Here is a 285,099-nt window from a genome sequence, read left to right on the forward strand (position 1 = left end):
AAAATCTAAGCCATTCACAGACGGAAGTGACTTTTTGTAAAACCAGTTTAAGCACTGATTTCAGCAGAACTTGATCGAAGATTCCAATGAAATTAATTTAAAAATGTTATAAATTGATCGTTCTTAAAAAGTATTTCGTTTGACCTTAAAATATTAAGTTGTTTTTTTAAATTGAATTTTAATCACTGTGACATTTTCTTAAATCACACTTTTAATGATGTTTTTGTACTTTTGAAGCAATTAGATCTGCATAAAATGTATTTAAATTATTTTCATTAAAGTAAAACAAAAAAAAATTTATATACTTTGCATATCCTTCCATTTTTCTTTTAACTTAACTTTTAATGACAATCTTTAAGTTTGTGTAGATGGCATAAACTAAATTGCAACTCCATTTATGTTGTTTTGCCTTCATTGTCCTCTTTCATCTGCACTAAAAATATATATAAAAACAAAAAAAAATTTTTTGTTGCACGGGACAAACTTTAAGAAAATTTAAAAGTCTATGCACTGTAAGCAATGCACTAATCCAAATTTTTTTATTGGTTTGTTGTCAAAATATATGTTTGGACCCCAAATTGTAAGCTCATTGGTCTAAAACCTCTGATGCATTAACCACATATGCTATTTGTCACTGTTGCTCGAATAAGTAGATAAGAAATTCTTCGTGACTATTCTTTAAATATTAACCAAGATATAAATGCGCCAATATTACTGCATAACAACTCTCTTTAAGAAAATAAGTAAATAAAATACCTGCAATCGAAATCTTCAAAACAAAACTTGTTCGACTTTGCAATGACATATTTCGATATGTGTTATGCGTAATAAAAAATTTGCTTATATTAGTTAAATTTAATCGATTCCCTATAAATATATGTGAAAAGAACATACATATATGGACTTTGAATTTTTTGGCTGCGGTTGACGTTTCTGGAAATTACCTATATATTTCCCCTACAATGACCTGCGATCTTTAAAAAATATCAAATATTGACAAAATGGCATAGGTTTGAAAAAAAATGTTTTTAAATTATGTCAAATGGACAAGTTTTAACCAATCCAAAAGTTTGTAGGTCTTTTTAGGTAGGACCCATTTAGGATGATTGGGTGTTAATTTGACCGATCGGTCGACTTGTAGTCAAGATATGAAGTCAGCAGTTTGTAACAAATCACGAATAATTCAGAGCTCAGGCGAGATGGTGATATATGGAACTGAGCGCACGTGAGCGTTGGTCCGGCTGCTGCTTGTCGGCAATGAGGAGGTGGTGGTCTTGCTGCAGATTCCATAGATGCCTTTTATGATCCTAATACTTATATTCGCGTGAAAGACAAGCTTACTAAAACCGGAAGTAGAGAACTCATACAAAAATAGTGGAGAGGGACATTGGTTTCTTCTAGCCCAAATAAAGTCTCAGTTCACCTCCGATGACTGAGGAGGTCTTCTGCCAGCCCTACCTATGGCCTAGATATAGGTGTTTAAAACATTATAAACATATTTATTAAAACTAAGACGAAATAACACTCTTAAAAATACACATTTAAATTGTGGGTGAATTAATAAATAAATATTGGAATCGACATGCATTAACGTATACAACGGTAAATATAAATAATGATAAAACATTCAAATATGGGTAATATTGGGATTTATGTTGAATTAATAATGCTCTCTTGAGCACATCACTCACCAATTTCCTTTAAGCATCCATCGATGAAAGCGCTTTCGGCGACGGTAGTCTGCTGTTTGGGAGGAACTTAAAACTTTATTTACTTAAACATTTCCCGATACCGCTAAAGGAACGCTCGTACTTTTTTTCTTTTTTGGCTATTTTTTTGTTAATACAAGCCTAATTCATTTTTTTTAACTACCAATAAAAAAACTCAAAAATCGCCACACATTCCTTGTTTTCACTCACTCGCTAGATCACTCACTCCATTTCTATACCGAAAATTAATAGAATTAAAAACAAGAAAAGAAGCAAACTTCGGCAAGCCGAAGTTCATATACCCTTGCAGCTATTTCAAAAACTAAATACTCTTGAAAACGTTAAAATTTTGCGTGTATGCTTAAAAACATTGAAGCTATTATGATTTGCAGCTTAATTTTGATAGTTCCTATGGCAGCTTACCGATTGTTCCTATGGGAGCTATATGCTATAGTCGTCCGAATTTGTTGAAATTTAAACCGTAATTCTGAAATTTTTAACCATAACTATATCTCGAAGAACTAAAAAAAATTAAAAACCACCAAAGTAATAATTTTTTTTTATTTATTTTTCCGATTGTTCCTATGGGAGCTATATGCTATAGTCGTCCGATCCGGCTCGTTCCGACTTATGTACTACCTGCAATAGGAAGACAACTTTTGGGAAAGTTTCATTTAGGTAGCTTTAAAACTAAGAGACTAGTTTGCGTAGAATACGGACAGACGGACGGACAGACGGACATGGCTAGATCGACTCTCCTAGTGATGCTGATCAAGAATATATATACTTTATAGGGTCGGCGATGTCTCCTTCACTGCGTTGCAAGCTTCTTACTGAAATTATAATACGCTCTGCAAGGGTATAAAAACTTAGACTAATTTAATTTCACTTATTTCTCCACATTGCTGCAGCTTTTTGCTGCTTAATTTTTTAGTCGGGGCTGAGGATCAAACTATGGGCAAATATTACGCTACGAAACCTTCAACGCCACCGTCGACTTCTGCGAAACGCTTGCTCTCCCACCGGACACTGATTTGATCGCCGGTTTCTTTTATGCTTCTGCCGGCCGTCCGTCCGTGGTCTTCTCCTTCTCCTTTTGGAGTGGCGATCTTTGGTAGCTTTTGCGCTGTGGTGTCTTCACAGCACTGCAAAAAAATCTGGTGCCTGCCTTCGCCGATTTCACGGGTTGCGCTTGCCTTCGCCGACTAATAGAGTTGCTTCTTGGGACTTGAGGCGGCACCTTTTGGCCAACACCTATGCAATAAAATAAGCCCCCTTAGAAAATCTAAAAGACCTCATTCGCTTCTCACTCACCCCTGGACTTGGCCGGAATCCCACTGGGATCTTCCTTTTGGGCTCCTTTGCCGTAATACCTGTTGCTGCTATTGGTGGTTGCCTCCGCTGATTGAGCACTTTTACTTTTGATTTTATCTTAAACACAACTTCTTGACTCAACTAATCACTTTGGATGCCAAACTAGGAATGGCGGCTAGTGACGCCGCAATAAAGGCGGCAACCTATCTGTCCACCTAGCTGGAGAAATTCTCCCACTCAGGGAAAGTCTGACAATTCGCCCTGTCACCCCGATTGATCTAACCCTGCCAGGCCACCGGTTCTCCCCACCGAGATCTAGATGGCGCCACCGATTCTTACGCTGCATCTAGATGACGTCGAACCATCTGCAAAAAAAAAAAGTCCTTCCTTTCGATATAAACACGTTCGAAGCCTTTAGAACGCTGCTATTCAAAAACTATTTTCGGCACGAGCTTGCCGCTTTCACAGGATGTTTTTGAATTTGTAAACCATCGATTAGGCAAAAAAAAATTGATTTAAACGAAAAAGTTACACTGGTAAGACCCCTTAAATCAACAAGAATATAAATACTGTCAAAACGCTTACTTCTATTTGTTACATATCCTTCAACGAATTTAATATTCACTTTTAATTGAATGGGTATATAGCTCTTAAAAAATACATAATACGTTTATTAATTTTTATGACAACATACTTATAACAAATTCCACATTAGGTTTCTAACGGTATTAAGTCAAATTTCTCTTTTAAAATTACATATTTGGCTCGGTTTGTGTGGTTTGAATTTTATATACGGACACATTGATTTTATGATTTTTATGTATTACACAAGCCTTTTCGTGGGGTGAAACATCCTTGATTTGAAGGCATTCTGAAAAAAGGGAAATTTTAAAATTTGTAACTATTTTGGTCCGCATTTCGCAATTTACACACCTATATCAACACATCTTTTTATAAACCATTTTATGCATCCTTCAAGCGGAAGATTCAGCAGTTTCCTTCGGAAAAACTCAAAAATGCTAAGTGTTGCAAAGGTAAGCGCCTTAAGCTTTAAAGATTGTGGTGTTAAAATCAAACTTAATATTCTTGTAATGTCCATACTTACAGCAGCAAACACAATATAATAGACAAGGGTAGTAGGAAACAGGAACAAAATGGCCGAGAAAAATATGGTTGCCAGATATAACTGCCGATTCATATAATTATGAGACTCTATGCGACCTAAAAATAAGCAAGATTTAAAAACAGAACGAAGTTCTAGTTTCACCATAATAAGTAAACTTACCTTTTAACATGTTGAAACGGTTGCCTCGAACCACTTGCCATAGTACCGACAGACCTTTTCTTTCTACATTGTAGAGCCTGTTAAAATTAATTTTGATTTTAAAAGAAAAAGGCATGTTTATTTAATGAATTTGATGTATTAATTAGTTGATTTCCCACTTACACTTTGGTATAAATATAGAAGCAATGTGAATGTAATCCAATAACGGATATTAGGTCCACTAGAAGCGCTATCTGGAATGTAAGACCCAAGGACCCAAACGCTCCGATTGCCAAAAATACTTGTCGCACTAGAGGTTCGATAAAATCTATGAAAAACAAATAATTATTAGGTGTTAAAATACATTTCATATACGAAGATATTAAGCTGAAAAATTCGCGCGGATTCTACAAAAATTGTCTTTAATCTAGGACTTGCTGTTACTCAATGACTCCATGACCTCATGATCTATGCTTCTAATATTATAGACAAACAGATCAAGCTCAAGCTTTTAAACTCAGGTCGATACGCTTTTTATATACCCTATAAAGTACATATATTCTTGATCAGCATCACTAGGAAAGTCGATCTAGCCATGTCCGTCTGTCCGTCCGTCTGTCAGTCGGTCGGTCCGTTGCTACGCAAACTAGTCCCAAAAAATGTTTATTTTAAATGTAGCTTTTGTATTTTGTAATTTAATTTAAAAATTCTTTTTGACTTATTAATAATTTAACAGTTCAGAATTACGCCATTATTTTTTTTAAATCGGAAAACGATATCATATATCTGCCATAGGAACGATCGAGTAATTGAGCTGCAAATCATAAAAGCTTCAATGTTTTTTACATATACGCCAATAAATCTTAATTTCAATGTTGTAAGGAATATTTAATTTTTGCAATAGCTGCAAGGGTATATAAACTTCGGCTTGTGATAAGTGATTAATTTTGTTCAATACTTACCCAAAAACGTCGACCACAATTCAATGTGATATTTAAAGCAGTCCAGGAAGAAATTATTTAAATGTATATTTAGCTTGAGGCCAATAGGACTGCCCTCTAAAACCTTCAATAGGCTGTATAATTCGTCAATCACGTACTAACAAATTGATAACATGACGTCACATTATTTTAAACATTGGGTGAAAGACTTACGTGGGATATTGGTATTAGAAAATCTCCCGGCTGTGTCGCTAGTGAAAAAAGGATAAGCATCAAGGTCATTCCCATTATTCTATCAAGAGCAATATTAGCCGAGCGAGTACTGCCAAAACAAATAAACATAAATCGTAAGTTTTCGAAAATAAATGGTGGCATCGATTAAGTTGATCCGTTTAATTAACGTTCATTACCGTTTATCACAGGTTGCTTGCCATTCCTTGAAGTGCTTGTAGATAGTCGTATGAATCATTATGCTATTGACAAATACATTTTCAACAACATATTTAAATATGGTAATCGGAGAGTCGGCAATGAGAGTTAGCACATACAGGATACGTTTTATTGTGTGATTAGTTGGCTTTTGAGTATCAACTTTGGCCTGTGCCAATCTGGATAGCTCGAGAAAGTCGCAATCATTGCATGCTGCATCTTGGTTATTTACAGACTCCCCACCAATAAACATATTTCGCATAATTTGCTTTTCATATAGAATTAGTTTAATGTGTTTCAGATATTCCGGGGTAATCCCAATGTACACCAGCGTTATGTTTGGTTGACTGCTGTTGTACGTAAAGCACAGCCGCATATTAAATTTGAGATACTGACTTTGATCTGCATTAAAGTCCCCGTTCAGGATAGAACCCAAGAAACGCGTATTGCTCGATACATGATTTATAGCTTTGTCCCCAAATTCCAAATCTAAAGCTTCCAGGACGTAATACACTACGACATTATCTTCATTTATCTGCACTTGGCCGTACAAATTGGTGGGCTTCTTCCGGCAATAGTAGTTGAACGGTAAATATATCTTGATGCTCATAGTCGTTTCAATAACAAAACACCGGCCTCTTTCGAGCAAAACAAAACAATTTGTGCATGCCTGAAAGGGTGCCGAATTTGCTCTGACGTCACAGTCTCTTTTATTGGGGTGTAAGAAACTGGACGTTGTATTTGTAATTTTTAGTGTCAAGTTTTAGGTGACGCTTATAACAAGAGACTTTAGAAAATTATAAAGGAGCGGGTGAAATATTATTTTTCAATAAATTTACTTTAGCTACCTTACAAAAGAAATCATGCCGATAATCACTGAACGATATTTTTGAAAATGCAACTGTTTGTTAATCGAGAGTACTGTCTTCGTTCCATTCCATTGTTCTCCAGTTTTCACGTGTTCTGTTTTATATCGTTTCGCAGATATCTGCATTAATACACGCAATAAAGGGATACATTTTTCATCGGCATTTTATATAGTAAAAATTGTTTTCGTTTAAAAAGATATTAATTATATTTACATATAATAATGGGATACGATGGTGAGTTAAATGATGACAACGAATAATTGGCTCGCATTAGGATGCCCGAGTGTGCATAAATGGATGTATGTGTATACATACATACAAGCGTATTATATTAAGTTAAGAAATTGAAAATGTGCAACCAAATTTGTTTGACAATGCTGACGCGCCCACTCAGTTCTTTTTTGTTATTATTCTCAATGGTTTTGTGCACCGGAAAGTTCCCGGTCAACCGCTTTTAGTTTTTGACCGGTTGTTTTTTTTTTATTTTTTTTAGCCTCTGCGGTTTACATACATGCACATCCATATGTACATATGTATGTAGGTTGCCATAAGTTTCATTAAAACTTGTGCATATGATAAAATGATTGATTTCCATCAATAAACACTTGGTTTTTTTGCGAAAAGGTGAAGTAATTGATGTGTAAAGATGCTAGTAAGCATTCATTAAAACTATTTGTATATGTGCATCAGCGTGTGTGCTGTACGCCTAATCCTGTTATGCCTTCGATGGTCTGACTGAATTTTTGTTATTTATGTATAACATATTCTTGCAGATCGTGAACGTGACCGGGAAAGACGTCGCCATCGTTCGCGCTCCCGTGATCGCCATCGCGACCGCTCCAGGGACCGACGCCATCATCGCAACTCCCGGCGTAAGCCGTCGCTCTACTGGGATGTGCCGCCGCCGGGATTCGAGCACATCACCCCAATGCAGTACAAAGCCATGCAGGCGTCCGGGCAAATCCCGGCCAGCGTTGTGCCGGACACTCCCCAGACGGCGGTGCCCGTGGTCGGATCGACAATCACCCGCCAGGCGCGTCGCCTGTACGTCGGCAACATTCCGTTTGGCGTCACCGAGGAGGAGATGATGGAGTTCTTCAACCAACAGATGCATTTAGTTGGCTTGGCACAGGCGGCCGGAAGCCCGGTCCTTGCCTGCCAGATAAACTTGGACAAAAACTTTGCTTTCCTTGAGTTCAGGTCTATAGATGAAACCACCCAGGCAATGGCATTCGATGGCATAAATTTAAAGGGGCAGAGTTTGAAGATCAGGCGTCCGCATGATTACCAGCCTATGCCGGGTATTACGGATACACCAGCAATTAAGCCAGCTGTTGGTAAGTCACTGCTCCAGTTCACTGGTCAAAGTCAGCAGTTTAACGCCAACTCGCCCATTTCACAGTTTCAAGCGGAGTTATTTCGACGGTGGTTCCGGACTCCCCTCATAAAATCTTCATTGGAGGTCTGCCAAATTATTTAAATGACGATCAGGTTTGTAGAAAAACAGACGGTGCTTATTTTGTTATTAATTAAATCCAACGGAAACATTTTCTTAAAGGTTAAGGAACTGCTTTTGTCGTTCGGCAAGCTACGAGCATTTAACCTTGTTAAAGACGCTGCTACTGGATTGAGCAAAGGGTACGCATTCTGCGAATATGTGGATCTAAGCATCACCGATCAGGTAGGAAACGTATTCATATGCATTGCAAACGACTTGAGACTGTGCTCACCTGATTCAGTCTTATGGCAAACTTTGTTCTAATAGTATTTTCTGTCTTTTACTATTTAAAGTCAATTGCTGGTTTGAATGGAATGCAGCTGGGTGACAAGAAACTGATTGTTCAACGTGCTAGTGTGGGTGCAAAGAACGCGCAGAACGCTGCCAACACCACTCAATCCGTTATGCTGCAAGTACCGGGTCTTTCAAATGTGGTCACATCCGGGCCACCGACAGAGGTACTCTGCTTGCTCAACATGGTCACCCCTGATGAACTGCGGGACGAGGAGGAGTATGAGGATATATTGGAGGATATCAAGGAAGAGTGCACGAAGTACGGAGTCGTGCGAAGCGTGGAGATACCGCGGCCCATTGAGGGCGTGGAAGTCCCGGGATGCGGCAAGGTCTTTGTCGAATTTAACTCGGTTCTCGACTGTCAGAAGGCTCAGCAGGCACTTACTGGAAGAAAATTCAGCGATCGCGTTGTCGTTACATCATATTTCGACCCTGACAAATACCATAGACGCGAATTTTAATTACAAGTAAATCATATTTCTCACATTCACCGATTGTCCAATAAATATCACACAATAAAAGTAACAATTTATGATCTGACTACGAAAACATCATCAAATAGAAAGGGATAGTCATATCTGGGAAAAAGAATGAACTCGTATCAAAGTAGTTCTCGTAATGGGGGGAAACTGTACACAAAAATAAAGGAATATTCCGTATAAATTGGGGCGACATTTAAAAATTAATAATAGAGGTTCTTTTTCTCAATAATTATTAAAGTGACTTTGCTGACTGTTATTTTACAAGAGTTTAAATTTAAAATATTAATATTTAGAGTTCTAAAGATGTCTAAACATTTGTTGTTTGGTTTGGTTACTTCGTACTCTTATTATATTCCGCTTTTAAATACTTTTTGAACAAATTCTGCGTGCTAAGTTCATTTTAGCCTTCTTTTTCATCTCTAGTAGCCTAGTGGTTCTGTAACCCGCTAACAGTTCTGTAAGTCTCTCTTTCTCTCTCTCTCTCATCTGCTGGCAGCGGTAGAATAGCGATCAGTGGGTAAGCAGCGGCGGTGGTCTCAGATTTGTGGGCGTTAGAGTGGGCGTGGCTCCGTTTTAAAATAAACTTGCACCGCTTAGGAACTTCTAGAATCCGCATGCCAAGTCCCAAATCTTTAGCTTTTATAGTTGCCGAGATTTCGACGTTTATATAGAGGGGCACATAGACGGACATGGCTTGATCGACTCGGCTATTGATCCTGATCAAGAATATATACTTTATATGGTCGGAAACGCTTCCTTCTACCTGTTACACACTTTTAAAAATACCCACGTCCCCTTTATACTTTCTCAGGATAGGGAACAGAAAACAACGAAAATAAAGACATTGGTGAAAACGTTATAGTAAAAACTTTCTCGAGAACAACCAAATTTAGGACATTTTACCCGATCGTGCTTATCGGAGCTATAGGAAAAAGTCGTTCGATTGGCAAGATTATTCAACATGATCAGTGTAATAGAATGGCTTAGAATTATTTAAAATGCTTACCTACAAGTTCAATCGTACAGGGATTTGGCTTTTATACTGTAATCACTTCTTGATTTACAGATGAATGAAAAAATACCAACGCATAAAATAAAACTAGATATATAATTCATAGACAGCTAACGCCGATAAACATTTATTTGGCATTAAATAATGTATGTGTGTTATACATGTTGTGTGTACACTGTAAATACAAAATTACAAAATAATTAAATATATGGTTTAAACATAGATACATTCAATAAAAACGGAAAGGACAACTTGAATACATTTTGGGTACATGAAATGATTGACTAATACTCAAGACAAAAAATTACCGAATTAGATCTAGGCGAGACATTTATTTTTTATATGCGCTATTGTATAATTAAAGGCAAATGCATGACAATTGTATGTTTAGAGAAGTATCCAATAGCGCACATGTGGAAATAAAATTCGATAATCTAAGCGCACTCGAATGGAATGCTTAGTTTTCAAATTGTTTACCTTTCGACACTCATAAGCAAGAGCATTTATTTACTACTCCTCAAATCGACTAGTGCATTTTATCGAACTTACATAATAATACTTAAGCTTAAGTATTTTGATATGTTTAGAAATTGCAAGTCTCTCGGATTATAGTCAAGCGAGAATGTGTTAGTTTCTTGAATTAATTTAATTTAATTATTATAACTTTTACTCAAAGAGTAAGAGGGTATATTGTATTGTATTCCTTCAAAAGCATGTATTTAGTGGGTATTTTAATTCTGTTCCTATGTTTGTTGTATTTCCAGAAATATGTAGATTGTGGCCGTGAATCTATGGGACAAAATCGGACAAACAATAGTAAAAGATAATGGATAATGGATAATGATTGCTTTCAATAAATGCATTTCAAATCATTTGACCTATATGTATGAATAAATGTAAATGCCAAGTTGATTGAACGAATTAAAAAAAATATATATAATATATATAAGCTAACATTTTGTATTAGCAGAAAATAAGCCACAATCTTCTTAAGAATAATTTTTGGGTTATTAAAGTGCAACTCTTTCCTTTCCTTTCATGTTCGTAATTTTTTACTGAAGCTTTTGCGGTATCTTTTTTCTTTAAAACAGCTGATTGTCGTTTTAAAATAATGAACAATTTGTGTTATTGAACGCTTAAACTTTTTGTTTTGATTTTTTGCACTAATAGCGGTTAAATATCTGATCAGCCCTAAGGCAGCAAAGCTCAAAGCACTCGCATTTTACAAACGCGGCTCAAAAATAAGGAAATATTAATATATATATATATTTATGTTAAAGGGTAAACGTGAACCAGCGCTACATTTTGGTTTTTGTGACGTTCTCCAGAACAGTTTATTGGAAATGACACTAATTACTAGTTTTTAAGTTAAAGTTAATTCAAATTATGCAGTTTAAGGCACTCGTTCAAAAGATTTTGTTTTAACAATTGCTATACACTCACCACTTAAAAAATGTTTGCTTAACTTGAGAACTCTAGTTTTTTAGACAAATTTAAATTAAATGTTTCGAAATAACCCAAAAAAATAAGAAATATAATATATATTGGGATACATTTGCAGTAATATTAAATAATTAAATTAAATATTTTTGTAATAGAAGAAGAAAAATAAACCAAAATTTAAATTTGTTGCGAAAATAATTCGAAAGTATCGAATTTTCGTATTAATTTTTCCTTGTTCCTTTAAAAATGTGTATAACTTTTTTTTAAATATTTTCTTTTCCAAATGCCCCTTTACACAAACACCTGTCAGACTTTAAAGTTTTACATAAAGGTTTCAAGTTTCATTTTATAGATATTATGCACAAAAAGTAATTCAGTATCTACTAGCCCATTTTAATTAACTTCTAGCTTTCGAAAAAATAAAATACCTTCGGCAAATTAAACATTTTTGGGTTGAAAATAATATATAACTTTTTTAATGACGAAGTAAAAAAAAACAAAAACTAACAATAATGTCAAACAAATATTTTGAATATTTAAGATTATCCAAGCAAAATGGTTAAAATTGGGTAAGTAAGAGTTAAATGTCGAAACTTAAACAGGATTAGGGCTACATGTTGAAAAGTAGTGCTTCGAAACCAAATTCAGGGCAAATAACCTTCATGGATAAGTTTAACTTATTCATACTATTTTGTTCTCTTGACTTAAAGTCTTAACTAAAAGTGTAATTGATAGACTACGACATTTGGTCAGATGAACGGATAAGTCTAGTAAAATTACAAAACGGTCATAGCCAACCTTCTTTGGCCAAATACAAATTGGGGCTAAAGGATATCAGATTGGCATGACTCTTTTTAAATTTCAGAAAATGTATAACTAAACAAAAATAATAAACGCTAAACGTGTTCTGTACTAGAAAATTATTTTTTTTTAATTTCCTTATTTATCAAAATGACCGGTTTTAGTTCAATTTCGGTGGTGCATTTAACATATATTAGCAACATTTGATATTCGGGAAAAACTTGACGGTAATGGAACATAAATTGGTGAACAAGACTTTGATTCAGGAGAAAAAAGAAGAAAAAGTAAAACTTATCCGTAGGGGCTTCAACAATTTAGTTTAAATTTCAGTATGTGCAATCTTGGTAACACAGGTACACAGCCAAAAAATTCCACGAACCATTTGTATTTTTCCATAATATATGTCTGCTCACTGTAAAGTCCTATACAAACTTTCGCTTTATAGCTAAGAGTAAGAAAATACATCGGATTTGGCGCCATTTTGAATAATGTGGCCCATATAACTAGAATTAATATATTTTTTTTTGCTGAAACACTCCTAACACATGACGGATTTTCACTGTTAAATATATAATTTTTAACAATTTTACCAATATAAGAGCGCCTCTAACAAAAATATCTTCAATGGAAACAATTTTAATTTTAATTCTCTTGGAATATACAGCCTTGTGTTTTTTTTTTTTTGTTCTGATTTTTAAGATAAATTCATAAATTATTCTATAAATTGCTATGCATTTATTTAATTTGGAGAAAAAATAGTGGTAGATAATAGCAAAACAAAGTATGCTTTTACTAATAAAATGATCTTATGAAAACTTTAAGAAAACGTTGAGAGAAGAGTAGTTTACAAAGAAAATTAAAATTATTTCCATAATTTCTAAATCACTTCATAATAAGAGTATTTTAAAAAAATTTAAGATTTTAAATTTGGGTATTTTTTTAATGCAAAAGCAATTGGGTAATTTAAAACTGTTTGGGCGTAATTTAAACTGTCGAAATTAATATGTGATGGAACATATGTTTGTATGGGACAACATGGTTCGTGGAAATTTCAAAAAATTTGAATTTTGTGTTCCTGTGTTATTATTGATTGTATAATTCTGATGGGTACAAAAATGAATCCTAATGAAATCAAATGATGTTTCTCCCTCCTAAAGCTAATATGAGTCGTAGAATCAGGTCATAGCTTGATGCAATGGTGTATATACAGCGTCTGACAAATTGCTTCGCATCTTTGCTCTCTTTCAGTTTCTACAATTGTTTCTTAAACAATCGAACCATCCATTCAGCTGAATATGCATACACCTTTCAATGATCCAGTATACTTAACTATGGGGAAGTGGAATTCGCAATCTTGATGTGGACCAGCAAGGAGGATAGTTCCAGCTCCTCGCTGAACTTGTTGCACATGATGACGCTGCGATAGCCTTGGCGTATGCAGGTCAGTGGATAGCAGGCCTGGGCAATGAAGTGCGTCTCGGCGAACATGTCCTCGTCCTGAACCTCGAAGCGAAGGATCGCGAACTGCGGATTGCGCACGGCGAACTCGCACGTTTCGTTCCACACGGGATTGAACCCGTTTTCGTTGACCTTGGTGCGATACTTGACGCCTGTGTCGTAGCTGGCGCCCACTATTTCGACCACGATCTGCGGATTGTTGGACTTGCCCCCCCGGAACAGATGGCGGGCCGCGATGAGGCGAATGCTCACATTCACCTCGCTGGAGCTGTCGGACAAGGGACTGTTGGGGTTGAAGCCATCGGACTTCATGAACGCCGGCTTCAAGATGTAGCCGCACTGGCCGTTGTTCCTGAACTTGGCCTGGTTCAGCTGCATGGCCTTGTCACCCGTCTGGTAGTTCAGGGCGATCATCTGCGATCCGATGTTCCAGAACGGCATGGGATTAAAGTTGGACGAGTCCAACCGCTGGCCCTTGGGGTACACTCGACTGATCTGGTTGCGGTGGTAGCAGAGGAACAGCTGGGTGTTCTGCTGGAAGAACTGCTTTTCCGCCTTCGTTTCGGGGAAACTGGACATCTCCTGGAATATCCACGAGTGCTCGCGGAAGGGCACGCTGCGGAAGTAGATGATCAGGTCGGACATCTCCTTGGCCACTCGGGCGGTGCGTTCCTTCTTTCGTCGCTCCGATGCCAGCTGGCTGGCGATGAGGGCCGCCTCCTGGATGGCTTTGATCCACTCGTAGGCCGTTTCCTGGTTGTCGAAGCCAATCACGAACGGATTCTGCATCGTTGGCGTTTGTATCTGCAGCTTGAAGATAATGCCCGGATCGCTGGACTCAAAGAGCGAGGCCACGGCCCCGAATATCTCAATGGAGTCGGTTCGGCTGTCGGTACCCTCATCATTCAACGAGCTGTAGTCTTCCGTGGCGGAATCAATTACCTGAAAGCGAAAAGATATCACACAATTTAAGTTTGCACTGTGAGGTCAGAGTTTCATGCATTACGAATTATCAATATGCGACATTAAGTTAGTTTTCTCGTTTAGCATCAGTTACTTTCTTAATTCAGTCTTGCGATCTCTTTACGAGAGGCAATCTTCTAGTCAGGGTTAAAATGCTTTGCCGTGTTTGTATTTTCGTATTGTTCATAGTTTTAGTGAGTTGATTCTTCCTGGGAGCTCAGGTGTAAGAGTTCTGGTTCCTAAGATTTTACATCTTATACTTGCTAATGCCGGACAGTCTGCGATGATGTGTTTAGAGGTTTCGTCCTCTATGTCGCAGAATCTTCAAGTTCTACTGCCGGTTATTCCCATCTTACCTAGGTGACTTTTCAGTCTACAGTGCCCGGTTAGTAATCCGGTAACGATCCTAAGTGAATTTTTCCCTAGTGGAATAAGTTCCTTGAACCTCTTCTTGTTGTAGTTATTTATTTGAGTTTTGACTTGCCTTAGGCCTGGGGTATTTCTCCAGTGTTCTTGCCTCTTTATACCCTTACTGAGAGTATTATAATTGAAGTCAAAAGTTTACACCGCAGTAAAGGAGATATTTACGACCCTATAAAGTACAGCATCACTAGCCATATCTGCCTTTTCGTTGGTCCGAACGCTGGTTACTTTCGTAATTGTTAAAATTTTTCAGAACCGATTAAATTGCCTTCTATTTGTTTGTTGCGAACCCAAAAAGTTCCATGAAAATCAGACCTTCGGAACTGAAGTGGCCCACTTGGGAGGTTTTTACCCTAATAATTTAGTCGATCCGAACCAAAATGACCCAAATTGATATAAGCATTGAAAGGCAGTCGACTACTGGTTGTGCGCTAACTTAGAACTTTAAACGCGTTTTTTCGAAATGGCATTTTTGACCGTCGTTCTTTTAAAAATGTTGTTGAAAATCTCTTGTTTTGAACACTTTATCATTTTATGACATTTTTCGATTGAAGGCTTGTTTATGGTGTTATTTAATTAAATCTATTGAAATTTTTTCCAGATGATCCAGTTCTCTGGAAATTTGGTCACCGTAAACACAATATTTTGTAATAGAAATATTACCAAAATAAATTCAATGTATGTACTTTGGTTCATAATATGTATAATAATATTGACCGTTTAAAACCTTTTTGCCCTGCACTGCAGGTCTCACCTTAACGTAGTTTGCCGGCAGATGTTTTTTGATCATACCGCCGTAGTCCCCAATCCACCACATCGAGTTGTCCCTCTGCACGTTGGTGATGATGGCGTGTTTGGGAAAGGAGAGCTCGTCCGGCTTGTTCGCCTTGTAGCTGTAGAGGGCCTTGCACGTGACGTACTCCTCGAGGTTGGAGCCCATGTAGTTGGAGGCCCCGTTGTCGTCGAGGCCGCCACCATGCTCGCCGTGGGCGATCTCCGCCAGCGCCTGACGCAGCAGCTCCTGGGAGACCGGGTGGCTGAGTTTGACATTGCGGTAGAGCGGGTTCCGGGTGTAGTAGTTGATGAGCGAGACCAGGGACTCGAAGTTCATCGTGTCGATGCCGTACAGACGACCCTCCTGCATGATGCGGCAGTGCTTTATCTTCCGATTGATGGTGAACGAGATGACGAAGGCGTTAATGCTCTGCACCGACGGCCTCACTAGGAACGAACCGATGTCCAGTCTGAAGAGACCCTGCTCGGCCTGCTCCTTGGTGGTGTTGGGGTGGAACCATTCCTGATCCTCGTGTTTTTTCGGCTGCGGGACAGGCTCTTTCAGTATGATCGAGAACTCCGAGCTGCGCAACATGTTCTTGCGGTAGTAAACGATCAGGGAGTAAAGTGAGTCGAAAACGAAGTTCTCCACCAAATAGTACTTGATGGAGCCGTTCTCATGCTTCAACTTAATGCGGCAGTGATTGGGTCGGTTTCTACGCCAAAACGATAGACTGTAGTCCCCTACAAATGTGGCCGATTCGCGTACTAGAAACGTTCCGTCTCCAAAATGTTTATACTTCTTCAGTAGGTCGTCTGCTTCCATTCTGCCACCTGAAACATATATAATCAAATGAGATCTAAAGATTAATACAATGAACTTAAACTAAAATTTGTGCGCCTATGGAAAATTGTTTGTGCGGTCTATACAAATTTACATAGAGGCACAAAATTCAGACAAGTGTCAAAGTTTTTAGTTGAGTAACTCAAAAAGTTTTTGACCAATGCGAATGAAGGATACCACATTTTGTTAAAAATTATAATATTTTAAATTAAATTGATCAGGTAACTCTTAAAAAATAAAAAATTAACAATTTCAAAAACTAAAAGAGCTGAAGGGAACTTCAGTATGAATTGTTTTTTTTTTTTTTTTGTCTTTTCCTAACTTTGAAGGATTTTATCACATCAATACTTATTTAAACAATATTAATTATCAGTAGCAGTAATTTTAAAGGCATTTTAAAGAAAACTCCAACACTAACTACGTTTCTTGGATTTCAAAAGCTCTGAAACTGATTTTAGCATTAGTAGGGTTTTTAGGTACCTTATTTTCGAATTTTTTGACGATTTGAATTTGTGCAGAAAAATTATAAATTAAAACGGCACATGATTATGATAAACTATGGACATTTATCATGTTTCTCATAGCTGCTTTTGGGTAAATAATTTGAAGTGTAAAGTGTACTGTAGTATTTGCTTTGAATTGAATTGGGAAGTTTCCATAATTCCGGGCCCATGTGTTTTTTTGTATGGAGCAAAGCCAACTGATGCCCCAAAAACGTATTATAATACGTTATATAGTAGCATGTTGGGGAACAGTTTGTGAATAGTCACTGGTATCATTTAAAAACAAACTTTTTAAAATCCAAAACAGGTTATCAGTCCATAGTTGCATATGATAGCGTTGTCCGATTTTAGTTAAATTAAAAACCCTATTCTGAAATAGAAAATCATCACGATATCCAAAAGTTTTAATTTTTTCAGTTATTTTTCCGATTGCAATTTTGAAGGTGTCCTATAAGTTTAGTCGTCCGATCCGGCCCGTTCCGACTTATATACTTTAATATAATTCCCTTTGGGTAAACAAATTAAAAACGATTGCAAAGACTAAAAGATAGGTACAAATTTCAGTCCCTTGAAGATTGCACTTAGTGATTAAGAAAGTTACACCAAAAACGTTTTATATAACGTTTTATTTTTAACGTACTTTATTTACGTTTTGTATCTATTTTTGGCTTTTTATTTTAAGTCCAGCCTGGTTAAACGACTTCAGACTCCTTTCACTAAAACTGATAAGTTCGAAATAATTAAAAAATTTGGAAAAATTCAAGAGAACTCGTTACGTTAAATTTCCTAAATCAGGAAAAAGGTAAATCATATAATTCATATTAATGTCCTAATATTTCTGACTGACCCAGAATAACCAATCACACAGCTCAAAACAGGAACTCTAAATTATGCGAAATGAAAAGTAAATCGGATCGTAAAAATTGATGTCTGTCCGAGAATGTCAATCGGGAATATTAAGTGTTGAGGATTTGCCCTTATAAACGCACCTTCCAGCTTTCCATGGAACCAATTCTCGCCGAAGTGCAGCTCATCGTTGGCTGACGTGTCCTTTTGCTTCTGCTGCATGTTGCTGTTCAGCGAACAGGACGAGGATAGCCCGAAGTCGTCGTCCTCCGAGTTCCCGTTGCGCGACTCATTGATCTCAGAGGAGTAGATTAGCTCCTGATGCGTAAGCACGAACTGGTAAAGGTTCCAGGTCTTGTCGACCGGATCCTTGAAGTACAGCAGTCCCTCCTTGAACACCTTGCGCACATTCTCGCCATCGTTCTCCCCGTGGACTCCACCGCCTCCGCCTCCGCCTCCGCTGGCCAGCGAGGATCTGGGGCCCAACGACCCAGGGCCCGGAATCCCGTTGCTGATGTCATCAAACTGCGGCAGCTTCTTGTGCTTGAGGATTATCTTGCGACGCAGCTGGTAGGGCGAGGGCAGGTGCTTCTCGTTCCGGTCACAAGGTTGGGTCAGCAGCATTTCCCCGAACACCTGGAAACAGCAGCAACAGGTACAGCAAATATTAATGAAGCACTTGCACAAACTTTAATACTAATCTATCACTAAATGATAGTCCCAGTGGACCAAAGCCAACGATATCGAAAACGTTACTTATCCGGACATTAAACCGACAAAAGATCTGGGGCTGAATCCTTAAATGATACAAAACCGAACCATCTATCGTTCAGCGTCTACACTTTAGATAAAAAAAGATTCTTTTGGTTGTAAGCAGGGAATAAAAAGTAAATGTACAAAACGACAGCAGCAACATAGATGGAAACTGGATGTCTTTCAATAATAATAAGATTCTTATGGGTCACGGAAAGCTATCTGTGGGAAAAACTAAAGAAAATATACGGACACAGTTTGGACATGGCTATCATTAACCACGCGATTCTTACTCTAAGAAAAAAAACTAACTAGCTTATTTATTCTAATTTGTCTCTGTACATAGTGTTGTTTGGAATTTGTATTCTTCGCGAAACATTACATGAATCCAAATTGGATGCGATCGAAGTCGAATTAAAAGAGCTCCAGAGGTCGTGCAAGCGGTGAAAATATATATGGAATACAAAAAGAGCTCCACCATCAGGAAAATTTTAGTTTTATAGATATAGATGAAAGTATTATAGTCAATCTGAGGACTGTAGAAAATGAAAATCTGCACCTAACTATATTATTATTAACTGTAACCAATTGGAAAGAGATTCTGGAAAGCTGTACGACGTTTTAAACCGCATTCGACTGAGTGAAAGTCTAATGATCTTAGAAGATTGCCAGCTTTGCTAAGCTAAAAGAAGCCCAACATCAGGAATTTGACACACATTGAGTGACAAGCTCCTTCGAAGAAGTCCGCAACGCCAAGGACAAAGGGACAGACGCAAATGGCCGACACTTGATAGAGCTGTTTAGCTTCATGGACTTCAAAGTGAGCAGCCAAACATAACCTGATCAAGCCTCTTTAGAGGCCACAACACACATTTTAGCCACAGAGCCGCTTGGGCTTCTACCAAGATTGGTATGGAAAATTATAAGTCGTAGTTAGACCGAAACAACAGGGTAATTGACGAAATCGAAGGTTTCCTTACAGAGTGAATTACCAAAACTGCCAATACTAGATACAAAAGAAGTCTGGCCAGACTCCTCAAACAAGCTCGAACAAACTTACTGAGGGCAAACTAAACCGACAAACTCGACAAGTGCAGTGGTAACTGCCAACTGAAGCTATTTCCGCGGAAAATGGAACTGGAAAATGGAAAACATACTTGCGGCCTTTAAAGAAAGAAATCACAGGATACCATCGGAATTTATGAAGTACGCTATCCCTCAGCTTAAAGCCTGCCTTGTCACTGCATTCAACAAATACTAGTTATTGGAAACAGTCCCAAAAAGCTTTTAAAACGATATCATTGTCCCATTTCCAAAATAGGCAAACCAGATCTAACATTCAACTACAAAGGCATATCCCTTCAGAAAGCGTTACGATCGTCTGAAATTGCGACATCCTAACTGAACTCAAACCCGGTTTTAGAAAAGGATATTCGACAGTAAACCACATTTGTAGTCTGACTAGTATAGCATGGTGATGCATCGACAGCGGGAAAAAGTTATATGCATTCTTTGTGGATTTGGGAGCCGTTTTTCACTCCATCGACAGAAGAACCCTAACGTACAAGGCAATGTGGGTTGGAGACCAGTTATCCTAGTGGTTTACTACTGAACTTGGAGTTAAGCAAGGATGTCTATTGTTCGTCTACCCAGATTTATCCCGTCCTGTCGCCGCTGCATGTTTTTACTGCTGAAATTCACTTCAGGTTTGTCCAAAAAGTTGTAAGCATGCCATGTATCTTAGCCATGCACTTTATAGGATGCTGCCCAATGCTACGAGAGATCAGCTTGCTGCATTTCGGAAAGACACAATCTCAGGAAATATCAATATTTTGATGGGAGATGCATGCACGTAACTGAAGTATAGCTAAAAGTTTGTTTTTGTCAAAGTCATGGTAATAATATTGGGGTACTTTGACTATATTTCAAACAAGAACTTCTGATATCAAACAAAAACACCTCTTTGACACACAAAATATCAGAAAAACAGCGACTGCTGACTGTTGCTGCTTTCCGATTTGTGTCGCTGTTTTGATTTTTGCATTTTTTAACTTTTGCTACTTGGACTGCAGTTTTTTAAACACTGATTGCAACATTTAAAAATACAAAACTGCCGTCGGAACCAGCGAACATATTAAATATTATATGATGGATTCAAAGAACTTATTTTGAATGTAACAGCTGCTTTCCATTTGGTAAGCCAATCAAGTTGGCCAAGTTCGAATGGCATAGAGGAGTAGTACAGTGAGCTCACCTCGATCAAAGCCTGGGCCATGTTGCGCTGCTGCTCCAGGGAGCAGTTCTGCTCGATGGACAGGATCACCGGGTACTCGGAGGTGACAAAGGCGTGGTCCTTGATGGTCTTGATGACGTCCATGAATTTGATCTTGGAGGTCATGGTGTGGCCGTGGAAGATGTAGGGCAGGTTGTCGGGCCCGTTCCAGCAGTCCAGCTCGATGCAGCGGCATCCCATGCGCAGGGCGCGGGCGTAGGCCTCGCAGGAGGACTCGCTGGAGAACTGGTCGCCGGTCAGGTAGGTGTTGTGCGACGAGGCAATCCAGTAGGAGGACAGCGGCAGGTTCATGTCCATGAACACCGAGTCGAACTTGCTGTTCCACAGGTCGTTCTGCTTGGAGAACAGGAAGTCCGCGAACTCGGAGAAGGTCAGGTACGGCTCCTGCACATCCCGCTCCACGTCCTGGACAAAGTCCCGAATGAAGGCGGCAATGGAGGCGCTGCTAATCTCGCTGCTGCTGCTGCTGCTGCTACTGCTGCTGCTGCCGTCACTCTGTTCCGCCTCCAGGAACTGTTTCAGCTCCGCCGGCCGCACCACCAGCTGATCCTCGGAGTAGGGAAAGCCAGTTGCAGCCGAACTCGCACCGGATCCCGATCCCGATCCGGATCCGGACAGGATGCCGGCAAAGCCGTTGGGCAAGAGGAGCTTCTGGTAGAGCCGCGAGAAGTCATCGAACTTGAGGTCGTGTTTGCGCCGCACATCCTCGGTGAAGTGCTCCATGAACTTGCCGGTGGTCATCTTACAGCTGACGCCGGCCAGGAAGAGCTTGAAGTCCTTGATGGTCACCTGCGCCGGCGACTGATCCGTGGCCTTCGCGGAGTGCGAGTTGACGTTCTCGATCTGGTAGTACTCCCGGCGCAGCCAGCGGTCGATCTGGAGGGGGTAGGGAGCGGCGAGGGTGTCCCGCACCATGTAGCGCAGCCCCCTCACCCAGTTGTCCGCCTCGATCTCCGACAGGGCCACCACCGAGAAGCTCTTCAGCTTGAAGTGGCTGCCGTGCAGGATGACAAAGCACTTGCTGCTCTCGAACCGCTGGCACTCGTCGGCGGACAGGCGGAACTCCTTCGAGTGCTTGCCCACCCGGATCTCGCGGATCTCGCGCAGCTGGATGGCTCCCTCGTAGTCGGTGCGCGGCGTCTGCGTGGCCACCGTGGCCCAGAGCAGCTGGCGCGTTTCCCGGATGAGCATCAGGTGGCGACGGTCCGGCCGCCGCTGCTTCCCGTACAGCTTGGTCACGATGGTGCCCCGCTCCAGCATCCCAATGGTCTGCTCCATCTCGCCTAGCAGTGGGGCACTCATCGCACTGAAGCAGCTCATCCTATCCGGCTGTCCTATCCTGTCCTACGGAATGCTACAAGTGGTGCCTTGCCAACCGATCGCACAACGAAATACAATGCATGCAAAACTGTGGGACTCCAGCGCGTGGAACTCTGTTCGCAGATCAACTGCGCCCTCTTCCGCCAGGTGAACGATCAAGGAGCGTGCTGTAAAACCGAGTTTAACAATGCAATATTTGGAATGCACCCAAAAATACCACACAAATAGATAAGATAAGCCAGCTGCTGGAAATCTGCCAGTGTTGCCAGGTGGCATGGCTCAAGAAAATTAAATGGGGTACTCCGCCGTCTGTTGCATTGCTCAATCTTTTTGGGTATTTCCGAAACGATTGAATCGCTGAATTTCGGTCAGCTGTTTGCCAGCTGTTCCATGCGAAATTTTAGCAATGCATCAATCCATAGGCTGCTGACAATTATTGTTAAATCGCTGAGAACAAGGGTATTCACTCTCTTCTAATAAATGCTTGTTAAGAATAGCAGTGGGGCAATGAAACGGCTTTTCTGCTTTTCCTCGGCATTTTCCTTAATTTAAGTAAATGACAGGACAAACAAATCTGGGCAATTGCCGTACAGCAACTGGAACAGCTGTTTGACGATACAGGAAAAGCTTGGGAACTAACGGTCAGGGGTTGCCAGCTTTTGCCGAGTTGCAAGCCAAGGCAATTGGATATTCTATAAGCGACTGAATCTCTAAATTCCTGAAATTCGGACAGCTGTTCGTCAGCTGCTCAATACAAATTCAACTGGCTGAAATTTCAGCAATTCAGCAACCCAGAAGCTGATGAAATTTTTGTTAAATTGCTGAAAAGCCACCCTGGCTTTTCGCAGTTTCCTACTAAAATAAAGACATGATCCCCAACATGAAAGTAATCACCATATATATATGCAAATAAAGAAGAAGCTTGAAAACATCCACCATTCATTTTATTTGAAGAATTTCTCAGTTAGTCCTAGATGGTGGAATTTATGTTCCTAACAGCACGCATCTAGCCGCTATTTAGCCGATGTTTTTCGATGCAACACTTAACTCTTGGCGCGAATGAATTTGAATTAACATAGCGGCCATCTTGGTTTCTGAGAACCTAAAGCAAAGTCGAAAGAGAAGTGGGGGATGGGAGGCTAACGCTCCCCCAGGCAGCAATTTGTACACAGAATAGATGAAAGCCATTATTTAAAAGTTCAGAATCTTTTGATCCATAGCATTAAAAAAAATAAAAGCAGGCAAAAGTTTGTTCAAACCCGTTTTATGGAGTTAAGAAACCCATTTACAAAATTCTGCTTTCTGTCACTATGACTTTTAACGGCTATAATTGGATGGTGGATGTTGATTCTGAGGAACACCAGTCCACTATCTATCAAAAATCGCTAGCGAAACGGTTGGGATTTTTGATAAATGGAGGATTGGAGGATCACTCTATCAAACTCTTTTAGAAGTACCTTTTTCGGCTCTTTATTTATTTTATTTTTAATTTAATGGATTATTTGTTAAATGGTTATCTGAAATTTTAAATAATGGCTTATATTACAATGTATTCAAATTGCTACCTGGGGGAGCGTTAACCTCTTTCGACTACGCCCCTGGTTCACAGAAACACAGATGTTCGCCATGTCAATTCAAATTATTTTGCGCCAAGACTTTAAAGTTAGTTAACATCGGCTAAATATCGGCTAGAAACGTGCGGTGAGGAACGTAAATTCCACGGTCAAGAATTACCGGGAAATTTTGGCCCTCAAAACCTTACGAACCGTCTTGAAAGAGATGATAGATGTTGATGTGGGACTAGGCCATTAGTTTTCTCAGCAAACCCTTCTAATGCCCTCTTTCCACCCGGTTTTTTAAAGATGGACTGGGTTGGAACAGGGCTGCACCGCAAAAACATCGGCTAACTTTCGCATAAATTAGTCCGTCAAAGTCCATCAAATTTTAACGGCGGAGTGACTGGGAAGTTTTTGGAACGCAAAACCTTATGGACCATCCCTTCAACGGATGGTGGAAGGTGGATGGATCTCTGTGGAAATACGCTATAACACCATAAGCGCTTCTACCTTGCCACCCAAGCTGGCAAATGTCACGATAACATAATGGATATCCTACCGGGCATTAAGGAGTTCCATAACCTCACTTATAATTATAATTTTTTATTCAATTTGTTTGGACTTGCGACAATTCGCCGAGATTTCTGTAAACCGAAGACGTATTCGGGAAAACTTTTGGGTTCGAGGTTCACGCTCCCCCAGGTAGCAAATTGTATTAAGAGTAGTTATTTAAAAGTTCTAATAAGCTTTCAACCATTTTTCATAGCATTTAACACATACATTAACGGCTGTTTCAAATTTGTTAAAAATCCCAACCATTCCACTGGAATGTTCTCTGTGTGATTTAAATAAAACCGTGAATGCCTTTGGCGACGCCCAAGCCTTTTTTAACTTTCGACGGTTTTTTTTAACTGTGATTAACATTTTTTTTTATTTCAACGTTGGATTGTATATGTTCTGTATTGATATTTGCGAGACACTATCGACTGTTCTGCTAAAAACTCTTAACCCAAAATGATTCCACACTGCGAGGTTACCTGAATTACCTTTAAATACTAAACTAAATGTATTTAACTTACCTTTTACTGATCAAAATTGCCAAGTTTAGTGATACACAAAACACACGGAGCACAATAGAACGGTTGGGATTTTGGACAGATGTGAAAGCGTAACCGAACTTTTAAATAATTGCTAACCTCTGGTTAACAAAAACTAAGATGGCCGACATGTAAATTCAACTTGTTTCGCGTCAAGATTTTTGGGCTCGGGGTTTTAATTTAAATTGGAGTTTGTTAAATAGCAGGATCTAGATTTAGTCTAAGCGAGAGGCAAGTTTGTTCGAACATTCAAATTGATAGATATTTAACTTTTTTTTTTTAGATCGGTGACTCCCCTGAAACCTCTCTACGTACTACGTACGCAAATCAACTCATAACAAATTTTCTCAGATTTGCCTTTACAAGCGTACATCTAGCTAAATTAAATTTATTTCAAACTATTTTTACAGTATTGTGTAAATTCTTAGGAAAAAAAAAACAAATTCTTAGTCGCTACTATAGTATCGCTAAATTAATTCACACATTTTAAGTTTAGGAACTCGGTCAGGGTGTCTTCCGAGTGGTGTCTATCAAATATAAAAGCTAAAGCTGTTTATAGGGTTATAACATAAAAGTTCGTAATCTAATATGAACCAAGTATTACTCAAAAAGAATAATAAAGACAAATGGATTTAAAGATCACATCATTATTCCATGTAAAAGAATCTCATTTCTAAAAGTTTATTTTATATTAGATTAGTTCTTATAACAAGCGCACGGGGAAAACTGGAATTTTTTTAGTAATTTATAATGAGGGGTTACCGTCAATTTGTAGAAAATTATGAATTAAGGGTTTAGCCTAGACACTTCTATGAATATAATCTCGGTGGCGAGTTATTCTCTATTAAAATCATGCTACAAATATATAAATACATACATATGTCGTACTCATAACATGGGGAGAGCGAAGTTAGGGGTACAGCTAGATTTGTCTTGGTTAACTGACCTTCGACGCATCCATAGTAATAGTTTCAGCTCCTCTCTTATCACGTTATAACCTACCACTACTTAGCTTATACACGCTGTATAAAGAAGAACATGCTTCCCACCAATGTAGCTGGACTAACCATTTACCATGGGCAGGAGCATGTCCCTCTTTATATTCGCATAAGCACATTTGGTGCCTGGAACCTTGGCTTTGAGGCCGACGTAAAATCTATTTTTCACTTCGCCCTTTAAATTTTCTACGGAGTTTACATTACTTTGCAGTCCTGATGAAATCTACTGTTTTATAAGGGTTTTTTAAGCGTGCTCTCGATTCTCGTTAATTTCTACGTAAGTCTCATCTAAATAATACTTCAGATAGTATGTACATGGCCAAGTCAACAATTGTTGCAATGTCCGATAGCGTTTTGGTTGTTTCATTCCTCAACACGTTGAACAAACTAAGTTTAACTTTCAGAATCTTATGATCGTGGCTCTTATAATTGATGTATATATTTACACATGAACACAAACCCAAATCTCTCCAAGGATCTTAACTCAAAAATCGTAAACTGGACACGGAAATTAAAAAAATTAAATATATCAAATGAATTTAAAATTTCAATATTTTTTTTTAAAATTACACGGTTTTACAAAATTATTATTAATTTACAGATACGTGTGACGTTATAACACGCATGTAGAGAGGCAAAAATATATATATCGAGATATCACCCGCCACTGAGTTAAGTATTTGACATTATCACGTTTCATTGAGTTTGTTTTCTGTTAGGGACATATAAACTCGAATGAGTAAACGCATTAATTGTAGTTTCATTATGGTGAATCTAAGTTTAATAAATGGGAAATATGTACCAATATTTATAAATGTAGTGGTAACCTTCATAGTTGCTGAGAACGAATGACATGATGATGAATTTCTTCAATTTATAAAATAATTCTCTTATTACTTTAGGAGAAACTTAGCACTGAAGCACAAATAAGGTTTGCAAACAGATTAATGTCATTTTAATCTAACCATACTTAATCGTATTCATCTTAACATAGAACTTATAAAAGGTTTCTTTGTGATTTATCTTCATAATTCATGGAAATTTGATTACTTATGTTAAAAAAAAAAATTATATATTATTTATATATATGCATTTACATATATATAATAGGAGTTTTTTAGAGGTTCCACTTCCCGATAACAATCAAATTCCCACAAAAAAAAAACAATTTGTGCTTTGGTTTTCCGATCACAGCAATCTGTAAAATTTCTTCAGCTGGTTTGCAAATCGCTTGAAAAATCCATTAGTGTCACATAATCTCTTAAGATTTCGTGTTGTTTCGGAAACAAGTTTTTCAGAGTTCAGGAACAATGTTTTCGTAGCCTACTTTTCTTCGGTTAATTTTAAATCTTCTGAAAGTTCAAGAGATTTATGTGGTACTTGGATTTATAGCTGGGCTTTGGTTAAAAAATATTTCTGTAAGAGACTAACACCACATATTCGAGGTGAAAAAGCACTCGAGATTCACAAGAGCTCCAATACACAAAAACGCAAGGTTCTGGCTTTTGATGGACCTGCTTTAAAAATGAGAAAGTTTCCACCATGACTGTTAGAGTTTTTAATCAAAACACGATTCATAATAACTTTGTCAGATCGGAACTAATTGTGAGTTTTCTGTTGCCGGAAAACTGAACCTCTAAAATGAACACCCTTATATATATAAATATATATTCAACACACATTGGTCAACCTGATAATAGATCAACCAACGTTATCATTTCTCATTTCTCGCATTTCGTGACAACGACTGTGTGTATAAATAGTGAAGAGTATTTACTGCTAAACCTATTGGTTCTCGTCATCATCTCCATCGCCGTCGTCGTCGTCGTGTTGCTCTTCCAGCTGCTGGTGTTGCTGCTGGGCAGCGGCGGCAAGTAACGCGGCTTTCTGTGCCTGCGCCTGCATCGACGCCTGCATCGACGGTGCGGACAAGGCTATTTTCCCGCTCGTCTTGTACTCGGTCATCTCCTGCAATGGAAATCAGATGTCAGTTAGCTATCCAAAGCAAACGCCTCGACTCAAACCTACCCGTTCATATCGAGCTTTGTCTCTTTCTGCCATCGACTCGTACTTCTGCTTGACCTCGGGATCCACATCCGACCACTTACGTCCCAGCTCTTTAGCAATGTCGCCAACTCCGAACTCGGGATTAAGGGCCTTTACCTTATTTCTCTCGTCATTGCAGAACCAGAAGAACGCAGACCTGTTTTTTGTTTAACAATTGACGGTAAAAGGGAGAAAAGCATTATTGATCTATTGCTTAGTCGACTTGCAGTCACATTTGTGCGTTTGATGATAGGATAATTGATTTTGCTACGAACTCACAATGAACGTTTTGGAGCGTTGGGGTCCTTGATTTGTTTCCTCTTCTTGCCGCGTCCCACAACCGTCCCCTTGGGCGGCACATAGTTCTGCATTTCCGCCTCGTATCGCTGCTTGTCCTTCTCGGCCATTTCGTGGAAACGCTTTTTCTCCTTGTCCACCATTGTCTGAGGGAAAGAGTACCGTCATTAAAAAAGGATCCCTGTCCAGGCTTGTTTGCTTGCTGTGTTACTCACCTTCCACCTCTCGGCACACTTTCGTGAGAACTCCGCAAATATCACGGTCTCGTCGGGATGCTTCTTTTTGTGCTCCTCTCTGCAAGTTTGTACAAAGTATGCGTAGGCGGTCATTCTGCCCCGGGGCTTAGCATCTGCCTTGCCTCTGATCATTGGGCTCTGTGGGATGAAAATTAAAATCATGTATAACGGAGGATATAACCAATTTTGGTAAGAACAGAACACGGCGATTCTAGCTTACCCCGGCAGAATTGATGACGTTTTGTTGCTGTTGCTGCTGTTGCATCTGTTGTTGCTGCTGGTGCTGTTGCTGCTGCTGCTGCTGCTGTTGTTGCTGTTGCTGCTGCTGCTGTTGGTGCTGCAGTTGCGCGGCAGTATTGGCATCGACCTGGCCTTGATTGGCGGCCGAGTACCACCACTGGGAGCCGGGAACGGCGGCTGCTGCGGCGGCCTGGGCCATATTTAGACGGTAGTCGTATCCCGTGGTGCCAGCGGCGTTCGATGTGGCCACCACCTGGGCCATCGTCGTGGCCGGATTCGGAAAACTGCTGGCCATTTTGTATGTGAACAGCTGTTGGGTGCCAACGCCGGCTGTGGTGTTGGAGCTGTTCTGATGCGCCTGCTGCTGATTCTGCTGCACCACCACCTGGTGCTGTTGCAACTGTTGCTGTTGTACTTGTTGTTGTTGCTGAGCAGCCAGTTGCTGCTGATAGTGTTGAATTGTTTGCTGATCAATAGTTGGTTGGTGATGTTTATTATCATTATTAGTGCGATGCCAGTCATTGCGTCTAAACTACAAATTTTCGAGTCTTAGCATTCTCCCCTTGTCTAGCATCGCACTAATTATTAAGATAGTCCTTAACATTAATAATAGTGAGCATTGATGTAAGTATAGGGGTGTGAATGGGTTAGTAAATGCAATTAAGTAAAACATAACAACGGTACGGTGCATCAAAAGATGACAAGTTAAATACGAAGGGGAACGAGGATATTTCTGGGCGACAGAAGAATGTGAACCTAACTGATTTCCAGTTTTTTTTCTCCCAGAAGGGGAGAGTCCTTCACGAAAAACCAAGTTCCCAATAAACCCAAGTTCCCAATAAGATCAGAGCGGTGGGTCAAGAGTTGCCTGACATTTTAAAAGCCAAGTGGCCATTTAAAAACGGAAAGTTACTATTTATGCTTAATTTTAAAAATCATTCCGATCCGCGGCATTTTAAAATTCCAAAAAGTCGAGATATGTACAAAAGCTTAAAACCATCCGTTTTGGTAACCCCGCAGTTAAAAAAAAAAAATTTAACTGACGGATAGAATTGTAAGTCAGCAGTTTATTTAACCGTAACTCGTAGAGTAAAAGGGGATATTGTATAGTTAAAAGAAAGCGATTTCGACCCTGTAAAGTGCATATATTCTTGATCAGGATCAATAGACCAGTCGATATAGCCATATCCGTCTATCCCTAGTAATTTGGAATTTGACATGCAGATTCTAGTTATTCTTACGAAGCGCAACATATGTATGTATCGTTCCCTCTTTATTTTTCTTCTTCTTTGAAAACAACCAAACTTTATGGCAAATGGCAACTGTAGTCATCCGACCGATACGGTTTTTTGACATGATCAGCGTTGATTTCTAATTTGATCTGAGCACAAATAACACTAATCCCGCATACGGTATAGTTGGAGATGGCTATACCGACTTTCCCAGTGATGCTATGATAGATACAAAGTTCTGGCCAAACCTAAGATATTTTTAATTTCGAGCATATTGGATTAAAATCTGTTCTTTTCAAATCCCAAAACTTGGCCAAATCCTGTTCCGTTCCCAAAGCGGATAGATTGGATTATAGATTAAGGGCGTGCTTTTTACTTTGTATTTTTCAGTGACGTTGTCAGACATGTAAATAAACATGTAGATAATTGGATACATTCAATTCGTACAAATTTTCAATAATTGCATCCGCGTAATTCGTATAAAAAGGCATTGTACATTTTCAGATACATAGCTTAAAGTTACCGCAGATTAGTTGTCCTCTTTTTTCTCATTATTATTGTCCTTGACCTTAGTGTTCTTACTTGATTTGTTTACAAGTATCTCACCAGCTGTTTACGCAGAGATAAAAGCTTTTACATGAATCGGGCATGGTAATGGAACTACTAATGGGAAGAAGAAGAAATCGCACTGGTTCCGTCTTCTGAATCGAATCGGATAACGTTCATTTTTGCTTCCGTACCAGGGGCTAGGTTTAGAACCAGGGCGTCACAGCAAGCCCATGAATGGTCGGTGGTTAATGATCCGCACTCAATTATTTATAAGCTGAAAATAGCGTGTTTTTTTTTTTTATTTGCAATACACGGCAACTCGAAAGCAAAACAAAAATAATTTTTCTAAGGGCATACCCCAAAAAAAAGTATTTGTACATATGTACATATGTGTATATTAGAAAAGAAGACAACTGAGTATCTACAAATGTACGTATGTACATATATACATTCATATGTAAGTAAAGAATAAATGGGTATGCGCATAAATATTTGCATGGCAAGTATTCGCACGTATGTACATACATATTTAAGTCAAATGTATTTATGCACACATTGGGGGAAAATAGCCAATTTCAGATTACGCAAGCTGTGATTTGTTTTTCATATTTAGGTTTTCACATACAGACATATGTACATACTTTTGCATATATATATATGAATGTACATATACAAGCAAACGTGCGCACATCGCATTACGGCAACACTTGGCAGCATATTTAAACAAATTTAATAATATTACAGCCAAGTGTTTGCAACTATTCACGACTCTGGTATAAATATATTGGTGTATATTTATACAAACTAATAAGAAAAATGGCGGACTTAGATGCGCACGCAAAATAAAATTTTGATTGTACAGCGTCGTTTTTGTTTGTATGCATACTTACACACAGGCGTACTTTTAGTGCATTAGTTACTTATTACCTAAAACAAAGCGACCCAATGAAAATATGTAAAGCATATGTATATACGCACATATGTACGTATGAATTCATCATGTACACAGCCATCCGAGACTTTCAAAAATTTCCACTGCAGCAAAGAGCCCTGTCAGGTGCCGAAATATCCGGGCAATGGTTAAAGCTTCTTTTGTGCGAATGCATGCATTGTATTTATTAAATATACCACCGATGGCGGGAAAAGTAAAGTAAGTTTAGCGAAAACGCGGCAACCCATACAACAACGCCGTTGTGACTGTGTTAGTACGTGTGAGTGTTGGTGCCTTAAATAAAATGCCGTATACCTGCACACAAGCTTACCTGTATTTGATGAAAGTGTTCCATAACTATGTGAGGTATCGGATCGGGTCCGAACGGTTTAATCGCCGATTGGCTTTAGTTTGTTCTCTTTTTAATGCTTTTTCACTGCCAGTCTTAAAAAGTAACTCAATTGACCACTTTTCGTCCCTTCTTGTACAAATAAACGTATAAACGCGCACCGCACACCAACGTAAGTAGGAGTCGAGTCTTAAGCCAGTTTTAATACTGTTCTACGCAGTTTGTTGTACTTCGTATTGTATTGATTATTGCACGTATGTATGTATACGTACGAATGTGTGTGCACGATAGTGGGAAGGAAAAGGAACACGGCACACGCTAATTTGAAATCTGAATTTTGAAATTCCCAACGCAACGCACGGCAACGAAACGAAACGCGTGTTTTTGCAGCGCCAAGCAAACGCGAACGCGGGCGGCTAGCTGATTTGTTTTGTCGTTTGTTTTTAGCTTGTAAAAAATAAACAAACAGCGCTGCATAGGCTGCTTTATTGAGTCGTATCGCTGTGTTTTGTTGGTATCGTATCAATGCGGAAAATATGAGGTTCGTACGCGCGCCGCTCGCCTGATTGAAAACACACACAGAGAGTACCAACAACGAATGCAAAGGCTATTGAATTGAATAGCCGTCTCTGCCTTACTGTGCTTCAAAATCCAAACGAAACTTCTGTATGCGTTGAATTGTATGCGCAACGGTGTGTTTGTGTGCGGGAGAGAGCAGGAGAGCGGGAGAGCGAGAGCCCTGTTCAATCTCAATTGCTGGTGGACTGGGACTGGACTGGACGCGTTTCGTGAGAGAGCTCGCTTGGGTTTACTGTACACTCTCTCTGGGCGGTGGATACATACATATGTACATACACGTGGTGGAGGGAAAAGGCCTTATAACATTTTTGGCTTGTTACTTTCGTGCACACCTACAACCAAACACGAGTATGTACATAAACGCTTCGCACCCTCTCCCCTCCTAACATACATACCAACTAAGCAGTGTGGGAAAAAAACAAAACTGTATGTATGCATATGTACATACACGCAAATGCTATACAAACATACATACATATGTACATAAGAAGGTTGGCGTTTTGCTTTTACACAATCTGCAAGCGAACCTTTGAGCATAGCAATGCGAAATTTATTTTAAACATATTTTATTTTTATCTAAACACTCTTGTACATATGTTTGCATCCCAAATTTATAATAATGTACATATTCATGTACGCTTGACATACGAATTCTACAAAAACGATATGCATCAATGCAAACACATTGATACATACGAAAGAATATACGTGTAATACATACATAGCCGCGGCTGCTACATACACATTTTCATTTTGTGTTCCCGTCTGACTGTACTTCCCAGCTCTCTCTCTCTCTCCCTCTCTTTTTTCTCTCGCTCTCTCCCGTTTTAAAAAGAGAGGCATGTTAAAATAATGATAATGCAGCTATGTGTAAAAGTATTAGTGGGGGCACAAAACCCAAAAAACAAAATTTGTAGGTTTTTTTTTTGAAAAGCCTGTTTTATTTTGAAGAAAAACTACTTTTAATTAATGTAATATAATTTGTATTACTGATTTTGAAAAATACCAGACGTGTTCTCGTTTCCGAAAAAAAAATTATACCAGTTTAGCATTCAAAGGGCTACACCCTGATAGGAATTTTTAAAATTTTTTAACTGAACTAATTTTAATATTTAGCGCGGCCCCGTGCTACTAATAATGGTCTTCGGAGCAGCTGCTCAGCATTTGGTAACATTATTGTTTGTTTCCCTGAAGTTTGGGATATTATAGCCGGATTCCATTGGCGTATTAAAACGCATTTAGCCCAATGCGCATTTATTTACACAGGGAATCCCATAAGGCCAAATGCCGCAATTAAAATAAATGTGATAAATAAAAGCAATTAAAAATCATTCGCCCCAAAATACCGGAAAATACTGATTTATAACGATATTTCGTTAGTGCCACCACTATAGAAGCTGAGTTTTTATGAAAGGATCGCGCAATATTTAATTTCTTTTGAATATAAAATTCTATTTTGCGTTAAAATTACTGAAAACATCGAAAATTTTTTTTTTTCCATATTCAACAATACTTTATCTACGGAAGTACGTAGTGGTTTTTTTATATTGCAAATTACAATTGTTATAAACAATTTTCGAGCCTTTTTTATCGTTATTTTTACTTTACCTGCATACCTGACATTATACTAAATTGAAAACCCAAACCTTTTAATTCCAGGAGAAACCTTACCGGCCATGGAGGGCTATCAGAAAAAGACGTCTTTGGAAATCTACAGCCAAACCGCGATTTGGTTTTAAAAAGCTTTGTAAAAATTTTGTAACATTATTTAAGAGTTGTATAATAAAGATCTTTCTACCAAACTTCAATATCTTATAGTTTTTTGTAAAAAATTCCCAAAATGTACTCTTTTTTTATCTCTATCGTGGTGTAACCCCTTAAATTGCAAATACAAAAAATTATCCATCCTTATTATCAGAAAATGGCTCTACCAGTGTGGCACTTAAAAATTGTTTTTTTTTGGCTTATTTGACAGTTTTAAAATCATCATCATCTGAAAGCGGCAAGGTTGAATCCTGATAGGTTTTTATATGGCGTTGTTCTTAAGAGCGACCACCTCAGAAATAAGCTTATCCACCTTTAACTGTAAACTCGTTTTTCTCGAAAAATTGCGTATATCATAACGTACTTGGTAGCCTTATAAAAAAATGGTTTGGCAAACCAAAATTTAAATATTCTTTAAAACATCTAAACTTCGCATTATATAAGAACATATATGATTAAAAACCTAGAAGCTATGATGATAGTTTTAAAACTGAGAGACTAGTTTGCGTAGAAACGGACGGACGAACGGAAATAGGTTTTCAACAAAAAGAAATGAATATCAACGCAAAATTAAATGCAATTTTTTCCTCAGCTTATGATGTATCCTTAGGTTAGCCTTTGATAGATTGTGAACACCACTCCCTGATATGTTAATTCCTGCTGGATTTCTTATAAATATGAGCGCGGAAACTTCGTGTAGAAAAGCAACCTGTGTGAATAGACTTTTAAAACGGGTGCTGCAATACTAGTATATTACAAAGTTATCATGGCTTTTTAGTAAAAATTAAAACAACTGTCGTTTTCAACGAATACAAAATCTAGAGGTTCTTGACTGGCTAAAAGTGGCAGTGTGTAACCACAATTATTATCAAAAACATCTGCGTCTTCGCATCCTTGGTGTGAACGCACGGTTTTGTGTTTGTGTCACGGGAAGAAAAACATGGTTCGTGCTCATCTCTAATTCAATAATAGAATTCGATTTTGTTTGTAGTTTGCCATCTTTTAACGAGAAACAACAGCAACATGTCGAACAAAATTCAGGTCTCCCTTCCCGAGGAGGAATTGGATTGGATACAATTGCGCCAGGACCTCGGACCGGTTGTCGAGGTGGAAACGACAAAGGAAAAGCTTCAGCGCAAGATAAAGGAGAACCCGCTGGTTCCACTGGGTGAGTTGTGCCGCTCAGCATAGCGGGGGTTATGTAAACAAAACAAATATTTATTTTTGCGATTGTGCGTTATTTTGGATGCAGGATGCCTGGCGACCACAGCGGCTCTCACAGCCGGCCTATACAACTTTCGCACTGGCAATCGCAAGATGTCGCAGCTGATGATGCGCACTCGAATCGCGGCTCAGGGCTTCACCGTTTTCGCTCTGATAGTCGGCGTCGTCATGACTTACACCGACAAAAAATAACACTCTTATTATCTTATGATCCAAAATATATAGGCTGAACTTGAATTCAGTTTTGTTATTTTAGTACGCTGTTAAAAAGGTTACCACCTACGGGTTCTAACTCATATAAATGTTAAAATACATGTTAACTTTTCTATATAGTTTAAAACATATCTTACTTTTGTAATGTGTCAACCTTTTATATGTGGGCAGTTTATTAACTTAATCTTACTTAATTGGCTATTTTAATGTAATAGTTCGAGCTGTGATCAACCAATACGTTTTAAGAATTAGATAACACGAGCATATTAATAAATTGCATAAATAACCATTTTTTTGGACATTCATAATTTTTAAAAATGGTTTTCAAGACCTTGCCGAATTTTGTACACATTTTTTAATGAAGGTTGTTCAAGTAGTCTTAGCCTTTTTTTAGCCCAATAGATACAACTTACCATGGTCAAAAATTTGTCATGCTTTTTCAGCATTTATAAACTGCATATTGCATACTGCTTTGCGTATGTCATGTTTCTGTCCCATGGAAACGTTTTCTCATTCTTTGGAGTAATTCGGCAGTCAACGCCGTTTAAACTTTTTCTGATTGTGCTCAAACGTGTCCAAACAGTGCTGCCAAGTTGTTATGTTATTCCATTTTGCAGCCATCTCGCCGATAGTTTTACAAGTCAAAAGTTTTCGTATTAAATATTTTTTAAACGCTTACTTGGTATATGTATGTAGAATGGAGACGACAGCTCAAAAGGAGACGAGGAGGCGACTGAGCGGCTTTTGATTGGGTTGAGGGTTGAGGCGTGCCACAGCCGATTACAAAAAAATTATCCTGAGAACTAAAAAGGACCACTGGAAAGACTTCGTAAGAGAAAACGCACAGAATCCCTGGAGAAGCGTCCACAAACAGTGGCCCATCTGCTGCTTCTAATCGAGAAAACCTTCGTGAACACAGCAAGAAATACAAGAATCGCAAATAATGTCCATCCATAAAGCGTGGGGAGCGAAAATTGGCGTTCACCAGAACTTTCTTGCTGTTGGAAATGCTGCTCAATGGTGACTTTAATTGGAAACACACAGGAAAAATCTTAAGAGCTTTAAGACTTTTTAACTCTTTGCCACTAGATATTCGATGGGGTTGGGAATCCAAGAAGGATGTGCTCAGGCAATTGCTTAGGGAATATTTTTTAATTAATATTTAGATTTTAAGTTAAGTTAGCTGATAAGCCAGATAAGGATTAATCAATTAATAATAAATAAATAACACAGCTGAGGGTTCCTTGGCCTTCGAGTCGACTTGGGTTTCAGTCCTCGAGCCAGACGGAGCATACATACATGTATATAGAATGCCGGATTCATTGTGCCTCAGTATGGTACACCATGGCAAGGCTTCAACGCGGCTAATTACCTACCAAAGGCCAATTCTGTTATCCTCCCCGTTTGATTTGGCTGCTATGAAAATACCTTGTGGGTCTAAGCTAAAAGCGAAGAATGGTGCGGATAGATGAATGCATTCTGCGGGACTGGCAGGACAGATGGCACGATGATGGGGGACTAGGACGGGTGACTAGGACGGGTGACTAACAATTTAGTACCGGATGCAGGGGGCATACCCATGTGGCGATCTAAATAAGGACTGGAAGCACATCTTATGAGCTTGTCCTTAATATGCAGACTTGGTGTGCAGTGTGTTTGCGTAGGCTGGACATTGGACATCAAGGACAGGACATGGCGGCTTACGGAGCTTGCGGAGGAGAAGGGGCTTTGAGCACGTCTTCCGTACTGTGTGGTTAGCGGCGAGGAATACTGCCACAGCTTGTCAGCGCTAGTCGTAGAAAGCGACTTATATATCAAGGGTTCCCTAACCGATCGCTTGAAGCTAAGGGAAAGCTTAAGCAACTCCACTTAAACTTTCTTACAAGTCCCAAAAAGAAACGAAAAACAAAATCGTGAATTCTTAAGCTTGGTATAAAAAAATGGTTTGACCAAATGTATGAACCACGAAATGGCCAGGTATACAAAAAGAAGGACTAAATTTTGAGCTATTGTTTGAACCGAAAATATATGAACCAAAAATGTTATTTAATCGGACATATCCTATTGATGCCTTTCGAACACATCTTTATTTTAGCTGGGTATATACAGTTTGATTTGTCGAAGCTAGCTTCATAATATTCGATTTCGCTTAGTTTTGTCACTTCTGGCTAATTAGTAGCGTTCATAATATGGACTTCATATTTTGCCTGTTTTCAATAAGGTTCAAGGCTGCCTCTTTTTTTTTTCTAATATTTTCTTATAACTAGATCTGTTCCCTTCCGAATACAATAAAATTAATTATGGTATTCATATCACAGAGGTTTCCATACAAATTATAAAACAAATTAATTTAAATTAATAGTTACAACATTAAGAAATTACACATAGCAGCCCTTATTGTGGACTTCTATTCCCAGAACGATCCTCAATGTCGTTGTGATTGACTCCGATTTTGCAAAGACGATTTACTGGTCGTCAATTTGTATCCTTTGCTGTATTCAGATCGTGCTCATGGACAACTCCATCTTCGTACGGGTAATTCGCCGCGCGGGATATTATCCTTTATATGGGCAGTGTCTCCCAACTTTTATGTTGTTAACATCCATTTTGAACGATGTATTAGAGTCGGAAGATATTCGTTGATGAGGAGCTTCCAAAATGAACTGACTAGAAACTGGGGTACTCTCCATGCACGTTTTTTCATCCTCCGCTTACTAATTCTACCGGGCTATAAAGGGCCTAACCTTGGGGTATACAAATATCGTTGGGGCATAATCCAATATCATCTGACTCCAGTTTATACGGTTGACTATTTACCAAGTATGCTGCTTTGCAGAGTGCCTGACTGATGAAATCAGTCGGATTTGCGTTTGCTGAAAGGACAGCTACAATTGTCCTTTGAAAACATCCGACAAGCCTGTCCGAACATCCACAAAAATCTGGTGCTTTATCTTGTTCCTTGTCAAATATGTTTTGATGTAACCTTCTTAATAGTTTTTGTTTAAGACATTTGAGCCGCTGGGTATTCATAACTCGTAATTGTTACCAATTTGATTTAACTGATGACTCCGTTGTCTGAAAGTGTCTTTTTTGATTTAACAACACATGTTCCTGTTTTTTTTTTGGATACGTCTCGGAGAGATTGCGATTTCCACTAATCAATGTTGTTTATCTGCTGCTGCTTCCATTTTGAAATTTTTGATTCGTAGTGTTGCTGTGGACTGTATTTCATATTGGTTCTGCTATCGAAGGACAGCTTTGGTATATAATAGTCAAGGTTTCTTAGTTCTTGGCTTCGCTTTTACTTAAATTACCTAGATCTTCTCCTCTACAAATACAATAAAATGAATTCTGGTATTAATTTTTCAGATGTAGTCATGTATATTAAAAATAAAGATAATGAAAAAAAAAGTTTAAGTTTCTGTCCGTCTGTCCGACCTTTTTTACACAAACTTGTCTCTCAGTTTTAAAGCTATCTCCATGAAAATTTCCCAAAAGTTGTCTTTGTATTGCAGGTAGTACATGAGTCGGAACGAGCCGGATCGGACGACTATAGCATATAGCTCCCATAGGAACAATTGGGAAAAAATAAAAAATAAATTAATACTTTTTTGTTTTTAATTTTATTTTTAATATACTTCAACAAATAGTTTTGGTTAAAAATTTCAGAATCACGGTTTTAATTTGATTAAAATCGGCTGTCTATAACATAAAGCTCCTATTAGAACTATCAAAATAAAAAAATAAAAATATTAAGAAAAATGTAACTTTTCATTTTTGTATTTTTATACCCTTGCAGAGGGTATTATAATTTCAGTCAGAAGTTTGCAACGCAGTGAAGGAGACGTTTCCGACCCTATAAAGTACATATATTCTTGATCAGCATCACTAGTAGAGTCGATCTAGCCATGTCCGTCTGTCCGTCCGTCTGTCCGTCCGTTTATATGCAAACTAGTCTCTCAGTTTTAAAGCTATCTGCATGAAACTTTCCCAAAAGTTGTCTATTGTCTTTGTATTGCAGGTAGTATATAAGTCGGAACGAGCCGGATCGGACGACTATAGCATATAGCTCCCATAGGAACAATCGGAAAAATAAATGAAAAAAAATTATAACTTTGCTGTTTTTTAATTTTTTGTTTAGTTCTTCGACATATAGTAATGGTAAAATATTTCCGATTTACGGTTTAAATTTCATCAAAATCGGACGACTATAGCATATAGCTCCCATAGGAACAATCGGAAAAATAAATGAAAAAAATTATAACTTTGCTTTTTTTTAATTTTTGTTTAGTTCTTCGAGATATAGTAATGGTTAAATATTTCAGAATTACGGTTTTAATTTCATCAAAATCGGACGACTATAGCATATAGCTCCCATAGGAACAATCGGAAAAATAAATGAAAAAAAATTATAACTTTTCTGTTTTTTAATTTTTGTTTAGTTCTTCGACATATAGCAATGTTTAATTATTTCAGAATTATGGTATAAATTTTATCAAAATCGGACGTCTATAGCATATAGCTCCCATAGAAATAATAAAAATATATAAAATAACTATCTAATAATTGAGCTGCAAATCATCATAGTTTCAATGTTTTTTTTTAGCACATACTCAAGTAAATCATAATTTAAATGTTTTCAAAAGTATTTAATTAATGCAATAGCTGCAAGGGTATATGAACTTCGGCTTGCCGAAGTTTGCTTTCCTTCTTGTTTTTAATTCGTTTGGAAATATTAATGGTTTAATAATTCAGAACTACGCTTTTATTTTCATTGAGCTGAAAATCATAAATCAATATTTAGATGTAAAGAATATTTAATTTTATATATATAAAATATATATATATATATTTATTATATAAACTTCGGGTTGCCGAAGTTTGCTTCTTTTCTTGTTTTTAAATTTCTTTGGACTTAGGAATAATTTGATAGTTCAGATTTACTCTTTTAGTTTTATTCAAATCGGACAAAAATATTATATAGCTGCCGTAGGAACTGTAGAATAATTGAGCTGAAAATCATGATATCTTCAATATTTTTAAACATGTACGAACATAGATCTATGTACTATCAAATAGACTGAATCTCTGAAATGCAGAATTTTGGTCAGCTGTTCCATACAAATTAAACTGTCTGAAATTTCAGCAGTTTAGCAACGCAGTGGCTACTAATTTTTGTTAAATTAAATGCGTTCTCATATGTGATCAATACTTGATCTCCAGTGAGACATGGTCCAAAAGGTTCTTTTGAGATAACTTATGAGGCTCTCATACATTGAGTTTTCTGTCAACTATCTGGACTTCAAATGCCTATGGACGGTTTAATTGCTTAGTTTAAGGCCACAGACGACCTCGATCCACTAAGATTTGCATCTGAAAAACTAGTTTGTGCATAAATGTTAATGGCTATGTAACTTTTTGTGGTTGATAATGACTCCTTAATTAAGTTGTAAACTTCGGGCTAAAATAATAACACCCTCTATTGGGGAATAAAAATGATAAGAGCTGTTTGCACTTAAACATAAAAAAAACGTGCTGATAAACTCAAACTGTAAAAAAAAACGGTTTTAAGAAAATTGAATCCTTTCGAAAAACAGCTTTAGTTTTTCAGGCTTCAGTGTAAATATGTATATATAAATATAATATAAGAGTGTTTGTTTTGGTATCTCCTAAATTAAATTCTTCATACACTTCTAAGATGAATAGAAATCGCATCAATTTTACTGGATGGTAGTAGTCTCATAGTAGTTTACAAATTAAATTCTCAATAAAGTCTTAAGGGATATACCTATGAATGAGTGTGCCTGGGTGTGTCCAATGGCACAGCGCTAGCCGGCTTCAAAGTTTGAACAAACATTTTGGTTTTCTATGTCGGGCCAAGATGCGCGCGCATTTCTGATGGAGAGTCGTGTTTTTGGGATAGTTACTGCCACACAGTTCTGACTGGGATTTCCTTGACGCAAGTCAAGGCAGTGTGCTAAAAGGTTTGAAACTGTTTTATTTTTTGTTAATTGGCTATTATTAATAACTGGTAGAGTGATTTACAAAATTCCTTCCTGCTCCGCTTCATTTAGACCACTGCGGAGAATCGGGGAGTCTAAAGTATTTTTTTTTCAGGATGTAATGGAATTTTCAATGCTTTGTTGTGTTTGTATACAGAGGTATTCAAAGGATTTGGCTAGCCAAAGACAGGAACTTTTAATTGTTAGACTTTAGGCAGTGCCACGAAGCACTAAACAGTGAAATGGGCCACAAAAGTTAATAGTTACAGGGCGGCCAGTGGTAGATTCAGTTAGTAGTTACCAGTGCAAAACCTACCCCCAAAAGAGTGCTGTGAGTCCAAACACAACCCAGATACACATGAATCCCCGAATAGAGTGGGTACATAGGTGTTCGCCATTGGCTCGTAGAAGGGCAGGTGCAACTCATCTGGTCCGCTCTGGATACTTTCAGCTTCGAAATGAACATACTCCTCGGAAATTGTGTGGGCAGCTGCGACCAGTTGGCGGGTCCGCCGCCGGACTTCATCCTCTCGATGCCGCCGCCACCGCTGCCGTCCTTCCTCATCTCAAAGCCGGCGACCGTGGACATCCTGGTGCCCTCCAATGAGTCGCAGCCGTGCTTCGCCGCCTTCATGTGTGGCCACGGGATGCAGCACAACGAGAGCGGCAATGCGCTGATGGAGCTGGTGAGAAGCGACTCCAAGAGCCTGGAGAACATGTGGCTCTTCGTCTCGTCCTGCATCGGGATCTTCGTGTTCGGCTGCTTCCTGGCCCTCATCGTGATCAGATGCAGAGAGTAAGTATTCAGGGGGTTCTAGTTTTGTGCTCTGTGCTAATAGGGATTCCCATTTCCTGCCCGCTGCAGCTCCTTCTTTTCGTACCACGACACCAACATCAAGCAGACGGCCATCAACGCCCTCGGCGAGGCCACCAAGTCGAACGCCTTCACATCCGGCGGAATCCTCTATCCCTGCGCCACGGCCAACAGCCGGGATCTCCTCCAGAGCCAGCTGGTCAACGACAGCCGTCTGTTGTGGGCCACCCTAACGCCCCACGGCACCCGGCACTTCATCATCGAGAACTCGCAGGACGGGCACTATGAGTCGGTGGACTATCGCGGCAAGTCCCATGGCCAAGTCTTCCGCGGCTATGAGAAGCACTCGCAGTCGTTTGTCAAGGTAAGGATCAGGATACTGCTGGAACTAGATAGGAAGCTAGGATGTTACATAACTAAAATACTCTACAAAACAATGAAGCGATGTAGATTTTCCGATGCATTTTTTGATCGCTCCAATGTCAGCTATATGATGTCGCTGTCCGATTTTTACAAAATTAAAAACGTAATTCTAAAATAGTTATATACTACCATTACTATATATTGGAGTGTATTCGTATAAATTGTTTCCATTAGAAAAAATGACATAGTCATCCGATTCGACCCGTTCCGACTTACATCCTACCTTCAATAGAAAGGAGATTTTTAGGAAGATTTTGGATTAAAACTGAGTCTGATACTAGTTTGCGAAGAATTGGACGGACAGACGGACATGGCTAGTTAGACTCTCTAGTGAACCTCATCAACAATATGTACATACGTTTTATAGGTTCGGAAATGTCTTCTTTACTGTGTTGCAAATTGTTGGTTTAAAATTAAAATCCCTTTGCAAGAAAAACAAAAAAAAAGGAAAAAAAAGTCAAAGGCCCGAATACTTCGCTACTCACGGACCTGTTAAAAAAAATGCTGTACGAAGCCAAGGCTTGTTACTACGCTTGGAAACTTTGTCAGATTTTCACTAAAAACTTGTTTAGCAAGGCCAATCTGCGATGTGTTATCGATCCCATTTATTAAGCTCTATATGTAAGTACCCGAGGCTTCCAAGTTCATACGGAACAATATATATACTCGGATGTTGATATTGATCCAGTAATTTAAAACTTTGTTGTCTCGGAAACGTTTCCTTCCACCTGATTCTTAATTTTCCGCCAATATATGTGCATTTTCGGTACCTTTTTGGATTTCTATGATTCATCAGCTGATCCATACAAATTCATCTTGCTGAAATTTCAGCAGCAACCCAAAAGGCTGCCGAAAATGTTGTTGAATTGCTGGAAATCCAAGGGGTAGTCGCTCTTTTCTGCTTAAATTGAGAAGGCAACTCTGGACCAACATGAACGTAATCACCAAATATACATATATAGACAGTCCATAGCTTGTTAACAAATCCAATAGTTCGTCTTTTTGCTTTTCCTGCCCATTTTCCTCGAATTCAAACCAAATCTTACCTAAAGAAAGGGAAATTTAAAAGCAATAGCATTGATGTGATTATTGTAAAAAAAATTCCTCTAAAAGGAAAACATTTGCAGGATCTCACATATGGATTTTGTTATGACTTTTTACTTTTTTTTTAAGAATACTTTAGCAGAACCGGTACAAATGTTTTGGTTAGGCAAAAAGCCAATTATTTCTGTTCCGGTTTCGGTTTTTCTTAGTTAATGCCGATTAACGATAACTGTTACGAAACCGGCTAAATACCTTGCTGTAAAGGGTTGTATAAAATAAAAAAATTCGATTTTTCTTCAAAAAGCACAAGCTGAAAAACTTCCTGATGTAGCGGAAAAACAGGTTGATTAAAGCTACAGACTCATGTTATACGTAGCAGGAAAGATATTTATATTATAAGATAAAAAATAACTGTATGGCTAGAAACTAAAATATTTTTTTCCTGCAACGGACCCATTGAGTAAATTTCAGAAAATCTATTTGTTTAGTCTTATTTGCAATCTTTTTTTTTGGGAGTTTCGATCTTCAGGACTTTCCTACTTGGGAGATACTTTTGTTTTACAAATAAATACGTGGCAATACATTAATTTCATAAATGGAATTTAAATTTGTTTTCACGTCCTCCTGCCTTCAGTCTTTTGACAACAATGGCTTCGTTGACTACGACTACGAGGACCCCACGCCGTTGATGGACTCTTACCATGATGATATGGACTCCGGCTACCAGGAGCCACATGAGGTCACCGGATCCCTGAAGCGGTCTGCGATGCGGACCATGGACTCATCGACAAACGACACCCCGACCAGTGCCGGATCGAACCACTCCAACCAAAACGGCAACTCCAAGTCCATCAACCGCAAGACGACGCTCTCCCGTCGCATCAGCGATGCATCCTCCCAAAACGGAACATCCATGTAAAGGCAATGTCAATTGGGGAACACTTTGCGAGTGGCGTCTTGTAAATTACAATTGGAGGCACTTGGGAGGACCCTCGGCGGTCATGTCGTCCACAACACACTACAGATGGTAATGATCACACGCTGATATTTTAGACTATTTTAAGAGGTGAAGCACATGCGTGGGTTGTTGCGGGATCGCAAGAGTCGCTGGTCCGTGGTCTCATGAGGACACTTCTTGGTTTTGACCGGAACTTTAATCCCGGGCCAGAGTCGTTACATTTGAAGACATTTAAGGACAAACTCAACCTACATATATGAATTTTAAACTGTCTAAGCCATACAGACCCACGCACATGCAATTACTTTTTAAGCCTACTATGGATTACATCCGCTAGTGTACTATATGCACACACAATACTCGCGTCGCTATTAATTGCTTGTACTTGTACACACACTTATTTTATAAATACCTTAACTATACGCCATACGCCATACGCCAGATAATCTAACTAACCGCGCATTTCGATTTCGCCGATCGGAAAGGCACACTATTGTATCTGCATACGGACTAACCTTGGAATTTGGAATCCTTATTCTCAAGCTGGGAACAAAGTGAACAAACATACATACATTTTGAAAATACTCTGAACACGTATCGCCTTCAGCGCTCGTTTAATTGTAGCCATAAGAACAATAAATAAAATTCTCAGTAGTTAATAATCCAGCAGCCGCATTACATTATCTGGCCAAATCGAAGAAGATGAAATAGGTTAGTCAAACTATCAGACCAGTTTTGAGTACGAGGGGTTTCTCTGAATCTCTGGTTTACAATAAAGTAGTTGCTGTTGTTCCTCTAATTTTCCTGAAAAATATTTTAACTTATAGAAGAAAATGAAGGGGTAAGGTAAAAAAAAGTTCAGTATAAAGGTTTGAAACCATGTCAACCAAGCGAATGCCTAGCAGCTCAGTATGCTCTTTATCCAGTCGTGCAGGTGCACCTCTATTACGTTCACCTGGCTGTAGTTCTTAAGGTGAAACTGGTTGAAGGCCGTGGTCAGGTGAATGACGGCCGACACGAAGTCGCTCAGCCTCAAGGTGCCGTCCTTGCGGATGTACCGCTGAATCAGGCAGTTCATGATGTCCGTGCTCAGCTGGAATCCGATGTCGCAGAGGGCGTCGCGCAGGCGCTCGGCACGCAGGATACCGGCCTTCTCCTTGGTGTACATCTTGAAGACGCCTTGCCAGGCCTTCAGGTTGACCATGAAGGTCTTGAACTGCTGGAAGGTGATGCGCCCGCTGCCGCTTCTGTCCTGCAGCGCGATCACCTGGCGGCAGATGTCGATGTTGGCGCAGCCCTTGATGTAGTCGTTGGGCAGGCAGGCCTCCAGGAGCTCATGCAGCTCGAAGCAGTTGATGGTCTTGTTCTCGTCGGCCAGCTGCATGTACACGGGCTCGTACTGGCACACGCTCTTTGCCTTCTGCCCGCCGCTGCACCGCTCCGCACCACCGGCTTCCGAGCTCTTGAGCGCCGGAAAGGGGTCGAGCAGGATCATGGTCTGCGTCTCCAGGCAGGAGAGGCGGAAGGCCCCGGTGCCCAGGATGCGGACTGTGAAGTGGGCCTCCTCCGCCGGCTCGTAGGTAGTGGGGATGAGCACGTAGTGGCCCGGCTCCAGGTGCGTGTGGTAGCTGACGTGGCGCGTGTTGCCGTAGTTCGAGTTGAGGAAGCTCACGTGGGTCTTGAAGAAGTCCTTCTGCAGGCACTCGCTGAGCCCGTAGTCGCCGTCCCATGTGTACATCGTGAAGCCGATGACCTTGGGCTCCACGGCCGTGTGCTGGTTGAGGGCCACCACCAGATCCTGCCGCTCCTGCACCGATATCAGCAGCTGGGGGTTGATGTGGAAGGACTCGTGGTTGCGACAACCGCCGGCCGTGACGCCCCGCTTCCACTGGCCCTGGTGCATCTTCATCTTCCAGTGGAGAGGCCGACTCTTGAGCATCTCCTCGTCGTTGGCCGTCTCCGTGTCCAGGTACACCACCTCCATCGTGGTGAAGATCTCCTCAAAGTCGGCAAACGACATCCAGAACTCGCCGGGCGCCAGCAGGCGCACCAGACGCGCCCTCTCCACCTGTGATACCCGCTCCCACGTCTTGGACGACGGCGACCAGTCGCCGAGGAAGTGCGTCTTGTCTCCGAAGGGCTTGCTCGAGAACGTGTCCTTCAGGCAGATCAGCTGCACCAAGTCCCCCATCAGATTTTTCACTTTATCCAGGCTGGAGAGTCTGCAAGTGTTAGGTAAGTTCAAGTATATTGTATTCAAATGTTGTGGATTTATGTTCATTTATGTTCAGGACAATATCTATTCACGGAGCGAAGGAAACAGTTTTTTTTAATTAATTATAAAACATGAAAGGAAGCAAAGGAAGCTGAAGTTTATATAGCCTGCAGCTATTGCAGAAATTAAATATTTTAAAAATTTTAGTCTCGAATTATATGCGTATATGTTTAAAAACATTGGAATCATAGATTTTCAACTCAATTATTCTGAATTATTAAACCATTGTGATGTCCAGAAGAATTTAAAAATCAAATTAAAGACAAGAATGAAGCAAACTTCGGCAAGCCGAAGTTCATATACCCTTTTGCAGCCATTGCAAAAACTAAATGTTCTTGAAAACTTTAAAATTATGTTTTACTTGCGTATATGTTTAAAAATATTTAAGAACAGATGTTTTGCAGCTCAATTATCCAATGGTTCCTATGGCAGCTATATGATAACGTTTTTCGATTTTAATAACATTAAAATGGTAATTCGGAACTGTCAAATTAATATATGTAAAAACATTTCTTTAAAAAACACTGAAATGAAGCAATTCGACCCAAAAACTAAAGCGAGAGTTTTAAGTCCCTAGTTGATCAAGAATATATACAAACATCTGACAAAATTGTGATACCTTCTTGAATAGTAATTTTAAAATGCAGTTCAAAATTAATTATACCCGTTCCTCGAAGAGTAAAAGGGAAAATTGTATTCGTTCCTGATCAGGATCAAGATCAGCCATGTCTGTCTGTCTGTACGTCCGTTTGAAAGTCGAGATCTCGGAAACTATAAAAGCTAGAGATTTGGAATTTGACATACTGATTCTGGTTAATCTTACGCAGTTTATTTCACACTCTAACGCCACACAAAGTCTGTCATGTCACTCTGAGACATGGTAGAGATTAGTTATTGGACTGCATATGTGTGTTTCGGCTATTCTTTTAGACATTATTGAGTTAGGAAGCCTCCTGCCGCCGCTTTGCCGCTGCTCTGCCTGCAAAGCACTCTTCTATGCTCATTATCGCTAATGGAGAGATGCAAAGTGAGAGAACTGTTATCAGGGGGTGGGGGTGCTGCACGCTCTCTGCTACTAGTGTTGGCCATGCAGTTCGACAGATGGCGCCACCTAAGCCCCGATTGTTTTGTAATGGAATATTTAGTTTGAAATTTGTTAGCTGAGTAAGGGATATCTAATAGTCGGGGAACTCGACTACAGCGTTCTTTCTTGTTTTTTTTTTCCTAAAAGTTTCGCCAAATGTTTAAATACTAATTTGCTTTATTTTCCTATGATTTACTGATTAGTTTTGAGATAAAAAAATAGAGGAAGTTCGGTCACAGCATTTATAAACTTGTTAATGGAAAATATTCTGCAAATATCAAAAGTAAAACAATTACAATTATTTTAAGTTGTTCTACCAAATGTTAATCTATATATATTATCATTTTGTTGATTAAGGAAATAGTATTTTAACAGTTACGAATATAAAAACTAACTAATAATTCGGCAACTATATTAACCTATAGTTAATGTTCACCAGTATCCCATTGGCCAAAAAGAACAGGAAAATATAAGATATTAAAGCTTCAGATGAGCCCGTGACTTGTTATGAAATTCTACGGATGGGTGGGTGCTATTACTTTCGGGAATCGAAATAAAGCTCTATCCCGGAGTTAATAAACTTTCTGATTGAAAATGTTATTAAAATGTGAACGAACAGTTTTTGGCCCATGTAAGCTTTTGAGAGAGTAAGTTGCAGATCTAAAAATCGCAACAAGAAGGAACTCTATAGTCGAGTGCCCCGACCATTATATACCCGATACTTGGCTTATCTTTAATATTTCAAAATAAATATGCCTCAAAAAATTTAGGTGGCGCAATCTGCCGAGCAAGCTCACCACGAATTTTTAAGCATCCAAAAATGTACATTTATATTAACAACTTCTGAAACAATGGTTCTATTTGGAACATTTTTCAATAGATATTGATATTGAATAAACATTTACAAATGCCCTCTTCTATTTCTCATAGTTACATGACAGGTTTTTGCGATTTGTGGGCGAATCTTGCGCTTCGTAAGCAAAACTAGTGTTCGCGTGCTTAGTCCCAAATCTCTGGTTTTTATAGTTGTCGGGATATCAACGTTTTAAAAATTTAAATTTAAGGTAACAACTTCTGAAATAATGTTACGATTTGAAACATTTTTGTGTGAGTCAAAAAATATTGCTATTGACTATTTACAGCTTAAAAACTGGCATACGCTATATATCATATTTACATGACATACTTTTGCTGCTTAGGTAGTTGTAGTTATAGTTATAGTCTCAACGTTCATACGGATGGACAGACAGACAGACAGACACGGCTAGATCGCCTCGGCTTTTGATCCTGATCAAGAATACATACATATATGCTTCGTAGGGTCGAAAGCGTTACACACTTTTAAACGAGTACGGGTATAGCGAGAACAGGTTCCCTTTTTACCTATAGTTAACGTTCACCAGTATCCCATTGGGCATTCGCTCGGCGACGTTCTTCTTGGCGACGGAGGCACCCGTGTCCGCCAGACAGGTCACGATGCATGTGGTCGTCAGCAGCTCCTTGAGCGTCTGCGGCCGGACAGTGTCGGCCAGGATCGGCATCTGGCGGACGACGCCGCCGAGGAGGTCGGTGAGGCCGTCGGAGCGAGTGCCGTACTTGAGGGCCTCGTAGGAGCCGTGCAGCTTGGCGATGGCCTTCTCGAGCAGGGCAGCCCAGAAGCAGTTCGACGACTGCGGCTGCATGAAGGCCAGCCGTCCATTAATGGTGGGCAGGCGGTCGTCGACCAGGACCTCCACCCACTCGCCGCACCACCACAGGCGGAAGCGGAAGACGCCGTGGGCACTGGCCAGTGTCTGGTCGGCTGGTACCACCCGGTAGAAGAGGTTCCTCAAGGAGCTCAGCAGGCCGAGGCAGGAGACCAGCCAGCGGTCGCCCATCTTTCCGGGCACCACATCAAACTCAGCCATCTCGTTGAGGAAGACTGGTCCAGATACAGATGCAGATGCTGATGCAGATACAGATCCCGATGCTGATGTAGATCCCGATGCAGACCCATTGTCCGCTAGATCCATTATCCGTTTCCATTGAAAGGTAAACGGTGGCGTCTGGTAGTAAAAGACGGACGATTGAACCGCGGGGAAATCGGGATCTTCCCACAGCACGTTCTTCGCCCTGCAGTCACTCAATATGCGCTCGTATTTGGAAGGCATTGTCATTGTCTTTATTGTTCACATCACTCCCGGATTCCGATCCCGATTCCGATCCCGATTAGATCCTGCTACTGCTGTTATAATCCGTTGCCTTTGCCTTTGCCTTTGTCTCCGCCCCTTGTAACCAAAGTGAAAGTTAACGAGCTGCATGAAATATACAATGCCAACTAGCTGGGCTAAGTCTAGCTTCGAGTCCGAACCAGTTCGGTTCGGGAACCGCTTAATTGGACCCACTGGTTCCAGACTTGCTCTTCTTCATCTTCGGTCGTTGCGCCTGCGCACTGGAACTCATCGACATCGGGTATCGAACATCTTTGGGGTAAGCACGAACACGAACTATGGACTAATAGCCTAGTCCCACAGATCACCATTTACCATCTCTTTCAAAGAAGGTCCCTAAGGTTTTTCCGGGCCAAAAATTTCCCGATAATTCCTTGACGGTGGAATTTACATTCCAAGCCGCACGTCTCTAGTCGATATTTATGCCCTCTTTCCACACAGTCCATCCGTTGGAAACGGTTGGAATTTTCAATAAATGTTTAACACAGAGCACATCCACCATCCGATTTCAGCTGATCTGAACAGCTGTGGCTCGTCAAAACGTAAACAAAGTCAACAGCATAACGGTACAGCAACCAGAATATACTGCGTTTTCTCGTGTTTTTTTTTTTTCCAAAGCAATCAAAAACTGCAAGAACTATAAAAATCAGGTTTTGTAGTGGTAGCACTGATTAAATATCGTTAAGTATCGGTATTTTTTAAATCTTTTAATCGCATTTATTATCACTCTTTTTTTAAATGCCACTTTTAGCCTTATGTGAGTCCCTGTGCATTACTAATACGGGTATGACATTACATTGTTCGCCTCATTCATTGACGAATTCATTGAAGCTCAGAGACAAAGACAAATATATGGATACTGCTTGCGATTTTTTTGGTTATAAAATCACGGTCACACTGCCTTTATAATGTTAAATTCAACCTTTATTGTTTTGTTTATTATATTGTGTTTATCCCGCTAAATTTAACGTTTAAAGGTTTTCTGTTGTTACCCTTAAATGATAAAAATATTTCGTATACATTTCGCTTTTTCATTCCGTTTAGTCGTCAACTTTAATCAATAAGCAAAATTGTACTTTTTAGATAAAATTTTGGTCATTGATGTATTGGCCCCGGTAGTATTTCATCAAATGGTATTTTTATACCAAAACCTAGTGCACATTTTTTTAATATCGGGTATCGGTTCCGACAATTTTCCTCATTCATTACTCATTGAAATCGTCATAGTAAAAATCGTATAGAGTAAAAAATAAATGAGCAATGAATGAGGTGAACAATGTAGTGTCATAAGCCAATTAAAAAATGGCATTCATCAATTCAGTATACAATTTGCTGCCTTGCCCACTTCTCTTTCGATTACTCTTCTGGTTCACAGAAATTAAGATGGCCGACATAAAAACTCAAATTAGGCGTATTCAGCAGATTTACATGATCACTGATGGACCAGTAATCAGTGCTCATGTATGTTCTGCTGAACGCTTATGATACATTACGCGTTATTTAATTTTTGTTTTATTTACATTCTAAATTTTCTGTTTATTCCTATCGATATTCATACCACCGATGTTGGCTAGCAGATATGTATCATGTATCAAGAAAAGGTAGCGTACTATTTGTACACTCCTTTTTTGCTGATCATGATGGACGAATTTTTAAATCATTAACTTGTGATCATACGTGTTCAGCAGAAATATCGAAAGAAATCCATCAGTGATCATGTTGTTTTGCTGAATACGCCCATTGTTACACGAAAAGAGTTTAGAGTCGAACCGAAATCCCATCGGCTAAATATTGCATAGAGACGTTCGTTTGTGAACATTAATCAAATAGGATTAAACGGAAATTTTTTATTTTTGCAATACATTTTTTTGGAGTAGGTGGTTGTAAATATAGTTGGAAATGTATTTTTTTAATAGAAGTGTACTTCAGCAAATTTCTGCCTCTACTTATTTAATGGCATTGTGTAAAAGTCGAAAATTCTTTCGCGACTATATATAAAAAGGAAAAAAAAGTAAGAATAGAGCTTACAAAAAATGCTTAATCATATTTCTTTAGCCTATCACAAAAACAAATTTGATATCCATATTGATCATTAAAGATTTCCATTAATATATATATTCTGATTTTATATATTCATGTTTTTTTATTAATTTCGGTTGGGTTTTCGACATAACCCACGTGCAAAAATGTAATTTTAACTTTTCAAGGTTTTCAGTTGTTGCCTTTTAATGGTCAAATATATTTCGTATACATTTAAGCCTCGCCTTTTTATTTCGTTTTGTCGTCAACTCCAATAAATGAGCAAATTTAAACTTTTTAAAATTTAATTTTGCTCATTGAGTTATTGGCCCTGGTAGTATTTCATCGAATGTTATTTTTATACCAAAACCCGGTGCATATTTTTTACTGTTGGGTATCGGTTCTGACAATTTTCCTCATTCATTGCTTATTGGAATCGTCATAGGTTGTCTTGCTCGCACTTACGTAAAGTCGTATAGTTAAAACAAAAATTGAGCAATGAATGAGGCCAACAATAAAGTGTCATAAGCCCATAAATAACTGTCATTTTAAATTAATAATTACAGTATTATTCGGGAGAACAATGAGAAGACGGTGAAGAAGTGAAACTTCAATTCACACTGCCAACGTTTGCGCTAAACGTCTTCTTCTTCCGAGTGCTCAAAACAAAGTGAAATTCAACCAAAACTTAGCAAAAGAAATGGCAAATTTACTGCATGTGGATTTTATTTTGACCAAAAGTCCCACTTTTTCACCGTCTTCTCATCGTTCCACCAAAAAAATACTGTAATGTAAATTGGCTATAACCCTAGTACTCAGATCGACGAACAGTTTCGTCAGAGTAAAAAGTTTATTTCTTCTAGTTTTGTGTAATTATCGAAACTGTGTGTGTGTTACGGAGTTACTCTCAGTCAGCTGGCTTGTTTTGTCGCTATTAATGTATTCGATTTTGCTGTTATTTTTCCGGTTATTTGCCTCTCGCTCTCTCTCATGACTGACGAACGGATTTCGTCGATCCAAGTACTAAACTTTATAGATTTTTACTATACTAAAAATATGTTGGTATAGTATTAGGATGGCAGTTAGAGTAGTAAAAAAGTATGAGCATGATGCCGATAATATACAAGGCAATTATGACAATCGAAAGATATAGGGGAATATACAGGGCGCAGGCGAATGTGTTTTGCAATAAGCAAAACGTAAGGTAAAATGCATATTTATACTTGGTTGGTGAATCCTTAACGGGGGTAAAAATAAATAGGTACACTACGCCAAAGCAAAGGCAGTACAGGTAGTTCATAAGCCGAGATTCGGCGATCATTGGAGAGTCTACCAGAAACAAAACAGAACCACACAAGCAAGCGTGCGTTGCACAGATGATCAGTGTTTCCACGGGAAAAAGACTGGCCATGTATGCGATGCAAAGCGTTCTCGAAACTACAAAATAAAATATAAATACTAGAGACTTGGCATGCTGGGAACCTCTACTAACTACTAACCGGTAAGACAAAGCAGGAACATAAATTGCAAAAATCTACCCTTTGCCGCAATATCATGTTTGTCCAGCTGTACCAAGCGGTTGGAGTGATTGTGCGCCTGGATACACCACGCTATGTTTCCAAAGTAGACGACGAAGGCAATAAGGCGATAGTCTGAAAATATAATTTAAAAATTTTGTTTTACTTTCGTCGAATAACATTACAAAGGACACTATTATTTAATTAATTGAAATGGATTTTTTTAGATAAATTATTTACGTTCGTTAAATTTATTCTGAACACTGCATTTGGTATTGCAACGTTTTCCCTAAATTTGTAATACAGCTTATTATAGGTACAATCAAAAGTTTTCTAGTACAAGTTAAATTGTTTAGTTAAAGTTTCGACGAATCTAAAAGTGTTCTAGACAAAACTGTTGGTTTTACTTCGGAGGTGGTAATCGGGGAAATCAAAGATAAAACGCGCAGACTTCGATTCAGATCAGTTTGAAATATAAGAAGAAAGTAGGGCTAATTCGTATTTTTTTTACCCCTTTTTTCACCTATTGGTAAAACTTTGAGAACTTGTTATTGTAAAATGAAAAATAAAACAAAACTCAACGATTTTACCTTGCAAATTGTGTACAGTAATAGTGTTCAAACGATCGGTTTTGAAATTATAGGGGGCACCGACATTGAAAACATGAGTTGTGGGAAAATTTAGACAATACACTCATGAACAACAAAGTAACTCATTAAGTATTATGTGCATGTTACAAGTAAAGTCCTTTATCGATCGCAGCACTATGACGAGTTGTAATACTTTCTGCGGTGCGGATTCCAGGAATGAATCAAAAAGCCGTACGAAGCCAACATTGCACTCTTCCGTCAAAAGTTTTTGATAGTATCTAAAAATAAAATTATAACACACAAATTAATTTTTTTTTTATTCTAAACGGTTATGGAACAACTTTACAAACTTCTAGCGAAAGGCAATCATAAAGAGCGTAACAACTGAAGGCGATGTACATATGGATGTACAAGGCTGACGAGATCAGGTGTCATTGCCTTCACTCACCTTATCTCCTCCTCTTGGTCATCCCGCTTTTTAGCCTCGCTATATTTCAGTGCATAGTTGAGGGCGTATCCATCGCGGAAAAGATACGAGATCACGGCGTTTGAGTACACGCCTCTGTCCAGGATGCGTTCTTGGCCCAAATGGGCGGCCCTTAAACTGAAATTAACGTTATCTCCGCTTGGGCCGATTTAGCAAGCTCCTGCCGATTTCTTACATGTGAATGTATATAACCGATGTGACTACCATGGGCACAAGGATCGAGCCCACTGTCCATGCACAGTATCCGTAAGATTCTTCCATCCAATACTCCAAGGCCAGGCTCCAGTTGATAAAGATGGAAACAAATCTCCATAGAATGGAAACCCCTGTTATCATCATGCTTAATTTGGAGATCGGCTCCATGGTGAGCGCGTCCACTTCCGTCCTTTGTTCGGCCATATCATCATGTTAACTGCCCCAGACTATAAAATCGCACTTTGCCGCATAATTTCGACTTGGTCAACTTGAACCAAGTTCACAACATTACATTAGAGAGGAAAATTAAAGAAGCGAAATCCGCGTGAACTTGTTCGATTGAACCACCAATGGATCTCAATTCAATGTTATCGGAAGCAACTCCCAATCTCAATCGATAGCCTAATCCTTGCTGTTGATATATATTTATCTACAAATATTTAGGATGTTCCATAAACGACTAAATTGCTGAATTGTCGAAAATTCAAACAGCTGGTCTGCTTTACTGTAGTATTTCTCAACATTTTTCAAGCAAGTGAAATTTCACTCATTTAATTGATTTTATAGTTGGAAAAGACATAAAGCACGCAAAAGTCTGGGCAAAATATAGGGAATCAGGCATTTAATCGTCTAGTGAATATTGCGGAAATGTTTACACTTACATAGTTAAAATATTAAGTCCTGATATTTTTAGTATGAGTACACCACGATGTAGTCATTGAAAATTGTATATTAATGGGAAACCCCTATATCTTCCGCAACGCAACAAAGAAATGAGAAGTTGACATCGATAATCGCCCCAAAACAGTCTGTGGGTTTGCTATCGATAGTGTTATCGCTGTTTATACACCTCTAGCCGACGGGTGGGATGGATTATAATATGCAATCATAATTAAATTAATTTTTCCAATTGCTTATATGCATATTCTGTGATTTCGATTTCCCAAACCAAATGATTATGTTATGGTTGCTTAATCGAGAGAAAGCGTTATAGTGCAAAACTCAGATGACCTTATAAACGGAGACAAAGGAGAAAAAGGAACAGTAAAAACTCAAAATGAACAGGACATTTTTGGCCAATGCAATCTGCGTAATATCGCTAGTTCTCCTCAATAATATTGGCATACGCGGCCAGCTGGACATTGAGCAGATCCAGACACAACTTCCAGAACAGCTTAGCAAGTCGAACTTCAGCATTAACGATGCCAAGGAACTGATCCGCAACAAATGCATCGAGGTGGCCGGCGAGGAGGCGGGTGGCCAGGCGTACGATGAGATTGAATCCGGATTTGTGGTCCTCGGTGAGTGTCTAAATGGCATTGTCAACTTCACGGCGATACAGCAGGAAATCCAAGAGGCCAGCCCCAAGGGCGAGCTCGATGTGGTGTTCAATAAATACTGCATCCGGCGATCCAATGCCGTAGAGTGCATCGATGAGTTCACGGCCAAGGTCACGCCCTGCCTGGTCGAAGAGGAGCGGGAGGGTCAGGATGTGTTCAAGCGGATCATTCAAAGCCTGCTCAACTTCGTTTGTCACAAGGACGGCGACCAGATAGCCCTCTTCATCGCCGAGCAGGGTCCTGAGTGCATCGAGTCGCAGAAGGACAACATCCAGCAGTGCGTGAACAGCACGTTTTCAGAGTATCTAAACTTCTCGGACCTGCAAGACAATCGTATCAAGTCGATCCCCAAGCTGACCGTGGGTCAAAAGCAGTGCGACGAAATGATGACCCTGCAATCCTGCGTGGTCAACAAGCTGGAGAAGTGCGAGGACATAACTCCGGCCAATCTCGTAGAGTCGATGTTCAACTTTATCAGAAACCAAACACTGTGCCGTGACAACCAAAAATCTCCTCTGATCGCTGAAGCCAGCGGAAGCCGAGGGACCCAAAAAATACCCCTTAATGTTTTTTGTTATCTCGGTTTCTATTGGTTTATTTTGCGATTTGCTTTTCAAAAATCTCCCTAGTTTTAAGCTGCATAGTTGTTCCGATAGGCAAGCCCAATATCTAAACTTTGTATAATGCTGTAGCTCACTAACACAAAGCGATTAATCAAAAACACGGTAATCACTATGGTAAAGTAACGCGGTTGCTAATTATGTGTCTGTGGAACCGGTGTCCATAGTTCAACATCTTTCCAGAAATGCCCTTGTGAAAACACTTCGATTTTTTTTTTTATTTGTGATCAACTGTCAAGAATAGTATGAAATACTCTTAAAATTCTCCGAAAGTATTTGGTTTTTTTAAGCTTCCCTTCTTTTGGTCTTTGTTATGCGTTTATCTCAATAGATTTAAAATAAAGTTGTTCCCTAGATTATTATTCTCATTAAGGGCAACTGAGGGTAATATCACTATTTCATAGTGGGCAGGGTAACGGTTCTGGATAAAAGGAATACTATACATTATGCATTAATAGTTTTACAAATGAATATACGTATCATTGTTGTAAAAATAAAGTTATCGAATTGAAAATAAATATTTTGTTACTAATTAATTTAAAAAAATACTTTTTTCATTTTTTTTATTTAAAAACTATACTTCTATATTACTATACCCTTGCAAAAGGTATTATAATTTTTGTCAGAAGTTTGCAACGCAGTTAGCCTATCAGTTTTAAAGCTATTGCATATAACATTTCCAAAAGTTGTCTTTTTATTGCAGGTAGTATATAAGTCGGAAGGAGCCGAATCGGACGACTACAATCAAAAAAATAAATAAAAACAAAATTATAACTTTTCCTCAAAGAATCAATAAAAAAAATATATGAAAAATATTACAACTTCGCTGTTTTTAATTTAATGTACTTCTATACAAGTAATGATTTATTGTTTTAGAATAACGGTTTTAATTGGGCGTTAAAATCATCTTAGCTTCACTGTTGTTAAAGGGTATTTAAACTTCGGCTTGCCCAAGGCTTCTTTCCTTCTTGCTTTAAGCCTAGTACTCAAATCGACGAAAACCGTTCGCCGCCTATGACAGAGCGGCGAAGACTTTTCGACAGTGCCTTTTTGCACGTTTTAAATATGATCGACGGCAAAATACTAGATATGTGCAGAGCGTTGCCAGACGTCTGGGCTGAACTCTCGATGATACGGGTATGACATTACATTGTTCGCTTCATTCATTGACAAATTCATTGAAGCTCAGAGACAGAGACAGCCATATGGAGATTGCTTGAGATTTTTTTGGTTACAAAATCACGGTCACACTGCCTTTTTAACGTTAAATTCAAACTTTATGGTTTTTTTTATAGCCTTTTTACTTTTCATTTCGTTTTGCCGTCAACTCCAATATTTAAGCAAAATTGTACTTTTTAAATATAATTTTGCTCATTGATGTATCGGCTCCGATGGTATTTTATTGAATGTTAGTTTTGTTGCCCAATTCCGTCTAGTAATTTACTATCGGGTATTGAGTTCTGTCAATATCCTCTATTCATTGCTCATTGGAATCGTCATACGTTTGTCCTGCTCTCACTTACGTAAAATCGTATAGTTAAAAAAATAAATGAGCAATGAATGAGGCCAACAATGTGGTGTCATAAGCCCATGAACGTTTGTCAGGGCCTGTCGAAAAGAATAAAAAATTTAATCTTTGGTGTTGTTGGAGGGAAACACGAAAAAGCCGCGTAACTGCCACCATTCCAATACCAATTTTAACTCTGGCGTGTATTTAATTCAACATCTTCGATTTTGCTTTTTTAAATTACTTGTTTGCCAGCAAGCCCAGCTGATTGACAGTATGACCGAAGAACTCAGATCGACGAAATACGTTCGTCAGCAATGAGAGAGAGTGAGAGACAAATAACCGGCGGACACTTTTCGTCGCCCTCGTTCAGAAACCAACGAAAAAATACAAGAAAATTCCAAAGCGTTTACAGATTTCTGAAATGAACTCTGGGTAAACGTATGTTAGGCCCTGACGAAAAGAATAAAATATAAAACCTTTTGAGGTTGGTGTTGGCAATGCATTGTATACATATTTCGGATAAAAAATGGACGGAAAAACCAAAAATAAATCACAAAAATCGACTACAATAATAAAATGTTGACGACAAAATATTCCCGATCTATCTTGGTGCCACTTTTCTGATATCAATTTTCGTGACGAGAACTAATGAAGCATTCGAAGCTTAGCCGTAGTACTCAGATAGACGAATAGTTTCGCCAGCGAAAAAACTTAGCTCTTTCCTTCTAAAATTGAGAAGGCACAACTGGTCTCAACACGTAATCACTAAATAAATGAAAATAAAGAAGCGGCTATACGGCTATTTAATGACAAAGCTGTTTGACAAATTCAGTAGAAAACATTTTGGGTCGTTTCCTTTCTGATAAATTTTCAGTAATTCAGAGATTCAGCCGTTTAGAGAATACAAAAATTCTATTATTTAATTGCATGAGCTCAAAACAAGACCAAACTTTTATGTACCATATTTTAACTATGCTGCGAAAAAATTTAGATGTCTTTTACCTCCCATATCTCAACTTAACCTTTGTTCTTCCCAGCAAGAATAGACCTGGTGATTTTCTTAACAAGTCATATTTGCAGGATTGCATATTATGCTAGCGTTATAGCCCCGTAGACTGGGGCAGTGTGAATTGCAGTTTCAGTTTTTTACCATCTCAAAAAATACTGTACATTTTAATTTAACATAACAGTTATTTAGTGATGGGATCAAAATATACTAAATATACTGGGTGAGACAACACAAGATAGGAACAGCAGAGGTTGACGGGGGAATATCTTGGGAAAGTTCGGGACGGCAAATTTATAGGCACCGTAATTAACGGAGACGGTAAAAGGTAGTAAATGTAAATTGGCTATAAAGGCTAATGCTACACATGTGAATGGCACGAACATCTGATCTCGGTTTTTTGTAGCCTGATTCCATAGCCTGATTCCATTGGACTTTTTAAATGTGCCTGATTCCATTGGCGCATTAGTATTTAGCTAATGCTACTCCGACACGAGCAGCTGATCTGGGTTTGTTTACTTTTGCATTTTGGCAAATCCAAAAGAAATTCCCAGAACGACCAAACAAAAAGTTTAATCTGACTTTTTATTATAGTTATCTAACAGTTTTAATTGTAGCAGGCAGTGAAAAATAAAATGACATATGTATGTAGTCAAGCCCTAAATATGTAAAAATGTGTCAAGGGGGAAATAGGGTTACTTCGTATTAAAAAACTCACAATTTTGCGAACTATTATCGACAAAAAATGTTAAATTGTTATATAATACTTATGGCACATTCACGTACTTATGGTATTTTAAAGAATACTGTGTTCAAAGATTCAAAGAGCGATATTGATACATCGACGTAATCGATTTCTCTGTAGCAGTAATGGATTATCCGAACTTAACAATTTAAAATTATATCGTAAGATAATCGATTGACCCTTATAACTTAATTTTAACGGAAAAATTCTAATAGGAGCTTTTGTAAGTAAAATTCATATATAAGCAAGGGTATTATAAACAAAAATAATTTTTTTGTGATCAGGGGTCAGAACGGATTTGGAAATTTCTGGACAGGCTATTCATGCTATACAAAAATAGATTCTGGGGCTCCTGTACAAATTAAAACTAAAAAAAAAATGTAAAATGTAAATGTAAAATGTAATGTAAAAAACAAATATAATAATTTGTAATTTTTTTTTAAAAGGTGAAAACAATTTACTTCCTACAGCAATACATACCAATTTTTGTAGGGAAAATTATCAAAAAAAAAGTAAGTTTACAGGGAAAAATTGTTAAAATAGTTAACAAATTCAAATTGTAAAAATGTATTTCAAAAGTAGTTTTAAAATTTAATACTGCAACTATTGTCATCAATGAAGTGCTTTATGTATTAATACACTGCATAAATGATTAATACTCAACGCTGATTACATATTTTGTTTAAATATCAATAATGAGATAGAATGCCAGCTGGCATGGCGATTCGATGAAAATAAACAAAATTACAAACCAAAGTCAATGAATAAAAAAAAGCTGGAATTCATTGCCGCATTAAAACACATTTAGCATAATGCGACATTTATTTACACAGGGACTTCCATAAGGCAAAAGTCATTTGCCCCTAACATATTTAGTAATAATAACGGAAAATAGATTCAGAGATTCTGTCGTTTAGGCCCATATTATAATTTTGATAATCGTTTTCCTTTTATCAACAAAATCCATTAAATATTAAGTAGTTTTTCTGATCAGTGATGACGGTGAACGTGGCCACTTTTTCGCTGTGAAGGAAATGGACCGAAAAGTGCGTTCGTAGCTGCCCTAAAGTGATGTAACAGCTCGCGATGGGTGGAATCGAACACCCCGCCTATCGTGTATGTAGTATCATACACGCGGTCATACACGATGGTCTCTTTCGGTGCAACTCTGATTCGTCACTTTCGGTATAAGTCGGCAGCGGCATTTCACATTGCTGAGTCCGCCATTTTAACTAAAAAATCTATAACCCTAGCTTCGTCGGCGTGCAGTGCGAATAGGGGTCAGTTGCAATTTGGAATTCAGATTGTTCGCGATTATTCGAAAGCATCGAAGATGAGTACTTTGCCTAAGGTATTTTTCGATATGACCGCCGATGGCGAGCCCCTCGGTAGGATAATAATGGAGGTAAGTTAAATAATTTTAAATGCAAGATAGGACGGTTTTTTTTATTTGTGAAAATTATTACTAGAGAAAGTCAAAAACACGTGATTGTTAAATTGTACATTTTTTGTTCATCCTTTATTTCTGCTATGTATATGCCGCAAGTGCTGTGTACACACATTTTTTTGACTTACATACATATAATATGCAAAAACGCATTGCTTTTGCATATGTATGTATATATTAGCCTAGAATTGCCTTATTTTCCATATTTGTACACACATGCCTGAGTAATTGCATGACAATGTACCCTACTGTATACTTAGTACTTTAATCGCTTTTACAGCCGTTGAAAATCGTAATCTTTGTAGAAGTGGAATTTTTTTAATTTAATTGACGTGTCGGCAAACGTTTGCGAGTGTGGTGCAATTTTTACCGGTATTCATATGTATATGGGTGTCAGTACATATGTACATTTTTCTGTTGTGTGCGAGTAGCTGCCCCATACTCACGCAGATCAATACAGATACCATAACCTCCAAGCGGTCACTCACGTATGTACAGTGTACACAGAGATATTCGGGTGTGAATGCGCGAGTTCTGTAAACCCGTTTGAAAAATGAACTCAGTTTTAATTCCGTTGATGATGTAATTTTCATTTGTCTATTAAGTTAGAGTTTATATTGCATCGGGCTGTATTTTTAGCAGCCGGGCCAAGTCATTGTCCGGATAGACAGTCAACCCACATGTCTGGGGACTTCTAAAAATGATACACTTTAATACAGTGGGCAAACATTAATAAAAATGCCTAAACGTATTTACTATTTCATTTTGTTAGTATTTTTTTAAGTTCAATAATCCCTAACATGCCTCCAAAATTTCAAATCGAAAATTTTACGATTTTTTCTAGGTATTTAACATTTAAAATTTAGAAAAAAAAAATTATAGTATGTGTTTATAATTCATGACAATTTATAGGATAAATTATTAACAAGTTGTGCCTTTCGGGGAGGCTAAGTGATTTGAAAGGCGCGAAATTTAAATGCACTGGAAATGTATTGGGACGACCTAAAATTGCATTCAAAGATTATAACTCTTGAACCTTCTTTTGCGATTTTAATGCAAAGGTACAAAATATTAAAACCAAAAGTCTAAGGGCTGTTATCTGATGTTTATGGCAGTTAAAATAGTAGGTTTAAATTTGTAAATACATAACGGGGTCAATTTGGATGTTTTAAATTAAAAATGGCCTTTAGTTTGGCAGCATAATTTGTACAAGTCAACGCACCGACCACAGATTTTATTATTTTTTATTTTGTACTAATCAAAATTTCTATTTATTTGATTGCCTCTTTTAGCTGCGCTCCGACGTCGTGCCTAAGACCGCCGAGAACTTCCGCGCCTTGTGCACCGGCGAAAAGGGATTCGGCTACAAGGGCTCTATTTTCCACCGCGTCATCCCCAACTTTATGTGCCAGGGCGGCGACTTCACCAACCACAATGGCACTGGTGGCAAGTCCATCTACGGCAACAAGTTCCCCGACGAGAACTTCCAGCTGAAGCACACTGGCTCCGGAATCCTGTCGATGGCCAACGCTGGCGCCAACACGAACGGATCCCAGTTCTTTGTTTGCACCGTGAAGACCGCCTGGTTGGACAACAAGCACGTCGTCTTCGGCGAGGTCGTTGAGGGCCTGGATGTGGTCAAGAAGATCGAATCTTACGGCTCGCAGTCCGGCAAGACCTCTAAGAAGATCATGGTTGCTAATTGTGGTTCTCTTTAAGAATGCAGACAAAGCAAGATTACAAGAAGAAAAATCTGTTAAGACGAAAACCATTTGCATTTTCTCCCTACATTTTTTTTACCAACTACTGTAATATTACGAAATACAATACAACATATTTTCAATAGACATGTTTAAATATTCCCATTGGGTTTTTGGCCAGTAAATTGTATATGGGGGCCAAAATTCAATATAAATAGAGCCTCGTTATGTGAGTTAGTAAGTTTTGAGATTACATACATGAAAACACTGTCTAAATTCTATGTTACTTTCGATCGGATAGTAAAGATCGCAAAGCAGGCTATGTCTATGGCTTAAACATATAACTTTCACATTTCCATTGAAAAAAAAAAACGAGACACGTGCGCATAAACGAGGGGCTTAGCAAAATGTTTGATGTTAATATCGGCATGCAAAACTAACGCTATATATACCAACGTTCTACGATATGTACCGGAATCGGAATTGTATTTTCGTCTTAATAAAGGTCAATAAACGGCACCCAACTACTGATCAGTGTGTTGTCAACAGTTTTATTGGAAGAATATTTCGGAGCTACTCAGGGTGGCGTACAGTAGATTGTATTCATGTTCATATGCATTCAAATGTCGTTCTGTTATGGCCACGGTCTGCAAGAGCTTCTCGTCCAGCTGCTCGGATGCAGTCTGCTGGCGTTTCAGGATGTCGCGCACCTTGTAGCGCTCCTCGTTTAGGTGCTGGGTGGTGGTTTGGCTCCAGCCCAGCTCATGGAACTCCAACTGCTGGTTCAGCAGGTTGAGAATGTAGACCAGGCCGATGGCAAAGCCATCCTCGAACAGCGAGATCTTGGTCAGGTCCTTCTTGTGGATCTTAAGCTTCTGCTTAACCCTGTAGTCGATGTAGTTCATAATGAGCGCAGGCGTGATAAGGTAGAAGGTTTTTAGGTGATGGTTATGTGGATTGCATAGGAAGGGCTGAAAACCTTGTAGGAGGAGCTGAAATACAAATTGCTAAGAAGTCGCATTTTTGACCAAATCATACCCTAACTCACCTTAAAGTAATTTGTGCTGTCCGAATAGCATTCCTTCATGTGGCCTAGGCTCTTTTCGTACTCCTTGATGGAGCCCTCTGTGGCCTCGTGCACTTTAGTGCCTCCGGATTTGAAGTTAGTGTCAAGCCTGGTCTTATATGAACGGCTCCTAAAGTTCGCGTTCTTGCTTCCTGCCTGCAGGAGGCGCACATAGCCCACAGCATTGCCTAAATTGAAACCGAATAGTTACCAAAATCATTCAAACTTTTAATTAGTTAAAATAAAGGGTTGGAGCTTCAGGAAGACCAATCATAACATATAGAGGTTTTTAATGGATCACATATACGAAGTTCTTATGACGCTTATGCCGACGAAAAATAGGAGACATATAAAGACATATGTAGATAAATGTGTAGCTTAAAAGTTTATCTCCGTGAGGGGTTCGATTTTTTGCATGCGGAAAGATTATATGTATATATAATGGCGTCGGAAACGGTTCCTTCATCCTTATAAAATCGTTTGCTTAATAAAACACATTTTACTTTTTTAACAAAAAGTATCAAATGGTAAACAAATAGTTTTCCTATCGCATCTATGGTCCAGGTTTTTTTTTTTGCGTATTCGGGGAGGTGAAATTTAAAAATATTGTTTTTTTTTTTGCTCAACAGCTTCAATGACAGAAGTTTAGAAACCTTTAAAGCCTCGAGTTACAAACTTTTTACTATGCTTCCGGCCTTTTACAAATAGTAGTAAGACTAGTGTACTTTATATAATCACAGAAAACTAGAATTTTTCAGAAAAAGTGAACCAGCTGACCACTAAATAAATTTGGAATGGAGTATCGGATTGGGCGTATTGAAATATATATGTATTTTACCTACCGACTTGGGTGATAACCTTTCTAAATAGGTCCATATAGGTCTCGCCGTTGCTAGAACATCCCAGTTTTCTGATCTTCTTGAGAAAGCTATCAGCGCGCTCGTATGGATACGATTGGTAGGGCTGGCTGTGCTTGTGCTCCGAGTGAAACCGTAGCTCTTTGAGCAGCCGCGATTTGATCTGCTCGTCGTGCAGAAAAGTGGAGAAGGTGTAGAACTTCTGGCGCAGAAACTGGTAGATGAAGTTAACAGTGGTGTTGATGATCCCGGTGCCGTGCGTCTGTACCGAGTTGGCCACGTGCCGTGTGCCGATGATGTCCAGGTGCTTGCTCTTGCTGTGCGTTTCCACAAACAACTGCAGGTTCATATTGTAGGCATAGGAGGAGGCAAACGTGTGGATGCTGCGCATGATCTGGAGCACGTCTATACCCTGCCGGTGTAACAACGAAGCGGATTAATGAGTTAGTGGTGCAGACTGGAGAGCTGGGTTGGTTACTTGGTCAATGATCTGCTTGGGCAGGTGGTCATCCATGGGACGGAGCTGCAGGACCTTGTTGGCCAAATGACGCATCTTTTCATATGACTTCCAGTCGTGCGGGGCGATTGTCGTTAGGTTGTAGAACGTTGCAGTAAAATAGTTTTCTAGGTGATCTAAAAGAACCGTCAGAAGTCGGTGTCATTACCCGAAAACCCACGAAACAAGTATAGATGTTCAAAACAGTGTTGTGCAATTTCACAGACTTCTGAAAAGTTTGTTTTTTAATGTCTAATCTAATCTACTAGACAATTATTTTGAAATTTATTTCCTGTAATCCATTTTTATTGGTGCTTTTATAAGCGAAATTAATTATTTTCACTTTCAAAAATTTTGAAATGCAATCGACAGTGCTTCCTGAATAACTTTTCTCTTTATCAAAATAATTTGATTTTTTCATTTGGTTTGATTTTGCGGTAAGTTTTGTTTGCACACCGCAAATTAGGTTTTTTTAAGACGCCACCAGAGATTTTCTGTTGCATTTTTACATGGAAATTCTATTACAACTGACACTGTGTTGCCAAAAAAAATATACATATATCTTAAATAGTTGCTCATTTTTGACCGACAAACCTTACATCCCCTGATCAATTTTGTAAAAAAAATATACGAACTACATAAATTTAAAACTTTAAATTTATTTAGTTTATATATTAATAAGAAAAAATACAATTTTGGGCTAACGCAAAATCTAGGTAAGCACTTACCTCTTATAATATTGAAGTCTCCGACGTTTTCAGTAGATCCTGCATTGATGCAAAGGCGATAGTCTAGCGCACTTTGCTGGAATGGTTGGTCTTGATTCTGGAACAGGTGCGAAAGGGCCTCCACCCGCAGAAAGAACTCAAAGTGGTTACTTAAAAACGCAATAATACAGTCGTTGGCCGATTGTTTGGGAAACCGCGAACCCCTAAATAGAGCCATGCTCTTGTCCAGGTGATGGCTCACTGACACAAAGTTCTGCAGACGAAAGGTCAAAAAAGATGTCGCATTGCCTTTTGTAAAGTTTATCATTACCTGTAGGGAGTACGGATTACGCTGCATCTCTGTGTAATCCTTCAGCACCGAATTGTTCATAAAACAGTAACTATATATCAGGCTCGGCGAGTCCGACGAGTCCAGTTGCCCCCTGATATCGCGCATAAGGCTGCTGATGTTATTAGCTCGAAGTAGAATCGACCTGATCAGCTTCTGATTATCGGCAGGCAGGATACGATTATCGAGGAACTCGCCAAGTGCCAGATTTATAAAAGTCAGTCGGTTTTTGCTTGGAAAGCCCATAATGGACTTCTCAACCAGCTTTATCGTTGACAAAAAGTTCATCTTGCGCTGCAGCAACTTAAGATCAGCGATTTTCTTTTTTGTGGTGTGTAGCAAGTGCAGGACCTTTTGTTTCTGCCATTGAATCAGCGAGCTGATAAATCGCACGAAGTTTATTTGGTTTGTCTCGAAGGTATTCTGAAGAACCTTTAGGTACTGAAGCAATCGAGAAACCACGAACCAGTCGAACTTGGACAAGGGCGTCATGAGAGCCGCGTGGCGGTTGATCAGGGAGACGGACAGGACGGTGACCTGCTCTGCATAGGACTGGCCTGTGAGAATCAGCTGCGAGAAGGTCTTTAGGTGACCAAAGACTCCGGCATCGAACACTCTCTGCATTTGAATCGACCACAGCGAGATCTGGGTGCCCAACTGGCGGCAGCTCTTCTGGTCGCTAAGCTTAAATTTATCCAGGACTGTGCTATGAATTTTTGGACCGTGGGGATCTTGCGTTCGAGTTGGTGACTTCATCAGTGTTTTGACGTGTTGCGAAAGGAATGCGGAGGGCGACCAGAAAACACTTTGGTTGAGGGGCACCTGCTGATGCCTGCCCACCAAGTCGACAACGCTCCGGACTAATTTTCCCTCCATTTGGATGCCAAACTCATGTACCACCACAACGAAGGCAGTCAGGCGAATTATGTGCTTGGGATCCTCGTAGTTTCTATATTCGTTGTTCTGACTCACATCGATGTCAAGAAGCTGTTTGCGAATGTAGGCATTGGAATGCTGCGTGATGCAGTTCACAACGTTCAGGCTGAATTCCTTTTTCAACTCCATAAGGCCATCTAGAAGAATCTGTTTAACAAATTAATTGTGTAATTTTCCTGTTTTGGAGTAATCCATACCCGAAAGAAATCCTTAGTGATCAGATTCTCGATATCAACCAGGGACCCACTAAGGCCGTTGAGCTCCATGCTCGTGTATTGTTGAGAGGATAGTCTACTATTGTTGGACAACGTAACTAGCCTTTTCTTGTAAAGTGACCACATGGCGGAGATCTTTGATTGGTTCGCCAGTTCGTTAAAAACGACAACGTGCTCCAATAATTCAGCCATAGCATCGAAGACAGCCTGTTGATTAAAGTGGAACAGATTCTAATTTCTTTACTTTATTTCAAACCGTTTTACTTACGAATATGTGGACTTCAGTGATGTCCACTGGCACACTCACGGCTGCGGCTATTTGCTTCCACAGATTTTGAAGTATCAGAATCATACGTTTGAGCAAAAAGTAAACCTGACACAGGAAATCAATGGAGCTACTCATGCCAACCAAGGCTCCTTCCAAGACGGCGCTTTCGGAAGATTGGAAATGTGACGAATCGTTCAGCCGAAAGTCGCGGAACAGAAATGCGAGCTGAAACCTTCTTGCTTTCCGGGACAAGTTTCGGCACTGGTTGCAGAGATTCGCCAAAGTCGTTAGGGGTTTATTTGCCATAAGCTCCGATTCCTCAAAGTTCTTATCCGAAACGATGGAGTCGTTGTTAACGAATTTCACCTCTATTACGGGTGCCATATATATAGATGATGCAGGCTCGAAAACATCCGAATTTGGGAGCTCATTCCTTAACATTTTTAATTTCCCATCGTGCTCTGACACAAAAGCGCCGTAGTCCCTCAGGATATCTTCGGCAAACAACGCTTAAACATAATAATGTGGGGAAAACGTTAACGCAAATAGGTGTCATTTGAATTTTCATACGTACACATAGAGCTTTGCTCGTCCTTCATGTTTACCATTTCAAATTATGTTTTTGTTTTGATTTTCGCATTAGTAATAATAGCGATGGCACGTTTTAAGTGGGTCGCTATTTTCTTCGATGTCGATATTTTTCGATAAATGTAATAGCCCGATTCCATTGCCACAGTTTTTATACCCTTGCATAGGTTATTCAATTTTTAAGTATATACATTCTTGATCAGCATCACCAGATGAGTCCATCTAGCCATGTCCGTCTGTCCGTTTTTACGCAAGCTTGTACTTCAGTTTTAAGGCAATCTGCATACAACTTTCCCAAAAAATTGTGCTTCTTTTACAGGAAATCCGGTTTGGACGACTATGTATGTCATATAGCTCTTATAGGAACGTTAAAAAAAATTTTATATTTTTGTTTATTTTATTTTTTGAGTTACAGTAATGATTTAATATTTCAGAACTACGTTTTAATTTAAACCTCATAAAGCTGACCATCGAATAATACAGCGACAAATCATCATATCTTCACTGTTGTTAAAAATTTATGTATAAAAGAATAAATATAGCTGTTAAGAATATATTTATTTTCTGCAATACCGGCATAATCCTTGTAGAACTTCGTCTTGCCGAAGTATGCTTCTTTTCTTTCCTTTCCTTTCTCAAATATTTGAATTTTCATACGTACACATAGAGCTTTGCTCGTCCTTCATGTTTACCATTTCAAATTATGTTTTTGTTTTGATTTTCGCATTAGTAATATAGCGATGGCACGTTTTTAATGGGTGGCTATTTTCTTCGATTTCGATATTTTTCGATAAGTGTTATAGCCCGATTCCATTGTCACAGTTTGTATACCCTTGCATAGGTTATTCAATTTTTAAGTATATATTCTTGACTAGAATCACCAGGTGAGTCCATCTAGCCATCTTTTACGCAAGCTTGTATTTCAGTTTTAAGGCAATCTGCATACAGCTTTCCAAAAAATTGTGCTTCTTTTACAGGAAATCTCTTATAGGAACGTTCAAAATATTATATATTTGTTTCTTTTTATTTTTTCGAGTTACAGTATAGATTTAATATATCAGAACTACGTTTTTAATGTTAATCTCATGTAGCTGACCGATCGAATAATACATCGGGAAATCATCATATCTTCACTGTTTTTAAACATTTATGCATAAAAGAATAAATATAGCTGTTTAGAAAATATTTAATTTCTGCAATACCTGCATAATCCTTGTAGAACTTTGTCTTGCCGAAGTTTGCTTCTTTTTTTCCTTTCCTTTCTCAAATACCATTGAACTACTATATTATATACTATATTTATACCATTAACTATAAGGGTGCTTTTATCATTTTCATTTTTAATATATACCATTAAAAATGTCATGTAGGCCTAAATTTACACATCCAGTGACACTTTGAGAAGTTCTTCTTCCCTACCAAAATATGAACCTTTTAAAACTTACAGGGGTGTAACAAGATTGAAACTTAAAGTAAAATGGATAAACACCAAGTACAAGCCTTCCAAAGGAGAATAGCAGCGAGTAAGGAATGACTTACCCAATAGGCATAGACGCTGTCCAATGTGAAAGGGGGATAACGTGATAATAGCCCTTTTACACTGTCCCGAGTTTGCTATAGATGTCAAAGATAACACACAAAAAGCATTTACCTTAGTGAATAAAAAAATGGGGTGACTCTAAAAAGCTATTTTACACCATTCCTGCCACATAAAATTTTAAAGTGGCTAAGATTCGATTTCAAATCATTTTACCGTCACCAAGGTCCTATCAACTTAAGTGACAATTTTAACCATTTTAAATTTAAATTTTAATCCGAATTTTCAAATTCAAAACAGCTGTCGACACTTTCGTACAACAGTATATTGCCCTTATTGCGTGAGGGGCTTGCATAGCCGAAGAGCAAAGTGCCGATCGCTGGTTTGATAGTCTACTCAAATGATATGTAACAGTATTTTTATTACGTTTGAAAAAATAAACAAAAATTGTATAGAATTTTACACCTTTTTTCCGCTCAATATCGTCAATTGATCTTATCGAGTATGCCAACGGCAATCGCATCCTTGTGTGCGTGGATTTTCTTTTCTAGCATCAAACAATATATATGAGTGTTGTTTTAATTTTTGATCTACTATAAGAGGTCTTCCAGCATCCCTGATTTGATGTGCTTATAACAGGCGAAGAGAAAAGGCAATTTTAAAACTGCTATATTACAGAATGACAAAACAAAATGGAAAACAACTGTTCATATAAGGCGAGTTGCCTATTTCGATACCATATGAATTAAGCGTTAGGAAAAGCGGCAAAACTAATAAACACAGCTGTAATGCTACAAAATGCAACTTTATATTATTTAGCGAGTCCATTACCTCATATTAAAAAATGCGTGTTATCGATTTTCGATGACTACGTGTGTAACGGCCCCAAACAGCGTGCGGGCAGGTTTGTATGTGTACACATAGACTTTAGTGTTCCACATTCAATTCGTTCCGTCGGCCTGTCAAATGCCGAGGAATCGCGTCGTATTTTATAAGTCATTGCAGGAATTATTTGTTACAAATACTTTGATGTATTTGCTTTAATTCCGCCAGCCATTGCACAACTGGTTTCACAAATTTAGGTTTTAACGCGTTTAGTTTTTTGTTGTAAGAACCACGGCATGGAAACGTCTGAAAAAGGTTGATTACAAAATTGATTATCAATCGGAATCGTCGGTATACCGTTTTAACAATTTATTTTGCAGAAAAAACATGTAGCGACGAAGCCGAGAGCTTGCTCGGAGCGCCGGAGAAGACATTGGATTCGGTCACGGAGGCAGTGGAGGGCGTAAAAGAAAGTCAAGATTTTGATCCTGACGCAACTGATTCAGTATTGGCAGCCAAGGGCAATAACAAGTCTCCAACGCCCACACCAAAGCAGGATGATGCTGTCGCGGGTCAACCAAGAAGTCGCAGTGGCTCCAGGAGGAGTTCCCGCTCGCGAAGTGGATCGCGCAGGTCTCGCAGCGGATCGGCCCACTCAGCAGCCAGTTCCAGGCGATCCAGGCGCAGTCGGTCCAAGCAATCTTTGAATGGTTCCCGACGCTCCCGCAGCGGCTCTGCCCGCTCTCGCAGCGGATCCCGTCATTCTAGCGCACCTCAGGGCTCGCCCACTGGCTCGAGGCGTTCCCGTAGTGGCTCCAGGCGTTCCCGTAGTGGCTCCAGGCGTTCCCGTAGTGGCTCTGCACGTTCCCGTAGTGGCTCCGCACGTTCCCGCAGTGGCTCCAGACGTTCCCGCAGTGGATCTAGGCGTTCCCGCAGTGGATCAAGACGATCCCGCAGCGGATCCCAGAGGTCCCGCAGTAGATCCGGCTCTAGACGCTCCAGTAGGTCCCGAAGCGGCTCCAGACGTTCGCGCAGTGGCTCAGGATCTAGAAGATCTCGAAGTGGTTCTGGATCAAGGCGTTCTCGAAGCGGCTCTAGGCGCTCCCGGAGTGGCTCGCGACGCTCTCGTAGTGGTTCGAGACGTTCTCGAAGTGGATCGGCACGCTCGCATAGCGGCTCTCGACGTTCGCGTAGTGGTTCGAGGCGATCGCGCAGTGGATCTGGCTCCAGGCGATCTAGAAGCGGATCAAGACGGTCCAGAAGTGGGTCCCGACGATCCCGCAGCGGATCCAGACGCTCTAGAAGCGGATCCAGGCGCTCTAGAAGCGGATCCAGGCGCTCTAGGAGCGGTTCTAGGCGCTCTAGGAGCGGTTCTAGGCGCTCTAGGAGTGGATCTAGGAACGAATCCAGACGGTCTCGCTCCCGCAGTCGCTCCGGCAGCGCAGGGTCTCGAAAGGGAACTCGATCTCGGTCGGGCAGTGCTACATCAAAGGATGGTGCCAGACGTAAAAGATTGGCCATAAGTGATTCCGAAGGTTAGTATTCCCCAAAAGCCTTTAAAGGCAGTATTTATTTGGAATTCTCCATGTAGACGAAGCTCCAAAGGTGATCAAGAAGCGCGTCAAAATCACAGACACGGACAACGAAGAGGAAGAAGACCAGAATAATGACCTGGGCAAAGAAAAAGCACAAGATAAAATAACAGAAAGTTCTGACGATGAAAACACGCCAATTTCAAATGAACCAGAGTAAGATATTTCCTTGTGGATTAATATATAACTTGAACTTGAACTTGAACTTACTATTGCAGAAACAGTAACTTTATTTCGGACTTTGATGCAATGCTTTTGAGAAAGAAGGAAGAAAAGCGAGTGCGGCGTCGCAAGCCAGATATCGATCTGATCAACGACAACGATGATCTGATTGATCAGCTTATCATAAGTATGAAGAACGCCTCAGATGACGACCGACAGCTGAACATGATGGGACAGCCGGCCACCAAGAAAATTTCAATGCTGAAGCAAGTGATGTCCCAGCTCATCAAAAGGCACTTGCAGCTCGCCTTCTTGGAGCACAATATACTTAATGTACTTACAGATTGGTTAGCGCCTCTGCCCAACAAAAGCCTGCCATGCCTTCAGATACGCGAAAGTATTCTTAAACTTTGTCAGATGTAAGTATTTACTTATTTTTGACTTTTATTATCAACACGAAAGTCTTACAATATCAATATATCATGAATTTCTTTTTAGTTTTAAACTTTTATTATTCGGGCTTTGAAGTTTATTAAATTATTCTTAATATTATTATGAAGCTAGTTTTATTAATGACGTCTATAAACGAAAACCAAAGTATTCCCTTAAAACAGACTTATTATTTTAAGTCAATTACCCAACGACATGAATAACTTCTGTGTTCCCGAAGAATTTAATTTTATTCAACCTATATAAGCAAACTATTATAAACTTCATTATTTTATTTTTAGTTTCCAACCATCGAAAAAGGACTTTTAAAGCAGTCGGGCATTGGAAAGGCTGTAATGTACTTGTACAAACATCCTCAGGAGACAAAGACAAATCGCGACCGAGCTGGTCGCCTAATTTCCGAGTGGGCTCGACCGATATTTAACCTGAGCTGCAACTTTTCGGCGATGAGCAAAGAGGAGCGCCAGGAACGCGATTTGGCGCAGATGTCGCGCAATCGCCACAAGAGTCCCGACCCACAGCCAGCCTCCACAAGCAAATCCCGCTTATTGAACCAGACCTTCTCTAGCGAAGACAAGCTGCTTCGTCCTGGAGATCCCGGCTGGGTAGCCCGCGCCCGTGTACCCATGCCCTCCAACAAGGACTACGTCATCCGCCCTAAATCAACCGTCGAGGGCGAAATCTCTACGGTGAGTGCCCCAGCAGCAATAACTGACATGCTCATAAACTTTAAATTAAATTTGTTATTCTAGTCAACAAAGCGTAAGCCAAACCGCTACGAAAAGCATATGAAACGTTTTCTGGACTCTAAGCGACTGAAGGAGAGTCGCAGGGCAGTCGAAATATCTATAGAGGGTCGCAAGATGGCACTGTAAGCAGCATTCTAGCTAACTTTAAATAAAATAAAATCCAAACCATAGAACAAAATTAAAAATATATTTTTGAATATAGTTACGCTAAGGTCTTTTAAATTCACTTGTTTTACCTGGGACCTGTTGTCAAAAAGAAAGAGATGGAACCACTGAGGGAGAAAAGACTATATATATTTCTGGGTATGCTCTATTCGAATTCCAAACCACTATCAAAACGATTACTTTCACTTGTGGCTTCGGAACAAAAGTGAACAATTAAAATAATGCTATTGAGATTCTCAGGCATCTGGTTTTATAAAATCTTGTTAAATTCTTTTTTTTTTTTTTGTTATTTTAAAGGAATATTTGTTTTTAATTATTTAACCGTTTTATCAAAAAGCAGCAGTTTAATTTATTTAATAATTGCATGGAAACTCAAATTTGTTGGATTGACTTTATTAAGACAAATTTTAAACAAGCATTTTACAAGTTAATGAAAAAACCATCACGATTGCCGAATTATTTTTATATCCTTGCAGAAGGTATTAAAATTTCAATCAGAAGTTTGCAACGCAGTAAAGAGTATATTTCCAACCCAATCTTTTTTTTCAAATCGGAAAACGATATTATATAGCGATCGAATAATTGGGGTAAAAATTATCTTAGCTTCAATGGGTTTGAATGTGTACTCATATAATTCGAAATTCGATTTAAAATGTTTTTGCTCTTAATAAAATAATTTTAAAATTTTGTATATTATTAAATTTTTGTATATTTACTTTTTTAAAATAACAATCGGACATGGCTAGATCGACTCTCCTAATGATGCTGTTAGGGTGGGGAAAGTGTCCTTCTGACTTAAATTAATATACCATTTGTTAGGATATAAAAATTAACGAGAAAGTTATCTGGCCATTAGAACATTAAAATTTTGAATAACTTCGTTTTTTTTAAGATTTTGCTTACATCTTGCTCATTTTTTTGCCAAGTATCTGAATTCTAATAAGATGCTTTATTTAAGATTAGTTTTAAATTTAAATTTAAAACAATAATTAATATTTTACATTTATTAAATGAAATTATTTCTTCCTTTAACCTGAAACCTGAAAAAAAAAATTTTTATAGCACTTTCCCCACCAAATTGGTCGTGGATACTTTTAGAAGGAAATTCTTCCCTAAGTAGCGTTAACTTCTCCAAACTGAGAAAAGTAGCCGTTTTCGTTGGTTAATAACATTAATGCAGATTATATTGTTTATCTCACGTAAAGAAATAAACAAAAATAGAGTCTAAAAATTATTAATAATTTGGAAAAAAGTAAATTAAATATTACTTGTCTGTACTTTTATTAGTTTAAAAGTTAAGGCCGTGAAAAGTTTGGCTATTTTTAGCGATTTCCCGCTTCATAAGCTAGTTTCTCAAAAATTCGTAGGAACTTTTTTTTGTAACTGCCGAACACAAAAAAAAATATTCCACAATTCTAAAACATTCTAAAAACTGAAAAACGACGTGGAAAACTTTTGTATTTTTTAAATCTACCAAAAAAAAATTGTTTTTTGAATAACTTTTGAACGGAGCATCAGGATCCAAAAATTTGTGTCACTCGACGCGCATTTTGAATAAAATTTAAACTGTGTTTAAAAAGTGAAATATTTTACCAACCCAAGCTCAAGAACTCCACTTAAAAAATGTTTAGAATGTCAATTTCACCGCTCTTTCTCCAAAACCAATTAATTTTCCTAAATCTTGGTATGCAATCCCCATAACTTTTAGCGATAACTTTCGATTGGCGTATTACTTGTTACGATCGGGCCATCACATCAGATTTTCAGTTCTATGGCTATATATAGAACGCTCTTGGTGCGCATTGTCACTACATGTACTGTACGTCCATGCTGATATACTAACATTTCAAAGTTATAAATTACGATATGAAATAGAACATAAATACGTGGAGTGATTTCAAGTTTTTTATTTGAATTTGACAATATGTGTTTTTTGATTTTCATACTTAATATTTATACTTTAATTAATTATTAAATTTTAACTTTTGTTTAATATATACTAAACATTTTTGTATTTTATTTTGGTTATTGTTACATATATAATTTTTAAAATGTAGCTACATTTTTTTTTATTTCTTATTTGTAAAATATAATAATAAATTGAAATACATTTTTTATAAGGTTAATATTTATGTTTCGCAACTAACGACTTTGATGGCGTATGTGTTGGGGTCAACATCCTCATTGTATGTAAAGCTTACAATATTAATATTTAAACTCATACTGGTCTTGTTTAACTCCGCTCTCAAAACAATATATGTATGTACATATATTTTGAGAATAAGCTGAATTTAAGTTTTGATTATTTTTGTCTTTAGAAATTAACGGCTAACCTACTAGTATGTGGCCAGCTTAGTGTAACTCGTTCACAAAAGAAAATAAATAAAGTGTATCACAGTACACAGTAAATATTTTCACTGCGTCTAACATTCTAAAGCGGTCAACCAAATAATTGATTAGGAATTTAAAGTAAGCTTGGCAAAATAAAAATGTGATTTAGCACTTTCAGTTTAAACTTGAAAGTCAGATCTTTGGTCAAAACGACATCAAATGACTGTTGGGAAATAGTTTTAAAATTTTTGAAATACATTGGGTTGCATACATATGTACATATGTTGCTTATTTGCGTATACAAATTGTAGGGAAGCCTCCAAATCTTGGTTAACAATTCAAACGGTTATTTTTGCGCTGGTAGCAAATACATAAGTCCACAACAACCACAAAGATAATCGTACAGTAGCATTATTAATAAAAGTCAAATTAAGGGCATCTTGACACAGTTTGGTCGACTGCCACCCTGCCACCCAGTAGGAAATTTGTTGCCTGGCAAGAACTTTTCGCGACGGATGTGGATTATCTCGTCAAATGGACAACCACTTTATGGGAAAGGTTCTTGTTTTTTGGACTTGGTTGCAGATCTATGTAAGTAGAAGCTTATAATAAATTCCAACACATTTTATTTTAGGGAGCTCGAAAACTTAAGTTTATCGGCCACAGATATAGTCAGCTAAATATCGGTTAGATCTGCAAGATTTTTATAAAGTACAAATGATTTTTTATACTCTTTCAAAGTATAAACATAATTTTGATTTTGCTATGTATATACAACATTAAATAAATCAAAATACTTTGATTCGTTTACTTTCATTTTTTTAAATAAATAAGTAGCAAAGTCTCCTCCGCTCTCTACCGAACCTACATACATACATACATACATACATACATATGCAGAGTACAAATTTGTACTTTTCAGCCCCCAAATGCGTGTACACATATGTACATACATATATGTACATTCGGTCTGACATCGTCCAATTGTCTAGAGGGATGGCTTTATTATCGCACGGCCCATTATCTCCGCGGAAATCTCCACCAACACCCAACACCCAACACCCATCACACATCACACAAACACTTGGATAGGGTACACTTGATTCACCTCTGCCGTTATCGCCCAATATTAAACCGGTTGCGCTGTCGTCTGGTTGTTCAAACGCAGGTACGCCGTGCCAAGTGGCAGTCGATAGCTCCAGTTCCAGTTCCAGCTCCAGCTCCACTCCACAGAAACTCCAATCTCCACCACTCAGAGAAGTAAACAAACAAAAATGTCGCAGGCGAAGAACGAGAAAGTGGGCATCGTGGGCAGGTAGGAAGGAGCAGGGAAATCGATTTCGGATCTCATCACCATCAACCATCAACCATTCCCCTTCCAGCGGACTCATCGGCCGCTCCTGGTCCATGCTGTTCGCCTCGGTGGGCTACCAGGTGGTGCTCTTCGACATCCTGCCCGAGCAGGTGTCCACCGCCCTGACCGCCACCCAGAAGGAGCTGCAGGAGCTCGAGGCCAAGGGCCTTCTGCGTGGCAAGCTGACCGCCGCCCAGCAGTTCGCCTGCATCTCGGGCACCAACGACCTCAAGGAGCTGGTCAAAGATGCCATCTTCGTCCAGGAGTGCATCCCCGAGCGACTCGACCTCAAGGTGGCCCTGTACAAGCAGCTCGACGCGGTCGTCGGCCCCAACACCATCCTGTCCAGCTCCACCAGCACGTTTCTGCCCTCCCTCTTCAGCGCGGACCTGAAGAACAAGGCCAACGTGAGTACAAGCCCTTAGATTACCCTAACCTGTGTATAAAAAAGGTTATATGATTCCATTTTGGGAAAGTTCGTTGGGATATCATCCCTTTTAATGCCCTTCCTTAATTTGAAAAGTAAGGAAAAGTTAGGACCTGAGAGGATCTGGGTCAACAAGATGAATTTATTGTTAAAACAGCAGTATTTATAACAAAATAGTAATATAAAATAGTCGGCACTCTGTAAGAGATTCAAAAATGATTGCAATTTATATGGTGGCTATACATGCTACAGTTTTAGCTGAATATGCAGATAAATTCCTTTTATTGCAATGCCAACATTGCTTATTGATTATTTACCAAGTTCACCAAGCTGAAATTTATTATTGCTATCATGACTTGAAGCTCAACCGTCCTCGTCCCCATTTCCATTTCCAATTCCAATTCCAAATCCAATTCCCTTGTGCTGGTATCTGAGATTCAAGTTCAGTGTGTTTGTTTGATGAGAACCGAGTGAGGCCAAGTGCGTTTTTTCGTGAGCAGGTTTTGGTGTCGCATCCCGTCAACCCGCCATACTACGTGCCGCTGGTCGAGATCGTGCCGGCCCCCTGGACCAAACCGGAATGGGTGCAGAAGACGCGCGCCATCATGGACGAGATTGGCCAGAAACCGGTTACGCTGTCGCGTGAGATCGAGGGCTTCGCCCTCAACCGCATCCAGTACGCCATCCTCAACGAGACGTGGCGCCTGGTGGAGGCGGGCATTCTGAACGTCAAGGACATCGACAGCGTGATGAGCAACGGGCTGGGGCCGCGCTACGCGTTCCTCGGTCCGCTGGAGACGGCCCACCTGAACGCCGAGGGCATGGCCAACTACTTCGAGCGCTACTCGAAGACCATCTACGCGGTCAGCGAGACGATGGGACCCACCCCCAAGATGGAGGGTCCCGTTGCCGTCGAGGTGGCCAAGCAGCTGGGCGAGATGGTGCCGCTGGACCAGCTGGCCGCCCGCCGCAACTACCGCGACAACTGCCTCACCCAGTTGAGCATTCTCAAGAGCAAGCTCAACAAGTAGCCCTTTTTCGTTTATTGTTTGTTATTTCCTACTTATGCACTTTAAATATATGGAAATTTTTTATCTGGTAATCTGTCTCAGTGAATTATTATTTAGTGTGCTTCTAAAGCCATTAGGTTGTGAAAAATTTGATCAAAAAGATTTAAGAGAGGATTTGCTAGGCAAGTGCCTTATTCTCAGTGGCTGATTCGAGGTTTAAGCTAATCAGATCATCATTTCCACACACTTTGAATGGAATCAGAAATGTGGCTTAACTCAATAAAGTCTACTTCAGTGAGATGTATTTTACAATAGAGTGGTTTTTTGTTGTTAGCCATTTCTAAGGGGTAGCTATCGTGACCAATTTATCAGTTTAATTGAATTTCAAAGTATGAATACACTGATTATCCGATTCACGAAACTGGTTTGTCGGTTTAACCCTACATTTATTATTATGTTATTATTTGACGCAACAGACGATCAAACAATTAAATTGAATTAAGCCAACTATCTAGGCGAATTGGGACAGACTCCATATCAGTTCACTTTATCTAATAACGTTAAGCATAAACAAATAGAACAAAAATACATCGAGATAGCCAAGCCGAATTCACTTTGTTGGTTTATCTTGACCGCACACGTCGCTTGTCATCACATTTAGATTCACTTTCAGGCGACATTGCGCCACCACCACGGGACTAGCAAGTGCCTCCTATCTATGCTAAGCGCTCTATCCGGAACCGGTCTTCTTGGAAAAGCTCGCGGCCCTGAAGTTTGGCGCCGAGTAGGAGGCATTGCCCAGGGATGATGAAGATGTTCCTGATCCTGATCCTGATCCCACTGGCTTAATGGATCTGCGCTGCTGGGTGCGCATTTGCGGCAGTGGTGTGCTCGTGTACGATATCTTTTGGGCGGACTTGGTCTTCGAGGAAAGGGGCGTCTCTGGGACACGTGGATAGACGCGATTGATGTTGGTGCACTCCTTCGTCGCTGCCACTTCTATGAGCGGAAGCACTGGCTTAGTAGGTTTGGCCGCCTTCACGGTTCCGTTGGCTTTCCCCACGGACTCTGTTATGGATGGTGTCTTCAGGCGGCTGCTCAACAGGGTGCGCCTGCTCTCGTTGGCCTTTGTGCACGGGTTACTGGGCATGGAGAAGGAATTGCTCTTCTTTCGAAACGGAGCTGCTTCCGTTATCGGACCCACTGTGGCAGTTCTTTTGACTTCCGTGGGCGGCGGCAGATTTTCCACCTGGCGATCGAGCTGCTTGCACTTGTCCTGAATGGACAGTGAGGACGATCGTCGGCGCATTGAACCAGCATCGTTGAAATCCCGCAGTGGATTCGGCTTCGCATTGCAGGCGGACGGTTGTGCTTGCTGATTGCCATAGTTGTTGGGATTCACCAACAATATAACAGTCCTGGGATCGATGCCCTGTTGCTCGTGATCACCGTTCGCCGACTTAAAGAGTTTGTGACGTTCCAGCAGCTCGTTGATCTGCAGAGCGAGACGCTCGTCCATTAACTCGGTCATGTACGGCTCGTTTCTGGTCACTGGTGCGGAATCAATCGACGGTGGGGATGAATGCAAGTCCCTTTCAAACGGATCCGAGCAAGGCTCGGCGTCGAAGGTGGCTGCAGAGCACACCATGGCGTCTGGAAAGTTTGGATCACTGCTGGCAGGTGCCATTGATGCGCAGCCGACCTCCTCCTCCGGTGAATGCATAGTATCGGAAGAGCGCAGTGTTCTTGTGCCCTTTAAATAGAAAATTGTTAGATTGCGTAAATCGTGGGTGTTGAAGAAAACTCCTTAAATCGAAATTCCAACCGAAGGGGTATTGACTTTAATACAAATAATAACGTACTTGGAGTTCGCGATCGAATGTTTCCTGTCGCGTGTATGAGTAAGGCGACTGTTTAGCTGGATCAGCTTTCCGGGCCTCCAGACAAGTGCCACTTGGACCAAAGATGACTGCAGCAATTGATTTAATTGCCATGTCAAACAGATGCCATTTGCTCCTCTCAACGTGTTCGTGGACTAACATCTGCAGTTGCTTAAGAAGTTGGCCCAAATCCTGTGCGATTGGTTGATCAATTTCAGGCTCCGGCTGCGGAACTTTCTGGGTTTTGGCCTCAATTTCATTAACTTCTCTGTTGTCCTCGGCACTCGACTTGTGTTCCGCATTACTTAGGGCGTCTAGGATCGGTATTCGTAGCATTTTCAGGTCTTCCTCGAAACAGTCGCTAGAGGAAAGGACGTCGTCGTCTTCAATGAGCTTCAGCGGCGACTCAGCCGCCAGCATCTGCAGGCTTTTGTTGAAAACCGTGTTCTCAAAGTCCGCATTGGATCGATTGTGGGGCGGTGTGCTGGCCACCGATCGTGTGGCATTCATCTTTAGCAGCTGCTTTTGGATCGACCCGTTCGAGCGCCGCTTCTGGGAGTTTTCTCCGGACGCCGCATAGATCTGCATGCACACCGGAGGGCTCTCGTCGTTCAGATCTGGCGCTTTTTCGGCGCTCGATACCTTCTCCTTGATCTGCGTCTTCAAAGTCATCCCCTGGAACAGGAATCAATGAATACACCTTATAGGTTAGAGTTCTGCGAACAGGTGAGTGAGAAGAAAGGCGCACACCTTTTACTTTTACCTCTGACCTAATCAAGTGCTTAAGTGTAAAGGACACTGACTGTTTGCGAGAGCGTTTGGCCTCTATATTGCCCAAAGCCAAAGTAAAAAGCAATTTAACCTATGTAACTCTATCTAACCTTACCTTGATGCAAGCCTCTTTCTCCATCAAATCGAAGGGATCGAAGGGACCCTCGAAGTTCGAGGCCACAACCACTTCCTCTGGCTCCTCCAGCATCGTGCCTTTCGTCTCCTCGTTAGGCTCATCCTCATCCCATTCGGTCAAGTCAATCAGGTTTCGAACCTCACTCATCTTTGTTCGAGCCAAGTCCTTAACAAATTGGAGAACAATTAACAAAATAATCTTCGAAACAACGCCGTGTTTGGCGCTTCTATTGATGACACAGCTAGGAGTGTGGGAAATATATCAAAATATCAATGTATCGATATGTTTTGTATAAAATAAATATTTATATCGTGACATTTTATTCACCTGATATATAGAATATCGTTGTTTTTTTTTTGTAATATATATTTTTGATATTTATAATATCTGAACGATCGAAAAATAAGCAGAGATGAGCGCAGCATAACTCTATTATTGGATCTCGCAAACGGAGACTTTGCCAGGGCTGTCCAAACTAACAATGGGCTACCTTATAGCGTATTTCCACCTCCACCATCCGTTGAAAAAGCGTTAGGATTTTTGAAAAAATTGAAAGTCCTGTTTCCACAGAGCACATCCACTTTCTACTTCCCGATTTCAGCTGATCTTAAAAGCTGTAGCTCATCAAACATAAACAAAGATGGTTGACCTGTTGACATTGTTTACGTTTTGACGAGCAACAGCTGTTCATATCAGCTGATATCGGGATATCGGAAGGATGTTGTGCTCTGTGGAAATCGGAGTTTCACATTTGTTGAAAGTTCAAACCGTTTCCAACGGATGCCATAGTTTCTGAGGAGCAACCTTCTATCCATGAAGTCCATCCCTGAATAACCGTTGGGATTTTTGGAAAGTGTGAAACTCCGATTTCCACAGAGCACACCTTCTGATTTTAGCTGATCTGAACAGCTGGTTAAATATCGGCCAGAAACGTGCGGTTAGGTTACCTTAATTCCACCGTCAAGTAATAACCAGGAAATTTACGGCACGGCAAAACCTTTGAAATATATAGTGGATGCTGCTCTGTGGGATTAGGCCATTAACTCTGAATTGCTGAAATTCGGTCAGCTGGTCGTCAGCTGTTCCAGCTGCCTTGCCTTTTCCGAATTTTTTTTTTAGAAAAGAACGATTTAAATTTCAGGAAGATGAATTTGTATGGAACAGCTGGAAATTCAGAGATTCAATTGTTTAGGAAAGGTGACAAGATACCCAAGATACTTTTTTTTAATGATTTATTTTAATTTACAATTGTTTCCATATATCCACAAATATATTTTTAACAAAATTGTATAGTTTCGTGTTCTATATAAACGCACAGATTAATTTTTCGCTATTATGGTGCTAACACATATGCAATAAATATTTTTAGTAATAATATGTACATATTGATACAACAGAGTAGTCTTAAATTAATTGGGAAAAGCTCTTAGGAATTTGCAGAAGACGTCGCATCGCCCTTCTCCTGGGATTCTGAAGGAACGGTTGCGTACTCTTGGACATTTGTTGTGACGGTCGTGTAGCAGGATCCACACAACCTAACTGGATTAAAAAGCTTTTCGTTTGGCAACGGCGCCCAAAATTCCGAACAGTCAGCACAGAAAATTTCTCCACATGATCTGCAAATGTATTAAATAAATAGCGTATTATAGATTTATTAGATTCTTAAAGTGATACAAAATAAATTAAATTTTGATCCTACAGCCTATTGACAGTTTCATATTGATTTATTGATTGGATGGAACTATTTGTTTAAAGAAGCACAGATGCTAAAGGAGGGAACTGCTTCTACGAAAATATAAATGAAATTATCTTTTGCTTTAAAACATTCGCAAAACACCAGCGTTTATTTAATAATTTGTCCAGGGCATGAACGATTGTTTTTGGAATTTGATATTCACACAAAAAATAATTCTACGTATTAACATTCATTATCAATTCATTTAACTTAAATAGTGAGCCTGAATACCGTTAACCCCGTTTTTACTTTTTTCCAATACTCGTATACTCGACTTTTAAAGTGATTTATTTTTGGTACAACAACAACTGCAAAGTTACAAAGTAGTACTCGTTGTAATGCTTATCAATAAGAAAAGCGAAAATCTAACAAGGTCGATTTCAAAGGCACTTTCTTGGAACTTAAAATTTTAGAGGTTGTACACCAACAAACTAATCTATTAACATTGATAAGCCATGTGTCGTACTGGGCTGTTGTCACAATTTTTCCCTGGGCAACATAATTTCCACACGAAAGCATTACGTCATTTTATATACATTTTCTAAAAAAAACAACTAAAAATCGATTGGCACTGGATTAATTTAAACCACACCTGCCCTACCGTCATATGTATTGATTTATGAAAGCAGGCGACGAGTTGCAGGGGTAATTAGCGGGTAGGTATGATTTAAATTAAACAAATTTAAATAATTGTTTTTTGCTTTATATATATTCTTGATTAGCTTTGTTTACTTTGTTAGTATAGTCATCTGTCCAAGTAAACATTTCAAAAAAGTAAATAATACGATATTGACTTTAGTTAAACACCAATCAGTCAGGTGTTAAAGTAATTAAAAATGTAAGATAGTTTATATTCAACTCAAGCTAAAAATTATACGAATGTTTAAAATCTTTAGAGTAAAACAGTTAAGTTTCTAAAGTTGGATGCGCACCGACAATGATGTTTTCTTCGTCCAAGCCAGAACTCAGTTTGACAACTAGAGCAACGTGAAACTGCATGATCTGGTACCCAAAGGACACTGGATGCTCTTTTCTCTTGGATCGAGGAAGGGGGAAACGATGGGGGACCGCTACGATCTTCGACGGCTTCCCAGGAACATGTTGAAGCATTTTCAACGATATCCGATCCATTTTCCTAAAGAAGAGTTAAAAAATTAGACGACTGAAAGGATATGGACAATATGTATATTTAAACAAAATTACACCTTGTTCCTTGTACTATCATGCTCCTAAAACAGTCTTTAATTATAGACGAATTTGTTATTTTACGAATATACATTACTGAAAGCACTGTTTTGTTAAGAGTGTGCTTATATTGAAAAATTTAACGGCTAAGCCTGCAAACGCCCTTGTAACAGCCTTGTTTTTAATCAAGCTATCATACGCCTTTTACAAGAAGCTATGTATATCTATCTAACATCATCCAGGCTACTCAAGAATATATACAAGCAAGTTATATCCAAATATTAAAATCATTATTTACATGTTCCATATTTGTCGAAACGATGCTATTGCAGCTGGGGCAGCCTTTTTCCAACAAAGCCAGCCGCATGCCGTGTATTTCCCGCAATAGCATTTCCTCTCGTAGCTAAAACAGTTTAAGAAATTTAATTAGCTCCAAGAGAAATGGTAAAATGCATAAATTGCTACCTTGTGTTCTTGTACGATCTGGTGGAGTCTTATGTTTTGTTCGCTGAGTCCATGAGCTAGGCCATCTGGACAAGATATCGTAAACTGCGCCCTCTCCTGAAATGGTGTAGGGGGCAACGAAATGATCCCCGACAAAGGGAACTGCTGTGCGCTGTAAGTATAGATTGTTGGTTGTTAATTACCTTAAAACTTAAAGAATCTTGAGTTTGATAATACAAAAAATTACCAAGGATTAAATAAAACAATATTAGCAACTTCTGATGGGGTGCGAAAGAATTTGAATCCTGTCATTGCAATCAGACTTTTGTTTTTCTCTAGTGCATCAGAGTTTCACAAGGACAATATAACAAAAGAACAAAAAAACATGTCTTAAGGGGCGAACTGTCCTAATTTTTGTATGGGTTTCGGTATAAATGGAAATGCCTAGAGAGAAACATTTTTTCCACTAATCAAAAAATTATATGATTTTTTTCAAGACTTTTTTAAATTTATTTTATTGAAAACTCAATACTTGTGGTATTCTGGTCTAGAAATTAAAAAAAAAATCTCTTTTTTTTTTTTTTTGAATATTTTGAATGATTAGACTTTTATAAATATTATCCTTAAAAGATTTTTCAAAATTTTTAGGAAATACAGCAGATTTTGTGCCGTGACGTCCGAGACATTATAAATGTTTTCAAAACTTTTAAGCGCTTTTTTTCTCGAAACTATTTTTTTGATAAGATATTTCGAGTTCTTGTATATATCGAGTATCTTGTTTATACTACTCTCTATCGCGTCTGCCTCGGTCTTGAACAAATTTTGATTGTAAGTATTTTTAAAAAACATTTTTTGTTTTCAAGTCGACGCCACTTTGTTATTAAAAATTTTGTTTTTTGAAAGTAGTCAACCCGATAACGACATCTTTACTACATTTGCTGAAATCATGTCAACCAGGACGCAGCGATTTTTTTGAATACCCCACTTCAGAGGCAAATATTGGGTTTAAAAAAAAAAATTTTTTTTTTTAGTCAATAAAATTGTAAACTAAAAATTTTGTTCATTTCATTTGTATCTTACTTGAAAAAATGCTTAAAATTCAGGCTTCTACTAGACCAAAATACCTCGATATCTATAGATTTAAAAAATATTTTTGTAGATTAGTCACCTAACGTTTTCTGCTGGAAATTTTAGGTCGCGACTGAAGCTTGACCCAAAGGTATTTCGACGTATTCGACCACCGGCAGAAGGGGCATCAAATGGCGACTGGCCCACAAATCTCTGGAGTTCGGGAGACGTAAAAAGACTTTCTTCGGCGTGGTAGCCATCGCCCACCAAGAGGGATCCGTTTGCACTCGCATCTTTGGACAACTTATCCGGGTTGCAACGCTCCGTGTTTCCCGTAGATTCCCTTGGCACTTGTAGGTCCAGGTGATGCGGAAAAGTGTCCCCTCGCCTCGGAAACATCACGGCATTCGGTTTCACATGAACCTTGGGCAAATTATTGTAGCTATGACTGACTATACTGCTCTTAACAGCAGTAGTCGACTCTGGCTTCGTATCACCACTGACCAGGTCGAGGGGAGGTGTATGGTTTCTACTACTGTTGTCGGTGCTCGATTTTTGTTCGGGCTCCGCGGGAATCAGAGTATCCGTGCTGGTATCGACTGCACCATGCCACAAAGCGCGACAAATATCACTTGTGTCTTCAGATTTTGAAGGTACTGGATTTTGATCTGAAAGCAATAATTTAAATACATAATTATACAGTAATGATAGCAAGCATTCCGCTTTCTCAGCATCATATTAAAAGAAATTTTTGTCCAAGCTAGCAACAATACCTTTTTGAACAAGAAGTAATTACAGCTGCGGTCAAAATAATAGTATTGCCACCGCTCCTCATCTTTAAATTTCTGTTTTGCTATTTCTCTTGACCAGTTCATGTAACGGTTGACTATTTCATTTGATTATGCTTTACATAGTTGAAAACAAAGGAAATTCTGACCATTTTGCAATTTATTTGATTGAAATCAGCCATTTTCTGAAATGAGGACTAATTCCGGCTGATCAAAATAATAGTAGTGATATTACCAATTTTAAAAATAATGAAAAAATTTGAAGATTTTTGAAAATGTATTATCTAACGTCTGTGTGAGCTGACTTTTTTCGATTTTAGTCGATTATTGCAAGGTCTGACTTTGAACCGTTGTTCTATCATATCGTTGTTGTCAATAAAGTCAATTAAAGTAAAATATTAAACGTTTTGGGCAATAAATGTATAAATTTTGGCCGTATCAGAATTTATTGGAAGTTGATCAACAAATTACTGTAGGTTTCTTACCAGACTCAAGTCCATCGAATGATTAAAAGTATTCTTTCATGACTTTTAAAAACTTAAATTCATTGATATTTGAATTATAATTTCTCTATAATTTGAAAAAATTGACTTAAACAGCTGGAAATTTAAAGGTGAGCCAATACCACAAAAAGGGGTTTACTATGACATGGAAATGGCTTCAACTTGGAAATGGCTTGAAAATATCCTAACTATCCTATGTTTTTAATTATTAAAGAAAATTATGCAAAATAAGCCTAGGCAATGAGCTTTATCATAGTTCTGCTTCTATCAGTATTCTGGCTTTGTAAAAAAAAAATTTCCATTACTTATCGCAATTAATTTCAATGCTGGCGAAAAAGAATCCTCCAGTCATTATTTGTTTGTCGGGAAGTTTGCGTGATATTTTTTCACGTTTACAGAATAAATAGGAAGTAAAAACTGGAAACATTTTAATATTAAAAATCAATAAATAAATATTTTTAATATGTTTAAAATTGATCAATGTTAATTTTTTTATAAATGAGAAATCTTTAGCTAGACCAAAAAGAAAATTTTAAAAAAACAAAACAAAAAGTTTAAATTAAGTTTTTGAATTACAAGGTTATATATTTAAGCAGCAATTGCTTAAGAAATCATCAAGATAGCTCCTACCAATAAGAAGTTATTAAATAAAGAGTAAGTGCTATTTTTATAAAAAAAAGTGACCAAAGTTAACTTTTTGAAACAGAGAAACTTTCGTCAAATTCCAAAATATTCAAAACCGGCCCAAATGTGTTTTTTTTGGGTTGAACACAAAAATCCAAAAAGTTCCATTAAAATCTGACTTTTTTGTTTAAGGTGGCCCACTAGGCAGGTTTCCTCTCAATTACTTTTTAAAAATTATTTTCAAAACTATTCTTAATTTAAGCAACTATATAAGCAATCAGATACATTGCAAAAAGTAAGCAAGATGCGTGCAAATATCTTACGAAAATTATATTGTTCTCTTGGGAGCCACACAACTTTAATGTTAATCTATATCCTTGCAAATGGTATTATAATTTTAGTCAGAAGGAGACATTCCCGACCCTATAAAGTGTATACATTTTTGATCAGCATCACTAGAAGAGTCGATCTAGCCAAGCCCGTCTGTTTGTCTATCCGTTTCTACGTCAAACTTTTCAAAAGTTGTCTTTCTATTGCATATAAGTAAAAACAAGCCGGATCGGACGACTATATTATATAGCTCCCATGGAGCTGTTTTTCAATTGATATAAATATACTCGATACAAAGAAATGATTTATTGTTTCTGAGTTACGCTTCTAACTTTATTAAAACCGGACGATATCATATAGCTACTTGTTATACATATTGTTGTTTTAAAAAAATATTTAATTTTTGAAATAGCTGTAAGGGTTTTGTTAGTTAAGCTTTAATGTCTTTCCAAACGTAGTTTTTTTAAATAAAATACGTACTAAAGTATAGCTATCATGGTAATAAGATTGGGGTACTTTGACTTTATTTTAAACAAAAACTTCTGAAATCATACAAAAACACCTCCTAACGAGGTACAAAAAAAAATTGCATCTCTAATATAAAAAAAAAACTGATATCAAATTTTGTGACGAAAATGAAAAAGCATTCGACTTCACGACTTTTTACCTCGTTAGGAGGTGTTTTGTTAAATAGTGAACAAAGCCTTTCTAAGAATCATTTTAAACACTCGAGTAGAACTTCCTATGATCTAGGCACTCGATTAGAGCGGTTTTTCTTGTCTTGTTTAATTATGTATAGTGATTTGAATAGCTTACCGTTTTCAGAATAAACCAAGACCTGGACAGATCGTCCGGGTGCAGGGATCATTTGCTGTGAGGACACCATGGAACTTCGCAATTGCAATTGTGAATCTACTTCCAATATGTTACGGTTAGAAGCTGTACTTTGGTCGTTATGGAACTCTAGAATGGGATTTTTTGCAAGGCCACATGGACCTTCATCAGTTGCATCCGTTACGTCCAGCTCAAGTTCTTTGGAGTCTTTAACAATTTCTCTAACATTTTCGCTAACACTATTGTCGGTTTCAGATCGGATGTCAAACATGGAGTTGCTATTCGCGTTGAAGCAATCTGTAACACTGAATCACAATAGAAAATCAGTCATTTTTCTACACTTTTTATAATTTTAATTGAACATACATGGATTCAACTGTCAGGTTCGGATCACTTGATCTTCTCGAAATAGTGCTTTGTCCCAGCTCGTTCGTTGTTAAGTCTTCAGAAGATCTTGTCTTCGCCATTAGGCCTGTATTGTGGAAGAAAAACCCAAGTATATTTGCGAACCCATTTCAAGGATATTTGAGAACCCACCGTTGTGTCCACCCTGTCTTTCATTACTCAGTAATGGCAGATCAGTTCCATTCTTGTTGCCTAAGCTACCAAGGTATAAGTCAGACCAAAAATATAAAAACCGCACACTGTGCGCCGGCCAAAGAACCTAATAAAACGAAGGCAATATTTTAATCTGTCAATACTCACAAAGGACCCGAAAGATTTTTACCTTTTCAGTCTCATGCTTATAGAGAGGATTTCTATACATAGTTTCTGCTAAAAATGGCCACACTGAAAACGTTCGGTCGAAAACTGAATTTTCGATGCGTTCTCGGAGCGAATTACATAGAAACGTGCCAAATAGACAGGACAGTGAATGTTGCGCCAGTTTGATCTAAGGGGTGAGTGTTAGTAGACAAGCCATGCGGCAATCCAATGCATCTCTTACCAAATAGCTTATACTGAACTCAAAACTGCAAGGATACTGTCTGTGTATTTGATGCACCAGGTCAAGCCACTGCAGAAAAACTGGGCATCGCTCGTTAACTTCGTCGGAGTTGGGGCCGTTTCCGGAGCGATCGGCAAACTTGTGCCCGAAATTCAGCCATTCACGCTCGACAAGGACTCGGAATCCCTGCAACAAAAAAAAGGAAATATATGATCATCAAATCAAAAGACCAATCGATCGTTAGCAAAGCTTATTTTACATTACATTTAATAAGCCAATCGAATACACAGATTTTTGTAATATAATGGTAACATTAAAATGTTGAGTCTATCTTTCCAGTCCAAATTATCCTATCCAGTACTTTTTTACTAAATGCTAAGAGTATTTTAATAAGTTGTTTATAATTTTGTATCGATCAGTACCACAAGACAACCGTAATTCGTTTCTTAAATTCTCTTCTTCATAACACAGGCAGTGTAAGATTAAAAAGCCAGCTGATCACACGACTTTATCTTATAACTATCATAAGAAAAATAGGGATAAATTTGTTACATTTTCGACGTTAAATCAAATTAGATGACCATCAATTGGATGACTACCTGTGATACTGGACACTCGGTTCTCAGTTTATTCGCGCATAATAAAACCTTTCAACACATCATTATCACCGTGTTTTTTAATACGAACGTAGATCAAGCTTTAAATTATCTATAGCTCTTATAAGAACGATTTGTACGAAAACGCCAGAACTTTATGAAGTCTCGATTCGTCTACTAAATGGTTGGTCAGAAACAACAAGAAACCAAACAACTCGATATATTCTACTGGACCAACCTGTGAGGAATAACGAATCAGAACAAATATATTAAAATCTTACAGGGAGGGTAAACGCTGCCCCCTTTGTCACGAATTTCTGGCATTGTGACGTGACTCAATGAGCTACAAATCTGAATTTATATAGACGTACTTCAACAGTCCTGTAGTATGGATCCAAACAGAGTTGTGCCGTCGCCACGATCTGAGGAGTGCGATCCCAGCCGTCTGAGCAGTGCACAAGTACGGGGCGTCCATTCTTTTCGATTGTGTGCACGACTGTCATGGTGGCTCCTAACAGACCCGAAAGGTGCTGCATCCACATGGTCTTTTCCAGTTGTCCGTACCAACTATGGGTTATTTGTAAAAGATTGGATTCCATTACACAAATGCCAAGTTAACTTACTTTGGGTCATCGGGAGACGACGCACACAGCTGCCGGACAGCATGAAAACTTTTTCGAATAGCATGGATATTTCCCAAGTTCATAAACTCAATTTCTGCACAAGGGTAGTACTCAATGCACTCACAGCCGCCACCTCGGGCGCGATTTGTAACCGCGGATGTATAGCTCCGAGCATCCACAATAAGAATTTTCTAAAAACAGATATGTTGTTATTCAGGATTGTTTCAGACAGAGTACCAATAGGCTGAAAGTTTACTTTATAACTTATTAAAAGAAAGTATTACTTTTTAAAGAAAAGAAAAAATTACTTTTTAACAGAAATGCCAATTAAGAAGAATATAAGAAAATGTCAACGAAAAAGAAACCTAAATTTATTGATTCCCCAAAATATGATATTATAAAAAATTTCATCGAAGTTCCTAAAATTTATGCTATTTTTAATGGGAATTACAAAATTGTAATTATTTTGTTGATAATAAAAACTATCACATATGTATTTACCCTTAAAAACTGTTTAATCTAAATAGATCTCAAGAAGTAGCGTCTTCATATCTTTGTCTAAGAATTGGTAGCTTGCTGGGGATTTTAAAGCTATTTCGACTGATTTCTTTATAAATCTGCTGGGGATTTTAAAACTATTTCGACTGATTTCTTTATAAATCTGCACTAAATTAACTTTCACTGAATTATTTAATACTTAGCATTATTTTTATTTTATGAAATCTTTCCAATAATATCCTTTGATTTCTTGGGTAAATCTTAAGTTTTAAACAACCGATTTAAGGCCTAGCAGGGTTTTTGTTTTGCTCTTCGATAAATTTGCTCTAAATAATTTTATTTAAATTTTATTTAAAACATGAAGATTTTAAAAAATGCATGAGAGACGATAAACAAATAAGATGTTTCAAAAAATGTTCTGGTTTTTGATATCTTATTTTCACACTGATAAAAAACTTATAGACAGTATTAACCCATTTTACAAATGCAAGCATTTGCTTCTTTTGCGGTGATTCTCATATCAAACTTACCCTAATTTCATCGAGCGTGAGTTCCTCGTGCGAGGAATCATCCAGTGATGGTGAACTATTGCCGGATAAGCCGGTCTGGCCGTTAATCTCCTTAAAGCCTTTTGTTGGTTGCGCCTTTGTACTGGCGAAGGCGGAATGCCTGGCATGCTCGCCCCTGTCAAAGGCACAGGCATCGGCCAGTGCCTTCAGGAGCTGCTCGTCCTTTGTGTTCCGCCAGCCGAGCCAACCGACCTCCGGCTGGCTGCAGCGAGCCAAAATAGCACCAGACTTCTGATGCCGCCAAACAACAGCCGGCAGCCGGCGCGACCCCCGAAAATTTGCCACATTGTGCAGCATCTCGTCGGTGATACAGCAGGGCACAAGCAATTTTGGCGGATACGAGGGGCAGAGCTTGAAGTCGGCGTTGGCCGTGGATATGCGCCAAGAACCTTTCAGGTCGAAGCCTAGGCGGGTCACCTCGTTCTTGAAGTCGCTCTCATATCGCACGGATCGCTGCAGGCGGTTGCTCACCGAGGACACGTTCTCGCTGGCAGGATCAACCAAAGGATTGGTTGCTGTGCCTGTCATCATGCTGCGCTTTGCCGATCCATTAGCCAGCGCTAAGGAGCGGTCCTTGGTCACCAGTCCGTTTCCGTTAGAATTCGGATTCGCATTCGCGTTCGGATTCGCATTCGCACCCGCACTCGCACTTCCGTTTCCGCTTCCGATCACATCGCAAGTCCAGGAGTAGAAGGGAAAGGCAAAGAGCGTCTCCAGAGCCTCAGGCACCCCGATAAGCAAGTGGATGCGGCGCTGCCAGTCGGCACACTGCTCCGCCGACTGAAAGGAGCACCGCACCGTGCTGGCGTCCTTGCAGTTCACAATCAGCTGGAATAGGTCTCGCACCTGCACAGATTCGATTAGGCCCAGCGGCACGTATGTCTCGTAGGCTGTTGATTTCTTGGAGAGAAATATGCGATAGTTGGACAGGGCGAGGACGCCGTCGTCCGTGCGTCCCAGGTACTTGATCGATTCACCGGCCACTGTGATAATAATATAGAGTTATTTATGTGATAGATGTATATGTGTATTAACTACTACTGCTTACGCTCTTGGAAGGGCACGAACAGCTGTGAGTCTTCCTTCTCCATTTGTGATTTTGGATACGATTCGGCGGCACGGATAAAGCAAATCGACGGAGGCGGTGATCCATCGGACATTGTGTGAATCGGCTAGAAGAATACTATGTATGTAACGTTACCAAAATTACTTATTGGCGTATATTAAGGCAGGGTAAATTGTGTCATTGGAAATCCGGTTGTCGCTCATGTCCACCATTCGAATACATAATTACATGCAGATGCGTACGTATGTAGGTATATGGATGGTATTTGGACTTCGTTGGTAAGTGTACATAGGACATGTGCATTGGAAAGTGCACAAACAAAGCCAAATAAAATCATATGCATGATAATTTGAGCACAACCAACACTTTTAGAACAAATCGAAGTTAATATTTGAGTGTCGTGGTGGCAATATAGATAATGCGAATGCATATGTATATGCACGTATTTATGTGAGCACACAATTGCAATCCTACAAGGTGCGCAATACATAGTATGTATGTCGTATGTACATACATACAACCAGACTAGATTATCACAATTCCATAACCAATAAGTGGAAAACGACCGATTTTGCTACACGACGAGTCTATGTTGTCATAAACAGAGTAATTAAACATTTGTGCATGTGTATGTTTGCATAAATACATCACACATGTATATCATCTGCATGTATCTGTATGTACATATTCCGATGTTCGAAGAGCATCAATAACACATTACAATCGTTACATATGTATGCACACACATTTGGGTTTCGGGGTCCACAAAACGTTTGGGCAGCAGCTTTTGAGGTGTTTAGCTTAGAGACGAAATGCCGAATTGAAAACGCGCTTTGCTAGTAGCTTTTCTCGCTCTATTTACCACCATAAAATCCATAAGCGTCAGCTATTATAAACAAAGATTTGCAAATGTTGTTGCACATACATATGTGTGCATATGTATTCATTAGACACTTTTTGTTTCGTTTCCATTGTAATCGTTATCGATGTCGCTAGCGATGATCATGTGACTATGTGACATTCGATAGCACAGCACTGCACCGTACCGATAGTCTAGTATTAAAAATACTGAGCTGGGCGAGACAACACAACACTGGCCAGCCGATAATCAACCAAATTGTTAAAACTATATTGTGCGTACGTTTGCAGTGCGCCAAGACAAGCAGGCATCCGTTCCATTCCAGCTGATGTGCAACTGAGTCGAAGCCGATCGCTTGGACTTTCCGCCGGTGCACGCAAATCCACCTCCACTCCACCCAATTCCTCACAATGATTGGAGCCAGAATCGGAATCGGAAAGCTCGGGCCCTGCATGGCCCTAGTTGCGGTGAGTCGACGTGTTCTGCTCTGTCTGGTCTGGTTCTCTTCTCCCGCCCGCTGAATCATTTAACGCAGTCGAAGGCAGGCCGGCTTTGGCCCATCGGAGATCGAAGATCGGAACTGGCACTAGCACTAGCACTAAGTCGCGCTGTTTCTTCCACTTCCAGGTTCTGCAGCTCCTCCAGCAGCCCCAGCCGGCTGATTGCGGAGCCGTGCCCATGACCAGTGATAATATCGATATGACCCTAGGTGAGACACCCACCAGCTACGCAGCCAGCGAGGCTGGAAATCAATTAACTGACTTCCATTGACGTGTCACTAAACAAAATCAGCGGCTCGTTCAATTCGGCACTGCCAACGTGGTAACTTGCGTTTCAGACGATTTGCGAAAGGAGAAGATGCGAACGCTGATTAAAATTGTTTTGAGTTTATTTCGATTGCATCAAAGAAAGCATTAGCCATCGCAGTGGCTGGATTTGGAATTACAGCTCCATTTGGGTTGAACGTCTATCTTATCCACAGAAAAAAAAAAAACGCTCCAGTGCTAGTCTATTATATTTAAATATATTTACTATATTTATTATCCGTTGACTTCTGCCTCGTTTCAATCTAAACCCGCCAAAAGACAATTTTTCGAAATTGTGCGTTTTACAATATTTTGTACTGTTTGTATCACATTGTTTCCCACCAGTGATCAATTTAATCAGCTTAATATGTAATTTGCACCAAGAAATAATTAATTTATTGAAGGGGTTTCATTGTGTACTATGGCGGGCAGCCCGAATTTGCACTTGCATTATATGATAAGCTAGATCTTAAGAAGATATTTGTCTTAAAACCTTCTTTTTTATATTTAATTTAAACTATTATTTTAAATTGTACTCCCTTTTAATAACAGTTGACGTTTAAAAGTGTTAGAAAAGCATAACTATGCATAATTGTCAAATAATTGAATTTGCGTTTATTAAGTTTTTAAACTAAACGTTACAAATGTATTTTAAACCCAATCACTTTTCGTTTGTCACACCTAATATACACATTAAGTCTCATACAGAACTTTAATCTCTTAACATTAAACTCGCTTTGTTTCTTCCAGCGTCTAATGAATTGGTTTTCCTTAATTTTTATGCGGAGTGGTGTCGTTTTAGTAATATTTTAGCACCTATATTCGGTGAAGCGGCTGATAAGGTGAGTCAAATGGATTGGCAGTAAAGTTGAAACAAAATTGAATACAATTAATAATTATAGCATGACCATAAATTAAGACTTGGTAAATCCATGACCACTAATTGAGTCTTCGTCTACAGATTAAAGAGGAATTCCCAGAGGCTGGCAAGGTGGTTCTTGGAAAAGTGGATTGCGACAAGGAAACGGCAATTGCTTCCCGGTTTCACATAAACAAGTATCCGACCTTGAAAATTGTCCGCAATGGGCAGCTCAGCAAGCGCGAGTACCGAGGCCAGCGTTCCGCAGACGCCTTTCTCGAGTTCGTCAAGAAGCAGCTGGAGGACCCCATCCAGGAGTTCAAATCCCTCAAGGATTTGGAGAATCTGGACTCAAAGAAGCGCCTCATCTTGGGCTATTTTGATCGTAGAGACCAGCCCGAGTACGACATCTTTCGCAAAGTGGCTACAAATCTAAAGGAGGACTGCCAGTTCCACGTCGGCTTCGGGGACGCTGCCCAAGCCATGCATCCGCCTGGTAAGCCACAACAAAGCACCAAACAATGCATTCGATACTGATATCAGCTTTTTGTTTATTTCAGGCACACCCATTATAGTATTTAGACCCGATGTGGCTTTGTCTCATGAAAATGATGAAACATACACTGGAACCCTGCAGAATTTCGACGAACTAAAAATATGGATCCAGGAAAAATGTGTACCGCTAGTGCGAGAGATTACCTTTGAGAACGCTGAAGAACTAACGGAGGAAGGACTGCCATTCCTCATTCTCTTCCATCGCCCAGACGATCTTAACTCCATTAAGGATTACAAGTCAATAATTGAGCGTCAGTTGTTGGATGAAAAGCGTAAGTTGCAAGGCACTGTCTGGATATGTGCATTTACCTAAATCCAATCCTTTAATCCTTACTGCAGAGAACGTGAACTTTTGACTGCTGACGGCAAGCGATTCGCACATCCTCTGCACCACCTGGGGAAATCTGAGGATGACTTGCCCTTGATTGCCATCGACTCGTTTAAGCACATGTATCTGTTCCCCCACTTTAGCGACATGTACTCGCCGGGAAAGCTAAAGCAGTTCCTACAGGATCTCTACAGCGGCAAGCTGCACAGGTAATTGAGTGAAACTAACACTGTGTATTCCGGAAAGCTTAACGGTCTCCGCTTTACAGGGAGTTTCATTATGGGCCGGATCCCACAAATGATATAGAACCTGACCCACACACCGGCAAGGGTACTTCACCTCCAGAGTCAAAATTCAAGGAACTTGGCCCATCCAAGCATCGCTACACCCTGCTAGAAAAAGATGAACTGTAATATAATTATGTATATTAAAAAAAAAAATAAAGTAAAATAAAAAAAAAATGGTATTAAAATATCCACTCTCGACTTTACTCACTCGATAAGAGTGAAAAATCGACTCGTAAACAAACATTTTAATTTAGTGGAAATGTCGCAGTTAACAAAAATGGATGAATCACTCTTTTCAGTGGAGTCAAACAATTCAAATGTTAAAAACCCCACTGTTTTTATAGGAAACTGATTCAAGAGCAAAAGCATAACGAGTGACGCTGCAGAATCCTGTCAAAATATAAATGCCACTAAAAAAATCGAATTAAGAGCCACCGTGAAAATCGAATAATCACCCGAAAATGCCTCGTTTGACTTTTTATTTGGGGTGCGTTAAGAATAAGTGCCTAGGGTTCGCAATTAAAGTCGTCATTGAGCCCATTGAGGACCATACTCCAGATCGAATGACCTACTTCCGATCCGGGCCAGCCATATGAACGAAGTTGTTTGGGCTATTCAATAAAACCCCCTTTTTAATAGCTATTTGAAAACACAAATTTTGTAGTAGGATTCTCAAATTTAATTACGTTTAATTTTGTCATATTTGACAACAAATAAAATAGCAAATTTTTTAAAGCGGACATAAAATACACCGGAATAAATAAAACAAAAATAAAAAAAAAAACAAGAAAGGAAGTAAACTTCGGCAAGCCGAAGTTCGTATTATTTCTTTACGATTGTTCCTATGGAAGCTTTATGCTTTAGTCTTCCAACTTATATACTTCATGCAATAAAAAGACATGCAGATAGCTTTAAAACTGAGAGACCAGTTTGCGTAGAAACGGACGGACAGACGGACATGGCTAGATGGACTCTCCTAGTGATGCTGATCAAGAATATATATTATAGGGTCGGAAATGTCTCCTTCTGACTTAAATTATAATACCCTCTGTAAGGGTATATTTATAGAAGAAATTCCATTATGAGATCGAAACAGAATACGACTAAAAGTTAAAAATCCGCGATTCGTTGAAAATTTAAAGCGAAAACAGTTTGTCTGCAAACTGTAAAATAATACGACCCATTCTTCAGTCTTAATCCCATTTCTTCAAATTGAATCTGAATTTCGCCTATAAATAATCTAAAAACACAAAATAACGTTTTTGTTGTTTAAATTATATACATATATATATATAAATTATATATTTTTTTCGATATATAAGTTATACATATAAATGTATATATATATGTATTTTATTTGTATGTACCATGTTACAATTGTTAAATTAGATTACAATATATTTAAGTTCAGTCAAAACGAGCGATAACCGTGTCCGTGTTGGCTAGAAATCGGTTGAAATGAAGATGTGCTGGTAATTTATATTTAGTTTTGACTGGTAAATTTAAAAGTACAATTAAAAGAGTACTCGCTACAATTAATACGTAAATGTGAAAAAATAGGTGCCATCGATTGCATGTTTTTAGTATGGTCTAGAACGCATGCCACCGTCATTCCGCATTGGACCGCCTCCTTCGCGCCGGTTTCCGCCCCCTCCTCCGCCTCCTCGGCCACCACGTCCTCCGCCGCCGCCACCGCCGTTGTCATTGAAGCGCGAGTATCCTCCGCCACCGCCGCCTCCTTGGGAGTTGCCCCCGCGGTCCCTGTTCTGATATCCGCCACCGCCGGATCCGCGATCGTTCCGCTCGTAGCCTCCGCCGCCGCCACCTCCGTAGCCACCACCACCGCTGGAGCCTTCGTCGTCGCCTTTGGGAGTCTTGCATCTGTAAATAAAAGACGGGTTATAGTCGGAATCCATCTCTGGGTTTGTAATGCAACTTATTCAGTAGTTTCGTTAGTTAGTTAGTTAGTTACTTGCAATACACTAAATATAAATATAAGATTATTGCAAGTGTAATTTAATCACGATACCTAATTGAATATCAAAATTTTTCCTCATTTTACTATACTAAAATATACATATTTTTTTTTTGGTTTGAGAGAGACAATTTAAGGAATTATATATTAGGCATTTTTTTTATTATCGAACACTACTGAACTGTTTTACACGATCAATATGTTATCTAAAAGTAAGCAAACATTACGTTTTTTTGTTATAAAAGGTCAAAATTATTAAACCCTACATTTTTATATATAAAATAATCTGGGGAATTTTCAGAAAGATCAGTTCAGTTGTTTTTAAGTTATTTTTGTCACCGTCTTAAAAACACAGTCGTCTATGAAACGTTTTCGTTTCTTTAAATGCTCATACCTATGTTAATTTTATTTTGATCGACTGTAATTATTATCGACGACTATTTTATAACTAGAAAGCTATAACTCCAAAATACACATTTAAAAAAGAAAAATTTAAGTGGTAACCCCTTTATATCTAAGTTTTGCTTACCGATTGCACTCGTTTCGCCAGGCAAAGTTGGTGTTGTTGCAGCTGTTGCATTTCCAGTCGCCATCACGGGGCTGCACGTTGCCACCGCCGCCGCCAGCACTTCCTCCGCCGCCCCGTCCGCCGCCGCCTTCACGGTCAAAGCGGCCGCCTCCGCCTCCATTGCCGCCGCCACCACCTCCGCGATCAAATCGGCCACCACCACCGCCGCCGCCGCCACCACCACCACCTCCGCCGCCGCCCCGGCGGCCACCGAATCCTCCGCGACCTCCGCCGCCCTTGTTCCAGTTGTTCTGCCGCTGGGCCAACGAGACCTTGATCGCATTCCCGTTAAAGTCGCGACCGTCGAACCACTCGATGGCGGACTGCGCCGCATTGGTGTCGTCGTAGGTGACAGTGGCCTCTCCCTTGGAGGCGCCGGTCTCCTTGTTCTTGTACAGCCAAATCTTTGGCTTCATAGTGCGCTTGTCCTTCTGTTAGGTCAAAATACAAGGTAGGAAAAACGAATGGTTAAAACGGCTTGCCGCCTGTTGAGAGAGTCCCATGATGACTTGCCTTGATTATACCGATGGCTCCGAAGTGAGTTTCAATGTCCTGCTCTGTGGTGGATGGATCCATGCCTGAGACAAAGATCGTGTCCTCCTGGGTGATCATGTCGCCGCCACTGGAACCCCCGCCGCCTCCTCCACCGCCGCCCGAATATCCACCGGGTCCTACAAAAGCGAACAGGATATTAGAACCCGCTGACAATGCAGAGAACAGCTTAGCATGGGACTGTTTTTTTCTCTTTTAGAATTTTTCCCCTCATTTCAACCACCGAAAACGCAACGAAGGTGACGGCCGAAGTTCTTTACAGTACACGCCCCCGCATTGTATCGAATCCTATCCCTTAGCTGTTCCGTGATATTAACATATTAGAACCAGGATAGCGTCTCTGCGCCTTTACTTGTATTTGAAACCATAATTTCGAGGTGTATTTTAAACCTTTAGTGGGCTCGGGGAGAGACATGGGGACACTTTAAGTGGGATGCGAGCTTTCAAAGCTAGACTGGTACTGGTACAGGTACTGGTACTGGTACTGGTACTGGTGGTACAACAAACACAAACAGGTGACCCGGCCAATAGCAATGAACTCGAATTGCCAGGAGTAAGCCCGACCGATGCACCTTGAGCCTATAATTCGTGACAACGCTTGACGTACACTTAACATTTCACAGAAATTTAATATTAAGTAACCCTCGCAGACCAAGTCGGTCGTTAACCATAGTTGATCAAACAAGATCAACGAGTTTGAAGTACACTAATTACACTGTAAAGGCCACGCCACGTGGGCTTTTCGACAGATTTATAATAAGTAACCCCCACAAAGAATGCCGCCAGGAAAGAAACATTTTTCTTTGCTACGATTTTCTTTTGTTTTTTTTTTTTTGCGTTGGAACTGATCGGTTCGGTTTTTTCATTTTGTTTTTAGGTTCAAGTTCAATATGTAGAAAAATATTGGTATACATTACTCGATATGATTGCAATTATTTGCATTATTTTTACCTTTGTTGTAGCTGTCCTTGCTGGCGCCTCCATTTCTAAAAGAGGATATTGAATAACTTATTTAATGCTTTGATTTTGGTTTTAATGCAGTATGGTGAGGTATACGCCTAGGATCCCTTTAATACATATTGATTTTTGGACATTAAGGTATCTAATACCATCTTAATAGCACCCGACGCAGTTCGTTCAGTGACGACAGTAAAACAGCGGATATTCGTTTTGATAATTTCCATCATAATATCCAGAATCAAGTGGGACAATCACTGATCAAACTGCTAAGGAGGACAACGTAGTTTATGTATATACATATATATACTCTTAAACATCTACTCTAAGCCTTTGCAGTCTTATATTGTCAACATCTTTCCATATTGGAATCCAAATGCACGAAAATGAAAGGGATGCAAGAGAAGCAATCTCTCCTAGGACCCTTTTGTTAAGTCCAGTTAATGTCTTATACTCAAATAATATTAATACTAACACAATATTATATTGTACAATACATTAAAAAACATAAGGTACAAATCATTAGTATTATCTTATAGCTAGGCCTTGCAATAAAATCGATTTCGAAGTCAGTAGTGGTAAATACTAAAGTTTAGTTGCAAAAAAATTGATACCTCCTATAAATATAAATATGTGAGTAAAGAATATGAAATCGTATCTTAGATTAAATTTGCTAGAGATTATGCTGTACCTTAAATTTAAAATACTTATCGTCTCTATTTATCTACAATATTTTATCTAGAATCTGTGATAATTGAAGTAAAATTATGTGACTATACGTAAATAATTTATAATTTAAAAAATCGGAAGTACACCAGCCCCTCCAAACCATTTCATACTGTTTTTTTTTTCTTTTTTTTTTATAGATATTTCTTGTTTTTTTTCGAGCTTTAGTATGAATAACAGTTCTTTTGGGATCATTATATGGTTGATTAATTTTGTTGGGGATTTCGTGGTTTATATGATTGATTCATAATAATATTAAATCCATATCTTATATAAATAAATGTTCATGTCTGTTACACTTTTTTTGTTGTTTTTTATTTTGTTGGTCGATACTTTTTCATTTTTGTGTATTTCGAAATGTTTGTGCTTGTAATATGTCATGTTGAAAATGTTCACGTAGGGATGGATAATATGTTAAAAGCGAAACAATTATAATTAAATGTGCGCGAGATTCTCTATGGAAGAACCAAGCAATTCATTATAGATTTCAGCAATCGAACATTGCATACCGATTTCAACGGCTGTTGAGCCACTACTTTTTTAGATTGTTCGGTGCAGCCATTATCTGTATCCCCACCAGGGCGATTTACCATTCAATACATTTGCATCATCAAAACCTTTTACAATACCAGTTTCTAATGTTATGGTCGGCGTTTCGAAAAAAGAACATACATACACAAAATATACAGACATGCCGTGTTAATAATAAATAACCAAATAAGTGAATACTTTTTTGAGAGCAGCTGAAGAGATAAAACGCTCAAATGTTTTCTACGCGCTTTTCACCAGTCCAAATTATTTCGCTCGAATTGCATTTCACACTTCGACGCACGTTCGCATCGGTTGCATTCTTTCTGGCGCTTACTCCGCCACAGCGGATTATCTTTGATCACATTACACATTATGTTTTTGAGACTGGCTCGATTGTCGTCGATTGGGCTGATTTGAATCAAAAATGTTTAAGTTCGTACACTGCTTATAGCTCTTATAACCACCGTAAAAACGGAACTCTACCCATGATTTGTATCTGTACCCGTATAGATATACTAGCTATAGTTAATAACATACCCGTAGGAATTGCCTCCTCTGTCGTTCCATGAACCGCCGCCACCACCGCCGCCGCCGCCAGAACCACGATGACCGGAATCATAACCTAAAACATAAATGTGTCGATATAGAGCAGCGTTCAATGCTGGGAATTAGTGTACGCCTTACCACCGCCTTGTTTGCTGTAGTTCGGAGGTGGCTCGTTGTAGTTACCAGTTTTACTTGGCATTTGCTGGTAGTTTGGTGGGGGGACAGCGAAATTATTATACCCCTGTCCGGCACCACCACCATAACCGCCACCTAAAGTGCACATATTTCAGTGTTTTCACGAACAAACCAACGCGGGTATAGGCTCTACTTACGCTCCATGACTAATTAACGTTGCAAACGGTCTCTTTTCAATCAATACGGTTGCAGGAGTTTCAATACTCTCTGCTTTCAAACTGCCTGAATGGATATAGCGTCAGTTCCCTACAAATTTTATTGTAAAATGGCGTGTGAAAATAAATTAGAGATGTGACGACTAGGGCTGGTAGAGGACTATCGAAGAGTCTATCGAAATGTGTATACATATAAATATATCGCGAAACACATGAGAATGAAACACTATTAATACTCGATATACGCTGTTTTGTAATTTTTACGCAGACTAAAGATTTATATCGGACTTTAGAATTGCTCCAAAGCAAAATAAATCCGTTTCACTTCACACAAAAGTATTAATTTTATGTTATTGGTTCTCCGGTCGTTTTGCAACACTGCCCCATAGCAGCCCTGCAATCATTGTTTACATTCGTTTGCACGAAACTTTGAATGAAAGTGGAAATCAGCTGTTCGTACTTTAAAATTGAATTGGTGTTTACGTGGATTTTTTTTTCGCTGTCAAATTAAAGCAGACCCCAACACAAAATGATTGAAATAACAGATCTGCAGAGTAAGTCGCCGGTGATGATCCGCACCACAAACCAGACCCACGCTCATTGAAACCCTTCCACAGAAATTGGCATCGGCTTGGCTGGTTTTGGCATCTCGTTTCTGTTCCTTGGTATGCTGCTGCTGTTCGACAAAGGCTTGCTCGCCATAGGCAATGTACGTGCCCAGCTTCATCTGTATCTGCATCTGCATCTGCATCTGCTGGTTAATAATAGCAATTGCCTCTTTCCGCAGATTCTATTCATATCGGGACTGGGTTGTGTCATTGGTGTGGAACGCACCCTGCGCTTTTTCTTCCAAAGGCACAAAGTCAAAGGCACCACTGCCTTCTTCGGGGGAATCGTCATCGTCCTACTGGGCTTCCCCATCATTGGCATGATTATTGAATCCTATGGATTTTTCGCCCTGTTCAGGTTAGCAGCACTTAGGTTAAGTTTCATTCGGATGAGTGTTAAGCCGTTTTAACCGATCACGCAGTCCGTGGTCTTTCCACTTCGTGTGTTCTTGGGGACTTTAAGAGTTAAGTTAAATCTCAATTGCCTTGGACAAAAAAGGATAAGTTTATAGGTATATCTCTTCAAGCCAAACCTACAAAGACATTTGTAAAGCTTAAAGTACATGTAGGGAAGGGTCCAAGGCATCTGGCTAGGACCTTTGTTTGTTAACCTCTGAATATAATTGCCAGATTTTGATAGAGGAAAACTAACGCATAGTATATCGTTAGGAACAACAAATTTATTTATTTATTAATTTTGCCAAAAATTGAATCCTTAACTGGCTAATAAGTCATAAACATAACTCTAAAACTATTGCGTATATAATATTCTCTGAGCGAATTGGTTAAAAAAAATTAATCAGCTGCAATGCAAATTTTGAGAATTTTTTCTGAAGCCGTTAGATTTTATTTATATAAATAGTGCCTGAAGGATTTCAAAAAGAAATGATATTCCTATAGATATTCCTATTAGAATGCTTAATTGGTAACTATTAAAAATCTTACGGGTATACCCTATCCTATGGTTTTCCATTAGGATAATTACATACTTGGGTATGTTTACTCAAATCCAGAAGGTACGCTGTAGTCGAGTTTCCCGCCTAGTAGATACCCTTTGCTTAGCAAACGAATTTCAGAATAAATATCCCCCAGAAAACAATCTGGCCTAAAAGGGCGCCGAACTGTGTATCGTAACACTGCCCGCTTACAGCGACTATATACAGTTGCATCATGAGCGGCCCTATCTAATGCAGAGCAGCGGCAGAGTACCATAAAACCATAATAAAATATTATATAATTGACGCTAACTTTTAAAATAATGGCTCGATTTCGAAAAAATTTCGTTTGTTTTGTTGTGTTGATCGATATTGGAGCGTATACACAAATCTTGCCCAAAAATAGTAACGGGTTTAATTAGCTTCAAACAATATTCATAGGTTTGATAGCGAATTTGAAATTAAAGCTCATAGAACTGGCCCCAAAAAACGAACAAAACCAAATGCTTTTTGGGTGCACCAATGAACTTAAAGTTGGTTAATCTGTGCAAATCCGAAATGATTTTCATTTTAAAAGTTTTTTTGTTAGGTTTCAGGTTTCAACTAAAGGTTTAGGACTTGAATGTTGCTTTGCAATACCAAATAAACAACTGTTCAGCCAAATAAACAATTCGTCTAAGAGAGAAACGCTTAAAAGCCAAACTGATTTATTATGCTCTATATAAGTTTTTTGGTGGTTACTTTAAATTATTTGACCTAAAGAATTCGTGGAGCAAATTGAATACTTTTAATTTCCTAAGGTAATATATGTTTTTTTTTGGTCATAAAAGAAGCACTTATTTACTTGTTTCAATATATCGAATATTATAGTTTAAGTAAACATATTTTTATTTTATGTAAATCATAAAAAAAAGGACTATTAAGTCAGTTTTTATACATTTTCAGAGGGTATTATAATTTCCGTCAGAAAATTGCAACGCAGTGAAGGACCCTATAAAGTATATATAAGAGTCGATTTTTTTAAAAATTTTTTCCGATTGTTCCAATGGGAGCTATATGACTTAGTCGTATAATCCGGCTTGTTCCGACTTATACACTACCTGCAATAGGAAAACAACTTTTGGGAAAGTTTCATGCAGATAGCTTTAAAACGGACTATCCTACTGATGCTGATCAAGAATGTAGGGTCAGAAATGTCTTGCAAACTTCTGACTGAAATTTTAATACCCTTTGCAAGGGTATAAAAAGGAAAACAAATATTCATATACCCCAATTTACTACAAGATGGACCATGCTAGTCCGCAAAAGGACAATACTGGCGGATTTATGGTGTCCGGAAAACAACAATCTTCAGGAAAAAGCAATTAAATGAACACAAATGGGACTATTGTCTCGCTTCGACAAATTTCGAACCGTAGAAGATATTTCTTCAAAACAGATCTAGGCCTTTTAACAATTAACTTTCCCCTCGTTTAAATCTTTTTCTTCTTCCCTTGCAGCGGCTTCTTCCCCGTGGCCATTAATTTCCTGGGACGAGTGCCGGTGTTGGGATCGCTGTTAAATTTACCATTTTTGCAAAAGGTAAGGTAGCACGAAGCTTCTTATAGGGAATAAGTTGCTCATCGTCAGTAATACATCATTCATTTTCGACCTCATCTTTGATTAACAAGTCCCATTGAATAAACTAAAGGGTCCAGTCGCAATCGACCACACAGAAACTAGATTTGATAGCCACATTGGTGTTTATCTAAGCTATGTATTTCAACATTTACAAGTCCAAAGAAGTGGGTGCCGATAATTTAGTGGATCTTGTCCCAGTCCTCACGCTCCTCGCGCTCTTTCACGACCTCATTCAGATAGGGCTCCAGGTACTTGACGTCCTCCTCGTACTTGGTCCACTGCTCCTTCGGCAGGATTGCCTTAGTCATTGACAGATGGAGGGCCCGCATAATGCGGTAGTTGCGCTCGTCGTACAACTTGCGGGGCAGGCGGCGCACGGCCTCTTTCACGTCCTCGTTCTCGTACAGACAATCGTCACGGTGCAGACCTGTAAAACGCCGTAGTCGTATGTTGAGGCTCTAACAATGATTGGTCTAGTTACTCCTCCTACCGTATTGGTTGAATCCGGAAAGGTTGTAGGCCCATCTACCCAGATTAGCTGCAGGGAAAAAATCAGCATTACATATTTACGTAATCACATTCTGGCCTTGCGGACTTTAGCGCATCCGACGCGTGTCGCTCATTTTTTTCGAGCCAATACTTACAGAGAACTGCTGGGCCCCTCCTGGCAATATAGCTCGACATGATTAACGTAAAATTGGAAGTTAGGAAAGTGATTCCTCTCTGCTTTTTTACTTTAGGTATGAAAGCTGGTTATTGTTAGGGATGGGCTCGGGCGACTTATCGCACCAAGCTATCGATTCACGTTCTCATACGCTATGAGAAATCGATTTTCAAATTATATCGATATATCGCAATAAAGTATAAAACGTCCTCACAAAACTGCGATAGAGCGTTTTTGTTATTGTTGATGGGTAACTAATAATTCGTTAATTTTGTAGAAATGTCTTTAATAAGCATGCGTACTAACAGACTTACCAAGATTTACTGTAACGTTATGCTCTTTTCATTTTTTTAGATTGTTCAAAAACTTGGAGGAGACGGAAACCGAACTACAGTATAATTATTATCTGTATATTTTACCATAATTATGCGAAACTTTTGTATAAAGTAAATAAATCAATTGAAGTTCTTGTAAATCCCATTTAAATCCATGTAAAAATCTGCCTTTATAAACAAAATATTTGTAGTTTACCAAACCGAAAATTCTCGATTTTCTTTTTTGGGTTGTTGTGTTATATGCCCAATCTTAGTGTTCTTTAATGAAATAAGACAATAATAATTTTAAAAAAAACCGTAAACATACCCCATATACTGGAACGCTCAAGGCGGCTTCGCTTGCCTAATATTTAACAAAACGTGTAACAACATTATTTTGGGTGTTCCACAGAAATCACATTGGTTTTAAAAATATTGAAAAAAGTGTGCAACCATATATTTAAAAAATACTACTGTGGGCAAAAAGTAAGGTGAATTTGCAATTTAAACTTCGCGTGCCTAACATTTCCGACTAATTATGTTTTTCTTGAGTTGACAGGCTAGTTAATGACAGCTGGTCCAAATTTCATGTCAATGTACTCTTGGTCGTTCGGTAAAAACAGGCTAAAAAATATTACTTTGGGTGGCTGAACTTCCGAAAAGACCCAACGCCCGATCAATTTCAAATTTTTAGGATCCAAGTATTCCTGATACTAATTTATTTACTTATTTATTTATTCATTCATTCCACCAATGGATTAAATCTTTATCTGACTGCAAGTTATAAACTTAACTTAAAACTAAATCTTGCGTATAAAATAAAATTTAAATGGTAAATAAACAGAAACTTACTATCAAAAAGGACCCTCAGATCCACAGTCTCACTCAGCGTGCACAGAAGAAAATTGATAAGATCTGATACTAATTCCAATGCAATTCCGTATCATTTTATGGGTGATACATGACGTATCAGTTTAATATCAACGAAATGTAAAAATATACATTTTGACAATATCAATTTTACACAAAAATAGTATTAATATACTATTTTAATATCAAAACTTTATTATTGCATTTATGATATGAAAAAATAGAATTGATATTATTGTGTATTTAATATTTTATTAAAAATAAATTTAGAAGCAGAAGCGAGACTGTTTGTTTTAACAATTTTGTTAACACATGCTAAAAGTATGTACATTTGTTTAAGAAATAACTTAAAATATATACATATGATTCCATACATTTACTTATAAATACAATTTTTTCTTATCAAAATTAATTTTCCAAAATGTTGTGATGATCAACTAAAAGTCGATTTTAAACTTGAAACCTTAAACATTTATAGTGTGTGAGTGTCTATGCCCGCCGGCAAAAAAAATGCATAAGTGACCTTATAAGTGGGCTTATAATTCAACAAGAAAGGAAGCAAACTTCGGCAAGCCGAAGTTTATATACCCTTGCAGCTATTGCAAGAATTAAATATTTTTGAAAACATTAAAATTATGATTTACTTGCGTATATGTCTAAAAACATTGAAGCAATTATATAATATAATAATAATATATAATTTCTATTGGAGCTATATGATATAGTCGTCCTATTTTGATGAAATTTTAACCGTAATTCTGAAATATTTATCCATTACTATATGTTGAAGAACTTATAGAAAAATTTAAAAACACCAAAGTTATATTTTTTTTTTATTTACTTTTATGATTGTTCCTATGAGAGCTATATGCTATAGTCGTCCGATTTTGATGAAATTTAAACCGTAATTCTGAATGATTTATCCATTACTATATCTCGAAGAACTAAAAAAAAAAAATAAAAAACAGAAAAGCTTTAATTTTTTTTCATTTATTTTTATGATTGTTCCTATGGGAGCTATATGCTATAGTCGTCCGATTTTGATGAAATTTAAACCGTAATTCTGAAATATTTATCCATTTCTATATCTCGAAGAACTAAAAAAAAAATTAACAAACAGAAAAGTTATAATTTTTTTTCATTTATTTTTCCGATTGTTCCTATGGGAGCTATATGCTATAGTCGTCCGATTTTGATAAAATTTAAATCATAATTCTGAAATAATAAACCATTACTAAATGTCGAAGAACTAAAAAAAAAATTAAAAAACAGCAAAGTTATAATTTTTTTTCATTTATTTTTCCGATTGTTCCTATGGGAGCTATATGCTATAGTCGTCCGATCCGGCTCGCTCCGACTTATATACTACCTGCACTAGAAAGACAACTTTTGGGAAATTTTCATGCAGATAGCTTAAAAACTGAGAGACTAGTTTGCATATAAACGGACGGACAGACGGACATGGCTAGATCGACTCTACTAGTGATGCTGATCAAGAATATATATACTTTATAGGGTCGGAAACGTCTCCTTCACTGCGTTGCAAACTTCTGACTGAAATTATAATACGCTCTGCAAGGGTATAAAAACGTGTCTGTCTGGGATAGACACACTCACACATACAGTCACATAGACCAGCATAGACACTCACACACACAACACTAAAGAATTATGAAATTTTAAATGCTAAAACACTTATTTATAAAGTTTGAAAATCACTACTCACCTTTTCTTGCGCTCCACTTGTAAAACGCACTACCGATGTCTTCTCACAAAACAAGTAATGTACCGGTAGAATTCTAGCAAATTTCCTTCTAGATAAGAACTTACCCTGAGATAGCGAAGAATAAAAGAGAATCTAAAGACGTTGAAGAAGACTAGTAATGCAATTTTTAAGAAAAAATAAATAGGTCAAAGTTTGCGACAAGACCGATTTCTTGAAAAATAACGGTAAAACCCGTTATTTCTTTTTTTGGGCCATTTTTTGCAAAATATGACTTTTGTTAAAAAACACATCCAACAAAAGTTCTAGGTCTATTTGAAATACAAATTTTTTGTTTATTGACTTTTTTCGGTAAAGTTAATATTCAGCAAGATGTCGGCCAAGGTAGGTTGCTTTATAACAGTCATTTAAAAATGACGGGCCGATATGGCAACCTCACCTAGACAGGGCTGAGAAAACTATCTTAACGTTATCGATACATTATCGCGTTCGTGAATATTATCGAAATATTATCTAAATGAATAATTAAGTGCATGCAAAATTATAGCCTGATTGCATTGGCGCATTTATTTACACAGGGAATCCCATATGGCTAAATGCTGCATTTTAAATAAATGCGATTATGAAATGCGATTAAAAACCATTCGCCCCGAACATTTTTAGAAAAAATACCGGAAAATACCGATGTTGAACGATATTTTGTTCGTGCCACCACTACAACAGTGGTTTTCTATATGCAATATTGGCGCAATTTTTGATGTCTTTTGAATATAAAATCTATTTTGTATAAAAATGACTGAAACCTAGAGCGCACACTGCAAATTCTGCTCGCAGTACCACAATGCATTTCTGCTGGATCTCTGGCAGGAAATAACTCCCAAATATACGGGGATCCTTGCCCTTTTTAGAAACTGTGGTGGTCTCCAAACCCAGATCAGCTGTTCGTGCCACTCACATGTCGGAGTAGCATTAGCTAATTGCTAATGCGCCAATGGAATCAGGCACATTTAAAAAGTCCACTAATGCGGCAATGGAATCAGGCTGTTAAATGTATTTTCCGGTATTTTTCTAAAAACGTTCGGAGCGAATGGTTTTTAATCGCATTTATTTTAAATGCGGCTTTTAGCATTATGGGATTCCCTGTGTAAATAAATGCGCATTAGGCTAAATGCGTTTTAATGCGCCAATGGAATCAGGCTATAAATAAATGCGCATTAGGATAAATGCGTTTTAATGCGCCAATGGAATCAGGCTATAAATAAATGCGCATTAGGCTAAATGCGTTTTAATGCGCCAATGGAATCAGGCTATAAGACAATCCCCAACAATGATGAGCCCCGCCATTCAACTTTTTTCCGAGACGCTCCAGAGTAATTGCTGCCATTGCCGTACCGTTCAATCTCTCTTTGTAAATTTAATATGACAAATAATAATAATTTAAACTGCTTCCTGAAAAAGAGTTCTCAAAAATGTGGCTTTTTTACACGAAATAACCATACTCCCACCTTAAACGCGTTCGGCAAAGAGAACGTTACTTATTCAAGTATCATTAAAGGCGCTAATTTCTTTACATTTTTTTTAGTCTCCCAAATGACTTTGACCGCCAAATATGTCCCAAAGGTTTCGTCACCCACTTTCCCATTCATAAGGGAAAATTCGTCTTCTCCCACTCTTCGAAAAATTTGTATCACGTCACCCATGCCTGATGCTTATTTGGACGACAAAATGCTCCAAAAAGCACAGGGAGCAAGGATGATAAAGTATATATGCAGCCCAGTTTTTTTTATTTAATGAATTAATTGAAAAAAAAACGTTACAAATAGCCAAAGTTTATTGTTTTTATTCAAAATAAAAGCAAATTTCTTCGATTAACAGAGGGCGTCAACATAGGCAAATCCTTACTTCCCATTTACTGATTATTTTACCTAATTTTTTACGATAAATTCCCGCTATCACAAAAGCCTTGAATAAAATGATTGATAAATGCTTATATTTTAAAGTACATACCTTCGTTTTATTTATGGCTACAAAATATCAATTTATACAAATTAAAGAACATATACAAATTCTTTATATATACAGTGCTCTCCCTTAAGAGTGAACACTTAATTATGTAAACATTTGGTAAAAGTGAAATTTTTAAAAAATTTTCGTTTAAACTAAAAAAAAAGTACTTTGTTGCTGAAAACGTTTTTTTTGTTAAAAATATGTTTATTTTTTTGTGATTCGTTATAGTGAACAAATTCGTTTCAGTGCACACCCTTGTTTTTTCTTAGTTCACTGTTTCGAGTGAGCACTGTACATACACTAAGGCTGGCACGAACACGACACTAATTTAAGTTTGCTCTAGTTTTTGTTTCTGATTTCTGAACACACGTTTTATATACATATGTATAACATTGAGACCCGTTCCAGCCTTAGTTTACACATATATCACTGGGCACATAATTTAGTTACTCCCAATGCGGTGAGTGGCCGGGAGAAAGAAATCACTTATTGTTCTTTGCTGCAGTCAATGACAAAAACTCCACCTTTCGGGCCAAGTATTCATTGTAACGAAGAAATGCATAGCTAGACGGGGCGAAAGAGAGTGAAAAGACGAGCATTAGTATTTACTGGGAATGGTTTACATATATCCAGAAGCATTATAGTTCATTAAATATACTCCAAGATAGTTTTCTATTCTAGAATTACGGTATAAGTTTTAATAAAAATCAACGGTATCATATAGCTGCTATTGGAACGATCAAAAAATTCATCGGCAAAATGACATTGTTTTTAAACATATACGCCTAGAAAACAAAAAATAAATTTAGTCGTTTTAAAGAATATTTTATTTTTCTAATAGCTGAGAGGATATATAAACTTTAACTGGCCGAAACTTGATTTTTTTCTTGTTTATGAGTACTTTTGGAATCCGATTTCCGAATCTCTAAAATGTATATGAAGGTTATTTATTCTTTCTCAGCATAAACACAGCCGAGTCAATATAGCTCTGGATGCCTGTCCTATGACTAGTTAGATGCCCATAAATATTTGGGAATTCTTTAACAATATATATACCAGACTTGCTTATTCCACTTAATGTCATGCTGATCTCGGTAAAACTCTTTCTATAAAATGTGTACATGACGATAACATTTCGGTTTCGAATTCTATTTTTAGTTTGAATGATGAAAGGACCTTTGGATCCACTTAAAATCTAGTTTCTATCTAGTGTAACTACATACCCAACATAGTCAAAATCGATAGTGGAATGCTCAGCTTGCAACAGGGACCACACCGTCCAGAAGATATGCGATGCCAGTGCAAACTGGTTGACCTGGACGTAGAGCAGCTCGACTTCCTGGCTTTGGATGTGGCTGCGCTGGAGGTACTCCTCCAAGTAGACCCTCAACCACTTCAGCTGGAAATCGCGCTTCGGGTAGCGAGAGTAGTCGACTTCGTCCACGCCGCACATCTCCGCGAAGTGGTTGCCAATGTCGAACGCCTGAAAGTTGTAGTCGGCATACTCGTAGTCGATAAAGTTCACGGTATTTAGGCTCTGCGTGTAAATGACATTGCCGAGCAGAAGGTCGTTGTGGGAGAAGACAATCGGACTGTCCAGAGCCTCAAGGTATTCATACAGCTTGTTGAACTCCTCGCGCAGGCGGCCGATAGGTAGAAACGTTTCTTTCACTCTGCAATTCGAGGGATTGGATTGGATTAAAAGAAAGAACAACGACAAAACGCTAGGGGAAGCCCGAATCAGGCATACCTTTTGTGTTTTTCAGCATCACTAAAACGTTCAGGTACTAAATCCAGAAAGCTCTGCGTCTTCTTCCAAATCATAGGCAATGGTTTCGTCGCCGAGCTTTCCCCGTGCTTCCTCACTTTGCGATGCATCTCGGCCATGCGACGGGCAACCAAGGGCCAAATCTCTGGGCAGAGCACACTGTCCGTGTTCAGGGTGGTTCCAGGTACGTATTCGTAGACGAGGCCGTTCTTGAACGTGGCATACAGCGATGGCGCTAGGCCGTACGTATGCAGTAGAAGAAAGTTTTGCGTCTCCGCCTTGCGGTCTATCAGTAGGTCCGTTTTGTTTCCGTATATCCTGACCAGCACTACGTTATCGGAGTACTGTACAAGTGCCCCGTCCGCTGCCAGATCGTCTGTGAACTCCTCATCGTCCTTCTCGATGATGACAGGATCCTCGGACTGCACTGGCGACAGACCCTGGGTCTTGATAGGTAGATACGATCCGCCGTTCTCATCTCTCAGTTTGGAAATTTCATTATGGAAACATCCGACCAGTTTGTTCGTGATTCCATCGGTAAAACTCTAAAAGGATCAAGAACCAAAATGTTACGGTTTAGTTCGTGCTCATCGCAAGTAAGGGAGGTGAAATGAGTTAGGACCAATTCTAGTCACTGGCCTCTACGTTATTTAAGTGCATAATTATGAACGTTAAATTATTGCATCACCTATTACCATTTGCTACGGAAAGATTTATTAGTAGTGTGTATTGAAACTAGTTCAAGAATTCATTTTTAAGGCCGAAGCTCAAAAGCTACATTAAAAGGCTTACGGCACCTCTCTTATCGACTCCACATGCTTCTTATGTACATATATTCAAGTTGGGAAGCACAGCACATGGTGTTAAGGCACATACAAAAGTACGTGTGTAATTGCGGTGATAAACTTTTTGACATTAGTTATTTGCGTGCTAAGCGTCTCGGAAAGACCCCCTATTATTGATACATACATATGCATACCGTGCGTTTCATAATGAAAACACAGACACAGATAAGATAAAGGAATATTAAACAAATCAAATTAAAATATTCAAAGAAAAGCTGAAAGAAACAAAGAATGAGGAGGTACGTTTGTACACTGTATGGACGAGGTGTTCAAATATATATGTATACATATATGTATAAAAATAGGAGTAATACTTTAGGTAATAAATTTACTTGAAACAGTTGAACAACATTGGGTTTACGTATACGATGTTAACCGCACCTGGAAGTTTCTTGTGAAACTCTAATAAATAACCAATAATAAATATTTCTAAGTTATCGCCCTTAAGACCATTTGAGATAACAGTACATTGAGCAATCGAAACATTGAACTAGTAAACTAGTTTTTTGACGAAGAACATCTTAAACAATAAAACGCAATTAACGAATTGTAAGATATACTTTTGTACTTTTTGGCCCACTGTTTTCTTTTATTATTTACTTTTTCACTTACTATTAATTGCAGCGTACGATATTAAGAACAAATATGCTCTACTGCTATTAGTTTAGAGCGAGCACCAGCATATTTGATATCTGATGAATGGTCTGACAAAATAACATAACAAAATAACATTTCCATAATTGTTGGGTTCTCCCAAGTAAAACCAGCAGGCTCTCTACGGTATAGCTGGATTTACGACATTTTAATGATTGGCTTGGATTGATGGTTTTGGCTAAAACTTTACTACTCGGCTTGAGCTACATATTGTGCAAAAAACAAAAAAAAAAATAGTTAAGCTATTGCTCAAAACCCAAAAGTGAAGTGAAATCAGAAGCACGCTTGTTTGGCAAATCGTTTATATGCTTGTTACATAATATACGTTGTTCAATTTAAAGAAAATTTGCAATTGTATTTTGGTTTAAAGATTTGGATAACAGCGCCGCTGACACTTCGCTGAATCATCCCCTTTTTCAATGAGTATTTTTAATTTCTTTTAGTCAGGGACGTCAAGTGTCCCCAAAGCGGTCATTCTTAGTATTGTTTACGATAAACAACCCACAACAACTTTAGCAACACTCTATACCATGTGTGGATTAGGTCTGGCTCTTTCCATAATGAATCTTTTGCAAGTTAATGGTTAGAGCAAATTGAGGCATACTTGTACATATAACACCTATCAGATTGAACAACATTTTTTTGCCCATCAACGATTTGCCAACGTTTAGCACTCAACAATTCTGACTGGAGCTGTTAGCTGATAAGTAATTCTCGTACAAGCTGTGTACACCAATTAGACGTCATGCATACATTGGTGTATACAGATAGTGAGGTCAAGACGTGCGGGTAGGTTTCCGATAAGGCAAGAACGCCCCACTTCAACAGAAAAATGATTAAAGCAGCTTCAGGCGTTTGTACTTTCCTCTTAACTCAACAGGCGTCCCATTATCAAATCGGGACACACTAAAATCAAGCCCCTAAAAAACAGCCGTATCAGTTTTGGGTTCATCTGTGAAATACGGACGGACGGTTAAAAACACTCGAGTCAATGCACCTGTTTGCGCCACCTTGTATGTATGTATATAAGACCGTGTGATTTCATTAGAGCCTCCAACTAATTGGCGCGAAGGCCTTTTTCTTGGCTCCTACCTTTCCTCCGTGCTCCCAGCTCCCCGCTTCATGGTAAGGAACAATTATTTCCCCCAGAGCCGAGGGCTAGATTAGCAAACTGGTTTCTACTGCGTCTCGGTCTCGGCACTCAGAATTCGAAACTCTCGCAGTCCTAACACTAACACCAGCGTAAAAATGTTAATTTCGAATAACAATCCCATGGGTCTCCGTCTCCATTGATATAACAAAGTCTATTTACAATTATCAAGGCAGCGGCGAGTACGTTGTATATATTATATAATTACTATTGGAAGGTGGGTTGTGGAATAACCCTGTTCGAACTGTGTTAGCAACTACGAGTATACAACTATCCCCCCGTTCCGCACACCAGTTAGTGATCGTAATAAATGATAAAAAAAAAAAACATACTTCATCATCATCATCTTTTGGGCCGGATAACGATCTGCGATCTGCGAACTACCCTGATCTGATGGAGTAGAGAATATGACATTGATGGTTTTGATTTTCCTTAATTTTTTTTTGAGGTATGATATGGGGGTGGAGAGAGGGTGAGTGTTTTTTGGTGGATGAGCTTTACTTTACCTTAAACTCGACGTGGCTGAGGTCCCAGGTCGGTCGAATAACCTTCAACAGTTCCTTGGCCCCTTGAATCACGTCGGCTTCTTCAACAAATATGGGGACAAAGGGAACAATCGCCTCTTTTCTTGATTTATCCTCCTGTTTTGCTTGAATATCACGCGAATTGTTGTCGTGTTCGTTATCGCTTTCGTTTGGATACGAATTGGAATTAGAATTCAATTGGTTCTGGACCTGGTTCGATTGCGAGTGCTGATTGACCGTCTGACGAACTAAGGATAAAGAATCTTTCATCACTTTGGGGTTGCCGCCACTTGTTGAAATCTGTCCTGTGTAACTGTTGCTCTTGGTTTCTGTGCCCATTCTATTGTATTATATATGTGAAATACGAAAGTGTCAGGTCGGGTCATACACATAAAACAACAATATCAACAGCAAGTATAAAGAGTAAGTAGCGTTAAAAACTAATCCGAATACAAAACGAACCGAGAACCCAACTACCAAGGTTCCCCCACCCACAGCCCACCAGTAGCAGTATCCAGTAAGTATACTACGCCCATGTCCTCTCACTCATGCGCACCGATACCAAAGGTACGTATAACAACCGTAAACCAGCCAGCAGAGTAATAAAAAAAATATTTTATTAAACTAAAAAACTTTGCTATAAAAGAAACAAATTTGAAGATCACACTTTCAAGCTCTACAGTTCCTGAAACACAATTTTGAGACAAATTACGTGACGAATTAATCGTATAAGAATAATTTTTAATTGTTAATAGATTTTTTTGTAATAGTTGTCCACAAGTTATGATTACCACAAATCGATAGATCTCGACGTAGTCTTAAATATAATATTTAATTTTTTTCTGTTTTAATTGTTGAGGAATTTGGCAAACGTCGCCGAAATTTTAACCACTTATGAACATTTCATTTACTTTGAGTGAGGCAAGTTGTTTTGCTTGGTTCTGAACATATGTTTTACTTGATATTTATAACATGGAAGTTATGGAAAAAACTTTTAAATTATTTCATAGTGTGTTTTTAGTTTTAATTTTTTTTTAACTTGTAAAATCCTAAAATTGTTAAATATATAAACTATTATATAAATTTAAAAAAATTAACTCTAAATTTTAAAAGCTCAAAAATGGGAAAACATTTTTGGTATATAATGGACGAATAAATCTCTGAATTGCTGAAAATTCAGCATACATTTTTAGCAATTGTGGGATGACCTAAAATGTTTCCAGCTGAATTTTTCTAAAAGCTGTTCCATCAAGCTAAAGCCCTAGCTTTGTTTTTCTCGGCTTTTAATGGATTTCGAGGAAATTACCTAGGAAAAGCAACAAGTTGAACATTTGGATTTATTAACAATAGACTTACTAAACTTCTTTATTTGTATATATTGCACTAATTTGTGAATATTTTCATGTTGGGCACAGTGATGCGTTCTCAATTTATGTAGAAAAGAGCGACTTCCCTGGCTTTTCAGCAATACAAAAAAAATGTTAGCAGACTCTGGGTTGCGTAAATGTTTTAATTTCAGAAAGTTGAAGTTGTATGGAACAGCTGACGAACAACTAACTGAATATTGTGTTACAGCTCGCTAAATCTACCCGATATTGTATATTCGCACAGCCGGACAAAAAGTAGACGTAATCGCAATACAGGAAAGTGCGTAGGGTGATTTATATAAATTCGAGTAGGCAACCTGAGAATATGGCAAATAGGTCAAACCAGTCAATAAGATCGTCGAGTGTTAATACAATTTGGGATCGGAGATTCTTAAATTAATTGAAACTGAAAGGGTTTTTGGGTATTCCCGAAACCTCTGAATCTCTGAATTGCTAAAAATTCAGCAGATATATAATGAAATTCGGTCAGCGGTTTGTCAGCTGTTCCATACAAATTCAACTTGCTGAAATTTCATCAGTTCTGTACATTTCTGCTGAATTTTCAGCAACACAGAGATTCTGACGTTTCGGTGATACCCGATTTTTGTTGATATTACTTGTAAAATAGTGTGTGGAACCATTTCCCAAACCCCTTGGATCCAGATCCGCTCCTGGAGCGGGGGAATGCAGGCACACACTTGCAGACGTAAATAGGGCGTTTAACCATAATGTTTGTGAGTACGCAGGCCATGTACTCCACGGAAATCATGTGTTGACCAACTCAGATAAAATCTCTGGGCCCAGAGACAGGTGATTCGGTCATAAGCACGCGACATTCGGTTTTGCGACGATACTAAAATGTTTTTTTTTTTCGCAGCCAGGCCAAAAATTTGTTTAAAGTTTATGCATACAGGCCATATGTGCGTGCCAGCAAAAACTGCATGTATGTGCATACGCAGTGGTTGGGGCCCCTGTGCACGAGTCAAGTTCCCACCTCGTTTTTTGGCAGGTCCTGTATGCTTTGGTACCCAGTCCTGGGTTTGAACCTGACACTTTCGGTAAAAGGTCGGAATATAAAAAACCACGTATATTTAGGTAGTTCCTCTTTTGCGCTTCCCCAGGCGATAAAATCAAAAACCCACATGAGAACTCGGCTCGTGTAAGGCGGCCTTTATCGCGTTCTGGGTTAAGAACCCCCGCTATCGCGACCCCTGTCCTACCCTCAATGACCGACCACAACCCAGCAAACGAACAATCCTTTTTCAGCCCGTGGGATGCTGGGGGAATTGCAATTCCAAACTTTTAATTTCGATTCGGTTCTGATTCGATTCGTGTTCGCATGCAATTTTCAAAACGACAAACAAGGTAAAATAAAATAAAATGTGTACCAATATGTCAAGCGTCAACGAATGCAAACGCACACTGAGGTGAATTGTTAGTTGTCTACACACGTTACCTTCGGGTATTGATTGTTTTTTAAAAGAAAACACAAAAAAAAAGCCGCGAAAATCACACAACCAGATTATTGATTTTGGCCCCCGCTGGATTTGGCGCACACAAAAATTCGACTGGGAACAGCGGGCGATGTAGGCTGTGGTTGACTTGGCGAATAAAGTGGGACCGCGATAGAGGTGGAGAAACATCGATGCCGACATCGATGAAACCGATGATTTCAAAACATCGGTTTCATCGATGTTTGGCGGGGCCCCATCGATATTTATCCATCTCTACTCTGCTTCCGATCTGCTGCAGCGGTGTCCAATATTCATCGTCTACTAACATAAATGTTAGGAAAACGACGACTAAAGCTCTGAAAATTCACCTTTTGTACACATTTCATTTACTCGAAATATTAGTCCTAGTTTTAAACCAACATTTTTAGAACACGACGTTTTTCTAATAACTCCACAAAAAGCTTCTTTGCATTGCTGCGAGTTTCCCATCGATGACGATACAAAATCTATTACACCAAAAAACACTTTTACATTTGACACATATTTTCATATTTGCACAATGTTTATTTTTTAAGTTTAGTACTAGAAAAAGCCTTTGAGAGAGAGCGAGAGGCAAATAACCGGCGAACACTTTTCCACAGAGCCTTTTTGCACGTCGGTACTCAGATCGACGGAAAAAATACTAGAAATGTGCAGAGCGTTGCCAGACGTCTGCAATTGACTTACAAAATCTGGGAAAGCAACATAGCCTATCCAAGCGAAACGGGTGGGATTTTTGAACTCGTTTTTCCACAGAGCCACCATCACCAGTCCGTCAAAAGTCACAGTGGCGTAATCATAATTTTTTTGAAACTGTTTAAGATGTACTTTTTCCTTCTTTAATTTTATTTTAATACTATGGATTAGTGGCTTAATTCTGTTTTCTCCCACACAGTCCCTCCGTGGGAAAAGTTGGGATTCCACAGAGCACATCCACCATCCGATAACAGCTAGTCTGAACATCTGTGGCTCGTCAAAGCATAAGCAAAGTCAACAGGTCACCATCTTTGATTATAGTCTAGTACTCAGATCGACGAAACCCGTTTGCCGCCTATGAGAGAGAGCGAGAGGCAAATAACCGGTGGTCAATTTTCGACTGTGACCTTTTGCATACTAGAAATGTGCAGAGCGTTGCCAGACGTCTGGGATGAACTATCGATGAATGTTTGTCAGGCCCTGGCGAAAAGAATACAAAATTTAATCTTTAAGCCGCGTATCTGCCACCATTCCAATACCAAACTTAACTCTAGCGTCGTTTATATTCAACATCTTTGATTTTGTTTTCTCAAATTAATTTGTTTATCAGCAAGCCCAGCTGTTTGACAGTATGATTTGGGTGAATCTGATAGTATATTCAAAAACTTCGGTCTCGCTAGAAAGTATAAAGTTATACTTTGGAGAGTGGGTGGTGGATGTGCTCTGTGGAAATTGGAATTTCACATTTGCCAAAAAGAGGGCATTAGAAGAGGTTAAAACAGTTCGATACATCGTTATAGCGTCTGCACACAGCCGCTTAAAATATTTGTAGCGAAAAAGTTGAAGCGACCCATTCACACAGGCATACCAAGCTGATACAGCTGATCGACGTACTAAAAGAAAACAAACCGTAAAAGAACAAGTAGTGAACACAAAATTCCATTTTCCCGACAAAAAATGGATTTTAACGCAAAATTAAATACAATTTTGGAAAGTTTTTCCTTTGCTAACGGTTTATCTATTTATTTGATGGATGATATTTTCCTTGAATCCGCAGACTTGGCCAAAATGCATATTCATGTTCAAAAAATCCAAAAATAGCCAAGTTAAAAGTCATCCAAATACTTAAAAAATACTGAATCACAACCGAAAGCTGTCCGTTTGAATAGGCTATTAGGACCATCGTTAGTTTTTCAGCTGTATCAAGCATTTTCAACCCTGTTTTTGAATACTTTGCCCTAACTTAATTTGAAAATATATTGGAATCATAATCCTTGATGTTTGAGGAACATGTAATCAAATAAAACAATCAATTGGTCCTAGAAATAAGTATTTTACCTTTTGTAAGAATGCAATTAAAGAATCCAACAGATATTCCGTTTAATGAACGATGACACATGTATTTTATACATATCATATAGTTTTATACCGTTATACAAAGTTCCAAAGAATAGAAAATTATTAGTTAAAAAAAAGTGCCTTCGGGCTGCCGAAGCTAGGGGTTGAAGCGTTTTCCAAGTCAAAACCATCTGCTCTAATAAGCAGGAATAGTGGGAACTTTACAACGGTGCCACCATGTAGATTTGGAAAACAGTTCAAAGAAGGCCTTCCCTCGAAGAGTGCCAGCTGAGTGTTACTTTTTCTGTTTCTTCTTTTCGAGCTCCTCCTCCTTCTCCTTCTCAATGATCTTAACGTACTCGGCGATGACTTTGCTATCCAGCATTTTCAGTGGTTTGCCGTTTTCCATGATGGCTACCTCCAGATTGTTCTGGCCAGACTGGGCCACCTCGAGGAGGGCGCGGATAGCCAGCTTGACGGCTCCCTGCTCGGTGCTCACCTCCTCCTCGCGGTAGGTCTTCTCGAAGAACTCGCGCACCACTTTCGCCGATCGCCCGGTGGCGTTAGCCTTGTACTCGTAGAAAATTCCGGACGGTTCGGTCTGGAACAGATGTGCAGAGCCGTCGGCATCGAAGCCACCAATAAGGCAGGATATTCCGAAGGGACGGCGGCCATTGCTCTGTGTATACTTCTGCTTCAGCTGAGCAATGTATCTGTAAAACAAAGCGAAGCAAATCAGCCATCAGAACCACTGTGGATGAACAGCTTCCACTCTGATGCCTACCTGGTGATGTACTCGAGGGTCACCGGATCCTCCACGTTGAGGCGATGGCTCTGGCACTCGACCTGGGCGCGGTTAATAAGGATACGCGCATCCGCCGTGAGACCGGCAAAAGCCATCACAACGTGGTGGTCGAGCATGCAGATCTTGCGCACCGTGCGATCCTCCTGCAACTTGGCCACCGACTTTTTCTCCACACCTAGCACCACGCAGTTGGCCCCTCGAACGCCGACCTGTGCGACAAGTCCAAGATTAAGTCGGCTTGCACGGGAATGTTTTGCGAAAAGTCAGTCGGTACTTACCGCTGTCGAGCCCTTGCGGACCGCCTCCTGGGCGTACTCGACCTGCAGGAGGTGGCCGTCCGGCGAGAATATGGTTACAGCCCGATCGTAGCGCGAGGACATCTTTTGGTTTTATTTAGCAGCAGAGGTTTTTCCACAATATGAAGTCTTTAGAATTTCCCTTGTAGTCTCCGGCAGGCCAGGGCAATGATGATGCTTTTTTGAGGAAATGCCGCAGTGTGACCGCAGCACGAAAACCGCGATAAAACATATCGTAATATCGGTTGGCAGACCACTTAAAACTATCGCCTTTAAAAAGCTCGATATTTTTTACATTTTATTTTGCGTTGTTTTTAGTTTGCTTCTTGTTCTTCGGTAAAATAATAATAATAGAAAATTAAACCCAAATTGTATTAATAAAATACATTTTCTCTCTAGTCAGAATGTGCGAAGCAAGCGGTTGAAATATTAAGCCTAGAACTCAGATCGACGAAATCTGTTCGTCAGCTATGAGAGAGAGCGAGAGGCAAAAACTGGCGCACACTTATTGACAAGGTCTTTTTGCAACCCGGTACTCAGATCGACGAATTTATTTTCTCGTATTTGTTTGTTGATCTGAGTACCGGGGTGTAAAAAGACCCTGACGATAAGTGTCCGCCCGTTTTTTGCCTGTCGCGCTCTCTTTCATACGAGCGGATATCGTCGATCTGAGTACTATGTTTTAAAAGCAAGCAAATAATTATTTCAAATTTTTAATTCAGCCCTGAACTATTCTTCTGAATCTGAGGCCCTGGCAGCGTTGCCTATCGGTAGTTGCTGCAGCCCTTATCGTCACTGCAACTACAATGAGGATTTGTTTTTGTCCCCCAGATATTACGAGTTTACAAATAAATTATATGTTTTTGTAAAATGCGACCGCGGTAATATGGGCTTATAAAGGTGTTTTACCGTATGTGATTTTGTTTAAGTGCGTTTCGTGTTCGTTTTGGTTTTGCGTATAAAGACCAGGCAGCTGGTCACAAACCAGCTCACACCTGCTACAAAAAGATAATAATTATTTGAAAGGCCGGAATTTAAAAGGATTTTAGCAGCTGCCATCTTATATATATAACGCCAATTTGATTGATTATGGCGCTGCCAAGAAAACTGATATCGAGGATCTGTAAGTAAAGCAATGTTCGCAAGTACCGTTGTATATTCCCAACTCAATACAGTACAATAAGCCTCCGCTTTTGTTGTGTGCGTCATGTGTGTGTGTGTATGGTATAGTGTCATAGTAGATTCTGCATATTTTAAAAAACTTCCACGGGTCCTTGTAAGCTATGGCAACACGGCCAGCAGGCAATAGAATAAATAAACTGTGGTAAATAAAGAATTGTAACAGTGCTCTTTGCAAAACATTCAATTGTTTACAAAATTGTATTACAGACCTCAACTATTCTATTGAATCTCGAGGCCCTGGCAGCGGTGTTCATCGATAGTTACTGCAGCCCTCCTCGTCGCTGTAATTACAATGTGCATTTGTTTTTGTTCAACAGCATTGTCCGAATCTACAGTTTGTTTTTATGTTTTTGTAAAATGCGATCGCGGTGATATCGGCTTAAAAAGGTGTTGTTCCCAATGTGATTTTGTTTAAGTGCGTTTCGTGTTCGTTTGGAGTCGGTTTTGCAAAAAAGTCCAGACAGCTGATCACAGACCAGCTCACACCTGCTACAAAAAGATAATAATTATTTTAAAGGCTGGCATTTGAAGGGAATCAAGCAGCTGCCGTCATATTTGTATAAAAACAATTTGATTGATTATGGCGCTGCATAGAAAACTGATATCGAAGATCTGTAAGTAAAACGAATGTTTGAAAGTACCGTTGTATGTTCCCACACACACACGAACAATAAGCCTCCGCTTTAGTTGTGTGCGGCGTACGTGAGCCTGAGTGTGTCCAGTGTGTGTGTGTACTGTAAAGTAGCATAGTAGATTATAAAGTTGCAAGCATCTTCTTCACATTTCGAAACATTACCACGCGTTCTTGTAAACAATAGGCAGCAGCCAATAAGAATACGGCTTATATACTAACAGCAGCAGGCCAAAATTTAGCGCTAAAGTAACTCAATATATAGTTTTGCCTAGCAATATCATTGACAAGTTTAGTAAGAAGAGATTGATAATTTGACCCGCATCGGTTTTCATTTATTTATTTATTTATTTTTTTTTTGAAATATGTGTGTACGTCTGATATAATATTCCGACGCCAGAAAAGGTAAACAAATAAATTAAAGAAACAGAGACTAGCTTTAACTGAGTGTTTTTGTAGACGTTACTTATTTCAGATATTTTATAGCTTATCACGTTTGAAAAATTACCTATATCCATTTCTTCTACAGTGTAACAATTCCAGCCAATCAGTTCAAAGCCCATCTGTCAAGACTAAAACCTTCGAATTTAGTATCATGCCAAATTAGTAGTATAATAAACTAAAAATGTATAACGTTTTTGGGACTTAAGGTTGATTCAAAAAAGGTTTTTTTTCTCAAGAATATTTGTTTAATATTACTTTCTTTTATTTTATTTGCAGACGATATAAAGGCACACGATAGCAGAGTCACGAGCCTTGATCTGGGCGAAACAGGCCGGGTGCTGGTCACCGGAGGAGAGGATCGCAATGTTAACCTTTGGGCAATTGGCCAGGATGAGTGCTTTATGGTTCGTTCAAATCCAGTCCCAATACCAATCCACTTAAAGAATGCTAATTTAGACCCGCTTTTCTTCCAGTCTCTGACGGGCCACAATCGCTCTATCGATTGCGTCCGTTTTGCGTATAAGGACAACTTTGTGTACTCCGCCGACGACATCGGAATAATCCGCAGATGGGACCTTAATTCCCAGAAAATTTATTCCACCTTAAATGGCCACATGAAGAGTGTTCGCACTCTGGACTTTAATCCATCCGGAGAATATGTGGTGTCCGGGAGCAACGATACAACCGTGAGGTAAGCCAAAAGCCTATATAAGCAATCAAAACCACCAATGAGTCAAGAAGCAATCGCACGTTTGCTTATCAAATATCGCTATAAAATGAGTTTTCGCGGTTTGAACAGAGAAGGCGATATTTTCCTGTTTCCCTCATTCTCCGCTTGTTGAATTTAGGATAGAAAAGCTTACTACCATCATCTTTATCATCTTATTGTGGGAGCCAGAGATTCCTATTTAAACATTGTTTATGATATACCCGTTTACTATTTGAGTAACCGACTTTTAAACAATGTGTCTTAATGTGTTTCTAAAATCGTATAAAACTTCGTATCAAACTGGAACGGTCATATCTGTGACAGTTAAAATTCCGATAACAATAACGAATTCGGATAAAATGCAAATTATGCAATACGATTACTGAAAAATTAATAATAACAAGAAAGAAAGCAAACTTCGGCCAGCCGAAGTTCATATACCCTTGTAGCTATTGCAAAATTAAATAAAAAATTAAGAAACAGCTAACTTATAATTTTTTAAAATTTATTTTTTCGATTGTTCCTATGGGTGCTATATGCTATAGTCGTCCGATCCGGCTCGTTCCGACTTATATACTACCTGCAATAGAAAGACAACTTTTGGGAAAGTTTTATGCAGATAGCTTTAAAACTGACATGGTCGACTGATCGACTCTCCTAGTGATGCTGATCAAGAATATATATACTTTATAGGGTCGGAAATGTCTCCTTCACTGCGTCGCAAGCTTCTGACTGAAATTATATGTAGGTAATACCCTCTGCAAGGGTATAAAAAAAGATAGGTTAAAACTATTTAGCGGCAAGAGTATTGTGGTCATTTTTTACATAATTGCAACGGCAACATCAAATCTGATAAAAAACATGAATATTACTCAAGAATAAATAGTTTTTAGGCACACATTCGTAGATTTACCGACAAAGCTTAACTTTTTTAAATAAATCAAAACATATGGATAAAGATATACCATTTAAATTAGTAAATTATTTATTACTTGTCTTAAGCATGTAACTAGAAGGTTAAAAGCTTACATTTTTAATAACTTCCTTAAAGAGGGTGGTGACAATTCTTAAATTAAACTAGCAATGCATGTGGCTTTTACAGTTCCCAAAGTTTCGAAGTTTATCAGGATAGACAGGTCATGGCTGTTTCGTACTTGTTGTATACAGTAGTGCAAGTATCACTCAGTTTATAGACGGATATGCTGATATCGACTCACCTGGTGATACCGATAAAGAATATATACCTATATGTGTATAGGTCGGAGTTCTCTTATCTTGAAAGTCATATTTTGAAATTTCAGGTCAAATTTTTATTTGGAATATTAAAACGTGTTACAAAAAATACTTCTACCACCACGGGTGTTTAAACAGTCACATATGTATATGCACATTTTTGTATATGTACAAAGTTAACGGACGCGATTTAAAATCTAAAGTCAAAGACAATTCATCGCGACAAGGGCAGAGTCGTCAGAGTGGTCAGCTTACAGCTTGGCTACTGTGCTCTTGAGGTCAACGTAGGCTCCGGAGATCACCTCCTTTCCGGTCTCCACGACCACCGTGCGGAAGTTGATGCGAGTGCCCTGCTTCCACATGTCCACGCGCAAGCTCTGGCCCGGAATCACGGGTCCAGAGAAACGGACTTTGACGGCCTTGAATAGCGCTGCGTTATTGTCCGCGTACTGCGCCAGCACGGCTCTCACGGAGAAGCCCAGTGTGCAGAGTCCATGCAGAATGGGCGTCTTAAATCCAGCGAGCAGGGCCATCTGGGGATCGATGTGCAGGGGGTTGCTGTCGCCGGAGAGGCGGTAAAGCGCCGCCTGGTCATGGCTCGTGGCATACTGGATAGAGGCGTCCGGCTGACGCTGGGGTGCTGGCTGCAAGGGAACGACTCCGGCGATGGGCTCCTTCTTGCCGCCGAATTTGCCGGCGCCGACCACAAACGTGCTGCTCTGGTTACGCACCAAAAGACGGCCGCTCTCGTCATATGACTCGCAATCGGTAACGACCACGGCGCCGGAACCCTTGTCCATTACATCAAACACCTTGCCGCTGGTCAACAGAGTGCCGCTGGAGGGCAGGTCGTCCACGATCTCGAGGTACTGCTCTCCGTGCAGAATGTTAGAGAAGTCGACCTGGGTGTGGGGCAGGGCCTTACTAATCAGCTTGTCGGTGGACATGGCTAACAGAAGGCCGGGCAAAACGAAGAATGATGGAATTGCGGCGAAGTCGGCATCGTTCTCGTACAGGAAGCGCATGTCCTTGGCGTTTTTAATAGACGCCCCGATGCCCAGGGCGTAAGTGATGAGCGACTTGCTGTTGAACTCGAATGTGTCCTCCACGGCGTCGCCACCGCCCGCCTTCAGCTTTTCAAGCACTTCCAGCAGGGTGCCGGAGGCCTCTGCGATTGCCCCCAAGTGCTTTGCCTTGGACATGTCCGTCACCTTTGACCACACATCCTTGACGTACTCAATGGTCACGGGGTCGTCCAACGTGGGGCGCAGCACGGCGCCCTGGCCGCGCACAGTGTGCACCTTGGTGGCCCAGCCAGCGGCGCTCTCAATATAGCTGCCTGTGAACGAGAGAGAAGAACGCGGTTACTTTGTGTGTCTTTAAGGAAACAAGACTAGCGAAATGGAAAGAACAAATTAATTATCGCAAGGAGGGCTATGTACGGGACTAAAAAATACTATAAGCTCTAATAGTTGCCTGGTTTACATAATTTTTCATCATTTAATTTACTTGCAACGCAGTGAAGGTTTTAGTTTCGATTGTGCTATAAAGATTTGAATTCGTGATAAGGATCAGCAGGCTAGCCGATATACACATAAATTAAACGCTATCAATATGAAACTTGTCATGGGAACATTGAGCCCAAGTCTAAGAACCAGAGCAAAAAAAAAAAAGGTCCGTTTTGCCATCTATATTATATACATATATATAAAATCAAATGTTAGCCACCAAACTCGGAAACAATCGCATAGAATTCAGCAGTTTAGGGGCTCGTCTGAGAGAATGGGACTAAAAGTTAGGGACTCACCATTATCCTCGCAGGACTCGTGGCACAGATAGGCCACCACGGGGGCGATCAGTTTGGGCTTCAGCTCGTTGAAGAGGATGTCGGGCAGGATGCCCTCGGTCATTCGGCTGGCGGCCGTGGGCACGATGACGTTGCACAGTATGTTGTTGCGGGCGCCCTCGATGGCCACCGTGTTGGCCAGGCCGACGAGGCCCATCTTGGCCGCCGAGTAGTTGGCCTGGCCGAAATTACCGTAGATGCCAGAGTTAGACGAGGTCATGATGATGCGGCCGAAGTTCTGCTTCTTCATGTACGGGAATGCGGCCTGGGTGCACTTGAAGCTGCCCTTCAGATGGACGTCGTTGACCAGGTTCCAATCCTGTTCGCTGGTCTTCACCAGGCTGCGGTCGCGCAGGATGCCGGCGTTGTTCACCAGGATGTCCACGCGTCCGAAGGCCTTCACCGCCGTCTCGATGACCTTTGCCCCCTCAATCACAGAGTTGTAGTCGGCCACCGCCTCGCCGCCCATCTTCCGGATCTCCTCCACCACAATGTCGGCGGCCCGCTGCGAGGCTCCCTCGCCGGAGTGGGTGCCGCCCAGGTCGTTGACCACCACCTTGGCGCCCCGCTCCGCCAGCAAGAGGGCGTACTCCCTGCCCAATCCGGCGCCAGCTCCCGTCACAACCGCCACACGGCCATCGTAGCGAAGTTTTCCATCGGGGGAGGACATTGTAGTCGGGCTTGTAGCGAAATCTTAAATCAGGTTTCGATGCACAAATACGGACGCTGTTGTTGCACCGCCCTCAGCTGCGAAATACGAATGGAATGAAAAGAAACGGGTTTGCTGGGACTTAATCTACGGCAGAGGCAGAGACGTTTCCAATCGCCGTAATCTTAAGCGAAAGGCGATAATGCGATAATGCTATCGCTTTGAGTATGTGTATAAACGGGTTCTTGGGTTGAAGAACTCATACCCATTGATTAACCGATTTCCTAGTGGCATGGCATGGTCCAAGTCCAGGGGTTCATGGTTCAAAGCCTTGCGTTGAGCCGATGGAACAACAAATTTAGATACAAGATACATTGCCGCATAGGCGCAAATGCAAATGCTGTGTAATGCCCCTACATGTTCGAGCAAACACCGCAGGTTACAATAATACCGATCCACTACTTACAGATCTCGACGGTTATTCGTTGGTATGCGCTCGAATGCAAGATTAACCCAATAACAAAGGTACAAAGTGCACTCACTGTTTGTTGTCCAGATAAGTTTGCAATCTTTCGCTCAACTCAGTTCACGATAATTTACTAAAAAATACCAATACACGTTCTGGAAAACATGACAAATATGGCAGCGGAATACCAAAATCTTGCTTTCATCGCAGACGCAAACCTTGGCTCGGTATTCCGCTAAAACTAGCAGTGGCTCAAACCTTTAAACGTTAGCTATTTATACGGGTGTGACATTACATTGGGCGTATTCAGCAGAACAGCATGATCACTGATCACTGATGGATCAGTAATAGAAACCTTATACTTAAGTCTTAAAAAAACAAAGTATTTTTCAATTGTTTAAACTGTATGAGTGATTTGTTTTATATTTTGTGGTATATTAATTAGTTTTTAAGCCTGCAGAGCACTAACGAGGCAACTAAAATTTTAAATTGAAACAAAATTGCTGATTACTGGACCTCCATTCTATTTTTTTTTTTGTAGTTTTCCCCAAAATTCTTTCTTTTATTTGGTTTTAAGGATACAGAATTCTTTTTTAAGGACCCCTTTAAAGGTCTAAATCAAATTTTGGAATTCTTTTTTTCTTGGGAAATCTTTTTAAAGAGGGCTTATTCCTACTTTAAATCTCTGTCTTAATCATGATTTGGCGGCAATAAACTCTTAAGTATGTTAAATAATTCTGGACCCTACATTTGTACTTAGATTCAGAGTATGAGACCGATATCCAAAGCTAAAAAAAACTTTCTAGCATGATTTTGCCTCTAACATTTTAAAAGGAGTTTTTAAGTGCTTCCCATGGAAGGAAGTTGTCTTTGGGCGCTTTGTCAACGTTTTAACACCATATTTAAACCAATAATTTTCAGTTTTGTTAGAACGCAACAGATTCTTCCTATTTTGGCGAGCTTGGCATTAGACAGTAGCTTTTCCGTATTTATATAAGATATATATTTATCTCTCAATACCGAGTGTTTCTTCAAACCTACTTCAAACAGCCTTTATTTTTATTTAACAAAACGTGATAAAACATTATAGATTTCGGTTGCATTCTGCCTTCACTCTTCCCTCCACTGTTTACAATAGTGGACAAAGAAATCCGGACAGGCAACCAAATTTTTTTTCGTACATTTTTTAAATGGTGTTAATTGTTTCAAGAATATTTTTATTTAACGAATTAAATAAATGTTTAAATTTGCTAGCCAAAAACACACTTTTTTCGAATACGATAATGTTTTTTTTTTTTTTTAAATCTTTTAACAAAATTATTCATACTCAAACTAGATGGTATTTTAATACAAAATACTTAATAGATAACTCGAAAAAAGATCCAAACCGATTAAACCTTTTTAAATATTTTTTTATATCCAGGTTTCTTTCTATACTGTACATACATATTATAAAATCATTCAGGAATTTTTTTAAGAGAAAAGAAACACTTTTACTGCAACCGGATTCTACATTTATATCCTCTGGCCTAAGAAGTGTCTCAATAGTGTGCACTGTAACGTCCCTAATTGTGGTCTAAAACAAAAAAAAAAACATTTTTTTAACTTTATGATAGTAGTTTAAGTTACAGTTACAGTTTAAAAAAGTCAAAATTACATTGTTATCATCGCTGGCAAATTAAATTTTTTTGTTCGTCCGTGTAGCAACGCCCACTTTAACGGCTACAAATCGCTAAAGTCTATCAAATCCCTCTGAGACATGTCAGACTCTATTTATTGGGCTGCATGTGTGGATTTCGGTCATATCGAACTTTATTTTATTTTACTGAGCTTTTATTTTAGAAGTTACTGAGTTATTAGGTGCTCATTCGCCGCTCTGCCGCTGCTAGCACTATCCTATGTTCATTCAAAATACCCGTGTTGAGCGGTAGTGGTGCTGCACGCTCTTAACTTCTATTGTTGGCAATGCAGGTCGCCAGATATTTAGTTCAAAGTTTGTTATCTAAGTAACGGGTATCTAATTGTCGGGCAACTCGACTAAAGCGTTCTTTCTTGTTTAAACTGGAATATTTTCACTATAACTTTTCTATAATTTGATAAAAAATAACTCGAATAATGGGTACACAACTAGTGTCATACACAGAAATATTAAAAACCAACGCCTGTTTTAATGCAGTACCATTTTATGTGAAGATACAACTGACTTTGATATTGAAAAAACCAAAGAACACAGTTGTGACCCCTGTTTCCCTTTTACCTCAGAAAGGCACAAAATGTTAATTATTAAAACCTGGATCGATGATTTGATGCATGTCCACAGAAAAACAACAATTATTTCTCAATTTAAATAATACCAAAAAATTTTATTTTTTATTAGAAAATATTGCCGTTTAATCTAATGCTAAACTAGCGGGTTTTTTAAAGATACTTAAGTATGTTAAAAGGATTTCAGGGCCCTTGATTTTATCTAGAATGGTGTACACTAAATAAATTTTTCGTACAGTATTTTAATGTTTATTAAGTATGAAATAAACAAAAAAAGAAAGCAAGTTTCGGCAAGCCGAAAGCCGGCTTGTTCCGACTTTAATAGAAAGACAACGTTCATGCACATATGTACATACCTATGTAGCTTTCAAACTAAGAGACTAGTTTGTCAGAAAAGGACAGAGGGACATGGCTAGACCGATGCTAGTGATACTTATAAAAAAATATCTATATGTGTATAAACTCAACCAACTAATTTTCAAATGTTTTTAATTCAGGCTTTGGGACGTGCAGAACGAAAACAACTGCATCAAGGTGTGTCGCGGTCACATGTCCCACGTGAATTCTGTCAAGTTTTCCCCGGACGGACTTTGGATTGCCTCTGCTGGCTTGGAAGGCTCAATCCTCATTTGGGACATCCGGAAGAGCAAACAGATAATGGAGTTCATAGCGGTACCGCCGGTTACGGCTATCACATGCGTTCAGTTTCATCCATTCGAGTTCCTGCTGGCCGCCGGACGCATTGACGGCACCGTGTCCATTTACGATCTGGAGCACCAGCAGCTTGTATCGCAGACCACTCACTTCTTTGGCCAAGCCATCAGATGTATAACCTTTAGGTGAGCTCAAGAAAATCCCTTAAATGAATATGTAACTACTGGATTTAATATACAGGTAGCATTCTATTCAAGTTATTATTTTGCTCCTTTTTATGCTTTTAAACACAACCCTTTTAATAAAAAATAAGTGCTTAAATACTAAGCCTCTTAGAAAATAGTTAGCTACGTCAGAACAGTGAGCAAGTTCTAATGACATATTTTCTTTAACTAATTATATTTTAGCGAAAACGGCGAGTGCCTTTTTATCGGCAGCGCTTCCGGTATTTCAGTCATTGGCTGGGAGCCGGACCGTGAGCTAGACCACATAAAAAGCACCTGGTCCTCGTTGGCCGACATGAAAGTGGTCAAGAATAAGCTGGTAAGTAATCGCGTCTTATTCTGGAACTCACAATAAAATTCACCACAAATTTTGTTTGCAGATCTGTGGTTGCCATGAGATCGACACCGTTTCGATCAACACCATTAGTCTGGACCGCGTAATACCGTTTTACCAGCCTCCGGACGCCCTACCAAACTTCAAGCACAACTCAACGAACCGAAAGAGTTTCTCCCGCGGCAACCAGAAGTTCCGACTGTCGCTGGGCGGCTCGAAGCCGGCCCAGGTTCAAGAAGAGCATGATGACAACAAGAGTGATCTGTCGTCGCCCAACTTTAGCCTGGAGGTGGTGGACGAAACGGTGCTGGAGTCGGCGGAAACGTCTCCGATGTCCTCCCTGCCACCCGTCCACTTGGCCTCGACGACGGGTTCGTCGGCCGAGCTAGCGTCGCACCATATCGTGTACGGCGGGGGCACCATTGAGCCGGGCTTGCGGCAGGGTAAGTTTTCCAGGGTGCCCGACAACATGGCCAGCTATGCCAGTAGCTACGCCATCGACAGCCGCCTGATGTCGATGAACGAAGCCAGTTTGCTGCACAAGCCGGATATCTACAACATATACTCGCTGGGCAAGGACGAGGAGGTGGCGGACGTGCAGCAGTTGGAGTTCGGCCTGAACGACAGTAACCCGCCAATACTCAACAACTATGACAACTACGAGATGGCTGAGGACTTTCCGGTCAATCAGAACCTGAACTACATTACCAGTAACTATAAGCCAGTACCCGCCACCTCCACTATCAACGCCTCGTCCAAGTCGATCAAGAAGACGACTACCACTACCCTGCACAAGCGGAACACTGGCGCCATGGGCAGCTCCAAACAGACGTCCACGGGCATCTTTGGTGGCAGCAAGCTCAGCCAGGTCTCCTCGGTTAGCTCCATGGAACTGCACAAGCTTGACGACAACATGGTCATTAAAAAGTCATCCTCCTCGAATGTCGTCAATAAGAACAAACGTCCGATGGGCTCGGCGCAAAGCCAGTTCAGTAAGGAGAACAGTCAACAGAAGAACATAAACGTGGAAATCATTACGAAGCCTCCGATGCGATCTCGCACCACCCTGGACATGCGTCCGTCGCTCCAGGCTAAAACTCAGGAAAAGCATATTCACGTGGGTATTAAAGAATATTCATACTGGACCAAGCACTCACATTCCCTTCTTAATTTATCACTGCAGCAGCCACTGAACAATCGCATCATGATGGATGACCACGACTTTGATGTACTGTCAAGATCGCACGAGGCTGTGCTGCAGGAACTAAGCAATCGCCAGTCCAGCCTGGACTTGTTGCGCCACGCCACCCGGTGAGTATGGGTTATGGGTCGCTTATAAAATAGTTCCATTTTGTTTTTAGTATCTTAAAAATAAAAAAATTAATTTTAATACAATTTAAGCTTGCTTTTCACATATATGTACCTAAATTGTCAATAATCAGCTTATGTATAAACAGAAAGCAAGCAAATAACTCATATATGATATGATTTTTGATGCAGCTTTGTCTTAAAATGTCAAAGATTTGTTATCTTTCATTTAAAATCAAATACTAGAATGGTTTTTGTAATTGTATAATTTTTTTAAAGGAATTTAGACTCAGCCATTAAATAATAGTTATATTTGGAATTCCTAAGGTCGCACGATGTGCTTGGCGCCCTAAGGCAAGCGAAGAATTGCGGAAAATCCATTTTCATAGATTTGCTCGGAGCAATACTGGAGAAACCGTAAGTAACAATTTGTATATAAAAAGCTAAAATTATATGTAAAAACCCTCTTTAAGGTCCTCGTGGAACTTGGATTTCTGCATGTTTGTGCTGCCGGAGATTTACGAACTCTTGCAAAGCCAACACAAGTTGTGAGTAGAGTTACAAAAAAACCGAATGGACCATTGAAATAATGCGACTTTTTATTTAGCCATTTCACGATAGCTTGCGATACTCTTCGTATTATTCTGTCAAACTTCTTGCCAACCATTCAGGAAAACCTCGACTCATGGGCCGCAAATGGCCTGGGCGTTGACGTGACCCGCGAGGATCGTCAGAGGAAGTGCGCAGAGTGCCAGCGGTGGCTGCTTCAAATCAAGAACCTGCCAGAAAGCATCCACTTCGGATCCACGCTGTCACAACTTCAGAACATAATTATTTTCTAAGGGCTACGCATATCCGTCTGTAAGGTCTCCTCGGCGTTCAGATCAGCTCTTGAACGGTACAAAAATCGTCAACAAAAAAAACCACCAGCTTCCCAAAACCTGATCCAAGCACAGCGTTGGGGGAAGTGGCCTCATTTGTCGCTCTAAGCTGCCAAACTAAGGAGTTAAAACAATCGTTACAGGAACAGCTGCTCGGGAGCGAGCTCTTCCGAACACTGTTTATCCAGCATTAACAACATTAGGGCCGTTTTTTCATTTCCATGTTGCGATGAAACGAGCTTTTAAACTGCGATGTTCTGTTCGATTTCCTAGTTTATGACTGCTTTCAGCGAACCATGAAGATGTGAAAACAGGCCTTAGTCATTTAATGATTTACACTATTAATTTGTTATGGAAACTAATTTATACAATTATTATTTACATAATCCTAAGTCTTATAAATTTGAAAATATATAAAAAAAAATTTCAAAAATTGTCTAGTAAAGTTTTAATTTTGAAAATTAATATTATAGGTAAGTATTGCTACCTTACCTATCAAATAGCCCAGTACGAGTTGCGTTTGGAATCGGCTCCGAGCTTGATCTATATTTTGGTCCAGTACTTTGAAATCATGGGTCATGGAATAATGGAATCGTCGAGCAACAGCTTCTGTCATAAGCTATGATTCCAATCACTCGTTTGAAATTTCTCAGTTTGACTATCTCACAACACGAAATCAAACAATTTATTCAAGCTAACACTACTCAAACATAAACAGCTCATGTCAAATACACCTGGCTAGGCAATAATAACTAATAAATATGTTTGACAAATTTTTTGGATTTAGACTATTAATTTTTCAACATCCGTGCGAATTCTTCAGATTATATATAAATACCAATATAAGTATTCTTATCGGCCGGCATGATGGTTCATCAGTGCTGGCACTTTAGCAATTAAGTTTCATTAACTTTAAAATAAATTTGAAATTTTTTTAATGCTAGTATTATAAAACGCTGTTAGTATTCTTAATTAAAATGTTTATATAAAAGTTAAAGATATAAAGTTATGTTCCTTTTTAGTTTTAGAAATTCCAATTATTATATTCATAAAATACATTAATTTAATATCATTTTTTTAGGAATTCATGCTAATTTTCAATTCAGGTAGAGCTGCGGTCATAATAATAGTAGTGGGACAAAGGCAACTTCTCAAAAACATACCTTTAGGGCATAGGAACTATGTTTTAATTTATCCAAATCAATAACGAAAATAAGTTTACACAAGAAAAGAAGCCAGCTTCGGCAAGCCGAAATTTATATACCCTTGCAGATATTATAAAAATTAAATATTCTTTACAACTTATAAATATTGATTTATAAGGGTAAATGATTAAAATTATTATAATTACGATGATTTGTTAATAAAATTAAAAGCGTATTTCTGAATTTATTATTTTATTATTAACCATTATTATGTAAAAACGAAATTTAAAAAAAAATTAAAAAATTTTAAAGTTACATTTTGTTTGAATATTTTTATACCCTTGCAGAGGGTATTATAATTTCAGTCAGAAGTTTGCAACGCAGTGAAGGAGACATTTCCGACCCTATAAAGTATATATATTCTTGATCAGTATCACTAGGCGAGTCGATCTAGCCATGTCCGTCTGTCCGTCTGTCCGTCCGTCTGTCAGTCTGTCCGTCTGTCCGTCCGTTTCTACGCAAACTAGTCTCTCAGTTTTAAAGCTATCTGAATGAAACTTTTCCAAAACTTGTCTTTCTATTGCAGGTAGTATATAAGTCGGAACGAGCCGGATCGGACGACTATAGCATATAGCTCCCATAGGAACAATCGAAAAAATAAATAAAAAAAATTATAACTTTGCTGTTTTTTAATTTTTTTTTTTAGTTCTTCGACATATAGTAATGGTTAAATAGTTCAGAATTACGTTTTAAATTTCATCAAAATCGGACGGTTATATCATATAGGTCCCATAAAAACAATAAAAATATTTAACATTTTTTTTTTTTAATTTAACCTTTTTATTTTGTAATTTTTTTTAGAAATTCTTGTTGATTAATTATTTGACAGTTTAAAATTAGGCTTTTAATTTTATTAAAATCGGAAAACGATATCATGTAGCTGTCATAGGAAATATCAAATAATTGAGCTGCAAATCATCACAGCTTCAAGTAAATCATAATTTTAATATATTGCAATAGCTGCAAGGGTATATGAACTGCGGCTTGCCGAATTTTGCTTCCTTTCTTGTTTTTTCTTTTTTTTTAATAACAAATTAACAGCGTTTTTTTTAATCTTAAATCGCGTTGTTCACTTCAAAGTGCTCAAAAAAATAGAAAAAAATATTCGTGATTACCTCAAAAAAATTCATAAAATGCATATACATTTTTTTTTCTGATAATCCGGTCATGATGTTCACGAAACTTTTTTTAAGGCGCCTCCGAAGATTCACGATGACCGGCTTATTTTTTTTTTTTTGTTTAATTTTTTTCTTTCATTCCCTAAAAATTGTATAATAATATGTAATTTAATTTAAAAAATAATATTATAGATGTCGCCGCAAAAAATTCATAAAAATATGCGTTTTTTTCGCCTCTTAAACCTATAAAAAAACAATTTCAATACCCCCATCTACATATATCAACTTGCGAAGGTTTTCCACTCTGCATCTTCCACACAAGTTAAGGCCACATTCATTAATTTTGTCCTAATCGTTTCTTTGCAATTTTCAGAGGAGCTAAAATGGGGCGTGACAAAACTATAACATACAATTGATCCTTTGGATTTGTTTCAAAAGGACCTACAACAGACCATAGAGGAAGAAATGAAGAAAGAAAAAATAACTAAACCCTTAATATTCGTGTATCATATGAAAGCCATTTAATCATAGATCGTGAACAAATAATGTATCGGCGATAAGTACGAAAGCCGTAAACTAAACTATTGTTAAATTCTATTTTGAGCGAAAAAAAAAAAAAATTTTGAATTTTATTTTTGTTTTTTCAAAATCATAGCGGAAATGCAGAGTTTGTACAACGCTAAAGATTTTTGTATAGTTCATTTTTTATAAATAAAATAGTCGTTACTTACGGTCCCTGCCTAAAAGTGAAATATTTGAGAATTGGACCACGATTTCCTGAAGCCGTAAACTGGGACGTTATGGAAAGTTTTCGGTTTCGGATAAGTAACAATGGCTTACAAATTTAAATCGATGAAATCCACCACAGATCAAACCTTGATTTTCCGGTGCAGATGGACTTCCTGATTAAAAACATGCCACTTAAAATTTTTGTATGGTACCATTTTTTTAAAGTGTAAATTACGTTTTTCACCTGTTTTCATGCCGATTCCATTTTTTATCTCCAGTTCGGATTTCGGTAATCGATAGCAAATTTCATTAGAAACAGATCATTCTTCAACTTTCCAATACATGTTATAAGGATGGGTTCCCGAATATAGATATTCGACAAGGTATGGATAAACTACTAAAACTGACAACATGACTTAGTTCTTAAAAAACAGCCGCCTGAAAACCGAAAATATAATGTGCTAAGCTACGTAACATGTTTCACTTCTCAAAAACTTCTGTTAATCTAGTCTCCTCAAACCTAAAATATCGTCGTCAGTCTGTTGTATTGTTACACGTATCGTCTCCATTTGAAAATGTTAGCTGTGGTGTCCCCCAAGGATCGGTCCTCGGTCTGTAATTACTCATGTGTTATCTGACTGTTATATTCACTTGTATGCTGACGAAGTACAGATGTATGTTAGCCGTCCCTTAAAGAGCCTTACCAGTGTACATTTTTGGTAAAAATCAAATTTTTTTGCCAAATCGATAGTTTATAATTTTAAAAATATCCTGAGAAAGCGGCAAGGTTCGATCTAAAAATGGCAACGTTCTAAATAGCGACCGCTTGCAGGCATACACTGCTGCACCTGAAACATTAACCGCGTTTATCTCGAAACTAAATTTTTGAAAAACTGCTGACATAACTCACCTACAAAATAACCGATCGGCTTGAAATTAAGACTCAATCATCTTGAATGGGTTCTACCTACAATGCCCTACGAACTTTTGGATTGTTTGAATTTTTTTCATTTGGCAGAATTTAATTTATTTTTACACCCCAAAATTCGACATTTATTTTTAAACCGAAGCCATTTTGTTGATATTTAATATTTTTAAAGATTGTAGGTCATTATCATCTTTTGAATTTTTTTCTCTTCAGCCACTCATTCGACCGGAATCAAGTCAGCAGTTGAAATACTTTTTTTTGGACCCTCGGTAGTCAGCCCATAGTCTCGTTATATTTCATATTTTTATAAAACAAATATATTAAAATAAAGTTGAAAGCTTACCCTGTTATGTGCAAAAAATTTCAAGACATTCTACTAAATACTTTCCTTAAAAATTAGGTTCAGAAATTGAGAATTTGAATACTCAAATTTGGGATATACTCATATTGAGTACACATTTTGGTTTTAGACTCATATTGAGAGTTATTTTTACTCATTTTAAGTAATAAAACTCAAATTGAATATAAGATTCCCAAAATGAGGAAATATGTACATGGATTTTTAAATCGAGAACAGTTGTTCTCAGAATGAGTTAAAAACAAGAAAGGAAGTAACTTCGGCAAACCGAAGTTCATATACCCTTGCAGTTATTGCAAAATTAAATATTTTTGATAACATAAAAATTATACTTTACTTGCGTATATGTGTAAAAACTCAATTATTCGATAGTTTTATGGAAGCTATATGATATCGTTTTCCGTTTTTAATAAAATTAAAAGCGTAACTCTAAACTGTCAAATTATTAAAAAGTCGAAAAGAATTATTTAAAAAATTACAAAATAAAAAAGTTAAAAGTTAAAAAGAATTGAATTCACTGAAGGCGAGTCATCTTCATTTGATGAAAATGTATTTCTTAAATTAATGGTTATTCCTTTCATCAAACAAGAAATGAGACTCTTACAACAAGAAATATTATTTCTTCAAAATAAAGGTATTATTAAAAAAAAAAAAATTTTTTTTCTTAAAATAATAATATTTTTTAAAATAAGAAATAATATTTTGTAAAATAAGAAATAATATTTCTCAAAAAAAATCAAACTCCATTGAACAAATTAGCTTTCATAATTTTTTTATTTATTTACAAAATATTAATATTAGTATACACATACATATTTTAAATATTTACATAATTTAATTAAAAGGTACCAACAGGGCTTGTAGCAAAAAGCAGGGCGTCCTTCACGTCTATGAAAAAAACTGAACATTTTATTATTATATAAAAATATTAAAATAAAAAACAATGAACTTTGTTAATTATAATTTTTTAAATATTTATGGCTAAAGTTGGTTATTTAAAATTTGTTTACCCTTAAAGAGGGCATTGTTATTTCAATCAAAAGATTGCTACGTAGTGAAGTTGGAAGAAAAGGAAAATTAAAAAACAAACAAAATTTAAGTTATAACTTTGCTGTTTTTCTATTAATAACCTTCGAGATTTAGCCATTGTTTACTTTCTTATAATAACGATTTTAACTTTAATAATATCGGACAACAATTTCATATAGCAAAATCGACATATCTTCATTAATTTTGAAAATATACGCATGAAAGCTAAAGTGTTGTTCATATACTTTTCGGCTTGCCCAAATTTTCTTTCTTTCTTGATAAATATATACATTTGGACTTACCACTTGGCTCCTCATTCGATTTTTGTAAAAGAGCACAACAATTTTTGCTTGATATGTTATAATTAAATATTCGGAATATTTTAGTTTTAAAATAACCACGAGTATTTTATCCTTGCCTGGGAATGAGCGAACGAAGTCTGATTCCACCTGTAAAATTACCAATATTTTAATTTTTATCAGACGAATATTACTGTAACTCTTACCAAAACGTGTCCAAACGACTGGCGAAGAATTGGGTATTCCAGGAAAATGTCGTCTAGGGTCGCCGAAGATTGAAAAAATGATCGCCTTATTTCGTAAAGGCTGCTCCACTTGGCAAGGACTTCGCTCATGGGCTCAACATTGTAGCGAAGCCAGAGTTTTTGCTAGTTCACATTTATCTGAAAAACATAACAAATATTATAAGCAATTGAAATTAAAAGGGAGATAAATGTGAAATTACCTTCGTTTTCTAAAAATTCTTTGGTTTCAATCGACCAATCTTTAACCTCAGCTGAAGCCACACTTTTAAAATTGTTTTTAAGTTCTAATACTTTGCGTATAACAAGCCTCCTTGTTTTTTTTTCCTGTTTTTTATAAAATATGTATCCTAAAAATGAGTAATGGTGTAATGGAGTATTAAATATATTAAACAAACAAGGGTGCTCAATACTGCATTTAACAGAAGATAAAAACTTTTTGGCGATCCAAAAAGAAACCAACGAAATTGTTGTTGTCTTGCTTGAGCACCTCTGGATTAAAAAGTTGCGCGCAGCTTCGCCATCTACTGCAAACAAATTCCTAAAAACGCATATTCCATTTTACTTGCAACTGCTTCGACTTTTGAATTTTACAGAAGAATTAGGCAAAATATATGTAACTTTTCAGTACCACTTCAACCTCCGAAGAGACAAGTCGTATTAGAACAGCATCGATCCCGCGTCTGCAAAAAACCCATTGAGCTTATCAGCAAAACTTGAAAAACAAATATTAAGCACAAAACAAAACAAAAAAAGACAAAAACAAAAAACACACCATTTCTTACCACTCGGGCGTAAGCCCTTTACAAGCAACCATGCACGAGCCACCAGACATAGCAAAATACACTACGAGATCGTATCAACTAGGAGAACCCAAATTTATCGTTATTAAAAGTAAAAATGAATCCTCATTTAAAACCGTTTCACCTTTCATCATTGAGAAATCTGTGGACTTTGCCTGCGGAGGAAGAGTTGATTCTGTGAAAAAAACCAGAGACGGCGGACTTTTGATAAAAACAAAAAACAACACACAAGCCACAAAACTACTAAAACTTACCAAAATCGGAGATATGGAAATAACAGCAACCGAACACAAAACACTTAATTTTTCAAAAGGCGTTATCTACTGTAATGACCTTAGATACATAGACGAAGAAACAATCCTCCGCGAACTAAAACCACAGAAAGTAATTGAAGTCAAAAAAATAATGAAGAGACAAAACACCAACAATAACACCAACACCAACAACTACAGCAACACCAACAACAACAACAACAAGAACATGCACATAAAGACAACATACATTGCACCAAACAGAACCGTCACAAACCAAATGCTTGAAGACACTTTGTACAACAACCAAACACCATCACTAATTCTAGGAGACTTTAACGGATGGCACCCTGCCTGGGGTTCCCCGAAAACTAATTCTCGAGGAAAAACAATACAACAATTTATTGACAACACACAGCTAATCTTACTAAATGACAAATCCCCCACACACTTCTCAACACACAACACATACACGCATATCGACCTTTCTCTTTGCTCAGCAACACTTGCCCCACACGCCAAGTGGGAAATACTTCATGATCTCCACGGCAGCGACCATTTTCCGATAGTTATCTCTATATTCCCTCCAAACACGATTAACAAATTTTCAAAACCATTTTTATATTAAAAAAAGCCAACTGGGAGCAATACGAGACTCTCACACACAATAATAACGAATTATTCCCCACTTCACTAAACGTCAACAAAGAAGCCGCACAACTTAACAAAATTATATTACATAGCGCAAACATTTCCATCCCACAAACCTCAGTAAACACAAAGCCCTACAAGGTTCCCTGGTGGAACAAAAGACTAGCACAGTTTAAAAAAGAAAACAATTAGCTTGGAAAGCACTTAATCGCAACATTAACCTTACAAATGTTATAAACTACAGACGCTTAAACGCCAAGTACAGGTTTGAAATTAAAAAAAGAAAAAGCGAAGCTTCCATCTCCTTTACATCCACCATTCAACCAGAAACTCCTTCATCCAAATATGGAGCAACATAAGGCGCTTCTGCGGTCTTAACCCAAGCAAACAAATTCACGCCATACTTAATCCCAAAAACGACATAACAACAACAGATACTCTCGAAATAGCCAACTCCTTCTCGCAACACTTCTCAGAGCTCTCAAGCGACCTAAACTTCTCAGACGAATTCCGTAATAACAAATACAGACCCATTTCCCTCAACTGCTGTCTAGCAAAAACACTAGACAAAATCATAGCGAAAAGACTATGGTGGTTTGTGACCCACAACCAACTTTTAAATACAAACCAATTCGGCTTTAAAAAAGGCAAATCGACTTCGGATAGTCTCCTATACGTAGACCATCTTATAACGAAGTCGAAGAGGCACACCTCCCTCGTCACTCTGGACTTTTCAAGAGCCTTTGATCGAGTAGGTGTGCACACTATAATTGATCAACTCCAGGAATGGAAAACAGGCCCAAAAATAATCAATTATGAAAAAAATTTCATGCTCAAACGAAAAATAATTGTCAGAGTCGGTCCGCACATGTCTAATTCACTCCCATTATCCAATGGTATCCCACAAGGATCACCTATATCGGTAATCCTATTTCTCATCGCATACAATAAGCTCTCAAACGTAATATCTTTACACAGAGAAATTAAATTTAGCGCATACGCCGATGATTTTTTCCTGATAATAAATTTCAAAAACAACAAAAACCTTAATTTCAACCTAGACAATTTATTACATGACATAAGCGGCTGGTGCTCATACTCAGGAGCATCTCTATCCTTAGCTAAATGCCAACACCTCCATATTTGCAAAAAACACAACTGCACTAGCACCATAAGCTGTAGCAACACACCAATACAACAAGTACCTGCACTCAAAATCTTAGGGATAACCATAAACAGTAAATACAAATGGGACACACACATAAAATCACTTCTTCCATCACTACACCAAAAATTGATATTATAAAATGCCTCTCCAACCTCAAATTCAATTGTAACACACAAACACTACTCCACGTCGCGAAAGCAACAGTCATAGCAAAAATGGAATATGGCCTGTTCTTATACGGACAGGCTCCGAAAAGCGTGCTAAACAAATTAAAAACACCCTTTAACACTGCAATTCGTCTAGCCCTTGGCGCCTACCGAACCACGCCCATAAATAACTTACTATACGAAGCCAACATCCTCCCATTAGAGCGAAAACGAGACCTTCAAACAGCCAAACTTACAAAAAACCTTATTTTCTCGAAAGATACACCAATACACAAACTTGTCAAACAAAGAAAATCAAAAAAGAACCCATCAACCATAGACCGCACAATAAACCTTTGTCAAGCACTAAACCTACCGTACGAACCAGTTAAACTACACAAATACCAGCCACCTTGGGATCTCCCAAACCTCATAGACACAACATTTAGAGCGCACAAGAAACAAACCACACCACCAGATACATACAGGAAACTATACGAACACACCAAAGACAGCCATAAAACACACAAATTCATATTTACGGACGGATCAAAAATGAACTCCACTATATCATATGCAATCACAACAGATACTTATATTATTAAATATGGTATCCTACCCCCATACTCATCAGTACTCTCCGCAGAAATAATAGCCATATTAGTAGCAATCGACCAAATCAAAAACACAAGGGGAAAGTTCATGATCTGCTCTGACTCTCTCTCAGCAATTGACGCCATAAGAAACCCAAACAACAACAATTTTACTCCAACAAAATCAGATCAATTCTTACAAAACTAGCCCCAAAAATTAAAATATTGTGGATCCCTGGTCATGTAGGCATAGCAGGCAACGAGCTAGCCGACCAAACAGCCAAATCGACAAGCAACATGCCCCTTATTTACACCCCAAACATTAATTTAACAGACATAAACAGACACCTAAAACTAGAATTCCTAACAAGAAACAAACTAAACATAGAACACTGCAATCAATGGTACAAAAACATTAACAAAGACAAGTCAAACATCGACAATTATTGCAGAGCCTTCCATCCCAAATCGAGCAGACTCGATCAAATTAAAATAACACGCCTTAGACTAGGCCACACAAAACTAACACACGAGCACTACTTTAATCAAAACCAAACCTCACCCTGCCCCTTCTGCCAAGGCGACAATACCATACCCCACCTATTAAACTCATGCTCATCACTCCTCCCTACTAAACTATCTATCTTCAAAAATGCAAACCCACTAAATCTCCTTAGCGAACTCAACCCTGATAACTTAGAAAAAATCCTAATTTTCTTAAAACTTCAAACCTATACCACAAAATTTAAAAATACACAAAATGTACATAAATAAAATTTACCAACTAAATAGCCTAAATGCAACGAACAACATGTAATTAAATAGACCTAATATCGCTAACCTTAAAAGCCGAAGGCCTTGCTGCCAGCGCTTTACCAACTAAGTTAGTCTAGTTTTGTAAACTTCTCTATCTTTAATAATAATAATAATAATAATAATAATATGTAACTTTTGCTAACAGTGGAAGGGAGAGTGAAGAGGAATAGAGTAGGATTGAACGAATGACAGAGAAAGAAATATGAAGAGAGGGTTAAGTTACTGACAGACAAACTCAGACACAATTGTCTGCGAATGCAGATGATAAACAATTTAAAAACACATTTTATAAACAAAATCACGTTTTGTATATGTGTATGTGTGCGAGAATATGTGTTCCCTAATTGTTTCTAATTTCCATTTATATTTATTGCATTTAACTTACAGTGGCTCACAGCTTATTTGATGCAGAGCCTATTTAAAATTTTAATGGCTAATAATAGATGTATATATTCAGTGTAATAAAGGAACATAGTTTATTTCATACGAAGAAGTCAATGGGTTAATATAACAAAAAAAAAAAAATTTCCAATTTTATTAGGTCACAGCTTAAATGATGCTCTTCATATTAGTCTTAAATAATTAACATAAAAGTCTTAAAAATATTTTCAGTTCAAACATAGAGTAAGAAATGTATAGAGGCACCATTTGCTCTGCCCGGACCTCTGCCCAAGCTCTGCTGAGAGCCATGTTCGAAGCTAACCTTGATTTCCCCCCCCCCACTTTTAAGTTTTTGATTCGAACTTGCAATTCGGTCCCGTTATGAATTTGCAACTGCACTGCTCGCACCAGCCCTTAGCAATGGGAGCGAGCAGTTCAGATGCAGAAACTCACCGCGGGACCGAATTAAAGGTTCGAATCGAACCGTGAGAGACTGAAAATTTCCCCTGTTTTAGTCTAGGTGGCATCACTGGAAAAGTCACTCGAGAGAGCGGCAGAGCAAATGGTGCCTCTATCATAGCATAGAGTAAGAAATGTATAGAGGCACCATTTGCTCTGCCCGGACCTCTGCCCAAGCTCTGCTGAGAGCCATGTTCGAAGCTAACCTTGATTTCCCACCCCACTTTTCAGTTTTTGGATCGAACTTGCAATTCGGTCCCATGGTGAATTTGCAACTGCACTGCTCGCACCAGCCCTTAGCAATGGGAGCGAGCAGTTCAGATGCAGAAACTCACCGCGGGACCGAATTACAAGTTCGAATCGAACCGTGAGAGACTGAAAATTTCCCCTGTTTTAGTCTAGGTGGCATCACTGGAAAAGTCACTCGAGAGAGCGGCAGAGCAAATGGTGCCTCTATACATTTCTTACTCTATGATCATAGAGTAAGAAATGTATAGAGGCATAGAGTAAGAAATGTATAGAGGCACCATTTGCTCTGCCGCTCTCTCGAGTGACTTTTCCAGTGATGCCACCTAGACTAAAACAGGGGAAATTTTCAGTCTCTCACGGTTCGATTCGAACCTTTAATTCGGTCCCGCGGTGAGTTTCTGCATCTGAACTGCTCGCTTCCATTGCTAAGGGCTAGTGCGAGCAGTGCAGTTGCAAATTCACCATGGGACCGAATTGCAAGTTCGATCCAAAAACTGAAAAGTGGGGTGGGAAATCAAGGTTAGCTTCGAACATGGCTCTCAGCAGAGCTTGGGCAGAGGTCCGGGCAGAGCAAATGGTGCCTCTATATAATTCTTACTCTATGACATAGAGTAAGAAATGTATAGAGGCACCATTTGCTCTGCCCGGACCTCTGCCCAAGCTCTGCTGAGAGCCATGTTCGAAGCTAACCTTGATTTCCCACCCCACTTTTCAGTTTTTGGATCGAACTTGCAATTCGGTCCCATGGTGAATTTGCAACTGCACTGCTCGCACCAGCCCTTAGCAATGGGAGCGAGCAGTTCAGATGCAGAAACTCACCGCGGGACCGAATTACAAGTTCGAATCGAACCGTGAGAGACTGAAAATTTCCCCTGTTTTAGTCTAGGTGGCATCACTGGAAAAGTCACTCGAGAGAGCGGCAGAGCAAATGGTGCCTCTATACATTTCTTACTCTATGTCTATGATAGAGGCACCATTTGCTCTGCCGCTCTCTCGAGTGACTTTTCCAGTGATGCCACCTAGACTAAAACAGGGGAAATTTTCAGTCTCTCACGGTTCGATTCGAACTTGTAATTCGGTCCCGCGGTGAGTTTCTGCATCTGAACTGCTCGCTCCCATTGCTAAGGGCTGGTGCGAGCAGTGCAGTTGCAAATTCACCATGGGACCGAATTGCAAGTTCGATCCAAAAACTGAAAAGTGGGGTGGGAAATCAAGGTTAGCTTCGAACATGGCTCTCAGCAGAGCTTGGGCAGAGGTCCGGGCAGAGCAAATGGTGCCTCTATACATTTCTTACTCTATGCCTCTATACATTTCTTACTCTATGCCATTTGCTCTGCCGCTCTCTCGAGTGACTTTTCCAGTGATTCCACCTAGAATATATTCAGTCTCTCACGGTTCGATTCGAACCTTTAATTCGGTCCCGCGGTGAGTTTCTGCATCTGAACTGCTCGCTCCCATTGCTAAGGGCTGGTGCGAGCATAGAGTAAGAATTATATAGAGGCACCATTTGCATAGAGTAAGAAATGTATAGAGGCACCATTTGCTCTGCCCGGACCTCTGCCCAAGCTCTGCTGAGAGCCATGTTCGAAGCTAACCTTGATTTCCCACCCCACTTTTCAGTTTTTGGATCGAACTTGCAATTCGGTCCCATGGTGAATTTGCAACTGCACTGCTCGCACCAGCCCTTAGCAATGGGAGCGAGCAGTTCAGATGCAGAAACTCACCGCGGGACCGAATTACAAGTTCGAATCGAACCGTGAGAGACTGAAAATTTCCCCTGTTTTAGTCTAGGTGGCATCATAGAGTAAGAAATGTATAGAGGCACCATTTGCTCTGCCCGGACCTCTGCCCAAGCTCTGCTGAGAGCCATGTTCGAAGCTAACCTTGATTTCCCACCCCACTTTTCAGTTTTTGGATCGAACTTGCAATTCGGTCCCATGGTGAATTTGCAACTGCACTGCTCGCACCAGCCCTTAGCAATGGGAGCGAGCAGTTCAGATGCAGAAACTCACCGCGGGACCGAATTACAAGTTCGAATCGAACCGTGAGAGACTGAAAATTTCCCCTGTTTTAGTCTAGGTGGCATCACTGGAAAAGTCACTCGAGAGAGCGGCAGAGCAAATGGTGCCTCTATACATTTCTTACTCTATGGTGCGAGCAGTGCAGTTGCAAATTCACCATGGGACCGAATTGCAAGTTCGAATCAAAAACTGAAAAGTGGGGGGGAAATCAAGGTTAGCTTCGAACATGGCTCTCAGCAGAGCTTGGGCAGAGGTCCGGGCAGAGCAAATGGTGCCTCTATATAATTCTTACTCTATGCTGGTGGTGTTGTTCAACAAATTAGATTGAATTTTATATTATTTTAAAAGAAATCTTACCTGTGGTTCCGTGGTGGTGCTGTCCTCAAAGTTGACTTTATCCCGCAGAATCCTCCAAAGCCGCCCAGACAACTTACCTTCCTAACATTTTCCCCCATTCAAAACGCGAACAATTTCTGTTTTTTAAATGTGGTTTTATTAACACATTTATATAGTTAACTTCTGCATTGGCTCGCTGATTACTTGCTCGCCCTTCAATGCCTCTTTAACTGCGTCCACTATCGCAGTCTCCAATGTGCTCCTCTCCTTGGCTTCCTTCGCCTTACGTATGGCCGCACGTGAGCGGCGGCGCCTCCGGCTTTGATTTCCTTGTCGGAGTCCTCCCCCTGGAGATGCAGGCTGCAGATGCTGCGGCGGTGGCGGTGGAAGGGGTGCAGGGAAGTGGGGTTGGGGATAGGGTTGAGGTGGCTGGTAGTATGCCACCGAAACCGCATATGGGGGAGGTTGTTGGGGGTATGGGAGGTATTGGGGGTATTGGGAGTATGTGGGGTAGTGAGGCTGTCCAAAATTATACGGATTCATCTGTAAATAATTAAAAAACTGTAATTTATAATAAAATTTCAAACTTTTACTTACCTTAAAGTTGTTTACGGCACGCGCTCGGAAACCAAAGTGACCAGATAAAATAACAGGAAAGGAAATACCCTCTGCTAGGGTATAAAAAGTTTATGGTAGTACTAGCTTCTACTTGATAATGTCAAATATTTAAAAAATGTAAAATAAAAAAACAAATATAATAAAATACAAAAATAACAATATATCTTTGCAACAAACTTAATTCCACCATAATAAATAATATAACGGATTTTTTTTATTTGGTTTTATTAGAGACATTGAAAGTGCAAATACAAAAGAATAATTATATTATATATTCATCTAGTCTATTAATAGTTATAATTAACATAATTCTTATTATCAAAACACAATACGTTTTGCTAAGAAAATATTTAAAATTAACTTATCCTTATATTCAAAATTAATTAAATTCAGTACAATTTGAATTTAACTCAGACATGATTGGGTTCTATGTGGATTTTGATATCGGTCCCAGTCGCTTTCTATGGGAAAACAAGAACCACGTTTTTGTCAACAAAACAAAAATCATTTGGTCATTTCACTCGCTCTGCCGCATTTCCCATAAGCTAAAAACAGAACAATAAGAGCGAGCAGTTCAGATGCAGAAACTCACCGCGGGACCGAATTAAAGGTTCGAATCGAACCGTGAGAGACTGAATATATTCTAGGTGGAATCACTGGAAAAGTCACTCGAGAGAGCGGCAGAGCCAATGGTGCCTCTATATAGTTCTTACTCTATGATACCGTCCCGATTCAAAGAAAAACCTTGTCATTTATATGTATTACTTTAAACCGTTCGTTTTTAGATTTATTAACATCACTTTAGTTGACTTCTTACTTAATTGTAAATAAAAACATTTCGAATTGCCTCATTAACAGGCTGATTACAGCTGGGACATTTCGGTTTCTAATTTCCACTTTCATCATCTTCAATGTCATTATTTTTCAAGGAAATATTTTCAACAATTTTATCCCAACATAAGTCGCAGATTTTTACATGATTATATGGTCGAAGCCAAACAGATTCAGGCTTCAATAGGCACACATTAAATGGGTTCATTTGGACAATAGCAGCATCCGACAACTGACTTAAATTGGAACCGTCTGAGGAATTAGATGATTTTGAAGAATTAAGCTCAGGCGAATTAGTTTCCGTGTCATCCACACTGTTAAAAAGGATCGTTTAGCGAAATCGTGCGAGTTAAAAATCCCTGAATATCTATTTCTCCGTTCTCAAACAACTCCATTGCGTCCATGATTTTTAAGCACGATTCCGAAAAACATAATTGTTCTTAGGTATAATTATCTCTTCATAAAATATTATATACTTACACGTAACTGTTTCGATATTAGTTGTTTTCCAACACCGCCGTAAACAGGAGTGCGAATTCGCGGCTTTTCTCAAATTCTGCAACAATTAAACATTGTACAAATTTAAAAAAATGCCCTTTTGCTCGAATCTTATTGCCTAAATTCAAATTATACTCTTCAACAGATCCGGTGGTTCGAGTTGAACGCTTAAAAACCGAAATGTTCTCAGGTCCTTCCTAAAAATAGAAATAGTCCATTATAATATACATACCAAAAAATTAAAAACAACACAAATTTATAAGTAATAGCTTATAATACAGAACCAACCTTTTTAAGCCACTGTTTCTCGAAATATGTTAAAAATGGAGAAAACATCTTATTTTCTAAAGATTGTGCTTGGCATTTCAGCATATTAAAAGCTTCGACTATTTTTGTAGCGGGTAGGAGCGGTAAGTACAAAACTTGAGAAAGAGCACATATGCATGTTTATTGCATTTTAGCATTTTTTCGAACCCGGACGTTTTTTTTGCATATTTTTTGCATGCTTGTGTAAAATGGAACCAACAAGCAAAGAAGTTCATTGAGGGATGCAGTTATTTTGAGCGTTCCGCATTGCGTTTTCATAGTCCGAAATAAAAGATCCACCTTTTAAGCAACAAATGTTGCAATCAATAAATAACATAAACAAGTGCTGGTAGCATAGCCCAGATTTTCGCGTCATCAATATGAATAAAAACGGCGTTATCTAAAGCAATGCAAAAAAATACAATAATCTATTTACCTATATCAATTAAAATAATTAATTTACCTTCTGCATATGTTTAATGTAAATTATAAAAAGTTGCCTAAAAATCCCAAAAGGACAAACTTTAAAAGTGGCATCAAGAAGATAATCACGATTTTGCTCCTCAATATTATTTTCAATTATCTTGTCCGAAGAAAAAACTAAAAATACAAAATTATATACATAAGTGTGTTATACATTTTATATATAAATGTATATTTATCAACTATACCTATATCTAATTTGCGTACGGTTTTTTCTGTATAAGGCATCTCAGCAAACGAAGTGCAAAACAGAGCGGCAAAAAAAATAGCACTGATAACGGTTTTTTTGAGATTCCGAAGAGCAGACTGCAGGTGTTCGGCGAAATGATGATTGTTGTTGTGTCTGCGGACAGTAAATGCATTGTATTGCAAAGTCGAGTCGAAACTTTATCATTAAGTTCAAAAAAATTATTAATTATGGGTCGCGGAAAGCATTGTACTGACGAAAAGAGGAAAATCATTAAAAAGCTTATCGAGGAAGGCAACACCTACGCTCAGGTGGGGCAAATCGTCGGTTGCTCCAATAAAATGATTAGTAATGCCTTAAATTAAAAAAATAAACCAGAAACACGCGGTAGAAAAGCCGCAATGTCTAATTTGCTGGTGAACAGACTGGTTCGCGAGTGCAATAAGGCCCCCTTTAAGCCGGCTACTGAGCTAAAGAAGGAGCTTAACATATCGGCTTGCATTAAAACAGTTCGGAATCGATTAAAAGATTATAAATTAAGTGCCCGTAGTCCGAGAAAAGTTCCTCTTTTGAATGCGAAGCATGTGACAAAAAGAATAGAGTTTGCCAAAGAGCACCTGAATTGGCCGGCAGAAAAGTGGAGAAACATCCTAAGGTCGGATGAAAGCAAAATCGTGCTACTTGGAGGAAGAGGATCTCGATCCTATGTACGGCGACCCCAAATTCGGAATACCGCCCAAGTTTCACCTGCAAGACCATAAAACACGGTGGAACGAGTATCAGTTTGGGCATGCTTTTCTTATCACGGAGTGGGTCCAATACATTGGATAAAAGGTATTATGGATCAACATGTCTATTGCGATATTTTGCAAACAGTGACGAAAAGAGGAAAATCATTAAAAAGCTTATCGAGGAAGGCAACACCTACGCTCGGTGGAACGAGTATCATGGTTTGGGCATGCTTTTCTTATTACGGAGTGGGTCCAATACATTGGATAAAAGTTATTATGGATCAACATGTCTATTGCGATATTTTGCAAACAGTGATGCTGCCTTATGCAGAATACGTAATGCCGTTGTTGTGGGTCTTCCAACAGGATAACGACCCTTAACATACCAGCAAGAAAGCTCGCAAGTGGTTTCAAGACAGATCCCTTCACCTAATGGATTGGCCTGCTCAGTCTACAGACTTAAACCCGATAGAGAATCTTTGGTCTGATGTAAAAAATATGTTTCCAATACAAAACCAAGGAATAATCAGGAGCTCTGGGCTACCATTCAATAATCATGGAGCAGTATTCCACGGGAAAGGTGCCAACATTTGGTCAATTCTATGACGAGACGTTGTGCTGCTGTCATTGCTGCCAAAGGTTTTACAACCAAATATTAATACACTATATCGACAAGGAATACAAACAAATACAAATATTCCAGAACTTCCCGTTATTTTTTCGTTTTCTTAAGTTATTTTTGAAATAGTGCTATTTTTGTTGCCACCTAAAATGTTCAACGTTCACATTCTTAATGTAAATATTTCAATTTCTTGTTATTATCGACGACACTTGCAGTGTATTTCGATAAATTGGAGCCTAAAGTAAAAAAAAAGCCTTAAACAAGTTAAATATATGAATAGTTATAAAACAAATGATCAATAAAGAAAAATGTAAATAGTAGTACATACACAAAAAATTTTTTTTAATTTTAATAATAGCGCCACTGATTTCTTTTATGAATCAATAAGTAAGTCCATTTTGCTCATTCTTATTGGATACTTATGAAGTTCATGTTTCTACGTGTTCTTTGACAATTTCTAAATGACAAAGATCTCCTCGCGGAGATACATATGTCGTTTGTAGAAGGGTGGAGATATGTCGTTTTAAGACGACATAACTCCGCGATAGCCAATGGGGGAGCAATGTCGCTTTTAAACGACAGAACTCTCCCAATAAAACACGACATATGTACATATCTCCGCCGACAAAATACACTGGGCGGAGATATGACGGCGGAGATATGTCGTTATCCCGTTATTAGCTGTTCCTTACTGGTAATATTGTGTTTCCGTATGTTATTATCCAGTAAAGCCCACAAATTCTCTATAACATTTATATCTGGTGACTGTCTCCATATGAGGAATGGTTTGTGGGCAACATGACTTGCCTTGCTCTTGGTGAATCTGCTCAGTAAGTTTTGGTGCTTACAGCCTGGGGTTTTCCTTAATTTTCGTCACTATTAAGCGCTCGTCATAAGCGCTGAAAATCTTATTCGGTTCGTTTCTGCCCTTATTTTCGACTGGATTTTCGCGAACGTACCGTTCAATTATATGCTGTATTATATACAGTAGACGGACTCAAATCCACAATTTTGGCAATTCCGCGTTAGGAGACCCCACTTTTGAAATGTTGTAGGACTAATTCACGCTTCTCAATTGATGTGCGAGGACCCATTGCTTATATTTGTCTTTGTCTTCAAGTTAAAGCGCAAAATTAAAAAAAAACATAAACGGGAACTGCATGCGAATTCAACGGAGAAGCAACTGTAAAAAAACAGTGTTGAAAACACGGCTCCATGGTTGCGCAAAAGCGTTTACAAGATCTTGCATCAAATAAGTTGTGACCAAAAATTATCTAGTATTTTTTTAAACAAATTATAAAATAAAAAAAAACAATTTTAATGAATTAGACGATGTTCCTTTATTATACTACTTATATTAATCTGTTATTAGGCATTCCAATTTTTAAGTTAGGTCTTTGCGTTTAAAAGTTACACCCGAATTCATTTTTAAATGGGCTCTGCATCAAATAAGCTGTGAACCCTTGTACCTTTCCCCTGTGCCACTTCGTTACATTTTTGAACAAAATTACTGCTTGGCCAAACAGCTCCACAGGTACATACATACATGTGTGATGCCTTAATTGTTTCCACTGAAGGCATTCCAACGACCTTTTGGTGATGTTTAGTTTTGAAACATGCAATATTTAAAAATAATTAAATCAAATTATTTAAAAACTATTAAACGCGTCACATAAATTTCTTTATGAAAAGTTTTGTATATAAGCATAGAGTAAGAATTATATAGAGGCACCATTTGCTCTGCCCGGACCTCTGCCCAAGCTCTGCTGAGAGCCATGTTCGAAGCTAACCTTGATTTCCCACCCCACTTTTCAGTTTTTGGATCGAACTTGCAATTCGGTCCCATGGTGAATTTGCAACTGCACTGCTCGCACTAGCCCTTAGCAATGGAAGCGAGCAGTTCAGATGCAGAAACTCACCGCGGGACCGAATTAAAGGTTCGAATCGAACCGTGAGAGACTGAAAATTTCCCCTGTTTTAGTCTAGGTGGCATCACTGGAAAAGTCACTCGAGAGAGCGGCAGAGCAAATGGTGCCTCTATACATTTCTTACTCTATGATATAAGCATAAGCATTTTTGTGTATAAGCATAGAGTCATAGAGCATAGAGTAAGAAATGTATAGAGGCACCATTTGCTCTGCCGCTCTCTCGAGTGACTTTTCCAGTGATGCCACCTAGACTAAAACAGGGGAAATTTTCAGTCTCTCACGGTTCGATTCGAACCTTTAATTCGGTCCCGCGGTGAGTTTCTGCATCTGAACTGCTCGCACCCATTGCTAAGGGCTGGTGCGAGCAGTGCAGTTGCAAATTCACCATGGGACCGAATTGCAAGTTCGAATCAAAAACTGAAAAGTGGGGGGGAAATCAAGGTTAGCTTCGAACATGGCTCTCAGCAGAGCTTGGGCAGAGGTCCGGGCAGAGCAAATGGTGCCTCTATATAATTCTTACTCTATGCTCTCGAGTGACTTTTCCAATGATGCCACCTAGACTAAAACAGGGGAAATTTTCAGTCTCTCACGGTTCGATTCGAACCTTTAATTCGGTCCCGCGGTGAGTTTCTGCATCTGAACTGCTCGCTCCCATTGCCAAGGGCTGGTGCGAGCAGTGCAGTAGCAAATTCACCATGGGACCGAATTGCAAGTTCGATCCAAAAACTGAAAAGTGGGGGGGAAATCAAGGTTAGCTTCGAACATGGCTCTCAGCAGAGCTTCGGCAGAGGTCCGGGCAGAGCAAATGGTGCCTCTATATAATTCTTACTCTATGCTCTCGAGTGACTTTTCCAATGATGCCACCTAGACTAAAACAGGGGAAATTTTCAGTCTCTCACGGTTCGATTCGAACCTTTAATTCGGTCCCGCGGTGAGTTTCTGCATCTGAACTGCTCGCTCCCATTGCCAAGGGCTGGTGCGAGCAGTGCAGTAGCAAATTCACCATGGGACCGAATTGCAAGTTCGATCCAAAAACTGAAAAGTGTGGGGGAAATCAAGGTTAGCTTCGAACATGGCTCTCAGCAGAGCTTCGGCAGAGGTCCGGGCAGAGCAAATGGTGCCTCTATATAATTCTTACTCTATGCTCTCGAGTGACTTTTCCAGTGATGCCACCTAGACTAAAACAGGGGAAATAATTAGTCTCTCACGGTTCGATTCGAACCTTTAATTCGGTCCCGCGGTGAGTTTCTGCATCTGAACTGCTCGCACCCATTGCTAAGGGCTGGTGCGAGCAGTGCAGTTGCAAATTCACCATGGGACCGAATTGCAAGTTCGATCCAAAAACTGAAAAGTGGGGTGGGAAATCAAGGTTAGCTTCGAACATGGCTCTCAGCAGAGCTTGGGCAGAGGTCCGGGCAGAGCAAATGGTGCCTCTATATAATTCTTACTCTATGGTTCAGCTACCAATGCAGGTGAGTATTCCTGATTCCATTTCTTCGCAGACTGAGGTTTAATGGATCTTTTCCAAAAAAAAAGGGTTCGCAAGTTCAACAAGAAGCAGGCCCGCTTCTATGCCTCTCAGGTGGCTTTAGCCCTCGAGTGTATGCATAAAATGCACCTCATGCATAGAGTAAGAAATGTATAGAGGCACCATTTGCTCTGCCCGGACCTCTGCCCAAGCTCTGCTGAGAGCCATGTTCGAAGCTAACCTTGATTTCCCACCCCACTTTTCAGTTTTTGGATCGAACTTGCAATTCGGTCCCATGGTGAATTTGCAACTGCACTGCTCGCACCAGCCCTTAGCAATGGGAGCGAGCAGTTCAGATGCAGAAACTCACCGCGGGACCGAATTACAAGTTCGAATCGAACCGTGAGAGACTGAAAATTTCCCCTGTTTTAGTCTAGGTGGCATCACTGGAAAAGTCACTCGAGAGAGCGGCAGAGCAAATGGTGCCTCTATACATTTCTTACTCTATGCCTCATGTACAGGGACCTGAAGCCAGAGAACATCCTGCTCGACCAGTGAGGCAATATCAAACTCACGGACATTGGTTTTACAAAGAACTTCCCTATGAATACACTAATTTTAAAACCCCAGAGAGTGGACGGCCGAACTTCGGCCCTGTGTGGATCGCCGGAATATTTGGCCCCAGAGATTGTGCAAATTCGGCCGTATATTCCTTCGGAATTTTTGTGTACGAGTTTGTGGCGGGCTCTCCCTTTGCCATTCACAATCGCGATATCATTCTGATATATTCCAAGATCAGTGTCTGCGACTACAAGATGCCCAGCTATTTTACTGCCCAGCTAAGCATCTTGTCGAGAGCTTGATGCAGGTGGACACCTCAAAACGGTGAGTGAAGGTGGGAGTGGGTCAGGGGCATCCAGGAGAAGCTCATGCCACCACTTTTCAGTTTAGGAAACTCGCCCGAGGGCGCCATCGATGTGAACAGTCATCCAAGGTTTGTGGGAGTCGACTGGTATAGCATCCTCAACCAGGAGGTGGCCCTACTTGTCCACCGTCAGCGGCGCCGAGGATCTGTCCAACTTCGAGAACTTCCAGTTCAAGGACCGCCTGAAGTCCCGAATAAACCGGCATCCCGATTTATTTTCGAATTTTTAAATGTATGTTTGTTGAATTGTCGTTTTCTTCAGTTTATACCTAATTTGGGCATTGAAAAAATTTAAAATCGGAGCTATGTACCTGCCAAATAAGAATTTTTAATTATTTTTTTTTTGTGTTCCGATGGGAGCTTTATGTTTTAGTCGTCCGATTTTAAAGAAATTTAAACCGTAATTCTGAAATATTTAACCATTACTATATGTTAAAGAACTAATAAAACAATTTAAAAACAAGCAAAGTTATAATTTTTTTATATATTTTTCAGAAATGACGCCTTTACTTCGTTGCAAACTTCTGGTTGAAATCATAATGCAAGGGTATAAAAAACTAAAAATATTTATTTTCTTAAGCTACAACCTAATCTAGTTTTATTACTTTTCTAGCCTGCAGACAGCCCAAGGGACCTGGTTTGTGCTGAGACAACAGAAAGATCGGAAAATTTGAGATTTCTTGGCCTTTGGGGAGTGTCGCAGGACCTGCTTGGAACGACTGCGCTACTGGAAATCCTCTTTATCTATGTATGCTTAGTTATAATATTATTATTGTTACAACAAAATGTGAAGTAATTTATTAGGCTCGTGAGGCTCATAAGATCTACTTGGCTTTTTGCTAAGTTTCTTTTTAGCCGATATACTTGAGTGTTTACTGCAAAAATAATAGAGATAATAGAATTAATCCTAATAGCTCTGATAAACTGATAAAGAATAGTATAATTAAATATATTACCATAAACAATAAATAATTATATTAAATATAATTAATTAAAAATAATGATATTAATAAAAACAAATATTATATTTTAGATTTAAATGCATTATACAAATGCGCTTTGATAAAAAATGCCTGTGTTAGCAAAAACAAGAAAGGAAGCTAACTTCGGCAAGCCGAAGTTCATATACCCTTGCAGCTATTGCAAAAATTAAATATTTTTTAAAACATTAAAATTATGATTTACTTGCGTATATGTTTAAAAACATTGAAGCAATGATGATTTGCAGCTCTATTATTAGATAGTTATTTTATATATTCTTATTAATTCTTTGGGAGCTATATGCTATAGTCGTACGATTTTTATGAAATTTAAACCGTAAATCGGAAAGTTTCATGCAGATAGCTTTAAAACTGAGAGACTAGTTTGCATATAAACAGACGGACAGACGGACATGGCTAGATCGACTTGCCTAGTGATCCTGATCAAGAATATATACACTTTATAGGGTCGGAGACGTCTACTTCACTGCGTTGCAAACTTCTGACTGAAATTATAATACCCTCTGCAAGGGTATAAAAATTAAATATTTTGCGAAAGCAGACCAAGGAAGCACATTTCTAAAAGTATATTTACCAAATCGACTAAAAAAGAATTTTTAATTATTTCAAAACTGTTTCGGAAGACACCACTCTCCCTCATCAGCAATCTTTTCTTTTCATTGTGTTGTAAACAAATTTAGAAGGCGGTAGATCGGACAGCTTTTGAAAACTGCCCAAAAATACATAACAACAGTTAATAAGAACATTCATAACTAATATTATTAAATTTAAATACTATAATATTACATAGAAGAGGATACCTATATGTGTTTTAAATTGTTGAGTTTTTTTTATTTTTTGACAGTGCTTATTGTTTGAATTGAATCAAATTCGACTGTGTCGGAGAATCTCTTCTTAATTTCTTTTATTTCTCTGCTTATTCTTCCACTAGCTTTCTGAGTTGCGTCCCATTCCTCGTGGTACCACTTGCTGTGCTTGTATAATAGCACCTTTAACAAATGTTTTAAAATACTTGTCTGTGCTGAGCGCATGGATCAGTAATAGCAAACCAATAAGGATACTGTTTATTTGTTTCTTCTGTGCATTTTTAACTAAGTACTCACAAAAATTTCGCCGTTGCGGACGTTTCTTAAATTCGTGGTCGAATATGTATACATGCTGCAATGTTATTTCAAACATGGCATCAGAAGGATTTTTTAAATATAGTTCATAAGAACTGTAATTTTTTGCCTTGATGAACTGTTTAGTTTTTGATTTCATTTCATCAAGGCAAGCCAGGGATTTTGTGCAATTAGGGCAATTGTCAGCATTTAATTTTTTTAAAATAACGTAGCCCAAGAAATATCTTACAGCATTACGTTCTCCTAAATTATTGTCAGGGCAAGCACTTTCTTTAGGTTCAAAAACTATTTGAGATGGAAATTCAGATTTTTCCGCACAACTTTCCAATTGTATTCTGCTTTTGTTAATTTCCTCCAACATTCCTGGCTCATAAGACCAGTCTAAGGAAATGTCGCTATCAGGAATACAATTTGTGTTTTTCGTTGTTCTCTCATTTATTATTTTTGTCGCCCACAAATTTTTTAGTGCATACAGTAATTGCTGTGCTGTGGGGTTTGTGAAATTACCAAATTTGGATCTTAACAACCCAAACAAGTTTTGTAATGGATCTTGGCAAAACCTATTTAAACGTATAAATTCGACGTTTTCGGTTTGCGAGAGTTGTTCACATACGTTAATAATTCTTTGGCAGCTTTCTTTAGCTTTGCTACGCAAGTTGCACTTGACGGTTTTCCCGTATTGCGGAAGAAACTTTATTTATCTAAAAACTGCATGAAATTTTCCAACTTATATTTCATGATGTTATCTGAGCGATAAGTGCCTTCATTTAAAAGGTCAAACCCATCATTCATTTGTTTAAGGAATTCTGAAGTTGCCAATGCATTGACAGAACTTTGTAAATTTCCAGCATTTCTCAATACATCGATTCCGTGGCTTACAGTGTTCGAAAATACCTGAGTCGCCAATTTTACATTCATTTTTTGAAAATTATTTGGATCAATGTGCTTATCTGATAGCTTTGGAGCCAAACGAGATACTCCGCATGAGTCAATGCTATAGAACTCTTGAATAACCTTCCAAGACGCGACACTTTTATTTGAAATTTCATCAAATTTAAGTGGGTCCAAAGGTAATTTAACACCTCTGTTCAGGAAATTATTTCGAATACTCTTAAACAAATGAACAAAGTCAAAAATGAATTCTGGTCTAGGCTTTGAATGTTTGCATTCATCCATTTTATTTTTCAATTCAATCTGGTGCAGTTTGCACAAAAAACAGTCACCTATAACTATATTGACTTCCTTAAACAATTTAATAAGGTTCTCAATAGGCATCATTGTTTTTTGCAAACCTTCAACGCAACGACAATTTTTTATGCAACACAGTGCAATATTTTTTTTTTGCCAAGTGCTGAACTGTGGTTCATGCACTGGCACAAAACCTAAATAATAAAAAAATAAATAAAAAAAATAAAAATTAATTAAATTATATAAGTATTAGTACATATTTTGAAAGTGCAAATAATTTTTAAGAATTTTTAAAGGCATCGAATGACTTTAAAAAACCCTGAATAATTACTTGAACCTTCAATAAATTAAGTTACTACTGTGGGCAAACAAATTCATTTTACTTTTTGCCCACAGTAGTACAAAAACTAAGAACTATTGCTTACCCAACATTTCGGTCGAAACACTTCCGTTCCTTAGTAGCCGACCCCGAGAAGCACTCCGGCCTAAAGTGTGTTTACACACCTGGTCTCGATTGTGCGCTGATTGAATTTTGAGGTTTTCAAACCATAGCGTAAGAATTATATAGAGGCACCATTTGCTCTGCCCGGACCTCTGCCCAAGCTCTGCTGAGAGCCATGTTCGAAGCTAACCTTGATTTCCCACCCAACTTTTCAGTTTTTGATTCGAACTTGCAATTCGGTCCCATGGTGAATTTGCAACTGCACTGCTCGCACTAGCCCTTAGCAATGGGTGCGAGCAGTTCAGATGCAGAAACTCACCGCGGGACCGAATTAAAGGTTCGAATCGAACCGTGAGAGACTGAAAATTTCCCCTGTTTTAGTCTAGGTGGCGGCAGAGCAAATGGTGCCTCTATACATTTCTTACTCTATGTTCAAACCATTTCATCTTATTTTCCTTGTTGGGAAAATAATAAGCCACAATATGGCCCGCACAATTGGGCACGACGCATTTTTTATTCTGATATTTTTATTTAAATTTAAATTAAATTTTAAGTGGTTTAAGATTTATCAACTTTTAAAAGTGTCATATTTTAGGGCTCTAGCTGCCAATGTTAGTAAAATAAAAATAATAAACTGGGGCCTGCTGGCCCAGTGTGCAGTGCTTTACTTACTGTTTTGCCTCTGACATTTTATTTCGCTTTTGAATACGTATCTGTAAAATAAGAATGCCAGTATTAGAGCTTAAAGATTATAAATGTTAATTGTCACATTTGTTTGTCTAACTAATATGATATTACAACCTTAATTTAATTAAAACAATGCTTACCTATATTTTATTTCACTTTGTTTTCTCTTTCTTTCTTTTTTTTTGAATTGGCAACGCCTACAGAGAGAGGAAAGAGAGATTGGTGGTCACACCAAAACATGCAAAAAATACTGAATCCTTACCTGGGTAAAATACTTTTAAATGTAAAATTCATACTTTTAAATACGGAACAATTATTTATTTTTATTCGCAAAGTTTTTATAGGTATCATTCTAGACAAAAGCTACTAAATACATATATATCTATAAAACGTATAATAAAAAAAATAACAGCAGTTCAATCATTTTTTATTAAAACCACATTTATTTATTAATATAAAATGTAAATAATTTATTTAAAATGTATTGTGACTTATATATCTTAACAGTGGAACTTACTTAAAATCATCATAAAACATAACGAAATAAATGATCTTTTGGGTAAAAGCCTTAAAACAAAGCAATAGTGATTAATATTTAATTTTTTAAAATTAAAATTTTTTTGTTACTTAATATTTTTAATACAAATTGTATTATACAAAATAAATATTTTTAAATACTTTTAAGCAATTTAGTTTTGCCTGTCTTAAAAATCGAAATTCTGGTTTCATTTTCAAATCGAACTCAAAAAAGCAAATCAACCAATAAAATATCTCAAATCAGCATAACAGCTCAAAGCCATACGAAACACGAGTTTTACAGAGCCTGTTGTATGAATAAAAGAGATCATTTTATTGATACTGAGTAGGAATCGGAAATATTTTTGAGTTCACACAGTTAAAAATAGGTGTGAGAGATGATTGTACTAGTGGACGTCAAGCATTGAGAAGATGCTTCAGGTTCGACATGAAATTTATGTGTTTAAAGTCATAAAGAATCGCTTTTTTGGTCTTTTATTGACATATCAACGGTGTTTAGTCGTATGTAGTACAAGAACTAGGCAAACAAAGTAAAAGAAAAGTCATTTTTTTTTACAAAATAGCGCAAAAACTCGTTCAATGTTTTGAATTTAGCGCTTACTAGCTGGACTCTTCTTTCGCAAGCAGGTCTTACGGCAGTTGCATCCTGTTGCTGGTCACTTGCACATGTTCGAACAACTGATATCTTCACCACACTGTTCAAACACCGGCGTCACGCAAGCGTCCAGAAATTTGCGGGCAGAGCAAATGGTGCCTCTATATAGTTTCTTACTCTATGTCATTGTCTTGCATAAATGTGAAGGAATTCGGCAAATTTAGCTTTAGGGCACTTTTTTTAGGGTTTCCTTCAGAATTTTGAGGTAGTTTACCTTGTCCATGATTCCCTCGATGAAGACAAGCTCTCCAACACCCGCCGATGACATGCATCCCCACACCATGACACCTCCGCCGCCGTGTTCTACTGTAGGTGCCAAGTTCTTTTTATCTGATAGCCTGATTCCATTGCCGCATTAGTGGACTTTTTAAATGTGCCTGATTCCATTGGCGCATTAGCATTTAGTTAATGCTACTCCGACATGTGAGTGGCACGAGCAGCTGATCTGGGTTTGTTTACTTTAGCATTTTGGCAAATCCAAAAGAAATTAATCAAAATTAATGAACATGAGTGAGTTTACTAAACTCTGAAATGCTCAGCAGGACATCCATAATGCGACCGAGGCATTTGCCAACTTGAACGACAAGGGAGAGAAGCTGATTGCGTTGTTATGACGGGTTTGTAATGTAGACCACCACAGTTTCTATAAAGGGCAAGGATCCTCGTATATGTGGGACTTATTTCATGCCAGAGATCCAGCAGTAATGCATTGTGGTACTGCGAGCAGAACTTGCAGCGTGCGCTCTAGGTTTCAGTCATTTTTATACAAAATAGATTTTATATTCAAAAGACATCAGAAATTGCGCCAACCTTGCATATAGAAAACAGCTGTTGTAGTGGTGGCACGAACAAAATATCGTTCAACATCGGTATTTTCTGGTATTTTTTCTAAAAATGTTCGGGGCAAATGGTTTTTAATCGCATTTAAAAATCGCATTTATTTTAAATGCGGCATTTAGCCTTATGGGATTCCCTGTGTAAATAAATGCGCATTAGGCTAAATGCGTTTTAATGCGCCAATGGAATCAGGCTATAATGCTGTGTTAGGCTTTCTCCACACTTGCTGACGGCCATCGGATCGAAATATATTAAATTTGTTTTCATCAGAGAAGATCACCTGATCCCAATATACAATTGGCTTAGTCAAGTCCTCTTTGGCATAGGCTAAACGCTTTTTTTTGATTGACCTCGGAGATCAATTTGTTTCTTCGAGCAGTACGGCAATGGTAATTGGCTTTGTGAAGGGTCCTTCTATCTGTTGTGGGATGAATTTCCTTCCCAAACTCAGTTTTAACCTCAGCGGCAATCTGGGAAAAAGATATTTTCGGGTGCAGCCTTACTTTTCGGACCACCTTGTTAGATTCACGGTCAGTTAAGGCCCTCGGGCGTCCTGATCTGGGAGCGTTCTTCAAACTGCTGCTCCTTTAAAGCGCTGCACGATGTTTCTTATTGTGAATCTGCTAAGTTCCATAATCTGGGCTATTTTTCCATAAGATTTGCCTTCGCTGTGCAGGTGAAGGACAATATTTGGCTGAGCTGCATTAGTTTCCTTGCGCTTTTGGTCCATTTTGTATAAATGAAGGCAAATGTCAAGGAAACTTGGGAAAAACTGTAAACCGAGGCAGTAGTGACGCCCGGATAAGACAAGGAATTACGCGAGTGCCCACAACAACGCGCATATTGGTAGACCGAAAACCCAGCCCAAAAGGAATTTTATTTAAATTTCCAGGGGCAAATCGATGGGGTAAGTCTCGTTAGGGAAAAAAATTGTTCTGGTAGCAGCAAAAAAAAAATAATTAAATTGAATTGAATAGATTTGTCACCTTGGCAACCATTTCATCCGAAAACGTTTGCTCCAGCAAATTCGGAAAGGCCCTTACCCCAGATCTGTACTGGTCATCGAGTATGAGTGATTAGAGCCCGCAGCATCCCAATCCTCAGATTCCTCCTTTCGATCGTGCGCGCCAATATTCGGAACATTTTGGCCGGCATAAATATAGTTTAGCGCATGCGCAGCGCTATAAAGAGAGGGAGAGCGAACCAAAAGTGTAGCGAAGACTAGAGCCCGTGAGAGGAGGTGACAAAGAGCTATGTGCGCGAAAAAGAGACAAAGCATAGCTTAGAAATACCTAAGATCGTTGAGGTCCAGAAGCAAGCTGTGCGTGTGAAAGAGGCAAAGCATAGCTTAGGAGAGCGATTTGAGAGTCCAATGAGAAAGAATCGTTAAAGAGCATAGAGGAAGAAAAGAATAATTGTAGTACTTATGTAATTAGGAATTATATTTAGATTTTGCATTTTTTGTTGTAATTTTAAATTTGTTCTAAGTGTGTTGTGTCATTATGAAATTCGCGAGTGTCTATAAACCTCGGCAAAATAAATAAACACCGCCGAGTTTCTTTCATTTTTTTAAACCTCCACAGCCATCATAATAAATTATTTTATATTATTAACTTATTAGTTTACTTTCCTGATATGAATAACCTGAACCATGAAGTATTTTATTCTTAATATTTTAGATTTAATAAATATTATAATGTTTACCTAAATTGATATATTTTTGGTCCCCGCTAACCAACCCCAAAACACAAAAAGGGGCCATGAATTTAAATCTTTAAGGAATGACATGGTCAAGGTTGGGTGGGCAAAGAAAAGGGCCGCAACATCAACCTCGGCCGAATTTTTCGTTTCTATTACATTACCTTTTTTTCCGCGTGTGTTATTCCTACGTAAATGTCAATCCTTTTGCTTTATATATTATAGTTTGGTTCGTTTTTTTCACGTTTAAAAATAAATATGGCGTAGGCCTCAAGGTATGGCACCTTTTAAACACCACCCCATTTGCCGACGAGCCAGAAAGCCAGACAAACATACGTGCGGTCGTACCTGAGTATTGACATCTTGCCTACTTTAAGTTATCCATTACAAAACGTCGCTTTGTTGCACAATAAAGCATTATCTTTTTTAAACAGTTTTGAAATTTCAAATGGGATATAAGGTTTGATGCAACAAATATTATTCGGCATCTTGATAGAAATCATAAAATTACTAAATTGATTAATATTTTAAAATCTATCAGTTTTTTCCCCAGTACATTCTTCTTCTACAGTTTTGTACACAGACAGTTTTTTTCTATTTGGCTTCTTATTTTTTTTCGCTTCTTGACGCTTCGTTTGACTTTTTGTAGGAAATTTTCAAATTTATACGCTGTAAACGAATTTATGTGCCCAAGTTTACGGACGAAATCAATTAAATGTAATAAATTGTGGATATTATATGTTAATAATTCATTAGAATATTTATTTTTAAAATTTCGGACGAAGTAATTAATTAATTCACTACTAGTCTGAAGGTGCAAATGGTAATTTGGACTAAGAAGTAATCTATACGCGCACATAAGAAGCAGGACTTGATAATAGTACTCATCAGAAATTTTTTATTTTAATAATATTACCTAAATATAAAAAAAAAGTGTCTGTGCACAACCGTTTCCATCCTACCAGATCTTGTAGAGGTCTGGGCTTTCTTACAAACTCGGCCGGCCAAAAATGCTTTAAAATTGTTAGTAATTGAGAAATTTTTGACGAATCTTCTTTTTTAATTTTGAAATTAATAGTTTTATTCTCAACAATTAAATGAATAATTTTTCTAGCGACACCTAAGTTAATCAAATGCATGGGGTCGAGAGGAAAAGCAGAATTTATATCAAGTGGAATTTGGTCGACTAAAAGTGGTGTGAAGGAAAAGATCTGTTTCGAAAATGATCATTGCTATTTGGAAAACCTCTAACTTCACTATAAACAGTTACATGGCTGATACGTTTTCCAACTTGATTGCATTTGATGCGGCCACTAAATGAGTTGGTACCTGGCGCCCCACACATAAACAATCTTGCGGTGGCATCACAAAAAAATGATCTTGTACGACACGTTTGTCACCAATTTTAAGGGGAAGTTTTACCAGCTCGGTTACAAAATCGCTCGTATGTACATATATTCGTCTACATTAGCTGGCTTTCGACTAATATTCGTCTACATTAGCTGGCTTTCGACTAATATTCGTCTACATTAGCTGGCTTTCGACTAATATTCGTCTACATTAGCTGGCTTTCGACTAATAGCCAATCAAAAACCCATCACTGCCGGGAATATTTTGAAAGTATCCTAAAATTGGACACAAACTGGTATTCGAACTCTTAAAAAGCGGTAGTCCGTCAACGCTGACATCTTAAACTATTTTCGAATTATCTACGAGCTTATCTTTTATAAATTCCAAATAATTTTGAATGCCAATGTGAGTGTAAGTGACTAGGTCTAACAGTACGGATAACCGCTTTAGTTCATTTTAAGTTGAGAAGGCCGTTAGCCAAACGAGGAACATCTAGATTTTCCGAATTCAAAATTTTGAAAAGTGCATCATGTTGATCTCTAGTAACATCATTGTTATGGTACCATTCTAATAATTTTTCACGGAGATTCGGTTTGTTTTCGCAAACAACAAATGCATTATTAAGATCCGCGTCATAGGTATCATATTCAACAGAATAATTTGATTTACAGAATTATTTTCTGTATCAAAAGTAAGAGCTCTAGCTGAAGATCTTCCTTTTGTTTTTTCGTTAAACGGTGAATATTTGAACGCCACATTCCCATCATTATACCCTTGCAGAGGGTATTATAATTTCAGTCAGAAGTTTGCAACGCAGTGAAGGAGACATTTCCGACCCTATAAAGTGTATATATTCTTGATCAGCATCACTAGGCGAGTCGATCTAGCCATGTCCGTCTGTCAGTCTGTCCGTCCGTTTCTACGCAAACAAGTCTCTCAGTTTTAAAGCTTTCTGCATGAAACTTTCCCAAAAGTTGTCCTTCTATTACAGGTAGTATATAAGCCGGAACGAGCCGGATCGGACGACTATAGCATATGGCTCCCGTAGGAACAATAAAAAAAATAAATACAAAAAAATTATAACTTTGCTGTTTTTTAATTTTTTTTTTTCGTTCTTCGACATATAGTAATGGTTAAATATTTTAGAGTTACGGTTTAAATTTCAACAAAATCGGACGACTATATCATACAGCTCCCATAGAAATAATAAGAATATATAAAATAACCATATAATAATTGAGCTGCAACTCATCATAGCTTCAATGTTTTTAAACATATACTCAAGTAAATCATAAATTGAATGTTTTCAAAAATATTTAATTCTTGCAATAGCTGCAAGTGTATATGAACTTCGGCTTGCCGAAGTTAACTTTCTTTTTTGTTTTAAATTATATTAGTTCTGTTTATTTTTTAAAATATATTTTTTCAATTAAATAATTACATTTTATATTTTATTTATGTAATGTCTAATTATTTAAATTTATGTTTATTTTTCTTAAATGTTGGTTCTTTTAATTTACGTTCTAAGGTCACCCTAATAAAACACCACTAGTATGTACATATGTATGTATATACAAATTACCTTTTGCTTTGAAATAGTTTTTTCTGGAAGTAAATGAAAATAATATTTAAATTAACACAATTTATGGATATGTACTTATTATAAAATAAAACTCAAATCTTATTGCAGTGTACGCTCAACAAAAATAATAAAATATTTGCTTGATTAACAGCCACACACGGTTTTAGGAACAATTTGTTTACATTTGTTTGACCGTACACTGACTAAGACAGTTAAAAAGTGTTTATAAATTGAATATTTTTTTGGCATAGGTAGACCCTACATGTTTTTAAATTAGTCCAGTTTTTTGTTCATGTTTTTTCGCTCACATTATAAAAAACGAAAAAGACCGCGCGCTTTCTTGGATTATCCCTTTTGTTCTAGTCGTTTGCTTTCAAGAGTACCGGTTTTTTTCGGGTACTCCTTGTGATTACAGTGGCGGCGGAAAGTATAGCCCCGGCAAATGTAAAATAATAATTCAAAACAAAATCTCGCTTTGAAAAGAAATCTGTAATCGTGTATATATTATTACCTAAAATTAAAATATATAAAAAACTGCTTCAAATTAATAATTTTCTAATATAATAGAAAATATATTTAATATAATTATTAATAGAATTAAATATTAATATTTTTACAGAATTAATTTTAGGAAAATTTTAACAAGTAATTTTCCACCAACATAACAAAGCGTTCAGATATTTTTTTTAAATATAAAAAGTGAATATATTTACGCCGCTGCTGTTCCATTTGTTTGTTCTTTCCGAAACAAGACGAAAACACGATCTCAAAAATATCGAACGATCGGCAGCGTTCGGGTTCAGCTTTTGGTTTTAGTAGAAGGGACGATTTCACAAAAACTCTTGAGAATACATAAAAAACGCTTCTCTATAGCTCTTATTTTTTTTTTCGCTTGCAAGCATGCATGAAAGAAGCTTTCTTTCTCTAACTTCCGACTGTACGTACAGTGTAAAACCGCAGCATGTTATTGTATGTATGGCGACCACTGTGTCGTGTTCTGCAGCAGCGCTGATTTAAAATGTCGACGCCGACAGAGCTCTGCTCACGTCGACGCCCAAAACGCACAATTCCCGCGAAATCTGCAGTCTGCACGTGGCGAATGCAGATAATACTGACAGGAGCTTTAATCAACTAAATATTTAGTTGAACTATTGGTGAATCCCTAAAAATAAAACTTCATCCCGATATTAAAAAAGCCCAATATAGAAAAGAATATTAAATTTTAGCGTACATAAGCAGTTTTGGCTTGACTTTTGCATTGTTGGCGCTGTATGGTACTTTTTGTTAGTCGTCGGAGACCGTCCAGTGTGCTTTGCTACGGGAAAATGCCCTATAGTGATAAATCAAATCTTTTATTCTTGTTGTAACTGAAGGTCCTACAAAATCCACGAATGCCATGAGGGCATATATGTCCCCGTTTTTGGGACTTTTGAAGGTTGTGGGCATTGTGGAAATCTCCATCTTCCTAAAAATAGAAAAAAATAATTATGAAATTGCTAGTTTTGTGAATGCTGTTTGTGTTAAAACTTTTACAAGTTTCCTGGCGACACTTAGTGCCGACTAGTGCCACATGTTGCTCAATAATAGCAGACACATTTTGCAAAAGTTCTCAACTTTTAATAGTTATTGTGGGAAGCTCCGTAATTCTTGGTCTGCAACCAGAAGCACAAATTGAAATTTCCTTAAAGATGGATTCCCCTTAAAAATACAATTTGCCAGGCTAATAATATCGCAAATGCAATCTATGTTTTCAATTTGGTTAGGTTTCAGTTCTTTTTTTAAAAATTTCAACATAATTTCTGCTCTTTTTCTATATGTGGCTTGGTCGATTATACTTTCAATGACATGTATGACAGCACCTACATTTCGTTTTCATGACATCCGTATTCATCATATTTTTAATATTTTCTGAGTCCGCTACACTAGCCAATATCAATGGAAAAATGCTATTAAATGGTCGCGTGTTGTTGAGCGAAAATGACGATTTTCCGACAGTAACAAGACTTAAAGAAGAGTTGTTTTCATTTTTCAGAATAGGCAAAGAGGTATCGTTTCAATATCATTAATGTCTACATTTTCATTACTTAAATAATGAGGACCCTTTCTTTTTTGGGCTTTGCCCTAAGCCCCTCCTGTTCTCAATTGCATTTAAAGCGACACTAGGTGGATCAAAACACTCCTGGCACACTACTATGTCCGTACCGTCGTCCTCCAAAAGTTTTCCTGCTTGTACAAATTTTTGGCAAAGGTAAAAATATTCAGTTTTCTCTTTGGAATTTGATGTCTTTTTGGTCAAAGATAAAAACGTTGGGCTGAGAGCAATATTCGTAAATGGCTCTCGAGTTTCTCCAGTTTCTTCATCGAAGCTATTCCTTTCTGAACCTAATTATGATCATCGATAGTATTTTCAAAACTGAGTTCCAGATCAAGTGATTTGGTTTCTTTTAGGGAACAATCGATAATCTTTGTACTTCCGTTTAAATTACTTTATAAGTTTTTGCACACCGAAGTCCACACTGTCTCTATTTTTTAGAACTTAATTTTTAATTAAATTCTGTTTCTACAGGCCCACTGCTGGCTGGTATTCTACCATTCCCAAAACGGTTTTGAGCAATTGCTGACCACATAGGAATAGTTTTTATGTGTCTTAGCAGGCGTTTGATGAATGTTGAGCATTCTCGAGGATTAAGGTCATAACTTTCATCATTTTTTAAAATGTTTTTGACCTCTTCCTTTAGAGACTCAGCCCACTGAGACAGGTATCCGTTCGTTTCTTCACGGATTTCATCCGCTAAAGCACTTGGATACAAGCCTGAGGCGATGAAATACATAAATACATTAATTTTAAATTGATAAATAAACCATCCTTCTGCGTTAATTCAGTGGCGTCCACAATGTCTCGAACTTCAATTTCTAGTGGGGTTGGATGGTTCGCACAGCTTTCGATAAATTTAAGAGGTGTTGCTCCTTGTCCTCCCTTTTTGGACATTGCAATTATAAGCAAAGCTTTATTATAGTTACAGCTTCTATTTGATTGCTGCACCGAATAAGCTGGCCGAATCCAAAAAGTGTTTTATATTTAAAAAAAAAATCGGCCCAGTTTTTCATATAATGTGCAACGTCTATTCGAATGTAGGTCCTGGGTAAATTGTTCGTCTTGCATGCTTCTGCGTACCCTTCTACAGTGTCGAACGTTGCAAATGCTAGACAGTAAGCTGAAAGTAAAGCTATTGACGAGTCGCGTACCCAAAAATGTTAAATTTATTTGTGATTTAAACAAATTTTTTCAAAATTATTGTTAGCTTACCACTTCCTTTGGATACTGCACACCCTGTTGACTACTTTTAAGGTCCGGAATGGCGTCTAACGGATCTGTTTTTCTGAATTTTTTTTTGCAGCTTCACATTTGGAAGTCCTGCAAACCGAGGCTTTGTAAAAATGCGAGGACACTGCATCATCCTCCTCTCCCGTCATATCGTCAGCTTTCTTGGCTCTATAAAAGTGAGTTGACCTCTTTTTTCAAGCACGATACAACACTTTGGCGGGTTTCTTTACGGAGCTGTCGCTTTCCACACGATTTTTCTCCCTTTTTTAATTTTTTTCAATTTCCAGACGAGGCCATATTTCGGGTTTCAATATACTGCCGCACTTGCAATGGCCTATAAATAGGATTACAAATATTAAAAAAAACAAGAAGGAAAGCAAACTTCGGCAAGCCGAAGTTCATATACCCTTGCAGCTATTGCATTAATTAAATACTTTTGAAAACATTTAAATTATGATTTACTTGAGTATGTGCTAAAAAAAACATTGAAACTATGATGATTTGCAGCTCAATTATTAGATAGTTATTTATATAATAAAGTTATAGAAAAGTTATAATTTTTTTTCATTTATTTTTCCGATTGTTCCTATGGGAGCTATATGCTATAGTCGTCCGATTTTGATAAAATTTAAACCATAATTCTGAAATATTAAACCATTACTAAATGTCGAAGAACTAAAAAAAAAAATTAAAAACAGCAAAGTTATAATTTTTTTTTCATTTATTTCGTCGTCCGATCCGGCTCGTTCCGACTTATATACTACCTGCAATTGAAAGACAACTCTTGGGAAAGTTTCATGCAGATAGCTTTAAAACTGAGAGACTAGTTTGCGTAGAAACGGACGGACAGACGCACAGACGGACGGACAGACGGACAGACGGACATGGCTAGATCGACTTTCCTAGTGATGCTGATCAAGAATATATATACTTTATAGGGTCGGAGATGTCTCCTTCACTGCGTTGCAAACTTCTGACTGAAATTATAATACCCTCTGCAAGGATATAAAAAAAGTTATTTGAAATAAAATTAAGATGTACTTATTTGTACCTTAAAATTTCCCTGAAGATTTGTTCGAGCTTATAAAGTGGTTTTCAAAGTGATATCCGTGCGGCAGTCGGAATTCGTCGTAAATTCTTTTCGAAAATATTTCCGTTCATTTATTTGGTTTTTGGATAGTAATACTCCTTTGACGAGCACCACCTTTTTTATCCTTATAAGTTCAAACGGTCTGTATATTAACTTTTCAAATTCAGGTTTTTCAAAAGTTAAAACGAATTTATTTATTTATTCGCCAAATGATAAATCCTTATCTGGCTATCAGCTAACTTAACTTAAGACTTAGTATTAATTAAAAAATATTCCCTAAGTAATTGCCTAAGCACATCCTTCTTGGATCCCCAAGCCAATTAAATACTTAGTGGCAAAGAGTTAAAAAGCCTTAAAGTTCTTTAGATTGGCTCATTACGCGCATCAAATTGAGAAGAGTCAACTTGCTGGTCAGACTGATCAGACTCGTCAGATTTGTGTTCCGAGTTATTGCGGTAGGATTCGGCCATTTGGTCAAAACTGCTGTCTGAAACTTGGACTTTTCCAGTTAGAAGCGTTTTTAGGTCGAAGCGATTGTTGACCACCTACGAATACACAGTAACTGCCTGAATCTTGTGTCTTGTTTCTTTTGAGATGTCCATCCATACTGTGTTAGCTGCAGAAACGATATTCAAGTCGGCCATTCCTTTTAGAATTGTATTCTTTATAAAGTCGCTGCCGACTGCAGGTGGTCGTCCAGCAGGCGTTTTATTAAAATAACGACACTTACCGTTTAAATTTTAATATCAGGTCAATGTTTAAATGTTTATAACTTTAAAATTTCGTCTTGAAGTCTTTAGAAAGACTATAAACAAAAAGAAAATTAACACAAGAACACTGATAAACTTTACTTAAATTCCTTGCGAAAGTAAACGCAGGAATATTCAGAACACCAACACTGATGGCACTAATGCACCAATCAAATACTTGAAAATTTTGCAAGTCTTTAAAAAGACTCTAAAAAAAATGTACAAGGAAACAAAAAACTAACACAAGGGCACTGATATTATTAGAATTTCGTGCTAAGCCAGTTTACTTAAGAGAGTAAACACATGAATAGTCACAACACCAATACTGATGACACTTATGCACCAAAACAAAAGACAAGCCACGAATTTCTAATATCAATTAATTAAAAAAAAAGAAATCAAGCTTGAAAACTTTGCAAGTCTTAGCGCACAACTTTTCACTTCACTTTTTCACACAAAAATATACATATTTAAGTGAGAATCGAGTTACTGTTAACTTTATGCACATCAGTCTCGCATCTAGGAATAACTTTCAACTGAACTCATACCTGGAATGATCATATAAAAATGCGGTGGGAAAAACATATGGCGTTATATGATCACTGTCTATAACCGAAAGATGCCTTCTATGGTCTAGAAATCTTTGCACGTTGTGACTCGATCAGTCAAAACAAGATAAAGACACTTTTTAATAGTGTTGCCAGGTAAATTTTCAACCTACCCAGGACAGAACATGCATCTAGATTTGCTTATCAAATATTTGACATGGAATTACCCGTGTCCTAATTTTTTTAAGAAAATTCATTTTTCAAAAAGAACCAATTTATTTGTTTGAAAAATCAGATTCACAGCATAAGATCCGATCTGTGACTTGCGAAAGAATCATCTTCCTTATTATTATTATTAAACTGAAACTATCCGCACATTTTAAAACTAACTATATTTAAATCAAATATTAACTAAACAGTCGACCTTGGTTATAGTTGATCTTGACATAAGTTATATTTAATAATAGTAAGCATTTTCTACTACTTTGTAACACTTTGAGACTATCGCATTTATAAGTTTTAGAACTTTAAGCGTTAGGATTAAACCTTTATAATAAATAAATAAGTAAATGGGAAGTAGTTTTATCTGTTTGTTGAGTTGTGACTAAATTTATGTTTCACATGTATTTAGCACAGAGACTAGTACCGGAAAAAGTTCTGAAGGGAATGGGGCTTTTTATGCTTTTTTTGTGCAAGCGGTGAAATCGGGGAACGCAATATTGCGGTTGACTGCTCCAATAGAATGGCCAACAGAGCAGCCAGAACAATCCGCTTTGAAGTTCAACTTACCATGTCGCCGAATCATTGTAGCGTTTAATGCCCAACCTTTCGATAGAGTTTTGCAGCGATTAGAGGAGCACTTCAACCTGGCACCCCGGAGGCATCGGCTGTACTTCTGCGCCATGTCCGATATCAAGTTCGTCCAGGTTGTGCTGTGCTGTGTGCCACTGCTGCTGGCCGCCGGCGTATCAGCCAACCCCGGCTTTGAGGACCTCCGCCGCAGCCCGGACATGGAGGCAAAGGACAGCGAGGTGGACACCACGGGAGTGCTGGACCCGGCGCAACACAAGCTGATGAACTACCAGAAGCCCCCCCTTGGATACAAGGACTACGAGTACTTCCTGGCTCCGCGTCGAACGGGAGATCGAGATCGGGATCTCTATGCTGCCGACAACGAGTTGGGTGCCACCTCAGCACTGAAGATACACGGAGACGGCAATCTGGCGGCTCTGAACAGGCCAGTCAGTGGCATCGTGCCCAAGGCCCTGCCCTGGTACGGCGACTACTCTGGCAAGCTGTTGAACAATATGCCCACATACCCCTCCAGGTCCTATGATCCCTACATCCGCCGATACGACCGGTGAGTGTACATAACTTCGAGCCATTGTAACCATATCGATAATGGTGATTTTCGTTGATCAATATGCAAAAAGCGATCTGAAATAGCTTCGGTCAGTTTACAAAAATTTCCGATATAGGAGTTACACCTGAAATTACTAATAAGCATAGGCAGCAACGACTAACAATCTTATTGGAATTACACATATTTTTGATCAGAAGTTTGTTTAATCAAATATATAAGAAATATTTAAAGAAAGAAGTGCACCAAAATGCACCAATGTTGATAAACAAATTTATTTTCTTTTATATTGTTAAGGAAATATTTATATTTAAATAAAAAAAGTGCTGTTTCCTTTTAAAAATCTTTAATTCCACCCATTAGTTGTCGCGTTCTCCATCGTAAGTTAGTGAGATTTAAAGCGTCATAAGACCCATAACTCCTAAAATAATTGTTCGATTTTGAAAATTTGGGTCTATCAATAGATATGACCGACACACAACAATAACCCCAACATCCTAACATGTCTCAGAGTGACAGTACATACTTTCACAATTTGTGGGCGTTAGAGTAAGCGTTTTGAAATAAACTTGCACTGCTTAGGAACTACTAGAATCTGCATGCCAAGTCCCAAATCTCTAGCTTTTATAGTTTCCGAGATCTGTACGTTCATACAGAGGGCAGACGGACAGACTAGATTGACTGGGCCATTGATCCTGATCAAGAATGTGTATACTTTATATGATCGGAAACGCTTCCTTCTACCTGTTACATACTTTTCAACGAATACAATATATTCTCTACTCTACGAGTAACGAGTATAAAAACGAGGACTTGTTGTTTTCGAGCTATTGAAAGAAAACACTGTATCGCGAAAGCGACAGAAAACAGAAGTCATTTTTGACTTTATCTTGAAAAACGCGAAAGTCAACGAAATGTGGCGAGTAATTTGAAAACCAAAACTGTCAAAACCACAGTAAAATAATGTATTTTTTAATTTTTAGATTTTCAAGATTTATCAAAATTTGTAACGCGACAAAATTTGCAGAGGGTATTAAAATTTCAGTCAGAAGTTTGCAACACAGTGAAGGAGACATTTTGACCCTATAAAGTATAAATAATTGATCAGCATCACTTTGAGAGTCGATCTAGCCATGTCCGTCCGTTTTTACGTAAACTAGACGTTTTAAACTATCTGCAAGGTACTTTCCCAAAAGTTGTCTTTCTATTGCAGGTAGTACATAAGTCGAAACGGGCCGGATCGGGCGACTATAACATATAGCTCCCATAGGAACAATCGGTAACAAAAATAAAAAAATTATAAGCCTGTTATTTTTTATTTTTATTTTTTAATTCTTTGACATATAGTAATGGTTACGGTTTAAATTTCGATAAAATTAAAAAAAATAAATTTTAAGAAAATGTATCTTTTCTATTTTGTAATTTTTTTTTTTTTAATAATTTTGACTTATTAATAACTTGACAGTTCAGAATTACCCATTTAATTTTATTAAAATCGGAAATCGATTTCATATAGCTGACATATGTAGGAACTATCGAATAATTGAGCTGCATATCATCATAGCTTCAATGATTTTGAGCATATAAAGTAAAGTAATAGCCTGATTCCATTGCCGCATTAGTGGACTTTTTAAATGCCTGATTCCATTGGCGCATTAGCATTTAGCTAATGCTACTCCGTGATGTGAGTGGCACGAGCAGCTGATCTGGGTTTGTTTACTTTTGCATTTTGGCAAATCCAAAAGAAATTAATCAAAATTAATGAACATGGTTGAGATAACTAAACTCTGTAATGCTCAGCAGGACATCTATAATGCGACCGCTGCATTTGCCAACTTGGACGACAAGGAAGAAAAGCTGATTACGTTGTTATGACGGGTTTGCAATGGAGATAACCACAGTTTCCAAAAAGGGCTAGGATCCCCGTATATGTGGGAGTTATTTTATGCCAGAGATCCAGCAGTAATGCATTGTGGCACTGCGAGCAGAATTTGCAGCGTGCGCTTAAGTTTTCAGTCATTTTTATACAAAGTAGATTTTATATTCAAAAGACATCAAAAATTGCGCCAGCCTTGCATATAGAAAACAGCTGTTGTAGTGGTGGCACGAACAAAATATCGTTCAGCATCGGTATTTTCCGGTATTTTTTCTAAAAATGTTCGGGGCGAATGGTTTTTAATCGCATTTAAAAATCGCATTTATTTTAAATGCGGCATTTAGCCTTATGGGATTCCCTGTGTAAATAAATGCGCATTAGACTAAATGCGTTTTAATGCGCCAATGGAATCAGGCTATAAATCATAAATTTAGTGTTTTTAACAATATTTAATTTTTGCAATAGCAGCAGGGGTATATGAACTTCGGCTTGTCGAAGTTTGCTTCCTTTCTTGTTTTTAAGTATTTTTGTGATTTTTACTTGGTTAAGCCTAGTACACAGCTGTTTAGATCGGCTGTTATTGGGGAATGGATGGTGGATGTGCTCTGTGGAAATCGGAATTTCACATTTGTCAAAAACTCCATCCGTTTCCAACGGATGAACTGTGTGGAGAGAGGGCATAAGAAGAGGTTTAAACAGTTCGATACATCGTTAAAGCGTCTGCACACAGCCGCTTTAAAGAGTTGTAGCGAAAAAGTGGAAGCAACCCATTCACACAGGCATCCGCTGTTGCAAAAGCAGCTGATCAGCTTTCGAGAAGTAAATAATTAATTAAAAAAAAAAAAGAAACCAAACTTGAAAACTTTGCAAGTCTTAAAAAAGACTATAAACAAAATTAACAAGGAATAGTAAATAAACAGAAGGATACTGATATTATTAGAATTGCGTGCTATGCCACTTCACTTTTTTAACAATCAGCTATTTAAAGAGTTTCAGCCATGTAAGCGTTTCAAATATAGCGCACAACTTTGCACTTCACTTTTTCACACAAAAATATACTTATTTGAGTGAGAATCGAGGAGGAAGACGATTGCGAAATCCTAAATTGGGGCAGGTTTCGAATCATGTTAGCAGGACACAGGGTTTGTTTAAATTAACGGCAAATTCCCTCAAAAGAAAGTTTTCGTAAAGTTAAAGGTTAGTTTTGTGTACTGCTAACTTGGGTTTGTTTAAAAAAAAATATTAAAACACGAGCGGCAAAATGTATTCTTTCACGAATAGATTACGCAAATTCCTGCCAAAAAAAATTTGGAAAGGTAAAGTTAAATTTAAAAAAATGTTGTACTGTTAACTTTATGCACATCAGTCTCGGATCTAGGAATAACTTTCAACTGAACTCTTACCTGGAATGATCATATAAAAATGCGGTGGGAAAAACATATGGCGTTATATGATCACTGTCTATAACCGAAAGATGCCTTCTATGGTCTAGAAATCTTTGCACGTTGTGACTCGATCAGTCAAAACAAGATAAAAACACTTTTTAATAGTGTTGCCAGGTAAATTTTCAACCTACCCAGGACAGAACATGCATCTAGATTTGCTTATCAAATATTTGACATGGAATTACCCGTGTCCTAATTTTTTTAAGAAAATTCATTTTTCTTACTCTATGATAGAGTAAGAACATAGAGTAAGAAATGTATAGAGGCATAGAGTAAGAATTATATAGAGGCACCATTTGCTCTGCCCGGACCTCTGCCCAAGCTCTGCTGAGAGCCATGTTCGAAGCTAACCTTGATTTCCCCCCCCCCCCACCACTTTTAAGTTTTTGATTCGAACTTGCAATTCGGTCCCGTGGTGAATTTGCAACTGCACTGCTCGCACCCGCCCTTAGCAATGGGAGCGAGCAGTTCAGATGCAGAAACTCACCGCGGGACCGAATTACAAGTTCGAATCGAACCGTGAGAGACTGAAAATTTCCCCTGTTTTAGTCTAGGTGGAATCACCATAGAGTAAGAAATGTATAGACATAGAGTAAGAAATGTATAGAGGCACCATTTGCTCTGCCCGGACCTCTGCCCAAGCTCTGCTGAGAGCCATGTTCGAAGCTAACCTTGATTTCCCACCCCACTTTTCAGTTTTTGGATCGAACTTGCAATTCGGTCCCATGGTGAATTTGCAACTGCACTGCTCGCACCAGCCCTTAGCAATGGGAGCGAGCAGTTCAGATGCAGAAACTCACCGCGGGACCGAATTACAAGTTCGAATCGAACCGTGAGAGACTGAAAATTTCCCCTGTTTTAGTCTAGGTGGCATCACTGGAAAAGTCACTCGAGAGAGCGGCAGAGCAAATGGTGCCTCTATACATTTCTTACTCTATGGTATAGAGGCACCATTTGCTCTGCCGCTCTCTCGAGTGACTTTTCCAGTGATGCCACCTAGACTAAAACAGGGGAAATAATTAGTCTCTCACGGTTCGATTCGAACCTTTAATTCGGTCCCGCGGTGAGTTTCTGCATCTGAACTGCTCGCTCCCATTGCTAAGGGCTGGTGCGAGCAGTGCAGTTGCAAATTCACCATGGGACCGAATTGCAAGTTCGATCCAAAAACTGAAAAGAGGGGTGGGAAATCAAGGTTAGCTTCGAACATGGCTCTCAGCAGAGCTTGGGCAGAGGTCCGGGCAGAGCAAATGGTGCCTCTATACATTTCTTACTCTATGCAAATGGTGCCTCTATACATTTCTTACTCTATCATAGAGTAAGAATTATATAGAGGCACCATTTGCTCTGCCCGGACCTCTGCCCAAGCTCTGCTGAGAGCCATGTTCGAAGCTAACCTTGATTTCCCACCCCACTTTTCAGTTTTTGGATCGAACTTGCAATTCGGTCCCATGGTGAATTTGCAACTGCACTGCTCGCACTAGCCCTTAGCAATGGAAGCGAGCAGTTCAGATGCAGAAACTCACCGCGGGACCGAATTAAAGGTTCGAATCGAACCGTGAGAGACTGAAAATTTCCCCTGTTTTAGTCTAGGTGGCATCACTGGAAAAGTCACTCGAGAGAGCGGCAGAGCAAATGGTGCCTCTATACATTTCTTACTCTATGACTCTATGGGAGAGTCGATCTGGCCATGTCCGTCTGACCGTTCTTTTCTACGCAAACTAGAAAGAAAATTATCACTTTCCTGTTTTTTTTTTTAGTTAATTTAGTTCTTCGACATACAGTAATGGTTAAATATTTCAGAACTACGAACAACGAAAATATTAAATAAAAAAAGTTAAAATCAAAATGTAACTTTTGTGTTTTTTTAATTTTTTAAAAAAATTGTTTTTGTTTTATTAATATTTTTATACTAGCTTATTAATTTTATTCTAATTGGAAAACGATATCATATAGGTGCCATAGGAACGATTGCATATTTGAGCTGCAAAACATCATACCATCAATGTTTTTAATCATATACGCAAATAAATACAATTTTAAAGTTTTCAGGAATATTTAATATTATTATGAAATAGCTGCAAGGCTTGCCGAAGTTTGCTTACTTTTGAACCCGACTCTCTCTGGAAAAGCGTGGAATTCTATACTGAGAGGAACTGAGAGAGATTTTCTTGGCGCGACTTCCCGAGCCATAGAGTTAGAAATGTATATATTTCCACTAACTAGTTCTTACTCTATGGCAGAGAGGCCCTTTTTTGAAGAATGCTGTCCTGCGCTTGAATTCGTCTTTGTATGTATGCGTGATCATGCATTCTTATACACGGGAGCATGTGTGCTTTTACTTCATTTCGGCGCATCAAGAATATTTTGTCTTTTGCCACTTTTCAAACTTGGTACCCTAAGAATATGGGCGTATTTACTATTGGGTTATGATAAAAATATGAATATTATATGTTATAATATATTTTTTTAATATTTCAGCATACATTTTATTTTTGTTTACAAATTCAAATCAGTGGTAGCAGTAAAATGTTTTATAGAAATCAGTCCACTGAGATGGGAACAAGGCATATCGCAGTCGTGTCACTTAAAACACCGACTGCTCTTCAGTGGTTGAGAAAACTTCAAACTAAATCAGCTCTTGTCGATGCTTTGCGAGCGGTTGGTGCCTGCATACCCTACCGACGATTGCTTTTATGGGGAGCGGTATTTTAGGACACTTGTTTTAAATGTTGTGTTTAGTGATTTTGGGTGATTTATTTCTAATGATTCGCAGTGTAATTTTAATTGTGGTTTTATGCAGCCCAATGAAGCCCAATTAAGCCCAAAAGTATGCTGCATTCTCACATACTCATAAAATACGTAAGCATACACTGAATAGCCGTTTGATGAAATTGATGAAAATACCGTTTTGACCGGATTTTTTTCTGTGTGTAGTAATGATTTGAAATTTCAGAATTACGCTTTTCATTTTATTAAAATCGGAAAAGGATTTCATATAGCTGCCATAGGAACGAACGAATAATTGACCTAAAATCGTCATAACTTTAATGTTTTCAAACATACACGCAAATAAATCTCGACATTTAGAGGTTTTGAAAAATATTTAATTAAGGCAGTTGCTGCGAGGGTATATAGGCTTCGGCATGCCGATCAGTTTTTAAAAATGAAGTGCACCCTTGCATAAAATAAGCTGTGTGCAACATAAACATTTTGCTAGTTATTTTTACTCATTATTTAGTGTTTTAAATCTTTGCCTTGGCGAGCTTTGTTGCCTTACTAGTAATTAACAAATTGTATTTTTCAGATTTGATGAGCAGTATCATCGTAACTATCCGCAGTACTTTGAGGACATGTACATGCATCGACAGCGCTTCGATCCGTACGATAGCTACAGTCCCCGGATACCACAGTACCCGGATCCGTACGTAATTTATCCGGACCGTTACCCGGACTCGCCGTCAGCCAGGGACTATGCGAAAATGCGTCGCGGATACATCGATGAGCCCATGGCGCCGATCGATTTCTACGGCACTAGCAAGTACGGCTTTTCCAAGCAGTCGGATCTGCCTTTTCCGGCTATACCGCCTCGTAACGAGCGGATCGTGTACTATGCCCACCTGCCGGAGATTGTGCGAACACCTTATGATACTGCGGCCCCGGAGGAGCGTAACTCTGCTCCGTACAAGCTGAACAAGAAAAAAATTAAAATCAACCAGCGACCTTTGGCGAATAATGGTACAACCTATAAGATGACGTTGTAGAGGTCTCTTAGAAACTAAGACTTTTTTTTTTGTATTCATTATTCGACAGCATTTGTATCTGACACCCATAAAGCTAAGCACCAAGTTCAGCGTTTGGATATTTTTTAACTGTATGCAATCACGACATTAAATTAAAAATTCAATCAACTCCCATTAAAAACTACCCGAGTTCAGGGTCTAACATCAAATGCCGATTGGCGAAACAAAGGTCGATGACGACCTTTAAAATTAAACCAAAAAGAACGCTATAGACGAGTTCCCCGACTATCAGAAAACTCAAATTAAATAAGCCACTAGAAATCAATCGGGTATTAGGTGGCGCCATCTGCCGAACTGCAGGGTCAGCACTACAAGCAAAGAGCGAGAAGTACCCCTGGCGCCCGCTAAATGAAACGAACTAAAAACAAGAGAGAAAGTACACTTCGGCAAGCCGAAGTTTAATGTCCTTTCAGCCATTGCCAAAATCAAATATTCCTTAAAACATCTAAATTTTGTTTTATATGCGTGTATGTTTAAAAACATTTAATCGATGATGATTAAAAACATTTGAGCGATTCCGATTTTCGGCTCATTTATTCGGTGGTTTTCTATGTATTGCTTAAAGTTGCTAAAAATGATGTAAAAACTGCCAAAAAAATGCTAAATCGTTAAAATTTTCTTTTTCAACATATATTTGTAAACTTTGCCCAATTTAATATTTGCAGCAGCTTTACAAGCTGAAAACTGCTCCACAGTGTTTGGCAAATTGAAGGCATAGTGCCTGTTCCTGTTCCTCCGTTTTTGTGGACTTACGAACAAAAGGCAAAGTTTATTTTTGCGTAAATGCGCCCATCGCAACCACATGTTTATTTTGAGCCGGCGTGGTGACGAACATCATAAATTTTTGTACATATTGCGGACTTAAAACACGCACAGCATGTATGTATCAGTGCAGTCCTTGCAAATCCATTGCTTGAACTCCCCATCATTACATTAACTTCTGGCATCTTAACGCAAGCTCACAACACAGCAAAAGAGTGACTTGCTGTGAACCATTTTTAATTGTCATTTGTGCAATCAATTTAAAAAAGGTGTAAAAAAGGCAAAAATGGAAACGAAAAATAAAAAATTGATTGAGGGTGAGGCTTAATACATAACCCAGTAACATGCACCCAGCATTGCATCGGGATTCGGCTCCGAAGTTCAACACCCCAAATTGCCGGTACCCTTCTTTCATGATATTTGTCCACAAAAATTCTTCATTATCAAATGTCCAAAAATTCCACATCCTTAAGCAAGCGCCTCCTGCTGATCAAGACCAGGACGTTCGCCAAATGGATTTAACGGAGAAGAACTACAATACCGCATGGGATCTTATTGTAAAACATTTCAATAATCCCCGCCTGTGATTCATTCATCACATGAACGCTTTGTTCGTCTTGTCAGTCATAACAAAGGAAAGCTTTTTGGACATCAAACACATGCTCAACATGACCAACATGACCAATGTCTGCATCAACGAGTTCACTCGTCTCAAGATCGCCATCCAGTCAATGTTTTTAAACATATATGCAAGTAAATCATAATTTAATGAGTTTTAGAATTTTTAATTTTTGAAATAGTTGCAAGGGTATATGAACTTCGGCTTGCCGACGTTGGCTTCCTTTCTTATTTAAGATATTTTAAAAGAAGTTTTTTTTCGCATTTTTCAATTTATAGTGGAGATTTAAAAAATGCCATATTTAGCAGAGCAATGGACTTTACTAAAAAAAAAAGTGGATACATACAGCAAACAAACAAATAAATAACCTTTGCTATAATTGTTGGCATATTAAGATATTGATCATTTTTCATACTGCCTAACTGACCTTACCAAGTCGGCCATTACGAAAATCGAAAACGAAATTTGCGTAATAACTGTTTTACTTTGAACTCCAGCTAGAAAACCATTAAAAAACATTTTTATGAGACCTAAATATCAAATCTGTAATATTTTTTGATTTTATATAAATAAATACAATCTGACAAAATACAAATACATGTTACTTTTTAACAAAAAAATTTTCGGTATTGTCGAACAAGGCAACCATTTCTGGAATGCTCCAATTTAAGACCCGGAATTGATCTTACATGATTAGTGCTGAAATTTTTGGATCCGTGTTGTTTGTATGCACTGTGGTGAAAACAATTTGCATGAATATCGCTCCTTCAAAAGAACTGCCGTTTAGGTGGCAATTTTTACTCTGAAATTGAGACCATTGAGTATAACCTGAACTTCCTTAATGATTTCTTTATCTATTCTGATGGATGTGTTGCCATCGTTGGTATTTCAAAAACCCTTTTTTGGGTTGCTCAACCAACAAACCTTTAATTTTAGAAGTTTTTCTGTGTACGCTGTCAAATTGAGCAAGTTTTCGTTGATTTTGTGTACGTGATCTCATGTAATGCAGGACGAGAGGTTTGACTCTGAGTGACATTTATTAGGCCACAGGGTCGTATTTATGGGGAAATTTACATGGGTGCTTATGGCTAGGTAAGGGTTACATGGGTGTGAGGAGCTCTAAAGCGTTTTGTTATGGTATCCTAGTTTAACGATTAATTACAATCTAGTTATCTTATTCTAATGCATTCATAACCCCTTCAGATAACTGGTTCCTATCCTGACTTATTATAACATGGTTTTTTAGTTCGGTTGTCGTCTTGGCTAACCGTATGCTTACGATTTTTCATATGATCGAACAGTGGGTTTCTGGATATGCTAAGCCTCCATTCTTTTTGAAAGAAAGTGTTTTTGAACCCTTGCATATTTTTCCTTTGGGAGCTATATGCTATAGTCCTCCGATCCAGTTTGTTCCGACTTATGTACTACCTGCAATAGAAAGATAGCTTTAAAACTGAGAGACTAGTTTGCGTAGAAACGGACGGACATTGCTAGATAGACTCTTCTAGTGTTGCTGATCAAGAATATATATACTTTATAGGGTCGGAAATGTCTCCTTCAATGCTTTGCAAACTTCTGACTTAAATTATAATACCCTCTGCAGGGGTATTCTTTTTGACTTATTAATAATTTGACGAAAACGATATCATATATCTGCCATAGGAACTATCGAATAATTGAGCTGCAAATCATCATATCTTCAATGTTTTTAAACATATACGCAAGTAAATCATAATTTAATGTTTTCAAGAATATTTTGCATTAGCTGCAAGGGTATATGAACTTCAGCTTGCCGAAGCTTGCAACTTTTTTTTTGATAATTTGTGCATTAGCTGCAATGGTATATAAATTTCCGCTTGCCAAAGTTTGCTTCCTTTCTTTTTAAATTTATAGTTACGAAACAAAATTTAGATGGCTTGTAGTTTTTATACCCTTGCAGACGGTTTTGTGTTTCTTTTTATCTGTTATTGTAATATTGTTATTTTTATTTATAGTGACTACTTTATAATTATCAATATATATATTTTGCAATTTATGTGCAGTTTCATTATACCCTTGCAGGGGGTATTATAATTTCAGTCAGAAGTTTGCAACGCAGTGAAGGAGACATTTCCGATTTTATAAAGTATATATATATTCTTGATCAGCATCACTAGGCGAGTCGATCTAGCCATGTTCGTCTGTCCGTCTGTCAGTCTGTCAGTCTGTCCGTCTGTCCGTCCGTTTCTACGCAAACTAGTCTCTCAGTTTTAAAGCTATCTGCATGAAACTTTCCCAAAAGTTGTCTTTCTATTGCAGGTAGTATATAAGTAACTAGCATATTGCTCCCATAGGAACAATCGAAAAAAAAATTAAAGAAAATTATAACTTTGCTGATTTTTAATTTTTTTTTTAGTTTTTCGACATATAGTAATGGTTAAATATTTTAGAATTACGGTTTTAATTTAATCAAAATCGGACGACTATAACACAAAACTTTCATGAAAGCAATACAAATATTAACAACAAATTTTTTTAATGTAACCTTTCTATTTTGTAATTTTTTTAAAAAATTCTTTTTGACTCATTAATAATTTAACAGTTCAGAATTACGCTTTTAATTTTATTTAAATCGGAAAACAATTTCGTATAGCTGTCTAATGAATTATCGAATAATTGAACTGCAAATCATCATAGCTTCAATACTTTTAAACATATACGCAAGTTAATTATAATTTTAATGTTTTAAAGAATATATAATTTCTGAAATATTTGCAAGGGTATATGAACTTCAGATTGCCGATGTTTACTTCCTTTCTTGTTTTTTATTACTTTCTGATTGATATGGATCTTTAAAAGTTTTTAAAGGGCTGGGGCTTGTACTAAATGGCTAAAGCTTTTGGATGTTAACCACGTATTCTACTGCTTAGGAGTGTGAGTACACCAAAGTGCTTTGCGCACTGGGAAAAAAAGTGTGGTTTTTTTGTTTAAAGATACAAATTAGGATTTCTCTTTTTTTTTGCTTTTGCTTAACAGAAATATGTATATGTATGTGTATTTTTTGTTTCATTTATACATATTATTATTCTTTTGTGTTTGATTTTTTTCTTCAATATTTTTCATTTAATTCAATTTTTCATTATTCAATCAATTTTTTTTATATTGGCGGCGATCATCGATTTTTCCCACTAAGGTGCATTTTAAAGCACTCTTATTTAATTTGTCTTATATAAAATATTTTTTTTATTAACTGCTGTCACTAGTTCCCCATGCTGCTGCTGCTGCTGCTTCCGCCTTTCCTCCTCCTGAGTCCTTGCCACCAGCGCTGTTCCCTTTCGCCGATAATTGGCGAGCTGACCACCTCTTTTTTTGGTCCGATGACCAGGGGAATGGATGTCCTTTATGTCCTTCCTATTTTCTGCCGTCTTACAGCATGGACCACGAGTTGTGTAGCCTTAGTATTGGTCAATCGTCAGTGGCTTGGGACCATCTGAAGGACATTGTTTTAATGACTTCTGGATTGCAAGTGAGTGAGCAGTAGTCATTCCTTTTGTTTATTTTTGCCAGATTAGACAGGATCGTCATGTAATGAAAGGCGAGAGGCTTGACTCTGGGTGGCATTTATTAAGCCACAGGGCCGTATTCAAAGGTGAAATTTCCAGGTAATTATGTCTAGGTAAGGGTTACATAGGTGTGAGGAGCTCTAATGCGTATTCTACACCCAAAAAAAATCGTCCTTGATTTAAGAAATTCGCTATTAATTCAAGAAAATCGCCAATGAATTTCAGCCAATGGCGACTCGCCTGTGTTTTTAAAAAAATAAAAGGAAGACCTTTCTAAAAAGCATTACTATATTTTCTTAAATGGATGGTATTAACCACAAAACTAAAAAAAAAATGTGTCATGAATTTAGAAAAATATTTTGAAAAAAATTGAGTTTTTTGTCTTAATTTAACTACCAAGCCTTTCTAAATTATTATTATTGAAATATTTGTATTTTATTTTATATTTTATTTATTTATTTTACATAATATTTTATTAAATTTTTACTTTTTATAATTAATTTTACAAAAAGGAAAACTTTTAGTTAACAAATATATTAATATTTGGAAAAACTTTTACCTCGACCTCGTTTCGAACTCGCGAACGCTCGCACTATAGAGCAACGCGAGTCTTAAAGAATGTCCAAGTATTCTCAGCCAATGGGAGGGCATATCAAGTACGTTTTCTACTATTTAAACGATTTTTAAGGACTGTTTAAGACACTCATTTAATAGAATAAAAAGAAAATAACGACAAATTGGAGAAGTTAAGATAAAACAAGATCGGCAAGCCGAAGTTCATATACCCTTGCAACTATTATTCTTTGTTTTTCCGATTGTTCCTATGGGAGCTATATGCTATAGTCGTCCGATTTTGATGAAATTTAAAAAGTAATTCGGAAATATTTAACTATTACTATATGTCGAAGAACAAAAAAAAACAAGAAGGAAAGCAAACTTCGGCAAGCCGAAGTTCATATACCCTTGCAGCTATTGCATTAATTAAATACTTTTGAAAACATTTAAATTATGATTTACTTGAGTATGTGCTAAAAAAAACATTGAAACTATGATGATTTGCAGCTCAATTATTAGATAGTTATTTTATATATTTTTATTATTTCTATGGGAGCTATATGCTATAGACGTCCGATTTTGATAAAATTAATACCATAATCCTGAAATAATTAAACATTGCTATATGTCGAAGAACTAAACAAAAAATTAAAAAACAGAAAAGTTATAATTTTTTTCATTTATTTTTCCGATTGTTCCTATGGGAGCTATATGCTATAGTCGTCCGATTTTGATGAAATTAAAACCGTAATTCTGAAATATTAAACTATTACTATATCTCGAAGAACTAAACAAAAAATTAAAAAACAGCAAAGCTATAATTTTTTTTCATTTATTTTTCCGATTGTTCCTATGGGAGCTATATGCTATAGTCGTCCGATCCGGCTCGTTCCGACTTATATACTACCTGCAATAGAAAGACAACTTTTGGGAAAGTTTCATGCAGATAGCTTTAAAACTGAGAGACTAGTTTGCATATAAACGGACGGACAGACGGACAGACGGACGGACAGACGGACATGGCTAGATCGACTCTGGAGCTGTGTAAATTCGTGTTGATACTTAAAATGTGTATTAATCGAAAGCAAAAATAAAATATATCGTAAGTGTCGTTTTTAAGGCCAGAGGACAGACATCTGCATTTAATCGTAAAATAAAATATTAAAAAAAATTGCTAACTTTAATACTTTAGAAAAATATGTTCTTCTTTGAATGAGAACGTTAAGTTTTCTTTACAAGTCTAGAGTTATGCATTGTTAAGTTAGAAGTGCTAAAGACTTTGCACGCAAATAAAGACATTCTCATGTTTAATATCCTTAGACAAAAGTATATATGTTTCATTTTCTGATATGGATTTATTGAGAACCCGACAGAACAGTGTTCATCGGTTCAACTTCCCTAGAGTGTCGTTAATTACGCCAGGCCATTACTTTGACTTTTGTTCGGACTAGGGGATATTAAAGTTAGCAATTTCTGTAATTTAACTTTTTCGCTGTCTCTGCAAGAAACAAGAAGCTTTTGTAATTATGTACCAACATGCATACTTCCAGAAATTACGGGTACAAACGTACCCACATGGAAGGTCAAAACGGCTATTCATCCTGAAGCTTTATGTGTGTTTGGGCTTTGTTCTCGTTTTCGTTTTGACACAAGAGAAGCAGAAGAGCTATTATGGTGCCCAATACCACCGACATCAAATACTTCAGTAATGCATGAACACGTACGGCTAATTAATGTGATTTTTTTGGGGCTAAATTTGTCAGAGCGACTCGATAGATGTAATTGCCCATGCTGTAAAGCGCGCTACGTTTGGTCATAAAGAGGATAGAGATTTGTCAACCACGATGTGATGAACTTTAACAATTGACAAATGAGATCAGTGCCCCACTTTTTCGCTTTCTACAAAGAATATTTCATACTCCCAATACATAACACCATTGACCAATTATTATATGTTTAACGCCATCATAGGTTACGTCTCATGAACCCGTAATTCTTAACATAACAATTATATTATTGTTCACATTTTGGTGATAATAAATATTTAATTGTATTTTAAATGCGTTAATTTAAAATGTTTTCATCACAACATTTTTGAAAAAAAAAATTTGTTTAAAAATGATTCTGAACAAGTTTTGTTAAGTCTGAAAATCGAAACATACCAAAACCGAAATCAAGTAATGAACGTATTATATACATGCCCAAGCAACGTAGTTTGGGAAGGGTATTCCCAAGTCAACTGTGTGATAAAGGTCACAAGCCCGTCCTGTCTTCTTTACGAGCAGTTATTTTGCTGTCCTCTTTCTTCGTCGATTCCGTGTTATTACTCACAACTTGACACGGACATTTTCACAGGTCACAGCCACGCACACGTGCACACACCCAGGACAATTGCTGTCCGGCCTTGTGGGACATTTTGCATGACGATGCGAAGGACTCGCGAAGGAAGCATAGGAAGCGATGGAAGCGATGGACGCGATGGAAGGGGCGGCCACCTAATGAGCGCGCTCCACCCATCGAATGAAGTGTAACACACAAGGATGGATTCCCAGAGAACAGGCCAGAAAAAATACACACTGAAAAATATATCTAAAAGCAACATACGAAATTGATATGTTTAATTTTTTAAGCAATTAAAAAAAAAAACTATTTTTGTCAAGTATGGTTTTGTTTTATATTTTGCCTATCAATAGTAATACACCAGTTAAGATAATGAAAAAAATATTTTTTTTATGTATTTTTTTTTTGGGCCATTGAATTAATAGTATTATAACAAATAAAATAGTAGAATGCCTGTTTTTAAAGAGTTTAAATAGACGATTGCTTGGTTTTTATTTAAAAAGATCTGCAGATATTTATTCAACGAATATCATTGATGTATCTGTCTTTATTAAATCAAGTGATTTAAATGGAAATCTCTTTTGCCGTCTAAACTACTTCTAAATTTTAAATAAATTTTCTGAGAAATAAATTTTTATATCACTTCGTCACATAATTTAAAAAAAAAATATATATAATTTTTTTTTTTTTTAACAATTTATTTATAACTTTGTCTCAGCAACTTACATACTTACATTTTTAACTTTTGTTTTTATAATAAACCTTCCAAAAGATTTGTATAATTTTCTGGATTAAATCTGTATAGCTATTTTTTTGCTCGCTGCCGTGCGTCCACAGCACGAAACATTTCGGCTGCTTTGTGGATGTCGGGTTCGGTTCGGTAAGAAAAACAATAACAATGATGCACGCGATACTTAACAAACTTTTGCGCCGGGCGGCTCCATAATTAGAATCATTGAAATAGCCATTCAACGTTCATTTGCTCCGACAGGGAAGCCGGGCAGGATGGCAGGATATCTGGATGGCGGAATGGCTCAGCGAAATGGTCCTGGACCTAAGGATACAGTGCGGGACGACTACGGCACTCGATGGCTGCCCGACACGACATATGCCCCACGTTCCGGGGCGAGTGGGTGTGTTCGGAGGTGTTGTGGCAAATGAGAAAACAATGCCCGAATAACGACTCTCCGATGTGCATTAAAAGATTTATTTCCCTGCGAATAAATGAAGTTTTTCTTTATGTCCCGGTCTCGCTAGCAGTTCCACATGGTTGCTGTTTCCGCCCTGGCATCCTCATCCTCATCTTCATCTTCATCCTGACCGTCCTGACCGACCGACTCACCTCATGGAGTAGGCGTACGTTGATGGGACATAAAGTACGAACGCAGCAATTCATTCTCCTGGTGGAGTGTTCTCGAATAGTTAAATTCGCTTTAGTTACATTGTGCGGTGGAAGTCGCGCAGTAATGCCTTTTACTTTTACTTTTACTTTTCTTTCTCCAGCATCCAGCATCCACATGTCAACAAATCACCGCAAATTTATTTGTCTGCCCTGAGTAGACTCGGACGTAATTAGGAACCGAGGTATGAACGCCATGAAGAAACCTATAAAATTCCAGTTGCCTATTAGAGTGTCAACACTGGAGTGCCCAAGTTCAATGCCTTTAATTAATCGGGGTTTGTCCAACGACTCCAATTCAGGACAAAGAAGTTACTTGATAAGTCCTCAAGGAGTTTCAAATTTAAGGTCAGCAGTTACCTTATTTTTAAAACATACGTTAGGGGTCCCGTTCTAAATAAGTTTTCCTAATGTCGATAATGTTAAAAGCAAGAAATAAAGAAAACTTCGGCATAACGAAGCTTATATACACTTGCAGCTATTGCAAAAATTAAATTTTATGCGTACATGTTTAAAACATCGAAGCTATGATGATATTTAGCTCAATTATTCCGATTTGAATTAAATTAAAATCGTAAACCCAAAAATTACAAATTATTACTATTTCCAAAAGAATAAAAAAAAAAATTTCAAAAATAGAAAAGTTAAATTTTTTTAGATTTGTTTTTTTTTAATATTCCGATTGTTACAACTATATGAACTACATGATATAGTGGTCTGATTTTGATAAAAATTAAATTGTAATTTTGAAATATTTAAACAATACTATTTTTTTGCAAAATTAAAAAAAAAATTAAGATATAGCAAAGTTATATATAGTCAAGTAAAAAGTAATCGCGAAAGAACCTCTCATCCAAGCTCTTTCCTGTTGGCCAAAGCGGGGCGCTTCTGGGCTTTTGCTTTCTTCAGACGGTCCAATTGTTACATTACAAAACCGAATTAAGTAGGGAATCAGCTCATAGTAGACAATTCCTTGCCAATCCCACCAAACACAGAGCAAAACCTTTCTGGCCGTCAATCCTGGCTTAGCCACCGGCTATCCTTCTTCGACCACGACCGTTTTCGCCTCACGTTGTCGTAAGTGACCCATTTTCATGTTTTTTTTTTGATAGCTCATGTGGCACCCATATATCGAGCTTTTTTGTGTATCCAGCCTTTGTTAAATGGTTCCAACTTTACAATAAAGCGAGTTTTTTCTTTGCCGGTTTCCATATTTATCGAGCTCTCAAAGCGTTTGTGTTATCGATCACAAAACTTTTCTAAAATGCTTTTTTAGTACGAATGCTTAACTTTCTAACGCCACCTACTAAAATTAAATCGGACTTATACAACGCGAGATACAGATCACTGAAGTCATCCATTGTTCAAATAAAGGATTACTTTTTACTTGACCTTATATTTTGCTTTCATTTATTTTTCCGATTGTTCCTATGGGAGCTATAGTCGTCCGATCAAGCTCGTTCCGAAATAAGTCGGAACATAAGTACTTATGTACTTGTACAACTTTTCGAAAACAACAACTTTTGGAAAAATTTCATGCAGATAGCTTTAAAACTGAGAAACTAGTATGCGTAGAAACGGACGGACAGACGGATGGACAGCCGGACGGACAGACGGATTGACAGACATGTCTAGATCGACTCTCCTGGTGATGCTGATCAAGAATATATATAAACTTTGTAGGGTCGGAAATGTCTCCTTCACTGCGTTGCAAACTTCTGACTGAAATTGTAATACCCTCTGCACGGGTTTACCTTTGCTGTTTTTTATTTAATTTTATAGTTCTTCAATATTAGTGATTTTGTATTATTTTATTAAATTTTATCAAAATCGGACGATTATATCATATAGCTCCCATGGGAACAATTGGAATTTTAAAACAAAAAATGAAAAAAATGTTAACTTCCCTAATTTTCAATTTTTTTTGTAATTCTTTTGGATATAGAAATGGATTAATACCTCATTGAGTGAAGTGAAAATCATCATAACTTCAAGAGTTTTTAATGGGTACTCATATAATTCGAAATTTAGTTGTTTTATTTTCCAATAGGGCAAGGGTATACAAACTTCGGCTTGCCGAAGCATTTTGCTATTTGCATGCTCAGAAATCTATGCCAGCCCAAATTGACGATGAACAAGAAAAAACGGTATAGTTCCCCGACTATTAAACACCCGTTACTCATCCAACAAACTTCAACCTAAGTATTTAACCTACAAAACAATCGAATTTTAGGTGGCGCCATCTGTCGAACTGCATAGCCAACACTAGAAGCTAAGAGCGTGCAGCAACCCCCACCCCACCCCCAGTGGGCGTGGCTCCGTTTTGAAATAAACTTTCACTGCTTAGGAACTACTAGAATCTGCATGCCCAAATCTCTAGCTTTTAAGGTATCCGAGATCTCGACGTTCATACAGACGGACAGACGGACAGGAAGACGGGCATGGCTAGATCGACTCGGCTATTTATCCTGATCAAGAATATATACTTTATATGGTCGGAAACGCTTCCTTCTACTTTTCAAGAAAGTTACTCTACGAGTTACGGGTATACAAATTTTTATTAGAGCTTATTTAAGTAAAATGTAAACATAAGCAAGGGTATTATAGCCAAACAAAATTGATTTGTAGCCTGAGTTAGGGTAAATTGCTGCTTGTTCTCCAAAGACCTGAATAGTTCTGAACAGGATTGAAGTTTCAGTGCTAACAACGCTATGGTACAGTTCTGATTCAATCCTTTACAAATGTATGAATTGATAGATGACTCTGCTATATTAGCCCGTCTTCCAATTGGAACATGATGTACAAGTACAACCTGAATGATTCGCTGGGTTTTATTTTAAGCCGCATTAATTCCCTGTGAAAATCAGCTGTGTTCGCTTGCAAAAAACTTCAATAACTGCCACTATTGAACTGCCCCCACATCTGAAAAACATCTCATTTTATGCTGTACAGCTAACAATAGTATTCCACTCGTCAAGATTTTGGAACTCTACTGGATCGTACTCCGGCAAAACGCCAATTACATACTTGAACAAGGAAGGAAGCAAACTTCGGCAAGTTAAAGTTTATATACCCTTGCAGCTATTGCAAGAAATAAATATTTTTGAAAACATTAAAATTATGATTTACTTGCGTATATGTCTAAAAACATTGAAGCAATGATGATTTGCAGCTCAATTATTAGATAGTTATTTTATATAATTTTATTATTTCTATGGGAGCTATATGATATAGTCGTCCGATTTTGATGAAATTTAAACTGTAATTCTGAAATATTTAACCATTACTATATGTCGAAGAACTAAAAAAAAAATTAAAAAACAGCAAAGTTATAATTTTTTTCATTTATTTTTCCGATTGTTCCTATGGAAGCTATATGCTATAGTCGTCCGATCCGGCTCGTTCCGACTTATATACTACCCGCAATAAAAAGACAACTTTTGGGAAAGTTTCATGCAGATAGCTTTAAAACTGAGAGAATATATATACTTTATATATATATACATACTTTATAGGGTCGGAGATGTCTCCTTCACAGCGTTGTAAACTTCTGACTGAAATTATAATACCCTCTGCAAGGGTATAAAAGAAACTGCTTGCGTTTCTGCGGGGTCTCCAGCGTTTGCTTAATTATTGTGTAGTATACTGATGGCCTGTACCGACTGCGACAGACTCAATACCAATAAAAAGGCTGTATCGTTTGACTTCTATTTGTAACATTATCGTAGAAATCTCTTTCAACTTCATCGATTTTCGCGTGTTTGTTTCCGTTGACTGGAATATTGTTTGTGCGAAGAACAATATCCAGTTCGGAAACCCTGAGTTGAGCTAGCTTAATCAACATATTTAGTTTAACTCATGGTCCTTTGCGTCATATCCTCCTATGCTTTTCATAAACTGACCTTACTCATTTTTTCCCTTGTATTCAGTATTGCGACATCCTTTTTGATGTTGCCGTTGCGTCCAAATTTGCAGTCCTTTATTTCATTACATTTGCTTAACCAAATGTACCTTTTTATATTATTTAATTTGGTATTTGGAGATTTGTGAAAAATTATGACTTTATCATTTTTTGCGAAAATTTGATAAATTGAAAAATCTTTAACTGTGAATGCCGTTCGATCGGCAATTTAATGACGAATTCGCGGATATATGACATTCCATCTTTTGACCATTACTTCTCAGGTTTTTGATGGATGGCTTTTTAGTGACACCCCTCTAGACTCCCTGCATTTTTGGCAATCAGGATCGATAGCCGAGCCGATCTAGCCATGTCCGTCCGTATAGACGTTAAAATTTTAAGAAATACAAAATTTCAAAAGTTATACTCTTGGCTACGTCTACTCAAACGCCCACAAACGCAAAGTCCTTCTGAGACATGATAGAGGCCGCGTTTTGGGCAATATAATTTTTTATTCGGACTATATTCTCCAAAAATTTTCAAAATCAATGGTTCGAAGCTATTGTTAGTTTAATTATGACGACACAGCATTTTTGAGAAAGCGGAGAAGAGCAATATAACTTTAAGCGGGGGTGCAGCTCCCTCCTGGCTTGCGATATTAATAATGCAGTTCCGCAGATGGAAATTTTTTAGCTGATTAGTAGGTATCTTTTAGTCTGGAAAATTCAAAATGCATACACTTGGCCACCCCCACAAACGCAAAGTCCTTCTGAGACATGAAGGACTTGCCCTATTTGGGCAACATACTTTAGTTCGGTCAATGTTTATCGATACACCAAAGCAAGAGTAAGTAATAGGTATCTTATAGTCTGGACACTCGACTATAACGTTCCTTCTTGATTTAGTTTTATGTTATCTTAGTTTAACCGTAAGGAGCTAAACACTAACAACAATGCATTGGTATAACCGTTAAAATAAGTCTTACCAAAGCTACTAAAAATATACAAATATATCGATATATTCTGGTGCAGTATATAAACAGGAGTGTTCTTAAATCAAAAAATAACCCAAAAAGCAACCTGAACGCCATTTTTTGGTTTTTATTATTACATATTACTTATTTTGAAATGGCCAGTTGAATTTTTTGTAACCGTCGCAAATTATCAAATAGAAAATCGACTTCTGTCAAAAATCCGACAACCAATTGGAAACCCAAAAGATTTAATTTGACTTATGACATTTAATTTTACTTAAACTGATGAATGTTAAGTTAAAACTTATCAGGTGCCCAATCTATTCTATATGTAAGGGAGAACAAATATATACCTTAAGTCACATTCAAAGGATCCAAATTTGTAATTGGTTTTGCTTTGCTTTTGATTTATAAAACATGTTAAGCAAGGGAATTAAATTTGGTCAAATGTTTTTTTATATCACCTTATTACGTTAGATATGAAGGGTATGAATGTATTTATATCGTATATATTTATTTTATCGTTGCTCGTTGAGTAAACATGTATATTGTGTTCGTTAAAAAGAATGTAACTGGTAGAAGGAAGCGTTTCCGACCCTAAAAAGTATATATATTCTTGATCAGGATCAAAAGGCGAGTTGAGAACTCAAAAACTATAGCCACGTTCACTCTAACGCCCAAAAACCGCAAAAGTCTGTCATGTCACTGTGAGGCATGGTAGAGGTTAGTTATTGGGCTGTCTAATCTTTCGGCAGAAACCAACATTTTTTAAACCGAAGTATTATATTAGAAGTTGTTGAGTTACCATTCTGTGCTCATAAAGCCGTGTAGATCGCTGATGTAAATAGACAGAGTGAAAGAAGTGTTAGAGGGGAATTTTAAGTTTGAAATTTGTTACTTTGGGTTACTCGACTATACCGTTCTTACTTGTTTTATTCAGCAAATTTCAAGTGAATGCTTATGAGTTTTAGGGACACACCTGGTTATTTTGGTATAATTTGCAAAAGATAATACAAATATAGGTATATATGTGTGTTTATTCTACAAATAACTTAAGTGGAGTGGTCATTCCACCAATCATATGGATTGACCTGCTGCACTTCGCATAGCTCATTAATAATTTTGTTCGTTTGATAACATTCTTCATAGGTGGGGTGGCAGTGGTTTGGCTTTTGTATCTCCTGAATGAATAACTGCTCACTTATTCTTGTTTGTAATTACCAGTTGGGCAGTCCATCCCAGTCCATCCCAGTCCATCCCAGTCCATCCACTGTCCCATCTGGATGGGTGGCTGAATATGGCAGATATCCTTCGTCCTCCGATTTCGAGTGGGCCGAGGGCGGGGAGGAATGTTTGTGGAGGGAGTGGTGCGTGCGGTGGGCGAATGCAAAACCTATAAATCTTTATCCAGGCCGCATTATTGATTGGCACTGGCCAGAACACGGAACACGCAAATGGACATATGCTGGCCGATATTTGGAATATGCATGCAAGGGTAAGGGAACGGTCAGTAATGTCAAATTTGCGGGGCGTGGTGGCCGCAGAACTCCGGAACTGAGGAACTCCACCCCCCTGATACCATGTCAGATTGCCACCCCAGGAGGAAACTCGCCAAGGAGCAGGCCGCCCCAATAATAGGATAAATAAATAATTCAAATAAATAACGCTGAAATAAAATCAAATGCAATGACGAGTTATGATGGTGAGTCTGTGAGTCTGTGAGTCTGTGCCTCGGATGTGTCTTCTTGTTTGGCTGGCCATGAGTCCCGAATGATTGGGGAGCTCGTAAATCACCAACCAGGGGCAGATCGCATCCCTCGGCCCTTGATTAGAGCCATGGAACATGAAGGACTGGGCAGAGATGTGGGAGCAAGTGGCAGGGGCCAAGGAGCATGTAGCATGTAGCAAAGAGCCCCTGGCCACTCGAGTGTCAAGTGCCAGGGGCATTCAGAATAAACAATACGAGTATGTGTAGCTTGTATCTCTGGATTGTCATAAATATTCCGTCTGTGCTAGCGAAAAAATTTATCATTTGAGGCAAGTTTGTTAATTATTTATGTTGTCCATGCCTCATATTTTGCTCCTTTGCCACTGATTTATGTGCCTGGGCCAGGACTTCACAGCCAAGCCAACATGGGACATGTGACATTTCATGGCAAGTGCTGCATACTGAAGCAGCGGCATTAATTTAGATAAACAAACTGATTTATTGTGTGGCCTGGCCATCGCTCCACGCCCAGTGAATGTACTCCATTCGATTCGGCCGAATGGCGAGTCGTTAGTCAGATTCGATTCGGTTTTCGGTTCGATTTCGTCGAAGTGCAATAAAGCCGAATTTAATTGCCCGTTTGAAATGAGCAAACTTAATGGACAATGACTCATTAACACTGACACGTCAAACAATAATGGCGTGTCTGGGATGTTTGCCGAAAAGGAAAGGCGGACTGGAGCGGAAAGGCGGAAATTGAAATAACGCTTCCTGGCGATGGCGACTCTCCGTGGAACACGTCCAGGTCCATGACAAAAGCCCGCCTTCCACATTGGCACATCGCACATCGCACATCGCACATCAAAAGGACTCGCACAAAAAAAGCAATTAAGCGTTGAAAGCAATCTTAAGCGCTACTGACGGTGACAGTAAAGACAAAAGGGAGGGTGTGGGAGTGGGTGTGGGAGTGTGAGTGGGTGTGGGTGTGGTGTCCTCCATGTGAACTCTGATGGCTGCCAAGTGGGTGGAGTGGAAGCCCTTAAGGATGTGACATGAAATGCTTATCAGCAGGCACAGGCACAGCACACAGACACTGGGAGAAAATAGGACATACAATGCAGTTGTGAAGTCGGAATCACATAATTCTAGCTCTGATTGGGCCTGTTCTAATTTTTAAATAGTTACCCTGACAATTGCCTAGACATGTCCAATATTTTACCAACTATGAAGCCATATGTGCCTGCCCATTATTGTAGGCATTTTTTTCTGAATGCAAACACCCAGTCTTCTGCCAAAGAAAACCATCCCCCCGCATGACTGTACGCCTCGGAAATTAGTTTTCCCACAGATAAAACTCTGTGTGTGTCAATTAAGCAGGCAATGGACAAGGGCCAACCCATCCACATCAACATCCACGTCCACATCCGCGTCGAATGAGTTCGATCAAAATGTAGCTGGCGTAGAGCTCTTTAAATGCTTGGGGCTACATATGTATTTGCCCGTTTGTTTGTCCACAAAATTATTCGCCAGCCATCGATTGGCGGCGACTAATGAATAATGCCTGATTTCGCCTTCATTGCCTACGGGAATCTGCCGTTGTCCATACAAATGAGGACTGGGGGCTGGCAGCTGGCAAGTGGCTAGTGGCAAGTGGCTAGTGGCGGAATTGGCCAAGACAAGTGGCTCGGATTGCTACTCCGGCCATTCTGACCTTTTGCGCATTTCATCGCCGATGTTTGCTCTATAACATACGGCTCGGCCACGTTTAATTGTAGTGCAATAAAATCCAACGAGCAATTATCTGTTTCTTACCAACCAAATGAACGGTTTGGATTTACGGGAACACCGAATGTCTGATCGGATTACCAAAATGCACTATTATTGGGCCACTTCAGCTATCTATAATGCTGTAGTGATCATTGAACGTTTATTATCAATCACTCACTCATCATTTCGCTGACAAAATATACGTCCTAATTTAATAGTTCTGCATTTTCTAGAGCTTATAATAATAGTATATATAATATTATTTATTTGCAGAGATACCTACTATTTTTTCCTTTTTTTATACCCTTGCAGAGGTTATTATAATTTCAGTCAGAAGTGGGCAACGCAGTGAAGGAGACATTTCCGACCCTAGTATATAGATTTATGATCGACGCTTTGCTGAAATATTGTTTGATGTGTTTGGCGATGGGGATGGTGCTTTTGGTTTAGTTCGTATTGAGGGCTCTGCTTCTGGGGGATTGTCGTGAAAATTGGCCCCATGCTCTCTCTTTGCTGTTCTGTTTGTTTCGATCACAACAATTTCAATAATTGCGGGTGGTCAAATGACTCACTTTTCTCATCAAATTGTTGTTTGAGTAAGGAAATGCTTCAACACACAAAATGTACGTAGAAAACTATTGGTCAGATCGACCCCTAACATGAACAGAGCACATGTTTGCTTTAGCAATCAATACACAATCTCGCCGGATTTTAGATAAATACGTAAACCGTGTACATGACATAAAAAAAATATTGCTACATATATTGCTATAATTTGGCAAAGTTTCGAAAAATTCTACAAATTTCATAAAATACCGTTTGAATAAAGCTCTGTATCGCCGGTTGGATAGGTGCTTTTTGCATTTTTTTTCAAATATCATGCGAAACGCTCAGTAGGGAAAATGTTCTTGACTTTCCCGATAGGACCAGTGTTTTGAAAAATTATTCAAATTTTAATTTGCTTCACAAGATCTTCAGTTGTATTAAACTCATTTCTTAAAAGATTTTACCGTGTTTCGCCTCACACTCATCCAGACTATATTTATTTTCCAACGCCTTAAAAGCGGTTTTTAAAACCTTTGACATCGACAAATTAACGTTTTTAATTTTTTCAGAAGAATAACGTTTTTGCGAGATTTTGCCCTTTTGAAGGGGGAAGGCCCCAATTACTTCAAAGCCTTGGTTAATGGCATCGATTAACTCCGATACCGCTTTTTTATCTTCATAAAAAGAAGTAGAATCTTGTCCAATTTAAATTACTCTCGTCTCATATTTTGGCGTGACAAAGTCTATATTAATTAACAAAGTTTATTTTTATCGAACAACATTGCCTTTTTAAAGGTACCAATAACAGGAGAGATCAGAAAAACTACAGAGTAAACACAAAAATAAGAACAAATATTTTCCTTAGCACCTTTATTAGGGCAATATTTTATTTTACTTAAAGTTAATTAAAAAATAACTGAGTTTTTTCTTGTCTTCCGAGGCGCCAAAAAAGTACTTCAACAACTGACATGATTACGGCCAAATAAGTTGCTGAAATTGAAAAATTCATAAAGGTTATTAAAGCTTAAAGTATTTCACCTAAAATAGCCTATGACGTTTGAAAAATATCAAATTTAAACAAAATGCATTTGGTTTGAACAGTTGGTCGTTTTTGTTTTTGGGTGCGGCAAATAAAAAAATGTTGTTGCTGTCAATTTGATACCCCAATCTATTGGGGCATGTATCGATTCGACCCTTAAAAGATCCTAGAAATTATTTAATTAAGTTTTATATTAATACATAACTATTTTAAATACAATGACCCTTAGAATACGACAGTGGATAAAGGCGTATTGCCATTCAAAATAAATATATACATAATGACGATCTTCTTATTGGAGACTTCTCGTTAACACCTAAATAGGGTCATATTGAAACAATTTTTTTTCGGTGTACAGGTGATGCCTACGAGCTGACCGGTCCAAAAAGCAGCGAAAATCTGTGTAAGCAGAACACCGAAACAGAAGATATATTTTACAGCACATGCCCTGGTCACATCTGTCCCAAAATAAGGCCAAAATTACATTACGGATTCGGAGCAGAAAGGGAAACATGCGGGGTGAGTTGCATATTTCAAGGGGCCGGGCAATATTACGACTCGGAGTGGGGGGGATTTGGGTGTGGCTGCCCCCAAAAACAGCTTTAAAAAGCCTTGTCCCAAGCTGTTAGAAGAAGGTAATTGCTATAAAATTGCTTTGTAATTGCTTACCAGAAACAAATAGCCGTCACATTAATAAAAACAAAGGAACAAAAAATGTGTTGCTCAAAAGCAGGGCCGTCCCTCTCGTAGTAACGTAGTGACGTGGGTCCAACGCCGATCTATTTGGATATTTGGTACCGGGCGCTGAACCGCTTTATTTAATTAGACGCTCACAAACCAATTAATCAATTTGCGCTCGAGCCACCGCCCCGTCTCCATTTTAAGGATTTTCAGGACTCGGTAGCAACCCAGACCCAGTCCTTCGAAAACACCACCCGCGCACTTGTCCCGTGTATTGTCAATGTCAAATTATGTACACTTTTATGCTAAATAAAGTGATGCTGGCTGGCATTTTGCTGAAACAACCGACTACCGACAACCGACAACCGAAAAATGTAATGAAGAGTAACCTTGGCATAACAGAGCGAAAAATAAATAGAATCCTGTTAAGACCATTTATCACTCGACAATTTGTATGCTCCCAATTTAGCTTCTTTGCCTCCGATGTTATATTATTTACAGAGGACTGATTTCACCCTCTTGAATTGTAAACCGCATACCGCGTAATTCCCTCGGCAGCGTATTGCTCAGAAAAAATATTTACGCAGACCTCTCGGTTGGTCGGTTTGGCCATCAAAAATATCATTAAGAAATCTGCCTCTGATTTATTTTGCACAAGGAGTCTGAGTTGCGAGTTGCGAGTTGCGAGTTGGGAATTGGGGGTAGCTTGACCCTTAAGAATCGCGTGGAATGACGAAATATTAAGTGTCTTGACTGTCACCTTTACGACAGCTACTGCATCAAATACCTATTTAAATTTAATTTTCGTCGCCCTCAATCTTAACAAGAGTTTGTAGGTGTACCAAAAATTCCAAAAGAAGCCAATAAATTTAATTGTGTTAAATATGGCCTACATTTTAGACCACTTATAACCTTAAGAAAAGGTAAAACATGGCGTAAAAAGTGGAAATTAGTTAGTTTGGCCTCATTAAACCTTAAGTTGGAGGTCAATAACATCTCTACTAAAGTTGGTAAAACATCTAGAAAAAATTAATTTAATTCAAATTATAATGAATTCCAACTGTCCCACTACTTTTTGTATACCCTTGCAGAGGGTAATCTAACTTTAGTCAGAAGTTTGCAACGCAGTGAAGGAAACATTTCCGACCCTATATATATTCAGAATTACGGTTTAAATTTCATCAAAATCGCACGACTATAACATAAAGCTCTTATTTAAACAATTAAAATATTAAAAAAACATTTATTTTTAAATGTAATTTTTTAATTGAGCTGCAAATCATCATAGCTTCGATGTTTTTAAAATCATAAAATCATATCATAATTTTAATGTTTTCAATGTTTAACTTTTGCAATAGCTGCAAGGGTATATGAACTTCGGCTTGCCGTAGATTGCTATGATAACTATATGATATAGTCGTCCGATTTCGATGAAATTTAAACCGTAATTCTAAAATATTTAATTATTGCTATATGTCGGAGAACTAAAAAATAAATTGTAAAACAGCAAAGTTGTAGTTTTTTTTTTATTATACTATATGCTATAGTCGTCCGATCATATTTACCACACGGTGTGCAAACACGTTAACAACCAGCCCACAATCCTACTTTGCTTTTAAGGGGCAGAGTTCATATTTATTTTGCTACGCCAATTTGTCTGTTATTTACCTCGAGCAACGAAATACAAAAATTGGCTTTATAAAAAAAACTGGTGTCCATAACCTTTAATTATTGAATAAGCTTAGCACCCCGTAGTGCTCAGCTTCAAGTTTTGTCAATAGCAACTTAGTTGGATAAGACAATCTGATTAAGGCTGAACATCATTTCCATCAACCCCCTTTATTTCTGAAAGCAATCAAAATTAAACTAGCAGCGTACCATAACCACTCGGCATATCATAACCAAACATTTTTTTGTCGAAAGCCTTCAAAGACTTGAAAGATGGTTTTGATTTTCTTAATTTTGAAAACAATGGAATAAGATTAAGTTACAATTCAAAAATTGAGAGCCACAATCAAATCTGAAAACGAACTAACGCTTGGGCGCAAAATAAGTGCGTGTCTCAAAACAGTTCAAAAGGGATAAGTGCGAATTCTCGCGATAACTTAAATGAAAATATATATATATAAGTATAGTCAATATATAAATAAAAATTAACAAAAATAAAAGTATGAGAACATAAAATATATTTACTTGAAACTTTGTTTGTTGGCGAAGCAGGGGATCCCATCGAGAATGTTACAATATCTTTCTAATTGTGTTTCGTGCAAGATCTATTGGTATGCTAGGGAATAGTGAAACTACATCAAACGAAATTAGTTTTTCATCCTCACAAATGAAATTGTTGTTGACTTTCTCCTTAAATTCTACCTAGTTTTAATATTGTCGGTTGAGTCCGTCGTGATATTCTTTAGCATTTTTAAAAAGAATTTGCAAAATTCGTAATATGGTGATCCCATCGATGAGCAAATGGGTCTTTAGGGAGTCTTTTTTTTGTGGATTTTTGGTAGTCCGTATATCCGTGTTGACAGTGCAGTTGTGGTGATGAGCTTATTCCTTTCGGTCCGTGAAATAAGTCCCTTTTTAAAAAGATTTCCCATTCCCATTTCCCATTTAAATCGTTGTTTTTTGTCTGAAGTCTCAATTTTGGATCCTTTGTAAAAATCCTGTATGTGATTTACTTGATTTAAGTTTATGTACTATTATTTTTAAAGTATTAGTAATTTTATTTGACAAAGTGTTCAATGATTACACTGCGCACTGTACTGGACAGAAAACAATTTACAAAAATAAAATACAAATTTCACTATCTCTTCAACTTCCACAAGTGATTTGGAAGATATTTTTATGTACATTGACTTCTATCTTCTTTCTATCTTCCAGAAGTTTTTTTCTTCGCGATGTGTATTTTGTGTTGTGTAAACTCAAACAAAAACACTTTTTAAAGAGGTAAAAAACATTTCTGATAAATGGATTAAACATTCGACTAAATAAACTCTTAATACGTTCTGCGGCTTTATAAAGTAGTCTCCCATGCACACGCTCACTGCCGTCAATAGTGATATAATCTTTTGCCATTCTACATTCTAGAAATGACAAGTCACTTCTTGTCGATGTGAAGACAATAACTACTAAAATAGTGGCTTAATTTTGAAAATTGTGTTTTTTTTTAATCGAGTGTGTGAACCGAATATAGGTATCTGCAATATCTCACAATAATTTGTGGGCGTTAGCGTGGGCGTGGCATAAATAGAATCTGCATGTTAAGCCCCAAGTATCTGCCTTTTATAGTTTCCGACATCTCGACGTTCAAACGGACAGACAGGATCAGAAATATATAAACTTTATAGAGTCGAAAACGTTTCCTTTAAACGGATACAATCTTCTAAACGAATAGAATATACTCTTTTATTCTACGAGGGACGGGTATAAAAAGTTATATATGTTACTACCTTTTCTTTACTTACTAAATTTATTTCGTTTGCGTCGGCTAAACACAGCAATGGATCGCCTAAAATGACATTCCGTGTCATGGGGCGACGCCTTTAAAACATTTTACAAAATTATTTCCAGAATCCTCAAACGACAGTCCCCAAGTCAGCAGACTGCTGGAACTCTTACAGTCGTCTGGAGGTTGGGCCTAAATATTATCCGGACCGACATCCCACAGGAATCCTGACACACAGTCGCAGTTATATCCACCTTAATGTATAACTGGCCATTTGTGTGCAATAATACCGTGTACATACAACAATAACCAAATAAAATATGCAGCACAAGTGTAAATGAAATGCCAAAGGTGAGCTCGACAGCCCTTAGCCGAAATTTGCATATTACAAATTTAGCACATGCACTTACCAAAGTCTAGGGGGCAATAAACGCGTGTAGTCAATGCTAATGTGCCCATTAGCATCGCGTGAAATTCATGATCTGATGCAAATCTAGAAACCACATGCCGCGCACACATCCGGCCGATAAAATTCACAACTTTGGTGACAAGCGGATTCGTCCTCGTCCTGCGGAAGTGAACGTGGAATACAGGAAGCGGATGGCGCTTAATCGCACCCAGTGCCATTGGCAACGGCTGCCCACCAGAAAGAAGGTGTCATAAAAATCCTATTATGCGCATTACAATATCAAAAGAACAGGACCGATGCCCCGGAATCCCAAAGGAAATCCGTAATATGCGGGCCACGCAGGGCAACTTTGTTGCTTTTTTTGTCTTTGTTGCCGGCAACCAGACACACACAGAGCGGGGCTTCTTCTTTCTGCACTCAGAGAAACATTTTTTCGAGCTTGTCAAATGCAACAATAAATTCTTGATTAATAGCACTGGTTTTCAAATTTAAATCGTTAAAATTCTCCAGAGATCAAACCTTGATTTTCCGGTGCAGATTAACTTCTTAATTCAGAAGATGACGCTTAACATTTTTCTATGGCTCCATTTTTTTTTTATAGTGTAAATAACGTTTTGCGCCTGTTTTCGTGCCTATTTTATTATACCCATTATTCGTAGAGTGAAAGGGTATATGGTATTCGTTAAAAAGTATGTATAAGGTTGAAGGAAGCGTTTTCGATCATATAAAGTAAAATATATATACTTGATCAGTATCAATCCGTCTTTATGAACGTCGAGTTCTAGGAAACTATGAAACTTTGAAACCGTAAAAGCTAGAGACTTGGGACTTGGCATGAAGATTCTCGTAGTTCCTAAGTAGTGCCAGTTTATTTAAAAACAGAGCCACGCCCACTCTAACGCCCACAAACTCTGAAAGTATGTACTGTCCCTCTGAGACATGTTAGACTGTTGGTGTTGGACGCTGTGTGTGTGTTTCGGTCATATCTATCGGAAGACACAAACATGTTCAAAATCGAGCTTTTGCTTTAGAAGTTATAGGACTATGAAGTCCTCAGCCGCTGCTCTGCCGCCCCTCTGCCGCTGCTAACCCAGAAATCGCTGCAGTAGAAAAAACTGTGGGGGTGGGGGCGCTGCACGCTCTTACCTTCAAATGTTTGCTATCCAGTTCGACAGATGGCTGCACCTAAAGTTTGATTGTTTTGTAGCAGGAATACTTAGTTTGAATTTTGTTGACTGAGTAACGGGAATCCAATAGATGGGAAACTCTACTATAGCGTTCTCCTTTGTTTTTATCTCCAGTTCTGATTCACCAAATTCGGTCATCGATAGCTTTTTTTTACTAGAAATGAAACATTATACAACAAAAGGTTTGATCTCTGGAGGATTTTGTCGATTTAAATTTATCATAAGGTCAGAAATAATTCTAATGTTTAGGTTATGGATTATCATTAGGCCATAGTTGGTTATGCCCCCAATTTAGGTTATCTTTCCTCAAATTTTAGCTAATTTGTTTATTTATTATACCCGTTACTTGTAGAGTATAAGGGTGTTTTTTAATCGTTGATATATATGTAACAGGTATAAGGAAGCGTTTCTAGCTCTATTAAATATACAGTAGCGGACAAAAAAGGTAAAAAGTAAAAAATGTTTAATCGGTTTGGCTCATTTTTCTTGTTATCTATCAAGTGATTAGTATTCAAATACCGCATTGTTTGGTAAATCGAAATGGTAATGGTGCAAAAACAAAGTGAAACATGTCAAAAATGACTGAAGCTGGTAAAAGTGCCATATTGGCTTTGCGATCGGAAAATGTAAGCCTCCGCGATATTAGCGCTACTTAAAAAGAAAAAAATGAACCTTTTTCGAGATCCCCAGTGTTTTAAGAAGTATCAATAATTTTAATATTAGAATTTTCTAAAAAAAACTTTTGCAATCGAAAAACAACTCTATTTTGGTGGACAAATACATTCATTTAATTCGTATAATAAACATTTTTTTTTTTAACAATAAACACAATTTCGAAAAAATTACGAAACTAAAATTTGTTTGTCTGTGCCGATTTCTTTGTCCGCTACTGTATATATTCTAGCCATGTCCGTCTGTCTGTCTGTCCGTCTGTCTGTCTGTCTGTCCGTCCGTCCGTCCGTATGAACGCAAAGATCTTGAAAACTATTGAAAGAACTAGATTTGGCATTTGACATGCAGATCCAAGTTATGCCTCCGCAGCGCAAGTTTCTTTCAAAACGTTGACACGCCCACGCCCACTTTAACGCCCACATATCGCGAAAGTCTTTCATGTCACTCTAAAACATGGTAAAGGGAAGTTATTTATATAATTATATTTTATTTATATAATTTTATCTTTTATTTTTTTTTTATGTTTGTTGTTATCTATACATATAATATAAAATATCTATTTTATAACTGTATCTTAACTAATAAAATTTTAAAAAACCTAAGTCGGTAAAAATTATAACTTTATTTTTACCGACTTAGGTTTATAATTCCTTCAATAGAAAGACAACTTTCGGGAAAGCTTTATGCAGAATGATATCCAGAAAACTGAGAGGCTAGTTTGCGTAGAAACGGACGGACGGACATGGCAAGTGATGCTGATCAAGACTATATACTTTAAAGGTTCGGACCTAAAGATAATATCGATGTCTATCATAGAATTTAATATAATAATAATTAAATTATATCCCTAATACCATTGTTGAGATGGCTTTCTGTCACGACATTTCAGAGCTTTGATCGAATGATCGAGCTATTCAAGCCCATGATTCCAGAGCTTTATTTCCAATAAGCCCCTTTGTTATCGAATCGAATATCCCATTAGAAAAAGCTGGGAGCTGAGCTATTTAAATCGAATTTTTGTGAGCTAATTTACTGGAACTGTTTTGCTGAAGGGGGAGTCTAAGGGCTCTTCGAGTACACTCGTGCAGGGCTCTAATATGTACTATAAGGGATCGATAATGTCTCCGTTTGACTAAAATTATAGTGACCTCTGCAAGGGTATGTAAAAAACCTTTTTAAGCCTTTACTATAATGGTGTACTGGCTTGATAAAAATGTCAAGAAAATGTATTAACATGGCGAATCACTCATCTGCCTTAGAATTGAGGGATTCGACTTACCGAAGTTCCTTTCTTGTTTTGAGTGTGAAATACCGACCTATCGCATCTCTGTCGAATACGCACTTGCATCATGGCCTGACAAGTATGCCGTAATAAAATGTATCTGGTAGAAGAATTTTAATAAATTTGCAAGCACATCAAGCACTGCCAAAAGGTGTTTGGGTACTGGTACTGGTACTGGTACTGGTACTGGTGCTATGCCTATACCACCCTGGTCCGGAAACAGATCCAGAAGTCGACCCAAAGCGACATAAATTATGGCTGTAGCTGAATATGAACCGCCGAGGGTACGGGCCATGACCACAGGGGCTTCGCTTCCACCCTCGATTGGCATTGGCACTGGGATCCGGGGAAATGGGGCCGGAATCGGGCGAGGGTGCGTATTTCATGTTCTGCGGGGGTCTTGGGTGCCAGAAAATATAGCGAAACATAAAAGTGAGCAGCATCAAGCGCATAATAAGCGAATTATGGAACGCTTAGAAGGGTCACAGAGTATCCGAGAACATCCGAGTTGCCGGTAAAATACACCTCCCCTTGTTACATCCCGCTGCCGCCTTGGCCAATGCAAATTTACATTAATTTGGGCAGGGCACTGTGCTCAACATTCAATAAATGAGTTCTATTACGGCAATGAAGCGGTAAAAACGCAATTTTATAGCCCAACCCAATTTACAAATGACTTGTCCTCCCTGGAATAGCCAAATTGGCTTGCCAATTGAATTAGGCCAAAGGCGGATGGCAGATAACATCAAAGATATTCCTTCGATTAACAGGAGTTCAGCTTAAGGTGACCTCAACCGAACAGGGTCGCGAATTGTTGACGCGAACTGAAAAATATTTGGTTATGAAATGCTCGCGAAACTGTGCCAGCTTACCCACTTTATTTAGAACAAGAAAATCACTAACGATTTCTTTCATTTATCAAACTATTCTACTAAATCTTTTATTCTTTATTGAAAACCTACACAGAAACAAGATGATTTTTTAAAAATGTCATTCTATTGTCATGAATATATTTTTTTCGTCGACGTCATCGACTGTCAATTCTAATGAGTGTTAGCCTCACAACTTGCGATTGCTCCAGCTTCTAAGCTCGTAACTCAGCGGGTAGAACGCTTGAGAAATGATATTTATACCCTTGTAGAAGGTACAATAATATTATTCAGAAGCTTGCAACGTAGAGAATGAGACATTTGTGACCCTATAAAGTATATATATTCTTGATCAGCATCACTAGTAGAGTCCGTCTGTCCGTCCGTTTCTGCGCAATCTAGACTCTCAGTTTTAAAGCTATCTGCATGAAACTTTCCCAAAAGTTGTCTTCCTGTTGCAGGTAGTATCGGGCGACTATAGCATAGTTCTTCGACATTTATTGATTGCTTATTATTTTCGAATTACGATTTAAATATGATCAAAATCGGACGCCTATATCATAAGAATTTCATGGGAATATTAAAAAAAATAAATGAAAAAAATTGTAGCTTCTCAAATTAAAATTTTTTTTAAAATTCTTTTGGACATAGGAATATTTAATAATTCAGAATTACGCTTTTAATTTTATTCAAATCGGAAAAACGATATCAAATAGCTGCCAAAGAAACGATCAAATAATTGGATAAAATCATTATAGCTTTATTGGGTTTTAATGCGTATTTATATAATAATAAATTTAGATGTTTTAAAGATGTTAGATTTTTGCAATAGGGTATATATGTACTAAATTTTCTCTGTGTGCTGTGTTCACATTCAATTCCTATAGATTACATTTATTCAAACAATTTTGGTTTCACATGAGGTATGAATTTTCCTAACAATTATTGATGCCAGAAGCAAAAACGCTGTTAAAAATTGATTCTGGTATGTTCAATATTGTCGCTAGACACAATTTTGTGGCCTACTTGATTTTTTACGTTCAACACATTGAAGAAATATAGTACAAGTTATAAATGTACTTTTAGTTGTACATTAATTGAGTTAAAAGGTCGTAAAAAGGATAAAGATGGTTTAAGGTTAACTTTTAATGGGGCTAAAAGTAAGTTTGGATTAATTAAAATTTTAATACTCCAACATAAGTCATCGTCTCGCCAATATTCAATTAATACCCTTGCAGAGGGTATTATAGTTTCAGCCAGAAGTTTGCAAATTTTGAGATTTGAAGAAATTTCCGAACCTATAGAGCTGTGGTGCTTCAAACTGACATATGGAAGCGAATTTACCAACACAATTAAAAAAACTCACGCACACAAGTAATGCGTAAAGTAAGTAAGTAATTAATTAATTAAGTAAGTATTAAAAAACACTAAAAAGGCCAAGCAGATAAGCACATTATCGTAAAAACTGCCACAATAAGCTAAAGGCCATTGAAGTTTATACTACACCCAGAGAAAATCATGGTAAATCCAAATGTTTTCACTTTGAATTAAATATTTTCGTTAATAATTTAGTACCGAAGGGTGTTGTGATTACACTTTAGTTTTTATTATTAGGCATGAACAAATTTAATATAAAATTAAAAAAATATTTTGAAAAACAATGTTAAATTCAAATATGGTAGTGTTTTATTTTTTCTATCGGGTTTTTCTCTAGGTGCACTATGAACAACCTGATAGTCATACGGATCGGTTCTGGTCGCAAAATATGAGAACTACAGTTCAGATATTTTCACCATATATCTTAACATAGAAAATAAATATCGACCCTGGTTACTTTGGCTTTTTTTTTAATATATTTAATCTATGGGAATGTGAATTCTTAAGACCGTCAGCCATAATAGTTTAAACAAAAAGTTCCCTTTATTTCTGCTCCCTTGGGTACCTGGTTGCGCCTCGCCATATCTCACAATACGTTTATCCCATTTTCGCGTGTGTGACCCGCATACTAAGCGTTTTAGCCTGTGATTCCGACTCAAGATTTATACTTAACGGAAGGCGTTTTGCAGACCCTCTTTGCCGGAAAGTTGGGGTGGTAATGGGTGGCGGGGTAGATGTCGCTAACTGACCAACACCAATTTCCCTGGGGTGTCGTAATTTTCGAGATATGAATGTAAAATAATTTCTCGCCTCAAAACGGTCGAATATGGGTTCTTTTATAATTTGTTACCCTCTCGATAAATTTTGGCCGTAATCAATATTGAATACTGGGTGAGTGCGTTATATGTTGTTCGAGAATGCTTTTATATTCACACTCACAAAAACTTAGCTTGTTACAATACCAGTAACCAATGCTCATAGCATAACTATGAAAAATAATTGTATAACTATTCCAGTTTTTCTTGCTGTTTGGTTTTTAAAAACATACCATAAAATAGCTAACTTCTACGTAATGTGTGTATTTATTTGTTGCATCCTATATTGTATTCGTTGAAGTATGTAACGGGTAAAAGAAAGCGTTTTCGACTATATAAAGTATATATATTATCTTGATCAGGACCAGTAGGCGAGTAGAACTACTTTTTAAAGTAACGCTACGCTTTTTAGTTGATTAAACGTATTTATGGCCCATGAAAATATCAATAAATATAGTTGGTTAACCAGTATTGATTGCTTACGGAAACTTAAGATCTACTAACATAAATAATTAACTTTTATTCTTGGGATAGGAAATTTAAAATAACTATTTTGTTAACCAATTTTACCACTATATTTTTTCTTGCAAGCTTTTTAAGTTTTTTTCAATTTGCACCCCCAGTTTGTAGATCTCCGAGCAAATGAATCAAATAAAAATCAATTACCAGCGAAAGAGGCTAAGCAAATTCCTTAACAGACACGTGACCCAAAATCACAATAAATCCATTTAAACTCCACGGAAATACTTTACCTAAGGCCTTTCCGGGCGCAGCAAAATTTCAATAAGAAAAAACAAAGGGCGTGCCGGCATTTATCTGATTCTGATGCCGTGGGTGAAGATTCGGGTGCGGAAGCGGGATCTGCGTAGCAGCCCCTGCCACCCATCCATGCCGCCCATGGCCATCTGGTCCAGGTCCATTTTTGAAGGACGGACGTCGCAGGCGTCGGCGCCTGGACTGACACATTATTAACTTGTCATGCAAAGATAAAAATGCGCTGTTTCGCTGCACGAGATCAACATAAACGTCGGCGGCTTTATGCCGCCGTGAAACCCTGTTCACCCAACTCCTTTTACTACCCCACCCACACACCACTGAACCCGAACCCGAACCCGAATCTCCGGCGGGATGTGAGGTATTTGGGTGCAGACCGTCGAAAAGATGAAAAATTACTATAAAACGTTTTGTGGCATTTTAATGTCCACAAAACTCGCTTCTGTTCAAAAGAAAAACAAAAGTTAGGTTTGAAAATAGGAGTGAGTCGAGATTTTAATGTATGCTTGTTTTGCGGATATGCGTTGCGAGATTTTTCTTGTTTGATGGCATTGAGACTGTGAAGACCATTGAATTCCATTTCTTACTCCCATTTTCAGCGTATACAAATTTAAATCTAAAAACATAAAAATTCCTGAGCTTCAATATTATTCACAAAGGACAAATAGAAAAAAGTCAAGAGTGATTGCTTTTGTCAAGTCTTCGACTTTGAGATGCACAAAGCTCAAAAAATATGTTGCATACATGCAGGCGTGACAATTTGAATCTAAGCCAACCAACATGCTAACTGCACAGAGAAAATTCAGACGTTCAGAAACTGAGAATTTGAATTCTCAACTTGAGTATATACTCATTTATACTCATGTCCAAGAACTCACATTAAGGATACTTGTACTTATTTTAAGAAAAAATACTTATACTTGTTAAATCCGTGGTCTAGCGGTCTGAGATGTCCGGACCAGGAAGCCAACACCCAAGGTTTTGTGGTTCCGATTTCACTTCGAGTTATGTGATTCTGTTTTTTTGCTTAAATACGAATTCGCATTTTCAATGAAAATAGTTGTGCTGCTTTTGCTTACTGACAAGTAAGAACGAGCGTGGGCCAAGTGGTTAAGGCTTACATCTAGAGCGCGAAAGGTCCCGGGTGCAATTCTCAGTCGAGGCATGTGCTTTACAAAAAAATATTAAATAAATATATTTAAATATTATTAAATATAACAATTAATTATGAATTATTATGTTTATAAAGTATCAATTATCACTCTACAGGTGGACAAAAAAGACCCCGACGCTCGTTTTCAAATTAAATTTGTATACAAATGTATGTAAAACAAACAGCAAAATTGAAAGAAAATGTTAGTTACATTTTTGGTCGATTTGTTTTGGTAGATTCTCATTTTGAGAAAAAATAGTTGAACATGTTTACTCAAGTTGAGTAAATTGAACTCAAACTGAGAATTTTTATCTTGGATTTCTTTTGAGTACGAATATTCTCAAATTGAGTGCAATATACTTGAATAATTTTCTCTGTGTAAATAATAATGATTTTATAATTGACCCTTTTTATGAGTATCCTATTAATAACAATTTATTTTAGATTTAAAAACATCTAACAAGCGTACTTTATGTAAAATCTTTGTATTTGAATGTTATTGTTAAGTGATGGAAAATGTGTTCAAATACAAATTCTAATATAAAAGCATATGCAACAAAATAAGAGCTTTGAAGCTATGAAACTTATTATTAATACCATTTGTTCCGTATTAAATAAAATAAATGTTATTAACAAAAGAGACCATATGGTTATTTTAGTAAGACCAAAACGGACTTAAATAATACCTATTGGTCTTAAATTAATAATACCAACAATTCTTCACTTCAGCACAATATGTTACTAACCTTTTTGTCTTAAATTATAAATACCAAATGTTCTGCATTTCAAAACAATGTTTTAATAAAAATATTATTATACCTTTTGGTCTTTAATTAGTAATACCAAATGTTCCACATTTCAGAACGATTTGTTAATAAAAATAATACCTTTTGGTCTTTAATTAATAATACCAAGTGTTCTTTCAGAACAATGTGTTACTAAAATACGACCGTTTGTTCTTAAAAAGTAAGATCGTTTCGTTCATAGAGTTAGAACAGCGGTATTAATATCCGTTCTTAGAATAATTACAATTCTACCAAAAGGTATAGAGCTGTTTTTAAGACGCAAATATACACGTTGTTGGTATTTTATGAATGATTTTTTTTAAATTGGAATTATATCCGTATATGTTCTAAAACATTGAAGCTATGATGATTTTCAGCTCAATTATTCGATCGTTCCTATGACAGCTATATGATATAGCTATATGATATATGATAATTAAAATCGTAATTCTGAACTATCAAATTATTACTATGTCAAAAGGTGTTTTTTTTTAAATTAAAAAATAGAGAAGTTACATAGATACATGTATTTTTATTTTATTTTTTATTTTGATTATTCTATATGATAATGTCGTCCCATTATGGTGAAATGTTAATCGCAGTTCCGAAATTACTATATCTCGAAGAATTAAAAATTTCAAAAACTGCATAGTTATAATTTTGTTTCATTTATTTTTCCGATTATTGCTATAGGAGCTATATGCTAAAGTAGTCCGGGCCGGACAATATTCGACAATTTATAAGACTAAAAACGTGATCCAGATACTAACAGTCATAACTTTATGAAGTCGTCTAATGATGCTGATCAATAATATAGACAAACTTAAAAGGGTCGCAAATGTATCCTTCACTGCGTTTAGATTTTTCACTGAAATAACTATAACCATTCAAAAGGTATTAAGAAGGCTATCTTTCGCAATAATTAAAAACGTAATACACTCAAAAAAAAATTTTTTTAGGCATAGGAGAATTGTGTTGATTTTAGAAAATCGCCTACGATTTGGATTTAGGGGCGATTTTGTTATTATTACAGAAAAAAGTTTATAATTTTTTATCATTTATTTTTCCGATTGTTCCTATGGGAGCTATATGCTATAGTCGTCCGGATCGGCTCGTTCCGACTTATATACTACCTGCAATAGAAAGACAACTTTTGAAAAAGTTTCACGCAGATAGCTTTAAAACTGCGGGACTAGTTTGCGGAGAAACGGACGGACAGACGGACGGACGGACGGACAGACGGACATGGCTAGATCGACTCTCCTAGTGGAGCTGATCAAGACTATATATTTTTTGACTGAAATTATAATACTCTCTGCAAGGGTATACAAAATATAAACAAATTAATACTTAGTAGGAGATTTGAGGGGTCCACAATAGCTAGCTTGATGTTTGATGTGTTAACCCCCTAGGCTAAGCATTTCTTTTCTGATTATAAGGGCATTTTTCTTCATTTTAGAAATAAATAACAGAAAAATATGTCTATTATAGAAAAGTAGATTTTTATATATGTAAAAATTTATCTAAACTTAAAGAAAATTTTCTTAATTTTACAAGAGGCTAGTGTATTTATTTTCTATAAGCAATTGCGATTTTACCTATAAATATAGAAAAGTGAGAAGAGGCAGCATAGAAAAAATGTTTGTTAGCTAAGTAACGGGTATCGAATAGTGGGGCAACTCGACTAAACGGATCCACGCCCACTCTAAAGCCCATAATCGAGAAACCCTAAATACGTCCGTCACCTCACTCTGAGATATGTAAGACCTTTGCTGTTATACTCTGTTTGTGTGTTTTGGTCATATATTTTGGTAGATATAAAATTTTTCAAAATCTAGTTGTTATTTTAGATGTTATAGGTTATTAAGCTGCTGTTCGGCCGCTGCTCTGCTGGTGACCGCTGAGCTGTACGCTCTTAGCTTCTAGGGTTGACTATTGTTTTTGGGGAAATATTTTTTTTTTTAATTTGTTGGCTGAGTAACGGGTATCTTATAGTCGGGGAACTCGACTATAGCGATCTTTCTTGTTATTTTGCGATTTTTAAAAACAAAAAGAAGTTTGGCTTCAATTTAAAACCAACTGAGGTATACAAATATTGAAACCGACAACAAGAAAGCACATGCGCCTTTTATCAAAATGTAGTAATTTAAATCGCTTTTTTTTGCGGTTTCTAGGAAAGATATACAAAAAAAAAGAGGCCTTGTAGTAACATTTTTAACCATATAGCTCTAAAAGTTTCCAGTATTGCGTAAGAAACGTTTGATTAAAATTAAAATAATCTCTTTGTATCAACAATTGTGATTACTGATTCGGATATCAACTGTTTTTGATCAATTTCGATTTTATATCAACAAACAACACAATTTTTTCTGGGCACCAGCGACCGGGGTTATGGAAATCATGATGGAAATGCGCTGAATGGAAATCAAAACAAGTTGATGGAGATAAAATCTAACAAACACTGCAATGGGCACAAATATTTTCTTTTCAAAAATTCTGGGCATTCCTTTGAAGTGTGTCGCGTTACATCTATTTGAGTCTTTGTGTTTGCGTAACCTTTCAAACTTTCCATCCGCATTGCTGCCTTGCCTTGCAGCTTTATTTTAAAGTCGGGGAGTTTCCCCGAGAGATGGGAGTCCACTTGCTAAACGGCCAACGGGCGGAAGTAACTGCGGACAGGAAGTTTTCTAAAAATTTGCCGATAATGCGTAAAATTCCATTAAATCGGGTGTAATTAAATGACATTTACTTTGGCCACATTAAAAAGGGCATAAATCAGCGACTTCTGCAGCAAGGCATATTTCGCCCCTGGCGATACTTGCAGGTTGGGGGAACTGGGACGACAAGATGACACGAAAGCCTCCTTTTTCCTCCTCGTTGCCTCGTTTGCGTACAAAAAGCCAAAACAAATATGGGGTGAATTGCTTTACTTGGCCTGGCCTGTTCTGGCCTGTTCTGTTCTGTTCTGTTCTGTAAAGTGGACCGGGGATGCGGACAGATTCAGAGGTGTGGGGCAAACGGCGCGGAATCTGCTGAGAAACCTAATTTATTGAAAAATTGTTTCTCGGGGTGTGTCGGTTTGACTTGCTGTCGCTCCGCCGGGGGCATGCTGTGACCTTTTCGCTGGAGCATTGTTTGTGTTCACAGTGTTATAAAGACAACATTCTACTACTTAATGTCCGTCGCACCATCTAGAACTTCGTCTCCGTCTCCGTCTCCGCCTCCAAGTCCCCATCCCCATCCACGTCTCCATCCCCACCCCACGCAGCTGCTGTGCCGCGGCTACCAACTTCGGCGTTCCTTTGTAGAACAAAAAAAATGTGCATCAAAGAACAAGTTTTGCCCATTCGCAACCACCATTCGTGAACCATCCTCTCCGTCGGCTATAAAAGACTATAAAAGTTGGGCTCGCCCGCTCCGCCTTCTCCTGACAGCCGCTAAAAGCCGCAAAATCGTACATTAAAAAATAAGCAAAATATTACTTTTGGGATGACCGCATTTCCTTACTTACGATTTAACTTTCCTGTTTCATTAGAGGCCGCGGTAAATCACCGGCATTTTTTCCAATATATGCAGGATGGCGGGGGAAAGTTCTCAGATGTGAGCTGAGCTAGTGAAAATCAATAGCGGGGACACTCTTAACAAAGGACCAGAAGACAACCCTTTTAATCAGCTCAACATATCCGTATTCTTCTCGCGTAACTGCCGTAGCCCAAGGACTCCCAGGACTCCAGGAGCGGAAATTGGAGTGCGCTCCGAACTTTCCCAAATCGTGTTGTTCCCCTCGAACTAAAGTAAAAGCTTGGGTGAATTTAATTCTTGGTAGTTGTAGAGAACAATACAAGGATATCCGCTATAGATTTCTAGTTATTTTTTCCCCATTTTCTGCTATCCCAAGTAGCCGATTGCGAATTATGATTTAATGAAATTGTTGTCCGTAAAACAAAACTTTGTCTAAGATATACATTAAAGCCTTAACTTGACCTTACTATATGATAAATTGATTAAATAAAGTTATACTTACAGCTAAATGTCATAAACTTGTAGTTTGATGCGCTAGTTTTTATCAATCGATAATCTATATTCTCTGCAGATTTACTAATATCTTCGAACCTCCCTGTTGTTATGCATTAAAAGTGTTACCTTTGCAAATTACAGAAAATATGGCAATCTGTCATTATTGTTTTCAAGAGCGTAAGGGGAACTTGGCTGGTACTTCCCTTTGTACTTGCGACTGAACAGTTCCTTTGCCACCGAAGTAATTCCGAGTGGACTATTTCATACAGAGAAGTTGGAAGACACACAAGTAAGAGTTTGGGAGTGGCTGGGAAAGGGAGTGGGAGAAGCACTGCACAGAGAAAATTAATCAAGTACATTGCGCTTAATCTGAGTAATTTTGTAATTAACATGAATACAAAACCAAATACTCTCACTTTGAGTTCGATTTACTCAGTTCGAGTCTAAATTTAAAAGAAATTCAAATTGAGTAAGTAAATGAATTTTATAGAGCATTACGTTATCAGAATGAGAACAAACTGCAAAAACCAATTGAATTAATTTTCAAATAACACAAAATGTTATTTCCATTGTACTTGATTTTATTGAAATAATCTTTATATTACACATATATATAGAATTTTATTTGAAAAGCGACCGTTCTCCCCTTCAGTTAAGGAATAATTATTCATTCATGTCTTATTAGTAAGCTTATAGTTTATAAACAAAATTTCTTATAAATGCTATCAAATTTTTACGTTAGATAAAAGCATTTTAGCATACCTATATAACCTTTTTTAAAAAGCATGTGCCTCGGCTGAGAATTGTGCTTTTGCAAAATATATTCGGTAATATTTAGAAATGGTAAAAGGGCTATTTAAGAATTACCCACAAGACAAACAAAGATAAAAACAAACAAAAGTAAGAGAAATAAATTAGAACAAGAAATGAACTCGGGACCCCGATAAAAGGGAAATCAAGTTAGAGGTCCGGACATCTCAGACCGCTAGCCCACAGATCTTGAATATGAAACATTTTTTCTCAAATTCAAAATTCGTTTAAGTATGGTAAGAAATCTACTTAATTAACGTGTTCTTCTTCTTATCGCCGCTTAATTTTATTTGCGAAACGTGTTTGGTTGGGACCTTTTTCATCGCCTCCGACAACTCTGGTCTTCAACACTACTTGTGAAATATTCACAGCACTGCCACCAGATGTTTCCAGCTCTGGTTAAATAGCGGATGATTAAAATTATAAATACTTTTTATTTGTGTCCCCTAGTGCTAGGATCTTCGATTTTATGCGTTATTCTGACACGTTTTGTTTGGGAAAAAAAAGGGAGCAAAAGAAAAGAAATTCGAAATCCGCAAATGTTATGAAATTCACTTCCGAGTGTAAAAATATAATGGCATAACCATGCCATAAAGTTGCCATAGGAACGATCGATAAATGCATTTTCTGTTGTACATTTACGCAAGAACATTTCAAAGACCATTTAATTTTTGTAATAGCTACAAGGGTATGTGAGAATTCCTGTTTTTAGAATTCATACACTCGATTGCAGAAGGTCGCAATTCTCTCTGTGTGGGAGTTCGAAGTGCAACGCAATCCCCGTGAGCTCCAGTCCCATTCGGGGATGGCAGAAACACGCAACGCAGGCGAAATCGAAACGGGAAACAGAAGCAGCAGGATGGGACACACCTACAAGATTGATGGCTGTCGTGGCCATTTGGCGCTGGGACTTTTCAATTATTGGTTCGACATGGCTGTGGCTTGCGTGATTTGCATTGTTTTAGTCCTGTTTGCTTTGCCACATCATCGTGTCGCGGACACTCTGTCATTTGGTTTTCATTTTGGTTGTGTTGCCGTACAGAAGTACAGAAATCAAGTCGCTAAGTGATGGCAAACACAATCTGTGTGCAAAATGTGGGGGGCTGTCTGAATATGCAATATGGATTCCAGTTCGCACATAGTGATTTGTCAAAACTCTGATTCCTCTCATCTGATTCTGGCACACTGGTCGATGGTCAAAAGTCCGCCTGGTTAGGTCGTGATTCAATTGTTTTTGGGCAATATTTTGTTTCTTTAAATACAATTTTATATTGCAGCGAATTAATAATTATTGTACAATTTCCTATGGTGGTCTATTGGATAATTTTATAGTTTAATTTAATACTTAATTTTTAATTTTACGCCATTAATGATGGCGTAGCATTTTCCAGCAAAGACAATTTTCTGAAATGCTCTTGAATAAAACCTACTTAACTGAAATTTTGATTTTAAGCGATGTCAGTCAGTGTGCAATGGCCAAATGCTGAACGCAGTACTACAAGTCACTCTCATTAATTAAACCAGGGAGAGCCAGTCTCAGTTGATTTAAGTTTTTACCTCGAGCGCCTCCCCTCCCCATCGATGCAATTTCGCCAACTCATGTCTGTTGAGACCGGGGCTACTTACAATATGTATTTTGGAAAGATATGTTTGATTACGGTTGTACATTTCACAGAAATTCTGGCTACTTCTCTTGGATTTTCTGAATTTAATAATTAATTTCTTATTTCATTTCTACAGATAAAAAAGTATTGGGATTCGTAAAATGTTTCAGTGGTATATTGTAAATATATAAATGACATTGTACAATATTAAAACCGTCAGTTTAAAAGTTCTGCAGTTTTATTACATAATGTTTTGATTTTCGATTAGTCTTAAATTTCTTATCACCGAAAAGCTCAGAAGTCGATTTCAATATCAGTGCACCTCAATACTTCTGAATGTTTCTAAGAGGACATTTTGGTGTCTATTTAAATCTGTCGATGATCGAGACAAATTGCCATGACTTTAATTAAAGTGTGTTTCGCTCGATACGGACAAAAATATCTTTAATGTTTCTGCGTTTCACATGTTATAAAATAATATTTAAATCATATTATCGTCAGAGGCTCACTGCCTTTTTCAGTCTCTATCTGTTTAAATGTGGATAGTTATTAGATGTAATTGTTTCCAAATTGTTGTCATGTTGTCATGTGGTCCACTTCGTCTTTTGCCAGAGAGTTTATATCCTCGAGGATTAGGCAGTGTCCTGTGAGGTAATCCTTGTGCTGCCGTACCCCTTATGAACAGTTCTATCTGCATTATGTCAAGAATAGTCTTCAGTGCAGTAGCTGGGAATGATCTTAACACCCCGGTTGCTACTGCGCAAGCTGATCTCTGTATTCTCGTCAGTTTTGTGATGTTGTATGGTTCGATATGTTAGAATTGGATTTACTGCCGTGTAGAGCCATAATATTGTCTTTGGGTGTATTCCCCAGTTTTTTCGATCATTTTTCTACACAAGTAGACTGCGATTCTCGCCTTTTTGACTCGTTTCGTAAAGTTCTGTTTCCACGAAAGCTTCGGGTCTAATATCATTCCCAGATACTTGGTTTTCTCCGGGAGCTTAAGTTTAGATCTGTTGTGATCTTCACGAAGCGTGTAAGGTGAGTGCCACTAAGTTCGGCTGTTATCGATCTGCTCGTATAATTGAGTCTTTTATTCCTTCTAGCGATTCGCAATTGTTTCTTCAAGAATCCTTCTTCCATTCCTTGGTAGCATTGATTGAGTTTTATATTTTCCTTTCTCTCTTCCTAAGAGTACAGAGAAAAAAATGTTTTCTAGAGAATGAAACACTGCACGGCTCTATGTTTGTGAGGTCGTCGACTGCTGTTTCTGGCTGTTGATTGGACAACCCTACAGAATTTGTCCCATTTTGTTCTCCGGGGGTTACATTTCGATTGACTGATCGGGATCGATATTTCAAAGAAAATATATCTATGATCTGTAAGAAATGTTCTTTCGAAACCATCGATTTACCGTCCTTATATTTGCTAAATTCCATCTGTAGGTTGAGGCCTAGCTTCCCATCCCTGAAAATCCAGGTTCTAGGTTCTGCGCCTTCAGTTTGCTCCTTTGGCAACCATATGCGAGCTCGTGGTGTCCTCGGAATCTCCCTTCTTGAAAAGGGTCACTTGATGACCCGGTGTCCTATGACCGTGTCCGACGAGTCGATGGAGGGAATGGGTCCGTCCGGCACGTCCACTAGCCTTTCTGCAACCATGTCGGCCATCCTTACTTCTATGGCCTTCCACTTATCGGACAGCAGGCGCCCGCCGTCGAGGAGGTCGTCCACCAGTGCCATCGCTAGACTATCGTAGCCAGAGCTTCGTCGAATTTATTTGATTTTTTTGCGAAGGGGTAACTCTTGCTCTTCCTTAAGCGTCCTTTGCCCTCTTCGCGTGCTCGGCTTGGACCTCCTCCGGACTCGTCTTCATGAAGTCTCGGAATCCGCGATGTCCGCAAGGCATTGAGTCTTGTCCTCTGCGTCTCTTTGGTCCGTCTGGCCCTCGGCTTCGTTCTTGGCTATCTTTGTCTTAACACTCAACTCGGATCTCATCGGAACCGTATCACTCTGGCAGAGTGTTCGCGGGTCTTCTTCGACGGTCTCCGCAGGTTTTTGGGGAGGTTTCAGTGCTTCCAGAATTCTTGAACTTTTGCTTGCGGCTATATCCAACGGTTCGGAGTGGGTTCAAACTGTGATCGCTGCGTGCACAATGGTATAAAATTTAGAATCCCTACAATCTGTATTAACAAGATGAATATTCTTGGAATGTCAATCCATTGCTGCCGAGACGTGAAGGCGGCTAAAAATGCTGATGTAGTCATATCGCTGACCAGTTCAATATGGATCTCTTTGGTAGGGAGGCAGATAAGTATAGCAAGCCAAGCTTTGCCAAACTTTGGTGTTAGCCCTGGATGTCTTAATTGTGACAGGTCCAGCGTAATCCGATCCAGTATGAAGAAACCAGCGCGTGGGTTGAACTCTTGCATTATTGCGCCGCCAAAAACAAGTTTTACAACTAAAAACAGTGTTTCGGACAATGTATCGAACTCTTGAGATCCAGTGTTACTGGCGCCGACTATGGAATGTAAGTTAAACTCCAACATGTGATGTGGTGCGAGCAAGACAAACGTATGACGTTTCCAATGAGCAATGAATAAAGAAAATTGACAGAACCCGATACCCGATAGTTAAATACTAGACGGAATTAGGTAAAACAAGAAAGGATGCAAACTTTGGCAAGCCGAAGTTTATATACCCTTGCAGCTATTGCAAGAATTAAATATTTTTGAAAACATTAAAATTATGATTTACTTGCGTATATGTCTAAAAACATTGAAGCAATGATGATTTGCAGCTCATTATTAGGTAGTTATTTTATATAAGAAGAAGAACTTATAGAAAAATTTAAAAACACCAAAGTTATAATTTTTTTTAATTTACTTTTATGATTGTTCCTATGGGAGCTATATGCTATAGTCGTCCGATTTTGATGAAATTTAAACCGTAATTCTGAAATATTTATCCATTACTATATCTCGAAGAACTAAAAAAAAATTAAAATAGTCGTCCGATTTTGATGAAATTAAAACCGTAATTCTGAAATATTTAACCATTACTATATCTCGAAGAACTAAACAAAAAATTTAAAAACAGAAAAGTTACAATTTTTTTTCATTTATTTTTCCGATTGTTCCTATGGGAGCTATATGCTATAGTCGTCCGATTTTGATAAAATTTAAATCATAATTCTGAAATATTAAACCATTACTAAATGTCGAAGAACTAAAAAAAAATTAAAAAACAGCAAAGTTATAATTTTTTTCATTTATTTTTCCGATTGTTCCTATGGGAGCTATATGCTATAGTCGTCCGATCCGGCTCGCTCCGACTTATATACTACCTGCAATAGAAATACAACTTTTGGGAAAGTTTCATGCAGATAGCTTAAAAACTGAGAGACTAGTTTGCATATAAACGGACGGACAGACGGACAGACGGACGGACAGACGGACATGGCTAGATCGACTCTACTAGTGATGCTGATCAAGAATATATATACTTTATAGGGTCGGAAACGTCTCCTTCACTGCGTTGCAAACTTCTGACTGAAATTATAATACCCTCTGCAAGGGTATAAAAATAACATTCGATAAAATACCAACGGGACCGATACATCAATGAGCCAAATGGTATTTAAAAAGTAGAATTTTGCACATTCATTGAAGTTGACGACAAAACGGAATAAGAAAGCCAGGCTTAAATGTATACAAAAACCCAACCGCCTTTTTTTTCGTCTAAAAATCTTTTCCTAGGTTAAGTAAAAGGTAGCCTCTCATTTTGTTACCTAGGTAAGGTATAAGGTATCATTAAATTGTACCTAGGTATAGTATCTGGGTACACCCCCTCACTGGTCGAACAACGCAGTCGATGGACAAAGCGGTAGCAGTAACTTAGTGTCCGAAGTAAATGAGACAATGCTGAAGTTCTATTTATCATACAATATAGAACATTTCCCTCATTGGTAATGTGTAGAGAAATGTTTGGCTGGATATTAATCCTCTTCTGTCGACACAGAAATCATTGCTTAAACAGGCTTTTAAAAATGGCCAGCAATTCGAACTCCATATTCGAAGCTTGAAATGAGCTTTGCTTTCACTGCAATGGGATCTTCTATTGTATCGCATCCAGTGGGAATGTAATCAACGTAAGCGTTCCTGATAAGCACGGCAGCAGCGTTCGGATACAAAGTGGCGTAATCTTCTGCAAGCTGCTTGAGAACTCGAACGGAATCACCAAGAATGGTTAAGAGCTAATGCATAGGATACACTCAAACAATCCTCCTTGCGCCAGTCGATACGTTGATATTGCGGGTGCTGTAAATGTTCCATAGTGTTACATAATGTTCTTCCCCAAATAGCCGCGTTGGACTGGACTTTCTGGGCTGGAATCATGGAAGTCAACGAACTTAAAGTTAATCCACGACCTCGGCTAGCACCAGCTGGGCTTGCGCTTTAACCAACAACTGATATGCGAGCATAGGTAAGAGATATTCCGATCCTTTGGATGAACGATTCTGCAACCATCAAGGCCAAAAAGGAATGTCCAAAGTGTCAGAATTGTTGGCGGAATTGTATTGATGTTACCAGATGTCATCGGTGCGGACGCTACTGGGTCGGCTCTTATTTTATCTGGGTGGACCAAAGTTTGTTGTTTGGACTTTGCACCTGCGACATGTATTTGACGAATTACAATCCCGAACCTGATGAGATTGACTGAGGCAATTGAAGCATTATTTATTGGCTACATGCGTAAATATTGTGCTGTCCGTGACAATAGACTTAATCGCGAAAATGCATATTTACGTGATATGTGATAGTCCGGCGTTTACACGGAACCGCTCGTGAAGTTTGCATTGGGCTTAAGTCCCGGCAAGATTCTAACGTATCACAACAAGTTAAGAGAAGCTTAAGTAAATCAATTTATATAACAGGTTTTGTGTCCGATGCACTGGAATTAGCCCAAGCTTGCTTCAATTCAGGGTCTCATTTTGAGAGCAACATATAGAATAACCACACATCGTGGGTGGATCCACTACTTTAGGTAAATCAGTGATGTTCGAACTAATTGCAGTAGTTAACGAACAAAACTTTTGAATAAACGAGTGAGTAATAAGCGATTTTGTTTTAAAGCGATTCTGAAGCTTTTCCCATGCGTCATTGAGATTGTTAGCCAATCAGTACATTCTCTACCATCCAAACAAAATTTGAGGTATTGAAACTTGCAAGTAGAAAGTTTAGTGTTGATGTGCACTGACCCCAAGAATATATCACTAAACTGATTCCAATCCTCGTAACCAACAGGTTATTGTGTCCCTCAAATAGGCGTTCCACGGTGCTTGAAATTTAACTGATCCTTCATGATCAATGCTTCCCAATTCCTTTTTGGCCTTGGAAAAGATTGCGTAAGCAGAACCAAAAGGGCAAAAGGAAACGAAAATAACGCGAGATCTTTACCAATACAGATGCATTTGTACAGCTGCAGTTTTGGATATGAGCGTGGAGGTGGGTACCGTTTAAATTTCGCGTCGTTAAAAACAATATAGTAGTGTGCATTAATCTAGAAATTGCAATGATGTGCATAAAGCTAGTATAAACTTCAGTTCAAACAATTATAAATAGAAATCTTATCAAAAAACAAAAGAAGGGAGAACTATTTAACAACAATGTGGTTTCTATGCTGATATGCAAACATCTGTTTCAATATATTTAGATTTAGAATAGACTTTGCATAGTGGTTTTCATAAATGAAAGTTATATTTGCTTGTAAGGTTCGTTTCTGCTTGTAACCTTATGTCAATGTAACGTTCAGGAATTGAAAAAAATCAAGTTTATGCCGGGAAACGCCGTTGGCATTCCACTGAGATATTTGAAGGCAAGACATGGTTTATTTGGACTGCTGAGATGCAAGCATCTGTATCAATATGTTTTGATTATGCGTATGGTTTTGCATAGTGGTATTCATGAATGACATAAAGTCCATCATACTTTGTTGTAAAGTTATCGTCTCAGTTTCGAAATGGCTCTGTGGATGTCCCATGGCCTGCTAAATGGCTCTGCGTGAATTGGTCCTGTTAATAATGCACTGGCATAAGAGATGCCGTTGGTTGTAATTGAGGGGAAAAAGAAGAAAGGAAGAAACCTCCGGCAAGCCGAAGTTTATATACCCTTGCAGCTATTGCAAAAATTAAATATTCTTGAAAACAAAAAATGATCATTTACTTGCGTATATGCTTAAAAACATTGAAGATAATGGCAGCTATATGATATCATTTTCCGATTTAAATAAAATGAAAAGCGTAATTCTGAACTGTGCAATTATTAATAAGTCAAAAAGAATTTAAAAAAAAATTACAAAATAGGAAAGTTACATTAAAAAAAAATTTTTGTACATATTTTTATTGTTTCTATGGGAGCTTTATGATATAGTCGTCCGATTTTGATGAAATTTAAGCCTTTGTTCTGAAATATTTAACCATTACTATATGTCGAAAAACTAAAAAATATAATTAAAAAATAGCAAAGTTAGAACTTTGGAAAAGTTTCATGCACATAGCTTTAAAACTAGATCGACTCTCTTAGTGATGCTGATCAAGAATATATATACTTTATAGGGCCGGAAATGTCTCCTTCACTGCGTTGCAAACTTCTGACTGGACCTAGTGTGACCATATTCCTGGCAATTTGTGCATCGCGCTGACCTGTTCTGTTTGTGCGGCTTTTCTACGCTGATCCTACGATGCAATAGGTACTGCAACTTGTTGCAGAACTTTTCTTGAAAGTTCTTCTGCCTGGTTTCAGCTCAACCTTGAACAGTGATAGCGGCTCTTGTTTTTGTTCGTTATGTTCATCAGAGTTTTGACAGAAAATGCATTTTTCTTTAAAGCCTCTGTGATAAGCATTTTTATACATATAAACTTCTACTTGTTTGTGTTCCCTTTGGTAAGGGGAATAACATAAAAATTATCTTTTAAACGGGAGCTAATCATGAAGGCATACTTATTTGGAAATTCATTAGCTGAGGCAGTCGACTTTAAAGTTCCTCCATGACATACTTTTTAAATCTGTTTTATACACACACATAAAAATATTATATGACAAAAAGATTTACCTTGTGGGAACTCCGAATCGAACCTAGCACCCGCCGCTTAAAAATGTACGCGTGCCATTAATTCTAGTAGTGGATTCAGCCAGCTAACTGTGTAGTAAAAAGCAAAATATCTACATATAGACATAAGATACTACACGGGTCGGCTAGAAATCTGTGACTTAAGACACATAGGTGAGTTTGCAACAAAATCGTCCTATGCACATACCACTAGTAAGCGACTTTTCCAACTTTCAATTACCATTACATTGGCAGGGCTTTATGTCAACAGACGGAGGGTAGAGGAAAAGTTACTTCGATCTTTGCCCAATGAATTTATGCTTCAGATGCTACACTTTCCTCGAATTCGTTTGATTTGTTTTACGATGCTCTCCACTCGACTCCCTGGCTTCTAATTGAAAAGAGGTTGAGCGAATAAACACAAATTGTAATAAAAGTTTACTCGCAATAAATATTTTTTGGATACAGGCCAGTGCTCTTGCCTCGAATTTCTCGGCAGCTGCTTCTGCTTCTGTGGCTGTCGCTCGGGCTTCTCCGGCTTTTGAATTTTTTATTCGAAAAATAAAATTGAAAATTCAATTTTGCAATCATTTTGGCACCCCAGACACACCGTAGTGAAACTACCCTTACCCGAGAAGTCAACTCCGCCGCCCCCGACCAAACCACGCTAAAGATTAAAAACGACAATCTCCTGACGGTACAAAGCCAACTTGTCCAACCAAGCCAGGCCAGACCAAACCAGGCCAGAACAGACCAGACCAGACCAGAACAGAACAGAACAGAACAGACCAGACTAAACCAGACCAGAACAGAACAGAACAGACAATATTTGCACCAGGCCAAGACCGAAGACCAAGTCGATGCAACGACTTCTAATGTGGCCTCTGATGGCAGGAGGCTTCATTAAGAGCGGGATAGTAAAAGTTCGCCCTGTTGGACTCGGATTTGGATACCCGGGGGAGGACTCCCAACCCCCCATCCTCCATAGGCCTGTCGCGCCTTATTGGACATTCTCGTAATAATAATTAAAATATAAAAAAGGATGAGCAAGGGAAAAAAGGGCTGCGCCATGACTTAAAGACGAGATGGTGGAACCCTTTAAAGAGTGGCTATTTGTCGAATGGATCTCCAAATAAGTACACGTTACGTTTAAAGGCGGGGAATTATTAATTAACCCGTTGTTATCCCTCAGCGGCCTCATTTGCTTTGGCTTTTTTTTAATTATGCACCTATTAATGTTTAAAATGCAAATGCCGGGACGGAACCGGCTAAATGAAACAGGACGAAAAAAGGGGCATCCGCCCCTCTTCTTTTCTTGAACACAGCTATAAAGTTTTATGTGAATAATGCAAACTGTTGTCAAGGAATTATGGTCTAGCGGAAAATGTTCGCTTAGGGTCACTTCTATGGTATGTCCATTCGTTTGTAGCCATATACTTTTACACACAAAAAAAACTTGATGCTTTAAAAAGACAAAGCGGATAGAAACGCAAGTTATGTTTTGAAATTGCCGCAATTTCAAGTCCCCGTTGTTGTTGTTTTTTTAATTTTTTTTAGCAAAATCAAGAATTTAAGAATTCAACTATATAGTTGAAATCCGTTTGCTTACATATGTATATAAATACATTTATTTTCTACTGTGTGCAAAACGTAAGGTTAATTTCCAATTTAAATTTCGCGGTCCTAACATTTCAGGCTAGTTCTCTTCATGAGTTGGCAGGACTGTTAATGACATTTATATTTATATTTACGGTTGTTCTTACCAAACGACTAATAGCGTATTTTTTAGATTTTTTACAAAGTCTAATTAAATTGAGCAGAGAAGTGCCATCAAATTTTGTTTGCGAAAGGCTTTTGATGATTCCACCATGTCGCAGAAAAAGGTCAAAGCCTGTCAAGAGGGTCGAGAGCGTGTTGATGACTTGGAGCGCTTCTGATGACCCACATGTCATGAAGTGAAAGAATTAGTGCACAAAAATCGTCGGTTGACTGTTAGAGACATAACTGATATGATTGGAATATCAGAAGGATCTGGGAATACCATTTTGAAAGACCATTTGGGCCTACGAAAAGTCAAATCTCGTTTGGTACCGAAAGTGCTCAATTTCTTGCAAAAAGTCTGGCTACGTGTGACTTCTGGCTTTTCCCAAAAGTCTAGTCTATTGAGGAGATAAGAGCTGAATCGAAGAAGGCGCTGATTGCTGTACCGGAAAGGGACTATTTGGCATGTTTCGAGGATTGAAAAAAACGATGGAATAAATGTATTTTATCGGGGGGGATTACTTGGAAGGGGATGAAATTGATTTAAAAGAATAAATAAAGATTTTTAATTTTACAAACAAATTCAAATTACTTTTTGCCCACAGTAGTATATAAAGATGCGCACTTCGTACAATTAAAACTACTAGAATCTGCATGTTAAGACCCAAATCTCGATGTTGATACAAACGAACAGACGGACAGACGGACATGAACATGGACATGGCTAGATCGATTCGGTTTTTGATCCTGATCAAATATATATACATTTGTTACACACTTTTTTTGCTTGTAATTTTTTTAGTAACGTTTTGAATATTATTTAAGCCCCATATTACAATTGCTAAATAATATTTAGAAATCTAACCATATTACCATTAAATGTAACTTTATAATTGTGTATAAGAAAGTCGGTGTATAGATTTTAAAATACTTTTAGACCTTATTGAAGTTACTTGAATACCCAATTCAGTTCTGTTATACTCTTTTGTGACTGATTCAGAATTTCTACATTTTTTTGATAAATACAATTTAAGTAGTTCAAGTACCTTACGACTTTTGGCAAGAACGCGAGCTATTTTTAAGCATTCGCATGAATATTTATTAAGCTCTCAACTGAAAATCAAGACATATAGTTATGCCTAGTTGATATAAAAGAGGAACGATTTCCGGATAGGGAAATTATCTCCGCCTTTCCGGACTATACCGTTAAAAAAGACCAACTTGGAATTCATCTGATTATCTATTCTATTCTTTCTATTTGCATAATTGTGCCGCAAAATAAGGGTGGAGAAACAAACAATATAGAGACAATTGAGGGTATCACTTATCACCAAACCATTGCAGGTCTTTAATGTCTATGTTTTAAAATTAAGCTTATGATGCCTTGCCTGACATCTCAATAACCTACACCCAAAATATCCGCACACGAAAGTGCACAGCCACACTTATTGTACGACCCGTTTTATTTGCACATTGAGTGTTTTATAAAGCTAATCACTAAGAACATTGGATCAAAGGTGTCGAGCATTCAACCGCAAACACGGTCGCCGAAGCCATTTTACGAAATGTCTTCAATTAGGGCAAAATACCTCAAGGTAAGGTTGAAATCACTTAAAGAAATTATAATCACTTGGTACACATACGCTTAGCTGCTCGGGGCTGCTCGCTTTCCTCGCGTCTCCGCGTCTCGAATGCTCGCACAGCATGGCTCGACTTTTCCGCTTTTCCGACGCTTTCCCCGCTTTCCATCCGGGATAGTGGGGCTCAGCAGTTGCTTTTGTAGTGGATTAACCCGAGCAAAATAAATAATTTCACCTGCAGATGCTGGCGAGTGCCTTAGCGAGTTGGCAGCTTAGAGCGAATTCCACTAGCAATTCCACCCCAAGCCCAAGCCCACGTACTCGTACTCGAATGTCTGGTATGTGAGGTGGAGGGGTTGTGGGGTTGTGGGGTGGCTCCGGGTTCATAAGCCCTCGCCGAGAGGAAAAGGTAATTTAGTAAATAATAGGGTCAAAGACAAATATTGTTGTGGGCTTACCAATGAGGGAACGCTTTCGGCGTCTTTTGTGCGTGGAAAGCGTGTGTAAGTTGCTTCTAAGGCAATTGAGGACGATTAACTGCCGGCAAGCAGCACGGCCACACAGCCCCTTGTTTTTGGCCGGAACTGCCCTGTATATTGACCTGACAAACAGGCACTGCCCATCGAGGCCAACAAACATGTGTTTGCAAAAAAATTAAAAAAAAATTTTCTACCAGGATCTACCTACATAGAGAAAATTGGAATTGCATTTTTAATTTGTATATTTGCACCAAAAATGTTTTGGTTTAAATCTTACAATGTTTCGTATTCGCTAAAAAGCTAAAATCCTTTTTTTGCATTTTAAAAATTATTGCTTTTAAAAGAATTGTTAAAACTTACGTTTTTGGTTTCAAAACATTTATATATTAGCAAAAAGAAAATTTGAATTTTTTTATTCATATTTCGTTAATTCTGATAAATAGCAAATTCTGTAAACTATCTAAAACAAGCCAGGAACCAAGCTTCGGCAAGCCGAAGTTCATATATCCTTGCAGAAAACATCTTAATTTAGAATTTCAACAAAATTCAAACTAAGTATTCCCGTTATAAAACAATCGAAGTTTAGCGGCGGCAGAGGCGCGGCAGAAAGCTTCAAAACCACATAACTTCTAAGATAATAGCTCGATTTTGTGTCTACCGATAGATATGACCGAAACACAGAGTCCAACATCTACGGTCCAACATGTCTCAGATCGACGTAACAGACGTGTTAAGTGTTTTGTTCTGCAATTTGTGGGTATTAGGAAACACCAGAATCTGCATGCCAAATCCCAAATCTGTTTGCTATTGATCCTGATCAAGAATATATATACTTTGTGGGGTCGGAAACGCTTCCTTTTACCTGGTACATACTTTTCAACGAATACAATATACACTTTTACTCTACGAGTAACGGGTAGAAAAAGTACAAAAAAAAGAAGCTAACATTTTTTTTTCATTGCAGAGTGTATTATAATTTCAGAGGGAACGAAACGCAGTGAAGGAGACATCTCCGACCATATAAAGCACGGTTTTTGCCTAACCGAAATCGTAACCGATATATGTATATCAACCGGAATAAACGTAACCGATTCCGAATCATTTTTATCGGTTCTGTAAACCGTCTTGCAATTTAATATATTAGATCCTGAAAAATGTTTACCAAAACCGAAACCCTAAGCGAAATAATCGAAACCCAACAGTAACCGAAACCGATATTTGATTCGGTTTTAGTCCCTAGCATAAGGTATATATATTCATGATCAGCAACACTAGGAGAGTCGGCTTAGCCATGTCCGTCTGTCCGTACGCCCGCCCACCCCCTTCTACGCAAACTAGTCTCTCATTTTTAAAGCTTTCTGGAAGAAGCCTTCCTATTGGATATTTTTTATATGTATGAATTATGTATAGTTTAAATTTGTCAAAATCGAATGAATACATCGCATAGCTTCCATAAAAACATTCGAAATATTAGAACAAAAATTGAAATTTTTCTAGTTTTATTTTTTTTTTTTCTGTGATTCTTTTGGACATAAGATTGGTTTAAAAATTCAGAATTACGCTTTCAATTTTGTTTTAATCGAAAAACGATATCATATAGCTGCTATAAAGGGGTTTTGACCCTACATTGTTGGCCTCATTCATTGCTAATTTTTAGTTTTAACCATACGATTTAACGTAAGTGCGAGCAAGACAACCTATGACGATTCCAATGAGCAACGAATGATGAAAATTGTCAGAACCTATACCCGATAGTAAAAAATATGAACCTGATTTTGGTATGAAAATACCGTTCGATTAAATACCAACGGGCCGATTCATCAATGAGCAAAATTGTATTTAAAAAGAACAATTTTGCTTATTTATTGGAGTTGACGAAAAAACGAAATGAAAAAGCGAGGCGAGATAATGTATACGAAATATGTTTTACCATTAAAAGGTAACAACTGAAACCTTTAAAAGTTAAAATTAGCGGGATAAACATAATATAATAAACAAAGCCATAAAGTTTGAATTAAACGTTAAAAATGCAGTGTGACCGTGATTTTATTACCAAAAAAATCTCAAGCAGTATTCATATAGTTGTCTCTGTCTCTGAGGTTCAATGAATGAGGCGAACAATGTAATGTCATACCCGTATAAGAACAATTAAATAACATTGGTTTACAAATTTATATTGATGAAATCCTCCACAGATCGCCGAGATATCGACGATCATACGGACACAGTTAGAAGGACTTGACTATTAATTCTGATCAGGAATGCGTATACTTTTTAGAGTTGGAAGCGCCTTTTACATACTTCTCAATAAATATAATACTCTACAAGTAACTCAAGAAACTCAAGTAACCTCAAGTTCTGAGACATGATTGTGGAATAAGGGAACACGCCTGAATGTGAAATTATGTTAAACCTTGCTGCAGCGTTAAAGACTGTGAAATTGGAGCACCTCATTAAGCCGTGAGGTCTTACAGCCTCCCAACTTTGGCAGAAATTAATTGCCCACTCGAAATCAGGCATAAATTATTCGAGGCACCAGGAGTTGACCAGCTTGTTTGACCCGTGCCCCTGCCGCAGTAACCCATTGCGGAACAAAAAGTTTTGCCAGGCATTGTCCACATGAGCAACATCAAAGCGATTGTGGTTTATCTAAGTATTGCGTACATATTTGCGACAGTGGAATATCAAAATAAAAAGTGTTCCGTGCGCAATCAATTGAAATTAATTTGCATAAAGGAATGTCCGTGTGCGCACTCAACGGACGGACGTAAAGACGGGAAAAAGATGTACTCCACTTCCACTGACTTTATCCGCCCTCCGACTTTCGATGACTGACACTGAAACTGGTTCCGAAAAAACCCCGATTGCTTATCACGATGGTTTATCCACTGATTCGATCGATGCAGTTTGTACAATTAGATTTTAATTTGCTCATTATGAGAAGCGGGGACAAAAGGTTTTCACTAGCAAATTTTAAGCTAAACAATTCGAATTCCAATTGCTGGTCCGGATGGGCCTCTCACATCCCCAAACGCTGAGGAATTGCGAATGTGTGCCCTGCCCTAGGGCATTCAAGCTGGCATCAGCAGCAGGGGCAGCGGAAAAGTCTGTTGGCACAGCTGAATTTGGGGTTTAAAATTAATTAAGCGGAAGTAACCTAGTACGTTTGATTGTTTTAGACAGATCCTGTGTGTGCGATGGGTTTTTTTTTTCGAAAAACGTGTGCCCATTTCATTTAAAATCTGGAAACGCTACCTTAAGGTTAAATTATTATAAGCTTTAATGAACTATATAAGTCACTTACGGAAAAAATATGTTGGTTTATTTTATAGTTTGATATTATACTGACGAATTGTTGCTGTTTTCAAAAGCTATGTTTTGCCTATTTTATTTTAATTTGCTTTGAATTTTTATACCCTTGCAGAGAGTCAGAAGTTTGCAACGCAGTGAAAAATTTGATAAATTTCGCTGTTCTTAAAAATCAGCGAACATTTCAATGCTTTTCGTCAGTATTTTTTATACCAATTTGGTCAAATCCTTTAAATTTGTTAAAATATTTCATCAAAATAAAACTTCCTTTTAACACCCTTGCAGAGGATACAGAAATAGTGGAAATAGCAACCCGTCCTCAAATATTTCGAGAGGTATATTAGAAAAGATTGCCATTTTATTAAACAAAATATCAATTTTATGGAGAACGGGATTTTACCTCTGACCAATTTAAGAAAAGTTTTTGGAAAAGACCGACGGATAGACGGATAGACGGATAGACGGACAGACGGGCCTGGCTGGATCGACACTCCTAGTATGCTCATCAAGACTTTATGAACTTTATTGGGTCAGAAACGCCTACTTTCCAGAGTTGAAAACTTTTAACTGAAATTAGAATGCTCTCTGCAAGGGTATACAAAAATCAATTCGCACCCTCATCTGAAAGAACTCCTCGCGCTTTTGGAGTTACCCTCATCGAAGGACACTTTCAGCTCAACTATTTGATCGTTCCTATGGAAGCTATAAAATATCGTTTTCCGATTTGGATAAAATTAAAACCGTAATTCTGAGTTATCAAACCATTACGTTCAAAGAATTTTAAAAAAATTGAAAATTTAAGAAATTAAAATTTTTTAAAGCTTATTTTTTGTAATATTCCGATTGTTCCCATGATATATATCGTCATCCGATTTTGATGAAATTTAAATTGTAATTTGAAATATTTTTTCATTACTATATCTCGTAGAAATAAAACAAACAATCAAATAACAGCAAAGCTATAATTTTTTCCTTATTTTTCCGACGGAAGCTATATGCTATAGTCGTCTGATCCGGCTCGTTCCGACTACCTGCAATAGAAAGACAACTTTTGGGAAAGTTTAATGCAGATAGCTTTAAAACTGAGAGACGGACATGGCTAGATCGACTCTCCTGATGCTGATCAAGAGTGTATATACTTTTTAGTGTCTCCTTCTCTTCGCTATAAACTTCTGACTGAAATTATAATACCCTCTGCACGGGTACAATAATAGAGTTTTGTAGTATGTTTAGACAAGGTCGCATCATTGACATGCTATGAAAAGTAAAACGTCCAAATGGCCTTATGACATTAAAGTGTTGGGCTCATTTATTAGAGAACTTTTTTGTATCAGTATATATGATTTATCGTAAGTGTAAGCAAAACGGAAAATACCCAAGTGCAATGAATGAGAAAAAGCGACAGAACCGATCGGTATAAAAATACTATTCGATTACACTGGCTTACAAATTTAAATTGACAAAATTATCCAAAGATCAAACCTCGATTCTCCGGTACAGTTGTTCTCAATAATTCAGAAAAGGACTCAACATTTTTTGTATGGCTCCATTTTTCTTTTAATTGTAAATAAAGTTTTCACCCATTTAATTTTTATCTCCAGTTCTGATTGACCGATTTGAGTCATCGAAAGCTTATATAACTACAAAAATCACCCTCTTCAACTTTCTATTATACGTTTTTAGGCTCGACAAATTTGTAAAAGATGTTAAAATTGAAGTTTTTACACCATAAAACTATTTTTATCGTTCGCCGGAACAATCAAGGAGGCCATCAAGCTTTTAAGCTCAACAATCCGCCGGTTAATCTATATTAAACGGATATGCCACGCACATTCTGAGGATCACAAATTATGTAGTTATTCTGATGTATGGTAGATACCTCTTTTGGTCCATACGATGAATACACCAAAAATGTAAAAATCAAACCAACGTTATAGCTATACAATTATGTTATATAACATAAGCTATGCATATTGAAAAAAAACCGGAGTTCATACACGAAGGCATCCGAGAGCACACATGCTTAAAATATTGAATGACTGTCGAGGAAAACTATAAGGCAGTAAATGTTTACGAAATTAATACCAATCATTGACATTTTTAACTGAATTATTTGCACGACATTGTCTTATGACAAAAAAAAAATGATTTTTAAAACTATTTTTCTAACTTTTTTTCTTCATGAAAGTTAGTTAACATGCAAATTTATGTATTTTTTTTGTTAAAAATCTAACAAAAAAATCTCTTAACGAGACACACTGAACCAGCGGACTCGAACTTTGGCCAAAAGTTTGTTCGCCCATGAAGAGCAGCGGAGAGTACGCATAATGAAAAATGCTCGCACTTAATTTGTATGAGTAGCTTTCACGGGGAAGCTTGTCTATGTGTGTGTGCCGACAGTGGTTTTATACTGTTTGGCCACATCCGTTGGCCAAAACCCATTTTTGAAAAGTCGTTAAAACAAAATAAAATGTTGTCTTATAGCTCCTTTCCACAGCGATCGATATACCTTCCACCATCCGTTGAACGGTAGGTCCATAAGTATTTTCGTTCCAAAAATGCCCCAGTTTGTCCGCCGTTAAAATTTGACGAGCTTTAACGGACTAATTTATGAGATAGTTAGCCGATGTTTTTTCGCTACAACCCTTATTCCTCGCAGTTCTTCCATGAAAAACCATTGGGATTTTTGAAAAAAGTGAAATTTCGATTTCTACAGAGCACATCCACCATTAACCCTTCCGATAATAGTTGATCTGAACAGCTGAGGCTCATCAAAACATAAACAAAGATGGTTGACCTGTTGACTTTGTTTATTTTTTGACGTTCGATTTGCATGGAAATTTCCTTTATTGTATTTGGAATTCTTTCAAAAAATAAAACTTTAATTTAGTTTGGATGTAAAGTAAATAAACAAATATAAAATAAATAAACAAAAATTTACTGCTTAGCTGAATAAATAAAACGTATTATATTCATAAGCAGCCATAGAAAATAGTAAACCTGTCACATAGGATGGATAAGTTATAGTTGTTCAATTTGAAATAACTTTATTAATTAATAAAAAAACAAAAAGTTTTTTTTTAAACTACAAAGTTGTACAGATCGATCGTATGGCAGCTATACAATATATTCGTTTCAACGCAATTTATTTTATATATTTTGTTGCCTAAGGATACCCTAAAACGGGTTAAAGTTTTAACCCGATATCGTTAAAATTAAGTTGGTATTCTGGTCTAGAAGTTTAGACTTTCAAAACTATGATCCTTCAAATATTTTTCAAAATTCGAATTATCTTAAGAGATACAGCCGACTTTGTGACGTGGCGTTCGATCCTTTAAAAATGTTTCCTAAACTTTAAACGCGTTCTTCCCGAAACTACTTTTTGAGATGGTTGACATGATATTTCAAGTTCTACTGAAACGATTCCAACAAAATTGATAGCGGCATGTTTATTAATGAAGAATTTGTTTGATTTTTGTCCCCCTAAGCGCTTATTATAACTTTGGGCAACAAATGTGGTCTTGGCCCCATAGTGCACTGTATTTCGCTTTTTCCTTATAGTGTTGTTAATGCAGTTACCCGAGTAACGGGTGTACAATAGACGGGAAACTCGTTCTTTATTTGAGAAAATTAATCAAATAAATATCTCACTATTGAAATCAAAATTGTATGTATAATTAAATTGAATATATAATTTAAATTGAATATAAAATCAAAAAATAATATACAATGCCAAATAAAATGCATGATTAAATATTCAAATATTTTTAATAAATGAGGGAAATATTAGATTTAAAATAATTCTTATTTTGTGTAAATTCATTATAATTAATTGAAATATGGATTACATTTAAATTTAATTTACAGATATTAATATGAATTCCAAAAATAGTCAAAAACATAATTTGAAAATTTTTTAATTATTTTTTGTATATCTGTTCCTTTTTTTTATTTAAATTTGTATCACTCCCAAGAATTCATAACCCCATTTTACGTGATTTAGTCGGGCGCTGGTCTGTCAACTCATAAGTCTTAGGCAGCCCAAGGGTATGCTTATGTCTACGCTTATCTCTTCTCATACGAGAACAAAAGCATATACACAAACATTAAATGCATTCCCATAGGCCCGAGTTTGCGCCACCTTAAATAATTTTAAAATTAAAAAATACTAAAACACTAAATCATTATTTTTTTACTTTTGATGATGTAGATGTAAAGATGTAACAAAAAAAACATTGGGGTCGCGGGCACCAAAATATGGAATTTTTAAAGGCTTGCATTTTAAACAACTTAACTTACCATAGTGGTTTTAATTTTTTTGATTTCCTAATTTTTGTTTCCTAATTTTTTTTCTCAAGATTAAATATGCAAAAATGAGACATATTTTCTGACTCTGTTTTGGAAGTACTATATTTTATAAAAACCAAAAACAATTTATTTTTGGATTTGTTTATTTTAAAGTTGAATCTTTTAAAAAGACAATCATCTTTGCAGCTCCGTTTCTATAAAGAGTAAGGTAAAAAATCGAGATGATCGCACTTTTACCGTACAACATTTTTTGTACAAATTTTGTGACGAAAAATAATAATTATTCAACTAAATAAATACACATTACAATAACACAGGCTGATGTATAAAGGACTGGAAAACAAGCTATCAAAAGGATGAAAGTCCGATTGAAGAACACGATAACGTAAAAATAAATATACATCTTTTATAAATAATGTAATCAATGCAGATATAATCAAGATAACTTTAGTTCGTCTGCTCAAGAACAGGTGGCGTTATGCAAAATTTCACTGGGATTAACTTGCTTCCCAACAGTTTGTGCAGGGGATAGTTTTTTGTTAATTGCCTACTTTCGGGCAGGATCAAATATTACATATGACAAACAGCACTGAATTTGGATATGGACGCAATGCCCATAGTATTTAGGAAATTATTTTATGCAAAGTTTAGTGTGTCAAATAAGTGAACAGCACAGCATTTGTTCGAAAAACCTTGCCCAACAATCGAATTCTTAGCACTACAATACAAAAACATTAACCCCTTACATCATATTTAGTTATATATATATATGTATTTTGCATTCAATGATAGAAATAAGTGTTTTCGACCCTTTGAAGTTTATATATTCTGGATCAGGATCAATAGCCGAATCGATCTAGTCACGTCCTTTTGCTGTCCATCCATATAAACGTCGAGCTCTCGGAAACTAAAAAACCTAGATTAGATATGTGGGATTTGACATGCAGATTTCTAACGTGGCCTAACGCCCGCTGGTCGCGAAGTGAGGTTAATTATTGGGTTGTATATTTTGTTTGGAATTTGTTAGCTGAGTAACGGGTATCTAAAATTCGTCGAACTTCTTCTTGTTTTTAATTGTTTTCACCTGTGTATTTTATACCCTTGCTGAGGGTATTCAGAAGTTTGCAACGCAGTAATGCAGACATTACGGACCCTATAAAGTATATATGTATCGTTTTCCGATTTGAATGAAATTAAAAGCTTAAATCTGAACTATCAAATTATTACTGTGTCCAAAAGAATTTTTAAAAAAAAATTCAAAAGTGGAGAGCTACATTTTTTATATTATAATATTCCAGTTGATCTCATGGGAGCTATATGCTATAGTCGTCCGATTTTTATGAAATTTAAACCGTAATTTTGATATTTTTGACCACGATTACATCTCGACGAACTAAAAAAAAAAAATAAACAAGAAAAGAAGCAAATTTTGGCCAGCCGAAAATCATATACCCTTGCAGCTGTTTCAAAAACTAAATATTCTTGTGATTCTTATGATTTACTTGCGTATATGCTAAAAAACATTGAAGCTGTGATGATTTGCAGCTCAATTATTCGATAGTTCCTATGGCAGCTATTTGATATCGTTTTCCGATTTTAATAAAATTCTGAACTGTCAGATTATAAATTAGTCAAAAAGAATTTAAAAAAAAAATTACAAAATAGAAAAGTTACATAAAAAATTTTTTTTTTATTTTTATTGTTTCTATGGGAGCTATATGATATAGTCGTCCGATTTTGATGACATTTAAACCGTAATTCTGAAATATTTACCCATTAATATATGTCTGTCTGGTCTGTCAACTCATAAGTCTTATGCAGCCCAGGGGTATGCTTATGTCTACGCTTATCTCTTCTTATACGAGATCAAAAGCACATACACAAACATTAAATGCATACCCAAAGGCCCGAGTTTGCGCCATCTTAAAGAATTTTAAAATTAACAAGAAGGAAAGCAAACTTCGGCAAGCCGAAGTTCATATACCCTTGCAGCTATTGCATTAATTAAATACTTTTGAAAACATTTAAATTATGATTTACTTGAGTATGTGCTAAAAAAAAACATTGAAACTATGATTATTTGCAGCTCAATTATTAGATAGTTATTTTATATATTTTTATTATTTCTATGGGAGCTATATGCTATAGACGTCCGATTTTGATAAAATTTATACCATAATTCTGAAATAATTAAACATTGCTATATGTCGAAGAACTAAACAAAAAATTAAAAAACAGAAAAGTTATAATTTTTTTCATTTATTTTTCCGATTGTTCCTATGGGAGCTATATGCTATAGTCGTCCGATTTTGATGAAATTGAAACCGTAATTCTGAAATATTAAACCATTACTATATCTCGAAGAACTAAACAAAAAATTAAAAAACAGCAAAGTTATAATTTTTTTTCATTTATTTTTCCGATTGTTCCTATGGGAGCTATATGCTATAGTCGTCCGATTTTGATGAAATTTAAACCGTAAATCGGAAATATTTTACCATTACTATATGTCGAAAAACTAAACAAAAAATTAAAAAACAGCAAAGTTATAATTTTTTTTCATTTATTTTTCCGATTGTTCCTATGGGAGCTATATGCTATAGTCGTCCGATCCGGCTCGTTCCGACTTATATACTACCTGCAATAGAAAGACAACTTTTGGGAAAGTTTCATGCAGATAGCTTTAAAACTGAGAGACTAGTTTGCATATAAACGGACGGACAGACGGACAGACGGACAGACGGACATGGCTAGATCGACTCTCCTAGTGATGCTGATCAAGAATATATATACTTTATAGGGTCGGAAACGTCTCCTTCACTGCGTTGCAAACTTCTGACTGAAATTATAATACCCTCTGCAAGGGTATAAAAATATTAAAACACTAAATTATTATTATTATACTTTTGATGATGTAGATGTAAAGATGTAACCAAAAAAAACATTGGTGTCGCGGGCACCAAAATATGGAATTTTTAAAGGCTTAAATTTTAAACAACTTAACTTAAAATAGTGGGTTTAATTTTTTTTGATTTGTTTTATCTTATACTTAACTGAGTATTAAAATGAATTGAATCTGTTTCCCAATTATTTTTCTAAGATTAAATTTGCAAAATTGAGACATATTTTCTGACTTTGGTTTGGAAGTACTATATTTTATAAAAACCAAAAACAATTTATTTTTGGATTTGTTTATTTTAAAGTTGAATCTTTTAAAAAGACAATCATCTTTGCAGCTCCGTTTCTATAAAGAGTAAGGTAAAAAATCGAGATGATCGCACTTTTACCGTACAACATTTTTTGTATCAAATTTTGTGACGAAAAATAATAATTATTCAACTCAATAAATACACAATACAATAACAGGCTGTTGTATAAAGGACTGGAAAACAAGCTATCGGAAGGATGAAAGTCCGATTGAAGAACAGGATAACGTTAAAATAAATATATATCTTTTAAAAATAATGTAATCAATGCAGATATAATCAAGATAACTTTAGTTCGTCTGCTCAAGAACAGGTGGCGTTACGCAAAATTTCACTGGGATTGACTTGCCTGCAAACAGTTAATGCAGGGGATAATTTTTGTTAAAAAAATTTTGTTGTAAAAAAATTACAAAATACAAAATTTACATAAAAAAAATTTTTTGTTATATATTTTTATTTTTTCTAAGGGAGCTATATGATATAGTCGTCCGATTTTGATGACATTTAAACCGTAATTCTGAAATATTTACCCATTAATATATGTCGAAGAAATAAAAAAAAAATTAAAAAACAGCAAAGTTATAATATTTTTGTATTTATTATTATTTAGGAGCTATATGATATAGTCGTCCGATCCGGCTCGTTCCGACTTATGTACTTCCTGCAATAGAGACAGCTTTTGGGAAAGTGTCATTCAGATAGCTTTAAAACTGAGAGACTAGTTTGCGTAGAAACGGACGGACAGACGGACATGGCTAGATCAACTCTCCTAGTGATGCTGATCAAGAATATATATACTTTAAAGGATCGAAAATGTTTCCTTCACTGCGTTGCAAACTTCTGACTGAAATTAAATACCCTCTGCAAGGGTATAAACAGTAAAGTTACCATTTTCTTTCGTTTTTCCTATGGGAGCTATATGCTGTAGTCGTCTGATTTTGATCAAACTTAAAATAGTTATAATAATAAACGAAAAATGACTAGAGTATTCTTCTAAATAACTACACCTTTTTAAATGTATTCATTCGGACCGCTTCAGCCAGGTTTTTGCCTACACAGATAAAAAAAGTGTTTAAAAAGTGTATTTATTTAGTCGAATGCTTATTCACTTTTCGTCACAAAATTTGATATCAGATATTTTATATGTTGAAGGTGCGATAGTCACGACTTTTTCACTTAGTTAAGAGGTGTTTTTGGTTGAAATATAGTCAAAGTACCCCAATATTGTGACCATGGTTTTCACAAAAAAATGTTTTACCTGTACTTCAGTACATCTTTTGTTTAAGCGAGCTACGTTTAATAAAATTTTAAAGCTTAACAAAGAAGAAAGGAAGCAAGCTTCGGTAAGACCAGGCTTATATACCCTTGCAACAATTCAAAAAATTAAAATATTTTAAAACAACAATAGTTTGATTGTTATGCTTTTATTATCGTGGTCTGATTTAATTTAAATTAGAATTGTAATTCTGAAACAATACATCATTAATTAGTATCGAATGATATTAAAATCAATTGAAAAACAGTCAAATTTTTTCGACTGCTACTAATAGTTTTAAAACTGATGGGCTAAGTATGCGTAGAAACGAGTGGACAAACAATCGGACATGGCTAGATCGACTCTCCTAATGATGCTGTTATAGGGTTTTAGGGTAGGGAATGTGTCCTTCTGACTGAAATTAAAAAACCATATGTAAGTATATAAAAATGAACGGGAATGTTATCTGGCCCTATAGAACGTTATAATTTGAATAACTTCGTTGGTTTTAAGATATTTGCTAACCTCTTGTCATTTTTTGCCAAATTATCTGCTTTCAAAAAAATTTGCTTAAATTAGGATTAGTTTTGAATTTAAATTTTAACTAATAATAATATTTTACAATTATTTAATGAAAATGTTTCTTCCTTTGACCTGAAACCATTTTTTATAGCATTTTTTGGTGGTGGATCTTAGGAGGAAATTCTTGCCTAAGCATCGTTAACTTCTCCAAACTGAGAACCCATTCTTGCAGAAAAATTTGTTATATACCAAATGTAGAGGAATCTCAAGGGCTATAAACGTAAAAAAGCAAAAAATAAAAATAAAATAATTTTTAAATTATTTTATTTGAACCAATACCTTTTTTAATGTCATATATCACTTGTCTGTACCTTTACTACTTTAGAAGTTAAAGCCGTGCAAAGTTTATCTATTTTTAACAAGTTCCCGCTAAAGAAGCTAGTTCTTCAAAAAGTCGTAGAGCAAAGACAAATGTTATTTCAGAATTCTTAAACTAGTCCTTAAAATGGTTTGAAATTGAGAAACGACGGTAAAACTGTTGTATATTTTAAATATACAAAAAAGTATTTTTAAAGAACTTTTGAACGAAGCATCGGATTGGCGTCAATCGACGGGTATTTGAATAAAATTTTGTAATATTTTACCAACCCAAGCTCAGGAAATCCACTTAAAAAAAATTTAGTACGTAATTTTTAGCGCCCTTTCTCCTCAACCAATCAATATTCCTAAAGTCTTGGTATGCAATTCTTATTCATTTAGCGATACCCTTCGATTGTGTATTACTCGCCACCATCGGACCATCACAGCAGATTTTCAATTCTGTGGCTATACAAGTATAATAGTAGTTTCCTATGGACACGCTCTTGGTGCGCATCGTCACTACATGGACTGTCGTCCATAGGGATAGTCGTCCGATCAAGTCCGCTCAGATTTATTACTACCTTCAATGAAATGAAGACTTTTGGGAAAGATTTATCCAGATAGCCTTAAAACTGACAGACTAGCTTGTGTAGAAACGGCTAGATTGACTTCCTGCGTTGCAAACTTTTGATTGAAATAATATTACCGTCTGTATCGGCGTAAAAACACTGATTGTTTCTATAACAGTTATGCGATATAGACGTCCGATTTTTAAAAGCCAAGGGCCAACAATAACATCCGGAGTTGTGGCTATTGGTGATAGAGTATTTGCAAATGGTCAAACATATGTTGTCTTATCTTGCTTAAAAAAACTTTCTGGCTGAACCTTAACCCAAAGAGTATTATGACAAATGATGGCGCTATATTAAAGTACAATCGGTTAAGAAGTATATATAGAAAAGATCTAAAACATTTTGTTGTTAATAAAAAAGCAATAAAAATGTTTCTGATGAAAATATATACCTACGACGTCAGACAACGACTTTTCTTGAGCCATCCGTACCAAATGAAAAGGTTTAAAAGGTCAAGGTCAAAGTCAATTACAAACTTTTCGTGGTATAGAAAATCGAAATAATGCTTGCTATGCGAACTCTGCTTTTCAGTGCCTAATAAATGTTAGGTTTATTAAGGAGTCAGTGCTAAAAGATCCAAATAATAGTATTTTAAAGGCGACATTTTTAAATTACACTAACCCTTTATTGATTGGAACAAATATAGATATTTCTGATTTACGGTCAAAAATATTTGATAATATTGCACAACAATATAGTGGAGATTTCCTTCGACATCTTTAAGAATGTCCTTCCTTGCAACAAATTAAACCATTTATTAAACAAAAACATGTAGAAATTTTTAAATGCTCAAACTGCGACTATATTTAAAATAGACATGTAACAGAAAATGTGATTCCTCAACTTTATATTCCTGAAGAAAGAAAATGTACTATAAATGAATTAATATACATTAATTATGGTGCTTGGCAAAATATTGAAAACGGCGCCTGTAAACATTGCAGAAGTCCTTTACAATGTCAGTCGCTTATTGAAATTACAGGCCGTGTTCTTGTTTTCTCACCACGAGTCGAATACGAAAATAACCAATTTCTACACCCTTGCAGAGGATATAAAAATTTCAGTCAGAAGTTTGCAAAGCAGTAAAGGAAACATTACCGACACTATAAAGTATATATTCTTAATCAGCAACGCTAGGAGAGTCGATCTAGCCATGTCCGTCTGTCCGTCTGTCCGTCTGTCCGTCCGTCTGTCCGTCTGTCCGTCCGTTTATATGCAAACTAGTCTCTCAGTTTTAAAGCTATCTGCATGAAACTTTTCCAAAAGTTGTCTTTCTATTGCAGGTAGTATATCGGAACGAGCCGGATCGGACGACTATAGCATATAGCTCCCATAGGAACAATCGGAAAAATAAATTAAAAAAAATTATAACTTTTCTATTTTTTAATTTTTTTGTTAGTTCTTCGACACATAGTAATGGTTAATTATTTCAGAATTACGATTTAAATTTCATCAAAATCGGACGACTATAGCATATAGCTCCCATAGGAACAATCTGGCTGCCATAGGAACTATCGAATAATTAAGCTGAAAATCATCATAGCTTCAATGTTTTTAAACATACACGCAAGTAAATCATAATTTTAACGTATTTAGTTTTTGAAATAGCTGCAAGGGTATATGAACTTCGGCACGCCGAAGTTTGCTTCCTTTCTTGTTTAATATTGCTTTTGTTCTTCGACATATAGTAATGGTTAAATAATTCAAAATTACGGTTTAAATTGGACGCCTATATTTTGAAAACTTTTTATTGTGTAATTTTTTTTTTTTTTTATACCCTTGCAGAGGGTATTATAATTTCAGTCAGAAGTTTGCAACGCAGTGAAGGAGACGTTTCCGACCCTATAAAGTATATATATTCTTGATCAGCATCACTAGTAGAGTCGATCTAGCCATGTCCGTCTGTCCGTCTGTCCGTCCGTCTGTCCGTCCGTTTATATGCAAACTAGTCTCTCAGTTTTAAAGCTATCTGCATGAAACTTTCCCAAAAGTTGTCTTTCTATTGCAGGTAGTATATAAGTCGGAACGAGCCGGATCGGACGACAATAGCATATAGCTCCCATAGGAACAATCGGAAAAATAAATGAAAAAAATTATAACTTTGCTGTTTTTTAATTTTTGTTTAGTTCTTCGACATATAGTAATGGTAAAATATTTCCGATTTACTTTTTAAATTTCATCAAAATCGGACGACTATAGCATATAGCTCCCATAGGAACAATCGGAAAAATAAATGAAAAGAAATTATAACCTTTCTGTTTTTTAATTTTTGTTTAGTTCTTCGACATATAGCAATGTTTAATTATTTCAGAATTATGGTATAAATTTTATCAAAATCGGACGTCTATAGCATATAGCTCCGATAGAAATAATAAAAATATATAAAAATAACTATCTAATAATTGAGCTGCAAATTATCATAGTTTCAATGTTTTTTTTTTAGCACATACTCAAATAAATCATAATTTAAATGTTTTCAAAAGTATTTAATTAATGCAATAGCTGCAAGGGTATATGAACTTCGGCTTGCCGAAGTTTGCTTTCCTTCTTGTTTTTTTTGAATTTTTAATAATTTTACAGTTAAAAATTACGCCTTTAATTCTATTAAAATCGGAAAACGATATCGTATAGCTGTCATAGGAACTATCGAATACGCAAGTAAATCATAATTTTAATGTTTTCAAGAATATTTAATTTTTGAAATAGCTGCAAGGGTATATGAGCTTCGGCTTGCCGGAGTTTGCTTCCTTTCTTGTTATTTAAAAAATACGTCTCAAAGTGAGTTTAGATTTGAAAATAAAAAATACCGTTTAGCAAGTTAAATGTTTCACATGGCCAAGGATTTAATGAGGGATATTATACATCCATTTTAAGAATAGAGGGAAAATTTTTCAAAGTCGATGATGCGTCTATTTTTTACTTTATGATTTAAATTTATGATTATGCATTCCGCATACAATTTTTAAAATTTTTGGTTGGCAAAAATCCTCATAGTGAACTCTCCCCGAGGGTGCCGACTGTTAATGATGCTACATTGCCTGATTTCAGGTGGCAATCAGCTAAGATCAGGGGTCAGAACTGTGTGCTTTGGTTTTTTTTTATATCATATCATATTATTCGGCACGCTGCGATAGGTAAAAATTAAAATACCTGGGTGCAGCGGGCCGAATGGAAACATTTTTCTTACCTTGTCAAAAATATATATATATATTTTTTTCCTCCTTTGATTATATATATACTTAATATGGTCGGAGATGTCTTTCCCACTTTTTACTGAAATTATTATATCCTCTGCAAGGGCTTAAGAAATTATAATTTTGCTGTTTTTAAATTTTGTTATTATTTTTTTGAGGTATAGTAATGGATTAATATTTCAGAGCTACTTTTAATAAAAATCGGACGACTATGTCATTTAGCTTCCATGGAAACAATAGACATAACAAAGTATAACTTTGCTGTATTTTTTAATTGGATTGAATATAATTAAAAGTAATGGCGTACTAAATCCGGGCAACCATGACATATAGCTAACATAAAAATTATCAAATATTTTATTGGAAATTCATCAAAGCTTTACTGTTGTTAAACATATGGACATCAAAATCGGAATAATGTTGTTTTAAAGAAAATTAAAATATATATATTTGCTTAATTCTTAATTTTTCAACTGAGCCAGAAGTTTGCAACGCAGTGAGGAAGACATTTCTGACCCTATAAAGTACTTATATTCTTGATCAGGAGAATCGATCTAGCCATGTCCGTCTGTCCGTCCGTCCGTTTATACGCATACTGCAATCAGTTTTAAAACTATCTGCATGAAACTTTTCCAAAAGCTGTCTTTCTGTTGCAGGTAGTATATAAGTCGGTACGAGCACGATCTGTCGACTATAGCATATAGCTCCCATGGGAATAATCGAAAAATAAATGAAAAAAAATTATAAGTCTGCTGTTTCTTATTTTTTTTTAGTTCTTCGACATATAGTATGGGTTAAATATTTTAAAATTACGGTTTAAATTTTATCAAAATCGGACGACTATAACATAAAGCTCCAATGAAAACAATAAAATTATTAAAATATATTAAATTTAAATTAAATATTAATTTAATAAAAATGTTACTTTTCTTTTTTGTAATTTTTTAAAATCCTTTTTGACTTATTAATAATTTAACAGAATTGCGCTTTTAATTGTATAAACAGGAAAACGATATCATAAAGCTGGCATAGGAGCTATCTAATAATTGAGCTGCAAATCATCATAGCATCAATGTTTTTAAACATATACCCTAGCAAATCATAATTTTAATGTTTTCAAGAATGCTTTATTTTTGCAATAGCTATATTGAAACTCGGCTTGCCGAAGTTTGCTTCCTTTCTTCTTTTAATATTTTTATTGGGAGCTTTATGTTATAGTCGTCCGATTTTGAAATTTAAACTCAAAAATATTTAACCATTACTATATGTCGAAGAACTAAAAAAAATTAAAAAACATCAAAGTTATAATTTTTCTTCATTTATTTTTTCTGTCGTTCCTGGGAGCTATAGTCGTCTTATCCGGCTCGTTCTTGCCTTGCAGATATTGCAAAAAATTCTTGAAAATATTTAAATTTCGATTTGATTGCGTATATGTTTAAAAAATTTGAAGCATGATGATTTTTAGCTCAATTATTCGACAGTTCCTGTGGCAGCAACATAACATTGTTTTCCGATTTAAATAAAATTAAAAGCGTAAGTCTGAACTCAAAATTCAGAAATTGAGCATATAAATTTTTTATTTAAATTTTTTTTATACCCTTGCAGAGGGTTTATAAACTTCGGCTTGCCGAAGTTTGCTTTCTTTCTTGTTTAATTTTCGGATTGTTCTCATGGGAGCTATATGATATAGCCGTCCGATTTGTATGAAATTTAAACCGTATTGCTAAAATATTTAACTATGATTACATCTCGACAAACTAAAAAAAAATAGCAAAGTTATAATATTTCCGATTGTTCATTTGAGATCTATATGATATAGTCCTCCGATCCGGCTCGTTCCGACTTATATACCACTAAGTTAAATTATGAAAGGTTGAAAGTGTGTTTATCAATTAAAAAACTTGCCATCCCTTATTGAAAAATTAAAGTTCATTTTTGCAGAAATTATTATAGCTAATATATAAACATTACTATTATAGGACTGATTAAGTTATTATAAGTAGCTTCCCTATAGCTTAGTCATTCCCTATAGCTAAGTCATTCCATAACCTGAATTTATTTAAGTTCTTTAGTTCGCTTAAAATATCTTTCAGAAGTTCTTATCAAATATTAATCATGGCTTTTAAAAGTGCTATCGATGCTATTGATCCCGGGGAGCAAGTCGTCAACGTGTTAAGTTGTCCAGTGAGTGGTTACGAAAAGAAGTCGGTCTTATTAATGTAAAAAGTATTTTTAATTGTTCAGTCAAACATATAAATACTTATAACCTGTATCTTTCACCAAAATAAACTGAATCGTTCAGGGAGTTTTAACAGTTAAATAATCTTTTTCGGGTTTAGGCAAACACATCGGAAATAAAGCTATTCTAGTGACGTCTTTAAATAGACGACTTTTCTAAATTATTTTTTTTTTGCCAGACCTTTGTAACTTATAAAGCTTTTATATTCTTGATCATTAGCTAGTAGAGGAAAAATCCATAATTCGTCTAAAAAAGTTTGTACAGTTTCTGATTCTGTTTTCACAGCCTGGAGCAAAAGACAAAATATATTTTTGAAGTATGTACAAAAAAGTATTTAAATTATTTTTGGGAAATTAAGTCAATCCGATCAATATATCTAGGAATAAGGAACTGCATACGAAGAACATTTTTAGTCCAGAGCAAACAATTTTCCAAAGCTGTACCAAAATTTTCGACAAATGAAAACTCTGGCTAAAGAAAAGGAGTTTGATTTTGTAAGGAATGGTCTACATAGGTTCTTTGAACTCGACGGGTCTATGTAAACATGCCCGACTATATTTGGGAAGGGGCTGAAACGAAATCTGTGTACACACCCCAATGGAATTACTCAAATGTAAATGGCTCTTAAAAATCATTGTATGCATACGGCGGTGGATGTGGATTCGAATTTGAATACGAGTGCGTCGCCAGTGATTTCGTTAATGAAATTTTTCGTTGACTCGCCAATGCAAAGGGGGATGAGGACACTGGCCACACCCCTCAATTTAATTGCGTATTATTCGCTTCGAACGATACCCTTCAGAGCAAAGGGTTCGAATCTAATTATTTTACAATGTATGAACTCCCTTTTGTACAGCACGTTTTTCTCTTTTAAGCTAGTAAATAACCTGTAAATGCATATTCCAAAGTTAGACGAAGTACCGACACATGTTTAAATCACGAATAGTTGGGAACGATTAAATTAAATAATATTATTGAATTTATTCATTTAGTTTGAACAATTTATTAATAATTTAATACAAAAAACGAATCTTTTATAACATAATCATTTTGCCGAAAAAGCTGACATTCAAACAAACTTGATCTAGAATTGATCATTTCCTGTTTGATTATTATTATATTCAAAAAATATATATTAAAAATTGAGCCACTTTTTATGAGTTGGTTTTTGGGAGATACAAATAATATTATTTCTTTATTTTTCCCCTATAACAAATATTTTTCTACCCTAAGTAGGTAGTATATAGCAGGTTTAATATAGTAGGTAGGGAAACATCGAAATAAAATTATAAATTTTTTGTTTCTTAATCATTTTTAGCAATTTAAGAAATACGGGTTTAGTTTCATTGAAATCGGATGACTATATCATGTAGCTCGCATTGGAAAAATTGAAATAAAAATGAAAAACAAATTATAACTTCACTGTTGTGAAATATATTTTAAGATAGTAATGGCTTACTATTTCAGAACAAAGTTTTCAATTTTATTGAAATCGGACGGGTCGAATCGGGCGACCATATTATATAGCTCCCAAAGGAACAACCGGGAACATAAATGAAAACATAATTACAGCTTCCCTGTTTTTCAATTTGCTTGAATATACTTCGTGATACAGGAATAGTTACAGTTTTAATTTTATTACCTCGGCAAGCCGAAGTTTATATACCCATGCAGCTATTGCAAAATTTAAATATTCTTTATATCAACTTATTCCTATTTTAAGGGACTATATCAATGTTACCCACGAAAAATTAGGAAATCGTTTGCATTTTCTTTAAAGAAGTACCGAATAGAAATCCTTGCACATAATGAGGTTCACTTTCAACTTTAGTTTTAGGTTTTTGTTTTACAAAAATATGTACAAATAACGTACTGTCTGCCGAGGTTCCAAAAAAAGTACTCCAACTGCTGACAAGATTCAGGTCGAATGAGTAGCTAAAATTAAAAATTTAAATAGATTATGAAAGCTAAATATATTTCCCCTACAAGAACATACAATCTTAAAAATAATAGCTCGATTTTTTGTGTCTACCGATAGATATGACCGAAGCACAAACACAGAGTACAACAGCAAAGGTCTAACATGTATCATAATGACGTGACAGACGTATTTAGTGTTTCGCGATTTGTGGGCGTTAGAGTGGGCGTGGCTCCGATTTGAACTTGCGCTGCGTAGGAACTATGAGAATCTGCATGCCGAATACCAAATCTCTAGCTTAATAGTTTCCGAGATCTCGACGATCATACAGACGAACATACAAACGGACATGGCTAGATCAACTCGGCTATTGATCCCGTTTATTAATATTTCGATTGTTCCATGAGAGCTATACGATATAGTCGTCCGATTTGAGTCAAATTTAATTCGGAATTCTCAAAAATAATTACCCAAGATCTCGAAGAAATAAAAAGAAATCAAAACAGCAAGGTTATAATTTTTTGTCGTTTTGTTCCGATTGTTCCTATGTGAGCTATATGCTATATTCATCCGATCCAGCTTGTTCCGACTAATGTACTACCTGCATAGAAAAACAACTTTTGGGAAAGTATTATGCAGATAGCTTTTAAAACAGACAGACTAGTTTGCGTAGTAACGGACGGACAGACGGACGGACAGACGAAGGGCAAACATACAGAGGAACAGGGCTAGATCACCTATCCTAGTGTTTCAGATCAAGAATATATATGCATTATAGGGTATATATATATAGCTCTCTTCAAGGGTATAATTAAGTATTGAAAGATGGTATAAAGTTTGTAGATCTGCAGAAGTTCAAAAATTCATGGGCTCGTTAATTGCTCTGATCGCCGTTTAATTTTCACACAATCTTCTTGAAATGTTGAGCATTACGATTTTTTTAAAACCAAATCTTCCCGAAGTTGTGCAAGGCGATCATATTTTGAGTACGATTTAAAAAAGCGGAGCAGCACGAGAATTCTGCTGGATGGTCGTGAAAATCGCTTGGTCATATCCTTGTTGATTAGTGGGCAAAAGTGTACAAGGGCATAGTGTACATCTGGCTTTGTAATTAATCTCATGCTGCGACACTTCCCACTTTTCGGCCTGCAACTGGATCGGCGGATAAGACGGGACCGATCGAAAGTGCTGGCTCACTTGGAATAGATTACTTAAGCTTGGGACCTGGGACCGAAAACGTATTTCATTACCTTGATTGACGATGAATAATTTGGAAATGTAATTATGATTTATACGGTTTCCCTTTGAGCACATGTAGATGGACCGCCGAGAAAAGGGGCATAGACACATGAGGTAAAACTACAATTTTACGGTAATGTTGCAATGAGCGGACAGATTGGATGGATAGAAGGATGGATGGTTGGCTGTATTGACTGTCATTGATTAATGCTCCTTGGCGCCGAAACCTCGAAAAAGTGCATATAGACACGCGTACTCGGAATCGGAATAGTGCGCACTGCGCAGGAAACAAAGCAAAGCCGCCGAGGTGCAACGCCCATGGACTGGCAAAACAGGATGGGAGTAGATATAATTAACTGCTTATCGACGGGGTGCGAACAAACCGTCGATTCATCTTGGGCCAAGAATCGTACCAGGTCACCTAGCCTCGATCACGGAGCAGCTCTTTGATTCGGACTCGGCTGGAGCTCGAGGTGGAACAGGTACAGAATATGATTGATTGATCGATGGTCCCCGTATGCTAGGACATCAACTGGCCATTGGACATCGGACGGATCATCAGCAGGGCCAGTTGCTCGAAGGACGAGTGTCATCAAACTGTCTCCTGCGGAGGAAGGGGCTGTGCGAAAACCGTTTTCGTTTACAGGTTGCCAGATAGAATCGGTAATTGGCTTTGGGTCGTCCTGCGGCAGCAACAGGAGCAACGCAAGGATTAGAGATCGGAGATGCACTTGACAAGTACAGATCGGCAGGGCCTGAGTAATTGCACACAGCACACAGCACACAGCACACAGCACACACATGAAGTGAATAGGATAATTAGACGTGTTTGCCCCTTTGTGTCCTTTGTCCAGCCGCCGAGTGCTGCTACCGTGTCCTGCTCTTTTTCCAGCCCTGCCATTTGCCATTTACCATTTGCCATTTGCCATTTACCATTTGCCATTTGGCCGCTCGGACGTATTTAACGCTTTGCCGCATTGTTTTGCCTGCTGCGTTTGTTCGCCGTCCTTTGTCTTTGGCAGCTAAGCCCCTACGGGGAAGGATATGAGTCCTGCAATCCCGCAATCCGCATTCAGACAACCTGTTCTGCACCCCGAGTTTGGGTTTTGTTTCGGTGCGCTACGGCTACGGCTAAGGCTAAGCGCATGGCGCTACGATCGCTGAGATCCTGCCATCCTCGGACAGGATCAGTAAGGATCCCGGCATTATGAGCCTTTGTTCAACCTGCCTGACCTATTATTTTAATTATTCATTCGCAACACTGTGCCATTGTCGGCTCGGCATTGTGCCCTATGTTTCTGTTCAGCTTTCTGTATGGTTTTTGCCTCGAATCTGTTGTGCTGCAGCCTCATCTCAACTTTTCCAGGTTAATCCGACGTGGATTCCGATGTTTGTCGAGGATTGTCCCGCATTGTTGTTGCGACCTCTGCTTCCGAGCTTAGGAAAATTATAATTGTCTTAATTCAGGAAAACACTAAGATTACAGGCCAGGTACACTTCAGAAATGAAATTAATTTAAATGAAAACTAGTCCCTTATATAAACAAGAAAGGAAGCAAACTTCGGCAAGCCGAAGTTCATATACCCTTGCAGCCATCACAAAATTAAATATTCTTAAAAACCTTAAAATTATGATTTACTTGTGTACATGTTAAAAAGCATTGAAGCTGCGATGTTTTGCAGCTCAATAATTCGATAGTTTCTATGGCAGCTATATGATATAATTTTCCGATTTTAATAAAATTAAAAGGGTAATTCTGAACTGTCAAATTATTAATAAGTCAAAAAGAATTTAAAAAAATTACAAAATAGAAAAGTTAAGTTTTAATTTTTTTTTCCGACTTATGTACTACCTGCAATAGAAAGACAACTTTTGGGAAAGTTTCATGCAGACGGACATGGCTAGATCGACTCTCCTAGTGATGCTGATCAAGAATATATATACTTTATAGGGTCGGAAATGTCTCCTTCACTGCGTATCAAACTTCTGACTGAAATTATAATAGCCAAGAGTATAAAAACGACTTTAATAGAACTTACATTACAAAAAATGAAGCAAACTTTTGTTTTGAGTTCTGTGAACACCCAGAAAAAATTGAATTTTGTGGACACTTGAGTCGTACAAATTTCCAGTGAAGTTCCTTAAGAAAACCTACTATTGTATTGTTGCATAATTGTTCTTTTGTTTTTATAATTCAGCATCCAATTCGTTCTTGGTTTTGGGTTTTTTTCTTAGTGTGTAAGCTTTTAATAAATTCAGATTTATTTTTAAAACCTTAAAGTGTTTAAACGATTAACTTATGCCCGCGCGTTCAACTTTTAAGTCTCTGATAGTCTTAAACGTAAGTAAGAAATGTCCCAAAAATTTCTTGAGTTGAAGAAATTATAGTTTTTAATGTAGCCTATCAAAACTTCCGTAAATATAAGTTTCAAAACGGTCCCGATAAAAATTGGGAAAACTATACTAAAATGTATGCTTTGTAGGCATGGATCTACCCCTTGAGCCCGAAAAAAAAAGTTACTCAATAGTTTTTTTTATTCCAAGAGATTGCTTAAAAGAGAGTTTTATTCTTTGTTAACTGGATAATCAGTATCTACTTGTGCTATGCATTCGTATTTCTGTTTTAAGTGTTGTCCTTTTTTCAATATTATCCTTGAAATGTTGAATTTGAGTAAACTAATGAAGGGGAATCCATTTCCAATTGCATTAACATATTCTGGAGTTATTCCCAGTTTGCTCTCGAAACACATCCCAACCCTTTTGAACAGTCGAACCTCTGTTAAAATTAGATTTGAGTCCCATTTTTCAGACCGGAATGGGACAGGGGATATTCATTTACATATACGCCCGTACCGGGTCGCACATAACAGCAAGTCGATGGTGTATGGAAATTTCCCTGGCTTATGTACTTAAACAGCCCCGTCCATGGCAATAATAATCATAATAATAATGGCTGCCCTGATTCGAGCTTGTGGTTGGTGGCGTTTTGTAAATGATGACGCAGCTCGATGGCGTTATAATTAAGGTTCACATCAATGGGTAGCGGCAGTCTGGAGATGAGTGCCACCTGGTCATCAGACATTAGGTAAAAAGCATTGCTAAGAAACCTCTGCTTACCTTATTGTCGTTCTCAAATTAATCACGGCGCGGAGGCCAACCAAGTCCGCCTCAAAAAGGTACAGGAAAATCCAAAGAAATTTTACTAAATCACCGCTTGATTGTCAGAATAGATCATGGCATCCACTCCTTGAAGTACGCTAGAATGTTGAATATTTGACCTCAAACCGAAAATTCAGTTTTGGAATAACAGAAATGTTATTCTGTGGTATAGAAGATCGGAGTTTTGAAATTTTGAAAGTACAATACTGTTGAGGTGCCTAAGACGGATTTTGACGATGATTTAATTACAATATTAAATTACCTATAAAATGCTAATATTAATTACTGGCATCAAGTTCTATTGTTCTAATAGTTGGCAATAAATGCTAATTTAAATTTGTACACAATGTTGTGTGATTTAATTGAGTTTGAGTCTGGAGTGAGTAACCCCAAGTCGCAAGAGGGCAACATCTGAACTGCCATTTCCAATGGGAGCCAGATCAATTAGGGCTTGTAGTCCCGAAAGCTCCATTAAAATGGACCGACGACAATAAGACTCGTGTCATTCAGACGAGATGTGGACCATCTAAAGCGGTTAATTGCAGGTCACGCCGAGCCCAGACGGGATGTTCTATAACTAGTCTTTGTCTCCGGAGCGACCCAAGATGTGATTATAGTCGAGATCGGCTTGAAAACCATCGCGGGGCTGATGATCCGCAATTAACATTGACGATCGTCGTGCGGGCCATTTGTGGTCGCATATCAAATTATTCCCGAGGTCAGGGCACAGAACACTCTTTAAAAAAGCGGGATTTCCTTTTCAATGCTCGAAGAATGTAGTCAGCGCATTAGGGCGGGTCGAAAATTGTCTCGTCGTTTCCAATAAACGGAATCAAAATAATTTTGATTCTGGCTTGTGTGGCTCAGGGCATCCATCTAACCAAAATCTTCAATAAATGTATTTAATAAGTAAATTAGCTTCTAAATCGCTACTGATTTAAACTCAAAGATACTCAAGTACAAGTATTGCCTGAACTATATTAAGTTCGAGAGCTTCTGTGTTTCTGATTCATATATCAGAAAGAATTCACTGACTCAGTCACGAAAACCACTAATTTGATGTACTAAAATTGATAGATTCTGTTACGATGAACTATGATTTAAGGGTTCCCTCATATATATGGGTGTCAAACAAATTCTGCGTTATTTCTACTGCATTTTCAATTATTCATAAAATTTTAGTCAAATATGCGGTCGCCATGGACAGAAACAGGTGGTAATCACTTGGTGCGAGGTCCGGACTATACGGTGGATGCAAACGAACCTCCCATCCGATCTCCTAGAGCTTCTTGTGCGTCACCAAAGATATGTGTGGCCTGGTGGAAGACAATTCCGCATCTGTTGCTCAAAGGTGGCCTCTTCTGCATTAGTACTGCCTTCAAACGGTCCAGTTGTTGGCAGTGCAGCTCCGAATCGAGCGTTTGGCCACAGGGGTGCAGATCATACATAGTAGATGGTTCCCTGCCAAGCCCACCAAACACACAGCAGAACCTTCCTGGCGGTCAATCCGGCTTTGGCCCGCTTCACATTGTCGCAGGTGACCCACTTTTCATCGAAGATGTTTTTCTGTGTCAATTCGATCTTCTTTGTAAATTCAAGCTTTTTTTTAATGGTTTATAACTATTCGACAACTCATGCCCTGCTCTTAGCCGATGCTACGGCCTCTACTATGCCGGTCTCCCCGACCAATTCAGCGATTTTGTCGCACTTTTCGACGACAGGCCTTCCGGAGCGTGGCACATCTTCGACCACCTCTAGACCAGAACGAAAACGTTGAAGCCATCGTTGTGCGGTCGAAATGGATCGAGTATCGGGTCCTGCACAAATTTTATTGGAGGCTTGAGATGCATTTTTGTCTTTGTCGTAGTAGAACTGTGAAATATGTCGGATTTCCCCTTTATTTCCGAACGACTAAAGCAAGCAACAAACTGCGTAAACCTTTCAAACAAGCTACAGCATGACCCGAAGCGATGAATACAACTAAAACTACGCGCTTGCAACGACACCTAGCGAAAATACCGCCAGACTTTTTTGACACCCTATTAATCGGGTGAAAAAACCGATTCTTATACCCTTGCAGAGGGTATTATAATTTCAGTCAGAAGTTTGCAACGCAATGAAGTATAAATATTCTTGATCAGCAACACTAGGAGAGTCGATCTAGCCATGTCCGTCTGTCCTCCGCCAACAATTGCCTTTCTATTGCAGGTATTACATAAGTCGGAACGAGCCGGATTGGACGACATATAGCTCCCATAGGAACAATGGGAAAAATAAATTTAAAAAAATTAATTCTTCGACATATCAGAATTACGATTTAAACTTCATTAAAATCGGACGACTATATCATATAGCTACCATAGAAACAATACAAATATTAAACAAAAAAAAATGTAACTTTTCTATTTTGTAATTTTTTATTAAATTATTTTTAACTTATTAATAATTTGACAGTTTAGAATTACGCATTTAATTTTTTTATCGGAAAACGATATCTTTTAGCTGCCATATAAACTTTCGAATAATTGAGCTGCAAAACATAACAGCTTCAATGCTTTTGAATATATACACAAGTAAATCTTGTTTTAATGTTTTTAAGAATATTTAATTTTTGAAATGGCTTTAAATTTTTAGGTTTTATTCGCTCACATAGACCTAGAATGAACAGACTTTTGTGTGAAAGCGACTAACCTTGCTTTCAACATTTATTTTCACGGTCGAAACTTTATGATTCTGATTATTAATATTTAACAAGCGTTGCCTTTCCGTTTTATAAATCAGTTTAGGATCGCTCGCCACTTTATAAACAATTCAAACAAAACGCCCCAGCAACTTTTCCATTCGAGAGCTCCACGAAAGAAGCTGACAAAATTGCATCTAAAGGTAAACAGGAGAATGCAAATATTGGCATTCACTGCAAATCATACACATAATTGGACTTCATGTGTATTTGCGATGGGTGTCCTCGGAACGCACAGGACTCGAACTCCGTCTGTGTGTTTGGCCGTTTGGCTGTTTGGCTGTTTGGGTGTTTGTTGTTTGGGTGTGTCGGCCATTGTGCTGGACGGACTGATGTGCATTGGGCTATAAAAAACAATGGCATTCGCACTGGCACGGTCAGCCTGGGTTCCACGGCCCAGGACCAGGTCCGTTCCATTCATAGAGGTCCGTGGCCCGGCCAAACATTTTCGCATATGAGCATTTAATTAATCCGTAGTTGACTCAGGGCTGCCTTTTCTTGGCCGGACCATCCCTTGGCGGGGAATCCCTTTTCCGGGAACGAGTCACAGTCAGGATGCATGCAATTTAAGAGTGGCCTAGGCCAATTCAAAAATAAAACCATAGCATTGAAGCTACTAGCACTTTCAATACCCTAAGTGTTTGAATTAAAGTCAATTTAATTTCACTTATTTATAACTAAATTCATTGACGTTACCTGTACTTTCAAAGAACGGAATCAACAATATTTTGGAATGCATATTTTAAGGCAAAAGTGCTAAGAAGAATAAACAGACAGCTGTCACATATTTTCGATAAGTATAAGATGAATGTAAACTTTCAACCGATTCGATTGAGTTCCGTTTTAATAGATTTTTAAATAGATTTTCAAATTTAATTAATTAAAAATAATGCACAGTTTACTAACTAAGGGTTATGAAGCTAAAATTGGCATTGTAAGTTATGTTCGATATACTCAAACATATGATATATGCTGTATGCTAGGCTTAGTTTACTTTTAGACGATTTTAATAAGCTCCCCAAAAATGATTTGCTTAAAAATTAAAATTAAAAAATAAAATTCCCGATATATATGCATACCTTTATGCTGAAAGCTAGACTTTGAACATTTCCAGTTGACTCTCAGACGATTTGAAAAATCAAACATCTTATCAAAAAGAGAGGGTGTGACGTTCCATTGCTGTAAGCCAGTTGTAATAGCGTTATGTTGTTCCGCCTGCCAACTGGAACGAGTCCTTTTTAAGAGGGGAATGCAATAAAATATATGTACTAATCCGAATGCAGGGACCTATGTGAATTGAATCAACAGAACGTCGGAGCCAGAGGGTGGCTGGCAGCGAGGGAGCGGGGAATGGGCTATTCAAAATGAGGAAACATCCTTCGTGGGATGGGAGACATTTTGTTTGAAGGACCATGGCCCGGGAAACGGGGAACAGGGAACGGGGAACGGGGAACGGGGCACTCGAAACCGGAGCAAGGGTGAGCAGTTTTATAATCTCTTGAGGATCCTCATTGCTCTAGCTGACATCCTGCCGCGCTGTCACTACCATCGTCGTCATCATGGGAATGGAAAAACGGCATCGGCCATTGCCAATCCTGCCAATCCTGCCAAACGCACCCCACACCGCTTAAATAAACATTGGCCTCAGCTAAAAAGTAAATGCCGTGGCTGCGATACAGGGATGAGCAGGGAGATTTGTTTCTTTCCTCAACTCAAGCACGCCGATCACAATTGCGTACGCCGCCATAAGGAGTCCTTATGTACAAAGGTACTTATGTGAAACATTTCCGAACTGATTCCCATTCATGATCCCATCCAGCAGGGGCTAGATTCGCATGAGTCCTGGCCACTCAACTCGACGTCATCATCTGTCTTGAACAGCTCGAAAGTGGCCAGGAAACGAATCCTACATCAATTAAAAAAGTGTTTTAGTACAGCCGGTTAAGCATTTGTATTGTGCTGCTAAATGAATCTGAAACTGAAAGTCGCCTAAATGAAACAAGCGACCTTTCTAGATCAGCTTAAGGCTTCTTCAGGCAAAACCAATTGTTCCGATCCATTAAAATACATGAATCCATAGTTGATCTAGTCACATCAAATGGATCTTACCTTTAAGGTTAATACGGTTATTTAATTAAACCAAAAAGTTTTTATGCAAGTAATTTAAGTTCAGTTTTTGTTTATTGATTGGCATTCATGTTCTTTAAAATAAATACTTATTTTTCAAATTATCTGTGTGAAGCAATGGACTTGCAAGTCTGCTTAAAAGTTGCCTTGCTATTGCAGGTTTTGCAGCTATTGCAGTATATAAGTTGGAACGAGCCGGATCGAACGACTATATCATGATTAAGTTTTGTTACTTAGCTGTCTTTACAGTTTTTTTTAGTTCATCAATACATGGTAGTGGTTTATTATTTTAGAATTCCGGTTTAAATTTGATTTAAATCGGAGGACTATATCATAATAAAACATCTAACTTTTTATTTATACGGGTATATGTTAAAAAACATTGAAGGTTTGAAGATTCTCAGCTCAATTATTCGGTTGTTCCTATGACAGCTATATGATAACGTTTTCTGATTTTTACAATTCTATGTCAATAAACCATTACTATGTCCAAAAAAATGTTTTAAAAACATAGAAAAGTTAGTTTTTTTCCATTTATTATTTTAATAAATCTTAAATTGAATCCAATAAAAAACAAGAAAGTGAGCCAATGAGTATCAATTGCAAAAATTAAATGTTCTTTAAAAACAACTTTATTTCGATTTTTTCGTATATGTTTAAAAACAGTGAAGCTTTGATGATTTTCCGATAGATTTATTCAATCATTCCTATGGCAGCTATACAATATCATAGGCCGAATAAGAATGCTATGTATCGAAGTCAATTTAAATCATTTGAAAAACAGCCAAGTTAGATTTTTGTTCATATATTTTTCCAATTGTTTCTATGGGAGCTATACGATATAGTCGCCCGATGTTAATAAAACTAAAACCGTAATTGTAAAATATTATACCATTACAATAGCTCGAAATTTATTTAAAAAAAATGAAAAAAAACGGCGAAGTTTAAAATTTTTCATTTATTTTATTGTTCCGATTTCTCTCAAGGGAGCGTTTCGAACTTATAATTCCCTCTGAAAAGGGTTTAACAAGAAGAATAATTAAAAACAATTGTTATTTAATTCCTTATTTTAATATAAGATATTATTTTGTTTTCAGTATTTTGATTTTATTTTATGGAAATCTGTTTGCAGTTATCAAAAGTTTTCATCTCTTAATAATCTAATTCAGGTACAGTCTTTATTTTATTAGTTGTGCGTATCAAACTTTAGCTTGCAAATAAAAGCACCATAATTCCCTTCTGACCTGTGTCTTTACCGAAATGTCGTTGCCATTAGCCTTTGTGGAGTAGGAGGGGAGGTCAGGGGCAAAGGACATTGTGCGAGAGTGTGTCAGGACACGCTTCGTATGTGGCCCACAGTGGTCCGGACATTTTTTTTCTGTGGGACAAACAAGCGGACGGGGAACAACACAATTGAGTACCGCTTATAATGGATGTTCTCGTGTCAAAAGCCCATTTTTTGCGGACTGTTAACAGCTCGGATACGCACAGATGTCTGCTCAAATTTATATGTAAGCTTAATAAATGCGTATTTGCCAGGGAACAGCGGTGGGGACGCAAGTGAAAATGTTATCTTAATTTTAGTATATTATTTCTGTCCGATAGGCAGTTATCAGTGTGGTTATATTTTGTTAGGCCGTGTACACAGCATTTAATATAGAAGCTTGTGGTTGAAGATTTGGTGGTGACACCACAAAATATTATAAATAATATTTATATTTTAAAGTATGGTAAAAATTTGTATTGGGCTGTTTACGTGTGTTTTTGTCATATCTATCGGTATGCTGCCACCAAAGTTGTTTTGGCTGGATAAAATAAAAAAAATAACAGGAAATGTTTGAAAAAAATATAAAAAAAGTTATAAGACTAAAAAAAAAAAACCAAGTTCGTTTCGATCAAGTGCAGATAATTTTTAGGCAGCTCATAGTTGCAACAGAATTTTTCCAGTCATCGCAAGCCGTATTTAAATATTTAAATAAAAATTAGTACAGAATATCTTTTGACTGACAATAAAACATTACCTTACTCATAGTCGTGCTCAGGTACATTGAATTTCTGATTTTGGAATTAATGTTTTTTAGCCAAACAACTCGGCCTTTTGCCTTTTCGGCATTTCGATGTTAAAAAAACAGAATTCCCGCAACTTTAGAATTTTTCCCGCTGCTGGCCTTCAAAAACAACCAGATTTGTGGGACGAGCGGGGGGTTGCTCGCTCTTCATTCATAGTTTGCACAGCGAAACTTGTCGATGTGTGGGTGCCGACATGGATTTTATACTGTTCGTGTCATGCTCTGCTGGCGCTCTGCCGCCGCTCTGCATTTGAAGGAGCCTCTGTTGGCGGGGGTGGGTGTGCTGCTCTTTCATAACGTGTAGTGTTGGCAATGCAGGCCGACATATAGTTAGTTGGACATTTGTATTTGTGCCAATCATTAAGAAAGTATGTGATACACAAACAAATAATTGCTCAAGAGCCCAATTTTTTTTTTTTATGATTTCTGCACAGGTTAACCTTTTGAATATTTTACAAAATAAACATTTTTGATTATAATATGTCGTATAAAAAAAGTATAAATATGCGGAGAAACTTTTAAATATGTTGAATGTGTAAAATTAACTTGTCTATCGTGAAACAAAGTTGTGTTTAATCAGAATCGTCGATAAGTGGGCCTTTGTTACAGGTACCTTGTTTCTTGTCCTTTTTAGCAGTCGCAGCAGGACATCACGGCCTCCCAGGACTCGTCCTTCGCAGTCATTTAGTCAGTGAACTGCTCTGCGGTATTATTTGCTGTTACTTTTGTTGCCGCAGTTCGTTGTTGGCAGATTGCGTTGCGATTGTATTCAAAAATGAATAAAGATGGTGTTGGGCGATAGCCTCCTCCTTCGTTTTCTTCTGGTGACGGAAGTGACGTGAATCCTCGCCCCCTCAGCATTTGGCCCATCCAAAGCCGTAAAAATTGCGGATTACAATCGCGGATTTCCATCGCACAATTGTTTATTATTGCTGCCCCATTTCCCCCCCCCCAATGGTGTGCTTTCAATGCCCTTTTTATTTTCCGCTTGCCTTTTGAGGCACTTGGCCCACAACCTAACCCCCCCCTCCCCTTCCCCCATAGAATTTCCCCAACTCGCCCCCAGTGACAGCCAAAATGACAAGGACAAAGACGTCGGCGGCTCAATTCTCGCTGGTGTTCTGTTGGCTTTTTTATGTCTGTTCCACACGAGAAAACATTTGTATTTGTGAGCGGACTCCCTGCCGGAATCCAGTCCGTTTGCGCTTAATTTGGTCTTGTTTGTTTGGCTTTTCCTCCCCAAGAATCTTAAATTTGCTAATTTGTGAACTTTTGTGTTCGCATTATAATTCGCTCCGCTCCGTGTTTTGTGCCCTGCTTTGTTTGGCATTGGGAATTGGATCCCCCACACCCTGACTGGTTACATAGCCGTCTGTTTCTTTTTTGATTCCCCACCCTGTCTTCAGTAGCTTCGACCTTCGCTCTTTTTAAGTAAATTAAGCCGCTCATTTTTTTAGGGCCCGCCCATCCAACACAATTCAATTTAAGTCGATAACATCTTAATTTGAATTAGTAAATTCATCTTGGACTGCCCTCAAGGCTGGAGAGCCGAATTTGACTGATTTTCCTAATCTGCGTTGTGCATTTTCACCATAAATTTGGTGTATTTTGCTCTATAAATGGAATACTATACTTTTGATTCCAGGTTTGAACGAGCTCTGAATATGCTAAGAGTACTGACAGAGAAGGAGACATTTAAGACTCTAAGAAGTATATATCCGGAGGCCCACGAAAAAGTTGTGTTTTTAAATGGCGGGTGTAGATTTCTCCAATATTTATTTGTATTTAATAGCCCTTTATTTGTGGAAGACCACTTCATTCATATGGCTGAGTTCTAATGGCTGTTAAGGCCACAACTTTCAATCGCCTAAACTTGTTAGCTCGAACCTCAGCGGGTAAGACGATAGGTCAGAAAGTTAGGATTCTACGGCGGATGCTACTTTTGCCTTTTATCCCCTTGCAAAATGTAATATGTGAGGCGTGAAGGAGACATTGCCGATCCTACAAAGTCTATCTTCTTGATCAGCATCACTCGGAGAATCGATCTAGTACGTTGTTTTAAAAAAAATTTGAAGATATAGTAAAAACAAGAAAGAACGCTGTAGTCGAGTTTCCCGAATATTAGTTGCCCGTTACTCAGCTAACAAATTTCAAACTAAATATTCCCCCACAAAACAATTGGAGTTTAGCAATTACCGACAGAGCAGCGGCCGAGCAGCGGCAGAGGACTTCATAACTCTATAAATTCTCCAGTAAAATCGCCTTTGAATTTTGAAGAATTTGAAGAAAATTTCTTTCTAAAATTAATGGTGATTCCTTTCTTCAAATAAGAAATTACGAAACAATATTTCTTAAAATAAAAAAAAATATTTCTTGAAACAAAAAAAAAATATATGTATATATGTATTTCTTAAAAATAAAAGCATTTTTCAGAGCTCTGCCAGGGGAAGCGTCGCGACGCGAACAGTATTTGTATGAAATCGCAGTGGTCGACATACACACATTGACAAGTTTCGCAGTGCAAAATACTCACACAAATGAAGCGCGCGACGAAAGCGAACGGAAAGGACAATCCATGTTCGTTTTGTGGTAGACCGACCCAACCCCGCCAGCTAGCACACATACTCATGCATTTAAATTTAAATTTAAACTAAGGGAAGATGATTTGCAAAATTCACATTAGAACTTTTTGATACACAAATTATACCAAAATTTGAAAAAAACTCAAATTTTATTTGGTCATCGGCGAGAATCGAACCCGCCTTCCGCGCGCGAGTTGGACATTGTAACACAAGACTATGTTCGCACTAAAAGAATGAACGCCAAAAGCCAAGACTGTTTTGTCAGCTTGGACGAGGCATGTTAAAAAAAAACCAGAACAATCAAAATTGAATCTGATACTATCTATTCAGAAATTGTTATTTTTATGTATAAACATAATTATAATGAATGACGTTGCTGAGCCGAACGCCCCATGAGCATATTGCTGCCATAGGAGCGATTGAATAAATTAGCGGAAAATCATCACAGCTTCACTGTTGTCAAACATAAAGGCATACAATTTGAATTATTGTTGTTTTAAAGAATATTTAATTTTTGAAACAGCTGCAAGGGCATATCAACATCTATTGCCGTAGTTTGCTTCCTTTTTCGTTTTTATCTTTGACTTCTAAATGCCTAACATAATTGTCAAGATAGCCTAGAGTTTTGCTACTCAACTCTACGTACGTTTTTCAGATAGCAAACAGAATTTACTATTTATAATAAATATGATCTTAAATAATCCATGTTTTCTCTCCCCACCGTTATAGATACAACTTAATTTTAAGATCATAAATAATACAGGGCACTGATCGTCGGTACGCAAACCACATACATACTTAAGATATGCTTTTGTGCCCGATAGTCAAACCATTGAAATAGAGCAAAACAAAACAAGAAAGGACACAACATTTTGTTAAAATAATTTTTCTATTGACCAAGAATAAATATATTTTGTAGGGTCGGAAACGCTTCTTTTACTATTTTATACATTTCAAAGAATACATTATACATTATACCCACACCCAAAAAAAAAACTGGATTTTCAGATCTAATAAGTGAGTCTTGTAAATATGCCTATACTTTTCAGTTTCATTTCTATACCGAAGAGTCTAAAACTTTAGTCTAAGGCCTTATTTTTAAGCCACATAAGTTTTACTTTGATAAACAAACTAATATTTCCGCAAATAACGACTTTATATGTATATTTTCTTTGGGCTTAATATAGAACATAAAGTATTAGTTTTGATACACATGTATTGCTCTCACATGGTTTTATGGAAAATAAATTAATTAAACATTTTTGATCGTCCTATGCTGAACTATTGTTCGGAGTGTTTGGTGATAAGTGTGGTGCTTTTGATGTATTCCGAGTTGAGGTCATTTTTAATATGAATGACGATATTGATGTTCACTTTTATTGATGTTCACATCTTGAAAATCATATAATCTAACAGGTTTGAAAATGAAAACAATTACAGAGACAGCACGCTCTTTGTTTTGAAACAAAAACGTTTGTTCAATATAAGTCCAATATGTCATTTTATCACATTCAAATTAGCATGTCCCAAATGCGTATAATCCTTATCAATGCACAGAACTTTCTTAATATAAATTCAAAAGAGTCATATAAGTCAATGTTGATTTGAAGAATATTGACGCACAGGCTTACACCGTTTTAAATCCCACCATCCACCTTATTGGAAGTTCAGCTTTCGTTTACTTAAAGCTTCTTGACCGCGGGCTTTAAATTGTTAAAATCTAAGACTAAGGCTCATTTATCGCCTTTGTAAGGCTGTCTAAGCTAGAAAGACTTTTCAGATGTATACCTAACAAGAAAGGAAGCAAACTTCGGCAAGCCAAAGTTCATATAATCTTGCATCTATTTCAAGCATTAAATATTCTTGACAACAGACAGACTGAAAGACGGCCAGACGGACCTGGCTAGATCGACTCTCCTAGTGATGCTGATCAAGAATATATATTCTTTATAGGGTCCTTCACCGCGTTGCAAACTTCTGACTGAAATTGTAATACCCTCTGAAAGGGTATAAAAAGAGTAAAACATCTTTCGTGAAAATGATCTGATGTTTCATTGGAAAATTGGTATGGTCCAAAGTGGGGCGGAAGGACACCCAAACATGGATTCATTTTTTACAGGCCATAACGCGGCAACGAGGCTGGGTCGAAGAAGTGCGCATTAATTAAAATGTGAAACCTAATAAATTTAAATTACAACTTTCAATAAAAACTTTTTAACGCCTACCTTGTTGTTGAGCCGACCCCATTCAGATGCTTCTATGATACTCCTGATTCTGGTCTCGAACGGCGACTGGAAACTCGTGAAATGGGCAACGGCAGGGAAGAACTTTCACGAGTAGAAATTATTTAATGAGCATGAAAATTGCGGGGCAGCAAAAACGACGCCAGCAACGCAACGCAACGCAACGCTCCCATTTCATTATTTTTTCCCTTTCAGCCGTTTTTTCCGTTCAACCCCAAAAGGCCAAGGGAGAACATAGCGCGACAAATAGATAACCTCAGGTAAAAATTAATAAACATCCTTCCGTCCGTGGGTCCATCAGTTCGCCGTTCTCCAGCTACTCCTCCGACCTCCATCCTCCGTCCCGCGTTCCGCGTCCTTCGTCCTTTGCGGGAAAAACTGCCGCAGGAGGCAAAGACAATATCTGGCCGACGGATGGGGAAACCGAAGCAAAACAAAGAAACCCGGATCCCAGAACCCAGATGGATAGCAATGAAACCGATGGGGCGGAGAAGGCCTGTTGTTTTTCTTGTAATCAAAAGCGTTTTCATTGTTTAACAATTAAATTGCTGGAAAAGGCATCATTAGCAGTCGTAAGTCGCGAACTGCCAAAGGAGCAAGGAGCACGGAGCAAAAGCAACAGGAGCAGCGGCAGCGGCAGCGGCAGCGAAAGGAGCATCAGCGACACATCCAGACCATCTACATCCGAGGCGTCCTGCCAAGGAGTTTTCGGGAGAAGAACAAAGGAACTGCGAGGAGTATGGCACAGAGCTACATGGTAAATGAAAGCACCGCAAAAATACCGTGCTCCACAGCAATGAGCTGCAGTCAACCAATTTATTCAGCGAAACAAAATAAATCAAATATTTATGGTCGATCTTAAAATGCAATTATATGTATTGCTATTAACTACTAGCACTAGTTCAATATAGGGCTATACCTCGGTACACAATACTGTAGAGCTAGATTGTAAGTAATAAAAAAAAACAAACTTAATAGTTTTACCATACGTATAACTAAATGTTTTTATTACGAGTATCTTCTACAAAATTAACAGAGAGTTTGGCGTTGTTAATAGCTAATTAATTTTGTAAATATATTTCAAGTTATTTTCTTCACATAGAGAAATAAATCAATTTCAATTCAGCTCTCAAGATGTTAAAAAATGTCTAAAACAATTACAACTGCTTCTTCTCTCAGTGTAGCAAAAGTAGAGCCAAGGCAAAGTTCACTTTCTGGCAGGCAGGAGCAGAAGTTGAACCACCAGACAGTGGGAAGGGTTGTGGTGCTGTGGTGCTGTGGTGCTAAGCTCCACGAACTGGATGAGGTTGCTCTGGGTTGTCTCTACGCATTACGGAGAATCAATTTCAAGGGGGGAGGGAAAATTATGAAGAAGCTGCGCTCCCGTTTCGACTGCCGGCAGCGACGACCTTCTAGCCTAAACTTTTGTGCAAACAGTTGTTTAAATATCCAGCAAACACGAAAGGGTTAAATTCATAATATGGCCAAATTAGATACAGGCGGGAGAAACAACCGTAGAATAACAGAATGGAATAGCGCAACCCTTTCGTCGTCTCTGTCTCAGCCTTCCCCCGACCTTTCCTGCTTTTCTGCTTTTCTGCTTATGAATTCCCAAAAGGAAATTTCTCCGAGTTCGGTTACAAAATTGTTATAATTTTTCTTGTCGAACGAGACAAGCTGCTAGCTGGGCAGAACGGAAGTGAGCGGTCCCGGAACCGTCTGTTCCCTCATTTAAATTAGCCTTGTCCCCATCTAGGTGGAATTGTCGTGCCAGTGCCAGGAGTTTCCACTTTGGAGTTCCACATCCGACTACTATGACCCCGCATCCCCGAACGCAATCTAATTTCATTACGCCTCCTCTGTCCCCGGGCCATTTCATTGGGTTTGGCATTGGGATTGGCAATGGGTTTGGCCCATCTGCAAGTAGTAAAAGCTAGCACGTCGAGAAATGGGAACTGAGAACTGGCTAGACGTACTGTCGACAAGTTCAGCTAGAGGAAGCTTAAATACCTTGGGTAATATGCTTATATCTAAGTTCAAAAGTAAGTCATTGTGTTAGCAACTATTTAAGACAATCCGTCTTCCTTAGCGTATGTGTATTACTTATTGGCACTATTGCTGAAAGCTGAGACTCAAATTTGGCAAATAAGTTACATCCAAAAAAAAAATTTGTCATAGAATCATAACTATTGTTAAGTGAATTTTAAACTATTGGGTATACAAAAATCTTCAAGTAGATATAATTCGAAATTTAGATGCTTTAAAGAATATTTTATTTTTGCAAAAGCTGCAGGGTATATAAGCTTTGACTTGCAAAGTCTGCTTCTTTTCTTGCTTATAAATAATTACGAGAAAGATAAGACAATTTTAGATTAACTAAAGAATAAATAGTTTGTGAAGACTGAAGATAAAAATGAATCAGACAAGTTGCCTTGACTGAAAATCTTTTGAAAAATAATTTTAAGTTTAAACTCACTGTAAACTGGACAAATTTTATAATAGTTAAATATGTTTATCAAAGCTTGTACAATTTTTTTAAAGTAAATTTGAATATATATTTACTTTTTAAATTCTTTTTGTAAAAAAAAAATTGATAAGAAAATTACCGGGGTGCTTCAGAAATCTTTGTTAACCAAATTCGGTCGAACATACACATTCTCACCGAATATGACCCCGTCTGAGTTATTTTACTAATTGGAGAACAATAATCAACGTTTTTTAAATTTTTATGAAAATTTTTGGCCCACCAATCGAGCATTAAAAATTATATGTTTATGTATGTATGCATTCTCCTACGTTTTAAATTACAGTACATTTAGGCATGCAAATTCAAGAATTTGCTTGTGAACGCACACGTTTTTCGAGTGTACGCCTTTTAAGCCCATTTCTGTCGTTTTTATTGTACACATCCCCACTCCCACTCCCACTCCGAAGGACATCGCACACAATGCGGGATTCTGTGACTGGGCAGAAAACAGGGAGTGATTTGATGATGCATTCTATTTGTGTGCCACCACTTCAGTTCACTCCCTTGAAATTCTGTACAACTTGCGGTCGCGCTGCCCATTACACCACTGCATCCGCATGTCGCGGTGCATAATTAAAAACTGTAAACCACACATATAATCCCCAGATAGTAGAGGCGAGTGGACGAGCCCCGGCAGAGCCCAAAGTACAGCCAACGAGTATGGCTGACGGGGTGGCTGTTTCAGTAGCTGGTGGTGCTCCTGTGTCCTGTCGATGGTATCTCATCTGAGTCTATCATTAGGGCTTGAAAATGTGTGCCCAAATCACTGTGTGTGTCGTACATACATAATACATTGATGTGCCCGCGAGGGTGCAACCTCTAATGTCCTTTAATAGTTTGTGCCGACCCACGAGCAATTACTAAACACATACTCGATCACACACATACACACACACACACACACACATACACACACACAGTCACAAGGGGCATAGAAAATCTGCGGAAAACCTACCCCAAAAAATGCATAATTATTGCTTGATGTGAGGTCTCACGCACACAGATCCGTGGATATTTACTGAGTATGGGTGTGGCTTGTCGGCATCTGTGTGCGTATAAATGTATAAATCCCATGCCACTGAATGATTGCCTGATATAAAATGTACCCCTAAAGGATTCAAGCAGTTGAGATTTTTGAAAAGGTTCAATTTCAGTGGAAGAATATTTATTCAAAATGGCAACAGTTTTAGCAAGTAGGGTATTGTAAAATAAAAACAAGAAAGTATGTAAGCTTCGGCAAGCCGAATACTATATACCCTTACAGATACTCCAAACATCAAATATTCTTTAAAACAACAACATTCCGATTTTTAAGCCTATATGCTTAACAAGAGTATAAACTATATAATATTGTTATTCGATTTAAATAAAATTAAACCCGTAATTCTGAAATAATAAAACATCGAAGAATATTCAAATCAATTGAGAAACAGCGAAGCCAGAATTTTATTCATATAACTTTCCGGATGTTCCCATAGGAGCTATATGATATTATCGTACTATATGAATAAAACTAAAACCGTAATTCTGAAATAATAAACCATTACTATACCTTAAGGAATATTAAAAAAAAAATGTTAAATCAGCAAAGTAATAAATTTTTTTCATTTTATTCGATTGTTCTTATGGGACCTCTATGATATAGTTGTCCGATCTGGCTCGTTCCGCACCACCTGCAATGAAAAGACAAATTTTGGCAAACTTTTATGCAGATAACTTTTAAACTAAAAGACTAGTTTGCACGGACAGACACGGCTAAATCAGCACTTCTAAAAATGCTTATCAATAATATATATACATTATAGAGTCGGACTCTTCTGACTGAAATTAAATTAAAAAGTATAATATTATAATAATTATATTATATAATAAAACAATATACTTATTCGAATTATAGGCCTTACGAAATTAGATCTCCATTCAAAATATTGTTGAAAAAGTATTTCCAATATAGTTTTTTAAGTTTTATTGGCCCCGTTGTTTTTGTTTTAAGGAGTATTTAATTTTTGGAGTAGCTGCAAGGAATATAAACTACGGTTTGCCGAAGTTTGCGTTCCTTTTGGTTTTCAATATTATAATTTGATTTAAGAATTTATAAGTACATAAACTGTATGTAGTTTCATTTTTCGTTTAGGAGCTTCAATTTTTAATGCGTGGTAATTCAATTTTTGCTTAATTTTACTTTTTTAAGGAACTTGTTTTGTAAGACTTAAGAATTAACATTTATTTTAAAAGCACATTGACTTTAGAAACTTAAAAAATAAAATAAAAAAGGGCTTGTTTTAGATACATTATTGTTAGCCCTAAAAGTAGGTTTTCATCTACGCCGGATCAGACAACTATATGTTGTCAATTAACAAATCGGAAAATAAATGGGAAAATAAAAGGCAACTTTGTTCTGTATATTATTCTTCTCAAATAACTCGTGGTGTCGTTATTTTTTACAAATTAAAAACATTTGGTTCATTTTATGAAAATCGAACGAATATTCATATAGCTGCAATATGAACGAACGAAAAAATGATCTGGTGATAATTCTGGAAATTGATTGTGTTTATATGTTAAAGCATTTTATGGAATAATATATAATACATTTTTGTTATGGCTACAATAAAATGGAAACTGCGAACTGTCGATCCCACAAAATGGAGTTTTGATATTTTGCAAAGCGCGGTATCGCAAATACGTCGCATAATAACGAAATAAAAGTATGCAAATGTGCTTAGATTAGTAGAACTTATTTTTAAGGAAAGAAACTTGCACCTTTGCAAAGCCTTACATTGTTTTACTGTTTAATTTATTAAACTACTCATTTTTGCTATTTGGATGAAATTTAATATAGAAACTAGAGAATGATCCTAAGTCCCAATTTAATAGTATCTAATTAAACATATTTACGGCGGTTCCAAGAAATGTATCAAAAATCCTAGGATAAAGCGGGTTCCGACAAGAGGTATCGATGACGTGTACATACATTTCTGGACGGGGTCATCTTCCAGTTCAGATCAGCCAGCAGGATTTTGGTCATTTCTGTTGTGGGTGGGCCGGGATCGATTGCTAATCCCATTACCCATTGTATGAATGCATTGTGCAATAGCGGAAACACGATCGAGCTGCCATTTTTATCAACGGATAATCTCCATCAAACATCTGCAGAAATATGGGAAATCATAATATTCCACCAAGTCAAACAACAGAAGAGATTCGATACCAGTTCGGCCTGCACAAAGGACTACTAAAAATACACAAAAATGTACCTACGGATCCTCCTTTGTGGCTGTTTTCATTGTGCGCAGTCTGCACTGCAGTATCTGCTGTAATTATGGCGTAATTGCTGAGTATTGTCTGTACCATCTTTGTATCCTCTGTGGATAGTTCTATGCCACAATCATCTAGTCACTGTCACCTAATATTTCGTTCGTTTTGGGCGGTGTCCAACGAGCAACATATTGCTTATTTGCCATTAATGTGTTTATGATTGCCGATTGCCTACACTAAAAAGAAACCTAAAACTATCGTTTGTTTGTTAACATCTTCTCAGTTATTGAACATTTTAACGTAAAAACAAAATCAACCTTCTCGTGTGTAAACTTATCGTTTAAACTTATACGAGTTATTTTTTATTCAAAAAACAAAACACTACAAAAAGGAACATATTATTTTTTTTAGATAAAATCTACATTATTTTGTCAGCACATTTTAAACCAACCAAAAAATATGCAAATTTATTTTCAAAATTTGGAAAAACGAGAACGGAAGGCAGCTTCGACATACCGAAATGAAAGGATGGATCCAAAAGATAAAACCCAATACAACACGCAAAAAAGCTATATTCGCATAATTTTTCGAAAGCAACCAATTTTATCAAAGTTTACCGATCGTTCCTTTGGCAGCTTTTTAATATTGTCCACTGATCGGAAAGGTTTTTTAACCTGGTTAATGTACACATCAGAAATAACTATTTTGAATTGTAAATTACGATTTTAAACCTCTCAAAAAATCTGTATGGTAAGTATAAGATACTGGGAACCTATAATAAATAGTCAACCTAATTTGATCAAAACTCATGGGAAACACTATAAATCAAATAATTTAGCACAAAAACGAGGGACTTAAACATCAATTTATAACAAAATAACAGCGAAATTTACCATTTTGATTTAATTGTTCCTAAAGCAGCTATAGGATATAGACGTCCGATCTGCGTCTGATCTGTGTACACATAAATCATACTCGCCTTGAAATGCAGATCAAGAATGTTAAACTTTACAGGGTCGGAAAGGTCTTCTTCACTGCAAGGGCTTAAATGGCAGCAATGGTTTAATTATCAGCTCCAACCCTTTTTTACAAACCATACGAATGTCTTAATCACTACACTGGTAAAAAAAAAACGTAGAAAATCCAAATATTTTTTATTTAATTTCAACGTTTTTCGCTTTGGTTTTCCTCCATTGCGGTTTTTAGTTATTTTAAACATTAAAATATAACAATTTTTAATATGGTGTATTTGACTGTTTTTTGATATTGATTTTAATATCCGAAAATGTAATATAATTATTTAATTATTTTAAATCTAATATTTTCCACATTAAATGAAATATTTGAATATTAAATCTTTATTTTCCATATTTTCTATATTCTATTCTACATATTTAATTTAAATATTATATTTAAAATTTCGAATTCTATAGTCAGATATTTTTTTACTATAACATTTTTTATCAATGTACGAAAATATACCTCTTCTTATGTAAAACTAATATAGAAAGCAAAAATGTTTATATCCATGCAGAGGGCAATAAGATTTTAGTCCTTTTTAGTGAAAGACAAATTTTACGAACGATGAGGTATTTACATTTGCAAAAAAATATAAGGACAACCACAACACATTGTGTTTTTGATAAAAAAAAAATACAGCTGGAACATTTCGATTGAAAAAACAAATATATATTTGGGTGAGGACTTTTAAAACTTTAAACAAAATAATAATTCTTTGTTCATCTCTAGTTGTTTTTGAGTATGCCAATTCTAGAACTTTATGCTACGCATAAATAAAGTCAAATATATGAGTATGGTGACATGTAATTTTTATGGCGATTTCTTGCTTGAGGCTTGATGATCTTGACAATTTTTTTTAGTGCGTAGGTCATCGGTTTGGGAACATGTTAAGATTGATTTAAAACCAATTGTCTAAATGCTATTTCTTGCTAAGCCCGTGTTATTAGTCAAATCGACCCAACAAACATTCTTTGATTGAGTCATACTAAGTTAATAATTTATAATGGAACCAACCACAAGACCGTATTTATTGTTTTTCAAGATTGGTGTACAGGGAGTGCTGGGTGTTTGGCACTTTAACAAGGAATCCAGGCTGGTGTGTGGAGATAGTATCACTGTGCCTGCAGAGGTCGTTTGCATTATGACAGTTAATTATGGATTCGTGGGTGACCAGCGCGGCGTTGGTTATTTGCGAGTATGCGAGTTTGCGAGTTTGCTAGTCGACCTTTCCAGCGCTGGCGGCACTGCCATTGAACTAAGTCCTTCCTGATTGTCCTGCATCCTGCCATACAGCTCATACCTGAAATGGTCGGCAGGATTTTATGATCGGCCATTATGAAATTGGGCCGACATGTTGGAAGCGAAACGAAACCCTTTCGGCAAGCGCAGTTTTATCACCCGGTTAGCGGAGTTCTCATGAAGGCATTGTAACCCTTTCACTTAATTATTGGGCACATAATGTACAATATTCATGGCAACCGCCGACAAGGGAGTATTCACAATGGAAACTACTAACCCGACCCGTGTCCTTTATGAATTCCCCGTATCACAGTTCCCGTCTACCTGGATTTGCAATTGTGCAATAGCCAAGGGCCCGAGGAGAGCCACCGCCACCGATTCATTATTATGTCTCATGTGCGGACCATACCCAACCATACCAACCCATCCCGCGCGGACTTCACGCATTCATTGAGGAATTGAGGAATTGTCGAAGTGCAGTACGATAATCGCACCACCTCACCTCACCTCACCACCGAGACCCCGGCCTCGTTTGCTGTTAGCTGATATATGTTTTTAATGAATCGCCAGCCTGAATATTATAGGGTGACCCAGCAAGGACTACCTCGGAAGTACAGAGTAAAGGGTTCCACCCTCGCTAATTTTTAGCAACGATGTACCAAGACTGTGTATAACTTAATGACCTCTAATGTTTGATGTGTGTCATTGTCTTACTTAAGATTTTGTATAATCGTTTTTTTTTATTCTGGTCTGAACTTGAGAAAGAAACTAAACTTCCCAAAGAAGTTAAAAGTCGCAATATTGTATTAATTCAATAGTAAAATCATGACAAATTTCTTGTTGTTGTCATTTTTTACGACTTCTCCCTAATCGTATCTGGGTTGATACAGAAATCTAAAAAAAAATAAATAGAAAAAATACAAATTAAAAATCAGGATCAATTAAAATTGGTGCGTTGATGAATATATGTGTGAATATATAATATTTGCAGGCGTAAATAAACTGTGGTTTGTCTCTTCAATTCAATTCAATTCAGTTTAGTCGACTACTGTGTTACTTCCTGTGAAAACTAAGAACAGTCACTTAAGAAATGTAAAGGTCATGGTAAAAAAAAAGTGGGAACCATTGATCAGTTAAAATATAAAAAAACAACATTTTAAATATTTAATTTTTTATAAAGCTTGAAAATAGTATTTCTTTGTTTTATTTGTCAGAGAATAACTGTTATCAAAAAATTGTAATATAAAAATCATAAATATAAATTTTTTAACACCATCCGCGATTTCCCGTATTATTGTGTTAGGCCCAATAAAACTAAGAATAGAAAATGCAACCAGCAAGTTCTTCAGAAGATTTTGACCCAATTTCGAATACAATTTTTTGATAGGTCATCTACTTGATAAATAAATAGGGTAAACATGTATATCTTATTTCTGTTATTACCAAAAACAGTCTATACATTGGTTTCGTACATTTTGTTGAATTTTTTAGGGGTTTCTAGCGAGATTTTCTTTTCACCTTAGTTGTTTTTAGGAAATAAAATTAATTTTAAGAAAAAATACAAGTGGTAGCTGTTAATATGCCTTAAAGCTAAGTTTACGATGTTGTTGCTAATCATTTTATGTATTGTTGCTAATCATTGTATGCCTTTTTCAAAGTTATGTATTCAACATATACTAAGTATGTATACTATGTAGGTAATTCATCATTTCATACAAATACCAATACTTAAATCGAAGAGTTTTTGCTTGCCAAACACGAGGTCAAAGTTTGTAATAGTAATATTCCTATAACACCACGATGTATTAATGTGCACTCGTACTACCTGAGTTGCTTAAAAAGACAGCCTAGTTTTGTCACTCCTTAGCTGCCGATGATTTAAAGTTTTGTAATCGAGAACCTTTGTCGTTTAAGCTTATAATATGTTTAAAATATTAGTGCATTTTTGCGAATACCTTTAGTGTCTAAAACCTAATTTAAAAGTATATGGCTATGACAAATAACTATAAATGTATAATTTTTAACTTAAAAAAGCATTCATCACTTAACTTTCAGAATCGGTGCGTTCATTGTACAAAAATTTCAAAAAATGTGAATTAGCCTATGAATTAGCAGATGCTAATGAATAATACAAATAATAACTCACAATTAAGTTTGTGCCGCAACAGATTGGAGACCATTATTTAAATCCTAGGCACATTCAAAATAAACCCTAACTTCATGGGTCACTGTCACTTTACCAATACAAGCGTCATTTATAATAGCTTGGTGCATTCAAACACCAAGCATAATTATGATAATCTGTAAAAGGCTGATTCGTCTCGTAAATCCCTCCCCCGGCAAACATCCACATCCATGTTAAGATCCATGTGCAACTAGAGCACAGATGCTTGAGTTTTGTCGGATAAATCGTCAGAAACTAATGAGTTGTCCTTTCTTATGAGGAGCTGGGGGCGTGGACCAGTGCGGGGATTGAGGGGGGGCAGGCTAAACTGGAAAAATGTAATTAAATGTGAGATGTTGTGACGCCTTTGTTTGAACTGAAGAACTAAAGAACTGAAGAACTGAAGAACTGAACAGAGGACTGGATAACTTCCCATGGCCATTGCTTCTCATCCATTTTTGGGTTCAGGTTGAGGTTGATATTTAGCTGGTGCTGGTTTGGGCTCAGAATCGCTCGGAATCGAAATCGATGCTGGGTCGAAATTATTAATGGATTTTTAATATCATTTGTGTCAGCGTAAATCGTATTTACAAAAATCAGAGGAAAGAGGCCCAGCACAAAAATCCGAAACGATTTATTGACCTAAAGTCAAGTACACTCCGGCGATGGGAGATGAGTGTATCGCATATAGAGTCGGATCTTTGTAATCCACGGGGCCTCGCTCGCCCCACTTGATGTTTTCGCCCTGTTTTTCGACCTGGCCAAGAAATGAGAATAAGAACGAGAACGAGAATGAGAATGAGAATGAGAATGAGAACCTGGACGACAAAGTGTGAAAAATGATTGATCGGTTCCGTCTCGGCTCGGACCTCGATTACGTTTCGATTTCGGTTCGGGCACAAAGGGAGCAGTGCCGTGTTAATAAAGAACTTTGTGCCTGGCTTGGCTGTATCTCGTGGCTTTGGCCCAGTGACGGACTGCAGATACAGAGTCCGATTCCCTGAAACTCCGATTCTGAGTCCGATTCCGATTCCGAATCGATTCCAGCCGAGCGGCGGCGACAGCAACGACAATCGACATAATAAGATAGCAATTATTTATCAGATCTGGACGGGGCGCATTGAAACGGAGAAACGAGCGTTTTGATTAATGATTGCATTTCGCTACACAATAGAAGAGAAAGGAAAAACGAAAGTGTTGACTAGCACTGGCCAGTCAGTCTGGCAACAGAGAAGGACAGAAGGGAAGCCATTTCCATTCGCAATCGTCCCAAGCACCGATTGACTTTTCACCTCCAAACTCACATCAATCAATAACTTGCGGCGCCGAATTGAAAAGTGACACTCAGCTCTGGGGGATTATAAAGGCTATCGAGACGTTAATGTCATTAGATACATTAGATACATTGCATACATTAGATACATTAGATACTTTGGGAACTGACTCCATTCCGTAGCTCTATTCTGAACCTTGTTAGGGTCTATAGGTACGCAGTTTGATTTAGTTTATAGGTTACTTTAAACGTACCTATTTAAATAATACAAATAATTAAAGTTATCTTATTAACGGCACAGTTGAGTAAAATATTGATTTAATTTTGCTGTTTTAATGTTTTTTCAACTCATGTTGAGCCTGAACACATTGTTATTTAAAAAAAATGTTTCCTACAAACTTCGAACAAGGCTGCAAATATATACTAATTTTTAAGATAGTTCTTTTATTTTGTATGTATTAGATATTTAAGAAACTTTCTTCTAAAAACAAATTTTAGGCCATTTTAAGCGAATAATGTATGGCCTCCACTTGACAAATTTAAAGGTAATAATAAACTTGGAAGCCTATTTTTATTATAATCCCAACATTGTTTTTTTTTTCAGAGTAAAAATTCTTTCGTAAAACTGGAATTGGAAAACAAACCCAAACATGTTTAATACTAATTAGAAATAATTATGAATGTAAGATCTGAGGAGCATATAGTTATTGTTTTTGTTACGCATTTTAATTATTGTAATCGGCAAAATGTCATCCAAAATTAAAGTCAATATTACTTACTTCTTATAACTACATTTTTCTAGCCAAGAAATATTAATGTAAAATATTAAGAATTGATAAACGTTGTTGCAACAAGGTTAAATTATGGTAAACTTCTTTATAATAACTTAAGCAATATTCAAAGTGACTTTTTCCGCGAGGTTGTCCAGAAATTTCAGCATATATGAACCAATATTGATTTTATAATGGCCTGATGAATATTTAAATTAACTCTTTGAATAACGCAGTTTAAGGCAAAACATTTGAGATAATGGGATATTTCTCAAATGAGACCATGACATTATAACACCACCAACTGATTTTGACGGCTTAGAAGTCAGTGATAATTAAGTTTTATATATTTATTTTGGGATTTGAGCGTTTAAAAGTAATTTCAAGCAAATTTGTTACGTGTTATGGCCAAAAGACATTAGCGTACATTTCTGCGGCTCTGATTTGTATCTTTATTTTAAAATTTGAATTAAAAATTATAATTATAATAATTATTATTATTTTTTTTTTTTTTGACAGAGCTGTAATTTTTTTTGTTAAAAAGGAATTTTTTTCTTTGAACAGGATTAGACTCTTCGAAAACCGATCCTTTTTCGAAAAGCGTAAACAATTGTAATGATTTATTATTAACAGCTCGATCTAAATTTTTTAAAATCGATCAGATATCGAGAACTTGTTCACCGTTTTATCTTAAAAATATATGTATTTGGTAGATATAAGATAAAGTGCTCAAAAATTATAAAGCCTTAAAAAAACTAACCACCTTCAGTATGAACAAACCGATTCTCGAGGACTCAAAAAAATAAAAAGAATGTAATAGGTAAGCAAGAAAATAATAATAAATGCTTAAAAGTATTTAATTTTAAGAACAATGTGCCCTCCAAACGTAAACTAGTTTTTTATGTTTCATCAGGGTAATTTGGTTGCGGGTACTGATTTAAAAACATTCTTTAAATACAACGTTTTCAATCATTTATAATCGTGAGCGGGGTAAAAAACAAAACTTAAAGAACATACAAACATGCGAATCCGTTTGAGAGACTAAATCAGCTAATTAGCAAAACGTTTCTTAAGATTTACTCATGTAGAATTTAGGTTGTTAAATAATTTACAATAAATAATTTTCTGCATAATCTTTGGCAACACGAACGCCCATATAGTTATTTATTTTTCAAGTACGTCGCAACAAAAACTGAATTGTGCAACGCAGAGTATTTCCCAGAAATGTACTATTGATGGTACGGTGAGCAAGCGCCTTTTAGGTATGCAACATTATCTGCTGGTCGGGTATTCGGACTTTGTTCCTTTTGTATTTAAGGCAAATATAAATTGCACAACGCTTTTGTTTCGCTTTAAGAACTTCCCTTCGACATTCGTGCAGATGTGTATTGTGCCTGTGTGGGTGCTGTGGGTGTGTGTCTTTATGTGGGACATTCCAACGTCTGGCAAACACATAATGAGGGGGTGGGAATAATTTTAATTCGGCAATAAAAAGGACAATGAA

The 285,099-nt window shown here is 37.6% G+C and overlaps 24 protein-coding genes, 2 long non-coding RNA genes and 1 pseudogene across 46 annotated transcripts; 14 read left to right on the top strand and 13 right to left on the bottom strand.

Moving 5' to 3' along the window:
- Positions 1–3,663: 3,663 nt before the first annotated feature.
- On the bottom strand, positions 3,664–6,533 carry LOC128260726 (uncharacterized). The gene is made up of 8 exons (XM_052993943.1): positions 5,639–6,533; positions 5,442–5,550; positions 5,250–5,385; positions 4,471–4,615; positions 4,309–4,385; positions 4,129–4,244; positions 3,957–4,071; positions 3,664–3,894 (listed from the first exon to the last, which is right to left on the bottom strand). Exons 1-8 carry the CDS (start codon positions 6,265–6,267, stop codon positions 3,776–3,778), a joined length of 1,446 nt encoding a protein of 481 aa, XP_052849903.1. The 5' UTR covers positions 6,268–6,533; the 3' UTR covers positions 3,664–3,775.
- Positions 6,534–6,599: 66 nt separating this feature from the next.
- On the top strand, positions 6,600–8,858 carry LOC128260727 (splicing factor U2AF 50 kDa subunit). The gene is made up of 5 exons (XM_052993944.1): positions 6,600–6,760; positions 7,300–7,863; positions 7,929–8,017; positions 8,085–8,207; positions 8,318–8,858. The coding sequence occupies exons 1-5, from the start codon at positions 6,748–6,750 to the stop codon at positions 8,777–8,779; spliced, it is 1,251 nt and encodes a 416-aa protein (XP_052849904.1). The 5' UTR covers positions 6,600–6,747; the 3' UTR covers positions 8,780–8,858.
- A 3,964-nt stretch (positions 8,859–12,822) lies between these two features.
- Positions 12,823–22,530, bottom strand: LOC128260713 (1-phosphatidylinositol 4,5-bisphosphate phosphodiesterase gamma-1). The gene is made up of 4 exons (XM_052993918.1): positions 20,875–22,530; positions 18,011–18,503; positions 15,655–16,508; positions 12,823–14,456 (listed from the first exon to the last, which is right to left on the bottom strand). Exons 1-4 carry the CDS (start codon positions 22,231–22,233, stop codon positions 13,386–13,388), a joined length of 3,777 nt encoding a protein of 1,258 aa, XP_052849878.1. The 5' UTR covers positions 22,234–22,530; the 3' UTR covers positions 12,823–13,385.
- Positions 22,531–25,238: 2,708 nt separating this feature from the next.
- Positions 25,239–32,375, bottom strand: LOC128260728 (high mobility group protein DSP1). Of its 3 annotated transcripts, none has more exons than XM_052993945.1 (6): positions 31,747–32,375; positions 28,684–29,169; positions 28,443–28,601; positions 28,210–28,373; positions 27,913–28,087; positions 25,239–27,852 (listed from the first exon to the last, which is right to left on the bottom strand). In XM_052993945.1, the coding sequence occupies exons 1-6, from the start codon at positions 31,768–31,770 to the stop codon at positions 27,670–27,672; spliced, it is 1,191 nt and encodes a 396-aa protein (XP_052849905.1). In that variant the 5' UTR covers positions 31,771–32,375; the 3' UTR covers positions 25,239–27,669. The 3 variants fall into 3 exon arrangements, with proteins under 3 accessions (XP_052849905.1, XP_052849907.1, XP_052849906.1); XM_052993947.1 differs by having other exon boundaries at positions 28,684–29,145; positions 31,747–32,374; XM_052993946.1 differs by having other exon boundaries at positions 28,684–29,148; positions 31,747–32,373.
- On the top strand, positions 30,768–34,145 carry LOC128260752 (uncharacterized). Of its 3 annotated transcripts, none has more exons than XR_008268172.1 (2): positions 30,768–30,941; positions 34,003–34,145. It is a non-coding gene; the product is annotated as an uncharacterized LOC128260752 (long non-coding RNA). The 3 variants fall into 3 exon arrangements; XR_008268170.1 differs by lacking the exon at positions 30,768–30,941 and adding an exon at positions 30,959–31,634; XR_008268171.1 differs by lacking the exon at positions 30,768–30,941 and adding an exon at positions 32,553–32,691.
- Positions 34,146–35,044: 899 nt separating this feature from the next.
- LOC128260745 (HIG1 domain family member 2A, mitochondrial) lies at positions 35,045–35,568 on the top strand. The gene is made up of 2 exons (XM_052993972.1): positions 35,045–35,275; positions 35,360–35,568. The coding sequence occupies exons 1-2, from the start codon at positions 35,131–35,133 to the stop codon at positions 35,521–35,523; spliced, it is 309 nt and encodes a 102-aa protein (XP_052849932.1). The 5' UTR covers positions 35,045–35,130; the 3' UTR covers positions 35,524–35,568.
- A 5,831-nt stretch (positions 35,569–41,399) lies between these two features.
- On the top strand, positions 41,400–45,065 carry LOC128260735 (uncharacterized). Its single transcript, XM_052993958.1, has 4 exons — positions 41,400–41,528; positions 41,998–42,342; positions 42,412–42,724; positions 44,462–45,065. The coding sequence occupies exons 2-4, from the start codon at positions 42,005–42,007 to the stop codon at positions 44,744–44,746; spliced, it is 936 nt and encodes a 311-aa protein (XP_052849918.1). The 5' UTR covers positions 41,400–41,528; positions 41,998–42,004; the 3' UTR covers positions 44,747–45,065.
- A 293-nt stretch (positions 45,066–45,358) lies between these two features.
- Positions 45,359–50,487, bottom strand: LOC128260720 (calpain-C). The gene is made up of 2 exons (XM_052993934.1): positions 49,528–50,487; positions 45,359–47,007 (listed from the first exon to the last, which is right to left on the bottom strand). The coding sequence occupies exons 1-2, from the start codon at positions 50,298–50,300 to the stop codon at positions 45,684–45,686; spliced, it is 2,097 nt and encodes a 698-aa protein (XP_052849894.1). The 5' UTR covers positions 50,301–50,487; the 3' UTR covers positions 45,359–45,683.
- Positions 50,488–51,109: 622 nt separating this feature from the next.
- Positions 51,110–55,936, bottom strand: LOC128260731 (XK-related protein 6). 4 transcript variants are annotated; one of them, XM_052993952.1, is made up of 6 exons: positions 55,825–55,936; positions 55,143–55,757; positions 54,929–55,084; positions 54,628–54,758; positions 53,873–54,025; positions 51,110–53,416 (listed from the first exon to the last, which is right to left on the bottom strand). In XM_052993952.1, the coding sequence occupies exons 2-6, from the start codon at positions 55,364–55,366 to the stop codon at positions 53,397–53,399; spliced, it is 684 nt and encodes a 227-aa protein (XP_052849912.1). In that variant the 5' UTR covers positions 55,367–55,757; positions 55,825–55,936; the 3' UTR covers positions 51,110–53,396. The 4 variants fall into 4 exon arrangements, 2 of the variants coding, with proteins under 2 accessions (XP_052849912.1, XP_052849911.1); XM_052993951.1 differs by having other exon boundaries at positions 51,110–53,810; positions 55,825–55,926; XR_008268164.1 differs by lacking the exon at positions 51,110–53,416 and adding an exon at positions 53,670–53,810 and having other exon boundaries at positions 54,674–54,758; positions 55,825–55,928.
- Positions 55,937–56,023: 87 nt separating this feature from the next.
- On the top strand, positions 56,024–57,668 carry LOC128260737 (27 kDa hemolymph protein). Its single transcript, XM_052993960.1, has one exon. It carries the CDS (start codon positions 56,220–56,222, stop codon positions 57,129–57,131), a length of 912 nt encoding a protein of 303 aa, XP_052849920.1. The 5' UTR covers positions 56,024–56,219; the 3' UTR covers positions 57,132–57,668.
- Positions 57,669–61,512: 3,844 nt separating this feature from the next.
- LOC128260742 (peptidyl-prolyl cis-trans isomerase) lies at positions 61,513–64,061 on the top strand. The gene is made up of 2 exons (XM_052993969.1): positions 61,513–61,788; positions 63,123–64,061. Exons 1-2 carry the CDS (start codon positions 61,531–61,533, stop codon positions 63,546–63,548), a joined length of 684 nt encoding a protein of 227 aa, XP_052849929.1. The 5' UTR covers positions 61,513–61,530; the 3' UTR covers positions 63,549–64,061.
- LOC128260716 (WASH complex subunit 4) lies at positions 64,062–69,127 on the bottom strand. The gene is made up of 9 exons (XM_052993926.1): positions 68,999–69,127; positions 68,425–68,933; positions 68,139–68,363; positions 66,988–68,088; positions 66,678–66,930; positions 65,932–66,086; positions 65,439–65,865; positions 64,579–64,784; positions 64,062–64,522 (listed from the first exon to the last, which is right to left on the bottom strand). Exons 1-9 carry the CDS (start codon positions 69,030–69,032, stop codon positions 64,082–64,084), a joined length of 3,351 nt encoding a protein of 1,116 aa, XP_052849886.1. The 5' UTR covers positions 69,033–69,127; the 3' UTR covers positions 64,062–64,081.
- Positions 69,128–71,457: 2,330 nt separating this feature from the next.
- LOC128260747 (IWS1-like protein) lies at positions 71,458–74,528 on the top strand. Its single transcript, XM_052993973.1, is given in 6 exon segments — positions 71,458–71,689; positions 71,755–72,909; positions 72,966–73,122; positions 73,185–73,551; positions 73,860–74,267; positions 74,331–74,528. Coding segments are annotated over 6 exon segments (2,229 nt in total). The 5' UTR covers positions 71,458–71,670; the 3' UTR covers positions 74,454–74,528.
- Positions 74,529–77,933: 3,405 nt separating this feature from the next.
- Positions 77,934–79,706, top strand: LOC128260733 (lambda-crystallin homolog). The gene is made up of 3 exons (XM_052993957.1): positions 77,934–78,138; positions 78,206–78,584; positions 79,105–79,706. Exons 1-3 carry the CDS (start codon positions 78,098–78,100, stop codon positions 79,633–79,635), a joined length of 951 nt encoding a protein of 316 aa, XP_052849917.1. The 5' UTR covers positions 77,934–78,097; the 3' UTR covers positions 79,636–79,706.
- Positions 79,707–80,039: 333 nt separating this feature from the next.
- LOC128260721 (uncharacterized) lies at positions 80,040–82,660 on the bottom strand. The gene is made up of 3 exons (XM_052993935.1): positions 82,381–82,660; positions 81,477–82,169; positions 80,040–81,367 (listed from the first exon to the last, which is right to left on the bottom strand). The coding sequence occupies exons 1-3, from the start codon at positions 82,546–82,548 to the stop codon at positions 80,345–80,347; spliced, it is 1,884 nt and encodes a 627-aa protein (XP_052849895.1). The 5' UTR covers positions 82,549–82,660; the 3' UTR covers positions 80,040–80,344.
- An 891-nt stretch (positions 82,661–83,551) lies between these two features.
- Positions 83,552–95,220, bottom strand: LOC128260714 (myotubularin-related protein 4). 7 transcript variants are annotated; one of them, XM_052993919.1, is made up of 16 exons: positions 95,073–95,199; positions 94,957–95,010; positions 94,193–94,316; positions 93,106–94,127; positions 92,078–92,268; positions 91,826–92,021; positions 90,859–91,044; positions 90,640–90,804; positions 90,450–90,576; positions 90,279–90,384; positions 89,895–90,217; positions 86,934–87,501; positions 85,787–85,937; positions 85,620–85,724; positions 85,069–85,271; positions 83,552–84,017 (listed from the first exon to the last, which is right to left on the bottom strand). In XM_052993919.1, the coding sequence occupies exons 1-16, from the start codon at positions 95,085–95,087 to the stop codon at positions 83,828–83,830; spliced, it is 3,726 nt and encodes a 1,241-aa protein (XP_052849879.1). In that variant the 5' UTR covers positions 95,088–95,199; the 3' UTR covers positions 83,552–83,827. The 7 variants fall into 7 exon arrangements, with proteins under 7 accessions (XP_052849879.1, XP_052849880.1, XP_052849882.1 ...); XM_052993920.1 differs by lacking the exon at positions 94,957–95,010 and having other exon boundaries at positions 95,073–95,220; XM_052993922.1 differs by lacking the exon at positions 94,957–95,010 and having other exon boundaries at positions 94,193–94,327; positions 95,073–95,193.
- A 79-nt stretch (positions 95,221–95,299) lies between these two features.
- Positions 95,300–98,075, top strand: LOC128260748 (endoplasmic reticulum resident protein 44). Its single transcript, XM_052993974.1, has 7 exons — positions 95,300–95,536; positions 95,697–95,778; positions 96,626–96,717; positions 96,837–97,230; positions 97,295–97,561; positions 97,631–97,826; positions 97,886–98,075. The coding sequence occupies exons 1-7, from the start codon at positions 95,480–95,482 to the stop codon at positions 98,028–98,030; spliced, it is 1,233 nt and encodes a 410-aa protein (XP_052849934.1). The 5' UTR covers positions 95,300–95,479; the 3' UTR covers positions 98,031–98,075.
- Positions 98,076–99,163: 1,088 nt separating this feature from the next.
- LOC128260729 (RNA-binding protein cabeza) lies at positions 99,164–104,255 on the bottom strand. Of its 3 annotated transcripts, XM_052993948.1 has the most exons (7): positions 104,092–104,254; positions 103,898–104,029; positions 103,751–103,835; positions 101,951–101,985; positions 100,961–101,118; positions 100,409–100,878; positions 99,164–99,785 (listed from the first exon to the last, which is right to left on the bottom strand). In XM_052993948.1, the coding sequence occupies exons 1-7, from the start codon at positions 104,096–104,098 to the stop codon at positions 99,485–99,487; spliced, it is 1,188 nt and encodes a 395-aa protein (XP_052849908.1). In that variant the 5' UTR covers positions 104,099–104,254; the 3' UTR covers positions 99,164–99,484. The 3 variants fall into 3 exon arrangements, with proteins under 3 accessions (XP_052849908.1, XP_052849909.1, XP_052849910.1); XM_052993949.1 differs by lacking the exon at positions 101,951–101,985 and having other exon boundaries at positions 104,092–104,255; XM_052993950.1 differs by lacking the exons at positions 99,164–99,785; positions 101,951–101,985 and having other exon boundaries at positions 100,739–100,878; positions 104,092–104,251.
- A 250-nt stretch (positions 104,256–104,505) lies between these two features.
- LOC128260743 (vesicle transport protein GOT1B) lies at positions 104,506–108,478 on the top strand. Its single transcript, XM_052993970.1, has 5 exons — positions 104,506–104,663; positions 104,727–104,818; positions 104,897–105,075; positions 107,152–107,233; positions 108,291–108,478. Exons 1-5 carry the CDS (start codon positions 104,639–104,641, stop codon positions 108,333–108,335), a joined length of 423 nt encoding a protein of 140 aa, XP_052849930.1. The 5' UTR covers positions 104,506–104,638; the 3' UTR covers positions 108,336–108,478.
- LOC128260744 (cytochrome b-c1 complex subunit 7) lies at positions 107,389–108,076 on the bottom strand. The gene is made up of 3 exons (XM_052993971.1): positions 107,917–108,076; positions 107,763–107,810; positions 107,389–107,699 (listed from the first exon to the last, which is right to left on the bottom strand). Exons 1-3 carry the CDS (start codon positions 107,954–107,956, stop codon positions 107,452–107,454), a joined length of 336 nt encoding a protein of 111 aa, XP_052849931.1. The 5' UTR covers positions 107,957–108,076; the 3' UTR covers positions 107,389–107,451.
- Positions 108,479–112,830: 4,352 nt separating the features above from the next.
- Positions 112,831–120,787, bottom strand: LOC128260725 (ethanolamine kinase). Of its 3 annotated transcripts, none has more exons than XM_052993940.1 (5): positions 120,547–120,787; positions 117,774–118,131; positions 114,601–115,163; positions 114,074–114,523; positions 112,831–113,414 (listed from the first exon to the last, which is right to left on the bottom strand). In XM_052993940.1, exons 2-5 carry the CDS (start codon positions 118,128–118,130, stop codon positions 113,333–113,335), a joined length of 1,452 nt encoding a protein of 483 aa, XP_052849900.1. In that variant the 5' UTR covers position 118,131; positions 120,547–120,787; the 3' UTR covers positions 112,831–113,332. The 3 variants fall into 3 exon arrangements, with proteins under 3 accessions (XP_052849900.1, XP_052849899.1, XP_052849902.1); XM_052993939.1 differs by having other exon boundaries at positions 120,615–120,786; XM_052993942.1 differs by lacking the exon at positions 112,831–113,414 and having other exon boundaries at positions 114,328–114,521; positions 120,615–120,787.
- Positions 120,788–122,721: 1,934 nt separating this feature from the next.
- LOC128260741 (proteasome subunit alpha type-7-1) lies at positions 122,722–123,996 on the bottom strand. The gene is made up of 3 exons (XM_052993968.1): positions 123,769–123,996; positions 123,470–123,699; positions 122,722–123,398 (listed from the first exon to the last, which is right to left on the bottom strand). The coding sequence occupies exons 1-3, from the start codon at positions 123,868–123,870 to the stop codon at positions 122,981–122,983; spliced, it is 750 nt and encodes a 249-aa protein (XP_052849928.1). The 5' UTR covers positions 123,871–123,996; the 3' UTR covers positions 122,722–122,980.
- A 548-nt stretch (positions 123,997–124,544) lies between these two features.
- Positions 124,545–137,045, top strand: LOC128260718 (katanin p80 WD40 repeat-containing subunit B1). 3 transcript variants are annotated; one of them, XM_052993931.1, is made up of 10 exons: positions 124,546–124,909; positions 126,320–126,447; positions 126,517–126,734; positions 133,709–134,050; positions 134,273–134,408; positions 134,470–135,540; positions 135,610–135,734; positions 136,059–136,148; positions 136,205–136,279; positions 136,339–137,045. In XM_052993931.1, the coding sequence occupies exons 1-10, from the start codon at positions 124,876–124,878 to the stop codon at positions 136,571–136,573; spliced, it is 2,454 nt and encodes an 817-aa protein (XP_052849891.1). In that variant the 5' UTR covers positions 124,546–124,875; the 3' UTR covers positions 136,574–137,045. The 3 variants fall into 3 exon arrangements, with proteins under 3 accessions (XP_052849889.1, XP_052849891.1, XP_052849890.1); XM_052993930.1 differs by lacking the exon at positions 124,546–124,909 and adding an exon at positions 125,207–125,582 and having other exon boundaries at positions 135,607–135,734; XM_052993929.1 differs by having other exon boundaries at positions 124,545–124,909; positions 134,470–135,734.
- Positions 128,046–131,102, bottom strand: LOC128260722 (peroxisomal multifunctional enzyme type 2). 2 transcript variants are annotated; one of them, XM_052993937.1, is made up of 3 exons: positions 131,023–131,102; positions 129,793–130,578; positions 128,046–129,324 (listed from the first exon to the last, which is right to left on the bottom strand). In XM_052993937.1, the coding sequence occupies exons 2-3, from the start codon at positions 130,499–130,501 to the stop codon at positions 128,237–128,239; spliced, it is 1,797 nt and encodes a 598-aa protein (XP_052849897.1). In that variant the 5' UTR covers positions 130,502–130,578; positions 131,023–131,102; the 3' UTR covers positions 128,046–128,236. The 2 variants fall into 2 exon arrangements, with proteins under 2 accessions (XP_052849897.1, XP_052849896.1); XM_052993936.1 differs by having other exon boundaries at positions 130,947–131,089.
- Positions 137,046–158,111: 21,066 nt separating the features above from the next.
- On the top strand, positions 158,112–159,256 carry LOC128260709 (cAMP-dependent protein kinase catalytic subunit 2-like; annotated as a pseudogene).
- A 17,404-nt stretch (positions 159,257–176,660) lies between these two features.
- On the top strand, positions 176,661–186,002 carry LOC128260736 (uncharacterized). Its single transcript, XM_052993959.1, has 2 exons — positions 176,661–177,161; positions 183,787–186,002. The coding sequence occupies exons 1-2, from the start codon at positions 176,704–176,706 to the stop codon at positions 184,241–184,243; spliced, it is 915 nt and encodes a 304-aa protein (XP_052849919.1). The 5' UTR covers positions 176,661–176,703; the 3' UTR covers positions 184,244–186,002.
- A 78,382-nt stretch (positions 186,003–264,384) lies between these two features.
- LOC128260764 (uncharacterized) lies at positions 264,385–268,983 on the top strand. Its single transcript, XR_008268174.1, has 3 exons — positions 264,385–264,439; positions 268,165–268,229; positions 268,953–268,983. It is a non-coding gene; the product is annotated as an uncharacterized LOC128260764 (long non-coding RNA).
- Positions 268,984–285,099: the final 16,116 nt, after the last annotated feature.

This window comes from Drosophila gunungcola, assembly GCF_025200985.1.
Source record: "Drosophila gunungcola strain Sukarami chromosome X unlocalized genomic scaffold, Dgunungcola_SK_2 000038F, whole genome shotgun sequence".
In the NCBI taxonomy this organism is placed as follows: domain Eukaryota; kingdom Metazoa; phylum Arthropoda; class Insecta; order Diptera; family Drosophilidae; genus Drosophila; species Drosophila gunungcola.

Bases quoted from the DNA above. Each gene is read 5' to 3' on its own strand.
- LOC128260726 (XM_052993943.1), bottom strand. From the start codon at position 6,267: ATGAGCATCAAGATATATTTACCGTTCAACTACTATTGCCGGAAGAAG. The intron at 5,386-5,441 runs GTAAGTCTTTCA...TCAATTTGTTAG, and splicing joins TTCTAATACCAATATCCCAC to TACGTGATTGACGAATTATA. The intron at 4,072-4,128 runs GTAAGTATGGAC...CAATCTTTAAAG, and splicing joins ATTATATTGTGTTTGCTGCT to CTTAAGGCGCTTACCTTTGC.
- LOC128260727 (XM_052993944.1), top strand. The intron at 7,864-7,928 runs GTAAGTCACTGC...CCCATTTCACAG, and splicing joins AGCAATTAAGCCAGCTGTTG to TTTCAAGCGGAGTTATTTCG. The intron at 8,208-8,317 runs GTAGGAAACGTA...TACTATTTAAAG, and splicing joins ATCTAAGCATCACCGATCAG to TCAATTGCTGGTTTGAATGG.
- LOC128260713 (XM_052993918.1), bottom strand. From the start codon at position 22,233: ATGAGCTGCTTCAGTGCGATGAGTGCCCCACTGCTAGGCGAGATGGAG. The intron at 18,504-20,874 runs GTGAGCTCACTG...TGCTGTTTCCAG, and splicing joins TGGCCCAGGCTTTGATCGAG to GTGTTCGGGGAAATGCTGCT. The intron at 16,509-18,010 runs GTGCGTTTATAA...TATATGTTTCAG, and splicing joins GTTCCATGGAAAGCTGGAAG to GTGGCAGAATGGAAGCAGAC.
- LOC128260728 (XM_052993945.1), bottom strand. From the start codon at position 31,770: ATGGAACACTTTCATCAAATACAG. The intron at 29,170-31,746 runs GTAAGCTTGTGT...ACTATTGATCAG, and splicing joins AACACTTTCATCAAATACAG to CAAACAATTCAACACTATCA. The intron at 28,374-28,442 runs GTGAGTAACACA...TCTTTCCCTCAG, and splicing joins AGTGTGCCGAGAGGTGGAAG to ACAATGGTGGACAAGGAGAA.
- LOC128260745 (XM_052993972.1), top strand. From the start codon at position 35,131: ATGTCGAACAAAATTCAGGTCTCCCTTCCCGAGGAGGAATTGGATTGG. The intron at 35,276-35,359 runs GTGAGTTGTGCC...TTTTGGATGCAG, and splicing joins GAACCCGCTGGTTCCACTGG to GATGCCTGGCGACCACAGCG.
- LOC128260735 (XM_052993958.1), top strand. From the start codon at position 42,005: ATGAACATACTCCTCGGAAATTGTGTGGGCAGCTGCGACCAGTTGGCG. The intron at 42,343-42,411 runs GTAAGTATTCAG...TGCCCGCTGCAG, and splicing joins ATCGTGATCAGATGCAGAGA to CTCCTTCTTTTCGTACCACG. The intron at 42,725-44,461 runs GTAAGGATCAGG...TCCTGCCTTCAG, and splicing joins ACTCGCAGTCGTTTGTCAAG to TCTTTTGACAACAATGGCTT.
- LOC128260720 (XM_052993934.1), bottom strand. From the start codon at position 50,300: ATGACAATGCCTTCCAAATACGAGCGCATATTGAGTGACTGCAGGGCG. The intron at 47,008-49,527 runs GTAAAAAGGGAA...TAACACTTGCAG, and splicing joins CTGGTGAACGTTAACTATAG to ACTCTCCAGCCTGGATAAAG.
- LOC128260731 (XM_052993951.1), bottom strand. From the start codon at position 55,366: ATGGCCGAACAAAGGACGGAAGTGGACGCGCTCACCATGGAGCCGATC. The intron at 54,026-54,627 runs GTAACATGCACA...TTATATTTTCAG, and splicing joins ATCGATAAAGGACTTTACTT to ACTATCGCCTTATTGCCTTC. The intron at 53,811-53,872 runs GTTAGTAGTTAG...TTTATTTTGTAG, and splicing joins GTTCCTGCTTTGTCTTACCG to TTTCGAGAACGCTTTGCATC.
- LOC128260737 (XM_052993960.1), top strand. From the start codon at position 56,220: ATGAACAGGACATTTTTGGCCAATGCAATCTGCGTAATATCGCTAGTT.
- LOC128260742 (XM_052993969.1), top strand. From the start codon at position 61,531: ATGGTCTCTTTCGGTGCAACTCTGATTCGTCACTTTCGGTATAAGTCG. The intron at 61,789-63,122 runs GTAAGTTAAATA...TGCCTCTTTTAG, and splicing joins TCGGTAGGATAATAATGGAG to CTGCGCTCCGACGTCGTGCC.
- LOC128260716 (XM_052993926.1), bottom strand. From the start codon at position 69,032: ATGGTAAACATGAAGGACGAGCAAAGCTCTATGT. The intron at 68,934-68,998 runs GTACGTATGAAA...ATTATGTTTAAG, and splicing joins GGACGAGCAAAGCTCTATGT to CGTTGTTTGCCGAAGATATC. The intron at 64,523-64,578 runs GTGAGTTAGGGT...TTTGTATTTCAG, and splicing joins ACAGCACAAATTACTTTAAG to CTCCTCCTACAAGGTTTTCA.
- LOC128260733 (XM_052993957.1), top strand. From the start codon at position 78,098: ATGTCGCAGGCGAAGAACGAGAAAGTGGGCATCGTGGGCAG. The intron at 78,139-78,205 runs GTAGGAAGGAGC...TTCCCCTTCCAG, and splicing joins AAAGTGGGCATCGTGGGCAG to CGGACTCATCGGCCGCTCCT. The intron at 78,585-79,104 runs GTGAGTACAAGC...TTTCGTGAGCAG, and splicing joins ACCTGAAGAACAAGGCCAAC to GTTTTGGTGTCGCATCCCGT.
- LOC128260721 (XM_052993935.1), bottom strand. From the start codon at position 82,548: ATGAGTGAGGTTCGAAACCTGATTGACTTGACCGAATGGGATGAGGAT. The intron at 82,170-82,380 runs GTAAGGTTAGAT...TTCCTGTTCCAG, and splicing joins AGAAAGAGGCTTGCATCAAG to GGGATGACTTTGAAGACGCA. The intron at 81,368-81,476 runs GTACGTTATTAT...TTCTATTTAAAG, and splicing joins CATTCGATCGCGAACTCCAA to GGCACAAGAACACTGCGCTC.
- LOC128260714 (XM_052993919.1), bottom strand. The intron at 92,269-93,105 runs GTAAGTTTGATA...ATCTGTTTTTAG, and splicing joins TCACGCTCGATGAAATTAGG to AAAATTCTTATTGTGGATGC. The intron at 85,272-85,619 runs GTAAATAATGAT...ACTCTTCTTTAG, and splicing joins TTTCGACAAATATGGAACAT to GAAAATGGATCGGATATCGT.
- LOC128260748 (XM_052993974.1), top strand. From the start codon at position 95,480: ATGATTGGAGCCAGAATCGGAATCGGAAAGCTCGGGCCCTGCATGGCC. The intron at 95,779-96,625 runs GTGAGACACCCA...TGTTTCTTCCAG, and splicing joins TAATATCGATATGACCCTAG to CGTCTAATGAATTGGTTTTC. The intron at 96,718-96,836 runs GTGAGTCAAATG...CTTCGTCTACAG, and splicing joins TCGGTGAAGCGGCTGATAAG to ATTAAAGAGGAATTCCCAGA.
- LOC128260729 (XM_052993948.1), bottom strand. The intron at 101,986-103,750 runs GTATGTTATTAA...ATCCTCTTTTAG, and splicing joins AGAGGAGGCAATTCCTACGG to AAATGGAGGCGCCAGCAAGG. The intron at 99,786-100,408 runs GTAAGCAAAACT...TTTTATTTACAG, and splicing joins TGGCGAAACGAGTGCAATCG to ATGCAAGACTCCCAAAGGCG.
- LOC128260743 (XM_052993970.1), top strand. From the start codon at position 104,639: ATGATTGAAATAACAGATCTGCAGA. The intron at 104,819-104,896 runs GTACGTGCCCAG...CTCTTTCCGCAG, and splicing joins GCTTGCTCGCCATAGGCAAT to ATTCTATTCATATCGGGACT. The intron at 107,234-108,290 runs GTAAGGTAGCAC...TCATTTTTTTAG, and splicing joins ATTTACCATTTTTGCAAAAG to ATTGTTCAAAAACTTGGAGG.
- LOC128260744 (XM_052993971.1), bottom strand. From the start codon at position 107,956: ATGTCGAGCTATATTGCCAGGAGGGGCCCAGCAGTTCTCT. The intron at 107,811-107,916 runs GTAAGTATTGGC...TTTTCCCTGCAG, and splicing joins GAGGGGCCCAGCAGTTCTCT to CTAATCTGGGTAGATGGGCC. The intron at 107,700-107,762 runs GTAGGAGGAGTA...GGCGTTTTACAG, and splicing joins TTCCGGATTCAACCAATACG to GTCTGCACCGTGACGATTGT.
- LOC128260725 (XM_052993940.1), bottom strand. From the start codon at position 118,130: ATGGGCACAGAAACCAAGAGCAACAGTTACACAGGACAGATTTCAACA. The intron at 115,164-117,773 runs GTAAAGTAAAGC...TGATCCTTTTAG, and splicing joins TCAGCCACGTCGAGTTTAAG to AGTTTTACCGATGGAATCAC. The intron at 114,524-114,600 runs GTATGCCTGATT...CTCGAATTGCAG, and splicing joins GATGCTGAAAAACACAAAAG to AGTGAAAGAAACGTTTCTAC.
- LOC128260741 (XM_052993968.1), bottom strand. From the start codon at position 123,870: ATGTCCTCGCGCTACGATCGGGCTGTAACCATATTCTCGCCGGACGGC. The intron at 123,700-123,768 runs GTAAGTACCGAC...CTTGTCGCACAG, and splicing joins TCCGCAAGGGCTCGACAGCG to GTCGGCGTTCGAGGGGCCAA. The intron at 123,399-123,469 runs GTAGGCATCAGA...TTTGTTTTACAG, and splicing joins ACCCTCGAGTACATCACCAG to ATACATTGCTCAGCTGAAGC.
- LOC128260718 (XM_052993929.1), top strand. From the start codon at position 124,876: ATGGCGCTGCCAAGAAAACTGATATCGAGGATCT. The intron at 126,448-126,516 runs GTTCGTTCAAAT...CTTTTCTTCCAG, and splicing joins GCCAGGATGAGTGCTTTATG to TCTCTGACGGGCCACAATCG. The intron at 136,280-136,338 runs GTGAGTAGAGTT...CTTTTTATTTAG, and splicing joins TTGCAAAGCCAACACAAGTT to CCATTTCACGATAGCTTGCG.
- LOC128260722 (XM_052993937.1), bottom strand. From the start codon at position 130,501: ATGTCCTCCCCCGATGGAAAACTTCGCTACGATGGCCGTGTGGCGGTT. The intron at 129,325-129,792 runs GTGAGTCCCTAA...TCTCGTTCACAG, and splicing joins CGAGTCCTGCGAGGATAATG to GCAGCTATATTGAGAGCGCC.
- LOC128260736 (XM_052993959.1), top strand. From the start codon at position 176,704: ATGTCCGATATCAAGTTCGTCCAGGTTGTGCTGTGCTGTGTGCCACTG. The intron at 177,162-183,786 runs GTGAGTGTACAT...TGTATTTTTCAG, and splicing joins TACATCCGCCGATACGACCG to ATTTGATGAGCAGTATCATC.